This window comes from Ranitomeya variabilis, chromosome 4 (assembly GCF_051348905.1).
Source record: "Ranitomeya variabilis isolate aRanVar5 chromosome 4, aRanVar5.hap1, whole genome shotgun sequence".
Classification (NCBI taxonomy): Eukaryota; Metazoa; Chordata; class Amphibia; order Anura; family Dendrobatidae; genus Ranitomeya; species Ranitomeya variabilis.
The window spans coordinates 650,223,149-650,511,506 of NC_135235.1; the positions used below are offsets into that span (position 1 = coordinate 650,223,149).

General features: G+C 45.0%; 6 protein-coding genes and 1 long non-coding RNA gene across 9 annotated transcripts in view; 3 read left to right on the forward strand and 4 right to left on the reverse strand.

Annotated features, from left to right (window-relative positions):
- Positions 1 to 2,650: 2,650 nt before the first annotated feature.
- Positions 2,651 to 124,789, reverse strand: LOC143766180 (uncharacterized). Of its 2 annotated transcripts, XM_077253651.1 has the most exons (8): positions 124,771 to 124,789; positions 23,184 to 23,296; positions 20,865 to 21,012; positions 20,603 to 20,782; positions 20,396 to 20,519; positions 16,624 to 16,721; positions 16,335 to 16,425; positions 2,651 to 5,670 (listed from the first exon to the last, which is right to left on the reverse strand). In XM_077253651.1, the coding sequence occupies exons 3-8, from the start codon at positions 20,958 to 20,960 to the stop codon at positions 4,418 to 4,420; spliced, it is 1,842 nt and encodes a 613-aa protein (XP_077109766.1). In that variant the 5' UTR covers positions 20,961 to 21,012; positions 23,184 to 23,296; positions 124,771 to 124,789; the 3' UTR covers positions 2,651 to 4,417. The 2 variants fall into 2 exon arrangements, with proteins under 2 accessions (XP_077109766.1, XP_077109767.1); XM_077253652.1 differs by lacking the exons at positions 23,184 to 23,296; positions 124,771 to 124,789 and adding an exon at positions 25,970 to 26,046.
- On the reverse strand, positions 53,880 to 122,426 carry LOC143766178 (uncharacterized). The gene is made up of 12 exons (XM_077253648.1): positions 122,296 to 122,426; positions 101,000 to 101,154; positions 100,694 to 100,870; positions 100,497 to 100,620; positions 100,316 to 100,413; positions 100,022 to 100,112; positions 77,416 to 77,570; positions 77,110 to 77,286; positions 76,903 to 77,026; positions 76,726 to 76,823; positions 64,319 to 64,409; positions 53,880 to 56,343 (listed from the first exon to the last, which is right to left on the reverse strand). The coding sequence occupies exons 2-12, from the start codon at positions 101,075 to 101,077 to the stop codon at positions 54,836 to 54,838; spliced, it is 2,721 nt and encodes a 906-aa protein (XP_077109763.1). The 5' UTR covers positions 101,078 to 101,154; positions 122,296 to 122,426; the 3' UTR covers positions 53,880 to 54,835.
- An 8,094-nt stretch (positions 124,790 to 132,883) lies between the features above and the next one.
- Positions 132,884 to 175,861, forward strand: LOC143766184 (uncharacterized). The gene is made up of 7 exons (XM_077253660.1): positions 132,884 to 132,936; positions 167,865 to 168,014; positions 168,144 to 168,317; positions 168,400 to 168,523; positions 168,607 to 168,704; positions 168,894 to 168,984; positions 174,219 to 175,861. Exons 2-7 carry the CDS (start codon positions 167,937 to 167,939, stop codon positions 175,181 to 175,183), a joined length of 1,530 nt encoding a protein of 509 aa, XP_077109775.1. The 5' UTR covers positions 132,884 to 132,936; positions 167,865 to 167,936; the 3' UTR covers positions 175,184 to 175,861.
- An 11,246-nt stretch (positions 175,862 to 187,107) lies between these two features.
- Positions 187,108 to 187,866, reverse strand: LOC143769280 (uncharacterized). The gene is made up of 3 exons (XR_013214322.1): positions 187,758 to 187,866; positions 187,336 to 187,440; positions 187,108 to 187,234 (listed from the first exon to the last, which is right to left on the reverse strand). It is a non-coding gene; the product is annotated as an uncharacterized LOC143769280 (long non-coding RNA).
- Positions 187,867 to 193,250: 5,384 nt separating this feature from the next.
- On the forward strand, positions 193,251 to 223,723 carry LOC143766164 (uncharacterized). 2 transcript variants are annotated; one of them, XM_077253628.1, is made up of 8 exons: positions 193,251 to 193,297; positions 199,924 to 200,142; positions 212,550 to 212,700; positions 212,830 to 213,009; positions 213,084 to 213,207; positions 213,291 to 213,391; positions 213,581 to 213,671; positions 222,334 to 223,723. In XM_077253628.1, exons 3-8 carry the CDS (start codon positions 212,623 to 212,625, stop codon positions 223,380 to 223,382), a joined length of 1,623 nt encoding a protein of 540 aa, XP_077109743.1. In that variant the 5' UTR covers positions 193,251 to 193,297; positions 199,924 to 200,142; positions 212,550 to 212,622; the 3' UTR covers positions 223,383 to 223,723. The 2 variants fall into 2 exon arrangements, with proteins under 2 accessions (XP_077109743.1, XP_077109744.1); XM_077253629.1 differs by having other exon boundaries at positions 212,566 to 212,700; positions 222,334 to 223,640.
- Positions 223,724 to 242,202: 18,479 nt separating this feature from the next.
- On the reverse strand, positions 242,203 to 279,200 carry LOC143767042 (uncharacterized). Its single transcript, XM_077255064.1, has 4 exons — positions 279,104 to 279,200; positions 278,781 to 278,943; positions 277,390 to 277,982; positions 242,203 to 242,300 (listed from the first exon to the last, which is right to left on the reverse strand). The coding sequence occupies exons 1-4, from the start codon at positions 279,198 to 279,200 to the stop codon at positions 242,203 to 242,205; spliced, it is 951 nt and encodes a 316-aa protein (XP_077111179.1).
- Positions 243,280 to 288,358, forward strand: part of LOC143766162 (uncharacterized) — a 103,107-nt gene continuing 58,028 nt past the window's right edge. The window contains exon 1 of the mRNA XM_077253627.1: positions 243,280 to 243,362. The gene's annotated coding sequence lies outside the window, so the exon portion shown is untranslated. The remainder of the gene's footprint in view (positions 243,363 to 288,358) is intronic.

The window sequence follows — 288,358 nt, forward strand, 5'->3', positions numbered from 1 at the left end:
AAAATATGCCCCATATAATGCTGCACAAATGTTGATTATGGCCCCATAAGATGCTCCAGAGATATTTGCCCCATATGCTGTTGCTGCGATAAAAAAAAAAAATCACATACCTCTTGTCGCTCAGGCCCCCCGGCACTTGCTATAGTCACCTGTCCCACGTTCCACCGTCGGTGCCGCTGTGTCTTCAGCATCCTCTGCACTGACTGTTCAGGCAGAGGCCAGCGCGCACACTAATCGCGTTCTCTGACCTGAGCATCACTGCAGAGGATGTGGAAGATGGAACGGCACCGACCATGGAACGTGGGACAGGTGAATATGCCGTTATACTCACCTGCTCCTGGTGCGGTCCCTGGTTCTCCAGGCGTGAACAGCTTCTTCCTGTTTTGAGCGGTCACATGGTACCGCTCATTACAGTAATGAATATACGGCTCCACCCCTATGGGAGTGGAGTTGGGTCCGTATTCATTACTGTAATGAGCGGTATTGTGACCGCTCAATACAGGAAGAAGCTGTCAGCGCAAGGAGAACCAGGGACCTGCAGGGACCGTGCCAGGAGTAGGTATTATTAGACAGCTGCCGCTCCCCCTTTCCTGCCAACACCTGGGAATGACTCAAGTATAAGCCGAGAGGGGCAATTTCAGCCTAAAAAAATGGGCTGAAATTCTCGGCTTATACTCGAGTATATACAGTACATGTCAATAGCAGGCTTCAGAAATATATTTACTTAGAAAATTGGTGAGGAGCTCAATACTAATTTCACCCGCAGTATAAAAATGTGAAATATTGACTACACATTGCTAATTTGCTTTTTATTACTAGTTGGATTAAAGATATTAGTAACTGTATATATTTTAAATTCTAATATACTGTATTTTTCTGACTAAAACACAACCAACCATAAGATGCATCCAAGGTTTAGACAGCAAAAAATGGTGTAAAGTGGAGGGGAGAGTGACGATTCAGCGTCACAGAAAAATGTGACCACTTGTACAACTGCACAATGAGGGAAATGCCATGACTATCTCCCCCTCAATCATGTGGGACAATGCCCTGAAATGGGAGCTTAGAGTTATAAAAATAGACCTTCTTTTGTCACTGGTGTGATTTCACAGGACTTTAGCCAAGGATTCATGGTTTCATCTGGTGGATTACAGGACTGCTCCACTGCCCAACACTGAGCCTATGAATTCATTTGGATAACCCAGGCTGGGACAATTCGTTCACATGACCACATACCTTGCTCTGTGGGTGCCCCAAAAGCAGGGTGTTGCTGGTTGGGGTAGTTGGCCCCGCATGTCCTGCAGTTGCAGAGGTTCTAATACCCAGCCAGCCAGCGGAAGGGTACACTCTGTCACTTGCACCATCTTCTGTCCTTGCTGAGAATGCTATATACATTCCTGGCAAAAATTAAGAGACCACTGCAAAATTTTGAGTTTGTCTGATTTTTCTCTTTATAGGTTTATCTTTGAGTAAAATGTAAATTGTTCTTTTATTCTATAAACTACTGACAACATGTCTCCGAAGTTCCAAGCAATAAATTTTCTAATTCTTTTTCTGAAAATGAGAAATGGTCAAAATAACAAAAAAATGCATTGCTTGCAGACCTCAAATAATGCAAAAAAAAACAAGTTCATAATCATTTAGAAACAACAATACTAATGTTTTAACTCAGGAAGAGTTCAGATATCAATATTTTGTGGAAGAACCATAAATTTTAATCACAGCTTTCATGCGTCTTGGCATGCTTTCCACCAGTCTTTCATACTGCTTTTGGTTGATTTTACGCCACTTCTGGTAAACAAAAATGTAAGCAGTTCTTTGTTTGATGGCTTGTGACTATCCATCTTCTTCTTGATTACATTCCAGAGGTTTTCAATGGGGTTCAGGCCTGGAGATTGGGCTGGCCATGACAGGGATTCGATGTGGTGGTCCTTCATCTACACCGTGATTGACCTAGCTGTGTGGCATGGCGCATTGTCCTGCTGGAAAAACCAGTCCTCAGAGTTGGGGAACATTGCCTGAGCAGAAGGAATCAACTATTTTTCAAGGATAACCTTGTATGCGGCTTGATTTATACGTCCTTCGCAAAGAACAACCTGTCTAATTCCAGCTTTGCTGAAGCATCCCCAGATCATCACCGATCCTCCACCAAATTTCACAGTGGGTGCAAGACACCATTAGACGATAGGTGTTGATCTGGGGTTGCTTGTTTTTTTTTTGCATTATTTGAGGTCTGCAAGCAATGCATTTTTTTGTTATTTTGAACATTTCGCAAATGTATTGCTTGGAAATTCAGAGACATGTCAGAAGTTTATAGAATAAAAGAATGATTTACATTTTATTCAAAAATATACCTATAAGGAGAAAAATCAGACAAACTGAACATTTTGCAGTGGTCTCTTAATTTTTTCCAGAGCTGTATACTGTTAACTGTTTATGACCCAATTAAGTCTTAGCACCGTGTGGTACCCTCCCACTGTATTGTCTGTGTAGTGTTCTTCCCAGGAAGGAGTACAGGCATCCAATTTGATGAGCCCCGAAAGGCCTGCGCTCGAGAATATTCATTAACCACCATGTCTTCACAGGGTGAATACTACAAATATTAATGTACTAGTGTAGAAAAGTGAAGTGATAAATCTTTTGTTACGGTTTCTCTGCACCATGTGTTTTATTTACATATAGCTTCACAGAACGAACATTAATGAACAGTCTTCATTGCACATATATACACAACACTGCTGCATGGACAGTACACGCACACTCAGCTCTGCTACATATGCACATTTATATACATACAGCTCTGCAACATATGTACATTTCCATACACACGGCTCTGCTGCATACACACATTTACATACACACATCTATGATACATAGGCACATTTACACATACACAGCTCTACTACATATGCACATCTTTTAAAACACACTGCTATGCTATATTTGCACATTTACATATACACACAGCTCTGCTACATACACCCATTAACATGTATACAGTTCTGCTACACATGCACATTTACATACACACACACCTCTGCTACATAAGCACATTTACATATACACAACTCTACTACATATGCATAACGCTACTACATATGCATAACGCTACTAGATATGCACATTTGCCTACACATACACTGCATATACATTACCCCATTTTGTAGTTCCTTCCAGCTCATGTGATTGATTACATGATCTGAATCCCTGAGCAAGTTGGGTGGAAGGTCCTTTAGCTGCTTTCTCAAGACATGCAGTCTCTATGCAGGCCCCAGTACCTTCCTCTCCTGTTCTGCGCCTATCAGTTAGATAAGTGTGAAGCTGGAGGGGAGAGAGCTGTTCTCTCTGTGATCAGGAAGGTCACTTTCTTAGCGTTCTCCTCTGTCACAAGAAGCAGCCTCCAGTTTATAAGACAGAGGCACTTATTAGCAAGATTTTATTCTTGCTAAAAGTGTCTAATAGTCCAAGAAATACATTAAGTTATAAAGTAATTTCCCTTAATCATTTAGTTAGTTATACGACTGTCTGTTATATGTTTTTGTATAAGTTGTCAATAACATTTAGTTTCTCGCCATCTGAGATATTTTTGATGGTCAACAAAATAAGATTTTCCTGTAATTCCTTTTTCACACTCTAGGTATGATAATGGCTTCTCCCTGTATGGTATTTTTGATGATTAAAGGGGTTGCTCGCTACTTGGACAACCCCTTCTCATTCCTCATGTTTGGTACTGTTAAAATTATACAAACCTCCCATCCCAGCGCCATTATAGCAGTCTCAACACTTGCGTTCCCGAAGCTCATGTGAGATTGTTAGGTTATGTGAGCCTTGTAGTTGCTTCACTGTCCCCTGCTTTGGACAAATTGAACAATAAGAGGACGTAAGAGAGCAGCCACAGCAGCAGCCCTGGTTTCTTGTTTATGTTCAATACACCTGAAGGTGGGGACAGTGAAGCTGGTGTTGATTGGGCGCAGGTCTCGTGTGATGTAACAACCTCACGTGAGACCCGGGAACGCGAGTCCCAATACCGCTGAAATGTGGCCGGCGCGGGAGATGAGCATGAGTGTTTTTATTTTAACGAGGCCAATCATGAGGTTGTCCTAGTAGTTTACAACCCTTTTAAGAAAATAAAACATTTCCAACATTCTGAATATGAAAAAGGCTTCTCCCCTGTGTGACTTCTCTGAAGTTTATTAAGAGTTGATTTCCATGGAAAACACTTTACACATTAAGAAGATGAAAAAGGCTTCTCCCCTGTGTGATGGCTCTGATGACCAAGAAGAGATGATTTCTTCACAAAACATTTTTCACATTCTGAACAGGAAAAAACCTTCTCCACTGTGTGGGTTCTCTGGTGCCTATCAAGATGTGATTTCTGGTTAAAACATTTACTACATTAGGAATATGAAAAAGGATTCTACCCTGTATGAGTTCTTTGGTGACTAAGAAGAGATGATTTATTCATAAAACATTTGTCACATTCTGAACATGAAAAAGGCTTTTCCCCTGTATGGATTCTCTGGTGGCTAACAAGATGTGCTTTCCGCTTAAAACATTTCCCACATTCCGAACATGAAAAAGGCTTCTCACCTGTGTGGGTTCTCTGGTGGCTATCAAGATGCGTTTTCTGGTTAAAACATTGCCCACATGTTGAACACGAAAAAGGTTTCTCCCCTGTGTGAATTCGTTGGTGCTTTACAAGAGCCGATTCATAGCTAAAGCGTTTCCCACATTCTAAACATGAAAAAGGCTTCTCCCCTGTGTGAATTCTTTGATGTGTAAAAAGAGTTGATTTATCTCGAAAACATTTCCCACATTCTGAACATGAAAAGGGCTTCTCCCCTGTGTGAGTTTTCTGATGTCTAATAAACATTGATTTATCTGTAAAACATTTTCCACATTCTGAACAGGAAAAGGGCTTCTCCCCTGTGTGGTTTTTCTGGTGGCTATTAAAAAGCGATTTCCAGTTAAAACATTTTCCACATTCTGAACAAGAAAAAGGCTTCTCCCCTGTGTGAATTCTCTGGTGCTTAACCAAATCTGATTTCTCGCTAAAACATTTTCCACATTCTGAACAAGAATAAGGCTTCTCCCCTGAGTGAATTCTCTGGTGCTTAACAAAATTTGATTTCTGTGTAAAATATTTCCCACATTCTGAACAGGAAAAAGGCTTCTCCCCTGTGTGAATTCTCTGATGCCGAACAAAATTTGATTTCCTTGTAAAATATTTTCCACATTCTGAACAAGAAAAAAGCTTCTCCCCTGTGTGAATTCTCTGGTGCTTAACCAAATCTGATTTCTCACTAAAACATTTTCCACATTCTAAACATGAAAAAGACTTTTTCCCTGTGTGGGATCTCTGGTGCTTAACAAAATCTGATTTTTGGTTAAAACATTTCCCATATTCTGAACGTGAAAAGGACTTCTTTGCTTTAGGAGCAATTTGCTTTTTAATGCTTATTTTGGGACTTTGATTTTCTTTAGTAGTCGATAATGACTCAGAAGATAGGACCTGTTTCAAGGGATCAGATGACAAATCTTTGCTGTGAAGGAATGATGGTATATCTGGAGTAATGGCATTCACTTCAATTGTATTCTGTGTGATCTCAAGATCATCTGATTTAAAAATTGAAGATGTCAGCTGTCCCTCTGATCTCCTGGTACAGTCATCTGTCAAAAAGAAAACCAATTATTCTTTTTTTAATAAAAAAAATCCTTGCTTTTTATATTTTTTTAAATTTGTACTTAAACTGTCAAAAATAACAAGTTATGTCAAAATATGTATTTATTCACCAAGACAATGACAATTCACACTCTAATAGAAAACCTCATAGCATAATTCAGTAGAGCGTGGTGTTCAACTGTTTGTTCATTCTGCCTCCCAAATATGGAAAGCCATCAAACAATGTTATGTAGGAGAAAACAATACCAATAAAAACTTGTGCTCATCCCGCAAAAAACAAGTCCCTACTCAGTTCCATCATCAGTCAATGGAGAAACAGAGGTTTCCACACTATTAGTGGCTCAAAGGCTCTTGAAAAGCAACAAAGCTTCCATGAACCAATCCAGCAATATCCGCTCTCTCAAAGTCAAATCTCACCCCCAGTTCTGAACCTAACTGTGTGCCTAAACCATACTTAGTGAGAAGAAACCACTTAATTTACGGTGTGTGTGTGTCTACTGTAGTATAATCTGGGCACTATGTTGTGAGTAAAAAAATGGCAAATGAGCAATTTTCACTCTCCAACATCCACAGTGTGCTAATTTCTGGAAAATGCCTGTGGAGTCAAACAGTCACTATTCTCACAGATTAATTAACTGAAAGTTATAATTTCCAAAATCAAGTCACTTTATAGGGATTTCTACTGCTCTGGTTTTCTGCCATTTTGTCACATTACGGCTTCTGCAAATGGTGTTTCCCATCTCCTCTGAGATCTGATTCTGCGATGTCTGCTGTGTCACCAGGTTTCGTCTTATTCATTCTGTAGGTGGCGTTAGTAATGAAGGAGATGTTGGAGCCAGAAGCTCTGGGCAGCATAGGCTCTGTACAGCCACTAGAATTAGGGTGCCTAGGAACTGTTGTGCCATCCAGTCTGTCAGTATGGGTCTGTGTGCTGTCCAGCTGAAGTAATCTGCTCCCTGCTTCAGCCAACTGGAAAGCACCACACCCCACTAAAGCTTGAAGAATGTAAGAAGCTGCCACGTACAGCATTGTTCTCCTCTGGTTCAGTCATCTGTGCTCACCTTCTGGCTTGTCTAGTTGTTTCCTGTTGTTTCCAGTATCCTGACTATTCTTGCCTGTTCTGATTTTTTATTTTCTTTGTCCTCCTGGTTCTGGGCCTGCTGCCTGACTATTCGTCATGCTATCTCACTCCACAGAACAGTTAGTAACACTGTGGTCTAAGCCTTGGGGTCTCATTGTAAGTCCAGATCCACTTGGAGGGGTTAAAGCGTGATGAGCAAGGAAATTTGTTGGATTTGGAAAACTGAGTAGATAGCTCCAAGCCTGTTCATGGTAGCCAGCCTTTGAGCTGCTAGGTGACCATGAACAGTTCTCCCATAATCCTGTAGACTGTAAACCCGCAAGGGCAGGGTCCTCTTCCCTCTGTATTAGTCTGTCATTGTTAGTTTATTTACTGTAAGTGATATTTATATTTTGATGTAACCCCTTCTCATATACAGCACCATGGAATTAATGGTGCTATATAAATAAATAATAATATTAACAACAATAATAATCTGCAAACTATTCCAGCAAGATCTGCATTAAAATAGCTAAATTGTGCTCCTTCCCATCTTAACCCTGCCATGTGCCCAGACAGAAGTGTACAACCGTATATGGGGTATTCACTGATTCAAGAGAAGTTATAAAATAATTTGTAAGGTCCATTTGTTTACTATTATCCTTTCTGAAGCATTACAAAAGTTATCACCATAAAAAGTGGTACACGTCATATTTGAAAAATGGAGCTTGATTAGGAACACAAAACTGGCTGTGGGTAGTGGTGTAAATCAAGAGTATTTTGAACACTTTTTACTGTAGTCAAAACTGTGACTATAAACAACAATACATCCAAGGGCTGGTTGAGCTGGGTGGCAGGGAGACAAATGCCCCCCGGGCTGCTACCCCAGCAGCTGTGCAGGGCCGGCCACCTGATGGCCATTCACAGCAAACTGTACACGACCTTGTCTGCTGTGCTGTGATGCAGCCGGCAGCAGACATGGCCACGCGCCTCAGTCTGTCTCATAAGCTGCAGACCGCGGCTTGTGAAACCTCAGCATGCTCATGCAGGGTGTGCGATGACGTCATTGTCTCGCGCCGCTCTACAGACCAGAAGAGAAGACGGAGGGTGAAGTGCCTGGAATCAGGATGAGGTGTGTATAAACTTCATTATTTCTTATATGAACGGGCTGTGGTTGCCATCCTAGTATATATATGGGGGCTGAGATCATCATACTGTATATATGGGGCCTGGGGCCATCATACTGTATATATGGAGGAACTGGGGCCATCATACTGTATATATGGGGGCTGGGGTCATCATACTGTATATATGGGGCCTGGGGCCATTATACTTTATATATGGAGGAACTGGGGCCATCATACTGTATATATGGGGGCTGGGGTCATCATACTGTATATATGGGGCCTAGGGCCATTATACTTTATATATGGAGGAACTGGGGCCATCATACTGTATATATGGGGGCTGGGGTCATCATACTGTATATATGGGGCCTGGGGCCATTATACTGTATATATGGGGGCTGGGGCCATGATACTTTATATCTGTTGGAACTGGGGCCATCATACTGTATATATGGGGGCTGGGGTCATCATACTGTATATATGGGCAGCACGGTGGCGCAGTGGATAGCACAGCAGCCTTGCAGCGCTGGAGTCCTGGGTTCAAGCCCCACTAAGGACAACATCTGCAAAGAGTTTGTATGTTCTCTCCGTGTTTGCGTGGGTTTCCTCCGGTACTCCGGTTTCCTCCCACATTCCAAAGACATACTGATAGGGAATTTAGATTGTGAGCCCCAACGGGGACAGCAATGATAATGTGTGCAAACTGTAAAGCGCTGCGGAATATGTTAGCGCTATATAAAAATAAAGATTATTATTAAAGATTATTATATATGGGGGCTGGGGCCGTCATACTGTAATACTGCATATACACTCACTGGCCACTTTATTAGGTACACCTGTCCAACTTCTTGTTAACACTTAATTTCTAATCAGCCAATCACATGGCGGCAACTCAGTGCATTTAGGCATGTAGACATGGTCAAGACAATCTCCTGCAGTTCAAACCGAGCATCAGTATGGGGAAGAAAGGTGATTTGAGTGCCTTTGAACGTGGCATGGTTGTTGGTGCCAGAAGGGCTGGTCTGAGTATTTCAGAAACTGCTGATCTACTGGGATTTTCACGCACAACCATCTCTAGGGTTTACAGAGAATGGTCCGAAAAAGAAAAAAAATCCAGTGAGCGGCAGTTCTGTGGGCGGAAATGCCTTGTTGATGCCAGAGGTCAGAGGAGAATGGGCAGACTGGTTCGAGCTGATAGAAAGGCAACAGTGACTCAAATCGCCACCCGTTATAACCAAGGTAGGCCTAAGAGCATCTCTGAACGCACAGTGCGTCGAACTTTGAGGCAGATGGGCTACAGCAGCAGAAGACCACACCGGGTACCACTCCTTTCAGCTAAGAACAGGAAACTGAGGCTACAATTTGTACAAGCTCATCGAAATTGGACAGTAGAAGATTGGAAAAACGTTGCTTGGTCTGATGAGTCTCGATTTCTGCTGCGACATTCGGATGGTAGGGTCAGAATTTGGCGTAAACAACATGAAAGCATGGATCCATCCTGCCTTGTATGGAGCATCTTTGGGATGTGCAGCCGACAAATCTGCGGCAACTGTGTGATGCCATCATGTCAATATGGACCAAAATCTCTGAGGAATGCTTCCAGCACCTTGTTAAATCTATGCCACGAAGAATTGAGGCAGTTCTGAAGGCAAAAGGGGGTCCAACCCGTTACTAGCATGGTGTACCTAATAAAGTGGCCGGTGAGTGTATATGGGGCTGGGACCATCAAACTGTATATATGGAGGAACTGGGGCCATCATACTATATATTTGGAGGAACTGGGGCCATCATACTCTATAAATGGGGGGTAACTGGGGCCATCATACTGTATATATGGGGGCTGGGGCCATGATACTTTATATATGGAGGAACTGGAGGCATCATGCTTTATATATGGAGGAACTGGGGCCATCATACTGTATATATATAAGGGCTGGGGCCATCATACTGTATATATGGAGGAACTGGGGCCATCATACTTTATATTTAGAGGAATTGGGGCCATCATACTATATAGGTGGAGGAACTGGGGCAATCATACTATATATATGGGGTAACTGGGGCCATCATACTATATACATGGGGGGAACTTGGGCCATCATACTTTATATATGGGACAACTAGGACTGGAGTTCTATATTTCTATGTAGCCGCACACTCCAGTCTCAGTGCCGGCGGCAGTGCCAGGTATTGATGTGAGAGACTCACGCGAGTTCTTCGCATCACACTCGCAAGTGTGACCCCGGCCTAACAGAAAAAGTGACTGAAACAACGAGAGCTATACATATGGGGAGAACTGGGCCCATCCTAATATATATATATATATACATATATACAGTGTGTGTGTGTGTATATATATATATATATATATATATATATATATATATATATATAATGTGTATATATATATATATATATATATATATATATATATATATATATATATATATATATATATACATACACACACAGTGCCTAAAAGTAGTATTCAACCCCCTGCAGATTTAGCAGGTTTAATAAGATGCAAATAAGTTAGGGCCTTCAAACTTCAAACGAGCAGGATTTATTAACAGATGCATAAATCTTACAAACCAAAAAGTTTTGTTGCTCAGTTAAATTTTTATAATTTTTAAACATAAAAGTGTGGGTCAATTATTATTCAACCCCTAGGTTTAATATTTTGTGGAATAACCTTTGTTTGCAATTACAGCTAATAATCGTCTTTTATAAGACCTGATCAGACCGGCACAGGTCTCTGGAGTTATCTTGGCCCACTCCTCCATGCAGATCTTCTCCAAGTTATCTAGGTTCTTTGGGTGTCTCATGTGGACTTTAATCTTGAGCTCCTTCCACAAGTTTTCAATTGGGTTAAGGTCAGGAGACTGACTAGGCCACTGCAACACCTTGATTTTTTGCCTCTTGAACCAGGCCTTGGTTTTCTTGGCTGTGTGCTTTGGGTCGTTGTCTTGTTGGAAGATGAAATGACGACCCATCTTAAGATCCTTGATGGAGGAGCGGAGGTTCTTGGCCAAAATCTCCAGGTAGGCCGTGCTATCCATCTTCCCATGGATGCGGACCAGATGGCCAGGCCCCTTGGCTGAGAAACAGCCCCACAGCATGATGCTGCCACCACCATGCTTGACTGTAGGGATGGTATTCTTGGGGTCGTATGCAGTGCCATCCAGTCTCCAAACGTCACGTGTGTGGTTGGCACCAAAGATCTCGATCTTGGTCTCATCAGACCAGAGAACCTTGAACCAGTCAGTCTCAGAGTCCTCCAAGTGATCATGAGCAAACTGTAGACGAGCCTTGACATGACGCTTTGAAAGTAAAGGTACCTTACGGGCTCGTCTGGAACGGAGACCATTGCGGTGGAGTACTTTACTTATGGTATTGACTGAAACCAATGTCCCCACTGCCATGAGATCTTCCCGGAGCTCCTTCCTTGTTGTCCTTGGGTTAGCCTTGACTCTTTGGACAAGCCTGGCCTCGGCACGGGAGGAAACTTTCAAAGGCTGTCCAGGCCGTGGAAGGCTAACAGTAGTTCCATAAGCCTTCCACTTCCGGATGATGCTCCCAACAGTGGAGACAGGTAGGCCCAACTCCTTGGAAAGGGTTTTGTACCCCTTGCCAGCCTTGTGACCCTCCACGATCTTGTCTCTGATGGCCTTGGAATGCTCCTTTGTCTTTCCCATGTTGACCATGTTTGAGTGCTGTTCACAAGTTTGGAGAGGGTCTTAAATAGTCAGAAAAGGCTGGAAAAAGAGATAATTAATCCAAACATGTGAAGCTCATTGTTTTTTGTGCCTGAACTACTTCTTAATACTTTAGGGGAACCAAACAGAATTCTGGGGGGTTGAGGGGTAGAATAATAAACGACCCTCTGAAAAAACTTTTCACAATTTAAAAAAAAAATAAACAAAGAAATAACATTCTTTTTTGCTGCAGTGCATTTCACACTTCCAGGCTGATCTACAGTCCAAATGTCACAATGCCAAGTTAATTCCAAATGTGTAAACCTGCTAAATCTGCAGGGGGTTGAATACTACTTGTAGGCACTGTATATGTATTATATATATATATATACATAGGAACTGGGGCCATCCTACTATATATATGTGAGAACTGGGGCCATCCTACTATACATATGGGAGAGCTAGGGCCATCATATTATATATGTGGTGAAAACTGGGGCCATATATAGGGGCAGTGGGGACAATGATACTATATACAGGGGCAGTGGGGCCCATCATACTACATATACGGGGCAGTGGGGACATCATATTGTATATAGGGGCTATGTAGCCATTTTACTATATGGGGAGCTATGAGGTCCTCAATGTATAATAAAGGGCTTTGGGGACCACCATATTGTGTACTGGGGGCTGTAAGACCATCATTCTGAATAGGCAGAGCTGTGTGGCAACTCAGGACATTATTTGTTATAAATGGAGACATTTATAGTTTTGATAGGGGCACTTAGGCTCCTTTTGGGGTGGGGACATTGTTAACTTGAAATGGACACTCAAGGGTATTTGTTGCTGGAAGGGGGCACAAACCAGAAAGATCGTCAGCTGTAAGTCACTATATATAACTGTACTGTACTCACGTGTATGTTCTGTGGGACTGGTATATACCAATATACGGTTAAAGTAAGGTGGCAATATTGCATTTTTTAGTCATCTTTTTTTTATTTAGTAACAACTAAATTTGTTTCAGTCATTATGTAGTAGAAGGTGTATGGTGGTGTCATTAGTCTCTGTATAGTGTTTTGTTATGTAAAGGTAATGGTCATATTATATTATGCATTAGCTGTGTAGTGGTGATGGTGGTGGACATTGAGTAGTTTCATTGTTTTGGTCTGTTATAGTAGTAATTTTGATAATACTGGTCTTTGCATTGTATGTTTTTGGTCAGTGGTATACTGTAATTATATACGTATAGATGCTCTTTTAATTGGCTATAGGGGATTAGATGGGGAGACATGCACTTTGGGGCTTGGACATCTGATCTGTGTGTTTACTTGTCAGTGCTTTTAGAGATATATGTATGTTTGTAAGTAAGCTCAGTTATGGTACCATATCTAAGCAGTAAGCTTGGTTCTGGTACTGTATCGATGTAGTAATCTAGATTCTGGTACCATATGCATGCCGTAAGCTTGGTTCTGTTCCGTATCTATGTAGTAGACTTAGTTAGCTTGGTTCTACTCCCTTATCTCTGTAGTAAGCTCGGTTTTGCTCCCATATCTCTGTAGTAAGCTTGGTTCTGCTCCCATATCTCTGTAGTAATCAGTTCTTCTCCCACAGCTCTGTAGTAAGCTCGGTTCTTCTCCCACAGCTCTGTAGTAAGCTCTGTTCTGCTCCCATGTTTCTCTAGTAAGCTCTGTTCTGCTCCCATATCGCTGTAGTAAACTCAATTCTGCTCCATTATCTCTGTAATAAACTCTGTTCTGCTTCCTTATCTCTGTAGTAAGCTCTGTTCTGCTCCCTTATCTCTGTAGTAAGCTCAGTTCTGCTCCTTTGTCTCTGTAGTAAGCTCAGTTCTGCTCCCATATCTCTGTAGTACGCTCAGTTCTGTTCCCTTATCTCTGTAGTAGTAAGCTCAGTTCTGTTCCCTTATCTCTGTAGTAGTAAGCTCAGTTCCTCTCCAATATCACTGTAGGAAGCTCTGTTCTGCTCCCATGTCTCTCTAGTAAGCTTGGTTCTGCTCCCATATCTCTGTAGTAAGCTCAGTTCTACTCCCATACCTCTGTAGTAAGCTCGGTTCTGCTCCTATATCTCTCTAGTGAGGTTGTTTCTGCTCCCTTATCTACATAGTAATCCATCCTTCTAGTGTCTATGTAGTCAGCTTGCTTCTGTTACAGTATCTATGTACGCAGTAAGCTTGGCTCTGCTCCCATATCTATGCAGCAAGCTCCATTCTATTGATATATCTATGTACAAGCCTGTTTTTAAAGCCTGTTATCTCTGTTGCCTTAATGCAGCAGTCAGCAATAAGTAGGGCAAAGGTGGGTGACTGCAACTTGAGGGTCACTGCCTTGTGATTGCCCCCCAGGATGAAAAGTGCCAGCCAGCCCCTGAATACATCTATTGAAATGATCAAACTCAACAGTCTTAATCAGTCACAAAAATTGGTAACTGGTGGTGAAACATCTCTGGGGTAAATAGACTATGTGACTCGGTGGCAAATGGCAATGTAAACTTTCGTAAGGGCCAATATTTTCTGTCAGATGAGTTTCAAGAAGAAATATAATAAACTTTTTATAAGAGGTAAAGGAAATCTTTTTTTAATGACTCCAGGGAGTTGTAGACAGACTCAGATAAATTAGGCAGGCCATTCCCACCACAATCAAACTATCGTACAGAATGAACTTGTAAAAAAAGACATTTTTTATTTTAGGTTACATCCCCAACAACAACGTATGTATGAGGGGAGAGCTCCAACATTAAACTGGAATAGCACTCATTTATAGTGGACCATTGGAGTTACTAGGAGTCCTGATCAGAAGAGGAGAGAAAGTATTAGTGGTCCCCATTTCAGGAGAAATTGTGCAGTAATCTGAATTTCTTAGGCTTGGAAACAATGGACCTTTAGTGAATCCATGAAACCAGGGCTCGAGCCATACCAACACATTTCCTGCAGGTGTGAATAAATGTATTGTGGAGACACAGCATTGTATCTTAATTAACCAGACGTCTATTTTTAGCAAGCCAGGAAGAATAGACTGTTATCTATATGTTGACTTTTGAATGTATGTGTTTCTTTCTGGTTGGTCAAGAAAACAGACACTTGTTTGTGTATGCCTGTCATATTATATTGTAAGTTGACATTTGATGTAACATATCCTGCTCTTATCCTTGATGAATAGTGATGTTTACGGATATGCTAATTACACATTGTCCATGCCAGCCAGTTTGTTGGCATTCAAAGCAGAGGAGAAAAATCTATGCAAATCGATTACATAAACAATGCGAGTTGCTAGTCACCATTCTTTCCCTTATCTGTGATGCTGGATTAAAGGACACTTGTTAAACATTAAAAGAGGTGATATGCCTCTGTATGAGAGAGACAGGGATTCAGCCAGGACATTAAAACATCCAGGGATTCTACAGGACTGCAGCCAAGACATGGCTCCATCACAAGGGATATAGATTTGTAATTTTACAAGATGCCAGCTTAGGGGACCTCGTTCCCGGCTGGAAGACTACAGATCTGCTCCATTGACCATCGCTGAAACATGGATGCGTTTGTGTAAACCAGGTTGGGTTCATCCGGTCACCTGGCACAATGGATGTGTTAGAGAAAACCAGATTGGGACCATCCAGTCATCTGGAACCTATGGATACATTTGGAGAAACCAGGTTGGGACCACCGCATCACCTTGCATCATGAATACGTTTGGAGAAGCCAGGTTGGGACCATCCAGTCACTTGTCCTCGTAACCTCAATGGACTGTCATGTTCCTAAGCTTGTCGTTACCTCCTCTCTGTGTGCGTGTCACAGCTGAGGTAGTCGACCATGGAAGCTCTGAAGTCACAGCTCCACTTATCCCGGCGAGACAGCGGAAGGGTGAGACTCTGTAATGTGCACCACCTTGGGGTATTTTTGCTTGGACTGTTATCTGCCTGTTTTGTGGTTCAATAAAGTATTGCCACATTATTTTACCCTCACCCTGTGTTGTCTGAGTAGCGTTGCATATCTGGTCCATGAGATTTCGGCTAGGGAACCAGGATGCCCACCGACCCACTGTGTTTTCAAATGATGTATATTAGTCATCAACCACGCACAGCTTAGAGAGATATATCATGGCACAGGTGTAATGTTATTTGTATAGTTTATGGCAATCCTACTACAATTTAGTTGGTTTTAAAAGAAAATGAAAAGTCAGGATAAAGGGAATCTGTTGTTATTGTGCATAAATTCACGCTTGGCCCTCACTGCCCATTCAATGTTGTCAATCATAAAAGTGAAGTTTGATCAGAAAGACTGGACCTGGTCTTGTAGGGACCATATGAGCACATTCAGCAGCACAGAAGGGAGAGAAGGTAGATTCGTATAAGAAATAATAAGATATCAGGGTTCTAGGAAGACAATAGCATCATTATCCTCTTCTTTCTCTTAGAGGCCCATCATAATATTTGTCTTCAAATGATTTCCTAACTTGTCAGCACATTCTACGTACGCTGTAATTTGGCTCTGTAGCTTACACATCTGGACAGGTAAGGGTCAGCATCTACTAATTTAAGTTGGCAGGTGGATCTTACTGGTTGTAAGTTCTATAGAAAAGGATTTACAATGCCCAAAGTCAATTGAACAGTTTTGGGTGGAGGAGAATGTTGTGGTCTAGAGGCAAAATGGTTATTACACGATTGTGATACAACCGGACTAGACGACAGATAAAGCAGTCACAGACGGTGACTGAGAAGAATCCGTTACTTCTCAATATTTAGTGGTTACTACTCACCTGGGTAGTCATATGTAGGAATCTCCTCTTTACAATGCTCATCATCTCTCACATATGTCTCTGTAGTATTAATGTGCTTGAGAGCTTTACCCTGAAACAAACATTGTAAAAGTCACAGACAGATGGAGAAGTCACACCTATGATCAGCTCTAATCCTGCCATCTCCACCGTTCTTATTACACAAGTATAAAACATATAATACTGGTGGATAAAACAAGACTGAGCACAAGACCTTCACAGCCGTCTACACATCATAGGGGAGATCTTATGACACCTTCTCTCCATCTACCTGATGATACTGAGGAACATTGGGGTTTTCTTGTTTACAGTCCTGTGGAAGAAGAGGATGGGGACATCTCTCTGGTGTTGTCCTCTTACTTGATAGATCTGGAGGAAACACATACAGGGACTGAATTAATTCCCAAGTCCTGATGGACTCCTTGCTAGAGATGGGTTGCATCTTACGAAAACAGGAAAACACATACAGTGGGGCAAAAAAGTATTTAGTCAGCAATAGTGCAAGTTCCACCACTTAAAAAGATGAGAGGCGTCTGTAATTTACATCATAGGTAGACCTCAACTATGGGAGACAAACTGAGAAAAAAAAATCCAGAAAATCACATTGTCTGTTTTTTTATCATTTTATTTGCATATTATGGTGGAAAATAAGTATTTGGTCAGAAACAAACAATCAAGATTTACATCATAGGTAGACCTCAACTATGGGAGACAAACTGAGAAAAAAAAAATCCAGAAAATCACATTGTCTGTTTTTTTATCATTTTATTTGCATATTATGGTGGAAAATAAGTATTTGGTCAGAAACAAACAATCAAGATTTCTGGCTCTCACAGACCTGTAACTTCTTCTTTAAGGCTAGGTTCACATTGCGTTAATGTGTGCACGCTAACGGACAGCGTTGCACGGCGAAAATGTCGCAATTAACGCCGTGCAATGGGTCCGTTAGCGCACCCATTGACAGCAATGTGAAGTTTCCCTGTAGCGCATCACTAGCGCGTGCCTTTTTCGGCTCGCGCTAGCAATGTGCCGTTCTTTTGTGGCGCGAATCGGACGCTGCTTGCAGCGCCCGCGGCGCGCCCGAGGTCCGTTCCCCGGGGATCTGCGAGAGCGGGGACGATAACACGACCCCTAACGCGGCCCCTAAATAAACATTGCGTTAGCGCAATCCGCTAGCGATAGCGCTAAACGGATTGCCCTAACGCAATGTGAACCTAGCCTTAGAGTCTCCTCTTTCCTCCACTCATTACCTGTAGTAATGGCACCTGTTTAAACTTGTTATCAGTATAAAAAGACACCTGTGCACAACCTCAAACAGTCTGACTCCAAACTCCACTATGGTGAAGACCAAAGAGCTGTCAAAGGACACCAGAAACAAAATTGTAGCCCTGCACCAGGCTGGGAAGACTGAATCTGCAATAGCCAACCAGCTTGGAGTGAAGAAATCAACAGTGGGAGCAATAATTAGAAAATGGAAGACATTCAAGACCACTGATAATCTCCCTCGATCTGGGGCTCCACGCAAAATCCCACCCCGTGGGGTCAGAATGATCACAAGAATGGTGAGCAAAAATCCCAGAACCACGCGGGGGGACCTAGTGAATGAACTGCAGAGAGCTGGGACCAATGTAACAAGGCCTTCCATAAGTAACACACTACGCCACCATGGACTCAGATCCTGCAGTGCCAGACGTGTCCCACTGCTTAAGCCAGTACATGTCCGGGCCCGTCTGAAGTTTGCTAGAGAGCATTTGGATGATCCAGAGGAGTTTTGGGAGAATGTCCTATGGTCTGATGAAACCAAACTGGAACTGTTTGGTAGAAACACAACTTGTCGTGTTTGGAGGAAAAAGAATACTGAGTTGCATCCATCAAACACCATACCTACTGTAAAGCATGGTGGTGGAAACATCATGCTTTGGGGCTGTTTCTCTGCAAAGGGGCCAGGACGACTGATCCGGGTACATGAAAGAATGAATGGGGCCATGTATCGTGAGATTTTGAGTGCAAACCTCCTTCCATCAGCAAGGGCATTGAAGATGAAACGTGGCTGGGTCTTTCAACATGACAATGATCCAAAGCACACCGCCAGGGCAACGAAGGAGTGGCTTCGTAAGAAGCATTTCAAGGTCCTGGAGTGGCCTAGCCAGTCTCCAGATCTCAACCCTATAGAAAACCTTTGGAGGGAGTTGAAAGTCCGTGTTGCCAAGCGAAAAGCTAAAAACATCACTGCTCTAGAGGAGATCTGCATGGAGGAATGGGCCAACATACCAACAACAGTGTGTGGCAACCTTGTGAAGACTTACAGAAAACGTTTGACCTCTGTCATTGCCAACAAAGGATTTATTACAAAGTATTGAGATGAAATTTTGTTTCTGACCAAATACTTATTTTCCACCATAATATGCAAATAAAATGATAAAAAAACAGACAATGTGATTTTCTGGATTTTTTTTTCTCAGTTTGTCTCCCATAGTTGAGGTCTACCTATGATGTAAATTACAGACGCCTCTCATCTTTTTAAGTGGTGGAACTTGCACTATTGCTGACTGACTAAATACTTTTTTGCCCCACTGTATTTGGTAGACGACTTGCTACACTCATCACAAGAGCTTTAAACTAGTGCAATATGGGATGGGAAATATACGGCCAGGAAAAAGCTAGCAAAAGAAACCGACTACAAACTACAATGTGTCTATACAAACACACAGAGCATAGGAAACAGACAAGGAGAATCGGAGCTGCTAACACAGGAAGAGAGTTCTGGTGTCATAGGCATCACTAAAAGTTGGTGGGATGAAACATATGATTGGAATACAAACCTTGAAGGCTACAACTTATTTATTAGTAACAGGATTAACAAAAGGGGAGGAGGTACTGCATTGTATGTTAGGAAAACATATCTCCACAGAGATCTAAGCTTCGGAGACTGGTTGCTATGTAGAAAATGTTTGGGTAAGAATACACGGACAGAAAAACAGAAAGGACACTATTTTAGGTGTTTACTACAGGCCACCTGGACAGACTGAACATATAGATAAACTCTTTTTACATCAGATGTCTCTGTTCTCAAAAAAGTACAACATAGTGATCATGGGAGATTTTAACTATCCAGATATTTGCTGGGAATCTCTCTAATGCAAAAGTAATGGGTCTAGAAAATTCTTATCTTCTCTCGCTGACAAATTTAACTTTGAAAACATAGAAGAGAGAACAAGAGGATCTGTCCTCTTGGTCCTAATTCTTACCAACAGGGAGGGAATGGATGAGGAAGTAAAGATGGTTGGGAATTTAGGAGGCAGCAATCATGCTATCCTTGAATTTTGGATTACCAGAGGACTCAGACCATCGAGGACTCAGACTTTAAAGTTGGACATCCTAAAGACAGATTTTAAGGGACTCAGAAAGAGGGTATGAAAGATCCAATGGCTGGATGTTCTAAAGGACAGAAATGTCCAAGAAGGATTGCTAAATTAAATTCTCACTGCACAATCGGTAACAATCTCGAAAAGAAGGAAGAATTTGAAGCCTTTAAAAAAGACCAGGATGGATGAACACAGTAATTAATCACTTGTTAAAAAAGAAAAAAAAGTATATCAAATGGGGCAAGGGGGGCATATCTAAAGAAGATTATAATGGTGAGTAGACTGCAAAGTATGTCCTATGAGGAACGGTTAAAGGATCTGGGAATGTTTAGCTTGCAAAAAAGAAGGCTAAGAGGAGACTTAACAGCGGTCCACAAATATCTGAAGGGATGTCACAGTGTAGAGGGATCATCATTATATTCATTTGTACACACGTGGTCAAAATTGTTGGTACCCCTCATTTAATGACAGAAAACCCACAATGGTCACAGAAATAACTTGAATCTGACAAAAGTAATAGATAAATGAACGAATTAAAGTCACACATTGCTTTTAAACCATGCTTCCACAGAAGGGGGTTGGACACAAATAACCTTGAGGTCCCTTCCAACTCTAACATTCTATGACACTTTACATACAGATAATTATAGGCTGTGTGCATTTTGTCCTGTTTATTACCGGTTGTTGTGAGGGACTGGCGAACATCCATTATGATGTCTTTGTACACATCTTTGTGTTCTTCTAAAAACGCCCACTGCTCCATGGAGAAATAGACGGAGACATCCTGACACCTTATAGGAACCTGACACAAACAATGATATTGTAATCCCCATGATCTTTTCATAGCGTTACTGTATAATGTCCCAACATTCCCAGCAGTGTCACCTCTCCAGTCAGCAGCTCAATCATCTTGTAGACGAGCTCTAAGATCTTCTGGTTATTGATGTCCTCATGTATCAGGGGGTGAGGTGTAGGCCCTGTGATTGGGCTGTGGGTTCTTCTCCATCCCTCAGCCACAGGGTCCTGACAGCGCTCACTAGAGGCCTTCCTCACTACTGTGTAATCCTGGTTATGGAGAGACACATTAAGAAATCTCACTACAGACATTTCCAGAGTCCTCACCAGTGACGTCATCAGAATCTCTCACCTCTCCAGTAAGGTGGAAGAGGATCTCTAGGATGAGGTGTAATATTTTCTCTGCCACCTGGTCTCTGTCCATATCCATTTTTGAGGGGTAAATCATAAAAATCCTCTTCTGTAGAAGATCTTCAGTGAGAGAATCCAATATTGTAGACCTGAATGAGAAGACGAACCGATGTAACATCATAAAGTTCCTGTGTTTGACAGAATTCAGCTCAATGCCCCTCTTCCCCCAAGTAGCCGATAGTATCGGGTGGCCTAGAAACTATAATACTTAAGCACCTAATAATGGTGTCTGGGCCTGTAATGTACGAAAGTCCAATAAGTTACCTTTTAATGCCCCCATACGCATTAAACCAAAGTTGCATGAAAACACTGATTTCCTAAGATAAGAAATCCTTCCTTAACGTAACCCCCCCCCCTTAATCCCATAGTAGTACAGTGTATCACCTGAGAAATTAAAGGCGTTTATGTTGTATGATCGCACTAATGAGGGTTGTTTAAAAAGATTTAAAATAAAAAAAAATCAGTTTTAGCAACAAAAAAATGTGTGTCACAATTTTCTCTATTATCCTATTCCCATCCTATACACAGTGGCATAGATAGAAATCACAGATCCCACAGCAAGTTATAATAGTTGTATATATATATATTACATATACAGTACAGACCAAAAGTTTGGACACAACTTCTCATTTAAAGATTTTTCTGTATTTTCATGACTATAAAAATTGTACATTCACACTGAAGGCATCAAAACTATGAATTAACACATGTGGAATTATATACTTAACAAAAAAGTGTGAAACAAATGAAATTATGTCTTATATTCTAGGTTCTTCAGTAGCCACCCTTTGCTTTGATGACTGCTTTGCACACTCTTGGCATTCTCTTGATGAGCTTCAAGTGGTAGTCACCGGGAATGGTTTTCACTTCACAGGTGTGCCCTGTCAGGTTTAATAACTGGGATTTCTTGCCTTATAAATGGGGTTGGGACCATCAGTTGTGTTGTGCAGAAGTCTGGTGGATACACAGCTGATAGTCCTACTGAATAGACTGTTAGAATTTGTATTATGGCAAGAAAAAAGCAGCTAAGTAAAGAAAAACGCATGGAGCCGCATATTCATCACTGTAATGAGCGGTACCACGTGACCGCTCATACAGGACAAGCTGCGATGCTGAGAGGAAGCATCGAGGGAGCTGGGTGAGTATTTTATTTCCAACGGGTGGGCGCACAGGGGGTGGGAGGGGGGAGGTTACCGGGAACTTTATTTTAACCACAAAAAAATAAAAAAACAATGATTTTTCATTCCTTCTCTCCAGCGAACGCTGCTGGGAAGAAGGAATGAATTCCGGCTTCAGCACCCAAAGCAGGGGACAGCGCTTACTGTAGCGCTGTCTCCTGCATGGTCCATGTGGTACTGTCGGCACACGGGCGGCACACGGCTGCCGCACGTGTGCCACACTGATGTGCCACGTGAGCACACGGACACGGATAACTCTGGTACCGGAATTATCTGGACGTGTGAGACTGGCCTAAGGAAGTGCCTTCGCTGCAAAATGAGGTCCCATTGAATAAGGTGTATTTGACTTCCCTTATGGCCTGGGGGAATGAATGCCAAAGGTGGGGGGTGAGTTTGGAGCAAGCATTTAGGGAATTCCATCAGAAATCAAAATTATATAATTTTCCCATATCTCAGAGATTTTTTGGATTTTTTTAGATTATCGTATATACTCGTGTATAAGCCAAGATTTTCAGCACATTTTTTGTGCTGAAAGTGCCCCCCTTGGCTTATACACGAGTCATGGTCCATAAAGCCGGCGGGGGAGGAGGAGCCGGTGGCTTCCAGAAGACATCGATACTCACCCTCCGTCGCGGCTGAGCTGTTGTGGGAGCAGCTTGACCGTATGGTACACAAAAACTGCCCTCAAGCCAAATCAACTTGTGGGAGGGGCTAAAGGTGACATCAACCCCCAACTATTACCCCATAAGCTACCGCTACAGGGCAAGAGGGAAGAGAGGCCAAGTGGCAGAATTGACGCATCTTAGAGATAATGCGGTTTTACTGCATCGAATTAAAGTCTATGGGTAATTTACGCAGCAGAGATGGAACGTTTCCACTACATAAATTGACATGCGGCGGTCTGGAAAGATGCGCCGCATGTCCGTCTCCTCAGGTAAGCTGGAGGCGTCTCAGCACGCATAGTGGGCATGGGATTCCTTGAAATCCCATCCACTATGCTATAACAACTAGCCCTTGCGGGTTGGACGCTGTGAATGTACGCAGCGTCCAACCCACAGTGTTTACTGACAGTAGGAACATACCCTAAGAGGAGACTTAATTGCTGTCTAGAAAAATCATGAAGGGATGTCACAGTATAGAGGGATCATCCTTATTCTCATTTGCACATGGAAACACGAGACGTAATGGAATTAAACTGAAAGGCAGAAGATACAGATTAGATATTAGAAAACACTTTTTGACAGTGAGGGTGATCAATGAGTGGAACACGCTGTCACGAGAAGGTGGTGAGTTCTCCTTCAATAGAAGTCTTCAGAGGCTGGACAGACATCTTTTTTGTGATGGTTTAATTAATCCTGCATTGAGCATGGAATTGGACATGATGACCCTGGATGTCCCTTTCAACCCTAACATGACATTACTGTATGGGGCCCATTCTCTATGGAGCATTATATGGGGTCTATTATTCTGTATCGAGCATTATATGAAGCCCATTATTCTGTATGGAGCATTATATGAAGCCCATTATTCTGTATGGAGCATAATATGGGTCTATTATTTTGTATGGAGCATTATATGGGTCTATTATTCTGTATGGAGCATTATATGAGGTCCATTATTCTGTATGGAGCATTATATGAAGCCCATTATTCTGTATGGAGCATAATATGGGTCTATTATTTTGTATGGAGCATTATATGGGTCTATTATTCTGTATGGAGCATTATATGAGGTCCATTATTCTGTATGGAGCATTATATGAAGCCCATTATTCTGTATGGAGCATTATATGAAGTCCATTATTTTGTATGGAGCATTATATGGGTCTATTATTCTGTATGGAGCATTATATGGGTCTATTATTCTGTATGGAGCATTATATGAGGTCCATTATTCTGTATGGAGCATTATATGAAGCCCATTATTCTGTATGGAGCATTATATGGGTCTATTATTCTGTATGGAGCATTATATGGGTCTATTATTCTGTATGGAGCATTATATGAGGTCCATTATTCTGTATGGAGCATTATATGAAGCCCATTATTCTGTATGGAGCATAATATGGGTCTATTATTTTGTATGGAGCATTATATGGGTCTATTATTCTGTATGGAGCATTATATGAGGTCCATTATTCTGTATGGAGCATTATATGAAGCCCATTATTCTGTACGGAGCATTATATGAAGTCCATTATTTTGTATGGAGCATTATATGGGTCTGTTATTCTGTATGGAGCATTATATGGGTCTATTATTCTGTATGGAGCATTATATGAGGTCCATTATTCTGTATGGAGCATTATATGAAGCCCATTATTCTGTACGGAGCATTATATGGGTCTATTATTCTGTATGGAGCATTATATGGGTCTATTATTCTGTATGGAGCATTATATGGGTCTATTATTCTGTATGGAGCATTATATGGGTCTATTATTCTGTATGGAGCATTATATGAGGTCCATTATTCTGTATGGAGCATTATATGAAGCCCATTATTCTGTATGGAGCATAATATGGGTCTATTATTTTGTATGGAGCATTATATGGGTCTATTATTCTGTATGGAGCATTATATGAGGTCCATTATTCTGTATGGAGCATTATATGAAGCCCATTATTCTGTATGGAGCATTATATGAAGTCCATTATTTTGTATGGAGCATTATATGGGTCTATTATTCTGTATGGAGCATTATATGGGTCTATTATTCTGTATGGAGCATTATATGAAGCCCATTATTCTGTATGGAGCATTATATGGGTCTATTATTCTGTATGGAGCATTATATGGGTCTATTATTCTGTATGGAGCATTATATGAGGTCCATTATTCTGTATGGAGCATTATATGAAGCCCATTATTCTGTATGGAGCATTATATGGGTCTATTATTCTGTATGGAGCATTATATGGGTCTATTATTCTGTATGGAGCATTATATGAGGTCCATTATTCTCTATGGAGCATTATATGAAGCCCATTATTCTGTATGGAGCATAATATGGGTCTATTATTTTGTATGGAGCATTATATGAGGTCCATTATTCTGTATGGAGCATTATATGAAGCCCATTATTCTGTATGGAGCATTATATGAAGTCCATTATTCTGTATGGAGCATTATATGGGTCTATTATTCTGTATGGAGCATTATATGGGTCTATTATTCTGTATGGAGCATTATATGGGTCTATTATTCTGTATGGAGCATTATATGAGGTCCATTATTCTGTATGGAGCATTATATGAATCCCATTATTCTGTATGGAGCATTATATGAGGCCCATTATACTGTATGGAGGACTATACCATCTGGTCCACAGTGATACGTCTGCTGTCAGTCTGTGTGACTGCAGACTTTTGGATCCCCCCAGGGCACACCGGTTTCTGAGCTATTGTACAACTTACATTAGAAATCACTCATGTAATGTAAGAAGTGAAATCTTTGGTATTGTACTGTACCTATATTTCTCTGCTGTAACTGTGTGTCATGAATTGTGGTATGTACAGGGGCCCACTGAGACTCTTTCGCCGAGGGCCCATGAAAATCTGGAGCCGGCCCTGAGGTGGGAATGGTGGTACTGTGGGAAGATTATACTGTGTGCGATCACCATACATACTGCATGAGAGGCACAATGGAGGCATTACACTGTGTGAGGCAAAAAAAGGGGCCCTGTAATATGTACAAGTTTCCTCCCTTCCTGTCTTTCATAGTAGGGTTGTATGTATCTATTACAGGAAACAGAACAAAACCATTATGATTCTTACGAAGTGGTAACAAAAACACCCACATAATCTCCATACTGAAGGGGTTACTGCCCCCTGCCCCCGCCCAGTAATGGGGAATCTCCAGCACCTACCTCCACCCGCAGAGCCGCACACCACATATATGGCTGTTCTGTGCGCACAGGACCTGGGATGAGGTCACAGGAGGGGAGGAGTCAGGGGTCACATGATCAGGGGCCTCAGTGTATGCAGGACTCTGCTGTGCTGGTTGTCATGGTGCTGGAGGAGGGGAAGGTTATGTGTGGGGTCAGGAGGGGTTTACAGTGTGTATGTAGCAGAGTCGTGTGTGTACGAGGTGTACGGAGCAGAGCCGTGTGTGTACGAGGTGTACGGAGCGGAGCCGTGTGTGTACAAGGTGTACGGAGCAGAGCCGCGTGTGTACGAGGTGTAGAGAGCGGAGCCGTGTGTGTACGAAGTGTACGGAGCGGAGCCGTGTGTGTATATGAGGTGCATGGAGTGGAGCCGTGCGTATAAGATGTATACTGAGCGGAGTCGTGTGTACAACGTGTAAGGATCCGGGGGGGGCATGTCTACGACTTTTACGGAGCGGACCCGCCTGTGTACGAGGTGTACGGAGCGGAGCCACGTGTGTATGTAAGCAGGTTGTGGGATGCAGTGACGCACGAGAGTCAGAGCAAGGGTTAACAATTTAATTGAACAAAAACAATACTCGCAGGGAGATGTGAAGGTGAATAGCAAAAATAGCAACACTTCATTCAGTAAACTTATTGAGTCTATGGTTTCCTCAGCCGCAAATGTTCCGATGAGGGTAGTAGTCTTTGTAGCTGTCGACGAAATTTCCTCAAGTGGGGTCCAAGGTTAGCGATCCATCTTCTGGCGGTAGCGGTCGGTCTCCGGTTAAACGAGGGTTGTGGTACGCTGTCCGGCAGTACAGTCCACAGGGTACTGCCCTGTTACCGGCCCTGGGCTCTCTGCACGTGCACTGACTTTACTATCACTGGGCGCGGTACCTCCTACACTTGCTGTCTCGCTGGTGGCTCTGGGAGTTGTCTGCTGCAGTTCGTCACAGCTCCGGCACTGACGGCAGCAAAACCACTGCTCCTTCGCGAGCTTTTCTCCCGGCTTCTGGCCGGGTTCCCTGCCTAAACACGCCCCCACTTCCCAGGTCATGAGGCCTGCCCGGTCCCCTTTTCCTTCCCCCAAGAAACATGGGACGCAGCCTCGACAGTTCCAGACCCTGCTTAGTACAGGTACCACATCCTGGTCTTCCTCCTTACATGTACGACGTGTACAGAGCGGAGCCGCGTGTGTAAGAAGTGTACAGAGCAGAGCCGCGTGTGTACGAAGCAGAGCCGCGTGTCTTCGAGGTGTACGGTGCGGAGCCCTGTGTGTACATTGTGTATGGATCGGAGTTGTGTGTATACAACGTGTACAAATCGGGGTCGTGTGTGTACGACGTGTACGGAGCCATGTGTATATGAGGTGCATGGAGCTGAGCCATATGTGTACGAGGTGTACAGGGCAGGGCCGTGGGTACGACGGGTACCGGGTCCGGTGGTCATTAAAGGGGAGGTCACGGTGGCAGCGACCAGGTCCATGGCACTGGGCGTCCAAATTAAAAAGGAAGGTCTTTAAATGGGTTTGTAGGAATGTTCATGACACCACCTATGGTATTCGGTCAGGGGTGACCGACGCTGCGTAAAGGGGTCCTCTGGGGAGTGATGGAACTGCAGCAAGGATGGTGTAGCTTCCCACAGATGAAGCTGGGTACCAAAGGGCTCCAGGTGTAGTAGGAAAAGATGGTGTAGTGCCAGAAAGAAACAGAGGACACAAGGTTCTCTTTACCTGTTTACTGGTGATTTATGGCCACAGTCCAGGGTACCGGTAACAGGTGATGGTAAGGCCCGGTCGGCCTGGAAGCAATTATGGATCCCCCTTTTGAGGTTAGAAAGCCTTCCTTCTCGCACTGTAAGGCGAGTCCCTTGCTGCCTATGGCTCCTCACAAGGTCCTCTCTCTCTCTCTGTCCTAGGACAGTACCCGCATGGCACATGACAGATACAACGCTGTCTGCTTCTCCTCTCTGGCCTGGAGCTGCAGCACCATGTGGCTGCACCAGTAGCGTAGCTACCGGGGGGGGGCAGAGGGAGCCATCGCCCAGGTCCCCGTGCTCTGAGGGGGCCCACCCAGAGCTACACAGTTACATTCTGTGGCAGAGCAGGGAGAATCGATCTCCCTGCTCTGCCGCTCGGCCGCTATGGGGCGCCTGAGCAGGTGGGGGGGCGGTGCCAACAGTGGGCCCCCTGCCCGTCATCGCAAGGTCAGCTGTATTGGCCTTCTCCCATCATCTCCCTGTCAGCGTCTGACGTCACCAACGCCGACACTGACAGCGAGAGCGATGACGTCACTAACCAGCGCCCGCTGTCAGGAGATGAGCGGGCGCTCAGAGCTGCGGAGGAACCAGGAAGAAGAGAGGTGAGTATTTATTTATTTTTTATGGGGGCTGTTTTCTACTACAGGGTCTGCCTATAAGGGTGCTATCTTATACTACAGAGTCTGCCTATAGGGGTGCTGCCTTATACTACAGAGTCTGCCTATGAGGTGCTGTCTTATACTACAGAGTCTGCCTATGGAGGTGCTGTCTTATACTGCAGGGTCTGCCTATAGGGGTGCTGCCTTATTCTACAGTGTCTGCCTATAGGGGTGCTGCCTTATACTACTGGGTCTGCCTGTGGGGTGCTGTCTTATACTACATAGTCTGCCTATGAGGTGCTGCCTTATACTACAGGGACTGCCTATGGGGGTGCTGCCTTATACTACAGGGTCTGCCTATGGGGGTGCTGCCTTATACTACATGGTCTGCCTATGGGGTGCTGCCTTAGATTACAGGGTCTGCCTATGGGATGTTCTCTTATACTACAGGGTCTTCCTGTGAGGTGCTGCCTTATAGTACAGGGTCTGCCTATGGGGGTGCTGTCTTATACTACAGGGTCTGCCTATGCGGTGCTGCCTTATGTTACAGGGTCTGCCTATGGGGGTGCTGTCTTATACTATAGGATCTGCCTGTGGGGTTCTGCCTTATACCACAGGGTCTTCCTATGGGGGTGCTGTCTTATACTACAGGTTCTGCCTGTGGGGTGCTGTCTTATACTACAGTGTCTGCCTATGCTATGGGTTTCAGTCTTATACTGCAGGGTCTGCCTGTGGGGTGCTGCCTTATACTACAGGGTCGGCCTATGAGGGTGCTGCTTTATACTACAGGGTCTGCCTATGGGCATGCTGCCTTATACTACAGGGTCTACCTATGGGGGTGCTGCTTTATATTACAGGGTCTGCCTATGGGATGCTGCCTTATACTACAGAGTCTGCCTATGGGTGCTGCCTTGTGCTATAGAGTCTGCCTATGGGGGATGCATTATACAATATAGAGTAGGCCTATGGGGAGTGCATTATACTAAATTTAGGACTATCTGGTGCATTATACTATATGGAGGCTATCTGGGGGGCATCATACAGTGTGGAGACTACAGTGAAGGGGCCATCATACAGTGTTGGAGCCATCAAACAGTTTGGAGGCTACTAAGAGGTCAGTATACTGTGGATGGTACTATACATTGAGGTGGCATTATACTGTGCTGTGTATAAGAGCTTCATGCTGTGTATAGGGGAGCTGTACAGGGGGCAGACTCGGGACATTGTTAAATGTAAAGTGGGCACTTATTGTTATAGGGGAACTCAGGTTACTGTGACTATCAAAGGGGCACACAGGGCATTATTACTTTCTAGGGGGCAAAATGTGGGCACAGTTTTCTAGGGCACTTGCACCAGGCATTACTATATTATAGAGGGTTACTTTAGAATTTAGAAGGTACATAGTAACACACAGCAGGTGCAGTAATATGGACACATACGGCAGCAGCGGCTCAGTATTGGGGTATCAGTAGGATGAGGAGTTTTTGCAGGTTAGGAATGGATGGTGATGGCTGGAATATGAGAAGTGAAATGTATCTTTGTTGTATTCTCTGCAGACGAGTACTGGCTGGAAGAAGTTGTCATGTCGGTCTGGGCCAGATGGAAAAGACAGGAAAAATGAATGACTCCATCAGAAAGAACGTCAGCAGTAAGTCATTATCTGTAACTGTGCTGTGATCTCTTATATGTTCTGTAGGACTGAGATCTACCACTGACCATATGGCGGTAATATCCATGTTGGTCTTTATATAGAGATTATCTTCAGTAACAGCGCGGTCATCTGCTGAGGTTCTCCTACATCCACTATTAGGGTACATCACCCAGTTGTAATCAAGGTTACCTGGTTAGGGGCCCACTGTTATGATCTGGTGGCCTAAGAGCGGCATGAGACGTACTCTGGAGAATGTGGTAACTGTACTGACCGCAGACCCTGGACTTAACACCGCAACTAGAAGTAGCCGTGGGATGTACCTACCAATCCTAGACACCTCGTCACAGCCGGAGGACTAATTAACCCTATAGATAGAAAAGGGAAAACTATCTTGCCTCAGAGAAAATTCCCAAACGATAGGCAGCCCCCCACAAATATTGACTGTGAGAGGAGAGGAGGGAACATACACAGGCTGAAAACAGAATTTAGCAAAGGAGGCCAATCTAGCTAGATAGAAAAGATAGGACAGAGAACTATGCAGTCAGTATTAAAAATACTAAGAAATGTCCACCACAGATAATACAAAAAAACCTCCAAATCTAACTAAAGACTTGGAGGGTAAATCTGCCTCTCCATAGATTCCAGCTCGGCTGCATAAATCCTTACACAGATTAAGCTGGACAAGAAAAAACATGCAATGCACTGAACAATGAGGCCCACAACATGTGGGCAGAAAAACAAGCAGAACTTATCTTGAAGAAATGAACTGCAAGCAGGGGCGACCAGGAAGGAATGTGAATCCTCCAGAAACAATGAACAACTGGCACTCACCAAAGGGTGAGGCCAGACTAAATAGCCCCGTCCGAAGTGGACGCACCTGATGACTGCTGTGAAGGACAAACAGCAGCACTACCACTTATAACCACCGGAGGGAGCCCAAGAGCAGAACCCACAACAGAATTTACAACAGCCCACTCAGAAGCTTCGCCTCCCCTGAACCAAAACCCTAGCTACGCCTCTGGGCTGCACGGCCCCAGCTCTCCTGTATACCTCCTCTCTCCTCCAACTCCTCTCATCGACTGCCTCCTCAGACTCACCTAACTCCTCCTCCAAGCCAGAATATATATCTAGGGAAGCTCCCCTGAAACTGGGTTCAGAGCTCCCCCTTCTGGCCTGGAATCGGAACATGTTGCATGTATGTGGCACCTGTTAAAGGGATCCTCCTCGCTTCCTGGCATGGCATCACCCTCCCTGAAAGGAAGGCAACACCACTGTAACAACCGGCTTCCTTTGGTGTTACACTCCCCCCCGTTAAATCCAGTACTCCCGGACTTGGAAAAGAAACAAAAACAATACATTTTTAAAGACATATGCAAAAAGTTTAAAATGCATTTTAACTGATACAAATAACTTTTCTTGAGGCTGTTTTCTTGAGCGTTACAATAACTATATATAAAGTGCAAAACATTTGCTTTACCAAAAATATAGAGCTCTCTGTAATACCAAATATTACCTGTGTATATATTACACTACTTACATTATCTACTATTCAATTCCCTTACGGGTTAACTTTTTCTAGCAATATCAAATACTAACATTTTCTTAAACAAAGTGCAACAAGGTCAACATATTTGTGAACTGAGGTAGTGCTTTCTTGAGTGCAAGATCAGGGGGAATCTGCCATAAACCCGCAACGTAGGTCTTGGGCGTGGCTACAAGGCATAATCGGTCTCCTCTTTGGACCACTTCTTCGGCCACGCCAGGCAGTTTTTCTTCTTGGTCACTCTAAGACAAATATACTTTTAGTGCAAACAAATAACGGCATCATCACAGGCCACTTGTAAAACCAGTAGGAAGCACCTTAAAGGGAACCTGTCACCTGAATTTGGCGGGACCGGTTTTCGGTCCGATGGGCGGTGTTTTCGGGTGTTTGATTCACCCTTTCCTTTCCCACTGGCTGCATGCTGGCCGCAATATTGGCTTGAAGTTCATTCTCTGTCCTCCGTACTACACGCCTGTGCAAGGCAATCTTGCCTTGGGCAGGCGCAGTATGCTTTGCCCAACTGCGGGCAAAGCCGAAAAGCATTAGTGCGCATGCAAGCTGTCTAGCAGCCATAAATCATCCAGCTGCGGCAAGGAAAACTAAATCTCCAAGCAGTCATAAATACTTGGAGACCATCCGAGCATGCTCGGGAAAACCCGAGCAACGAATATACTCGCTCATCACTATTCAGCAGTCTTTTTAAACTTTCAGCAACTATCGTAACATTCAGAAGCTGTCTATTTCCTCTTATGCTGCCTGCCAGGCCAGGAATTGTTGCCTCTCCTGCTCCTCCCACTGTCTGCAGTGCTCCTGCCATGTTATGATGGGGACTTCACCTTGGAGCTCTATCATGTCCTCCCTCGCAGATCCCTCTTCAAACACCACGGGTTCAGTATAGCTAACCTGGGGCCCACTAGTTGAAACTAGCGGGGCTGTCATCTGGTCCAGGCTGCCGTCCCCCTGGTCCCAGTGCAGTCGATGCCCTATTCCTCCAGGCCTTGGTATCAGTGGGATCGGTAAGGGAGGGGCCTACCAGGCTGTCGTCTAGTGCAGGGGTTGCAGTGGGACTTGAGGCTGGGGTACCCTCAGTGCACGGTGACATTTCACCGAGGGACTCAAAACCCTGGTCAGGGGTGTACAGCGGTGGAGGTGACTCGGGCCTAGCCGTTGGGCCTTCCGCTGCTGGGGTCAGGGTTCTAACCCTTACCTTTTCTTCGGGAGCGACGGATCTCCTTTCTCACTCAGGGCCGGACAAGGTTGCTAGCGGGCACCATGTAATGTTTCCTAGGAAGGCCTCTTTCCACCCACCCACAGCCTCCAGCTGCCGGGTAAGTTCCTCCACTTCCTTACACAGGAGGTCCAGATCCAACGTCGGTGGCTGGTACAGTTCTTGCGATTCCTGGCCATGTTGTTTTCCGGCTCTTCGTTGGTCTGGTTTCCCGTGGTTTCACTGTACCGCGCTTATCATCGTGGGCCGTTCCTCTTCTTCCCACCATCCCAGACCAGGAGGCGGACTTCTCTCATTGATGGGCATACTTCTCTTACATAGTAGTATTGGTGAGGGGCGGCCATGGCTCACGCGCTGTTCCTCCAGGCTACGCCTATGACAACACGTCCTTCTCCTCCTGCGTGTCACATGCTGCGGTAATGCACAGCCGTCTACCAGGAAATTTTAAAGCACTACATGCTTTCCTCTGCAGACAAGCTTTTTGGAGATGAAAATTTAATTCTCCAGTTGGACTTGGCACCTGTCCAGACTGCCAAAAAGTACCAATTTGTGGTTTAAAAACAACAGTATCATGGTGCTTTATTGGCCAGCAAACTCGTCTGACTTTAACCCCATAGAGAATCTATGTGGTATTGTCAAGAGGAAGATGAGAGACACCGGACCGAACAATGCAGACGAGCTGATTCTGTTATCAATGCAACCTGGGCTTCCATAACACCTCAGCATTGCCACAGACTGATCGCCTCCATGCCATGCCGCATTGATGCAGTAATTGATGCCAAAAGAGCCCGACCAACTATTAAGTGCATTTACTGAATATACATTTCATTTCAGATGTTAAAATCATTTTTTCAAGCTGGTGTGATAAAGTATTCTAATTTACTGAGATAATGACTTTTGGGTTTTTATTGGCTGTAAGCCATAATCATCAACATTAACAGAAATAAAGACATACAAATACATCACTCTGTTTGTAATGACTATCTAATATATGAGTTTCATTTTTTGTATTGAAGAACTGAAATAAATTAAGTTTTTCATGATATTCAAATTTTCTGAGATGCACCTGTATATAATGGTACATATATATAGCATACAAAAATATGTAGGCAGCAGACTATGAAGCACATAGTGCTTGAGCCTTGCCAAAGGTTGTCTCCTTTGAACCTTTTGGCATCATATTGAATGTTTGTTTTGTACCTAGTAGGCATGCCCCTCCCATAGAGTACATGTTGGTGTTGATGGCAGTTTTCGTTTTCTTTTTTTTTTTTTTAAAGTTCACCAAAATTTTGCACAGCGGCCTAGCAATATCACAGCATTACACTTTTAATGAACATCTGACAGGCATAGCAGTAGTCAGTTAATATTCAAAAATATAACTCATGGAATACACCTGTGAGGCCCATTTTTCACCGTTCTGCAGTTAGGAAATCGCCTATTGTACTATTTTGTACCATAATTTTTTGGTTGAAAAATAGAAGGTGAAACAAAGTTATTAACAATAATTTTAATATGAAATAAAAAATATGTATTTGACACAAAAATATGTATTTGGCAAAAAAACAATAAAAAAATTAGCTTTTATTTTAGACCTCTATCGGTGAGTGGATCAAACATGGGTTTTATGGATAGCATAACCAGGTACAATATAGTAATTTGTGGAAATAGTCTAGGGGAACAGAATGCTGATACTCTGTTATTATTGTTAAGTACTTAAGCACGTTATGCGTGATGTTGATGGCTTGGTGAGGGATTTCCTTTAACCCCTTCCTGACATCAGACGTACTATCCCGTCGAGGTGGGGTGGGCCCGTATGACCACCGACGGGATAGTACGTCATACGCGATCTATGCCTATCGCAGCTGAAATCCGGCACTATGTGCCAGGAGCGGTCATGGACCGCCCCCGGCACATTAACCCCCGGCACACCGCGATCAAACATGATCGCAGTGTACCGGCGGTATAGGGAAGCATCGCGCAGGGAGGGGACTCCCTGCGGGCTTCCCTGAGACCCCCGGAGCAACGCGATGTGATCGCGTTGCTGCGAGGGTCTCAGACTCCTACCTCTTTCCTGGCTGCAGGTCCCGGATCCAAGATGGCCGCGGCATCCGGGTCCTGCAGGGAAGGAGGTGGCTTACCGAGTGTCTGCTCAGTGCAGACACTGGTAAGCCTGCAGCCCTGCACAGCAGATCGCAGATCTGGCAGAGTGCTGTGCACACTGCCAGATCAATGATCTGTGATGTCCCCCCCTGGGACAAAGTAAAAAAGTTTAAAAAAATTTTTTCCACATGTGTAAAAAAAAAAAAGAAAAAAATTCCTAAATAAATAATAAAAAAAATATATATATTATTCCCATAAATACATTTCTTTATCTAAATAAAAAAAACAAAACAATAAAAGTACACATATTTAGTATCGCCGCGTCCGTAACGACCCAACCTATAAAACTGCCCCTCTAGTTAACCCCTTCAGTAAACACCGTAAGAAAAAAAAAACAAAAACGAGGCAAAAAACAACGCTTTATTACCATACCGCCGAACAAAAAGTGGAATAACACGCGATCAAAAAGACTGATATAAATATCCATGGTACCGCTGAAAACGTCATCTTGTCCCGCAAAAAACAAGCTGCCATACAGCATCATCAGCAAAAAAATAAAAAAGTTATAGTCCTGAGAATAAAGCGATACCAAAATAATTATTTTTTCTATATTTTAGTTTTTATCGTATAAAAGCGCCAAAACATAAAAAAATGATATAAATTAGATATCGCTGTAATCGTACTGACCCGAAGAATAAAACTGCTTTATCAATTTTACCAAACGCGGAACGGTATAAACGCCTCTCCCAAAAGAAATTCATGAATAGCAGGTTTTTGGTCATTCTGCCTCACAAAAATCGGAATAAAAAGCGATCAAAAATGGTCATATGTCCGAAAATGTTACCAATAAAAACGTCAACTCGTCCCGCAAAAAACAAGACCTCACATGACTCTGTGGAGCAAAATGTGGAAAAATTATAGGTCTCAAAATGTGGAGACGCAAAAACTTTTTTGCTATAAAAAGCGTCGCTGGTTTCACACTTGCGTTTTTGTCTGCAGCGTTTTTTGCACAAAAAAACGCATGCGTTTTTTCCCTATATTTAACATTGAAAACGCATGCGGTTTTTTTGTACGCGTTTGGTCGCGTTTTCAAACGCATGCATTTTTTTTCTGCATGCGTTCATTTTCAGAAATACAACCTGCAGTATTTTCTTGTGTTTTTAAGCACATGCGTTAGTTTGCGTTAAAAACGCATGCATTTTTATCGAAAAAAAAACAGAAAACACACTGAAAAGCCACCCACCACCATCAAGGTGATAAAGGGATCCAAACCCTAACTCTACCCCTAACCTCACCCCTAACCGTTTAATGAACATTTTCTGACAGTCATAGTGCCACGTATTTCAGTGCCACGTATTTCAGTGCCACGTATTTCAGTGCCACGTATTTCAGTGCCACGTATTTCAGGGCCACGTATCACGTATTTCAGTGCCACGTGTTTCAGTGCCACGTGTTTCAGTGCCACGTATTTCAGTGCCACGTATCACGTATTTCAGTGCCACGTATCACGTATTTCAGTGCCACATATTTTAGTACCACGTATTTCAGTTGCACGTATTTCAGTGCCACGTATTTCAGTGCCACGTATCACGTATTTCAGTGCCACGTGTTTCAGTGCCACGTATTTAAGTGCCACGTATCACGTATTTCAGTGCCACGTGTTTCAGTGCCATGTATTTAAGTGCCACGTATGACATATTTCAGTGCCACGTATTTAAGTGCCACGTATTTAAGTGCCACGTATTTCAGTGCCACGTATTTCAGTGCCACGTATTTCAGTGCCACGTATTTAAGTGCCACGTATCACATATTTCAGTGCCACGTATTTAAGTGCCACGTATTTCAGTGCCACGTATTTCAGTCACGTTTAGGGTTAGGGGTAGGGTTAGGGTTAGGGCTAGGGTTGGAGGTAAAGTTAGGGTTGGGGCTAAAGTTAGGGTTGGGGCTAAAGTTAGGGTTTGGATTACATTTACGTTTGGATTAGGGTTGGGATTAGAATTATGGGTGTGTCAGGGCTAGGGGTGTGGTTAGGGTTACCGTTGGGATTAGGGTTAGAGGTGTGTTTGGGTTAGGGTTTCAGGTAGAATTGGGGAGTTTCCACTGTCCAGGCACATCAGGGGCTCTCCAAGCGCGACATGGCGTCCAATCTCAATTCCAGCCAATTCTGCGTTGAAAAAGTAAAACAGTGCTCCTTCCCTTCCGAGCTCTCCCGTGCGCCCAAAAAGGGGTTTACCCCAACATATGTGTTATCAGCGTACTCGGGACAAATTGAACAACAACTTCTGGGGTCCAAGTTCTCTTGTTATCCTTAGGAAAATAAAAATTTGGGGGGCTAAAAATCATTTTTGTGGGAAAAAAAAGATGTTTTATTTTCACGGCTCTGCGTTATAAACTGTAGTGAAACACTTGGGGGTTCAAAGTTCTCACAACACATCTAGATAAGTTCCTTGGGAGGTCTAGTTTCCAATATGGGGTCACTTATGGGGGGTTTGTACTGTTTGGGTCCATCAGGGGCTCTGCAAATGCAACGTGACGCCTGCAGACCAATCCATTTAAGGCTGCATTCCAAATGGCGCTCCTTCCCTTCCGAGCTCTGTCATGCGCCCAAACAGTGGTTCCCCCCCACATATGGGGTATCAGCGTACTCAGGACAAATTGGACAACAACTTTTGGGGTCTAATTTATCCTGTTACCCTTGTGAAAATACAAAACTGGGGGCTAAAAAATCATTTTTGTGAAAAAAAAAAAAGAATTTTTATTTTCACGGCTTTGCGCTATAAACTTTAGTGAAACACTTGGGGGTTCAAAGTTCTCAAAACACATCTAGATAAGTTCCTTGGGAGGTCTAGTTTCCAATATGGGGTCACTTGTGGGGGGTTTGTACTGTTTGGGTACATCAGGGGCTCTGCAAATGCAACGTGACGGCTGCTGACCAATCCATTTAAGTCTGCATTCCAAATGGCGCTCCTTCCCTTCCGAGCTCTGTCATGCGCCCAAACAGTGGTTCCCCCCCACATATGGGGTATCAGCGTACTCAGGACAAATTGGAAAACAAATTTTGGGGTCCAATTTATTCTGTTACCCTTGTAAAAATACAAAGCTGGGGGCTAAAAAATCATTTTTGAGAAAAAAAAAAAATTATTTTCACGGCTCTGCGTTATAATCTGTAGTGAAACACTTGGGGGTTCAAAGCTCTCAAAACACATCTAGATAAGTTCCTTAGGGGGTCTACTTTCCAAAATGGTGTCACTTGTAGGGAGTTTCAATGTTTAGGCACATCAGGGGCTCTCCAAACGCAACATGGCGTCCCATCTCAATTCCAGTCAATTTTGCATTGAAAAGTCAAATGGCGCTCCTTCCCTTCCAAGCTCTGCCATGCGCCCAAACAATGGTTTACCCCCACATATGGGGTATCAGCGTACTCAGGACAAATTGTACAACAACTTTGGGGGTCTATTTTCTCCTGTTACCCTTGGTAAAATAAAACAAATTGGAGCTGAAATAAATTTTGTGTGAAAAAAAGTTAAATGTTCATTTTTATTTAAACATTCCAAAAATTCCTGTGAAACACCTGAAGGGTTAATAAACTTCTTGAATGTGGTTTTGAGCACCTTGAGGGGTGCAGTTTTTAGAATGGTGTCACACTTGAGTATTTTCTATCATATAGACCCCTCAAAATGACTTCAAATGAGATGTGGTCCCTAAAAAAAAATGGTGTTGTAAAAATGAGAAATTGCTGGTCAACTTTTAACCCTTATAACTCCGTCACAAAAAAAAATTTTGGTTCCAAAATTGTACTGATGTAAAGTAGACATGTGGGAAATGTTACTTATTAAGTATTTTGCGTGACATGTGTCTGTGATTTAAGGGCATAAAAATTCAAAGTTGGAAAATTGCGAAATTTTCAAAATTTTCACCAAATTTCCATTTTTTTCACAAATAAACGCAAGTTATATCGAATAAATTTTACCACTATCATGAAGTACAATATGTCACGAGAAAACAATGTCAGAATCGCCAAGATCCGTCAAAGCGTTCCAGAGTTATAGCCTCATAAAGGGACAGTGGTCAGAATTGTAAAAATTGGCCCGGTCATTAACGTGCAAACCACCCTTGGGGCTGAAGGGGTTAAGGGTCAGACAGGGTTAGCCGAGATTGGGCGGGGGCGCCATAGCGCTTCCCCCTAGGGTGCCAACCTCTGCTGCCAGGTATGGAAATGGAGTATCAGCATTCTGTTCCCCTAGAATATTTCCATAAATTACTATATTTTACCTGGTTATGCTATAAATAATACCCATGTTTGATCCACTCACCAATATACATGAATTTCAAAAGCTTTTTTACAGGTATAAAATAAAATCAATTTTTAAGGTCTGTTTTTGTTGGGTATATAAATAATACAATAGAAAGGTTAATATAACCAAATATATTTTACTTTTTAACAAATTTAGTTAAAGGTATGGAACTTAGGAGGTGAGGGGTGAGGAAGGTTACCAGTAGGGGTCATGGATGTGGCAAAATCAAGAGTGACTAGAAAAGTTTTGCAGAAAGTTGGGTTGGGAACTTGATGCAGTGGACAAGGGGGAGCGAAGAAAAGCCAGTAAAGTAGAAGTTTGTAGAAATAAAGAATTTGGAATATAGAAATCACATGTAGCACGAAAAGAGGAAGAATGGGGAACTGGGAAGAGAAAGAATGGGGAGCATGGAAAGAGGAAGAATGGAGAGCAGGGAAAGAGGAAGAATGGGTGGTAGGGAAAGAGGAATGGGGAGCAGGGAAAGAGGAAGAATGGGGAACAGGGAAAGAGGAAGAATGAGGAGCAGGGAAAGAGGAAGAATGGGGAGCAGGGAAAGAGGAAGAATGGGGAGCAGGGAAAGAAAAAGAATGGGAAAGAGGAAGAATGGGTGGTAGGGAAAGAAGAATGGGGAGCATGGAAAGAGGAAGAATGGGGAGCAGGGAAAGAGAAAGAATGGGTGGTAGGGAAAGAAGAATGGGGAGCAGGGAAAGAGGAAGAATGGGGAGCAGGGAAAGAGGAAGAATGAGGAGCAGGGAAAGCGGAAGAATGGGGAGCAGGGAAAGAGGAAGAATGGGGAGCAGGGAAATAGGAAGACTGGGTGGTAGGGAAAGAAGAATGGGGAGCAGGGAAAGAGGAAGTGAGGAGTGACTTGAAATGTTTTGCAGAAAGTTGGGTTGGGATCTTGAGGCAGTGGACAAGGGGGAGCGAAGAAAAGCCAGTAAAGTAGAAGTTTGTAGAAATAAAGAATTTGGAATATAGAAATCACATGTAGCACGAAAAGAGGAAGAATGGGGAACTGGGAAGATAAAGAATGGGGAGCAGGGAAAGAGGAAGAATGGGGAGCAGGGAAAGAGGAAGAATGGGTGGTAGGGAAAGAAGAATGGGGAGCAGGGAAAGAGGAAAATGGGGAACAGGGAAAGAGGAAGAATGAGCAGGGAAAGAGGAAGAAAGGGGAGCAGGGAAAGAGGAAGAATGGGGAGCAGGGAAAGAGAAAGAATGGGAAAGAGGAAGAATGGGTGGTAGGGAAAGAAGAATGGGGAGCATGGAAAGAGGAAGTATGGGGAGCAGGGAAAGAGGAAGAATGGGTGGTAGGGAAAGAAGAATGGGGAGCAGGGAAAGAGGAAGTGAGGAGTGACTTGAAATGTTTTGCAGAAAGTTGGGTTGGGAACTTGAGGCAGTGGACAAGGGGGAGCGAAGAAAAGCCAGTAAAGTAGAAGTTTGTAGAAATAAAGAATTTGGAGTATAGAAATCGCATGTAGCACGAAAAGAGGAAGAATGGGGAACTGGGAAGAGAAAGAATGGGGAGCAGGGAAAGAGGAAGAATGGGGAGCAGGGAAAGAGGAAGAATTGGTGGTAGGGAAAGAAGAATGGGGAGCAGGGAAAGAGGAAGAATGGGGAGCAGGGAAAGAGGAAGAATGAGGAGCAGGGAAAGAGGAAGAATGGGGAGCAGGGAAAGAGGAAGAATGGGTGGTAGGGAAAGAATGGGGAGCTGGGAAAAAGGAAGAATGGGGAGCAGGGAAAGAGGAAGAATGAGGAGCAGGGAAAGAGGAAGAATGGGGAGCAGGGAAAGAGGAAGAATGGGTGGTAGGGAAAGAATGGGGAGCTGGGAAAAAGGAAGAATGGGGAGCAGGGAAAGATAAAGAATGGGAAAGAGGAAGAATGGGTGGTAGGGAAAGAAGAATGGGGAGCATGGAAAGAGGAAGAATGGGGAGCAGGGAAAGAGGAAGAATGGGTGGTAGGGAAAGAAGAATGGGGAGCAGGGAAAGAGGAAGAATGGGGAGCAGGGAAAGAGGAAGAATGGGGAGCAGGGAAAGAGGAAGAATGTGTGGTAGGAAAGAAGAATGGGGAGCAGGGAAAGAGGAAGAATGGGGAGCTGGATAATTTAAAGTGGATGGTTGTTGTAGGCTTGTTGTGATTTGTGAGGTTAGCTGTCTTTCTGCAATTTCTTTAATTTCAGTGATAATTTCACAAGAATTAATTGCATGGTGGTACTTTTGAAAAAGATCCACCACACTACAAAACATTGATGGACATGACCACTGGTTTTCAGGGGGCACTTTACAAAAACCAGATGCAATTGAAGCACAGAAATAGTCCCAATTATCATTATTGTCCATGCGATGTATAAAGCGCATAGTCTCTTTAGTAACCACAGCGGCTTGAGGATTTTGTCTCATATTTTCATTTAGTTGTTGACGCCTGCGAATTGCTTGCCTGCGAGTAACTTGCCTCAAATTACTTGCAGGTCTATCTTGGCTTTGTGAGGGGACATTTTGTGTACAGTCCATTGAGGCTTGGCTGACAGTTGATGCTTGATCTTGCGTGTCTTCGAAAGATTAAATTATTGTATTTGAGTCTTCGGCCATTGACCCCTGATATCTTGGCCCTCTTCTACTTCGCACTCTGGAGTTGGAATGTTTCCCTATGTTCTACACAATAAAAAGGTTGAAACATCAATATGTTCACATAAAACAGACAATATGACAACCATTTTTGTAAGTACTTTCACTAAAAACATGAGCAAAACTATTCTTGAAAAAAAAGGTTAAGATGACAGTACCCCTCCCAAAAAATTAAAAAATTACAAATATCATATGAGGATTTTTGCTCTCTCATGTAATTGACAAGTATGGTTACAGATTATCTACCCCCCAAAAAAATCTTTCAGCATCAATCTGCCTTTATTACTTTTGGTTATTATTTTTGGGGGGGTTACACAAATATCAAATAAAAAGTGATGTAAAAGTGATTAAAAAAAAAAAAATTACATTCGTAGCTCACATGTGTTTAAGAGAAATTGTAGTTCATCGTTATTAGTAGGGGCATTTCTTGGATTTTGGAGAAGACCCACTTCTCTCCTGATCTTGGAACTTTTTTTAAATCGATCCCTCACTGACCGCCATCTAGTTCTCACATTTTTCACTAAAATGTTATAATTAGAAAAATCGTTAATTTTTGGAGATTTACACGTATTACTTTGTGTATGCATCAAAATTTACTTATATATTTCCTTTTTTCTTTCCAGGAGCATTCCAGGACATTCTGGGTACCACTCGTCAACAACTTTGTCTCAGACATCATCCTGTTTAAGTCTGTTGTGATAATGATCACATCTAGAATCCCATAATATGGGTCTGTTATGAACCTAGAGTCATAAAAATTAAACTGTTATTTCATATTTTTTTATTAATTTTTTTTATTTTGTTTCAAAATTAGCATACAAATATTCCAAACTTAACATATATGTTAAGAAGCAGATACAATAATTGAAAAACAAATATATGCCCATGAAATAATTTTAACATTACCAGCAATATCAAGCAGTGAACATTAATTTACATCCTGTCATATGACGCCATTTTTTTTTCAAAAAGATGTTTTGATCTTGTTCCTGTTAAAAAATAAATGAATACATTGCACTTATTGTCATGTTTGTTTGCCAAAAAGACTTTAGTGATATGTGATACAGTGGGTTGCCACAGCACTTACACCCACGTATGTGTCGTATTTTCTTTAAACATTGCTAAGTATATGTTAAAATATGGAAAAAAAATTCCTTTGTGTTGTGTAGTTGGTGAAGTCAGTAAAATGTTGTTAATAATGACATTAAATTGTCCAATTTGTGGTTTGCTTCACCATAATCCACCCCCCCATAAAAAAAAAAATTGCGTAGGAATGTTATTTAGAAGAACTGATGCAAACCATTGAAAAAATTTAAAATCAAAGTTTTGATTGAACATAACAGCAAAAAATGCAAAGTTGTGAATTTTTTGTAAAATTTTCAAAATAGGTTTCTCTCCCAAATGTACCCCTTTTTGTTAAACAGCGCAGACTACTGCGGCTGGTATTTCAGGCTGGTAAGGATCCAATATCCATGAACATTACCAACCTGATAATACCAGGCCTCAGCAGTCTGCTTACCCTGGAAGGTTAGCAAAAATAGGGGGATCCCCCCTCAAAAAAATAGCGTGGGGTCCCCCTTAATTTTGTTAACCAGCCAAAGTAAAACAGACTACTGGGACTGGTATTTCAGGCTGGTAAGGATCCAATATCCATGAACCTTACCAGTCTGATAATACCAGGCCGCAGCAGTCTGCTTACCTTTGAAGGTTAGCAAAAATAGGGGGATCCCCCAAAAAATAGCGTGGGGTCACCCCCTATTTTTGTTAAAGAAAGAGAGAGAAAAAAAAAATGAAACCAGCTCACCTGCTAGGCATGTGCTGTGGGGAAGCTCGGATACCGTGCAGTCATCACGTAAATAGTAGAGCAAAACAAGAAAAAAATCCAGCTTCCAAAAATAATCCAATTTATTGAGAGTAAAATGCAAAGTCCAAAAAACGTGGTGAACAAGAGAGTGAGTAGCAGCAGGCTACGCGTTTCGAACAGTGTGTTCTTTTTCAAAGCTGCTCCATATGCATCACAGCAGGATTAAATACCAGCCGTAACCAATCAGAATGATTGGGACTCACATTTGACACATATATATAAGTCCACAAAAAAAGATAAGAAAAACATAATATACAAAATACAAGATACAAATACACAAGAGACAGATAAAAATATACAAAAATGATGACCTAATAGTAAAACGTAATTTCTTTGCGAGCATTTAAGCCCGCAGGATAGCAGGTATTAAGACAGAAAATTCGATAAACTTCATGCATTATAAATCATTTTTTTGAAGTCTCCTCCTATAGCCAATATCACAAATCTCTCAATGCTGGTAATCCAAAGACAGACCATGTTCCACTAATGACAAATAACAAAATGCTGAGAGCATATAACATAAAACAAAAATTCCCATAAAAATACATGGAAAAAAAAAAAAAAACCCAAGAGGAAAAAAAAAAAAGAAAAGGCTGTCAAGTGGTCGCAAAAAAAGCCACCACTTTATCTGACATTCTTTCTCCAAGCTTCTTTAATCCTGGCAATACTTCTCGTACCTGGTTGTATCATACTGGCTTCTATCATTGTGGAGCTGCCAAATGCCGAACATGTGCGCATTCTGTTATCACACATTCCTTTTATGACAGTAGCAATAGACAAGAATTTAAAATACAGCAGTTTATTAACTGCAATAGTAAAAATGTAGTATATATGATTACATGTATCAAATGCAATCTGAGTTACATAGGATGCACTACTCGTATGCTTAAAACTCGTATTTCAGAACATATCACTGATATTCTTCTTTCTACTAATAGCATTTGCTCCATGTCATACGCCTCTAAGCATTTTGTTACTTGTCATCAGTGGAAAATGGACTTTCTTCGGATCATTGGCATTGAAAGACTTGCGATGTCAGCCAGAGGAGGAGACTTCAAAAGACGTTTAATGACGTGTGAAGCTTATTGGATGTTCTGTCTGAACACTTGCCATCCTGCGGGTTTAAATGCTCGCAAAGAAATTATGTTTCACTATTATCTATTTATTTATTTTTTCTCTTTTTTTTTTTTTTCCCCATGTATTTTTATGGGAATTTTTGTTTTATGTTATATGCTTTCAGCATTTTGTAATTTGTCATTAGTGGAACATGGACTGTCTTTGGATTACCAGCATTGAGAGATCTGTGATATTGGCTATGTAGGAGACTTAAAAAAAATGATTTATAATGCATGAAGTTTATCAAATTTTCTGTCTTAATACCTGCTATCCTGCGGGCTTAAATGCTCGCAAAGAAATTACGTTTTACTATTAGGTCATCACTTTTGTATATTTTTATCTGTCTCTTGTGTATTTGTATCTTGTATTTTGTATATTATGCTTTTCTTATCTTTTTTTGTGGACTTATATATATGTGTCAAATGTGAGTCCCAATCATTCTGATTGGTTACAGCTGGTATTTAATCCTGCTGTGATGCATATGGAGCAGCTTTGAAAAAGAACACACTGTTCGAAACGCGTAGCCTGCTGCTACTGGCCTATTTTTGTTAACCAGCCAAGGAAAAAGCAGACAGCTGCAACCTGGTATTCTCAGGCTGGCGAGGCCCATGGATTTTTTTTTCTTGGCTAGCTAACAAAAATAGGAGGGATCCCACACTATTTCTTTTGGAGTGGGTCCCCCTATTTTTGCTAACCATCCAAGGAAAGCAGACTACTGCAGCCTGGTATTATCAGGCTGGTAAGGTTCATGGATATTGGATCCTTACTAGCCTGAAATACCAGTACCAGTAGTCTGCTTTACTCTGGCTGGTTAACAAATAGAGGGAGAACTCACGCTATTATTTTAAAATTATTTATTAAAAAAGGAGGAGAGAACATTACATTAACCCCTTACTGATGTCGGACGGGATAGTATGTCCGACGTCAGTACCCCCGCTTTGATGCGGGCTCCGGTGGAGAGTTTGCATCAAAGCCGGGTCTTGTCAGCTGTTTTGAACAGCTGACATGTGCCCGCAATATGCACAGGCAGAATCGCGATCTGTCCGCGCCTATTGACTAGTTAAATGCTGCTGTCAAACTCTGACAGCGGCATATAACAAGCGCTTCAGGCCACTGGGCCGGAAATACGTGCACTGCTGACCCCGTCACGTGATCGGGGGACAATGGTGCGTCGGCATCACAACCAGAGGTCTCCTTGAGCCCTCTATTATTGTTGATGCTGGATTGCTGTGAGCGCCACCAATAAAAAAAAAGACAACCTGATCGCTAAACGGTGTAGTGAGAAAAAAAAATCAAAACGCCAGAATTACTTTTTTGGTTGCCGCGACATTGCATTAAAATGCAATAACGGGCAATCAAAAGATTGTATCTGCACAAAAATGGTATAATTAAAAACGTCAGCTTGGCACGCAAAAAATAAGCCCTCAGCCAACCCGAGATCACGAAAAGTGGAGACGCTACGGGTCTCGGAACATGGCGCCATTTATTTTTTTTTTAGCAAACTTTGGAATTTTTTTTCACCACATAGATAAAAAAAGAACAGAGCCCAAGAAACAGTCCTGAAGTCCAAGATAGTATAATCAATTTACAAAATCTTTATTGACAACAATCAGACAAAAGGCAAAGAAGGGGCTAAAATGTACACTCAGAACCAGCATCCATGCAAGGAGCCGGTAGAACCACACTAGAAATGAGTGAATAGTATACCATAGTAAAATTGCATTGAATAATGCCCATAATACAACAAATAGTTAATACGGCAAGAGTCCCATAAGTCGCAATCAGTGTCGCATAATCATATAAATGTTTAAACAGATACCTTGCTAAGTGCGACAGCAGGAACACACATGGGGTGGGCTGGTGGACCATGTGTCTCCTCAAGATAAATTTCACCCTAACAATGTATTGGGACGCGGTGATTCCACACGGTTCAATGAACACATGCGGAATCACCTATGTTCAAAAGCCGGCACTGGCAGTTCTTTGGATGCAGCTGACAAGCGCTGCAGCCAAAGCGCTGCCGATTACTGAACGTGTGGACATACCCTAAATTGACATGCTGCGGTCTGGAAAAATGCGCTGCATGTCCGTGTCCGCAGGTAAGCCGTGGGCATCTCTGGACGCATTGTGGGCATGAGATTTCTTGAAATCCCATCCACTATGCTGTAAAATCTGGACTCTGCGGATGTACGCAACTTCCAATCCGCAGCATTTACTGACCGTGGGAACATACCCTAAACAGCTTTTTATTCACAAATGAATAATACAAGCAAAAATAACAAACTTTGTAGTATATCTTATTGGAAAAATCAGCCTTTTCTCTCTCAATTTGCCCTCAATTCTCACATAAAGGCCACATTCACATATTCAGTATTTGGTCAGTATTTTATATCAGTATTTGTAAGCCAGAACCAGGAGTAGGCGAGATAACGCTGTTTATATACAACTTTTGAGAGAGGAGCAAGATGGAGGAGCTAGACGGAGGCACAGACAGGCTGCTGCAAGGTCACCTGAAAGCGGAGAAAGAGGCTCTGCTATAAGATGTCACCTCTGCTCTCCACTGAAAATGAAGTAGAAGGCACTGCCGGTAGGGGAGAATTCAGGAATTGTCGAAGACTGTGCATTGATGCCTCCCCCACTGGCTTTGTGAGCCTAATGTGTTTTTGAATAAAATATGAATTTCTGCAATACGGGGCATCAGATAGATTGATTTGAAAAGCTTTCTGAGTTCACTATGCACTGGAGTAAGTAGGTGCTATTACCAGATTTTATTGGTGAGGTGGCTGAACCTAAAACAAATGTTCGAGCTATACAGTTTCTGCACATACATAATACACCTACTTGACTTCCCCTTAATTTACACTATATATATGTCTATTTCAGAGATCAGATTTGAAACACCTCAGACTAAAACTAGAAATATTACAATGGGCTAAAGATGATGCAGGACTGGCACTTCCAAACCCGAAGCTCTATTACCTTGCTAAACAAAGCCAACATTTAAGGGGTATTCCAGGAAGATAAGGTATTCTCCAAGACAAACCACCATAAACTAATGAGCTGACGTCCCTAGTGCTGTGTCTAATCCTGTCTGTATCTGCTGCACTCCACTGTGAAGTTGGAGGCACTCCTTTGTGCTTCTTCAAACTTCTGGGACCTTACCTCACAGATCAAGGGACATGGCCTGCTCCGGGCTTCTCGTAACACAAACCATCACAGAAAAAGAAACCGCCTTACCAACACCAGGTCAGATTACCAATACGCCACCAAGATGAATAAGGCACTTTGATAAAGGCGGGGGTGGTGTTGTGAACTCTGTTTTTGGGCTCCCTCTTGTGGTCACAAGTGGTACTGTGTGAGTGCTATCTTTGGGCTCCCTCTGGTGGCTCTTTTTGTCATTCTGCAGGTCAGTGGCTGGGATCAGCTGTCTCGTTATTTGCTAGTTGGTTTCCTATTTAGCTCACCTGGACTTTCAGTTGTTGCCTGCTGTCGATGTATTCAGTGCTATTTTGATCTCTCCTGACTACCTTTGTTATCAGTCACTCCAAGAGAAGCTAAGTTTCTGTTTGTTCATTTTTTGATCATCAGTGTTCAATATGTTTCTTGGTTTATTATCTGTCCTTGTCCAGCTTGCTAATATGTGATCTCCTTGCTTGCTGGTAGCTCTAGAGGGCTGAGTTTCTCCCCTCACACCGTTAGTTGGTGTGGGGGTTCTTGAATTCTCAGCGTGGATATTTTGTATAGGGTTTTCTACTGACCGCACAGTTTCCTATCTGTCTTCTGCTATCTAGTACTAGCGGGCCTCATTTGCTGAATCTGTTTTCACTTCTACGTTTGTATTTTCCCCTTACTTCCCCGTTATTATTTGTTGGGGGCTTTCTATATCTTTGGGGTTATTTCTCTGAGGCAAGTGAGGTCTTACTTTCTATCTCTAGGGGTAGCTAGTTTCTCAGGCTGCGTCGTGACGTCTAGGAATTCAGGCACGTTCACCGGCTACCTTTAGTGTGTTTGGTTAGGATCAGGATTGCGGTCAGTCCAGTTACCACCTCCCTAGAGCTCGTTCTATGTTCAGTTACTTAGCTCGTCAGTTCTGTGATCCTCAGCCACTAAGGATCATAACAGTACAGCAGGCCAAAGAGTGTTTAATGCATTGCAAAAGTGGGATAAGAGAAGTCCTGAGTGCAATTTTTTTTTTCTCCCTTTGCTGCAGTCTGTCCAGCTTCTCTCATCCCCTTAATCTCTGGGTGGCTTTGAGTTCAGCTGCAGACATGGATATTCAGAGTCTGACTTCTAGTGTGGATCATCTTGCTGCAAGGGTGCAAAGCATTCAGGATTTTGTTGTTCACAGTCCTATGTCAGAGCCAAAAATATCTATTCCTGAGTTGTTTTCTGGAGATAGATCTAGGTTTCTGAATTTTAAGAATAATTGTAAATTATTTCTTTCCTTGAGACCTCGTTCCTCTGGTGATTCTGCTCAGCAAGTTAAAATTGTTATCTCCTTGTTACGTGGCGACCCTCAAGATTGGGCTTTCTCCCAGGCGCCAGGAGATCCTGCATTGCTGAATGTGGATGCGTTTTTTCTGGCGCTTGGACTGCTTTATGAGGAACCTAATCTTGAGAACCAGGCAGAAAAGACTTTGCTGGCCCTATCTCAGGGACAGGATGAAGCAGAGGTGTATTGTCAAAAATTTAGGAAATAGTCAGTGCTTACTCAATGGAATGAGTGTGCCCTGGCTGCAAATTTCAGAGAAGGTCTTTCTGAAGCCATTAAGAATGTTATGGTGGGGTTCCCCACGCCTGCAAGTCTGAATGGCTTTGGCCATTCAGATTGATCGGCGTTTGCGGGAGCGCAAATCTGCGCACCATCTGGCGGTGTTTTCTGAACAGAGACCTGAGTCTATGCAATGTGACAGAATTCTGACCAGAATTGAGCGGCAAAGTCATAGACGTCAAAATGGGTTGTGCTTTTACTGTGGTGATTCTACTCATGTTATCTCAGCATTCTCTAAACGCTTAAAAAAAATCGCTAAATCTGTCACCGTTGGTACTATACAGCCTAAATTCATTTTGTCTGTTACTTTAAATTGTTCTTTGTCATCCTACTCGGTTATGGCTTTTGTGGATTCAGGTGCTGCCCTGAATCTGATGGATTTGTCGTTTGCCAGGCGCTGTGGTTTGGTCCTGGAGCCTTTAAAATTCCCTATTCCACTGAGGGGAATTGATGCTACACCATTGGCTGAGAATAAGCCTCAGTATTGGACTCAAATGACCATGTGCATGACTCCTGTACATCAGGAGGTGATTCGCTTTCTTGTGCTGCATAATTTGCATGATGTTGTCGTTTTGGGTCTGCCATGGTTGCAGGCCCATAATCCAGTTCTGGATTGGAAAGCTATGTCTATGTCAAGTTGGGGTTGCCAGGGGATTCATGGCGATGCTCCTTTGGTGTCAATTGCTTCTTCCACTCCTTCTGAGGTCCCTGAGTTTTTGTCGGACTACCAGGATGTATTTGATGAGCCCAGATCCGGTGCCCTGCCTCCTCATAGGGATTGTGATTGTGCTATAAATTTGATTCCTGGTAGTAAGTTCCCTAAGGGACGACGTTTTAATTTGTCTGTACCAGAACATGCCGCTATGCGGAGTCATATAAAGGAGTCTTTGGAGAAGGGACATATTCGGCCGTCCTCATCCCCTCTTGGTGCAGGATTCTTTTTTGTGGCCAAGAAGGATGGTTCTCTGAGACCTTGTATAGATTATCGTCTTCTAAATAAAATCACGGTCAAATTTCAGTATCCTTTGCCATTATTGTCTGATCTGTTAGCTCGGATTAAGGGGTCCAGTTGGTTCACCAAGATAGATCTTCGTGGTGCGTATAACCTTGTGCGTATTAAGCAGGGGGATGAATGGAAAACAGCATTTAATACGCCCGAAGGCCATTTTGAGTACTTGGTGATGCCTTTTGGACTCTAATGCTCCTTCTGTGTTTCAGTCCTTCATGCATGACATCTTCCGAGAATATCTGGATAAATTTATGATTGTGTATCTGGATGACATTTTGGTCTTTTCTGAGGATTGGGAGTCCCATGTGAAGCGGGTCAGGATGGTATTTCAGGTCCTGCGTGCTAATGCCTTATTTGTGAAGGGCTCAAAATGTCTCTTCGGAGTACAGAAGGTTTCCTTTTTGGGTTTTATTTTTTCTCCTTCTGCTATTGAGATGGACCCAGTCAAGGTCCAGGCTATTCATGACTGGACTCGGCCTACATCTGTTAAGAGTCTTCAGAAGTTCTTGGGTTTTGCTAATTTTTACCGTCGCTTCATTGCTAATTTTTCTGGCGTGGTTAAACCCTTGACGGATTTGACCAAGAAGGGTTCTGGTGTGACTAATTGGTCTTCTGCGGCCGTGGAAGCCTTTCAGGAGCTGAAGCGCCGGTTTTCTTCGGCTCCAGTTTTATTTCAGCCTGATATCTCTCTTCCTTTTCAGGTCGAGGTTGATGCTTCTGAGATTGGAGCAGGGGCTGTTTTGTCGCAGAGAGGCTCTGATTGCTCTGTGATGAAGCCCTGTGCTTTCTTTTCAAGAAAGTTTTCGCCTGCCGAGCGGAATTATGATGTTGGTAATCAGGAGTTGTTGGCTATGAAGTGGGCATTTGAGGAGTGGCGACATTGGCTCGAGGGAGCTAAGCATCGTGTGGTGGTCTTGACTGATCACAAAAATCTGATTTATCTCGAGTCTGCCAAGCGGCTGAATCCTAGACAGGCTCGTTGGTCGTTGTTTTTCTCCCGTTTTGATTTCGTGGTCTCGTACCTGCCTGGTTCGAAGAACGTGAAGGCTGATGCTCTTTCTAGGAGTTTTGTGCCTGACTCTCCGGGAGTTTCAGAGCCGGCTGGTATCCTCAGAGAGGGAGTGATTTTGTCTGCCATTTCCCCAGATTTGCGACGAGTGCTGCAGGAATTTCAGGCGGATAGACCTGACCGTTGTCCACCAGAGAGACTGTTTGTCCCAGATAGATGGACCAGCAGAGTTATTTCCGAGGTTCATTCTTCGGTGTTGGCAGGTCATCCTGGGATTTTTGGTACCAGAGATTTGGTGGCTAGATCCTTCTGGTGGCCTTCCTTGTCGCGGGATGTGCGTTCCTTTGTGCAGTCCTGTGGGATTTGTGCTCGGGCTAAGCCTTGCTGTTCTCGTGCCAGCGGTTTGCTTTTGCCTGTCCCAAAGAGGCCTTGGACGCACATTTCCATGGATTTTATTTCGGATCTTCCAGTCTCTCAGAGAATGTCTGTCATCTGGGTGGTGTGTGATCATTTTTCTAAGATGGTCCATTTGGTGCCCTTGCCTAAGTTGCCTTCCTCCTCCGATTTGGTTCCTCTATTTTTTCAGAATGTGGTTCGCTTGCACGGCATCCCTGAAAATATTGTGTCTGACAGAGGATCCCAGTTTGTGTCCAGATTTTGGCGGATCTTTTGTGCTAAGATGGGCATTGATTTGTCTTTTTTGTCTGCCTTCCATCCTCAGACGAATGGCCAAACCGAGCGAACTAATCAGACCTTGGAAACTTATTTAAGATGTTTTGTTTCCGCTGATCAGGATGATTGGGTTACTTTTTTGCCATTGGCCGAGTTTGCCCTTAAAAATCGGGCTAGTTCTGCTACTTTGGTTTCGCCTTTTTTTTGTAAGTCTGGCTTTCATCCTCGTTTTTCCTCGGGTCAGGTGGAGCCGTCTGACTGTCCTGGGGTGGATTCTGTGGTGGATAGGTTGCAGCAGATTTGGAACCATGTGGTGGACAATTTGAAGTTGTCACAGGAGAAGGCTCAGCGCTTTGCCAACCGCCATCGCGGTGTGGGTCCCCGACTTCGTGTTGGGGATTTGGTATGGCTGTCTTCTCGGTATGTTCCTATGAAGGTCTCCTCTCCAAAGTTCAAGCCTCGCTTCATCGGTCCTTATAAGATTTTGGAAATCCTTAACCTTGTGTCATTTCGTTTGGACCTTCCAGCGTCGTTTGCCATTCATAATGTGTTCCATAGGTCTTTGTTGCGGAGGTATGTGGTGCCTGTGGTTCCTTCTGTCGAGCCCCCTGCTCCGGTGCTGGTTGAGGGAGAATTGGAGTACGTAGTGGAGAAGATCTTGGATTCTCGTATTTCTAGACGGAGGCTTCAGTATTTGGTTAAGTGGAAGGGCTATGGTCAGGAGGATAATTCCTGGGTTGTCGCCTCTGATGTTCATGCGGCCGATTTGGTTCATGCCTTCCATGTTGCTCATCCTGATCACCCTGGGGGTTTTGATGAGGGTTCGGTGACCCCTCAAGGGGGGGGGGTACTGTTGTGAACTCTGTTTTTGGGCTCCCTCTTGTGGTCACAAGTGGTACTGTGTGAGTGCTATCTTTGGGCTCCCTCTGGTGGCTCTTTTTGTCATTCTGCAGGTCAGTGGCTGGGATCAGCTGTCTCGTTATTTGCTAGTTGGTTTCCTATTTAGCTCACCTGGACTTTCAGTTGTTGCCTGCTGTCGATGTATTCAGTGCTATTTTGATCTCTCCTGACCACCTTCGTTATCAGTCTCTCCAAGAGAAGCTAAGTTTCTGTTTGTTCATTTTTTGATCATCAGTGTTCAATATGTTTCTTGGTTTATTATCTGTCCTTGTCCAGCTTGCTAATATGTGATTTCCTTGCTTGCTGGTAGCTCTAGAGCGCTGAGTTTCTCCCCTCACACCGTTAGTTGGTGTGGGGGTTCTTGAATTCTCAGCGTGGATATTTTGTATAGGGTTTTCTACTGACCGCACAGTTTCCTATCTGTCTTCTGCTATCTAGTACTAGCTGGCCTGATTTGCTGAATCTGTTTTCACTTTTACGTTTGTATTTTCCCCTTACCTCACAGTTATTATTTGTTGGGGGCTTTCTATATCTTTGGGGTTATTTCTCTGAGGCAAGTGAGGTCTTACTTTCTATCTCTAGGGGTAGCTAGTTTCTCAGGCTGCGTCGTGACTTCTAGGAATTCAGGCACGTTCACCGGCTACCTTTAGTGTGTTTGGTTAGGATCAGGATTGCGGTCAGTCCAGTTACCACCTCCCTAGAGCTCGATCTATGTTCAGTTACTTAGCTCGTCAGTTCTGTGATCCTCAGCCACTAAGGATCATAACAGGGTGGTACAGGTGCTGATGGAGCAACCACTCACAATCCTACCAATTAATGGAGGTGGTGGTTTTCTCGATAAAAAAATGCTCTCAGATGAGGTTTTATAGGGCACCAGTCACACAAATGTGTAAGGCACAGTGACTGGTTTACAGCCTATTGATGAAGCACCTACTATTTGTAACAGGCAGCCACTTGATAAAATGTCCTTCCATTTAGTCCATGTTTAGCATGTGTCGCCAGCCTCTGACTAGATACAGTCATTCGTCTATGCTTTGGTTGCCCTCCCCTTTAATCTTCCTCATAGATGTTTTTATCAATATCTCCAGGTCCATCACACATTTGATGCACAAAACAGGATTTCATGGAGTAGAGTTATTACAATTATAAAAATATAATTAGCAAATTTAGTTGGAAAATCCATGGTTATTTTATTAGGGAATGTATTAGAACTGACACTGGTCACACAGAAGACATTTTATTTTAATTGGAATGGATAACACCATATGTCCCAACAAAGAAGGAATGGATCATACATGTGAATAGTAATTTACAATATGAACAAGTTTATTATTGTAGTACAGAAAACTTTAAGACTTTGTTCACACATAGAGATTGTGGATTGAAAGAGACTGATGAATGGCAGATCGCTGGAGTTAGGAAGAGGGAGAAGAAATTATTGGGTATTTTTGAGAGTTTTAAGGGAAGCTGCTGTAATACTTTTATCCATATAGTGAATATATAAATATGTAACTGTGAAATATTCAAAGAAATATAGCATTCAATTTAATTTTTAGAGAATAAAAGTATATTAATAACTTCATGTTTTAATTCAAATAACTAACTTTATCTTTTGTTTGCCGTTACTTTGACTCTCTGTTATGTGTTTTCCAGTACAGTTTGTCAGAAATATATGACTTCTACTTTGTGGTTAACCAAATATAAATTTTAAGTAAAAAAATTCAAACCTTTTAGGTATGAGAATGGCTTCTCCTTTTGTGAGATAGTTGATGTTTAATAAGACTCCATTTGTTGGTAAAAGATTTCTCACAATTTGAACATGAAAATGGCTTCTCTCCTGTGTGAGTTCTCTTATGTCTAATGAGATGTGATTTCTGGATAAAATGTTTCCCACATTCTGGACATGGAAATGGCTTCTCACCTGTGTGAGTTCTCTGATGTTTAATAAGATATGGTTTTTTATTAAAATGTTTCCCGCATTCTAAACATGGAAATGGCTTCTCCCCTGTGTGAGTTCTCTTATGTATAACAAAATGTGATTTATTTGTAAAAGTTTTCCCACATTCCAAACATGAAAATGGCTTAACTCCTGTGTGAGTTCTCTGATGGGTAACAAGATATGATTTTGTTAAAAAACATTTACCACATTCCAAACATAAAAATGGCTTATCTCCTGTGTGAGTTCTCTGATGGGTAATAAGGTATGATCTTTTTATAAAACATTTACCACATTCTAAACATGAAAATGGCTTCTCTCCTGTGTGAATTCTCTGATGGGTAACAAGGTATGATCTTTTTATAAAACATTTCCCACATTCTGAACATGAAAATGGCTTTTCTCCTGTGTGAGATCTTTGATGTAAAACAAATTGTGATTTCTTTGAAAAATATTTTCCACATTCTGAACACAAATATGGCTTATTTTTTGCTTGAACTCTTTTTTGTCTAACAAGCTCTAATTTCGGGTTAAAATATTTATCACGTTCTAAACATGAAAATGGCTTCTCCCCTGTATGAGTTCTCTGATGTCTAGTAAGTGATGATTTATCTTCAAAACATTTCCCACATTCTGAACATGAAAATGGCTTCTCTCCTGTGTGAGTTCTGTGATGTGTAACAATTTGTGATTTCTTTGCAAAACATTTCCCACATTCTGGACATGAAAATGGCTTCTCACCTGTGTGAGTTATCTGATGTCTAGTAAGAATTGATTTATCAGCAAAACATTTCCCACATTCTGAACATGAAAATGGCTTCTGTCCTGTGTGAATTCTGTGATGTGTAACAAATTGTGATTTCTTTGCAAAACATTTCCCACATTCTGAACACAAATATGGCTTCTCTCTTGCTTGAACTCTTTTTTGTCTAACAAGCTGTAATTTTGGGTTAACATATTTCCCACACTCAGAGGAGAAAATAATTTCTTCTTGAATGTGACTTTTTGGATGTGTAACGAATGACGTTTTGAGGGTAAAACTTTTTTCACATACAACACTTGAAAATGGCTCATTTGCTATAAGAGCGGTTAGATTTTCAACTCCTCTTTTGTGACTTTTATTTTTTGTAATAGTCTTTGATGAATCAGAAGCTAGGACTGTTTTAAAAGGATCAGGTGATAGATCTTTGCTGTGAAAGGAGGTCTGTATTTCTGCAAAAGTTGAATATAAGTCAGTTATATCTTGAGTGCTATCAAGGTCATCTGATTTAAAAGTTGAAGAGGTCACTTGTCCCCAGTCACCTGCCAAAAATAAAGATTTTTTTTTAAATAAATTATGCTGACTTATACATTTACAACACTTCTAAAATACCCAAAGAAATTGCTAGTTATGTAGGAAAATGTAATTATTTACCAAGACAAAAACAGTTAATAATTTAACACTAGACCATTATAAGCAACATGGCTTCCATGAACCAATACAGCAAAATCTGTGCACAGCCAAATAATTGCCTCACTGCTGAGTTCAGCTGTGTGCCCAAATACTGTTACTGTCCTCATTTTTAGCATTGTTTTAGCAGGAAGAAGCAACTTAATTTATGGTGGTCGTGTCTTCAGAAGTACAAGCTGGGCACCACTGCAATTGCCACTCTCCGGCATCCACTGCATGTTTCCAGAGATTACCTGTGGAGTCAAAATTTTCAATACTCCTAAAGATGAATTCCATGGGGCTAATACAGTCTGTTTACTACTGCTCTGTTTTTATGCCGTTATGGTACGTTAAGTTATCTGCAAATAGTGTCGGGAAACAATTCCAGCAAAATTTGAATTCCCATAGCTAAATTGCGCTCCTTCCCTTCTGATCTATGCCATGTGCCCAAACAGTATGATATTGTCTAATTCAGGAGAAGTTGCAAAATATATTGTGTGTCCCCTTTTTTCTTATTTCCCCTTGTAAAATTGAAAGAAATTGGGCTAGAAAAACAATTTAGTGATTTTTTTTTTAATTGTTGAATTCCAATTTTTCTTATTTATTGTGAAACACCTAAAAGGTTACATTTCCTCAATGTCCCATAGTTTTAAGGTTGAAGGTAGACTTAAGTCCATCAAGTTCAGCCTACACCTTAACACCGGTTTCACATGTCAGTTTATTTCCGGTACCGGAGATATCCGTGTTCATGTGTGTAAAACTTGCGGAACAAGCGTGTTTTCATACTGATTTTTTTGGGGAGAACTGTTATGGTTCTCAATGGCAAGAGAACATAGCCCAGCAAACATAAGAACTAGCTCTTGGAAGGATGGAAACTAAACTGACCATGAACTAAACCTGCCGCACAACTAACAGTAGCCGGGTAGCGTTGCCTACGTTTTTTATCCCTAGACGCCCAGCGCCAGCCGGAGGACTAACTAATCCTGGCAGAGGAAAATATAGTCCTGGCTCACCTCTAGAGAAATTTCCCCGAAAGGCAGACAGAGTCCCCCACATATATTGGCGGTGATTTTAGATGAAAATGACACACGTAGTATGAAAATAGGTTTAGCAAAATTGAGGTCCGCTTACTAGATAGCAGGAAGACAGAAAGGGCACTTTCATGGTCAGCTGAAAACCCTATCAAAACACCATCCTGAAATTACTTTAAGACTCTAGTATTAACTCATAACATCAGAGTGGCAATTTCAGATCACAAGAGCTTTCCAGACACAGAAACGAAACTACAGCTGTGAACTGGAACAAAATGCAAAAACAAACGAGGACAAAGTCCACTTAGCTGGGAGTTGTCTAGCAGCAGGAACATGCACAGAAAGGCTACTGATTACAATGTTGACCGGCATGGAAGTGACAGAGGAGCAAGGTTAAATAGAAAACTCCCACATCCTGATGAAAACAGGTGAACAGAGGAGATGAAGCACACAAGTTCAGTACCACCAGTGACCACCGGGGGAGCCCAGAGACCAAATTCACAACAGTACCCCCCCCTCAAGGAGGGGGCACCGAACCCTCACCCGAACCACCAGGGCGATCAGGATGAGCCCTATGAAAGGCACGGACCAAATCGGAGGCATGAACATCAGAGGCTGTCACCCAAGAATTATCCTCCTGACCGTAGCCCTTCCACTTGACCAGATACTGAAGTCTCCGTCTGGAAACACGGGAGTCCAAGATCTTCTCGACAACGTACTCCAACTCACCCTCAACCAACACCGGAGCAGGAGGCTCAACGGAAGGCACAACCGGTACCTCATACCTGCGCAACAATGACCGATGGAAGACATTATGAATAGAAAAAGATGCAGGGAGGTCCAAACGAAAGGACACAGGGTTAAGAATCTCCAATATCTTGTACGGGCCGATGAACCGAGGCTTAAACTTAGGAGAAGAAACCCTCATAGGGACAAAACGAGAAGACAACCACACCAAGTCCCCAACACAAAGCCGAGGACCAACACGACGCCGGCGGTTGGCAAAAAGCTGAGTCTTCTCCTGGGACAACTTCAAATTGTCCACTACCTGCCCCCAAATCTGATGCAACCTCTCCACCACAGCATCCACTCCAGGACAATCCGAAGATTCCACCTGACCAGAAGAAAATCGAGGATGAAACCCCGAATTACAGAAAAAAGGAGACACCAAGGTGGCAGAGCTGGCCCGATTATTGAGGGCAAACTCCGCTAAAGGCAAAAAGCAACCCAATCATCCTGATCTGCAGACACAAAACACCTCAAATATGTCTCCAAGGTCTGATTCGTCCGCTCGGTCTGGCCATTAGTCTGAGGATGGAAAGCAGACGAGAAAGACAAATCTATGCCCATCCTAGCACAGAATGCTCGCCAAAATCTAGACACGAATTGGGTTCCTCTGTCAGAAACGATATTCTCCGGAATACCATGCAAACGGACCACATTTTGAAAAAACAGAGGAACCAACTCGGAAGAAGAAGGCAACTTAGGCAGGGGAACCAAATGGACCATCTTAGAGAAACGGTCACACACCACCCAGATGACAGACATCTTCTGAGAAACAGGAAGATCCGAAATAAAATCCATCGAGATGTGCATCCAGGGCCTCTTCAGGATAGGCAAGGGCAACAACAATCCACTAGCCCGAGAACAACAAGGCTTGGCCCGAGCACAAACGTCACAAGACTGCACAAAGCCTCGCACATCTCGAGACAGGGAAGGCCACGAGAAGGACCTTGCCACCAAATCCCTGGTACCAAAGATTCCAGGATGACCTGCCAACGCAGAAGAATGAACCTCAGAAATGACTCTACTGGTCCAATCATCAGGAACAAACAGTCTACCAGGTGGGCAACGATCAGGTCTATCCGCCTGAAACTCCTGCAAGGCCCGCCGCAGGTCTGGAGAAACGGCAGACAATATCACTCCATCCTTAAGGATACCTGTAGGTTCAGAATTACCAGGGGAGTCAGGCTCAAAACTCCTAGAAAGGGCATCCGCCTTAACATTCTTAGAACCCGGCAGGTAGGACACCACAAAATTAAACCGAGAGAAAAACAACGACCAGCGCGCCTGTCTAGGATTCAGGCGTCTGGCGGACTCAAGATAAATTAGATTTTTGTGGTCAGTCAATACCACCACCTGATGTCTAGCCCCCTCAAGCCAATGACGCCACTCCTCAAAAGCCCACTTCATGGCCAAAAGCTCCCGATTCCCAACATCATAATTCCGCTCGGCGGGCGAAAATTTACGCGAGAAAAAAGCACAAGGTCTCATCACGGAGCAATCGGAACTTCTCTGCGACAAAACCGCCCCAGCTCCGATTTCAGAAGCGTCGACCTCAACCTGAAAAGGAAGAGCAACATCAGGCTGACGCAACACAGGGGCGGAAGAAAAGCGGCGCTTAAGCTCCCGAAAGGCCTCCACAGCAGCAGGGGACCAATCAGCAACATCAGCACCCTTCTTAGTCAAATCAGTCAATGGTTTAACAACATCAGAAAAACCAGCAATAAATCGACGATAAAAGTTAGCAAAGCCCAAAAATTTCTGAAGACTCTTAAGAGAAGAGGGTTGCGTCCAATCACAAATAGCCTGAACCTTGACAGGATCCATCTCGATGGAAGAGGGGGAAAAAATATATCCCAAAAAGGAAATCTTTTGAACCCCAAAAACGCACTTAGAACCCTTCACACACAAGGAATTAGACCGCAAAACCTGAAAAACCCTCCTGACCTGCTGGACATGAGAGTCCCAGTCATCCGAAAAAATCAAAATATCATCCAGATACACAATCATAAATTTATCCAAATAATCACGGAAAATGTCATGCATAAAGGACTGAAAGACTGAAGGGGCATTTGAAAGACCAAAAGGCATCACCAAATACTCAAAGTGGCCCTCGGGCGTATTAAATGCGGTTTTCCACTCATCCCCCTGCTTAATTCGCACCAAATTATACGCCCCACGGAGATCTATCTTAGAGAACCACTTGGCCCCCTTTATGCGAGCAAACAAATCAGTCAGCAGCGGCAACGGATATTGATATTTAACCGTGATTTTATTCAAAAGCCGATAATCAATACACGGCCTCAAAGAGGCATCTTTCTTAGCCACAAAGAAAAAAACGGCTCCTAAGGGAGATGACGAAGGACGAATATGTCCCTTTTCCAAGGACTCCTTTATATATTCTCGCATAGCAGCATGTTCAGGCACAGACAGATTAAATAAACGACCCTTAGGGTATTTACTACCCGGAATCAAATCTATGGCACAATCGCACTCCCGATGCGGAGGAAATGAACCAAGCTTAGGTTCTTCAAAAACGTCACGATATTCAGTCAAGAATTCAGGAATCTCAGAGGGAATAGATGATGAAATGGAAACCACAGGTACGTCCCCATGCGTCCCCTTACATCCCCAGCTTAACACCGACATAGCTTTCCAGTCAAGGACTGGGTTATGAGATTGCAGCCATGGCAATCCAAGCACCAACACATCATGTAGGTTATACAGCACAAGAAAGCGAATAATCTCCTGGTGATCCGGATTAATCCGCATAGTTACTTGTGTCCAGTACTGTGGTTTATTACTAGCCAATGGGGTGGAGTCAATCCCCTTCAGGGGTATAGGAGTTTCAAGAGGCTCCAAATCATACCCACAGCGTTTGGCAAAGGACCAATCCATAAGACTCAAAGCGGCGCCAGAGTCGACATAGGCATCCGCGGTAATAGATGATAAAGAACAAATCAGGGTCACAGATAGAATAAACTTAGACTGTAAAGTGCCAATTGAAACAGACTTATCAAGCTTCTTAGTACGCTTAGAGCATGCTGATATAACATGAGTTGAATCACCGCAATAGAAGCACAACCCATTTTTTCGTCTAAAATTCTGCCGTTCACTTCTGGACAGAATTCTATCACATTGCATATTCTCTGGCGTCTTCTCAGTAGACACCGCCAAATGGTGCACAGGTTTGCGCTCCCGCAGACGCCTATCGATCTGGATAGCCATTGTCATGGACTCATTCAGACCCGCAGGCACAGGGAACCCCACCATAACATCCTTAATGGCATCAGAGAGACCCTCTCTGAAATTTGCCGCCAGGGCGCACTCATTCCACTGAGTAAGCACAGACCATTTACGGAATTTCTGGCAGTATATTTCAGCTTCGTCTTGCCCCTGAGATAGGGACATCAAGGCCTTTTCCGCCTGAAGCTCTAACTGAGGTTCCTCATAAAGCAACCCCAAGGCCAGAAAAAACGCATCCACATTGAGCAACGCAGGATCCCCTGGAGCCAATGCAAAAGCCCAATCCTGAGGGTCGCCCCGGAGCAAGGAAATCACAATCCTGACCTGCTGAGCAGGATCTCCAGCAGAGCGAGATTTCCGGGACAAAAACAACTTGCAATTATTTTTGAAATTTTGAAAGCAAGATCTATTCCCCGAGAAAAATTCAGGCAAAGGAATTCTAGGTTCAGATATAGGAACATGAACAACAAAATCTTGTAAATTTTGAACTTTCGTGGTGAGATTATTCAAACCTGCAGCTAAACTCTGAATATCCATTTTAAACAGGTGAACACAGAGCCATTCCAGGATTAGAAGGAGAGAGAGAGAGAAAGGCTGCAATATAGGCAGACTTGCAAGAGATTCAATTACAAGCACACTCAGAACTAAAGGGAAAAAAAAAAAATCTTCAGCAGACTTCTCTTTTCTCTCCTTTCTCTGTCAATTAATTTAACCCTTTGGGGCCGGTCAAACTGTTATGGTTCTCAATGGCAAGAGAACATAGCCCAGCAAACATAAGAACTAGCTCTTGGAAGGATGGAAACTAAACTGACCATGAACTAAACCTGCCGCACAACTAACAGTAGCCGGGTAGCGTTGCCTACGTTTTTTATCCCTAGACGCCCAGCGCCAGCCGGAGGACTAACTAATCCTGGCAGAGGAAAATATAGTCCTGGCTCACCTCTAGAGAAATTTCCCCGAAAGGCAGACAGAGTCCCCCACATATATTGGCGGTGATTTTAGATGAAAATGACACACGTAGTATGAAAATAGGTTTAGCAAAATTGAGGTCCGCTTACTAGATAGCAGGAAGACAGAAAGGGCACTTTCATGGTCAGCTGAAAACCCTATCAAAACACCATCCTGAAATTACTTTAAGACTCTAGTATTAACTCATAACATCAGAGTGGCAATTTCAGATCACAAGAGCTTTCCAGACACAGAAACGAAACTACAGCTGTGAACTGGAACAAAATGCAAAAACAAACGAGGACAAAGTCCACTTAGCTGGGAGTTGTCTAGCAGCAGGAACATGCACAGAAAGGCTACTGATTACAATGTTGACCGGCATGGAAGTGACAGAGGAGCAAGGTTAAATAGCGACTCCCACATCCTGATGGGAACAGGTGAACAGAGGGGATGATGCACACAAGTTCAATTCCACCAGTGGCCACCGGGGGAGCCCAAAATCCAATTTCACAACAGAGAACAAACTCTCCTAATACTCCTCAAATATGCAACAGTAGGTTATAATCATGTATTAATGTAATGATGATGGCTCTAATGATGTAATCATGAAAGTTCACCATTAAAAATTTTTTGTGGCTCTTGGAGCAAAAAATGTTGCGCCCCCTTGAATTAGAGTATGTGCCATGGTATTACTTGGCCATCCAAACTATCGTAGAGGACAGTATTTTCTGTTTGAGCTTTTTTTTTATGAAATATAAGACATTTAGAAAGAACTTTTCAACATAGTGCACTAAACCGAACTTGCAATTGCAACTTAAGATGAACCATTGGAGTTACTAGAAAGGCAGAAAAAGTATTAGTGCTCCCCATTTTAGGAGAAAATTAGGATAGAAAACATCATGAAATTCATGACATGGAGTCATTGGAGCCACATACAGCTTATAGATCTATCATGGCATAGGTATAATAGCTTTATTGGTATTGTGGCGGAATAGTGACAGCCAGTGACTGTGGAGAATCTGTGACTTCTCTCCATTTCGTGTGTAATGGCAGCGCTGGCATCTCTGCACGATCCCTTTTCTTCCTCCTCCTCCCAGCAGACATACCAATGTGTTCACAAACTCTGCTCTGGTACCCGCCCCCTTTATTTCGACCCAGGTCCTGCACACAGCGCGCAGGTTTCCTGGGAGTGTGCTTAGGGGACGCACACGCACTTTTGAAATGTCCCCGACCAATAACTGGGAGACATCAGATATTTAAGGCTCTCTCCCCTATAGGGTGGTGCCTGAACATCATTAGTGATCAGTGTGTACACTTGCTACTTTGTTATAAGGTCACTGGATCTGTGCTCCCTGAATCTGATCCTGCCCGTCCTGCTGAACCTGTTCCTGAGCCTGTCCTGCCTTCACCTAGTCCTGAACCTGACCCACCTTGTCATCACTTGCACTGCTACCCACTCCTGTCGATTCTGATCCAGCCCCTGTGATCCTTCACCCAGATCTACCCTGTTATTCTGAACCTATCCTGTCCGTGCCTGATCTAGTATCCATTCTGTCTACTAGCCATACTGTCTTATTTTTAACCTGCTCTGATAAACAGCTGCACAAAATTCATTCCTCTGTTAACCAGTTTCTGGCCAGTCCGATTCGCCTAGTTCGTCCCTGCTTCCCTGCTCCTTCCCATGCCGCTACGCGGTCTGTTCACCTGCAGCCCAGTTTAACCAAACTTCAAGGCCTCTAGCGAAAAACCAGGTGGTCGCTTAGTTACGCCTCTCCAGGCTCTAGCCAGTCCGTGGAACACTGGTTCCATAAGCACCAGGGTGACAGTGGTTTGTACTCACCAGCGCGGATATCTGTAGGAAATTCCTCTTTACACCGCTCATCACCTTTCACATATGACTCTGTAGTATTAATATGTGTCAGATCTTTACCCTGAAACAAATATTGTAAAAGTTACAGACAGATGGAGAAGTCACATCAATGATCAGCTCTAATCCTGCCATCTCCACCGTAATCACTACAAAAGTACAGGTGCTTCTCACAAAATTAGAATATCATCAAAAAGTTAATTTATTTCAGTTCTTCAATAAAAAAAAGTGAAACTCATATATTATATCGAGTCATTACAAACAGAGTGATCTATTTCACGTGTTTATTTCTGTTAATGTTGATTATTAAGGCTTACAGTCAATAATAACCCGAAAGTCATTATCTCAAAAAATTTGAATAATTTTCAAAAAACACCTACCAAGGCTTCATAAGCATTTAAAAAGGTCCCTTAGTCTGTTTCAGTAGGCTCCACAATCATGGGGAAGACTGCTAACTTGACAGATGTACAGAAGGCAGTCATTGACACACTCTACAAGGAGGGTAAGCCTTAAGAAGCTGGCGGTTCACAGAGTGCTGTATCCAAGCATATTAATGGAAAATTGAGTGGAAGGAAAAAGTGTGGTAGAAAAAGTTGCACAAGCAACCGGGATAACCTAGGCATTGAAAGGATTGTTAAGGCCATAAAAAAATTGAGAGAAAATTCACAAGGAGTGGACTGCTGCTGGAGTCATTGCTACAAGAGCCATCACACACAGACGTATCCAGGACATGGGATATAAGTGTCATATTCCTTGTGTCAAGCCAAGCATGAGTAATAGAAAACGCCAGAACCGCCTTACCTGGGCCAAGGAGAAAAAGAACTGGACTGTTGCTCAGTGGTCCAAGGTGTTGTTTTCAGATGAAAGTAAACTTTGCATTTAATTTGGAAATCAAGGTGCCAGAGTCTGGGTGAAGAGTGGAAAGGCACAGAATCAAAGCTGCTTGAGGTCTAGTGTGAAGTTTCCACAATCTGTGATGGTTTTGGGAGCCATGTCATCTGCTGGTGTAGGTCCACTGTGTTTAATCAAGACCAAAGTCAGCACACTCGTCTTCCAGGAAATTTTAGAGCACTTCATGCTTCCCTCTGCTAACAAGCTTTTTGGAGATAGAAATTGCATTCTCCAGCAGGACTAAGCACCTGTCCACGCTGCCAAAAGTACCAATACCCGTTTAAAAACAACAGCATCACTGTGCTTGATTGGCAACTCGAATGACAATAACCCCATAAAGAATCTATGGGGTATGGTCAAGAGGAAAATGAGACACATCAGACCCAACAATGCAGACGAGTGACGAGCAACCTGGGCTTCAATAACACTTCAGCAGTGCCACAGGCTGATCATCTCCATGCCACGCCGCAATGATGCAATAATTGATGCAAAAGGAGCCCTGACCAAGTATTGAGTGCATTTACTGAACATACATTTCAGTAGGCCAACATTTCAGACTTTAAAATCATTTTTCAAGCTGGTGTTATGAAGTATTCTAATTTACTGAGATAATTACTTTTGCGTTTTCATTGGCTGTAAGTAGTGATGAGCAAGTATACTGGGTACTTGAGATTTCCCGAGCACGCTCAGGTGTCCTCCGAGTATTTGCAAGTTCTCGGAGATTTAGTTTTCTTCGCCGCAGCTGAATGATTTACATCTGTTAGCCAGCTTGATTACACGTGGGGATTCGCTAGCAACCAGGCAACCCCCACATGTAATTATGCTGGCTAACAGATGTAAATCATTCAGCTGCGGCGATGAAAACTAAATCTCCGAGTACTTACAAATACTCGGAGGACACCCGACCGTGCTCGGGAAATCTCGAGTACCGAGTATACTCGCTCATCACTAGCTGTAAAGCATAATCATCAATATTAACCCCTTCATCTCGAAGCCTGTTTTCACCTTCCTGACCAGGCCATTGTTTTCAATTCAGTCCACTGTTACTTTATGAGGCCATACCTCTTGAATGCTTCAACAGATCCCAGTGATTCTGAGATAGTTTTCTCGTGACATATTGTACTTTATGATAGTGGTAAAATTTCTTTGATATGAGTTGCATTTACCGTATATACTCAAGTATAAGCCGACCCGAGTATAAGCCAAGGCACCTAATTTTGCCACAAAAAAACTGTGAAAACTTAATGACTCGAGTATAAGCCTAGGGTGGGAAATGCAGCAGCTACTGGTAAATTTCAAAAATAAAAATAGATACCATTAAAAGTAAAATTAATTGAGATGTCAGTAGGTTAAGTGTTTTTGAATATCCATATTGAATCAGGAGCCCCATATGATGCTCTATACAGTTCATGATGGGGCCTATAAGATGCTCCATACAAAATACGCCCCATATAATGCTCCATAAAGTTCATGATGGGCCCCATAAGATGCTCCATGCAAAAAATATGCCCCATATAATGCTGCATAAAAGGTTAATGATGGCTCCATAAGATGCTCCATAGAATAATATGCCCCATATAATGCTGCACAAAGGTTAATAATGGACCCATAAGATGCCGCATATGCTGCTCCATAAAGGTTGATGGCCCCATAAGATGCTCCATAGAATAATATGCTGCTCCATAAAGGTTGATGGCCCCATAAGATGCTCCATAGAATAATATGCTGCTCCATAAAGGTTGATGGCCCCATAAGATGCTCAATAGAATAATATGCTGCATATGCTGCTCCATAAAGGTTGATGGCCCCATAAGATGCTCCATAGAATAATATGCCGCATATGCTGCTCCATAGAATAATGTGCCCCATATGCTGCTGCGATTTAAAAAAATAAAAAATAAAAATAATGACATGCTCAACTCTCGTCGCTGGGCGCCAGGTGCAAGAGTTGCCGCTGCCTCAGGCCCCCGGCACTTGTGATATTCACCTGTCCCCGGTCCACCGCCGCATGCTGTTGTGTCTTCTGGGTCTCTGCAGTGACTGTTCAGGCAGAGAGCGCGCACTATCCACATCATCGTGCCCTCTGCCTGAACGTCACAGCCAGATGACGCGGAAGACAGAGCCCAGCGGTGGAACGGGGACAAGTGAATATCGCATGGCTCACCCTCCCCCATTATACTCACTCCCTCCTGGTCCCTGCCTCTCCGATGGTCTCCGGCAGCTTGTTCCTGTGTTCAGCGGTCACATGGTACCACTCATTAAAGTAATGAATATGCGCTCCAAGCCTATGGGAGTGGAGACTGTCATGGTTCTCAATGGCAAGAGAACGTAGTAAAGCATACAAAAGGACTAGCTCTTGGAAGATGGGAACTCGAGCTGACCGTGAGCTAAACCTACCGCACAACTAACAGTGGCCGGGTAGCGTGCCTACGTTTTATCCCTAGACGCCCAGCGCCAGCCGGAGGACTGACTGACCCTAGCAGAGGAAAATACAGACCTGGCTTACCTCTAGAGAAATTTTCCCCAAAAGGCAGACAGTAGCCCCCACATATATTGTCGGTGATTTCAGAGGAAATTGACATACGAAGTATGAAAATAGGTTTAGCAAATTGAGGTCCGCTTACTAGATAGTAGGAAGACAGAAAAGGGAACTTCACAGTCAGCTGAAAACCCTTTCAAAACACCATCCTGAAATTACTTTAAGACTCTAATATCAACTCATGACACCAGAGTGGCAATTTCAGTTCACAAGAGCTTCCAGCCTCAGAAATATTCAATCACAGAGAACTGGAACAAAAATGCAAAACAAACTTAGGACTAAAAGTCCAACTTAGCTGATAGTAGTCTAGGAGCAGGAACATGCAACAGAAAGGCTTCTGGTAACATTGTTGGCCGGCATAGAAATGACTGAGGAGCAAGGTTAAATAGAAAACTCCCACATCCTGATGAAAACAGGTGAACAGAGGAGATGAAGCACACAAGTTCAGTACCACCAGTGACCACCGGGGGAGCCCAGAGACCAAATTCACAACAGTACCCCCCCCTCAAGGAGGGGGCACCGAACCCTCACCCGAACCACCAGGGCGATCAGGATGAGCCCTATGAAAGGCACGGACCAAATCGGAGGCATGAACATCAGAGGCTGTCACCCAAGAATTATCCTCCTGACCGTAGCCCTTCCACTTGACCAGATACTGAAGTCTCCGTCTGGAAACACGGGAGTCCAAGATCTTCTCGACAACGTACTCCAACTCACCCTCAACCAACACCGGAGCAGGAGGCTCAACGGAAGGCACAACCGGTACCTCATACCTGCGCAACAATGACCGATGGAAGACATTATGAATAGAAAAAGATGCAGGGAGGTCCAAACGAAAGGACACAGGGTTAAGAATCTCCAATATCTTGTACGGGCCGATGAACCGAGGCTTAAACTTAGGAGAAGAAACCTTCATAGGGACAAAACGAGAAGACAACCACACCAAGTCCCCAACACAAAGACGAGGACCAACATGACGACGGCGGTTGGCAAACTGCTGAGTCTTCTCCTGGGACAACTTCAAATTGTCCACCACATGCCCCCAAATCTGATGCAACCTCTCCACCACAGCATCCACTCCAGGACAATCCGAAGACTCCACCTGACCGGAAGAGAAACGAGGATGAAACCCCGAATTACAGAAGAAAGGAGAAACCAAGGTGGCAGAACTAGCCCGATTATTGAGGGCAAACTCCGCCAAGGGCAAAAAGGCAACCCAATCATCCTGATCCGCAGACACAAAACACCTCAAATAAGTCTCCAAGGTCTGATTAGTTCGCTCGGTCTGGCCATTAGTCTGAGGATGGAAAGCAGACGAAAAAGACAAATCAATGCCCATCCTAGCACAGAATGCTTGCCAAAATCTAGACACGAATTGAGTTCCCCTGTCAGAAACGATATTCTCCGGAATACCATGCAAGCGAACCACATTTTGAAAAAACAGAGGAACCAGCTCGGATGAGGAAGGCAATTTAGGCAAGGGGACCAAATGGACCATCTTAGAGAAACGGTCACACACCACCCAGATGACAGACATCTTCTGAGAAACAGGGAGATCAGAAATAAAATCCATGGAGATGTGAGTCCAAGGCCTCTTCGGAATAGGCAAAGATAACAACAATCCACTAGCCCGAGAACAACAAGGCTTGGCCCGAGCACAAACATCACAAGACTGCACAAAACCTCGCACATCTCGCGACAGGGAAGGCCACCAGAAGGACCTAGCCACCAAATCCCTGGTACCAAAGATTCCAGGATGACCAGCTAACGCAGAAGAATGGACCTCCGAGATGACTCTACTGGTCCAATCATCCGGAACAAACAGTCTACCAGGTGGGCAACGATCAGGTCTATCCGCCTGAAACTCCTGCAAGACCCGTCGCAAGTCTGGGGAAACAGCAGATAATATCACTCCATCCTTAAGGATACCTGTAGGTTCAGAATTACCAGGGGAATCAGGCTCAAAACTCCTAGAAAGGGCATCCGCCTTCACATTTTTAGAACCCGGTAGGTAAGAAACCACAAAATGAAACCGAGAGAAAAATAACGACCAGCGCGCCTGTCTAGGATTCAGGCGCCTGGCAGACTCAAGATAAATCAAATTCTTGTGGTCGGTCAATACCACCACCTGATGTCTAGCCCCCTCAAGCCAATGACGCCACTCCTCAAAAGCCCACTTCATAGCCAAGAGCTCCCGATTACCAATATCATAATTTCGCTCAGCGGGCGAAAATTTACGAGAAAAGAACGCGCAAGGTCTCATCACGGAGCAGTCGGAACTCTTCTGCGACAAAACCGCCCCAGCTCCGATTTCTGAAGCGTCGACCTCAACCTGAAAAGGAAGAGTAACATCAGGCTGACGCAATACAGGGGCGGAAGAAAAGCGGCGCTTAAGCTCCCGAAAGGCCTCCACAGCAGCAGGGGACCAATCAGCAACATCAGCACCCTTCTTAGTCAAATCAGTCAACGGCTTAGCAACATCAGAAAAACCAGTTATAAATCGACGATAAAAATTAGCAAAGCCCAAAAACTTCTGAAGGCTCTTAAGAGAAGAGGGTTGCGTCCAATCACAAATAGCCTGAACCTTGACAGGGTCCATCTCAATGGAAGAGGGGGAAAAAATGTACCCCAAAAACGAAATCTTTTGAACCCCAAAAACACACTTAGAACCCTTTACACACAAGGAATTAGAGCGCAAAACCTGAAAAACCCTCCTGACCTGTTGGACATGAGAGTCCCAGTCATCCGAAAAAATCAAAATATCATCCAGATACACAATCATAAATTTATCCAAATATTCACGGAAAATGTCATGCATAAAAGACTGAAAGACTGAAGGGGCATTTGAAAGACCAAAACGCATTACTAAATACTCAAAATGGCCCTCAGGCGTATTAAATGCGGTTTTCCACTCATCCCCCTGCTTAATTCGCACTAAATTATACGCCCCACGAAGATCAATCTTAGAGAACCACTTGGCCCCCTTTATTCGAGCAAACAAATCAGTAAGCAGTGGCAAAGGATACTGATATTTAACCGTGATTTTATTCAAAAGCCGATAATCAATACACGGCCTCAAAGAGCCATCTTTTTTAGATACAAAGAAAAAACCGGCTCCTAAGGGAGATGACGAAGGACGAATATGTCCCTTTTCCAAGGACTCCTTAATATATTCCCGCATAGCAGCATGTTCAGGCACAGATAGATTAAATAAACGACCCTTTGGAAACTTACTGCCCGGAATCAGATCTATAGTACAATCGCAATCTCTGTGCGGAGGTAGTGAACCAAGTTTAGGCTCCTCAAAAACGTCACGATAATCAGATAAAAATTCCGGAATCTCAGAGGGAATAGATGACGAAATGGCAACCAAAGGTACGTCCCCATGAGTCCCCTGACATCCCCAGCTTAACACAGACATTGCTTTCCAGTCGAGGACTGGGTTATGAGATTGCAGCCATGGCAATCCAAGCACCAACACATCATGTAGATTATACAACACAAGGAAGCGAATAATCTCCTGGTGATCCGGATTAATACGCATAGTTACTTGTGTCCAATATTGTGGTTTATTACTAGCCAATGGCGTGGAGTCAATACCCTTCAGAGGTATAGGAACTTCCAGAGGCTCTAAATTAAACCCACAGCGTTTGGCAAAGGACCAATCCATAAGACTCAAAGCGGCGCCAGAGTCGACATAGGCGTCCGCGGTAATAGACGATAAAGAGCAAATCAGGGTCACAGATAGAATAAACTTAGACTGTAAAGTGCCAATTGAAACAGACTTATCAACCTTCTTAGTACGTTTAGAGCATGCTGATATAACATGAGTTGAATCACCACAATAGAAGCATAACCCATTTTTTCGCCTAAAATTCTGTCGTTCGCTTCTGGACAGAATTCTATCACATTGCATAATCTCTGGCGCCTTCTCAGTAGACACCGCCAAATGGTGCACAGGTTTGCACTCCCGCAAACGCCGATCAATCTGAATGGCCATTGTCATGGACTCATTCAGACCTGTAGGCACAGGGAACCCCACCATAACATCTTTAATGGCATCAGAGAGACCCTCTCTGAAATTCGCCGCCAGGGCGCACTCATTCCACTGAGTAAGCACAGACCACTTACGAAATTTTTGGCAGTATATTTCAGCCTCATCTTGCCCCTGAGACAGGGCCATCAAGGCTTTTTCAGCCTGAATCTCTAAATGAGGTTCCTCATAAAGCAACCCCAAAGCCAGGAAAAACGCATCCACATTGAGCAACGCAGGATCCCCTGGTGCCAAAGCAAATGCCCAATCCTGAGGGTCGCCCCGGAGCAAGGAAATTACAATCCTGACCTGCTGTGCAGGATCTCCAGCGGAGCGAGATCTCAGAGACAAAAATAATTTACAATTATGTTTGAAATTCTGGAAGCGAGATCTATCCCCGGAGAAAAATTCAGGTAAAGGAATTCTAGGTTCAGATATAGGAGCATGAATTACAAAATCCTGTAAACTTTGAACCTTCATAGCGAGATTATTCAAACCTGTAGCGAAACTCTGATGATCCATTTTTATCAGGCGAAATCAGAACCATTCAAGGATTAGAAGGAGAGAGAGACGAAGGCTGCAGTAAGCAGAGATGCAAGTGAATCAACTAATGAGCAAACTCAGAAAAAAAAAAAAAAAAAAAAAAATTCTCTGCAGACTTCTTTTCTCTCCTTTCTTCTGCCAATTATTTTAACCCTTGGCCGGCCAAACTGTCATGGTTCTCAATGGCAAGAGAACGTAGTAAAGCATACAAAAGGACTAGCTCTTGGAAGATGGGAACTCGAGCTGACCGTGAGCTAAACCTACCGCACAACTAACAGTGGCCGGGTAGCGTGCCTACGTTTTATCCCTAGACGCCCAGCGCCAGCCGGAGGACTGACTGACCCTAGCAGAGGAAAATACAGACCTGGCTTACCTCTAGAGAAATTTTCCCCAAAAGGCAGACAGTAGCCCCCACATATATTGTCGGTGATTTCAGAGGAAATTGACATACGAAGTATGAAAATAGGTTTAGCAAATTGAGGTCCGCTTACTAGATAGTAGGAAGACAGAAAAGGGAACTTCACAGTCAGCTGAAAACCCTTTCAAAACACCATCCTGAAATTACTTTAAGACTCTAATATCAACTCATGACACCAGAGTGGCAATTTCAGTTCACAAGAGCTTCCAGCCTCAGAAATATTCAATCACAGAGAACTGGAACAAAAATGCAAAACAAACTTAGGACTAAAAGTCCAACTTAGCTGATAGTAGTCTAGGAGCAGGAACATGCAACAGAAAGGCTTCTGGTAACATTGTTGGCCGGCATAGAAATGACTGAGGAGCAAGGTTAAATAGAAAACTCCCACATCCTGATGGAAACAGGTGAACAGAGGAGATGAAGCACACAAGTTCAGTACCACCAGTGACCACCGGGGGAGCCCAGAGACCAAATTCACAACAGGAGACGCGTCCATTTTCATTACTTTAATGAGCGGTACCACGTGACCGCTGAATACAGGAAGAGCTGCGGGTGCCGGAGACCATCTGAGAAGCAGGGACTTGCAGAGACCGCGCCGGGAGGTGAGTATGATGTGACAGCCACCACTCCTGCCGCTCCCCGTCCCCCACGACCCCCTGGGACAATGACTCGAGTATAAGCCGAGGGGGCACTTTCAGCCTAAAAAAATGGGCTGAAAATCTCGGCTTATACTTGAGTATATACGGTAAATATCACCTTAGATTTACATATTGGCGGTGCACCCCCTGCCTGCACGCGCGTTATCAGCTTTGCCTCCGTGACGCCTCCCGGCTTTCGGCCTTTCTGTACCCTCACCTGGAGCTGCGCACTCTGCACTTTATTTTCAGGTAATATTCCATTGATTTTGATATGAGCCTTGCGGTGGCTGGATTTTGAGTTCCCCACAGGCTCCATGATTGTTATGTGGAGCTTTTGCCCATTGCAGTTCTATCTTTATTGCGCAAGATATAGCAAGGGATGGATTGATTATTTATATATTTAATTCTGATTGAATTGTATCCTGAGTATCTATATTGTTCTGGGTCGGGGTTTCATGTGGGGTGGGTGTGCCCCCTTTTTTTGTGATAATAAAGCATTGATGATTTTTTAATTTGGGACTTGTAAATTATTGCCTCCTTTGGTAGCGGGTTTAATGTCTATTTTTGATGTGTCCACATAAGTCAAATTTTTCACATAAAGTTTATAAATTCATATATGTATTATATCTTTTGAATTGGTACCATGTGGTATTGTTGGCTGAGTATTCTGCACTATAAAGAGGCAGCAGATTCACTCTGGACTCCATCTGGCTTCTTTTCAGCGAGGTCCTGTTCAGAAGTGCACAAAACTTTGGCCGATGGCACTTTTGTGCAATCCTAAAGACGGACACCACCGGATCACAGGTCCTATGGTATCCACAGTGCCTCCATCTGCCTCATTATAGGGAATCTTCCGCCGGGGGTTCCGTCTGAATCACGTATTTCAGAGATTTACACAGAAACCCTGATGTAAGCACTCAGCGCAGAGAGAAGGGTAAATGTGCGCCAAGCCTTACTGCGATCTTTGGGAGGCAGAATGAAAAAATCAACAGCAGGTGAAGGTTTTATTTATTTTTTACGCCATTTCTCGTGCGGTATAACTGATTAGGCAACTTTATGATTCGGATCGGTGTGATTACATTGATACCAGATCTATATCGCGTTTTTATGTTTTTTATGCTGCTGATACACAAATAGATGCTTTTTTTAGCGAAAACTAGTTTTGCATCACAGTATTTTGAGAGCTATAATTCATTCATATTTCGGCCGAAAGAGTTATGTTATGGCTTGTTTTTTGTTGCAAAGGCTGATGTTTTTAATGGTACCATTTTTGGGCACATGACATTTTTTTATCACTTCCTGTTCCGATTTTTGGGAGACAGAACGAACAATAACCAGCAATTCAGGAATTGCTTTTTGTTTTGTTTTTTTATACCGTTCCGCGTGTGGTAAAACTGATAAGACCACTTTATTTTTCGGGTCACTACAGTTACAGTGACACCACATTTATATCGTTTTTTTATATTTTGACGCTTTTACACAATAAAAACTATTTTATAGAAAAAATAATTTTTGGATCGCTTTATTCCGAGAGCTGTAACTTTTTTATTTTTCTGCTGATGGAGCTGTATGGCGGCTTGTTTTTTGAAGGACAAGATGACGTTTTCAGCGGTAGCATTTTTATTTACATCTGTCTTCGCATTTTATTGCATTTTTTTTTTTCAGCGGTATGATAAAGCATTGTTTTTTTTGCCTTTTTTTTTTACAGTGTTCACTGAAGGGGTTAACTAGTGGGATCATTTTATAGAGTGGGTCATTACGGATGCGAGGATACCAAATATGTGTACTTTTATTGTTTTTTTAATTATTATTTACATAAATAGATGTATTTATTGGAAATATATTTATTTTATTGTTTTTTCTTTATTTAGGAATTTAAAAAAATATATTTTTACATATTCTAATATATATATATATATATATATATATATATATATATATATATATATATATATATATATATATATATATATATATATATATATTTTACCCTTCTGCATTGTCCCAGTATGGGACATCACAATATACAGTATACCGTGTTCCAAATGATTATGCAAATTGGATTTGAGTGTCATAAAGATTTAATTGTTTTGTTTTTCAAATAAACTCGTGGATGGTATTGTGTCTCAGGGCTCAATGGATCACTGAAATCAATCTTAAACACATGTGATAATTAGTTTTCCAGGTGATTTTAATTAAAGTAAAACTACCGTACTTAAAAATGATGTTCCACATTATTAAGCAGGCCACAGGTTTCAAGCAATATTGGAAATAAAAAGGCTCTCTCTGCTGCTGAAAAGCATTAGTGCAATGCCTTGGACAAGGTATGAAAACATTAGATATTTCACGAAAACCTAAGAGTGATCATCATGCTGTGAAGAGATTTGTGACTGAAAGAGCAGAGTTCATGCAGATAAAGGCATCATGAGGAAGGTTTCTGCCAGACAAATTAATTGGATTAAAAGAGCAGCTGCCAAAATACCATGTCAAAGCAGCAAACAGTTATTTGAAGCTAATACCAAAAATGAGGATGCCGCGCTACAAGAGAGGCTGGAACTTGTATGGCAAATGAACTGCAATGTCCTACCTCACAGATGGAAGCTGGTGCGTCCCCTGGATGAAGAGGTTGGCTGCAGCACTGCTGCCCTCTGTGGTATGAAAGGGCTGCGGTGTCAGCGGTGCATGCACCAAAAGGGAGCGTCCTCCCGTAGTAGAAAAGTCCCCTATGCGCTCGCTTCTGGTGGTTTCGGCAGGCCGCCTCGGCCGATGGCGCTGCCGGACAGTAGCGCGGCGAGTGAGGGGCGTGGCTAAGTGGTGACATCACCTGTCCGAGAAACGGACACTAGCAGGGGCCAATCCCGACGCGTTTTGAGGGAACCGACCCTCTTTCTCAATAGCTTTTTTGTTCAGTGAATGTGACCTCCTAATGCTGCAAATTCCACAAATGAGCATTTTCAGTTCTTTAAAACATATCAAATGTTGACACCCGCACCCGATCGTCGCACCGTACTAGTACTAGTGTTTGTGGGAACGCTCCTCCTCCAGAGCAGTACTAGTATGGTGCCTGTCGGGAAGGGGTTAACAGAAATAAACAGTTGAATAGATCTCTGCTTGTAATGACTCTATATAATATATGAGTTTCACTTTTTGTGTTGAAGAAGTGAAATAAATTAACTTTTTGAAGATATTCTAATTTTGTGAGAAGCACCTGTATATAACATATACACTAATAATGATGGATATACAATTCTGAACATAAGACTTTCACAGCCGTCTGCACATCATAGAGGAGATCTCATGACACATTTTCTCATCTACCTGATGATCCTGAGGAACATTGGGATTTTCTTGTTTACAGTCCTGAAGAAGAAGAGGACGGGGACATCTCTCTGGTGTTGTCCTCTTACTGGATAGAACTGGGGGAAACACATACAGGGACTGGATTCTTTACATACAGATCATTAGATGTTGTGTGTATTTAGCCCTGTCTATTACCTGGCGATGTGAGGGGCTGGGGAACCTCCATCATGACATCCTTGTACAGATCTTTGTGCCCTTCTAAATACTCCCACTCCTCCATGGAGAAATAGACGGTGACATCCTGACACCTTATAGGAACCTGACACATACAATGATACCGTCATCACCCCAATCCCTTCATAGCGTTACTGTATAATGTCCCAGCATTCCCAGCAGTGTCACCTCTCCAGTCAGCAGCTCAATCATCTTGTGGGTGAGTTCAAGGATCTTCTGGTCATTGATGTTCTCATGTATCAAGGGGTGAGGTGGAGAAGCAGTAATTGGGCTCCAATGTGTTCCCCTTCCCTCAAGCACTGGGGGCTCACAGCGCTCACTAGAGGTCTTCACTAATATGTGGTCCTGGTTATGGAGAGACACATTAATAAATCTCACTACAAACATTTCCAGAGTCCTCACCTCTCCAGTTCTGTCCATCTGTTATTCCCATAGATAAGAATGATGTAATGTGACGTCATCCAAATCTCTCACCTCTCCAGTAAGCTGGAAGAGGATCTCTAGGGTGAGGTGTAATAACCTCTCCGCCATCTTCTCCTTCTCCATATCCATCCTTGATGGGTTAGCCACGAAAATTCTCTTATATAGAATCTTATATATCCACTGAGTGGAACTGATATTATAGGGACCTGAATGAGATGATAAGACGATGTAACATTATAAAAATCCCATGTAACAATATAATTACAGGAGATAAGGGGAACAAATGAGGGGATAGAACTTGTAGATGTTGTGTTCTCAGATCGTATAAACTGGAATGTCATAAACATCACCCACTTGAGCACTCGTGACTTGGATGGGACTGTAAAGGGGGACTTTGCTTCTCACAATCAGTTGTCCATTCAGCCACCACAATAGGCTGAAAATGAGGTAGGCGCCCCCCACAGTCATCTCACACATCCACACCACACTTCTCGCAGCCACCAGTCACCATTATGATAGGCCACCAAGACACCTTCCCTGGGTGGCACACTAGTTCACATGCACAGATAACTTTTCAAAGCCCTCGATAGCTACTTCTTGAACTTTAGCATACATCGGGTAAACAAAACAAGCTACACTTCTCCTCTTTGATGTTGGTTCATTTAGTATAACAAGGAGCAAACTTATTACAATTTAGATTTACTATATAAAAAAATGAAGAACTGAATTGAAAAAAAATGACATACATGAATCTGACAATGAATTGTTCTGGTGGAGATGTCGTAAAGGGTCTCAGGTGAGAGGAGGATGGGTAATTGTATGCACAGAGATATGGTAGAAACACTTGATTTTATATTTCTGTGGTTTCCAGAGGCTAAAAATTCTGGATACTTTAACTCACAGAAACAATTATGTCTCCCAATTACAGATGTATCCGTGGATGCTGACGATATCAGATTTCCGATAATTTGCCATCAAAATATTGCATTTCCATTGTGTCATGTGATGTTGGAGACGTCCAGTCTGCCTCAGGGACAATTATCTTCACCTATGATGTATCATCTATTTGCTTATGAGAAAGTACAGAGTTAGGCTATGTGCACACGTCAAGATTTCTGGCAGAAATTTTCCTGACAAAAACCGGACATTTCTGCCAGAAATCCGCATGCTTTTTTACTGTGATTTTACCGTATTTTTAGTGCGTTTTTCCAAATGCATAGAATAGCAGGAAAAACGCAAAAAAACCCGCAAAATTAATGAACATGCTGCTTTTTTTTTACCGCGATGCGTTTTTTTTGCGGAAAAAAACGCACCATGTGCACAAAACATGCAGAATGCATTCTAAATGATAGGATGCATAATGTATGCGTTTTTAATGAGTTTTTATTGCAAAAAAAACGCGAAAAAAAACATGAAAAAACCTGAACGTGTGCACATACCCTAAAAGTTTGCTCTTCCAGAAACGTTCAGCTACTCGCTAATTTAATTATTTACACACAGAGGAGAAGGCTTCAGTGATGTAGAATTTTAATTTATCTGATCTTGGACACAATTCATAACATGAAACATAATTCGACCTGCTGAATAAGAAGTCCCCCCCAGAGCCATAACTTTAATATTTTTTCGTCAATATGGCCTTGTGAGGGCTTGTTTTCTGCGGGACGAGTTGTACTTTGGAAACAACACCACTGGTTTTAACATATCCTGTACTAGAAAATTGGAAAAAAATATCCAAGTGTGGTGAAATTGCAAAAAAAAGTGCAATCCCACTCTTGTTTTTTGTTTTGCTTTTTTTACTAGGTTCACTAAATGCTAAAACTGACCTGCCATTATGATTCTCCAGGTCATTACGAGTTTATAGACATCAAAAATGTCTAGGTGCTTTTTTATCTAAGTGGTGAAAAAATTTTTCAAACATTGCTAAAAAAAAATTGCCCCATTTTCAGATACCCATAGCGTCTCCATTTTTCATGATCTTGGGTTGGGTGAGGACTTATTTTTTGCGCATTGAGCTGACGCTTTTAGGGATACGTGGTGCGGATACGATCTTTTGATCGCCCATTATTGCATTTTAACCCCTTAATCCCATATGACGTACTATCCCGTCAAGGTGACCTGGGACTTAATTTCCAGTGACGGGATAGTACGTCATATGCGATCGGCCGCGCTCACGGGGTGAGCGCGGCTGGGTGTCAGCTGACTATCGCAGCTGACATCCGGCACTATGTGCCAGGAGCGGTCACGGACCGGCCCTGGCACATTAACCCCCGGCACACTGCGATCAAATATGATCGCAGTGTTCTGGCGGTACAGGGAAGCATCGCGCAGGGAGGGGGCTCCCTGCGGGCTTCCCTGAGACGATCGGTACAAGGCGATGGGCTCACCTTGTACCGAGCGTCTCCTCCCTGCAGGCCCTGGATCCAAAATGGTCGCGGGGCTACTTCCGGGTCCTGCAGGGAGGTGGCTTACCAAGTGCCTGCTCAGAGCAGGCGCTGGTAAGCCAGGAGCAGGGCACGTCAGAATGCTGATCTGACACAGTGCTCTGCAAAGTGTCAGATCAGCGATCTGTCACTATACAGTGATGTCCCCCCTGGGACAAAGTAAAAAAAAAAAATGTTTAAATGTGTAAAAAAAATAAATTCCTAAATAAAGAGAAAAAAAATATATTGTTCCCATAAATACATTTCTTTATCTAAATAAAAAAAAAACAGTTAAAGTACACATATTTAGTATTGCCGCGTCCGTAACAACCCGACCTATAAAACTGGCCCACTAGTTAACCCCTTCAGTGATCACTGTTGGCCAATTGCTAATTTATCCCAAATAAGGACCCACAATCCCTCTCACCTGATCCTTTACTCAGTCCTATAAATTTAGTAGCATCTTAAGAGGTGCACGCGTGTGGGGTCAGGCAGGCACATTTCTGCAGCAAAGCATTGCGCAGCTAAGCATATAGATGCCGCAGTTATTTCAACGGCAGTTAGTCACAGCAGGAGTCAGGACCCCACTCTATGATCTGTCTCTTTCGGGTATGTCTGCTGAGGAAGCACTTCTTATTACTTGGATCTAGCTTTTCTATTAACCCATCTTACTCCTTCACCATATTTACCTATGCCTTTACAGTGTTTGCTCCACTAATTCTCTCCTTCCTTCCCTATCACAAACCCCAGCACTCTCTAACCTAATAATCATCTCCCCTTCCCTCTTACCTCCCCACCTGTCCTCCTCCTCAACCTCAAATCTGTCCTAAGAGAACATTAAACAAGTCGGCCACTCTTTCTCCCACCTGCTCTCCCTTTCTCTGCTTTTCCTCACTGCTGGAGACATATCTACCAACCCGGGACCCCCACAGCTCATACCTCCCACTCTTACCCCCTCCTATCTCTCCCTATCTAATATGAACTACCACAATCTTTCCAACATAAAAACCGGGCCCCTGACGCCCACCCCCCTGCTCCCTCTCTCTGGAGCACTCTGGAATGCCTGCTCAATCTGCAATAAGCTTCACGTGATTCACGACCTTTTTCTCTCTCGCAATCTTGCCTTCCTTGGCCTCACAGAAACATGGCTAACACCCTCTGACACCGCCTCCCCTGCTGTGCTGTGTTACGGAGGCCTCCACTTCACCCACACCCCTCGACCCGGCAACAAACATGGTGGAGGAGTGGGTCTTCTCCTTTCTTCTAATCGCACCTTTAACCCAATCCCACCTCTACCCTCCCTTATCCTCCCCTCTTTTGAAGTCCACTCTGTCCGCATCTACTCTCCCTCCAACCTCCAAGTGGCCATCATATACTGACCTCCAGGCCCAGCCACTGCCTTTATTGACCAATTCTCCACCTGGCTTCTTCACTTTCTCTCTGCTGACATTCCCACCATCATCATGGGTGACTTCAACATTCCCATTGATACTCTTCAGTCAACAGCCTCCAAACTTCTGTCCCTTACCTCATCCTTTGGTCTTACTCAGTGGTCCTCCACAGCCACCCACACAGACGGACATACATTAGACCTGGTATTCACCCATCTCTGCTCTCTATCTAACTTCACCACCTCCCCTCTCCCTCTATCCGACCACCACCTGCTCACCTTCTCATCCCCGACCTCCTCACCGGTCATCCATGTCCAGCAAAATGCGCACCCCCGCAGAAACCTTGCACACCTAGACACCCACACACTCTCTGACTCTATCCTACCACTGGCATCCATATCCTAACCCCACGACACAGACACTGCCACTGCTTTCTACAATGCCACTCTTGCATCAGCTATTGACACAGTTGCCCCTCTCGTCCATGGCAGAGTGCGACGTATCAATAGACAACCATGGCACAATAACACCACTAAAAAGCTCCGGCAAGTGTCCAAGTGCGGAGCGGCGTTGGAAAAAACACACCTGCAAGACGACTTCACTGCATTCAAACAGGCAACACTCGCTTTTAAATCTGCTCACACCTCTGCTAAACAGGCCTACTTCACAACCCTCGTATCTCCCCTATCCTACAACCCCAAACAGTTATTCAAAACCTTCAACTCCCTCCTCCGCCCCCCACTGCCCCCTCCAACCTCCCTCATCTCTGCTGAGGACTTTGCCACACACTTTAAAAATAAGATCGACCAAACAAGGCAAGTCTTCATTGTTCAACCACCATAACTCCTTTGTATACCAGACCAATACCCAAACCCCATAACCTCCCTATCCAACATCACCGAAGGGGGGCTTAATTGTCTCCTCTCCAAATCGCACCTCACCACCTGTGCGCTCGACCCCATCCCATCCCACCTGCTCCCCAACCTCACCACCACACTTATCCCATCCCTAACCCACCTCTTCAACCTATCACTATCTTCTGGCACCTTCCCTTCTGCTTTTAAACATGCCACAATCACGCCTATCCTTAAAAAGCCAACCCTCGATCCAACTGCTGTGTCCAGCTATCACCCAATATCTACTATCACTGCTCCCATTCGCTTCCAAACTCCTGGAGCAGCACGTCCACTCTGAACTTTCCTCCCACCTCTCATCTAACTTGCTCTTTGACAATCTACAATCTGGTTTCCGCCCCCATCACTCAACTGAGACAGCCCTGACCAAAATCACTAACGACCTACTTACCACCAAAGCTAATGGACAATACTCTGTACTCCTCCTTCTAGACCTGTCCTCTGCTTTCGACACAGTTGACCACTGCCTCCTACTACAGATCCTCTCCTCCTTTGGCATCAAAGATCTCGCCCTATCCTTGATCTCCTCGTATCTTTCCAACTGCACATTCAGCGTCTCCCACTCCCATACTACCTCCTCATCCCATCCTCTCTCTGTTGGAGTCCCCCATGGCTCTGTTCTAGGACCCCTACTCTTCTCAATCTATACGCTTGGCTTGGGACAACTCATACAGTCCCATGGCTTCCAATACCACCTCTATTCTGATGACACTCAGATCTACCTCTCTGGCCCAGACGTCGCCGCTCTGCTGTCCAGAATCCCAGAGTGCCTATCAGCCATATCCTCCTTCTTCTCCTCTCGCTTCCTCAAATTCAATGTGGACAAATCTCAACTCATCATCTTTTCTCCATCCCACAGATCTTCCTTACCTGACCTATCTATCGCAATCAATGACATCATGCTTTCCCCCGTACCGGAAGTCCGCTGCCTCGGAGTAACCTTCAACTCTGCCCTGTCCTTCAAACCGCACATCCAAGCTCTTTCCACCTCCTGTCGCCTCCAGCTCAAAAACATCTCCAGAATCCGTCCTTTCCTCAACCGTCAATCTACTAAAATGCTTGTGCATGCCCTCATCATCTCCCGCCTTGACTACTGCAACATCTTTTTCTGCGGCCTCCCTAACACCCTTGCACCTCTCCAGTCCATCCTTAACTCTGCTGCCCGACTAATTCATCTCTCTCCTCGCTACTCCTCTGCTTCCCTCCTCTGCAAATCTCTTCACTGGCTCTCATTCCCTCAGCGTATCCAGTTCAAATTATTAACACTGACCTACAAAGCCATCCATAACCTGTCTCCTCCATATATCTCTGAACTAATCTCCCGATATCTTCCCTCACGTAATCTCCGGTCCTCCCAAGACCTCCTTCTCTCCTCCACACTTATTCGCTCCTCATCCAATCGCCTCCAAGACTTCTCCCGAATATCCCCCATCCTCTGGAACTCTCTGCCCCAACACATCCGACTATCAACCACATTCGGATCCTTCAGAAAGAAACCTGAAAACCCATCTCTTCAGGAAAGCCTACAGCCTGCACTGACCCCGCTGCCTCCCCATCACCGCCTCACCAACGCCGGAGCTGCAGCAACCCTCAACCTATTGTCTCCTTCCCCATAATCCTGTAGAATGTAAGCCCGCAAGGGCAGGGTCCTCGCCCCTCTGTATCAGTCTGTCATTGTTAGTTTGTTTACTGTAAGTGATATCTGTAACTTGTATGTAACCCCTTCTCATGTACAGCACCATGGAATCAATGGTGCTATATGAATAAATAATAATAATAATCATTATCATATCATATCGCAAAACAAAAAGTGGAATAACACGCAATCAAAAAGACGGATATAAATATCCATGGTACTGCTGAAAACGTCATCTTGTCCCGCAAAAAACGAGCTGCCATACAGCAGCATCAGCAAAAAAATAAAAAAGTTATAGTCCTCAGAATAAAGCGATGCAAAAATACTTATTTTTCTATAAAATAATTTTTATCGTATAAAAGCGCCAAAACATAAAAAAATTATGTAAATGAGGTATCGCTGTAATCGTACTGACCCGAAGAATAAAACTGCTTTATTCATTTTACCAAACGTGGAACGGTATAACCCCCCCCCCCCAAAAGAAATTCATGAATAGCTGTTTTTGGTCACTCTGCCTCACAAAAATCGGAATAAGAAGCGATCAAAAAATGTCATGTGCCCGAAAATGTTACCAATAAAAACGTCAACTTGTCCCGCAAAAAACAAGACCTCACATGACTCTGTGGACCAAAAATATGGAAAAATTATAGGTCTCAAAATGTGGTAATGCAAAAAATATTTTTTGCAATGAAAAGCGTCTTTTAGTGTGTGACAGCTTGCCAATCATAAAAATCCACTAAAAAACCCACTATAAGGGTACGTTCACACAGGACTTTTTTGCTGCTTTTTTTTGCTGCTTTTTTTTATGCTAATTTAGGTGCGTTTTTTTGGTGCGTTTTTGGTGCGTTTTTTGGGTACGTTCACACAGGACTTTTTTGCTGCAGATTTTTGCTGCAGATTTTTGCTGCTTTTTTTATGCCAATTTTCAGCTGCTAGGACACCTCACAATGGCTCTTCACACCTTACTACCAGGAACTCCCTCACAATAGATCACAATCAGGACACCTCACAATGGCTCTTCACACCTCACAATGGCTCACAATGGCTCTTCACACCTCACTACCAGGAACTCCCTCACAGTAGATCACAATCAGGACACCTCACAATGGCTCTTCACACCTCACAATGGCTCACAATGGCTCTTCACACCTCACTACCAGGAACTCCCTCACAATAGATCACAAACAGGACACCTCACAATGGCTCTTCACACCTCACAATGGCTCACAATGGCTCTTCACACCTCACTAACCACACCCCTAAGCTCTTGGCTGTGAGATCCCTTCCTGCTGGCCATGATTTTCTGCACAAAAAACGCAGCAAATAATGCTACATGCGTTTTTTCAGCGTTTTTGCAGCGTTTTTTTCATCACCCATTCAAGTCAATGGGTGAAAAAACGCTGCAAAAACGCAGCAAAAACGCTGAAAGAAGTGACATGCCCTATGTCCAAAAAAAGCAGCAAAGCAGAAAAAACTGATCAAACAAAAAACCAACGTGTGTGCATGAGATTTCTGAAATCTCATAGGCTTTGCTGGTACTGTAAAAAGCAGCTGAAAATTAGCATAAAAAAAAGCAGCAAAAAAAAGCAGCAAAAAAGTCCTGTGTGAACGTACCCTAAAAGTAAATCAAACCCCCCTTCATCACCCCCTTCGTTACGGAAACATAAAAAAAAAAAAATGTATTTATTTACATTTTCCCATTAGGGCTAGGGTTAGGGTTGGGGCTAGGGTTGGGGCTAGAGTTGGGGCTAGGGTTGGGGCTAGGGTTGGGGCTAGGGTTGGGGCTAGGGTTGAGGCTAGGGATGGGGCTAGGGATGGGGCTAGGGATGGGGTTAGGGATGGGGTTAGGGCTAGGGTTGGGGCTAGGGTTAGCACTACAGTTAGGATTAGGGCTACAGTTAGGGTTGGGGCTACAGTTAGGACTGGGGCTAAAGTTAGGGTTAGGGTTGGGGCTAAAGTTAGGGTTAGGGTTAGGGGTGTGTCAGGGTTAGGGGTGTGGTTAGGGTTATGGTTGGGATTAGGGTTAGGGGTGTGTTTGGGATAGGGTTTCAGTTAGAATTGGGGGTTTCCACTGATTAGGCACATCAGGGCTCTCCAAACGAGACATGGCGTCCGATCTCAATTCCATCCAATTCTGCGTTGAAAAAGTAAAACAGTTCTCCTTCCCTTTCGAGCTCTCCCGTGTGCCAAAACAGGGGTTTATCCCAACATATGGGGTATCAGCACACTGAGGACAAATTGTACAACAACCATTGGGTTCCAATTTCTCCTGTTATCCTTGGGAAAATAAAAATTTGGGGGGCTAAAAAAACATTTTTGTGGGAAAAAAAATTATTTTTATTTTCACAACTCTGCGTTATAAACTGTAGTGAAACACTTGGGGGTTCAAAGTTCTCACAACACATCTAGATAAGTTCCTTGGGGGGTCTAGTTTCCAATATGGGGTAACTTGTGGGGGATTTCTACTGTTTAGGTGCATCAGGGGTTCTGCAAATGCAACGTGACGCCTGCAGACCAATCCATTCAATCAAGTCTGCATTCCAAATGGCGCTCCTTCCCTTCCGAGCTCTGCCATACGCCCAAACGGTGGTTCCCCCCCACATATGGGGTATCAGCGTACTCAGGACAAATTGGACAACAACTTTTGGGGTCCAATATCTCCAATTACCCTTGGAAAAATACAAAACTGGGGGCTAGAAAATAATTTTTGTGAAAAAAAAAATGAATTTTTATTTTCACGGCTCTGCGTTATAAACTGTAGTGAAACACTTGGGCTTTCAAAGCTGTCAAAACACATCTAGATAAGTTCCTTAGGGGGTCTACTTTCCAAAATGGTGTCACTTGTGGGGGGTTTCAATGTTTAGGCACATCAGGGGCTCTCCAAACGTGACATGGTGTCCCATCTCAATTCCAGTCAATTTTGAAAAGTCAAACGGCGCTCCTTCCCTTCCGAGCTCTGCCATGCACCCAAACAGTGGTTTACCCCAACATATGGGGTATCAGCGTACTCAGGACAAATTGGACAACAACTTTTGGTGTCCATTTTCTCCTGTTACCCTTGGTAAAATAAAACCAAATGGAGCTGAATAATTTTTTTGTGAAAAAGAGTTAAATGTTCATTTCAACGGTTAATAAACTTCTTGAATGTGATTTTGAGCACCTTGAGGGGTGCAGTTTTTAGAATGGTGTCAAACTTGGTTATTTTCTATCATATAGACCCCTCAAAATGACTTCAAATGTGATGTGGTCCCTAAAAAATATTGGTGTTGTAAAAATTAGAAATTGCTGGTCAACTTTTAACCCTATTGGAGGAAATCCGGCGCGATTGCCGAAAGTGCATGTTAAATTCCACTGTCAGCGCTTGACAGCGGCATTTAACAGGTTAATAGCCGAGGGTGGATCGCGATTCCACCCGCGGCTGTTCCGAGCACATGTCAGCTGTTCAAAACAGCTGGCAGGTGCCAGGAATGATGTGGGCTCCGGCGGTGAGGGTGAGGGTGTCAGAAATTGGCATACTATTACGCCCAATGTCGGAAAGGGGTTAGAGAATCATTTTTTACCTAGTTTTTTTTTATTTTTTTTATGGTGTTCACTAAATGGGTTAACTAGTGGGACAGTTTTTTCGATAATACTTATTTATGGATACAATACTTTTTTTATTATTATTTTGTGATTTATTTATTTTTAAATATTTAGCAACTTTTTTTTTACTGAGTCCCAATATGGGACTTTCACTTCCTGCCGTCTGATTGCAGTTATAAGGTATAACAATGCAGGAGCATTGATATACCTTACTATAAATTACTTAGATCATGCACTGTGCATTATCTAACTAAGTTGCTAGTGTCTGGTAACATGGATGTTGTCATGATGACATCGGGTAACATGGCAACAATCGGGACCATGCAATGATGTCGTGGGGTCTCCGATCCAAGGGCAGAGGGGCTTTATTCCATCTGCCTGCTCTTTAAATGCTGCGATCTCACCAATCACAGCATTTAAGGGGTTAAAGTGCTGGGAGCAGTGAGGACACAACCCCTAATTCCGAGAGCCGGATGTCAACTGTCAGATTCAACTGACATCTGGCAACCATCGCCCCCTCTGCGCGGGCGATCATCATGACATACATGCACTGCTTTGATCGGGAAGGGGTTAATATGACTATTACTATTTTTATTATTTTACAGTAGTCAGTTTTTCTTTACATCTACTAATAAAACCTACATATTTTAGGCCACAGACAGCAAGCAGTTTCTTTCTAGGACTCTTCACTGAATATATTTCTCATAGACTCATCTTCCGTAATGGTAATTCATGTCCCATTTACCGACACTTTTATGCTGAGCCACACTCATGTGACACAAATATCAGGTTTGCAGACTACTATTGTCAGAAAAATCAAAAGGATAGTCACACAGGTAGTTGACTCAGAGAGGGTGGAGGACTGCCGGTCTCAGAGACCAACTGGTACAGGCAACACACATGATGGAGACCCAACCACGAGTATACACATTTCCAAAAATTAGTGACAGATACCAACAAAGTGGCACCAATTTCACCACAGTAGGAATACAATAACGGAGAGCGACATCTTTTCCATGACAGCTAACCCAGCAGATGGACACCCAACCAGGAGTGCTCACATTTGAAACAATTAGTGGCAGACACCACCAAAGTGGCATCAATTTCAATGCAGTATAACTAGAAAAATGGGAACCGACCCAACTTCCACTACAGCCAACCCAGCCCATGGAGAGACCCAATCAGGAGAGTTTACATTTCAAACAATTAGTGGCAGACACCACCAAAGTGGCATCTATTTCAATACAGTCTAACTAGAAAAATGGGCACCGACACCTTTTCCACTACAGCCAACCCAGCAAATGGAGAGACCAAATCAGGAGTGTTCACATTTCCCAAAAATATTAGCAGACACCAAAGTGGCATCAATTTCATCATAGTAGAAATAGTATAATAAGAACCAACACCTCTTCCACTACAGCCAACCCAGCAGATGGACACCCAACCAGGAGTGTACACATTTCCAAAAATTAGTGGCAGACACCAACAAAGTGGCATCAATTTCACCACAGTAGAAATACCGTAGTATAAGTGACCAACACCTCTTCCACTACAGCACACCCAGCAGATGGAGAGACACAATCAGGAGTGTTCACATTTCAATTAGTGACAGACAATATCAAAGTGGAATCAATTTAAACACAGTATAACTAGAAAAATGGGGACCAACACATCTTCCACTACAGACAACCCAACAGATGTACACCCAACCAAGAGTGTTCACATTTACAAAAAAATATTGGCAGACACCAAAGTGGCATCAATTTCACAATAGTAGAAATAGTATAATAGGGACTGACACCTCCTCCACTACAGCCAACCCATTTCCAAAAATTAGTGGCAGACACCAACAAAGTGGCATCAATTTCTATACAGTCTAACTAAAAAAATGAGCACCGACACCTCTTCCACTACAGCCAACCCAGGACACCAAACCAGGAGTGTTCACATTTCCAAAAAATATTGGCAGACACCAAAGTGACATCAATTTCACCATAGTAGAAATAGTATAAGAGGGATCTACACCTCTTCCACTACAGCCAACCAAGCAAATGGACACCAAACCAAGAGTGTTCACATTTCAAACAATTAATGGCAGACACAACCAAAGTTGCACCAATTTCACCTTAGTAGAAATAGTATAATGGGGTGCAACATCTTTTCCACGACAGCCAAGCCAGCAGATGGACACCCAACCAGAAGTGTTCACATTTCCAAAAATTATTAGCAGACACCACCACACCAAAGTGCCATGAATTTCACGAGAGTAGAGATAGTAGAATAGGGACCGACACGTTTTCCTCTACAGCCAACCCAGTAGATGGAGACCAACCATGACTGTTCACATTTCCACAAATTTGTGTTAACACCTGCAGCAGCCGCAATATCAGGCACAGAAGCGACACTAAAGATATCACAGAGTGAAATTACGTGAGATCAATGCAGTACGCTAAAAACTTCAACATCGCCTAGTCGTTATAGTCTGCGATTGGTGAGTAAAAGTCCCTGAAGATCCATGACTTGTTCATCTTGATGAAAGTTAGGCAGTCTACACTTTCTGGGGACAGTCGACTGCGCTTATCCATCAGGACACCACCAGCGCAGCTGAAAAAGCGTTATGACTTAGGATCCTAAGTCATGTGACAAGGCTCGTTAAAGGGTCGACATTGACCGTTAGGATTGCTACTTCCAATAGGTGGCACTAGAGTTCCAGTTCTCTTCCTCTCTGAAGAGACAATTTGCATATTCCCATATTGAAATCCACTAACTGCAGAAGAATTCCTCACTACTGCCGCTAAAGGTTCTATTGCAATGGCAAACAATAATGGGGACAGAGGACACCCTGTCTTGTGCCTCCATACAATCTGAAGCTTTGAGATAGCTCACAGTTTGCTTTGATTTTAGCTGTAGGGGAGGAGTATAGCAACTGCACCCATGATATAAATGAGGGTCCGAACCCCATTTTCTTCAACACCTCTCAGAGAAAGCTCCACTCTATGCTATCGAAACCTTTGCTGCATCCAACGACAGCACCACTCTATGCCCAATGTTAGCCGCTGGGACCTGCATATTCAAAAAGAGGCAGTGCAAATTAATTGCTGTGGCCATAAAGTCACAGCAATTTGTGGGCCATAAAGCCAGTTTGGTCTGGATGTATCACATTAGACATAATTCCTGACAACCTATTAGCGAATATTTTGATATCTACCGTCAAAAGAGAAATAGATCTATATGATTCTGGAAGTTGAGGATCTTTGCCTTTTTTAGGGATAATAGTAATAATTGCCTCTCACATGGATGGTGGTAATGAACTCACAGCAAGTGAGTGGTTGTATAGCTGTAACAAATTTGGGAGTAATACCTTGTTAAAAGGCTTATACACCACCACAGGGAGGCCATCTACGCTTGGAGCTTTACCACCTGGAATAAAAGATAGAGCATTTTCCAGTTCCTCCAGTGACGGGGACCATCCAGAGCCCTCCTCTCATCTTCAGACAATGTGGGCAACCCGGCCATTTCTAAGAAATTCAAAATTTCTCCTTCTGGAGGCCTAACCTTTGAAGAGTATAGCATCTCATAAAATGAAAGCAGCACCTCTAGAATCTCTCTCATAGACTCTGTCCAATCACCATTTTGAGAACGAAGCTTACAAATATGGGATGAATCCCTCTTTCACCTTCTTCAAAAAAGGTGATTCCCTGAAAGGCTCTTTTCCTCTGAGCTTTTTGCAATAACATCTGTGTAGCAAGGGACTGAGCTATTTTAAGCCCACTTAAAAGTGAGACAAATATAATTATATGTATATATATATATATATATATATATATATATATATATATATATATATATATTATATATTTCATACAGAGCTATATAGCATAAAAGCCGGTAATTCAATTGCCGGCTTTTGCCAATTTATACCAAACCCGACAGGATATGAGACATGGTTTACATACAGTAAACCATTTCATTTCCGTTATATTTTTACATATCCCTCACTAATAAGATGTTTTTAGCCAGGGGGGGCCAATAACCATAGTCCCTCTCTAGGCTATTAATATCTGCTCCTAGTCACTGGCTTTCCCACTCTGGTGGAGAAAATTGCGCGGGAGCCTACGCCAGTTTTTTCCGTGATTTAACCCTTTATTTTAACACCTAGAGCTCCCAAATTTTGCACACACACACACACACACACACTACTAACATTATTAGTGAGGGATATGTAAAAATATAACCGATATGAAATGGTTTACTGTATATAAACCATGTCTCATATCCTGTCGGGTTTGGTAGTACTTAGTAAAAGCCGGCAATTGAATTACCGGCTTCTATGCTATCTAGCTCTGTATTAAATATAAACATATATATATATATATATATATATATATATATATATATATATATATATATATATATATATATATATATATATATATATTGTAGGGGTTTCACTCACTCAGGTGCGACGGCTGACACTCAGGAGGCATGTTCCATTAAAAGTTCACAGGGTTTATTGCTCCATAAACCACATAGTAAATAACAGAAAACAAATAGCCTTTAGCTCAGGAAAAGAAAGTACAAGTGTCCAGTCCTTCAGGCTCAGTCCTGGAGCCTTAACACACTCTGGAGGCCTTCACCTCCACACACACATCTCTTGTGTTAAGCATTAGCCTTTCTTTTATAGGTCTAACCACACCCAGGAACCCATCACATGATTAGACATGTGGTTATGACATCACCACAGGTCCTGAAACACATATAGATAGGCATGGTTATATCACAGCGACAAGCCACCTATGTGACACATATCTCCCGTCGACTATACAACCTTTAGCCACGCTACATACCTCCCCCCTCTGCCTAAAGCCGTGGGGCTTGGCACTTTCCCCCACTAGACAAGGGATTCTTGATAGGGCATCAGCATTATCGTGCAGCTTCCCGGTCCTATGTTCCACATGGAAACTGAAGTCCTGCAGGGCTAAGAACCAACGGGTGACCCTAGCATTCATTTCCCTCATCCATCTAAGTGGGGCATGGTCGGATATCAGTCTAAATTTACGTCCCAGCAGATAGTACCGTTATGTGTCCACCGCCCACTTTATGGCCAAACAGTCCTTCTCTACAACTGAGTAATTCTTTTCAGATGAGGACAGTTTCCTACTCAGAGAACAGGATGCTCCTCTCCATGTAGCTCTTGGGAAAGGACTGCTCCTACCCCAACATCTGAGGCATCTGTTTGAAGAATAAACTCTTTCTTAAAGTTTGGGGCCATCAGAACGGGTTGCTTACACAGAGCCTCTTTAATTTCTTGGAAGGCTGACTCTGTCTCTTCGGACCATTTAACCATTACTGATTTTGTCCCCTTTAGCAGATCAGTCAGAGGCGCAGCCACCGTGGCGAAGGTTGGGATGAACCTTCTGTAATATCCCACGATCCCCAGAAAGGCTTTAACTTGCTTTTTGGAGAGTGGTTTTGGCCATGTTTGAATTGCCTCCACTTTACTGATTTGGGGTTTCATTTCTCCATGGCCCACTACATATCCTAGGTACTTAGCTTCTTCCTTACCCAAGGCACACTTCTTCGGGTTTATTGTAAACCCCGCCTCCCTTAGAGCATCAAACACCGCTTGGACTTTTTCCAGATGACTCTCCCAGTCCGGGCTAAAGATGACGATATCATCCAGGTACGCAGCAGCGTATGGCTTATGGGGTGCAAGGATTCTATCCATAGCCCTCTGGAAGGTCGCCGGAGCTCCCTGTAGGCCAAACGGCATCCAGACATACTGGAAGCATCCATCTGCTGTTGAAAACGCCGTCTTCTCCTTGGCTTCCTGTGCCATGGGGATCTGCCAATACCCCTTCATCAAATCCAAGGTGGTTATATACCTGGCGGGCCCAAGTCTTTCGATGAGCTCATCAACGCGGGGCATGTGATATGCGTCGAACTTGGAGACCTCATTCAACTTCCGATAGTCGTTGCAAAATCTCCACTCCCCATCAGGTTTTGGGACCAGGACAATTGGGCTCGACCAACCGCTCTTGGATTCCTCAATGACTCCAAGCTTCAACATACGCTCCACCTCCTTGGAGATTACTTCTTGACGGGCCTCAGGAATTCGATAGGGCTTCACGTTCAACCGCACATGTGGCTCTGTCAGGACCTCGTGCTCTATGGCCTTCGTGTATCCTGGCAACTCTGAAAACAGGTCCCTGTTCTTCTGGAGTAACTCCCGGCACTGCTGTTTCTGGGCCTTCGATAGCGTCTCCGCTATAGTAACCCCTCCAAACTCACCTTCTGGATTGCTTAGCAAAGATGGAGTTACTGCCGGCTCTCTATCTTGCCATGGCTTGATGAGGTTGACATGGTAGACTTGGATTGGTTTCTGTCTTCCTGGTTGGTAAATTTTATAGTTTACCTCACCAAGCTTCTCGACGACCTCATATGACCCTTGCCATTTGGCCAAGAACTTGCTCTCCACCGTCGGAACTAACACAAGAACTCGGTCTCCCGGATTAAACTGCCTAACTCTTGCAGACCCTGGCCTGAGCTTCTTTGCCTGGAGGAGGTGTTCTTTCATGATAGGTATCACCTTTGCAATCCTCTGCTGCATCAGGGCCACGTGCTCAATGACGCTTCTGTGGGGCGTGACTTCGGATTCCCAAGTTTCCTGGGAATGGCAGAGCTTGGAAGGGAAGGAGCGCCGTTTGGAATGCAGACTTAGTGTAATAATTATAGGGGATAACTCAGGAGACTCTTTGCGTGGAACAAGACAACTACAGGACACAGTTTTATCAGTGGTAAAGTCTATATTATCACACGGTGATTCAAACAGGTGCAGAGAGAAACTCAAGTCCACAACACTTGGTGCAATTAATAAACGCATCTTAGCAGTCTATAGGAAACTTCAGAGGAAAATGCAATCAAAGTAGAAATAGAAAGTCTATGAAGCACAGTTATTCTTGAGGATACTTGACACGAATAAATCCTTGTCTTAGTCCAGGCACAGATAGATATGCTTATTAGGCAGTTCAAATCATATCTTAGCTCAGTCAGGGAGGCCTGGTTAATAGTCTCAGGTTATTGAAAAGCAAAAACAGCTTACATGTCCAGCAAATGCAGATGGAAGTAAACACGAACAGCAGATGAAGGAGGATTACTGGAAACTTGTGTATGCAGCAGGAACTCAGAGCTGAGTAGCAGGATCACCACACAGGTTCACAGGAGCAGGTGTATAGCCAGGGAGTAATCAGAGGTCAGGAGCTGGATGAAAGGCAGAATACTCTAGCACAGACTGAAGGCTGGGGTGGAGTTTTATAGCAGGAAGACACAGTGCACATGAGACCAAAGACGCCATCTTGGAAAAGGGCAATAATGCGCAAAAGGTAAAAAATGTTCAGAGTCCTGACACTTAGATGGAATGGTCTGCAGGCGTCACGTTGCGTTTGTAGAACCCCTGATGTACCTATACAGTAGAAACCCCCATAAGTGACCCCATATTGGAAACTAGACCCCCCAAGGAACTTATCTAGATGTGTTGTGAGGACTTTGAACCCCCAAGCGTTTTACTACAGTTTATAATTCAAATCCATGAAAATAAAAAATCATTTTTCCCCCACAAAAATAATTTTTTTGCCCCCAGTTTTGTATTTTCTCAAGGGTAACAGGAGAAATTGGACCCCAACAGTTGTTGTCCAATTTGTCCTGAGTACGCTGATACCCCATATGTGGGGGTAAACCACTGTTTGGGCACACGGCAGAGCTCGGAAGGGAAGGAGCACTGTTTTACTTTTTCAAAGCAGAATTGTCTGGAATTGAGATTGGACGCCATGTCGCGTTTGGAGAGCCCCTGATGTGCCTAAACAGTGGAAACCCACCAATTCTAACTCCAACCCTAACCCCAACACACCCGTTACCCTAATCCCAACCCTAACCATAACCACACCCCTAACTCGAACACACCCCTAACCCTAATTCCAACCCTTACCACACCCCTAACCCCAACACACCCCTAACCCTAATCCCAACCCTAACCATAACCCTAACCACACCCCTAACCCTGACACACCCCTAACCCTAATCCCTACAGTAAACATAATCGTAACCCTAATTTTAGCCCCAACCCTAACGGGAAAACAGAAATAAATACATTTTTTTATTTTATTATTTTTCCCCTGAGGGGGTGATGAAGGGGGGTTTGATTTACTATTTATAGCGGGTTTTTATAGTAGGTTTTTGTTTGGCAGCTGTCACACACTAAAAGACACTTTTTATTGCAAAACATAGTTTTTGCATCACCACATTTTGGCCCACAGAGTCATGTGAGGTCTTGTTTTTTGCGGGCCGAGTTTACATTATTAGTACCGTTTTCGAGCACGCCATTTTTTTATTACGATTTTTGGGAGGCAGAATGAACAAAAACCAGCAATTCATGAATTTCTTTTGCGTGGGGCGTTTATACCATTCCGCGTATGGTAAAATTAATAAGGCAGTTTTATTATTCGGGTCAGTATGATTACAGCGATACCTCATTTATAAATAAATAATATATATTATTAATAATAATAATAAAAACTATTTTATATATAAAAAAAAATTGTTTGCATCACTTTATTCTGAGGGCTATAACGTGTTTATTTTTTTGCTGATAACGCTGTATGGCGGCTCGTTTTTTGCGGGACAAGATGACGTATTCAGCGGTACCGTGTTTATTTATATCTGTCTTTTTGATCGCGTGTTATTCCACTTTTGGTTCGGCGGTATGATGATAAAGCATTGTTTTTTGCTTTTTTTTGGTTTTTTTACGGTGTTCACTGAAGGGGTTAACTAGTGGGACAGTTTTATAGGTCGGGTCGTTAGGGACGCGGTGATACTAAATATGTGTACTTTGATGTTTTTTTTAACACAAAGAAATGTATTTATTGGAACAATATTTATTTTTTTCTTTATTCAGGAATTTTTAAATATTTACACGTTAACTTTACTTTTTTTACTTTTTTCCTTTGTCCCAGGGTGGGACATCACTATATATTGTCAGATCACTAATCTGACACTTTGCACAGCACTGTGTCAGATCAGCGATGTGACAGCCAGTGCAGGAGGCTTGCCGGCCCCTGCTCTCAGCAGGCGCTTACAAGCCACCTCTGTGCAGGACCCCGAAGGACCCCGCGGCCATCTTGGATCTGGGGCCTGCAGGGAGGAGAACAGAGGAGACCCTCGGAACAACGCGATCACATCTCGTTGTTCTGAGAGTCTCAGGGAAGAACGCAGGGAGCCCCCTTCCCGTGCGATGCTTCCCTATGCCGACAGAAAACTGCGATCTTGTTTGATCGCAGTGTTCCGGGGGTTAATGTGCTTGGAGTGGTCCGTGACCGCTGCTGGCACATAGTGCCGGGTGTCAGCTGTGATAATCAGCTGACACCCAGCCGTGAGCGCGGCTGATCCCGTATGACATACTATCCCGTCCATGGGAATTAAGTCCCAGGTCACATGGCAGGATAGTAAGACCGATGGCAGAAAGGGGATAAGGACTGTGAAGGGGGGGGGGGGGTTAGTGGCAGCTTACAATCCTCCTGAAAACTTGTGTGGCTGTAACATAACACCTGGCTCAGCAGGTGGCCCAGCCTTCTTAGCTTCAAAGGAGAAATTTACCCCAACTTGGCTAGTATTTAAACTCCTACAGGTATAAAGCTAGGATTTCATAAGGAGTATATGAACTTATTGTATGTCCTAGCCACACACTGGTTACATTTTCGAGATCTCTGGAACTGGCCTAACACTTTCCAGGGTCTCGATCCGTTCTAGCACCCCAGAGTGGGGAGGTGCATAGAATGGCTAGTAGGAGCCAGGTAGCAAAGCTATGTTTGGTCTCAACAGTAGGAGGGGCCGAACCTGATCCGATGGTGCCAAAACTGCCTCCTTAGGACAGTCAATTAAGGAGATATGACCCATATTAGGTTTTGGAAGTTTTAGCTGCTAGATACAAGGGGAGGGAATGTAGGTCCAGCCCAGGGGGTTAAATTCTAGTGTAAACCATGGCTTGTTGCTTTTTCTCTGGGGAAGTTGCAACAAGTCAAGGAACAGCAGCCCCTCTCCCACAAGCCATACCTTTCATCTGACTGTTAACTGACTCTTATATTCTGCATACTTTGTCCTACCATTATTGCATTTGCTTACCTGACCATTGTATTAGCGTAACCATTGCATATATTTTTTCCGTATATCCCCAATCCTCAGGAATTCCACGCCTCAACAGGTCCGATTATCCACCACCCTCGGATCCTTCAGACGGAACCTGAAAACCCATCTCTTCAGAAAAGTCTACAGCCTGCAATAACCATTCTGCTGCCTCACCACCACCCGAGCTGCCGCCTCACCACCACCGGAGCTGCCACCTCACCACCACCTGAGCTGCCGCCTCACCACCACCAGAGCTACGGCGTCACCACCATCAGAGCTGCCGCACCCCCGACCTGTCTCTTCCCCATTATCCCGTAGAATGTGAGGCTGCAAGTACAGGGTCCTCTCCCCTCTGTACCAGTCTGTCATTGTAAATTTGTATACTGGAAACAAAATCTATAACTCTGTACGTAACCCCTTTTTCATGTACAGCACCATGAAATTAATGGTGCTATATAAATAAATAATAATAATATATAGTATTTTGTCTAGCGCTCCCTTAAGACAAAAAAATACATAATTAACCTTAGGGCTGCGTTTCTCTCGATCCACGAATACTCACATCTGTGTTTTCGACTGAACTTTCCATGTTACCGGGGCTGATTTCTGTCTGACCCGATATAATTCTGTTAACAGACTGGGCTTATATCCAACGAGTAACTGGTGGCAGTCCTACCGGGCTGACTAAGAGCTGTTCTACTGGTGCTAGTTAAAGGGACCTCTCAGTCTGTCTGGGATTTGAGCAATTGTTTTGCCAAGTCGGCAAATGTGTGGGCCACATACTCTAACTCCCCATGCCTCCCTGGGCCTGTGTTGACAAGGGGTATTTGTGTAAAACCTTGCCAAGCTGCCTTTGCATGTCCCAGGGGGTGCAGAACATTAAGTTAGTGCAAGTGAGGAGAGGGTACTATGTGATCCCTCAGACGTAAAAGTGATGTTAGGCATGGTGTCGAGATGAGGGTTCTTCACATGTGGTGGCAGTGGTGGGATTCCTCGTGATCTCTCTGGGGCCACCCTTCACAGGGGCACACTGGAAATGGTGTGTTCAAGCAATACCTGTCATTACAATTGATCACTGTACTAAGCTTGGTTATGCAAACATATAATGACGGTGGTACTGATGCTGCATTCATGTACTTACGGTTGTTCTGGCCCTGCAGTCATGCACTGTCAGTGGTTCTGGCCCTGTATTCATGTATGGATGGTGGTTCAAGCCCTGCAGTCATGCATTGTCGGTGGTTCTGGCCCTGCATTCATGTACTGATGACGTTTTTGGTGTTGCATACATGTGATGATGGTGGTTTTTGTACACATGTAAAAATCCATAATGTATTTCATGGGTATGTTAAAACTTAAATTTAGCAGTACAACAATCCAGAGGTTCTATTCTGAGTCTATCTGACTCTAAATATAAACTAAATCCAGCAAAGTCAGTCCTTAAATCATTAGTTAAAACTTAACATTTAATATGCATACCTAAAAAACATGAATAATAAATAAAGTGCTCGTGATTCACAGTATATTAGATAAAAAATGGCACAATCTCACCCAAATTGCTGTTTGCTGGCACTCAGGATTTTACTCCAACATCATGGTATCCGAGACCAGGAGATGGGGAGAAAGGACATCAAGACCAAAAAGCGACAGTGGGGGGAGGGGGGGGGAACACGGGGGCCTGTTTACCCTGTCGTGCCCTCTGCAACCAACTCCCGCCCTTACAAGGGCAGTACCCAAGTGTGAGCCTGTTTTGTGATGCCCATGGTCAGATATAGCCTCCCTGAAAAAAATGTCTTCCCTACGCGTTTCCCCTCCCGTTTGGGGGGTTCATCAGGAGAAGTTATCCAGGCTTGAAAAACCGAAGTCTCCTGCAGTGGCAGGGTATGACCTCTCTGTATGTCAGAATCCTCTATGTGAGGAAAAAATGGTCTCTCACCTTTTCAATGTTAACTGCCATTATATAGGGGAGGGAGAGATAAATTGGAGGGTGGTGGGCCAGGAGAGGCAACCTTTGATGCAGGTCTACTAACGACCTTTAACATTAAACCTTGGCTGCATCAGCAGCATATATAGGTGTATATAATCTTTACTTTCGTATCTTGTATTCTGTTGTTAAATGTTGTTAAAACTTAATCTCAAATCTCTAAGTTTTGAGGATTTTTATGGGAAGGATTTGGCAAGTTTCTGCTGCGAAACTGTGGTTTTAATTTAGCGTGTGTTCTTACTGTGTTTGCCTGATACAGTATCCATTCTGGCTACCAGCCATGCTGTCTTATTCTGAAACTGCTCTGGTAACCAGCCACACAGCATTCATTCCTCTGTTAACCAGTTCCTGGCCAGTCTGACTCCTAGTCCGTCAATGCCTCCCTGCCCCTTTAGGGACAGCTCATGCCGCTAACTGGTCTGTTCACCTGCAGCCAAGTCTAACCAAATTTCAAAGGCTCTAGTGAAAAACCAAGTGGTCGCTTAGTTATGCCCCTCTAGGCTCTAGCCAGTCAGTGGTTCCATAATCACCAGCGTGACATAGTGCTTAGTACTCACCTGGGCGGTTATCTGTAGAAATGTCCTCTTTACATCGGTCATCATCTTTCACATATGACTCTGCAGTATTAATATGGGACAGATCTTTACCCTGAAACAAATATTGTAAAAGTTACAGACAGATGAGGAAGTCACATCAACGATCAGCTCTAATCCTGCCTTCTCCACCATTCTCATTACAGAAGTATAAAACATATACTGTAATAATGATAGATAATACAATTCTGAACACAAGACCTTCACAGCCGTCTGCACATCATAGAGGAGATCTTATGACACGTTCTCTCCATCTACCTGATGATCCTGAGGAACATTGGGAATTTCTTGTTTATAGTCCTGTGGAAGAAGAGGACGGGGACATCTCTCTGGTGTTGTCCTATTACTGGATAGAACTAGAGAAAACACATACAGAGACTGGATTCATTCTTTACATACAGATAAATATACTCCTTGTGTATTTAGTCATGTCTATTACCTGGTGATGTGAGGGGCTTTGGATCCTCCATCATGACGTCCTTGTACAGATCTTTGTGTCCTTCTAAATACTCCCACTCCTCTATGGAGAAATAGACTGTGACATCCTGACACCTTATAGGAACCTGACACATATAATGATACAGTCATCCCCTGATATCTTTAAAGCGTTACTGTACAATGTACCAGCAGTTTCACCTCTCCAGTCAGAAGATCAACCATCTTGTGGGTGCGTTTTAGGATCTTCTGGTCATTGATGTTCTCATGTATCAGGGGGTGAGGTGGAGGCCCCATAATTTTGCTCAGGAGTCTTCCACATCCCTCAGACACAGGGGCATGACTGCGCTCACTAGAGATCTTCACTATTATGAAATCCTGGTTATGGATAGACATAATAAATCTCACTACATACATTTCCAGAGTCCTCACCTCTCCAGTTCTGTCCATCTGTAATTCCCATAGATAAAAAAAGTTATGTAATGTGATGTCATCAAAATCTCTCACCTCTCCAGTAAGGAGGAAGAGGATCTCTAGAGTGAGATTTAATATCCTCTCTGTCATCTTGTCCTTCTCCATATCCATCCTTGGCTGGTCAGTCGGGAAAATTCTCTTATATAGAATCTTATATATCCACAGAGAGTATCCGATATTATAGGGACCTGAATGAGATGATAAGCCAATGTAACATTATAAAGATCCCATGTAACAATATAATTACAGGAGATAATAAGGGGAACAAAGGAGGGGATACAACGTGTAGATGTATTCTCAGATCGCATAAACTGGAATGCCATAAACATAAGCCACTTGCTGCACTGTAAAGGGGGACTCCATGTCTCACAATCAGTTGTCCATTCAGCTACCACAATAGGCTGAAAATGTGCCAAGCCCCCTCCACAGTCATCTCACACATCCATGCCACACTTCTCGCAGCCACCAATCGCCATTTTGATGGGCACCAAGACGCCCGCCCTGGGTGGTACACTAGCTCACATGCACAGACAACGTTTCAATGCCCTCGATAGGTACTTCTTACACTTTGGCATACAATGGGTAAAAAAATCAAGCTATACTTTTCCTCATTGATGTGGGTACATTTAGAACAGCAAGGAACAAACTTATTACACTTTAGGCTGCCGTCACACTAGCAGTATTTGGTCAGTATTTTACATCAGTATTTGTAAGCCAAAACCAGGAGTGGGTGATAAATGCAGAAGTGGTGCATATGTTTCTATTATACTTTTCCTCTAATTGTTCCACTCCTGGTTTTGGCTACAAATACTGATGTAAAATACTGACCAAATACTGCTAGTGTGATGGCAGCCTTAGGCTTCTTTTACACTTGCCGTGGTTTTTTGTCCCGTTTTTGCGAGCCCAATAGATTTTTATGGGGCCGCAAAAAAGGGCCGCAATAACACCACGATGCGCCATACACCGTATGGAAATGAGGGCCGTATTTACAGAAGTTAAAAAATATCGAGCCTGCTCGATATTTTTCACGGCTTACGGACACGGCCCCCATTGGAAATCATTGGAAATTGGCTGTTTGTACTGCTCCACTATCTCCGGCTACCTGACCTTTTGCTATGATCTGACCACTCTCAGTGTCTCACTCTATAGTACTTTATCGACCTCCTGACTTGACTTTTGCACATTCAGACTACTCTCCGGTTTTGCCGGTCACTGCCGCTACTCGGCATCTGGCTCCGCCTCCAGCTCCTCCCCTGGTGGTCACATGTTTCAGGTCCTGCGCTCCGGCAGGTAAGCTCACCACAGCACTCCCCTCTCTCCCCCCTGTCCTTCTGTATCTCATGCACAGACTCCTGCTATAAGTCTGCAGCAGGGTTCTTGATATTATCACTGACCTGAACATTTAAACAGGGTTCTGTACTTTTTTTCCTTTGGTCATGGATCCGCTTCATGCTCTCTCTGAGCAAGTGAATTGCCTCACTCAAATTATGCAAAAACTATCTGTGGAGCAGCTAACCCTGGCTCTGTCACACCAACAGGTTAAGGGAGGTTGCTGACATCGTGCGGGGTTCTTTTCTTCTGGGGCTCGAGATGAGGGTGCCACAGGGCTTAGGCTTTTTCTCTCTATCCCTCCGCTCCGGAACATATGTCTGTGGATCTGTTTATAATAATTATAGGGGATAACTCAGGAGACTTTGCGTGGAACAAGACAACTACAGGATACAGTTTTATAAGCGGTAAAGTCTATATTATCACACGGTGATTCAAACAGGTGCAGAGAGAAACAAGTCCACAACACTTGGTGTAAATATTAAACGCAGCTTAGCAGTCTACAGGAAACTTCAGAGGAAAATGCAATCAAGCAGAAAGTCTATGAAGCACAGTTATTCTTGAGGATACTTGACACGAATAAATCCTTGTCTTAGTCCAAACACAGATAGATAAGCTTATAAGGCAGTTCAAATCATATCTTAGCTCAACCAAGGAGGCCTGGTTAATAGTCTCAGGTTTTTGCAGAGCAGAAACAGCTTACATGTCCAGCAAATGCAGATGGAAGTAAACACGAGCAGCAGATGAAGGAGGATTACTGGAAACTGGTGTATGCAGCAGGAACTCAGAGCAGAGTAGCAGGATCACCACACAGGTTCACAGGAGCAGGTGTATAGCCAGGGAGTAATCAGAGGTCAGGAGCTGGATGAAAGGCAGAATACTCTAGCACAGACTGAAGGCTGGGGTGGAGTTTTATAGCAGGAAGACACAGTGCACATGAGACCAAAGACGCCATCTTGGAAAAGGGCAGTAATGCACAAAAGGTAAAAAATGTTCAGAGTCCTGACACTGTTTTTTGAGGCTCTTGGGCATATTTATGATGAGCCTTATAGAGTGCGTCTGACTGAGGACATGGTGATGAGTGTGACACAGGGGAAGCACTCAGTGGAATGGTTTTGTTCCGAGTTCAGACGCTGGGCAGCTGAGATATCCTGGAATGATGCCGCCTTAAGAAGGTTGTTCTGCAGAGGCCTGTCCAACCGTTTACAGGACGCACTGGCGTTGCATCCTCCCCCGGATACCCTGGAGGACGCCATGACCCAGGCTGTCCGTATGGACCATAGGCTCCGTGCCAAAGGGGTAATGCAGCAGGAAACCCCTTTACACTCCAGCTCAGGGGACACCTCTGCAGAACCTATGGAAGTGGAAGCCATTTCGGTCAAAGAGAGAGAGAGGAGACACTGCAAAGATAACCAGCTGTGCTTCTACTGTGGAGCCCCGGGACACTGGAAAAAACACTGTCCTTTTCCCTTCTCATATAAGATGTCGGGAAATGACTGAGTCTGGGTAATGATCAAGGAGGTTGCCCAGACTCCCAGGTACAATTTTCCTCATTTGCTAAAATCCTTCTCCAGGTGGAGTTGGTGGTTGGTGGTGGTCCCGTTTGACTACCGCTTTTGTTGACTGTGGATCTACCATCAATTTAATTGACTCTCGTATTGTGACTCTTTATAATATAGTAATAAATCACTTGGCACTCAAATGGTTTCTTTCAGATGAAAAAAGTGAACATCCCATTTATTTGTGCATCCAGTTCAAAGATTATTTAAACGTTTTCGGTCAAATCACAAGACCTTCATCAGAAATATCCTTAACAAAACTGGAAGCATAGGACAATGAGGTATATGAGCCTAGGCAACCCGGGATGGAAAGCGCACCTGGAGCGTCTCAGATCCTTGAAGAGAGAAGGAGGGCGTATATCCGCCGCTGCATATGGCACTTATAGACGTCCGGTCCGTCACGCTGTGTGGAGTGATCCCGGGGGCTGCACCTATAATATAGGTTAGTTAGGCCTGAGTCCCCAGTCAAAGTGGTGGCCATTGACTCCTCTCACCCGAGAGGGAATCTGTTTTGTGTCCGAGGTCTTCTCATTAAAGAGTGGGCCCTGCTCATGTGGAAAACATAAGCTGTTTTGTCTTGAATAATTTGCCTGCGGGTCTGGTATTAGGTATGCCTTGGCTTCAATGCCATAACCCTGTTATTGATTGGGTAACTGGGGAATTTGTTCAGTGTGGGTCCAATTGTACCAGTGTATTTTACAATTCTGTACCAATGTCCACCCTGTTAAAATCTGTATCTGTGTTGTCTGTTGGTCTGAAGGGTATTCCGGAGTTCCTAAAGGACTTTTAAGACGCGTTCTCCGAAAGCGAGGCTGAGGCGCTTCTACCACATAGACCTTTCGATTGTGCCATTTACTTAGTTCCTGGGGCTAAACTTCCCAAGGCTCGTTTGTTTAATCTGTCTGGGCCCGAGCACCAAGCCATGAAGGAATATATTGCAGAGAGCCTCCGCAAAGGGCATATTCGTCCTTCTGTCTCACCTGTAGCTGCTGGGTTCCTTTTCGTTAAAAAAAATAAATAAAATTATGGTAGTTTGCGGCCGTGCCTCGACTTTCGGGAACTTAACAAGATTACCGTGAAAAACATGTATCCACTAGCCCTCATTCCTAATCTGTGTATCTAACTTTCGGGGTCCAAATGGTTTTCCAAACTTGATTTACGGGGGGGCCTATAACCGGATAAGGGTTTCTGAAGGGGATGAGTGGAAAACGGCGTTTCGCACATCTGAAGGACTGTTTGAGAACCTGGTCATGCTTTTTGGTCTGACTAATGCTGCTGTTGTCTTTCAAAATTTTATTAATGTCGTTTTTTCTGATCTGACTTGGCACGTTGTGGTTATCCATCTCGATGACATTTTAGTGTACTCCCCTGATAGTCATACCCACTTGCATCATCTGCGAACGGTTCTTCTGAGACTTAGAGAAAACCATTTGTATGCTAAGTTGGAGAAGTGCTCGTTCTTTGTACCGGAATTGTCTTTTTTTGGGTTTGATTGTCTCTTGTGAGGGATTTCACATGGATCTGAAAAAAGTCCAGGCTATTACGGATTGGGTACAACCTCATGATTTAAAGGGTTTGCAACGCTTTCTGGGCTTCGCAAATTACTATTGTATGTTCATTAAGGGTTTTTCGCATGTGGTTAAGCCCTTGACTGACTTCACACTCAAGGCGGCTGATGTTAAGAATTGGCCTACGTCGGCAAAAAATTATTTTCTGACTTTAAAAAAAGTGTTTTACTTCCGCCCCAGTGTTGGTCCTGCCAGACCCGTCTAGACCTTTTATCATGGAGGTCGACGCTTCTGAAGTGGGGGAAGTGTTGTCTCAGGGTCCCGCTATGCTGACCAACCTCAAACCTTGTGCCTTCTTTTCCAGAAAGTTCTCTTCCGCCGAGAGTAATTACGGTGTGCGGAATAGAGAGCTTCTGGCAATCAACTTGGCCTTTGAAGAATTTTTTGGAGGAGACTGTTTATCCTTTCACCTTGATCACCGATCACAAAAACTTAGCCTACATCGAGTCTGCCAAGAGATTGACCCCCAGGAAGGCCCGGTGGTTGCTTTTTTTTCCAGTTTCAATTTTCTATAACCTTCTGTCCAGGGTCTAAGAATGTTAAGGCAGATGCATCCCGAAGCTTTGATCCGGTGTCTCCTCCTGAACCCCCATCCTCCATTCTTCAACCTGGGGTGGTGGTGGCTGAAATCTCGTCTGATTTGGAGTGAGAGATTTTTGAGGCCCAGGCTCTGGCTCCCAGTAATAATCCTGTGGGTAAATTGTTTGTATCGGAACACTTCCGTCTTAGACTCCTGCGGGAGTTTCATGAGTCTGCATTGAGTGCTCATCCTGGGATTTCGGCCACCCGGGAGGCAGTTGCTAGGATTTTCTGGTGGCCCTCTTTTGTTGCAGATGTTTAAAGGTTTGTGTCTGCATGTGGGGTTTGTGCCCATTCTAAAAATTCTCATTTCCGGCCGACCAAGGAATTGGTGCCTTTGCCAATTCCGGATACACCATGGACACATTTGTCCATGGATTTTATCAATAATCCCCCTCCATCCAGGGGTAACTGCGTTGTATGGGTGGTGGTGGATAGATTTTCCAAACAGGCTCATTTTGCACCTCTGCATGCTTTACCGTCTGCTGAAACCGTGGCCAGGTTGTTTGTGCAGCATGTGGTCCGTCTGCATGGTGTGCCTATGAATGTGGTGTCTGACAGAGGAGTGCAGCTTGTTGCCAAGTTTTGGAGGGCTTTTTGTATGAAGTTGGGAATCACTCTTTTTCCTCTGCCTATCATCCGGAATCTAATGGGCAAACTGAATGCACTAATCAGTCCCAGAGCAAATTCTGAGATGCTTGGCATCTTCCAGACAGGAGGATTGGTGTGATGCGTTACCTGTGGCAGAGTTTGCTTTCAATGGTCGTGTGAGTCAGTCTATGGGAATGTCTCCCTTCCTGGTCAATTATGGGTTTAACCCGCATTTTGGGGAGTTTTCTCGCATAGACTCAGGCGGTCCAGGGGTGGAGGGTACGGTACAACGCTTAAAGACCCTGTGGGGGGAGGTTCAGCGAAACATCACCAAGGCCCAGGGAAGGTTTACATTTTTTGCAGACAAAAGAAGGATTTTGTCCTGCTTTCCTTGTGGGTGAGAAGGTGCAGTTATCCACCCGCAATATTAAGCTCAAGGTCCCCTCGGCCAAACTGGGTCCTAAGTTCCTTGGCCCATAAAAATTATAGAAGTCGTCAACCCGGTGGCCTACAGGTTACAACTTCCCCCTCCTTCAAAATATCTAATGTTTTTCACAGGACCCTTCTGAAACCATTGGGAGCGTTCGAGGAGGACTCCTCATCCATCAGTCCTCCTGTATTGCTGGAGGACCATCTAGAATATGTGGTGGGACGCATCGCTGATTCTCGGTGGGTGCGCCGGAATCTGCAGTATTTGGTGCACTGGAAGGGGAATGGTCCGAAGGATCGGTCTTGGGTCTCAGTCGGTTCAGGGCATGCCGACTGGTTGGTTCGAGCTTTTCATGCCAGGCATCCTGAGAAGCCTGGGGGTCTGGTCGCCCCCCGTTAAGGGGGGGTACTGTCATATTATGGACAGGGTTCCTTCTCTGTCCTCTCAGGGTTCATTTTGTATGACCTCCTATTGGTTTGGGGAGGGCTATATTTACTCACCTTCGTCTGGGGATCCTTGTCAGTGATACATCTGTTCTGGCTGTGATATCAGATTTCTGATAATACGGCATCAAAATATTGCATTTCCATTGTGCCATGTGATGCAGGACATGTCCAGTCTGCCCCAGGGACAATTATCTTCACCTTTGATGTAGTATCTATTTGCTAAAGAGGAAGCACAGAGTAAAAGTTTGCTCTTCCAGAAACTGTCAGCTACTCGCTAATTTATTTATCTACGAACAGAGGAGGAGCCTTTAGTGATGTACAATTTTGAATTACCTGACCTTGAACAAAATTCATAACATGAAACATAAGTTGACCTGCTGAATAAGATGTCTCCTCCATGCTCCCAACGCAGACTTTGATGGCATGGTTTACAGGTGTCATGTCTCGTTTTGAGAGCCCCTGATGTGCCTAAATAGTGGAAAATCCCCACAAATGACATCATTTTGAAAGCTAGACCCCTCATAGAATGTATGTAGATATGTGGTGAGCATCTTGAACCCCCAGATCCTTCACAGAAGTTTATAACGTAGAGCAGCGAAAATAAAAAAAAAAAAAAAAATCAAATTTTTCACACAAAAATGTTATTTTATCCCCATTTTGTTTTATTTTCAAAGGAATAGCAGGAGAAAATGGACCTCATAATTTGTTGTGCAATTTCTCCTGAGTACGCCGATATGCCATGTGTGGTTAAAACTACTTTTGAGGCACAGTGCAAAGCTCAGAAGGGAAGAAGCGCATATTGGAGTTCACATTTTGCTGGACTGGTTTAAGGGTGCCACGTCACATAAGCAGGACCCCTGAGGTGTCAGAACAGCAGAACCCCCCCATGAGACCCCGTTATACAAACTACAACTCTCAATCAATTCATCTAGGGGTGCAGTGATTATATTGACACCACAGGTGGGTCACAGAATTTTATACCATTGGGCAATGAAGAAAAAAATACTTCCATTTTTACCACCAAAATTTAGTTTCAGTCCCAGATTTTATTTATATTTTTTTATGGCGCTTTTACACAATAAAAACTATTTTATAAAAAAAAAATAAAATCATTTTTCATCGCTTTATTCTCAGAGCTATAACTTTTTTATATTTTGGCTGATGGTGCTGTATGGCAGCTTCATTTTTGTAGAACAAGATGACTGTGTCAACGATACCAATTTTATTTACCGTATTTTTCAGATTATAAGACGCACTTTTTTACCTCAAATTTGGGGGAGCGTCTTATAATTTGAATATACCTTACCGGGTTCCAGGGTCGCTGCTGGAGGAAGCAAGAGTGGCGCATTGCTGGAGGAAGCAAGAGTGGCGCATTGCTGCAGGCTGGGATGAGGGGGTGTTTGGAGGTGCGACACCGCGGGTGTTCGGTGGAGCGTGGGCCCCGCCGACATTTTGTGAAAGCCCGGGACCCCCGCACTTCCATGGTTTACATTGCAGTGGACTCCGAGAAAATGGCTGCCGGGGGCAGCACATGCATCTGCGCATATGCCGCCCTGGCAGCTATTTTCACGGAATCAACCTCAAAGTAAACCATTGAAGTACGGGGGCTCCGGGCATTCACAAAATGTCGGCGGAGCCCGCGCACCACCGAACACCGGCAGCGTCACACATCCGAACACCCCTTTATTCCAGTCTGGGGTCCGCAGCATCGCCCCACTCCTGCCTCCACCAGCAGCAACACTGGGACCCCACTTCACTGCAGCCACCACCCCCGGTAAGCAATGAGATACATGGATTGTAAGAAACACTACCATTTTATTTTTTAAAAAAAGGGTTTTTTTCCTATTTTTCTCCTCAAAATTTGGGGTGCATCTTATAAACCACAAAGTACATTTGTCTTTTTCCACTTTTTGCTCAATGACATGATGATAAAGCATCACTTTTTGCCTCATTTTTTATTTTTTATGGTGTTCACTAAATGGGTTTAGTAGTGGGAGAGTTTTATAGGTCAGACGCGCCGATACCAAATGTGTGCACTTCTATTGTTTTTTTTCATTTATTTATGGGTACAATATATATTTTTTATTATTATTTTCTGTTTGTTTTTTTTTTATATTTTTGCAACTTTTTTTTTTTTTACTTATTCCCCATATGGGACTTTCACTTTCCGCAGTTTGATCGCTGTTATAAGGTATAACAATGCAGGAGAATTGCTATACCTTATTGCCTGTGATGTCAGATCTGCAGACACAAGTTAGTTAGATCATGCACTGTGCATGAACTAACTAGGCTGCTAGTACCTGGTGACACAGATGTCATCATGACGACATCGGGTCATCATGACAATGATCGGGACCCTACCATTATGTTGTGGGGTCTCCGATCCAAGGGAAGAGGGGCTTTATTCCATCTGCTAGCTCTCTAAATGCTGCAATCTCAACAATCTCAGCATTTAGGGGGTTAAAGTGCTGGGAGCAATGTGGACACCGCCCCTGGCACTGAGAGCTGGATGTCAGCTGACAGAATCAGAATGTGTGCGTTTAGCGCATAAATTGGCCAATTCATGTGTACCTGGTAGCCACATTAAGGCATCTCTCGTATACCAAGACCTAGACTTTCCTCTCCTCGCTGAGAATAAATGTCTTCATCTGAATGGGAACCTACTGTGAATCCTCTTCTTAGACTAAAATCTGTAAAGAACTGGTGGTTTAGGAGCGACATGGGAAGTGCTCTGGAGGAGGTGGTATCTGTACTGACCGCAGTTCCTGAGCTTAACACAACACTAGAAGTAGCCGTGGGATGATCCTGTCACTCCCTAGACACCTCGTCACAGCCGGAGGACTAACTACCCCTAAAGATAGAAACAGGAAAGCTATCTTGCCTCAGAGAAAATCCCCAAAGGATAGAACAGCCCCCCACAAATATTGACTGTGAGTGGAGAGGGAAATGACATACGCAGAATGAAACCAAGATGTAGCAAAGGAGGCCAGTCTAGCTAGATAGATAGAACAGAATACTGTGCGGTCAGTATTAAAAACTAGAAAAATCCACCACAGAGTTTACAAAAATCTCCACACCTGACTAAAGGTGTGGAGGGTAAATCTGCTTCCCAGAGCTTCCAGCTTAACTGAATAAATCCATACTGACAAGCTGGACTAGAAAAAACATAGAAAGTGCAGAACGATTAAGTCCACAACAAGTGGACTGCAAAAGAACAAAGCAAGGACTTATCTTTGCTGAACGGGTCAAAATATCAGGGAAATCCAAGCAGAGATGTGAATCCAAGCAGGAACCATTGACAACTGGCACTGGCTGAAGGATAAAACCAGGCTAAATAGCCGAGCCAGAAAGACAGTCAGTGGAAGCAGCTGCTGACTACTAGATCCAAGGAGCAGTCGTACCACTTAAAACCACCGGAGGGAGCCCAAGAGCAGAACTCACAAAAGTGCCACTTACAACCACCGGAGGGAGCCCAAGAGCGGAATTCACAACAAAAATCTCTCTCTCTGTGGAGGGGTAATGGTCCTGCTGCAATTAAAACACCTGTGACTAAAAGGTGGAGTGCTCAGTCAGAAGGCTAATGAATACAAATTTCAAAAAACTGACCGTCACATCCAAACAAAGAATAAGTGTGAACAGGTGCTGAACCTAGAGTCACCAACTCGTATGCAGTCAAATAAATAAGGCAGCACACTGCGGCGCTAAAACATGCAAACCTGAAACGTGAAAATTGAACTGCATTACTTCATTAGAAATATGAAAAAATGAGAGCGTTTAGAGCATAAATTGGCCAATTCATGTGTACCTGGTAGCCACATTAAGGCATCTCTCGTATACCAGGACCTAAACTTTCCTTTCCTCACTGAGAATAATCGTCTTCATCTGTTCAGGTACACATGAATAGGCCAATTTATGCGCTAAACGCTCTCATTTTTTCATATTTCTAATGCAGTTCAATTTTCATGTTTCAGGTTTGCATGTTTTAGCGCCGCAGTGTGCTGCCTTATTTATTTGACTGTATACGAGTTGGTGACTCTAGGTTCAGCACCTGTTCACACTTATTGGACGTTTGGATGTGACGATCAATTTTTGAAATTTAGAATCAGAATGTGTGATATAATATTACCTGTTATGGTTCTCAATGGCAAGAGAACATAGCCCAGCAAACATAAGAACTAGCTCTTGGAAGGATGGAAACTAAAAACTGACCATGAACTAAACCTGCCGCACAACTAATAGTAGCCGGGTAGCGTGCCTACGTTTTATCCCCAGACGCCCAGCGCCAGCCGGAGGACCAACTAATCCCAGCAGAGGAAAATACAGTCCTGGCTCACCTCTAGAGAAATTTCCCCGAAAGGCAGACAGAGGCCCCCACACACATTGGCGGCGATTTTAGATGAAAACGACAAACGCAGTATGAAAACAGGTTTAGCAAAATCGAGGTCCGCTTACTTGATAGCAGGAAGACAGAAAGGGCACTTTCATGGTCAGCTGAAAACCCTATCAAAACACCATCCTGAAATTACTTTAAGACTCTAGTATTAACTCATAACATCAGAGTGGCAATTTCAGATCACAAGAGCTTTCCAGAAACAGAAACGAAACAACAGCTGTGAACTGGAACAAAATGCAAAAAACAAACAAGGACAAAGGTCCAACTTAGCTGGGAGTTGTCTAGAAGCAGGAACATGCACAGAAAGGCTTCTGATTACAATGTTGACCGGCATGGAAGTGACAGAGGAGCAAGGCTAAATAGCGACTCCCACATCCTGATGGGAACAGGTGAACAGAGGAGATGATGCACACAAGTTGAATTCCACCAGTGGCCACCGGGGGAGCCCAAAATCCAATTTCACAACAGTACCCCCCCCTCAAGGAGGGGGCACCGAACCCTCACCAGAACCACCAGGGCGATCAGGATGAGCCCTATGAAAGGCACGGACCAGATCGGAGGCATGAACATCAGAGGCAGTCACCCAAGAATTATCCTCCTGACCGTATCCCTTCCATTTGACCAGATACTGGAGTTTCCGTCTGGAAACACGGGAGTCCAAGATTTTTTCCACAACGTACTCCAACTCGCCCTCAACCAACACCGGAGCAGGAGGCTCAACGGAAGGCACAACCGGTACCTCATACCTGCGCAATAATGACCGATGAAAAACATTATGAATAGAAAAAGATGCAGGGAGGTCCAAACGGAAGGACACAGGGTTAAGAATCTCCAATATCTTGTACGGGCCGATGAACCGAGGCTTAAACTTAGGAGAAGAAACCCTCATAGGGACAAAACGAGAAGACAACCACACCAAGTCCCCAACACAAAGCCGAGGACCAACCCGACGCCGGCGGTTGGCAAAAAGCTGAGTCTTCTCCTGGGACAACTTCAAATTGTCCACCACCTGCCCCCAAATCTGATGCAACCTCTCCACCACAGCATCCACTCCAGGACAATCCGAAGATTCCACCTGACCGGAGGAAAATCGAGGATGAAACCCCGAATTACAGAAAAAAGGAGACACCAAGGTGGCAGAGCTGGCCCGATTATTGAGGGCAAACTCCGCTAAAGGCAAAAAAGCAACCCAATCATCCTGATCTGCAGACACAAAACACCTCAAATATGTCTTCAAGGTCTGATTCGTCCGCTCGGTCTGGCCATTCGTCTGAGGATGGAAAGCAGACGAGAAAGACAAATCTATGCCCATCCTAGCACAGAATGCCCGCCAAAATCTAGACACGAATTGGGTTCCTCTGTCAGAAACGATATTCTCCGGAATACCATGCAAACGGACCACATTTTGAAAAAACAGAGGAACCAACTCGGAAGAAGAAGGCAACTTAGGCAGGGGAACCAAATGGACCATCTTAGAGAAACGGTCACACACCACCCAGATGACAGACATCTTCTGAGAAACAGGAAGATCCGAAATAAAATCCATCGAGATGTGCGTCCAAGGCCTCTTCGGGATAGGCAAGGGCAACAACAATCCACTAGCCCGAGAACAACAAGGCTTGGCCCGAGCACAAACGTCACAAGACTGCACAAAGCCTCGCACATCTCGTGACAGGGAAGGCCACCAGAAGGACCTTGCCACCAAATCCCTGGTACCAAAGATTCCAGGATGACCTGCCAACGCAGAAGAATGAACCTCAGAAATGACTTTACTGGTCCAATCATCAGGAACAAACAGTCTACCAGGTGGGCAACGATCAGGTCTATCCGCCTGAAACTCCTGCAAGGCCCGCCGCAGGTCTGGAGAAACGGCAGACAATATCACTCCATCCTTAAGGATACCTGTAGGCTCAGAATTACCAGGGGAGTCAGGCTCAAAACTCCTAGAAAGGGCATCCGCCTTAACATTCTTAGAACCCGGTAGGTATGACACCACAAAATTAAACCGAGAGAAAAACAACAACCAGCGCGCCTGTCTAGGATTCAGGCGTCTGGCGGACTCAAGATAAATTAAATTTTTGTGGTCGGTCAATACCACCACCTGATGTCTAGCCCCCTCAAGCCAATGACGCCACTCCTCAAAAGCCCACTTCATGGCCAAAAGCTCCCGATTCCCAACATCATAATTCCGCTCGGCGGGCGAAAATTTACGAGAAAAAAAAGCACAAGGTCTCATCACGGAGCAGTCGGAACTTCTCTGCGACAAAACCGCCCCAGCTCCGATTTCAGAAGCGTCGACCTCAACCTGAAAAGGAAGAGCAACATCAGGCTGACGCAACACAGGGGCGGAAGAAAAGCGGCGCTTAAGCTCCCGAAAGGCCTCCACAGCAGCAGGGGACCAATCAGCAACATCAGCACCCTTCTTAGTCAAATCAGTCAATGGTTTAACAACATCAGAAAAACCAGCAATAAATCGACGATAAAAGTTAGCAAAGCCCAAAAATTTCTGAAGACTCTTAAGAGAAGAGGGTTGCGTCCAATCACAAATAGCCTGAACCTTGACAGGATCCATCTCGATGGAAGAGGGGGAAAAAAATGTATCCCAAGAAGGAAATCTTTTGAACCCCAAAAACGCACTTAGAACCCTTCACACACAAGGAATTAGACCGCAAAACCTGAAAAACCCTCCTGACCTGCTGGACATGAGAGTCCCAGTCATCCGAAAAAATCAGAATATCATCCAGATACACAATCATAAATTTATCCAAATAATCACGGAAAATGTCATGCATAAAGGACTGAAAGACTGAAGGGGCATTTGAAAGACCAAAAGGCATCACCAAATACTCAAAGTGGCCCTCGGGCGTATTAAATGCGGTTTTCCACTCATCCCCCTGCTTAATTCGCACCAAATTATACGCCCCACGGAGATCTATCTTAGAGAACCACTTGGCCCCCTTTATGCGAGCAAACAAATCAGTCAGCAGTGGCAACGGATATTGATATTTAACCGTGATTTTATTCAAAAGCCGATAATCAATACACGGCCTCAAAGAGCCATCTTTCTTAGACACAAAGAAAAAACCGGCTCCTAAGGGAGATGACGAAGGACGAATATGTCCCTTTTCCAAGGACTCCTTTATATATTCTCGCATAGCAGCATGTTCAGGCACAGACAGATTAAATAAACGACCCTTAGGGTATTTACTACCCGGAATCAAATCTATGGCACAATCGCACTCCCGGTGCGGAGGTAGTGAACCAAGCTTAGGTTCTTCAAAAACGTCACGATAGTCAGACAAGAATTCAGGAATCTCAGAGGGAATAGATGATGAAATGGAAACCAAAGGTACGTCCCCATGCGTCCCCTTACATCCCCAGCTTAACACAGACATAGCTTTCCAGTCGAGGACTGGGTTATGAGATTGCAGCCATGGCAATCCAAGCACCAACACATCATGTAGATTATACAGCACAAGAAAGCGAATAATCTCCTGGTGATCCGGATTAATCCGCATAGTTACTTGTGTCCAGTATTGTGGTTTATTACTAGCCAATGGGGTGGAGTCAATCCCCTTCAGAGGTATAGGAGTTTCAAGAGGCTCTAAATCATACCCACAGCGTTTGGCAAAGGACCAATCCTGTTGTGAATTTGGATTCTGGGCTCCCCCGGTGGCTACTGGTGGAATTGAACTGGTGTCTTCATCTTCTCTGTTCACCTGTTCCCATCAAGATGTGGGAGTCGCTATATAACCTTGCTGCTCTGTTAGTTGCTTGCCGGTCAACAATGTTATCAGAAGCCTCTCTGTGCTTGTTCCTGCTCCTAGACAACTACTAGATAAGTTGGACTCTTGTCCATGTTTGTTTTTGCATTTTTGTTCCAGTTCACAGCTGTAGTTTCGTTACTGTGTCTGGAAAGCTCTTGTGAACAGGAATTGCCACTCTGGTGTTATGAGTTAATGCCAGAGTTTTAAAGTAATTCCTGGATGGTGTTTTGATAGGGTTTTCAGCTGACTATGAAAGTGTCCTTTCTGTCTTCTGCTATGTAGTAAGTGGACCTCAAATTTGCTAAACCTATTTTCATACTACGTTTGTTATTTCATCTTAATTCACCGCCAATACATGTGGGGGGCCTCTGTCTCCTTTCGGGGTATTTCTCTAGAGGTGAGCTAGGACTAATATTTTCCTCTGCTAGCATTATTTAGTCCTCCGGCTGGTGCTGGGCATCTAGAATCAACGTAGGCATGCTACCCGGCCACTGCTAGTTGTGCGTTAGGTTTAGTTCATGGTCAGCTCAGTTCCCATCTTCCAAGAGCTAGTTCCTATATATGCTGATGCTTTGTTCTCTTGCCATTGAGATCATGACACAATCCATAAGACTCAAAGCGGCGCCAGAGTCGACATAGGCGTCCGCGGTAATAGATGATAAAGAACAAATCAGGGTCACAGATAGAATAAACTTAGACTGTAAAGTGCCAATTGAAACAGACTTATCAAGCTTCTTAGTACGCTTAGAGCATGCTGATATAACATGAGTTGAATCACCACAATAAAAGCACAACCCATTTTTTCGTCTAAAATTCTGCCGTTCGCTTCTGGACAGAATTCTATCACATTGCATATTCTCTGGCGTCTTCTCAGTAGACACCGCCAAATGGTGCACAGGTTTGCGCTCCCGCAGACGCCTATCGATCTGGATAGCCATTGTCATGGACTCATTCAGACCCGCAGGCACAGGGAACCCCACCATAACATCCTTAATGGCATCAGAGAGACCCTCTCTGAAATTCGCCGCCAGGGCGCACTCATTCCACTGAGTAAGCACAGCCCATTTACGGAATTTTTGGCAGTATATTTCAGCTTCATCTTGCCCCTGAGATAGGGACATCAAGGCTTTTTCCGCCTGAAGCTCTAAATGAGGTTCCTCATAAAGCAACCCCAAGGCCAGAAAAAACGCATCCACATTGAGCAACGCAGGATCCCCTGGAGCCAATGCAAAAGCCCAATCTTGAGGGTCGCCCCGGAGCAAGGAAATCACAATCCTGACCTGCTGTGCAGGATCTCCAGCAGAGCGAGATTTCAGGGACAAAAACAACTTGCAATTATTTTTGAAATTTTGAAAGCAAGATCTATTCCCCGAGAAAAATTCAGGCAAAGGAATTCTAGGTTCAGATATAGGAACATGAACAACAAAATCTTGTAAATTTTGAACTTTCGTGGTGAGATTATTCAAACCTGCAGCTAAACTCTGAATATCCATTTTAAACAGGTGAACACAGAGCCATTCCAGGATTAGAAGGAGAGAGAGAGAGGAAGGCTGCAATATAGGCAGACTTGCAAGTGATTCAATTGTAAGCACACTCAGAACTGAAGGAAAAAAAAAAATAAAATTTTCAGCAGACTTTTTTTCTCTCCTTTCTCTGCCAATTAATTTAACCCTTTGTGGGCCGGTCAAACTGTTATGGTTCTCAATGGCAAGAGAACATAGCCCAGCAAACATAAGAACTAGCTCTTGGAAGGATGGAAACTAAAAACTGACCATGAACTAAACCTGCCGCACAACTAATAGTAGCCGGGTAGCGTGCCTACGTTTTATCCCCAGACGCCCAGCGCCAGCCGGAGGACCAACTAATCCCAGCAGAGGAAAATACAGTCCTGGCTCACCTCTAGAGAAATTTCCCCGAAAGGCAGACAGAGGCCCCCACACACATTGGCGGCGATTTTAGATGAAAACGACAAACGCAGTATGAAAACAGGTTTAGCAAAATCGAGGTCCGCTTACTTGATAGCAGGAAGACAGAAAGGGCACTTTCATGGTCAGCTGAAAACCCTATCAAAACACCATCCTGAAATTACTTTAAGACTCTAGTATTAACTCATAACATCAGAGTGGCAATTTCAGATCACAAGAGCTTTCCAGAAACAGAAACGAAACAACAGCTGTGAACTGGAACAAAATGCAAAAAACAAACAAGGACAAAGGTCCAACTTAGCTGGGAGTTGTCTAGAAGCAGGAACATGCACAGAAAGGCTTCTGATTACAATGTTGACCGGCATGGAAGTGACAGAGGAGCAAGGCTAAATAGCGACTCCCACATCCTGATGGGAACAGGTGAACAGAGGAGATGATGCACACAAGTTGAATTCCACCAGTGGCCACCGGGGGAGCCCAAAATCCAATTTTACAACAATTACCTTATTGTCTTATGGTTAATATATCCATGTACTGTGTGGGACACTTAGGTCTGGGACTTCTTGTGTGTTTTTAGATGTTTTTATTATTTTTTCTTGATTGTGGTTGTGTATTTAATTTAATAAACATTGTTATTCTACCATATGGAGTGTGCACAATTTTACAGGTAGTACTTTCTCTTCTCCTTTTTCGTCTCCCATTGGTATACTATCTGACGTCGCACCTCATGCAGATGCATTTTGTGGTTCATATCTTTCCTTATTGTTGTGCAATCTTACTTACTTTATCTTACAGCTGTTAGAATCAGCTGACATCCGTCAACAATCGCCCCTGTGCACGGACGATCGCCATGACATAGGCACAGTTCACATTTGCGTTCAGGAGGGCTGCCAATGGCTCCATGCTTCCTCCCTTCTTCCACCCTGAAGCTATGCGTCCTGCGTACCTATCTTTAACATTGGGCACACAGGGACATAATTGTATGCGGATGCATCTGCATGCGGCGATTTGATGTGTGCGGCGACTGCACAGAAACGCAAAATTGTAGAAATACTAATATATATTTACAATAGTAGAAGTAGTATAATAGGGACTGACACCTCTACACCACTACAGCCAACCCAGCAGATGGAGATCACCTATGACTGTTCAAATTTCCACAAATTTGTGTTAAAATCTGCAGCAGCAGCAGTAACAACGGGCACAGAAGCCACACTAAAGATATCACAGATTGCAATTACACAAGATCAATCCAGCACACTAAAAAAGTCAACATTGCCTAGTCGTTACAGTCTGCGATTGGGGTGTAAAAGTCCTTGGAGATCCATGACTTGTTCATCTTGATAAAAGTTAAGCAGTCTACACTTTCAGGGGACAGCCGGTTGCGCTTATCCATCAGGACACCACCAGCAGCACTGAAGATACGTTCTGAGAGAACGCTGGCTGCCGGGCATGATAAAACCTTCAAGGTATGAGAGGCGAGCTCAGGCCACTCATCCATTTTTAAAGACCAAAATGTGAAAGGGTCCAAATCCTACCTGATGGTATCAATATTCAGTTCTAGACTCTGCTGTGCTAGTGCACGAGCTGGTCTAAAAAATGTGTCAAAAGACTCACAGAAATTGCTTCTGCCACTTGCACTACTACTGCTGCTGCTAACGTTTTGGCTTTGCTGAATTGACGAGCCGGAGATTGGAAGTCTAGATCTGCGATTCACACTGTGTGCCTCACTGCTGTCTTGTGGAAAACATCTCTTAAGGTTGTGTAAAAGCGTGCTTCGATACTCCAGCATTTGCGGGTCCCTTTCCAGGGCGGGAAGCATCTGGCAAAATTTTGTCTTATAACGTGGATCTAACAGAGTGGCAACCCAGTAGTCAGCACTACTTCGAATCATAACTCTATCATGTTGAAGATAGTGCAGCAAGAAGGCTTTCATATGTCGCGACCATGAGGACCAAGCCCATGACGTGTTGGTGGCTGGGTAACACTGATGATTGTTTCCTCCTTCTCCTCCTGCCAACCACGACCAACAGAGAGGGGATGATTATCCTTTTCATCGTCTGCCAGTTGCTCGCTCATCATCTCTTCCTCCTCTATTTGTTCCTCGGATCTTGCACCTTCACTAACAGTTTGTCTGTTATCACCAGCCCCCCTCGATCGCACTAATCCACCCTTCCTTGGCACCCGCCTGTGAAATGACAGTCTGGGACTTTCAAACAATATTATCCCTTCCGCATCCTCCTCTTCCTCTGGGACCACCACCTCCGCACGCAGGCTATTCAAAGTCTGCTCCAGCATATAGATGACCAGAATAGTGATGCAGATTATAGTATTGTCAGCGCTAACCATCTTAGTAGCCATTTCGAAACACAAGGGTGCAGAGGTCTTTAACCCCTTCACCCCCGGAGCTTTTTCCGTTTTTTCGTTTTTGTTTTTTGCTCCCCTCCTTTCCGTCAATATGGCCATGTGAGGGCTTATTTTTTGCGGGACGAGATGTACTTTTGAACGATATCATTGGTTTTACCATGCCGTGTAACGGAAAACGGGAAAAAAATTCCAAGTGTGATGAAATTGCAAAAAAAGTGCAATCTCAGACTTGTTTTTTGTTTGGCTTTTTTGCTAGGTTCACTAAATGCTAAAACTAACCTGCCATTATGATTCTCCAGGTCATTACGAGTTCATAGACACCTAACATGTCTAGGTTATTTTTTATCTAAGTGGTGAAAAAAAAATCCAAAGTTTGCTAAAAAAAAAAAAAAAAAAAAAATTGCGCGATTTTCCAATACCCGTAGCATCTCCAATTTTCGTGATCTGGGGTCAGGTGAGGGCTTATTTTTTTGTGTGCCAAGCTGGCGTTTTTAATGATACCACTCTGGTGCAGACACGTTCTTTTGATCGCCCGTTATTGCATTTTAATGCAATGTCGCGGCGACCAAAAAAACGCAATTTGGCCGTTTTAATTTTTTTTCTCGCTACGCCATTTAGCGGTCAGGTTAATCCTTTGTTTTTATTGATATATTGGGCGATTCTGAACGCGGCGATACCAAATATGTGTATGTTTGATTTTTTTTTAATTGTTTTATTTTGATTGGGGCGAAAGGGGGGTGATTTGAACTTTTATATATTTTTTTATATTTTTAAACACTTTTTTTTTTAATTTTGGCATGCTTCAATAGCCTCTATTGGAGGCTAGAAGCATGCACAACTCGATCGGCTCTGCTACATAGAGGTGAAGTACAGATCAACTCTATGTAGCAGAAATCCAGGTGTACTTTGAGCGCCGACCACAGGGTGGCGCTCAAGGCAATCGGCCATCAACAACCATAGAGGTGAGACCTCTGATTGTTATGGCAATGCACCGCTGACCCCCGATCATGTGACGGGGGTCAGCGGTGCGAACACTTCCGGCCGCGCGGCCGGGAGCGCTAGTTAAATGCCGCTGTCAGCGCTTGACGGCGGCATTTAACTAGTTAATGGGAGCGGACGGATCCCGATTCCTCTCGCGCTCATTGCGCGCACATGTCAGCTGTACAAAACAGCTGACATGTCGCAGCTTTGAGGTGGGTTCACCGCCGGAGCCCACCTCAAAGCAGGGGATCTGCCAGCTGACGTACTATTCCATCAGCTGGCAGAAAGGGGTTAATTTGTGCTCACTCCATAAACATGATATGCGCCACGTTCGTACTGCGTTGGCCCTGGTTACACGACATGACATACAGAGTCAGGGCTCGCTGCTGTTGACACAGTCGCTGCAACATGTGCAGAGTGGAATTTTACCGTGTTGGCACATCTCATATCAACTTGTTATCTGGCACGGACAAAGACCTCTGTATCGATGCATTTCCGTGGCCAACAGATTGGAGATGGTGGAGTTCAACCTCTTAGCTTTGTTATGTGTAGGAGGACACAATCTTTTATGTGACCACAACTGACTGAGGATGCATTGCTCATTGTGGCTGCCTTACTACGTGTCTGTGAGGTACGGCACAACGTAACTTTCTTGTGTTCCTCCTCCACCATCTCAAATGACCTACTCAGCTGTGTGCCTCTGTATTCATGACAACTGGGATCTACCACCTCATCATCATCCTCTGTGTTATCACATTCCTCACCCTGACAGCAAGGTACAGTCTGCATGAGCCTCAGATATCTGAATCTCATCAGTCTCACCTCCCCCCAGGGGTTAACATCTGGTGACGAGGGTCAGGATGCTGCTTGGACTCTACTTCGACCTGGCCCGGATCCAAGCTAAAAAAAAAGTGCCCTTCACTCGAGCACGTGTGATGGTGTGATATGTTATGTGGGTATCATTTTGTATATATTTATATTTTACTGATTATCATGGTGTTCTCTTGTAGGATGAGTTATTTGCCAATTGATGAATTGCTGTTATTTGCCATCAGCCCACACAGTCCTGCACTGTTATCTCTCCACAGGGTCAGTGAATAATGTTGTTTGCTAATATGCTAATGACATATTGAACTAGCTTGTTGAAACAATGATCCCCTGAAACCCACCCCCCTAACCTGTGAATGAGGAGAGGAACTTGTAAATATCAGGGAGGTGACACACAGATCAGTCCTGTGTGGAATGATGATGGGTTCACAGCATATCAGAGAGAAAGAAGAGTATATGGACTATGCTATCCTCTGTCTGCTGGATTGTTGGACTTTTACCCTGTTACTGAACTGCATTCGTGTTCTGGACTACTTTATCCTTTGTGTGGTGGATTGTATATGGACCTTTCGTATTTTTGCCTAAATAAAGGTCTTGGGATTGTTCACTCTTCGCTGGCTCTGTTGATTGTGTGGTACCGGAGAAGGACCCCGTGACAACATGCTCTTTCTGGGCCTCATCAACAAGGCGTACTGCTGTGCGTCTGCCAAAGAAAGATAGTGGAGTAGCCCGTCCAGTAACAGAAGTTGTCAGTTATCTTTGCAAAGGACGTGACGATGTTGGTTCACTAGTGCTTTCACAAACATTACCACTAGTGATGACAGAGTATGCTCGTCACTCGAGATTTCCCGAGTATGCTCGGGTGATCTCTGAGTATTTGGATGTCTCTGTAGCTGCATGATTTGCGGCTGCTAGACAGCCTCAGTACATGTGGAGGTTGCCTGTTTGTTAGGAAATCCCCACATGTATTCAGGCTGTCTAGCAGCCGCAAATCATGCAGCTACGGAGACAGAAACTAAATCTCCGAGCACATCCAAATACTCAGATCACCCGAGTACACTTGGGAAATCTCGAGTAACGAGTATACTCGCTCATCACTAATTACCATCTATGCCACATAGACCTTGAACAGCAAAACCTACAAGAAGCAAAATGAACATAAACCTTGCGGTAATGAAATAAATAAACAGCAAACGTTCTTTTAAATAACACAAGGTTCTTAGTAATACTCTTTTTGATAAAAATAGCATAAAAGCTTTTATGCTATTTTTGAGCAAAAACAGTATTACTAAGAACCCTGTGTTATTTAAATGCACTTTTGCTTTTTACTTAGTAACAAAAAGGTTTATGTTTAGTTTGCTTCTTGTAGGTTTTGTATGGTTTATGGCCAGTGAATATGCCTTTATATACTACATGTATACTAACTTAAACCAAGCTCAATTTTTGTGTTTTTACCTTGAACACCAAGCCTAATCGCCCTGCCACCACAACCTCACTTTTTCCCATTCATGTTGCTCAGATAGTGTGGTAGGAACACAGAATTAGCATCAAAAATTAGATTTTGGCCTCTGCACCAGCTCTGCACACAACTGTATGATGTTAGTAAAGGAAGAAATGCTTTTGTGGCCATGGACGAGGCCTGTATAAACAATTTCAAAGTGAGATCTACACTACTGTAGAACATTAGCAACAGAAGAATTTTTGTTTGTTCGTGTGAAGGAGGCATGTATAACATAGACTAGATGCTCCAAACGGAGATCTCCCCTACTGTATCATGTTATTCCCAAACAATTTCAAAGTGAGATCTACTCTACTATATGGCGTTAGTAACAGACAAAATATTTTTTGCGTGTAGACGAGGCCTGTATAACATTCACTAGATGCTCGAAACTATTTCAAAGTGAGATCTACCCTAGTGTAGAATGTTAGTAGAAATTTTTCTTGCCTGTGGATGAGGCCTTTATAACATAGACTATATGTTCCAAACAGAGATCTCCCCTACTGTATCATGTTAGTACCTGAACACATTTGTTTTTAGTGTAGATGAGACCTGTATAACCTAGAAGATATACTCCAAACAATTTCAAACTCAGATCTAACCTGCTGTATACCGTTTGCAGAAAAAAAAAAAGTACCGTATATAAGTACTTGAGTATAAGCCAAGATTTTCAGACCATTTGTTTAGGCTGAAAGTGCCCCTCTCGCGGCTTATACTCGAGTCATTGTCGCTGGGGGGTCGGAGGGGGAGCAGTGGCTGTGACATACTCACCTGCTCCTGGCGAGGTCCCTGCATCTCCGATGGTCTCCAGGCGCCGGCAGCTCTTCCATCTTTGAGCGGACACATGGTACCGCTCATTACAGTAATGAATATGGACGCGACGCCACTCCCATAGGGGTGGAGCCACGTATTCATTACTGTAATGAGCGGTACCAGTGACGGCTCAAAGCTGGAAGATCTGCCGCGCTTGGAGAGTCCATCAGAGAAGCTGCCAGGTGAGTATAATGGGGAGGGGGAGCACGGAGATATTCACCTGTCCTCGTTCCACCGCCGGCCGCTGTCTTCCGCATCATCTGCCTGTGACGCTCAGGTCAGAGGGCGCGATGACGTGGTTAGTGCGCGCCCTCTACCTGAGTGTCACTGCGGTGGATAGAGAAGACACAGCGGCGCCCCGGCGGTGGAACGGGGAAAGCTGACTATAGCAAGTGCCGGGGGCCTGAGCGATGAGAGGTGAGTATGCCCCAGCATATGGGGCATAATAGTCTATGGAGCATCTTATGGGGCCACAATCAGCATTTGTGGAGCATTATACGGGACAAATGTGTCTATGGAGCATCTTATGGGGCCATAATGTACTGTATGTGTGAGAGGATGGCGGCACTGTGGGGACATTATACTGTGTGTGTCAGACAGGGGCGCTGTACTATGGGAGCAACATGTGTTTCCTGACTTCCGTTTCTTCATCGTTGGGTCGTATGTCTCTACCAGAGGAGAGGGAAGAAAGCGTTATAGTTTTTAGTAATGGGGAATCTCCAGCACCTACCTCCACCTGCAGAGCCGCACACCACATATATGGCTGTTCTGTGCGCACAGGACCTGTGATGAGGTCACAGGAGGGGAGGAGTCAGGGGTCACATGATCAGGGCCCTCAGTGTATGCAGGACTGTGCTGTGCTGGTTGTCATGGTGCTGGATGAGGGGAAGTTTCTGTGTGGGGTCAGGAGGGGTTTACAGGGTGAATGTAGCAGAGCCGTGTGTGTACGAGGTGTACGGAGCGGAGCTGCGTGTGTACGAGGTGTACGGAGCAGAGCCGTGTGTGTACGAGGTGTACGGAGCGGAGCTGCGTGTGTACGAGGTGTACGGAGCGGAGCCGTGTGTGTACGAGGTGTACGGAGCGGAGCTGCGTGTGTACGAGGTGTATGGAGCGGAGCCGTGTGTGTACGAGGTGTACGGAGCGGAGCTGCGTGTGTACGAGGTGTACGGAGCGGAGCCGTGTGTGTACGAGGTGTACGGAGCGGAGCTGCGTGTGTACGAGGTGTATGGAGCAGAGCCGTGTGTGTACGATTCTATGAAGAAAAACTGCAAACACAACCAAAAACTCAGGAGTTCCAGATAGATAAATTTACAGATGAGCACACTGCACATGAATATTCTATAAATCCCGTCCACTTTGCTGGAATTGTAAGACGAAGCGTTTATACAGACCCGGAGGTAAAGTTTTAAAGTGGATGTCGACTACAGGACTCCACTAAAACCAGTGTGTACTCGCCTCTCACAGCAGCGCCATTCCAGCTATATCAGCGCCACTGTTCCCAGGAGTGATGTGACATTGTTGTGTAATGTGCCTGCTGCAACCTCTGAGCAGCCGCTATTTGCCTGCAGCTCATCACTATTCCATAAGGGCAGACGTCCGGTTGGGTTAGGCGAGAGATGAATTTGTGCTGAGCATTAGTTTGGGATCACACTTTGGGGCATGAATAATAATAAAAAGGATGAAAAACCACTTTATCTACATGGATGCAGCAGTCAGTAGAAACCAAGGCATCTAAAAAGTTTTTCATTCACAGATGAATTATACAAGCAAAAATAACAAACTTTTTAGTATAGCTTATCAGAGAATTTGGCTTTTTTCCTCCTCTAGGACTGATAGTTTGCTCTCAATTCTCACATAAGGCCACGTTCACATGTCAGTATTTGGTCAGTATTTGACATCAGTATTTGTAAGCCAGAACCAGGAGTAGGTGAGATAACGCTGCTTATGTACGACTTTGGAGAGAGGCACAGACAGGCTGCTGCAAGGTCACCTGCAAGCAGAGAAAGAGGCTCTGCTATAAGATAAGAGAGGTAAGGAGCTGCAGACACTATCGAAGTGAATCCACATGAGATTGAGTCCAATTCCATAATCCGGGTTGGTGCTCGCTTGGCTGGTGAGCACAGCATACACAAAAAAAAAACAACTTTATTCCGGCATGTCTATGAGTAAGGCCGGCGTCACACTAGCGAGTTTTACGGACGTATGAGAGGTGCAGAAAATACGGATTGCATACGGTACAGTTATTCTCTATGGCCCAGCTCCTATCTGCCGTATTTTACTGCTCCGTATTATACGGTCTTGTACGGCTGTAGAAAATCGCTGCATGCTGCGTTTGTCACCGTATTGCGCAAAAAAATCGCCAATGAAAGTCTATGGGGGCGAGAAAAATCCAGATTACACACGGACCATGCGTGTGACTTGCGAGAAATACGCACCGGTGTTATAGAGAAAAGCCGGCAATTCAGTGTGGTGTACAGTAAAATCACACTGACAGAATAGAATAGAATAGGTAGAATAAATGTCTACACATAGAATAGGTATATATATATATATATATGTATATGTCAGTGAGACACACATATATATATATATATATTTATATTTCATACAGATATAAGATATCATAAAAGCCGGTAATTCAATTGCCGGCTTTTGCTATCTCCTTCCCAAACCCGACATGATATGAGACATGGTTTACATACAGTAAACCATCTCATATCCCCTTTTTTTTGCATATTCCACACTACTAATGTTAGTAGTGTGTATGTGCAAAATTTGGGCCCTCTAGCTATTAAATTAAAGGGTTAAATTGCGGAAAAATTGGCGTGGGCTCCCGCGCAATTTTCTCCGCCAGAGTGGTAAAGCCAGTGACTGAGGGCAGATATTAATAGCCTATATATATATATATATATATATATATATATATATATATATATATACTGTATATATGTTTTACCGAACATTTGAGGCCATAAATCCATTAGATGTCGGTTTTGCAAGCCTGCGAGAAAATCTCGCAGTACGGATGCCATACGGATTACATACGGAGGATGCCATGCGCAAAATACGCTGACACACCCTGCCTACGGAGGACATACGGATCACTATTTTGGGAACATTTCTGCGTATTACGGCCGTAAAAAACGGACCGTAATTTCATATGCTGAGTCTGACGCCGGGCCAAGGGCGCCTGCTATGTGCCATAAACATGTCAGGTGTTTCTCATGTTTTTAATGCGGTTTGACATGTCCGAATAATGTTTTTTCTATATTATATTTTGGGTTGGTGTGCCGGGTCCATTTCCTTGGTTGTTTTTTTTTAATAGAAGTCACTGCCGGTGAGGAGGAATTGCCGTGGACTGTGCATTGATGCCTCCACCAGAGGATTTGTGAGCCTAAAGTGTGTATGAGTAAAATATGAATTTCTGCGATACAGGGCATCAGATAGATTGGTTTGGAAAGCTTTCTGAGCTAACTATGCACTGGAGTAAGTAGGTGCTATTACCAGTTTTGATTGGTGAGGTGGCTAAACCTAATAAAATGTTCCTAGTTATAGAGTTCCTGCACATACATAATACACCTATTTGACTTCCCCTTAATTTACACTATACATGTCTATTTCAGAGATCGGATTTGGAACAGAGGTCACCCAGACTAAACTAGAAATATTACAATGGGCTAAAGATGATGCATGACTGTCACTTCCAAACCCGAAGCTCTATTAACCTGCAGAACAAAGCCAACATTTAAGGGGTATTCCAGGGAGATAACGTATTCTCCTGGACAAACCACCATAAACAGACGGTGGAGGTGCTATGTGCTTCTTCACACTTCTGGGACGTTACGTCACAGATTGCATCGCCTGCTCCGGGGTTCTCATAACACAAACCATCACAGAAAAAGAAACAGCCTTACCAACACCAGGTCAGATTACCAATACACTACCAGGATGAAACAGGCCCTTTGATAAAGGTGGGGGTGGTACAGGTGCAAAATACTGATGCGGCAACCACTCACAAACCTACCAATTAATGGAGCTGGTGGTTGCCTGGTAAAAAAAAATGCTCAGATGAGGCTTGTATAGGGCACTAGTCAGACAAATATGTGTGATGCAGTGTGTCTGGTTTACAGCCTATTGGTGACGCCCATACTATTAGTAACAGGCGGCCGCTTGATAACATTTCCTTCCATTTAGTCCATGTTCAGTATATGTCTCCAGCCTCTGAAGAGATACAGTCATTTGCCTATACTCTGGTTGCCCTCCCCTTTCCCTTCGGGAGGAATTTAACCTTTCTCATAGATGTTTTTATCAATATCTTCAGGTCTATCACACCTTTGATGCACAAAACAGGATTTCATGGAGTAGAGTTATTACAATTATAAAAACATAATTAGCAGATTTAGTTGGAAAATCCATGGTTATTTTATTAGGGAATGTAGAACTGACACTGGACACACATGGTAGAACTGCAGTAGGACATTTATTGTTTCTTGCGCATAAATTGATAACATTTAGATTGTTTAAGGCCAGTTTCACACGTCAGTGGCTCCGGTACGTGAAGTGACAGTTTCCTCACGTACCGGAGCCACTGACACACGTAGACCCATAAAAATCAATGCATCTGTGCAGATGTCATTGATTTTTTGCGGACCGTGTCTCCGTGTGCCAAACACGGAGACATGTCAGTGTTCGTGGGAGCGCACGTATTACACGGACCCATTAAAGTCAATGGGTCTGTGTAAAACACGGACCACACACGGACCTTCTCCATGTGCAGTCCGTGTGGCGTGCAGGAGACAGCGCTACAGTAAGCGCTGTCCCCCCCACATGGTGCTGAAGCCGCGATTCATATCTTCCCTGCAGCAGCGTTTGCTGCATAGAAGATATGAATAATAGTGTTTAAAAGAAAGATCTATCTGTCCGCCGCCCTCCCACCCCCTGTGCGCCCCCCCCCGCTGTTCTGAAAATACTCACCTCAAATACTCAGCTGTTTTTTACAGATGACATGTGCGCGCAATAGCGGCGGGTGAAATCACGATCACCCGCCGCTATTAACTAGTTAAATGCCGCTGTCAAACGCAGACAGCGGCATTTAACTACCGCATCCGGCCGGGCGGCCGGAAATGAGCGCATCGCCGACCCCCGTCACATGATCGGGGGTCGGCGATGAGTCAGGAAGGTAACCATAGAGGTCATTTCTTCTCTCCAGCGAACTCTGCTGGAGAGAAGAAATGAATGGCGGCTTCAGCACAACGCTGGGGGGACAGCGCTTACTGTAGCGCTGTCTCCAGCATGGCACACGGACTGCACACGGACAGCATCGTGTACGGTACGTGCTGTACACGGACCCATTGACTTTAATGGGTCCGTGTGATCCGTGCGCTCCCACGAACGATGTCTCCGTGTTTTGCACGCGGACACACGGTCCGCGAAAACATGCTGACGTGCAGAGACACATTGATTTTAATGTGTCTACGTGTGTCAGTGTCTCCGGTACGTGAGAAAACTGACACCTCACGTACCGGAGCCACTGACGTGTGAAACCGGCCTCAGACAGATAGAAATATGTTAGATACATGAGACATCAGGTGTGAGGCAAAATTCCTGCTCCATAAGTTAAAGGGAATCTGTCACCCCCAAAATGGAAGATGAGCTAATCCCACCGGCATCAGGGGCTTATCTACAGCATTCTGTAATGCTGTAGATAAGCCCCCAATGTATCCTGAAAGATGAGAAATAAAGGTTAGATTGTACTCACCTGGGCGGGCGGTCCGATCCGATGGGCGTTGCGGTCCAGTACCTCTCATCTTCTTACGATGACATCTTCTTCTTGTCTTCAAGCTGCGGCTCCGGCGCAGGCGTTCTTTGTCTGCCCTGTTGAGGGTAGAAAAAAGTACTGCAGTGCGCAGGCGCTGGGCCTCTCTGACCTTTCCCGGCGCCTGCACACTGCAGTACTTTGCTCTGTCCTCAACAGGGCAGACAAAGTACGCCTGCACCGGAGCCGCAGCCTGAAGACAAGAAGAGGATGTCATCGTAAGAAGATGGGAGGCCCCGGACCGGATCGGACCTCGACGCCCATCGGACCGGACCGCAGCGGGACCGCCCCTGGGTGAGTATAATCTAACCTCTTTTTCTCATCTTTCAGGTTACATCGGGGGTTCCCTTTAAGTACAGTTAAAAAAAAGGGCTAGTGCATAGGTTTATAGCAGCAGTCACAATGCCGGATATCCAGATATCCACATACCTGGAGACATAAGTATTAAAGGCAAAACTTTGGAGAGGACAAGTATGGATATAGTTACCCAGATGAACCTTTTAGCATGCTGCGATTGTCTCGGACCGAGGAAAATGGCCGACAAAAAGTCGGCTGGTGGGAGCTGCCCCATAGCTTAACATTAGTCCGAGTGCAATGCGATTTTTTATCGCATTGCACTCGGCCGTTTAAAACGCCAGTGTGACGCCGGCCTTAGGGTACCGTCACACAGTGGCATTTTTATCGCTACGACGGCACGATTCGTGACGTTGTAGCGATATCGTTACCATCTCGCAGTGTCTGACACGCTACTGCGATCAGGCACCATGCTGAGAATCGTACGTCGTAGCACATCGTTTCAAACTTTCTTTCGTCGCTTGATCACCCGCTGACATCGCTGGATCGTTGTGTGTGACAGCGATCCAGCGATGTGTTCGCTGGTAACCAGGGTAAACATCGGGTAACTAAGCGCAGGGCCGCGCTTAGTAACCCGATGTTTACCGTGGTTACCAGCGTAAAAGTAAAAAAAACCAAACCGTACATACTCACCATCTGATGCCCGTCAGGTCCCTTGCCGTCTGCTTCCTGCTCTGACTGAATCCGGCCGTACAGTGAGAGCAGATCACAGCGGCGACGTCACCGCTGTGATCTGCTCTCACATTCCGGCCGGCAGACAGTCAGAGAGGAAAGCAGACGGCAAGGGACCGGACGGACATCAGATAGTGAGTATGTACGGTTTGTTTTTTTTTACTTTTACGCTGGTAACCACGGTAAACATCGGGTTACTAAGCGCGGCCCTGCGCTTAGTTACCCGATGTTTACCCTGGTTACCTGGGGACTTCGGCATCGCTCCAGCGCCGTGATTGCACAGTGTGACCGCAGTCTACGACGCTGGAGCGATAATCATACGATCGCTGCGACATCACGGATCGTGCCGTCGTAGCGATGTAAATGGTACTGTGTGACGGTACCCTTAGACCAGAAATCAGATAAGTGAAAGTGGGACAAATTATCAAAAAACAAAACAAAAAAGAGATAGTTCAAAATGTCCTGAAAAATATTTAGCTGAACACACATTTTTTTATGTAGAAAGAAACAAAAAAAAAAGTACACGTACTGGGAATCGCCTTTTCCAGAATGAACTAATCTATATTGTCTCCCATTACTTATCCTATATGATGTCTAAGGGGAAAGGTTTCTCCCTATGGAGAGTGACATACCAGCTCTGGCTTGTCAAGGTAGGCTACTTTCACACTAGCGTCGTACTCGGCCCGTCGCAGTGCGTCGGGCCGACGTACCGACACTAGCGCTGTATATGCCGCACAACGGGGGCAGCGGATGCATTTTTCCAGCGCATCCGCCGCCCCATTGTGAGGTGCGTGGAGGTGGGGGCGGAGTTCCGGCCGCAAATTCGCGGTCGGAAATGGCGGTCCGTCGGCAGCAAAAAAGTTACATGTAACGTTTTTTGCAGCCGACGGTCCGCCACAACACGGCGCAACCGTCGCACGACGGTTGCGACGTGTGGCAATGCGTCGCAAATGCGTCGCTAATGTTAGTCAATGGTGAAAAAACACATCCTGCAAGCACTTTTGCAGGATGCGTTTTTTCGCCAAAACGACGCATTGCAAAAAACGCTAGTGTGAAAGTACCCGTAAGGAGGCTTATTCACCATGCAATGCTCCTCTGGGAAATTTAATATGCAAATTGCCTCTTCAGAGAAAAATTAAGCTTTTATATCATCCTGACACACAAAATACTCTGCACACATCCTACATACAGCTCTGGTCTGCACTCATTGTACACACAACTCCGCTCTGCACGCACGTCTCTGCTACATACACATTGTACACAAACAGCTCCGCTCAGTACACCTCGTACACAGACGGCTCTGCTCCGTACATCTTGTACACATGCGGCTCCGCTCCGTACACCCCGTACACACACGGCTCCGCTCCGTACACCTCGTACACACACGGCTCTGCTCCGTACACCTTGTACACATGCGGCTCTGCTCCGTACATCTTGTACACACACGGCTCCGCTCCGTACACCCCGTACACACACGGCTCCGCTCCGTACACCCCGTACACACATGGCTCCGCTCCGTACACACGCGGCTCCGCTCCGTACACCTTGTACACACATGGCTCTGCTCCGCACACCTCGTACACATGCGGCTCCGCTCGTACCCACGTGGCTCTGCTTCGCACACCTCGTACACACACGGCTCCGCTCCGTACACCTCGTACACACACGGCTCTGCTCCGTACACCTCGTACACACACGGCTCTGCTCCGTACACCTCGTACACACACGGCTCCGCTCCATACACCTCGTACACACACGGCTCTGCTCCGTACACCTCGTACACACACGGCTCCGCTCCGTACACCTCGTACACACACGGCTCCGCTCCGCACACCTTGTACACACACGGCTCTGCTACATCCACCCTGTAAACCCCTCCTGACCCCACACAGAAACTTCCCCCCATCCAGCACCATGACAACCAGCACAGCACAGTCCTGCATACACTGAGGCCCCTGATCATGTGACCCCTGACTCCTCCCCTCCTGTGACCTCATCACAGGTCCTGTGCGCACAGAACAGCCATATATGTGGTGTGCGGCTCTGCAGGTGGAGGTAGGTGCTGGAGAGTCCCCATTACTAAGAACTATGAGGCTATGTGCACACGTCAGGATTTTGTCAGGATTTTTCATCAGGATTTGTAGCCAAAACCAGGAGTGGAACAATTAGGCTGGAGTCACACATGGCGTAAGACAATACGCCACGTATTATACGTCCGTACTACGGCCGTAATACGGAGAAATGTTCCCAAAATAGTGATCCGTAGTCAGGGTGTGTCAGCGTATTTTGCGCATGGCATCCTCCGTATGTAATCCGTATGGCATCCGTACTGCGAGATTTTCGCGCACGCTTGCAAAACCGACATCTAATGGATTTATGTGCTCAAATGTTAGGGAAAACATATATACAGTATATATATATATATATATATGTCATTGAGACACATATATATATATTCTGTATTTAGATTTCATTCAGCGCGATATCTGTGAACAGCCGGTAATTCAATTGCCGGCTTTTCATTTCTCCTGCACAAACCCGACAGGATATGAGACATGGTTTTCATACAGTAAACCATCTCATACCCCCCTTTTTTTTGCATATTCCACACTACTAATGTTAGTAGTGTGTATGTGCAAAATTTCAGCGCTGTAGCTGCTCAAATAAAGGGTTAAATGGCGGAAAAAATTGGCGTGGGCTCCCGCGCAATTTTCTCCGCCAAAATGGTAAAGCCAGTGACTGAGGGCAGATATTAATAGCCAGGAGAGGGTCCATGATTATTGGCCCCCCCGTGGCTAAAAACATCTGCCCCCAGCCACCCCAGAAAAGGCACATCTGGAAGATGCGCCTATTCTGGCACTTGGCCACTCTCTTCCCACTCCCTGTAGCGGTGGGATATGGGGTAATGAAGGGTTAATGCCACCTTGCTATTGTAAGGTGACATTAAGCCACATTAATAATGGAGAGGCGTCAATTATGACACCTATCCATTATTAATCCAATTGTTGGAAAGGGTTAAAAAACACACACACACACACACATGATTAAAAAGTATTTTAATGAAATAAACACAGCGGTTGTTTTAATAATTTATTGTTCTCTCAGTCCATCAGGAACACCCTCGCTTGGAAAAATAATAAACGCACAAGATACATACCTTCTGGTGAACCGTCTCGTCCCACGAAGTAATCCATCTGAAGGGGTTAACTAATATTACAGGCAGGAGCCCTGCTAAATGCAGCTGTGCTCCGTGCCTGTAATCCCCGGCGAATGAATGAAATGTAGGTCATTGACCTACATTTCCTTCAGTCGCGGTGATGCGCCCCCTGGTGGATGTCCTCATATGACCTGGAGCGTGGGAAAAAGTTCCCAGGCTGCAGTTCATGAGAACATCCACCAGAGGGCGCCTCACCGCGACTGAAGGAAATGTAGGTCAATGACCTACATTTCATTCATTCGCCGGGGATTACAGGCACGGAGCACAGCTGCATTTAGCAGGGCTCCTGCCTGTAATATTAGTTAACCCCTTCAGATGGATTACTTCGTGGGACGAGACGGTTCACCAGAAGGTATGTATCTTGTGCGTTTATTATTTTTCCAAGCGAGGGTGTTCCTGATGGACTGAGAGAACAATAAATTATTAAAACAACCGCTGTGTTTATTTCATTAAAATACTTTTTAATCATGTGTGTGTGTGTGTTTTTTAACCCTTTCCAACAATTGGATTAATAATGGATAGGTGTCATAATTGACGCCTCTCCATTATTAATCTGGCTTAATGTCACCTTCCAATAGCAAGGTGGCATTAACCCTTCATTACCCCATATCCCACCGCTACAGGGAGTGTGAAGAGAGTGGCCAAGTGCCAGAATAGGCGCATCTTCCAGATGTGCCTTTTCTGGGGTGGCTGGGGGCAGATGTTTTTAGCCACGGGGGGGCCAATAACCATGGACCCTCTCCTGGCTATTAATATCTGCCCTCAGTCACTGGCTTTACCGCTCTGGCGGAGAAAATTGCGCGGGAGCCCACGCCAATTTTTTCCGCCATTTAACCCTTTATTTGAGCAGCTACAGCGCTGAAATTTTGCACATACACACTACTAACATTAGTAGTGTGGAATATGCAAAAAAAAGGGGATATGAGATGGTTTACTGTATGTAAACCATGTCTCATATCCTGTCGGGTTTGTGAAGGAGAAATGAAAAGCCGGCAATTGAATTACCGACTTTTCACTAACAGCGCTGCGTATTTCTCGCAAGTCACACTGCTGGTCCGTGTGGAATCCGTATTTTTCTCGCCCCCATAGACTTTCATTGGCATATTATTTGCGCAATACGCTGACAAACGCAGCATGCTGCGATTTTGTACGGCCGTAGAACGCCGTATAATACTGAACCGTAATATACGGCTAATAGGAGCAGCCCCATTGAGAAGCATTGTGCCGTATGTAATGCGAGTTTTACGTACGTAGTTTTTGCGCTCTTACGTACGTAAAACACGCATGTGTGACCCCAGCCTTAGAGGAAAAGTATAATAGAAACCATACCTCCCAACTTCCGGGGAAGGGAAAGAGGGACAAAGTCAGCGGCGCGCCGCGGCAAATTTTAGGCCACACCCATTTCACAACTAGCCACGCCCCAACCACACCCATTTAGCACTTCTGATCACAATGTTTCGTTAACAATAATTATGAAAGAAAAAATATGGCCACACACGACGCTCCATAGTGTACAGTGGCCACACACGACGCTCCATAGTGTACAATGGCCACACACGACGCTCCATAGTGTACAGTGGCCACACACAACGCTCCATAGTGTACAGTGGCCACACACAACGCTCCATAGTGTACAGTGGCCACACACGACGCTCCATACTGTACAGTGGCCACACACGACGCTCCATACTGTACAGTGGCCACACACGATGCTCCATAGTGTACAATGGCCACACACAACGCTCCATACTGTACAGTGGCCACACACGATGCTCCATAGTGTACAATGGCCACACACAACGCTCCATACTGTACAGTGGCCACACACAACGCTCCATAGTGTACAGTGGCCACACACGACGCTCCATAGTGTACAATGGCCACACACGACGCTCCATACTGTACAGTGGCCACACACGACGCTCCATACTGTACAGTGGCCACACACGATGCTCCATAGTGTACAATGGCCACACACAACGCTCCATACTGTACAGTGGCCACACACGATGCTCCATAGTGTACAATGGCCACACACAACGCTCCATAGTGTACAATGGCCACACACGACGCTCCATACTGTACAGTGGCCACACACGATGCTCCATAGTGTACAATGGCCACACACAACGCTCCATAGTGTACAATGGCCACACACGACGCTCCATAGTGTACAGTGGCCACACACGACGCTCCATAGTGTACAATGGCCACACACAACGCTCCATACTGTACAGTGGCCACACACGACGCTCCATACTGTACAGTGGCCACACACGACGCTCCATACTGTACAGTGGCCACACACGACGCTCCATAGTGTACAATGGCCACACACGACGCTCCATACTGTACAATGGCCACACACGACGCTCCATACTGTACAGTGGCCACACACGATGCTCCATAGTGTACAATGGCCACACACAACGCTCCATACTGTACAGTGGCCATACACGACGCTCCATAGTGTACAGTGGCCACACATGACGCTCCATACTGTACAGTGGCCATACACGACGCTCCATAGTGTACAGTGGCCACACACGACGCTCCATACTGTACAGTGGCCATACACGACGCTCCATAGTGTACAATGGCCACACACAACGCTCCATACTGTACAGTGGCCACACACGACGCTCCATACTGTACAGTGGCCACACACGACGCTCCATACTGTACAGTGGCCACACACGACGCTCCATAGTGTACAGTGGCCACACACGACGCTCCATAGTGTACAATGGCCACACACGACGCTCTATACTGTACAATGGCCACACACGACGCTCCATACTGTACAGTGGCCACACACGACGCTCCATAGTGTACAATGGCCATTGGCCACATTATGCTCCATACTGTATAATGGCCCCACATGATGCTGCGTACAGTATACTTGCCCCACGTGATGGTCCATACAGTATAATGGCGCCACATGATGATTTGTACAGTATAGTGGCCCCACACGATGCTGGGTATAGTATAATGGCCACACATAATGCTGGGTGCAGTATAATGGCCACACATGGTTACCCCACCCCCATCATTGCCTTCTCCATCACTACACACAAAGACCTTTCAACGCGCACCCTCGCAGCAGCCGGCAGCTTCCACTCCCACGGCGCTGAATGGTGTCATCCAGCTGCGCCGCTAACTGCTCACGTCGCTGCAGCTGTGATACGCCACTGATAAAGACCTCCGTGTCTCCTGTGCCAGTCAGTGTCAGAGCGAGGAGCAATATCTGCTCCGATCCGACACAGCCAGCGTCCGCTCCGTACACCTCGTACACATGCGACTCCGCTCCATACACCTTGTACATACACGACTCTGCTCCATACACCTTGCACATGCGGCTCCACTCCGTACACACACGGCTCCGCTCTGTACACCTCATACACACACGGCTCCTCCCCATACACCTTGTACACACACGGCTCCACTCCATACACTTTGTACACACACAGCTCCGCTCCATACACCTCGTACACACACGTCTCCGCTTCGTACACCTCATACACACACGGCTCCTCTCCATGCATCTCGTACACACACGGCTCCACTCCGTACACCTCGTACACACATGGCTGTGCTCCATACACGTCGTACACACATGGCTCTGCTCCATACACGTCTTACACACATGACTGCGCTCCATACACCTTGCACATGCAGCTCCGCTCCATACACCTCGTACACACACAGCTCCGCTCCGTACACCTCATACACACACGACTGCGCTCCATACACCTTGCACATGCGGCTCCGCTCCGTACACTTCGTACACACACAGCTCCGCTCCGTACACCTCGTACACACACGACTGCGCTCCATACACCCTGCATTTGCGGCTCCGCTCCATACACCTCGTACACACACGACTGCGCTCCATACACCTAGCACACGTGGCTCCGCTCCGTACACCTCATAGACACGCGGCTCTGCTCCGTACACCTCATACACACACGGCTCCACTCCGTACACCTCATACACACACGGCTCCGCTCCGTACTCCTCGTACACACACGGCTCCGCTCCGTACACCTCGTACACACACGGCTCCGCTCCGTACACCTCGCACACACACACGGCTCCGCTCCGTACACCTCGTACACACACGGCTCCACTCCGTACACCTCGTACACACATGGCTCCGCTCTGTACACATTGCACACGCTGCTTTGCTCCGTATACCTTGCACACAGATGGCTCCGCTCCGTACACCTCATACACATACGGCTCCTCTCCGTACACCTCGTACACACACGGCTCCGCTCCATACACCTCGTACACACACGGCTCCGCTCCGTACACCTCGTACACACACGGCTCCGCTTCGTACACCTCATACACACACGGCTCCGCTCCGTACCCCTCGTACACACAAGGCTCTGCTCCATACACCTTGCACATGCGGCTCCGCTACGTACACCTTATACACACACGGCTCCGCTCCGTACACCTCGTACACACACGGCTCCGCTTCGTACACCTCATACACACACGGCTCCTCTCCATACATCTCGTACACACACGGCTCCACTCCGTACACCTCGTACACACATGGCTGTGCTCCATACACGTCGTACACACATGGCTCTGCTCCATACACGTCTTACACACATGACTGCGCTCCATACACCTTGCACATGCGGCTCCGCTCCATACACCTCGTACACACACAGCTCCGCTCCGTACACCTCATACACACACGACTGCGCTCCATACACCTTGCACATGCGGCTCCGCTCCGTACACTTCGTACACACACAGCTCCGCTCCGTACACCTCGTACACACACGACTGCGCTCCATACACCTAGCACACGTGGCTCCGCTCCGTACACCTCATACACACACGGCTCCACTCCGTACACCTCATACACACACGGCTCCGCTCCGTACTCCTCGTACACACACGGCTCCGCTCCGTACACCTCGTACACACACGGCTCCGCTCCGTACACCTCGCACACACACGGCTCCGCTCCGTACACCTCGTACACACACGGCTCCACTCCGTACACCTCGTACACACATGGCTCCGCTCCGTACACATTGCACACGCTGCTTTGCTCCGTATACCTTGCACACAGATGGCTCCGCTCCGTATACCTCGTACACACACGGCTCCGCTCCATACACCTCGTACACACACGGCTCCGCTCCGTACACCTCGTACACACACGGCTCCGCTTCGTACACCTCATACACACACGGCTCCGCTATATACACCTCGCACACACACGGCTCCGCTCCGTACACCACGTACACACACGGCTCTGCTCCGTACCCCTCGTACACACACGGCTCTGCTCCATACACCTTGCACATGCGGCTCCGCTACGTACACCTTATACACACACGGCTCCGCTCCGTACACCTCGTACACACACGGCTCCGCTCCGTACACCTCGTACACATACGGCTACACTCCGTACAGTCCGTACACACATGGCTTCGCTCCATACACCTTATACACACACAGCTCTGCTCCGTACACCTCGTACACACACACGGCTCCGCTCCATACACATTGCACATGCTGCTCCGATCCATACACCTTGTACACACACGACTCTGCTACATCCACACTGTAAACACCTCCTGACCTCACACATGCTTACCTTCCAGCGTCATGACAACCAGCAGAGTCCTGTACACGGAGGTCCTCCCGATCATGTGACCCCCTGACTCCTCCCATCCTGTGACTTCATCACAGATCCTGAGCCTGTGCGCACAGAGCAGCCAATATGCTGCAGTTCTCTGCGGGCGGGTGCAGGGGCTCAGGGACCGGGTGATATGTACACCTCCCAACCAGTGCGGGACAACTAATGTCCCTCCCGGGATCCCGGGGCTGACTTTCAAAATCAGGACAGTCCTGCGGGATCCGGGACGGTTGGGAGCTATGTAGAAACATATGCTCCAATTCTGCATTTATCACCCACTCCTGGTTTTGGCTACAAAACCTGATGAAAAAGCCTGACAAAATCCTGACAAAATCCTGACGTGTGCACATACCCTAAGGGTGTGTGCACACGTTGTGGTTTTTACTGCGGATCCGCAGCATTTTTGACGCTGTGGATCCGCAGCAATTTTTCATGTGGTGTACAGTACCATGTTAACCTATGGAAAATAAAAACCGCTGTGCACATGCTGCGGAAAAAACCACGCGGAAACGCTGCGGTTTATTTTCCGCAGCATGTCAATTCTTTGTGTGGATTCCGCAGCGGTTTTACACCTGGTCCATATTAAAAAAATGCAGGTGTAAAACCACAGTAGAATCCGCACAAAAAAACGTAGTAAATCCGCGCTAAATCAGCAGGAAAAACGCAGTGTTTTTGCCCTGCGGATTTATCAAAATCAGTGCGGAAAAATCCGCACACTAGTACGCAACGTGTTCACATAGCCTAACGCTTTCTTCCTTCTCCTCTGATAGATACAAACAACCCAGTTATGAATAATCGGAAGTCAGGAAACACATATTGCTCCCATAGTACAGCGCTCCTGTCTGACACACACAGTATAATGTCCCTACAGTGCCGCCATTCCCCCCCACATACATAGTATAATGTCCCCACAGTGCCGCCATTCCCCCCCACATACATAGTATAATGTCCCCACAGTGCCGCCATTCCCCCCCACATACATAGTATAATGTCCCCACAGTGCCGCCATCCCGAGACAAGGTCCGCTCCGCTCTGAGGAAATTGAGTCCGGAAGACGACGTGGAAGCATTCCTCACCGTCTATGAGTGCACGGCAGAGTGCGCGGTCGGAAAAAGCGGACCGTCGGCGGCAAAAAACGTTACATGTAGCGTTTTTTTGTGCCGACAGTCCGCCACAACACGGCGCAACCGTCGCACGACGGTTGCGACGTGTGTCAATCCGTTGCAATACGTCGCTTAATGTTAGTCTATGGGGAAAAAACGCATCCTGCAAGCACTTTTGCAGGATGCGTTTTTTCGGCCAAACGACGCATTGCGACGGATTGCAAAAACGCTAGTGTGAAAGTAGCCTAAGAAGGAATATAAACCCGCTCACCCGTGATGCATAAACCAATCTTCGGGAGCACGGACCCCCTGTGTCCAAGCGTATAAAGTCCAAAAAAGAAGAGAATGTCCAGCTTCACCGAATCCGTAAAAAAGAGTTTTCTTTATTCACAAACCTTAAACATAGAGGATACAGACTTCAGCACAAACCATATGTGTAGGAATCTCAATGCGTTTCTGGAGACTGAGCTCCCTTAATCATGACGAGTCATGATGTCATAAAGAAAACTCTTTTTTACGGATTCGGTGAAGCTGGACAGTCTCTTCTTTTTTGTGACTTACTGCAGCATGTGAAAAGGTGGCTCCAACCTGAGACTTTGACTCTGGCCCAAATGGTGGAGAGAGTGGTGGTTGACCGGCTGGTGAGAACTCTGCCAGCAGCCATACAGCGTTGGGTGGGGCAAGGGGACCCGGGCACTCTGGACCAGGTGGTGGGACTGATTGAGCGGTACACTGCCACTCAGAACCTTATACTGGACACGGCTTCACTAATTCTGTCATGTTGGGCCCCACCAACCCAGGAGCCTGGGAAAGTCCACGACCCTCTACTGGGGCCAATCAGGACCAACACGAAGGGAGAGTGACAGCAGATCCGTGTCTTCTAAGTCAACCCCAAGGTCCAGTCGTGCCGCAGCTATCAAGTGCTGGCGGTGCCAGGACCCCGGACAAGTGGCTGCCAACTGCCCTTTGACAGCTGAATCCATGGACTGCGGGTATACTCGCCATGTGTCTATGTAGGCCTAGCCAGTCTGCACCACCACTGCAGGCACTACCGATTGAACCCCAACTGTGTAAGATACTCGTTAACAGGTACCAGATGGACGATCTCTTTGACTTTGGGAGCTTAGTGACTCTGGTCCATGGGTCCCTTGTTGACGGGGACAACCCCAACGGACGGAAAGTGGGGGTGGTTTGCATACATGGGGAACTCTGAGAGTACCCGACCGTGGAAGTTAGGTATTCCACCGTGTGTGTAGAAATAAGACGTGGTGGGAGTGTTAAAAACTCTTTCTCCTGCGCCTCATTGGGGGACACAAGACCATGGATGTTATGCTGCTTGCCACTAGGAGGACACTAAGTAAACACAAAGAGTTAACTCCTTCTCTGCAGTATACACCCCTTGACTGGCCAGAAACGACTCAGTTCTTGCTTAGTGTCTGTAGGAGGTACTTGGGTCTGATTGGTGGCAACAGCGATCGTTTGGCGCTACACCGCGCCCGCCGGTGCGCGCCCCGCCGGCAGCCTGCACAACTTTAGTCCCCGGCTTTTCAGCCGGACTAGGCCGCGTTTATAATTCCCGCCCACCGCTGGAGCCCCGCCCACCGCTCAGGCGCTTCTCATTCTGAACGAGAACAGCCCTGCAAATCTCGGGCGCCATCTTGGGACTCCTCTCCTGCGTGGAATTCAGCAACAAACGCTTCCTCCTGCCTCCCTGGGGACACCGACACAGGACCTTGGGTAAGCTGCTCCTCCCTATAGGAAAACGCTTAACCCCTTCTCTGCATCCACATCCCTGCTATTGCAGTATTTTGGAGGCACAGACATACACTATGTCTCAATCTAAGGAGGCAAAAAGGGACAACAAAAAGCACACTGTGTTTTTAACCGCATGTGCCACTTGCAATTCTTCTTTGCCACGTGCTCACACTACTCCTTTGTGCCAGAACTGTGACCCGGCCGGTGCGCAGCCGCCTTCTGCCTCCCCCTCCAATGTCTCCACCGACCCCGTCGGGCCTAACCCTCCTGAGTGGGCCGCTTCCTTGTCGCGTTCCATGGATTCATTGGTCAAGGCACTGGAATCCTTCTGGGGATCCTCTATAAACAAGAACTCCCCTCCGTCGACCACGACGGAATCCGCCGCTGGTGCAGGGCCATCCGACCACAGGGGCCGTACTTTACTTCGAGAATCTCGGGGTTCTAGGAAAAGGGCCCATGTCTCGTCCTCCGTACACGCTCGAGCTTCAGCATTGGGGAGCTCCACCTCTCGCTCCCCTTCTCCCGAGGGTCGCAGCGTACATGACTCCGAATATGAGTCAGAGGAGTCTTTAACTCAGGACTCCTCGATCGGTCAGGATACACTTGACTCCCTAATTGAGGCAGTCAATAAATCTCTGATGGTGGACGAGGAATCTGTTTCCACTCAGGAACAGGTAGTGTCTTTTAAAAAGACTAAACGCGTCCAGAAAATATTTGCTAATCACCCTGAGTTTCAGGACATCGTCCAAAAACACAGGGAACATCTGGATAAGCGTTTTACGGCCCAAAAGTCCACAAGTCAAATATCCCTTCTCCAAGGACCTGATGAAGGAGTGGCTTCTCTCCCCTTCTGTAGATCCTGCCGTATCACGCCTCGCATCCAAAACAATCCTATCCTTGTCCGACGGTTCATCGGTCAAAAACCCTTCTGACCGTCAAATTGACTACCTGGCTCGCTCAGTCTTTGAAGCCTCAGGAGCAACACTCCTTCCATCCTTTGCGGCTTCCTGGGTGGCTAAGGCAATGGTTGCCTGGGCAGAGGTGTTAACCTCTACCGTCCACGGCAGTAATCTTTCCCCAGAAGCGGCCAGACTCGCTAACCAGATAGCTCAGGCTGGAGACTTTGTTGTCAATGCTTCTACAGATGCGGCTAATTGCGCAGCTCAAGCGGCCGCAAACGCAATCTAAATCAGGAGGGCCTTGTGGCTTTGGGATTGGCGTGCAGATTCTGCCTCTAAAAAGTCGCTGACTTCTTTACCTTACCACGCTGGCCGTTTATTTGGAGCAAAGCTAGACCAAATCATTTCTGACGCTACCGGAAGGAAAAGTAAATTCCTTCCTCAGCAGAAACCTACTTGGCCCTTTCGGAATCAACAGCAGTTTCGATTCCGATCCTTTTGTAACAACTCCGGTTGGTCCTCCTCTTCGGGATCGGGACAGCGGGGAGACAGAAATCCCCAGGTCTCATACAGACCTAACCGTTCCTGGAAGCCCAGATCGAGACCCTCTTGCTCCAAGGCATCTGCACCCACTAAACCTTCTACTCAAAGACTCTTCGTCATGTCCGGTGGACACCGACAGAGTAGGCGGACGTCTTCTCTTGTTTTGCCAAAATTGGCTCTCGGTCGTCCACGACGAGTGGGTCAGAGAGCTTGTGTCCTCCGGATACAAAATCGAGTTTTCTTCCATTGCCCCCTCGCTTTTTCCAGTCCTCTCCCCCCAAATCAAAAGCGTCACTTCTTCAGGCCATACAGGCGCTTCGAAGGGACGGTGTCATCGTTCCGGTTCCTCGAGACCAGAGGTTCAGGGGATTCTACTCGAACCTATTTGTGGTCCCAAAAAAGGACGGGACTCTACGGCCCATACTGGATCTCAAGCTGCTAAACATGTTCGTACGGGTTCGACACTTCAGAATGGACTCGCTCCATTTAGTTGTCGCGTTTCTGGAAAGAGGAGAGTTCCTTGCATCCATAGACATCAAGGACGCCTATCTCCACATCCCGATCTGTTCCTCTCATCAGCAGTTCCTGCGCTTCGCAGTCCAGGACAAGCACTTTCAGTTTGTGGCTTTGCCTTTCAGACTCGCCACTGCCCCCAGAGTGTTCACAAATGTCATGGCAGCTGTCTTGGCCATTCTTCACGCTCGGGGACTGGTAGTTCTCCTGTACCTGGAAGACCTATTGATCAAAGAGCCTTCCCACTCTGCATGCGCGGAGTCTGTCAGGTTAACCATGGATTCGCTTTCTCGCCTGGGTTGGAAAATCAACTTCGAGAAATCATCTCCGGTGCCGGCCCAGCAAATCTGCTTCCTGGGCATGTTTTTGGATTCTTCCCGTGGGTTAGTCATTCTCCCTCCAGAGAAGGTCTCATCCGTACAACAGGGGGCGCGCAAGCTCTCCCGCCCAGTCCCGCACTCCATCCGCTTCGCGATGCGCATCCTCGGGAAGATGGTGGCCGCAATGGAGGCAGTTCCGTTTGCACAGTTTCATCTCTGTCCCTTGCAGCAGGCTCTGCGGTTAGCCTGGGACAGGAGTCCGTTTTCCCTTGACCGTCGCTTTCGCCTATCACCACATGTTAGGAAATCCCTCAGGTGGTGGACGCTACAGTCCTCTCTGAACCAAGGGAGGTCTTTTCTACCGGTACGCTGGTCAGTGGTGACCACCGATGCCAGCCTCTTGGGCTGGGGCGCAGTTTTCAATCACCACACAGCACAGGGTTGTTGGTCCATGCGAGAGTCGCGTCTCCCAATCAACGTCTTGGAGATTCGAGCGATCAGGCTTGCCCTATGCAATTTATCACCTTCTTGCAGGGCATCCCATCAGGATCCAATCCGACAATGCCATGGCCGTAGCGTACATCAGCCGGCAAGGGGGAACCTGCAGCAGGGCAGCCATGTGCGAAGTCGCCCATATTCTTCGCTGGGCCGAGACCAATCATTCCCTCATCTCGGCGATCCTCATACCGGGTGTGGAGAATTGGAGAGCGGAGTGGTCCCTCCATCCGGAACTCTTCCAGCAGATTTGTCTTTGCTGGGGGACACCGGATGTGAATCTCATGGCCTCGTGGCTCAACAACCAGGTTCCCCAGTTCATTGCTCGATCCCGCTATCCTCGCGCCATCGGAGCAGATGCACTGGTTCTGTCGTGGCAGCGGTTCCAGCTGGTGTACATCTTTCCCCCTCTTCCTCTGCTCCCGAGGGTCATCAAGAAGATCAGAGCAGAGGGGAGACCGGTGATCCCTGTCGCACCGAACTGGCCGCGCCGAGCGTGGAATGCGGAACTCGTCGAAATGGTCGCCGACGTCCCCTGGTGGCTCCCGGATCGCAGGGATCTCCTTTCACAGGGCCCGATTTACCACCAGAACTCCAGGGCCCTGTCTTTGATGGCGTGGCCGTTGAATCCTGGATTTTAGCCCAAGCTGGATTCTCTCCAGGGGTTTCATCTACCATGATTCGTGCTAGGAAACCTGTATCCGTGCACACTTATCTTCGTACCTGGCGCACCTTCTTCTCATGGTGCAAGGCGCATGGACGTTCTCCCCTGGTATTCTCCATTCCGTCCATTCTGGAGTTCCTCCAATCAGGTCTAGAGTCAGGACTTGCCCTAAGCTCGCTCAAGGGTCAAGTGTCCGCATTGTCAGTTCTGTTCCAACGGAAGATCGCTTCCAGACTGCCGGTCAAAACCTTCATCCAAGGAGTCTCCCGGGTGGTCCCTCCCTATAGAATGCCATTAGCTTCATGGGATCTTAACTTGGTTCTCGGAGTTCTTCAGGAGACCCCCTTTGAACCATTGCAGGACATTCCCCTCACCCTCCTTTCTTGGAAGGTGGTCTTTCTCGTGGCGATTACGTCAATGAGGAGAGTTTTGGAGTTGGCGGCTCTCTCTTGCCGTCCCCCTTTCCTGGTTTTTCACCCAGACAAGGTAGTTTTGAGAACATCTCCCTCCTTCCTACCTAAAGTCGTCTCCTCCTTCCATCTAAACAAGGACATCGTCTTGCCATCATTCTGTCCGGCACCAACCCATCGTGTCGAGAAGGCTCTCCATACCCTGGATGTGGTTAGAGCTCTTCGGCGGTACATATCTCGCACGACTCCCTTCCGTAAGTCGGATGTCCTGTTCGTGCTCCCGGAGGGACACAGGAAAGGCTTACCTGCCTCAAAGGCCACTCTAGCCAAGTGGATTCGCTCCATTATTCAGGAATCCTATCGCGTCAGGAACGCCCCTGTCCCAGCAGGGATTAACGCACACTCGACTCGGTCGGTCGGTGCTTCTTGGGCCATTCGGCACCAGGCTTCCGCACAACAGCTTTGTAAAGCTGCGACTTGGTCCAGTCTGCATACCTTCACGAAGCACTATCACGTGAATACCCAGGCTTCGGCAGATGCTGCCCTTGGCAGACGCATTCTGCAGACAGCGGTACCTCAGTAAGCCAGTGATACATGGGGTTTAGCAGTGCAATTGCTCCCCACCCAGGGACTGCTTTAGGACGTCCCATGGTCCTGTGTCCCCCAATGAGGCGTAGGAGAAAAGGAGATTTTTGTGTACTCACCGTAAAATCTTTTTCTGCGAGCCAATCATTGGGGGACACAGCACCCACCCTGTTAGCCTATGGCTGTTTGTTGTTGTGGTTTGTTCCTCAGTTTTTTACATAGTTTACTTGTCTTGTTTTTTTCTTATACTCCTACTGCTTTACTACCGAACTGAGTCGTTTCTGGCCAGTCAAGGGGTGTATACTGCAGAGGAGGAGTTAACTCTTTGTGTTTAGTGTCCTCCTAGTGGCAAGCAGCATAACACCCATGGTCCTGTGTCCCCCAATGATTGGCTCGGAGAAAAAGATTTTACGGTGAGTACACAAAAATCTCCTTTCCGTATGGGACTGTGTTGGTAAGAGACTTGCTTCTGTTCTCGTCCCTGTGGGAGACCAGGGTTAACCCTCCCAAAGTAAATGATATTCTGGACTCAGAACCCGAAGATCACTAGTCAGGGGTACCTGCCGTAGGGGTTGCCAACATAGGGACAGGGTGTAACCCCCCGATAGGCTCCCCTAGAGGTATTGGCAGGAGAGATCGAGGAGACCCCACTTATCCCCGAGCTGGAAGTATCCCCTAGTAAGTTCGAGGCAGCTCAACTCCAGGATTCCATCCTGGCCCAGGCATGAGAAGGGGTGATTGAAATTAACAAAGTAGCTCAGCAGCCAGGTGCAGAGACAGGTTTTTCCCCGCATGGCTATCCACCAGGAGTTGTTATACCGGGTGGATAAAGTCCGGGATGAGGTGGTGGAACAGCTGGTGGTGCCACAATCCTACCATCGGGCGGTGCTCGACATGGCTCACACCCATATGCTAGGAGGGCATTTGTGGCCAAAAAGACTCAGGAGTGCATTCTGCAGCGTTTTTTTTTGGCCTGAGGTCTACGCGGAGGTCCAGAGGTACTGGGACACGTATCTGGAGTGCCAATCATCCTCACCTATCGTGAACTACCGGATTCCATTGGTACCACTGCCCATCATAGGCTGGTTTCACATTTGCGGTTGTGTCCGCAGCGTTTCTACCGCATATATCCGCATGCGTTGTGTATTCCTATATTTAACATTAGGGACGCATGCGATTTTGATTGTTCGCGTTTTGCCGCGTTTGACGACGCATGCGTCGTTTAGTCGTTTGCGGCTTGGCGCGGAAATGCAACATGTAGTAATTTTTAGAGGCATCAATTTGCCGCCTGGAAACGCATGCGGTCGATTGCGCAAGGATTGCGGCAAAAAAAACGCATTTCTCTCTATATGAACGCATGCGTCCACAAGCACATGCGTTTGCTTGCGTTCGTGAACGCATGCGTTTCAAAAGAGAAAAACATGTCTAGACCCTGATAAGCCACCCCCCACATACATGGTGATAAAGGGAGGGAGTGGACATTTGCAGGTCACTACTCAGCAGACACTGAAGCAGACGAGACACAGGCTACGTCGTGGAGGAAAACAAGACACTGAACAATGTGAGTATATCCTAGCCAATGCCTTTATTTTCTATTTTCTGTCTCTACATGTCCTAATTTCTTGCATTTCTTTCTTTCTACATGCATCAGAATGTCGTCTTCTTCTTCTTCTCATGAGGAGTTTCTTCCTGGGCCGTCTGAAGTCGAGCATGTCAGTGAGGTGAGTACTTGCCTCGTCAGATTGGTAAGTATTCACTGTCACATCTACACATGTGACAATTTGAATTTTTCATTTTTTTAGAGCTCTTCTTCAACTGCGGCACAGACTGGGCAGGAGCAGCGGACTCAAGGTCGGGTGGAAAGACGGCAGCGGGTACATATACAAGGCTGACTGTTTACTGTATCCTCAGTGTAATTTTCTTGAATCTTCTTTTCTTTCCATTCCTATTTCTTAACTTTTTTCTTCTGGAATCCTTTTGTATGTTGACTTTCCTATTCATGCCATTTCTCAGCATCTTTTTTCTTTTTTTTCCTTATGTTAACTCACTAAACTTTAATGACTTTATTTAATTTTTAGGTTCCACAATGGGAGGATAACCTAATTGAAAATGACCTCCTCATCTCCCTGGTCCAGGAGCGAGTCCCGTTGTGGGACACCCGGGATCCATTGCACTCAAACAACGTCACGATCCGGCGCCTATGGATTGAGGTGGCCAAAGAGATGTGGGATGGCTGGGACAATGCCCCGACTCGGGTCCGAAATGCATTTGGTAAGTATTGCACTGCAGTGTGAAGCAGCAGAGACTGTGTGTGATGAAAGAAACTCTCAGGAGTCTCTGTCATCACACACAGTTGTGTGAGCACAGCCAAAAGTCCTTTTTCTGACCATAAATTTTTATTTTTTTTTAACAGTGGCCAAATTCAAAACACGTTGGCGTTTGATGAAGGACCCCTTCAACAAGGACCTGCGTCAAGAGAGCCGTGTTCCCAGTGGTTCAGGAGCAAGGATCAGAAGATACAAATACTATCGAGTTCTGGCATTTTTAAGACCGGTCCTTGCCCAGAGAACGTAAGTATTTATCACGTGCATTAGGTTGTATTGTATTGCCATAATCTGTATTTTTCTATTCCACAGGATTTTGCGTCTGGTTAATTTTTGGTATTAATTTTCTTTTTTCTTTTTTCACAGCACATGGAGCACAACTGTTGGCCCAGGTTCTGGAGCGGTCCTTCATCCGACAGCCACGGACCCGTCCCAGCCATCCAGCAGCGCTGTAGCAAGTGGGCATTCCACACTAACTGGAGACCAGGGAGCTGGTCCATCAGGTCTTCCCCTTTCGCAGTCCTCTTCCATTGCCCCTTTTTTTTGGGGCTCCTCCCGGCAGCGGCAGAGGGCATCGGACAGGTCACTCATGCCCGAGTTTTTGCACTTGAGCTCGGTTTTACACAAGAAATCAAGGCTTTGGGTGACCGAATGAATATTTCACATAACCTCTTGAATGCACGTATCCAGGAGGTCACCAAAAGCCTTGACCAAGTGAAAGCCGACCTCCAGAGGCCAGCACATCATTTTTTTAACCAAATTGAGCAGGGCATGTCGGAACACCTTACTCCTGATCTCCAGCTAAGTGTCATGCAGGCCTGCAATGCTGCTTACGTGGAGGCTATGCAGCAGAGTCGGTATTTCCAGCAGAAAGTGTCGTCATATCCACCTGTGCCTTCACTGTCACGATTAACCTCAATGCCGACCTCTGCTGCATACCACTGCACGGCCACCTCAATTCCTAGCACTGCCGGACACCACTACAGCACCACCACCATGCCGAGTGCAGTTGGACATCCCACCGCCACCACCATGACAACCGCTGCTCCTGCTTGGACCTCCTCCACTGAAACCACGATGCAGCCGGACCCTGGCATGGCCTTCCGTACCGCCACCACCACGATGCAGCAGGACCCTGGCATGGCCTTGCGTACCGCCACCACCACGATGCAGCAGGACCCTGGCATGGCCTTATGCTCTACAAGCGCTATGAACTCTGGCATGGCTGCAAGTTCCACGAGCACTATGGACTCTGGCATGGCTGCACGCTCTACGAGCACTATGGACTCTGGCATGGCTGTACGCTCTACGAGCACTATGGACTCTGGCATGGCTGCACGCTCTACGAGCACTATGGACTCTGGCATGGCTGCACGCTCTACGAGCACTATGGACTCTGGCATGGTGCAGCCGGACCCTGACAGGTCACCCACCACTACACCACGCCATATGAGCCCACCAAGGCTTCCCAGAACCCGGCAAACCCCCCCAAAAAAACAGAGGACTCTTAGTATTCCTCAACCCTTCACCTCCCAATGTGTATGTAATGTCAGGTTTGTCTCACCCTTCCAGTGCGTCTCAAACCTCTCATGTGTCAAGCCCCATCCCCAAACTTCCAGACCCTACTAGTTTCATTGCCCCTTCTCCTGCCACCTCTGCGTCGTCCACGGTTAGCCAGGCCTCAGTGCTTCACCCCCTCCCCCTCCCCCCCGCTTACATCACTCTACCCCAAGCCGGCGCATTAAATAAATTTTTTGGTTGTTAAAAAATAAAAAAAAATTGATTTGCCCCAATTATGTTTGGTTTATTGTGTCTTCCGCCGCCGGCAACACACACCGTGCGCCAAATAAGAAACTTCGCCACACACTTTATTTTTTGGCCACATCATATCTCCAGTAGTTATAAAAAAAAAAAAATGCAGTTTTGTGTGTCTTTAGTATTGAGATATGAGGTGGGCCAAAAAATTTATACTTATATTATCTCCATAATCTCTTCTTTCTGCTTTGTCTGTGACTAGTGTTGCAGTCAGAAGAGAAAATGGCGGAAATACAATGCAGAACTATACTCAACAGGTCAGGTGTCAAAAAACTCATTAGTTATGACACCTGACCTGGTGAGTAGAGAACTGCCTTGTATAACCACCATTTTCTCTTCTGTGTACATAATCTATTACACACAAATTGAAGGGACAATGGTGATCACACACGGCATATCTATGCTCACCTGTACATGTGTCAGAAATAGTGAATTCATGAAGCTGTTATATGTGCATCATGAATTCATTATTTCTGACACCTGACTTGATGAGTATAGATCTCTTTAGTGTGACAGTGATTGTCTCTTCAGTCTGTGTCCAATGGATACAGCAGAACAGAATCAGGACGCAATGACCTCAACAAGCTTACCAATAAAGCAACATGGTTGCCATAACACTAGCAGTATGTGGGCAGTGTTTTATATCAGTATTTGTAAGCCAAAACAAGGAGTGGAACAATTAGAGGTAAATTATGATATTAACATAATAACTAGCACCTCTGCCTTTATCACCCACTCCTGGTTTTGGATTACAAATACTGATATTAAATACAGACCAAATACTGCTAGTTTTAGGACAGCCTTGGTTTGTAGAGGAAATACATAGAAGACACGGTCCGGTCAACACAACCAAAACTAAAGTTCATTAATGAGAAATATTATTATCATTGCAGAAAATTACTGGTACAGATCGAATTACAACAGGACATTTACACAACATTGTCCTGCCATGACACACGTCCAATATCTGAATCAAAAAAGGCAGCAAATTGGTCCCGCATGTGACCAACTGCTGCAGTTGACCGCAGCTGGCGATGCTGGAAATCGGGCAGTGGGTGTGCAACTGGTTCATCCAGTTCAATGTTGGGTTGCTCCTTAGCCATTATATAATTGTGCAGAACCCACACAGGCTTTGACCACCTCGTCGACTGTTTCCACTTTTAGATTTATGGCTGATGCAAGAATGCGCCATTTAGAGGCCAGAATGCCAAAGGTACACTCTACTGTTCTTCGGGCCCTGGTCAGTCTGTAGTTAAAGATCCTTCTAGTGTGGTTCAAGTCCCGACTGGAATAGGGCTTCAGTAGGTTTTCACACATCTGAAAGGCCTCTTCCCCAACCATAACAAATGGCATCAGTGGACCTTGAGTGTTGGGGAGAGGTTGTGGCGGGGGAAATTGAAATTTTTGCCATACACACGGCGGCCAATATCCAAGTTCTTAAAAGTCCGGGAATCGTTGCCAAGGCCAAAAGCTCCAGTGTCCACGGCGATGAAGCGACAGTTCGCATCGGCTATTGCCATGAGCACAACAGAAAAATATTTTTTATAGTTGAAATACTCCGATCCTGTTCTGGCAGGTTTGATAATGCGGATGTGCTTTCCATCCACCGCTCCTAAACAGTTGGGGAAATCACACACACTCCAGAATTTTTCCGCAATTTCAAGCCACATGTCGACGGTGGGTAGGGGTATAAACTCGTCCCGGAGTACATTCCACAAAGCCCGACAGGTGTCCGCAACTATTCCTGACAGGGTGGATATTCCAAGCCGGTATTGGAAGTGGAGGGATGATAAACTCTCTCCGGTTGCCAGAAAGCTGTAAGAAAAAGAAACCCCCCCCCCAAAATTACAAACTATTCTATTTATGGTGTGGTTACGCTAAAGAAAGAAAGGAAAATACCCAAAACATACATGTCAGAAAACACAAAATTTGGACTGTCATTGGTTTAGATTTGGAACGTACCTTAATGTAACCAGCAGACGTTCCTCTGGTGGAATCGCTCTACGGAGCAGGGTGTCCTGTCTCCGTATGGCTCCTAGGACACGAGCAAGCAAATCCCGGACCGAGTCTTGCGACATCCTTGTATATTCATGAAATTTCTCCGGGTTGGTATTAAGCTCGCCATACAGCGTGTGATAGGCTCCACGGCTCTCACGTAGTTCGATAATGGGGTGTCTCCAAAAACGCCTACGTTGTCTCCTTCTCCATCTTTCGCGATTTCTGTCTTGCTCCCAAGCAAAAGCACAGGCAAGAAACAGCTTGATGCTTAAATCCAGGTTGAAATAAAAGCTCTCCATGCGAAGATCCATCATGACACAGGATACAGGAGCAAAATCTGAAGACTACAGCTGTTCAGGGGTCTATATAAAGAAATCCCATAATACACGCCATCTGTAGTCCCATTGGCAGTGCCTGGTTATCTTGATTTTTCTCTTGTGAAATTTCTCATCATGCGCACCAAAAATGCAAACCCAGGAAAAAACTCATATAAACGCGTACAAACGAGGCGTTTTTTTAATCGCATGCGTTACCGCATGCGTCTACAAAACACCGCGTTTGTACGCGTTTATATGCGTTTTTTCCACCACTTGCGGATGCGGATTAAACGCAAATGTGAAACTAGCCATAGAGGTACCATTTGAGAAGATAGCAATGGATCTGGTAGACCCCATAGTGAAATCCACCCGTGGTCATCAGCATATTTTGGTTATAGTGGACTACGCCACACCTCGGCCACGTTAATAGCTTGCGAGCTATTTGCCATGTTTTGTCGACTTGGACTACCAAAGGAGATCCTTACAGATCAGGTTACTCCTTTTATGTCCAAGGTGACCCGGGAGCTATTTAAGCTGTTCTGAATTAAACAGCTACGTACGTCAGTGTGGAGAGATTTAAGAAGACCCTTAAATCCATGCTAAAAAAGGTGGTCGCCAAGGACGGGAGGGATGGGACATGTTACTGTCCTATTTTAATGTTCGCTATCCGTGAGGTACCGCAGGGGTCCACAGGGTTCTAGCCATTTGAGTTATTGTATGGCAGGCACCCGAGGGGACTTCTAGACTTAGCTAACAAGACGTGGGAGCAGGAGCCCACTCCGCATAAGAGCATCATCGAGCATGTGGAAAGCATGCAGGACTGGATTGTGGCAGTATGGGCCATAGTAAAGGAGCATCTGATGGATGCCCAGGCCGCGCAGAGCCACGTGTATAATAAAAGAGCCAGGTTAAGGACCTGTAAAGAAGGAGACAGGGTGTTGGTACTAGTGCCCACCCCAGAGAGTAAGCTCATGGCCAAGTGGCAAGGGCCATATGAGTTACCGGGGAAGGTGGGAGAAGTAAATTATAGTTTACCAGCCCGGGTAAACAAAACCCGAACATCACGTCAACCCGTTGAAATCGTGGAAGGACTAGAAATGTCTGGTCCCGGAGTTGACCCGGTTGTACCAACAGGGAACCCTCTGTCACCGGCCAAAGCCGAGAGAGAGGTAAAAATAGGAGACACTCTCTCAAAACATCAGCGTCGAGAGGTTCGGAAATTAGTCCAAGAGAACGCAGAGGTATTCTCAAAATTACCTGGTCATACCTCCGTCAGCCAGCATGACTTTGTCACCGAGCCTCATGTAAGGGTATGAAGGAAACCATACAGGGTGCCCCAGGCCCAGAGACAAGTAATTGCGAGTGAGGTAAGACAAATGCTCCAGCTGGGAGAAATTGAGGAATCCCGGAGTGACTGGTCTAGCCCCATTGTGCTAATCCCGAAGCCGGACGGATCATTATGGTTCTGTAATGACTTGAGTAAATTGAATGAGGTGTCGAAGTTCGACCTTTACCCAATGCCTCGGGTGGATGAGCTGATCGAACACCTGGGTCAGGCCCAGTACTTCACCACGCTTGCTCTGACCAAGGGTTATTAGCAGGTGCCTTTTACAGATTCGGCCAAATAAAAGACCGCCTTTTTAACACTGGAGGGTCTTTACCACTATGTAGTCTTGTTTTTTGGACTACATGGGGCCCCTGCCACTTTCTAGAGGTTGGTGGATATAGTGTTGAAACCCCATCTGAAGTATGCGTTAAATGACATCATCATCTTTAGTGTTGACTAGCATATCCACTTGTCCCAAGTACAAGCAGTAGTATATTCGCTCAGAGCTGCGGGCTTGACGGCGAATCCCAAGAAATGTGCGATTGGGCTAGAGGAAGCCCGGTACTTGGGGTACGGGAGCGGCCATGGGGTTATTAAACCCCAAATAAATAAAATCGAGGCCATTCAGAACTGGCCCTGACCTGTTACCACCAAACAGGTGAGAGCCTTTCTTGGAATCATTGGGTATTACCGGAGGGTTATACCTAATTTTTACATGGAGAACAACCACCCTTACAGATCTCCTCAAGGGAAAGAAGTCTGTCATGGTTCGGTGGAACACCCAGGAGGAGGAAGTGTACCAATCCATGAAGGTGGCGCTGTGTAAGCAGCCCGTCCACAGTAGCCCCTACTTTCAGAAACCCTTCATTGTGCAGACAGATGCCTCTAGCATGGGCCTAGGAGCAGTCCTGTCTCAGGAGGTGAACGGAGAGGAGCATCCGGTCACCTACCTGAGTAGGAAACTCACCCCGGCCTTGAAAACTTATAGCACAGTGGAGAAGGAGTGCCTGGCCATTAAGTGGGCCTTGGAAGTTCCTAGGCTATTATTTGCTCGGTTGACCGTTTCGCTTGGTGACAGATCATTCGCCCTTGAGGAATGCCAAGGAGAGGAATGTTTGGGTCACCCGATGGTTCCTGTCTTTGCAAAATATCAATTTTACCGTGGAAGATCGGGCTGGAAAGTCACATGGAAATGCGGATGCCCTGTCACGGGCCCCCTGTATGGTGACAAATGTTCAACTCCACATGTTTGAACAGAGGGGGGATGCATGTGAAGCTGTGACCGGGGTCATATGCGAGGGTTGCTATGTGTCCCCCAGGATGCGCAAAGAAGCATATTGAGGCCGCGGGAGTGCATTGCAGTCACAGGCGTAGCATAGGCGGAGTTTTAGTCTTGGACAAGCTATTCGTCCGAGGCAGATAAGAAAAAAACTTCCCTGGGCTTTTATTTTTGAAACGGACTATGGTAAGGTAGCGGGGCGGTCCGTTTCGTCCCCCGGCCCGGGTTTTCTATGTGGCCTACGGCTACAGGTTCTTTGTAAAAACCACTGCAGCAGAGGGTTGGGTGTGTCAGTGTGCAGTTTGCAAGGTGCAGAGCAGACAGCTGTGCAAAAGCTCAGCCTGTATGAAGGAACACGGCACCAAGCAGAGCGAACTACTGGCAACCTGCTGCATTATACAGTGGTGCAGTCGCCCTCGGCAACCTACCGCATTTACGGACTGTCTTGTTTCCCGGCTGCGATCTGGAGGATATTGTTGTTTTGTTTGCAAGTTTTGGAACATTAAACCTGTGTTTACTTTGAACTCTCCTGGGTCACTGCCTCTTCACTGCACAATGAGGACACCGCTGCACTACAGGGGATTATGAGGCCCTGGAATACATTTATATTACAGGAGTTACTGCTGTGAGGGGATAATGAGGCTCAGGAATACATTATAGAACAGGAGCTACTACTGTTAGGAGGATATTGGTGCTCAGGAATACATTATATTATAGGAGTTTCTGCAGTGAGGGGATAATGAGGCCCAGGAATACTTTAGATTACAGGAGGGTTTTTTTTTCTTAAATAGGAATAAGTCATTATATATACGTTTTTAACATAAACCTGAAAAGTTGTAAATTGGATTTTGCTTAATTTTTTTTTTTACATTTCTCTATGGGTAACACATTTTGCAAAATTCATATTTTTTCTGATCAATAAAACTTGTATTTTCTAATAATTTATTCCAAGAAGTATCATTTCTCCTTGCGGAGAGTGACATGTTAACATGTCGAAATGAGGAGACGTAAAGCCGCAATGCTCCTTTGGGAAATATGCAAATTGTCTCTATTGGCACTTCCAATAGGTGGCACTAGAGTTCTAGTCCTCTTCCTCTTTGAAGAGACACTTTGCTAATAATTTTTTGTAATATAAAACATTACACAGAGCGCGGATTCATCAGCTTTGCCAGAATGGGACTTTCCCGTATGTTCACCAGTTCTGGCCACACCAACATTTTGAAGAGTGGGCGGAGCTTCATGGGGATAGGCATAACGGCGACAGTCATAATTTACACCACAGATGTGACGTAAATCATGACGAAAATGTGGGGACTATTATGTTGTAATTTTCGCCACGTTTGTGATGTAATTTATGATGATTTTGTCGTTTGCGCTCCAACACAGTCACGCCCCTCACTGCAAAACCTCGCCTATTTTAAAAGTTGTGGTGCTGGCAGGAACTTGTGTACATATGGGAAAAGTGGAATTCTATCAAAACTGAAGATGTCAATTTTATTTATTGCAAAAAAAAAAATTGCTTGAAGTCCCACAGTTTTTTTCCAGCTAATCCTTCCTTAAGATTAGGGTGTAAAATGCCAGTGTTCATGAATCGGGGCTGTAATCTTGTTTAAGTGTCTTCACAGAAATAATTAAACTTACTGCAGCGCCATTTTAGTTGTCTCACTACAGAGATGAGTAGATGGGAGTTGCTGCACTGAGGTTCATGATTTCTGTGCACACAGTACAGTCTATTCTAGTGGTTACACTAAGGCTTACATGCACATAAGGCTAAAGTCGGCAGGCTCAGCTACAATCTGATGTATATGGGACCTCTCGACTTCCTTTGTTAGTTTATTAACTCTTGGTTCAGCCAAACATTTATGTGCATCTTTGCACCTGCTTGGTTTCCATTTATACAATTATCAAAAGACTGACCAACACATTCAAACAGAAAACAAGTGTGAACAGGTGCTTACTAAGAGTAGCCATCTCCAGATATAATCAACAAATAAAGTAACACTCTGTAGTGCTATAGCATGCAAACATGAAATATAAGAAATTTGAATTGCTTTACTGCTCTAAAAAAATTAGAAAAATTTAGAATACTTAGCTCATAAATTGTCCAAATCGTGTACCCAACGGCCACGATAAGGCGATTCTCATTGCTGGGAACCTGCCTGTGTGAATTCTTTCTTGGGCTAAAGCCTACATTTAAGTAACGCAGTACGGGCACTCAGAAAGGTGGTGGCATTCAATCACACAGTAAAAAAACTGGTAACAGGTTTAACCCCTTAAGCCCCGAGAGTGGTTTGCACGTTAATAAACGGGCCAATTTTTACAATTCTGACCACTGTCCCTTTATGAGGTTATAACTCTGGAACGCTTCAACAGATCTTAGCGATTCTGACATTGTTTTCTCGTGATATATTGTACTTCATGATAGTGGTAAAATTTCTTCGATATAACTTGCGTTTATTTGTGAAAAAAATGGAAATTTGGCGAAAATGTTGAAAAATTTCTCAATTTTCCAACTTTGAATTTTTATGCCCTTAAATCACAGAGATATGTCATGCAAAATACTTAATAAGTAACATTTCCCACATGTCAACTTTACATCAGCACAATTTTGGAACCAAAATTTTTTTTTGTTAGGGAGTTATAAGGGTTAAAAGTTGACCAGAAATTTCTCATTTTTACAACACCATTTTTTTTTAGGGACCACATCTCATTTGAAGTCATTTTGAGGGGTCTATATGATAGAAAATACCCAAGTGTGACACCATTCTAAAAACTGCACCCATCAAGGTGCTCAAAACCACATTCAAGAAGTTTATTAACCCTTCAGGTGTTTCACAGGAATTTTTGGAATGTTTAAATAAAAATGAACATTTAACTTTTTTTCACACAAAATTTATTTCAGCTCCAATTTGTTTTATTTTACCAAGGGTAACAGGAGAAAATGGACCCCAAAAGTTGTTGCACAATTTGTACTGAGTACACTGATACCCCATATGTGAGGGTAAACCACTGTTTGGGCGCATGGCAGAGCTCGGAAGGGAAGTAGCGCCGTTTGACTTTTCAATGTAAAATTGACTGGAATTGAGATGGGACACCATGTCGCATTTGGAGAGCCCCTGATGTGCCTAAACATTAAAACCCCCCACAAGTGACACCATTTTGGAAAGCAGACCCCTAAGGAACTTATCTAGATGTGTTTTGAGAGCTTTGAACCCCCACGTGTTTCACTACAGTTTATAACGCAGAGCCGTGAAAATAATTTTTTTTTTTCACAAAAATGATTTTTTAGCCCCCAGTTTTGTATTTTCACAAGGGTAACAGGAGAAATTGGACCCCAAAAGTTGTTGTCCAATTTGTCCTGAGTACGCTGATACCCCGTATGTGGGGGAACCACTGTTTGGGCGCATGGCAGAGCTCGGAAGGGAAGGAGCGCCATTTGGAATGCAGACTTAGATGGATTGGTCTGCAGGTATCATGTTGCATTTGCAGAGCCCCTGATGTACCCAAACAGTACAAACCCCCACAAGTGACCCCATATTGGAAACTAGACCTCCCAAGGAACTTATCTAGATGTGTTGTGAGAAATTTGAACCCCCAAGTGTTTCACTACAGTTTACAACGCAGAGCCGTGAAAATAAAAAATCCTTTTTTTCCCACAAAAATGATTTTTAGCCCCCCAAATTTTTATTTTCCCAAGGATAACAAGAGAACTTGGACCTCAAAAGTTGTTGTCCAATTTGTCCCGAGTACGCTGATACCCCATATGTTGGGGTAAACCCCTGTTTGGGCGCACGGGAGAGCTCAGAAGGGAAGGAGCACTGTTTTACTTTTTCAACGCAGAATTGGCTGGAATTGAGATCGGATGCCATGTCGCGTTTGGAGAGCCCCTGATGTGCCTGAACAGTGGAAAGTCCCCAATTCTACCTGAAATCCTAATCCAAACACACTCCTAACCCTAATCCCAACGGTAACCCTAACCACACCCCTAACCCTGACAGACCCCTAACTCTAATCCCAACCCTAATCCCAACCATAAATGTAATCCAAACCCTAACTTTAGCCCCAAACCTAACCCTAGCCCCAACCCTAACTTTAGCCCCAACCCTAACCCTAACTTTAGCCCCAACCCTAACCCTAACTTTAGCTCCAACCCTAGCCCCAACCCTAACCCTAGCCCTAACCCTAACCCTAATGGGAAAATGGAAATAAATACATTTTTTTAATTTTATTATTTTTCCCTAACTAAGGGGGTGATGAAGGGGGGGTTTGATTTACTTTTATAGCATTTTTTATAGCGGATTTTTATGATTGGCAGCTGTCACACACTAAAAGACGCTTTTTATAGCAAAAAAGTTTTTGCGTCTACACATTTTGAGACCTATAATTTTTCCATATTTTGGTCCACAGAGTCATGTGAGGTCTTGTTTTTTGCGGGACGAGTTGACGTTTTTATTGGTAACATTTTCGGACACGTGACAGTTTTTGATCGCTTTTTATTCCGATTTTTGTGAGGCAGAATGACCAAAAACCAGCTATTCATGAATTTCTTTTGGGGGAGGCGTTTATACCGTTCCACGTTTGGTAAAATTGATAAAGCAGTTTTATTCTTCGGGTCAGTACGATTACAGCAATATCTCATTTATATCATATTTTTATGTTTTGGCGCTTTTATACGATAAAAGCTATTTTATAGAAAAAATAATTATTTTGCCATCGCTTTATTCTGAGGACTATAACTTTTTTTATTTTTTTGCTTATGATGCTGTATGGCAGCTCGTAATTTGCGGGACAAGATGACGTTTTCAGCGGTACCATGGTTATTTATATCCGTCTTTTTGATCGCGTGTTATTCCACTTTTCGTTCGGCGGTATGATAATAAAGCGTTGTTTTTTGCCTCGTTTTTTTTTTTTCTTATGGTGTTCACTGAAGGGGTTAACTAGTGGGACATTTTTTCTAGGTTGGGTCGTTACGGACGCGGCGATACTAAATATGTGTACTTTTATTGTTTTTTTTTAAATTTAGATAAAGAAATGTATTTATGGGAGTAATATATTTTTTTTTTCTTTATTTAGTAAATTTTTTTTTTTTTTTACTTTTTTACTTTGTCCCAGGGGGGGACATCACAGATCGCTGATCTGACAGTTTGCACAGCACTCTGTCAGATCAGCGATCTGACTTACAGCGCTGCAGGCTTACCAGCGCCTGCTCTGGACCCGGAAGTAGTCCCTGCAGGACCCAGATGCAGCCCCGCGGCCATTTTGGATCCGGGGCCTGCAGGGATAGGAGGCAAGAGACGCTTGGAGCAACGCGATCACATGGCGTTGCTCCGGGGGTCTCAGGAAAGCCCGCAGGGAGCCCCCTCCCTGCGCGATGCTTCCCTATACCGCCGGAACACTGCGATCATGTTTGATCGCAGTGTGCCGGGGGTTAATGTGCCGGGGGCGGTCCGTGACCGCTCGTGGCACATAGTGCCGGATGTCAGCTGCGATAGCTGACACCCGGCCGCGATCGGCCGCGCTCCCCCCATGAGCGCGGCCAATCGCATATGACGTACTATCCCGTCGGTGGGAATGAAGGCCCACCCCACCTTGACGTGATAGTACGTCATATGGGATTAAGGGGTTAATAAAAATCCGTAAAAAAAGTCTCATCCCATATGACTTCTATAACAGATCAGGCTGTATAGGCCACAGACAATGGTAAGGGGGTCACAGAAGGCCAGGTACACACAGACACTGCTGGGACCTAATAAACTGGTTGCAAAAGCCAGGATCAGGGTTTTATTTACTGTATTTTTCGGACTATAAGGTGCACCGGACCATAAGACGCACCCCAAATTTGGGGTGAAAATTGCAGAAAAAAAGATTTTTGTATAAGATGAAGGTCCGTCTTATTGTCCGAATTTAAGGTATCTTACCTGAGGGCTGGCGGTGGCAGAGCAGGGTCACAGGAGGCATGGTGTCGGCAGAAGTGCGGTGATGCTGAGGCGCGGTGGGTGGTACGGCGTACACCTGAGCAGGGTCCCTTCCTGCTTAGGTGGGTGTCGCCACGGCCTGATGTCCATGGGGGGGTTGCGGCAGTGCTGTGGTGGCGGCAGATGTGCGGTCACCTCCTCAGGTGAGGTGACGCCGCGGCCCGGTATCCAAGGCGAGCAGCAGAGCTGTGTTTATAACCAGTTTCTCGACGGCAGCCATCTTCCTGAGGCCACGCGTGTCTGCTTCCTGGGGCTTCAGGAAAATTGCCACGGGAGGCCGCGTGTGCGCAGATGGCGGCCATTTTCCTAAATCTGAGTTCGCAGATCGAGAACTCAATCTGCGCACACGCGGCCTCAGGAAGATGGCCCCCGCCACCAAGAAAGCCGTGATTCACTTGGCTCTGCTGCTCGCCTTGGATACCGAGCCGCAGCGTCACCTGACCTGTGAAAGGGACCCTGCTCACGGCATACCACTCACCGCTCCTCATCATCCTCGCACCTCTGCCGCCGCCACACCACTGCCGGTAAGCCTGCATTCGAACTATAAGACGCACCCCCTATGTTCCTCACAATTTTTTTGGGGGAAAAGTGCATCTTATAGTCCGAAAAATACGGTACTTTTTTTTTTTATTAGTTAAATGCTGCTGAGAACAGGAAAGAAATTGTCAGTGAGATCTTGACGATTTAGTGTGGTTCTACTGGTGTGGACTTTGCTACAGATTGTTTCCGCAACAAATTGCAATACTGTGAGCTTTATAAATTTTGAAATGAAAATTCAACCCATAGTTCTCAAACTGTTTTATTAAATCACATATAGAAATATGTCCACCAAAAAGGAGAAATATATAAAAAAAAATTATACATACAAGTCTATAACAATGAACTTTACAAATCAATAAGTAGAATTAAGCCATGTAATAGATGCGTCTTTTCTGGGGTGGCTGCTGGCTGCTATTTTTAGGCTGTGGGGGCCAATATCCATGGCCCCTTACCAGTCTGAGAATACCAGCCTCCAACTATCGGCTTTAGCTTGGCTGGTTGTCAAAAATGAGGGGGACCCCTCACTGTTTTTTTTTTTTTTATTATATATTTTTTTTCTTCTTAAACGGCAAGGGACTCTTCTATTCTTGATAACCAACCATGATTTAACTGATAGCAGAGTTGCAGATCGCAGCTCTCAGTTTTCGCCTGCGTCGGTTATCAAAAATAAAAGAATCCTCACGTCATTTAAAAAATAATTATTTATAGCATAGGCACCGGCTGATGAATATTCCCATTAGCGGTCCCTACTCTCGCTGTTATCAGTGACAGCAGGTGTAGGCTGATGGGAGTAGTACACTATCATCAGCAGATGCCTGTGACCGGAGATAACCTTTTTACTGCTGGCTCCCGCTGTCATCTGACAGCGTGGGAATTGCAGCTTTCTGACCAGCGGTGACTATCTTGCCACCAATCAGATCCACTGGTGTCTCTCACGCTGTCATCCAACACCCAATGTTCAGGTTGTTGAACTCCAAAACAGTAACATGGACTTCCTGGAGAAGTCCATGTTCAGGGTCCGTGCCTGAACACTAGGTGAACATTAGAACCCTGAACTTTACTGTTTGCAATCACCCATCTCTTATGGACACATGGCCCACCAGGTATGTAACCGATATGAAGGATGGAAGGAGAGAGTATGAGACCCCACGCATCATGCCACCAAATGTGGTTTGTCAGGGAGAAAGTCAGTGCTAAATGAAATATCTGTATATATAGACAATATCACAGGCGTGCAGGTCTGATTTTATTTAATCGTATGAACATATATTTAAACATCATATAAGAATATATAAATGAAAAACAGTGATTGAAAAGAACAAAGGAACAGAAATCAGAGTCGGATATCGAGATTTTCTATGTATGCAATAACATTGTCATTTCCAGTATAGAAATCATTCTTGTCACTAGTATAAGATCTGAGGGGACATTCCTCGACAATGTGCTGAATTGTTTGATGGTCAGCTCCACAGTCACAGGCAGGAGAGTCAGATTTTCCCCACTTATGCATAAGATCTGCACAGACACCAAAGTTTGTTCTGATACGATTCAAAGTGACCCAGGTTGTCCCTGGCAGATTGAAGCCTCGTGGTGGATTTTGAAAGTGAGGAAACGTTTGAGGCTCACCGTCTACTGCACTGACCCAAAGTTCACGCCATTTCTCTTCTAAATTGAAATCATGTTCATACAGGGTAATTGCGGTTCGGATGGGTGGATGTCTTGATTTCAGTCGCTTTATTTGAACATCTTGGATATTTTGATGTATTGGGAGATTTTCATTATTCACTACTTTGGTGTATTCTTTAAGTAGGAGCTTTTGTCTTCTCAGATTTGCAGGTGCGATAACCAATGGACGGGCGTAGGTCTGATAGCACCAGAAATTATGCGCATAAAGTTGTTCAACTGATTGTCGATTGCATTCACATGACAACTATTCAGCCATACTGGAGCACAATATTCTGCGGTAGAGTACACCAAGGCAAGGGTAGACGTTTGCAAGACAGTCGTGGAGGAACCCCAGGAGGATCCGCAGAGTTTCTGAATAATATTATTGCGTGCTTTCAGTTTCTGTGCTGTTATTTCCAAGTGAGATTTGTAGGTTAGGTTTCTATCAAGGATTATGCCTAAATACTTGGGATTGAAGTTGTGTTTGACAAGTTGACCTTCAAAACGTACTTTGAGTTCAGTCTTAGCACTTGCGTTGTGTAAATGAAAGCAACATACTTCCGTTTTTGATGGATTGGGCTTTAGCCTCCATTGTCAAAAATACTTTCCTATTACACTAAGATTTTCTGTTAGAACCTCCTCTGCTTCCTCCATTGTGTTGCTCACTGTAGCAAGTGCCCAGTCATCAGCATATCCAAATTTCCGTGATATTGTGTCAGGAATGTCGGCTAGGTATAAAGCAAACAGGAGAGGTGCCAGCACTGATCCCTGGGCCAAACCATTGTTTAAGGTTTTCTTACAACTGGTTGAATCACCCAAGATAAGTTGAAAGGTTCGATTTGCAATCATATTATTCAAGAGGTACATAATTTTCTTACATGGAATTACCTTCAGAAACTTGTATAGAAGTCCTTCCCTCCACACAATGTCATATGCGGCCGAAAGATCGATGAACGCCACTGAAACCTTCTTGTTCTTTTGAAATTCAGCTTCAATTAAAGTTGTCAAGGCTAAAACTTGGTCACTGCAGTTTCGAGCAGGTCTAAAGCCGGCTTGCTCTATAGGTATTGAGTAAAAAATCTTTAAATTGATCTTGTTATAGATTAAGCGTTCTAAAAGCTTGTAAAGGCAGCTCAATAAAGCAATGGGTCTATAGCTTGACGGATTATCTTCAGGCTTCCCAGGTTTTAACAATGCAATGATCTTGGCGTGTTTTAATTTACTGGGGACTTGAGCATTCTCCATGATATCTGAGAAGAACTTTGCCAGCCATTTTTTCGCAAAAGGTCCACAATTTTTGAGAAATTCAGGATGAATCCCATCAAATCCAGGAGCTTTGTTACTTTTAGTATCAACAAGGGCAATTTCAATGTCACAGGTTGTAAAAGGACGGGAATATTCTTCAGTTGATGTCACAGATGATTTTAGTAGCTTAAACTTATTTTTAACTTCTATGGTATGAGCTCGGTCTTTAGGGGTTCTTGAGGTGTTCACAATGTGTGCTGCAATTTGATTTGGAGTTACAGCATTCGTTTTCTGTTTTGCTTTACGGTTTCCTTCTAGTTTTCTTAAGAGACCACGCTTTTCTACTGGACCTTTTAAAGTCCAAGTTCTCAACTGTTTCCATCCATTTGACACAACGTGCTGCATTCAGTTTGTTCAGCAACTCATCACGGATTTCACCATCTTCACTCTCAAGAAATTGTCTGTATAGTTGTTCACATTCATCAGTCCAGCCTGGAATGTATTATTTGCGGAAGCCACGTGGTATTGATTTCTTTGCAGCTTTAATAACAGCTTTACAGAACCGCTCATAGTTTTTACTGATTGGAGGTATCCAACCAATACACTTGTCAAGATGATCTGCAAACTTTTTCCAGTTGGCTTTAACAAAATTCAATCGAGGATGTGGGTACGAAGATATAAGAGGAATGGATACTCCAACAGTGATGATGACAGGGCGATGCTGACTATGAGGGAAATGTTTGACAGCACTCCGAGATGTAGATAAAGGTTGATTGTTTCTATTGCGTGATATGAAACTTAAATCAGGGTTGTATCCTCTCTGCCAGGCTGCTGATTGGAAGGTTGGAAAATCTTTGCATCAAAAACCAAGAATGTGTTGTGCACGTCAGACCAGTTTATCAGGTGCTCACCATTGTCGTCATTACTAGCATATTGCCAGAGCTCATGGTGACTGTTGAAATTTGCTATGTACACGGTAGGATGTGGATGGACATGGATAACTTCAGTAGGCCATTGTACTGCAGGAGGCTTGTAAATATTAACAATTGTGATACCACCAACTTTAATCACAGCTTCATGGATGTAATTTTCAACAGATGTAGATACAAGCTTTACATTTTCAATGTTGCCTTTCACACAGGTAGCTACACCGTAGTGTGGGTCATATGTAGCACCAATTAAATCAAAACCAGCAATGGAGCCACAAGCTAGAAGTTGGTCTTCATTTTCAACATGAGTTTCCTGAAGAACAAGAACGTCTATTTTGTTAGCAGTGAGAAACTTGTGAAGGAAATCACATTTTGAGCGGCTGATACCTTCAATATTAATTTGGCAGATTTTCACAGTGGGTCCAAGGTCTTTCGTTTGAGGAGTGTCATTTGTGACGGTACCATTATTTGTAGACATTATCAAATTTGATCCTTTGTTGTCCTTTGTTGATTATCAAATATGATGTAAAATATATTGACCAGGAGATCTAGATGTAGTTTGATTGTTTGGTCGTCAAGATTGTTAGTCCTTTAGCGTTACCCAGGGTGCACCACGTGGAGGCGGACTAACTCTAAAAGGAGTTACCTATAATCAACTGGCATAGGAAAAAGGTGGGAGCCATGCTATGTCATGGTGTTTAATCATCATTGGTGGCGTGCAAGTCATGTATTGGTGCATGTACAGTAAATGGTCAGCACAGCCCAATAGTAGAGGTGCCTATTAGTAGGTGCCCAGACCATAAAATATGATATAAGATATACTTAGGCACACTCTGGGGAGTCTGATGCAACAAAGTGTTTAATACATACAGTATTCACAATGTTCACAAATGTTTTGGTCTGCAAACTGAAACGTTTGTGAACATTGTGAATACTGTATGTATTAAACACTTTGTTGCATCAGACTCCCCAGAGTGTGCCTAAGTATATCTTATATCATAATGTATTAGTGCATGGCACAGAACTTCTAATCATTGCTGCAGTGCTGGTTCATTCTCTAATTGTAGATCTGTGCCAATTTTCGCGTCGATATCCTCCACCAGAAGACTTTTCTGTATATAATCCGTTTGGTTTTGTACTGTTTTTTTCCTTCTATGTAAATCTTTATTTCTTTTTTTTGCTTGGACAAGTAATTGGGAGAAGCGGAGTCCCCTTTACAATCACAAGTCACGAGTGCAGCAAATGGGTGATGTTTATGGCATTCCCATTTATACAATCTGAGAATACAACATCTACACTTTCTATCTCCTCATATGTTCCCCTTATTATCACCTGTATTTGTGTTGTTACATGGGATCTTGATGATGATGTTACATCGTCATCTTCTCATTTAGGTGCCTAAAATTTCAGATCCTCTCGGTGGAGAACGTCTATATAAGAGAATTTTCCTGATTGACCTGTGAAGGATGGATAGGGACAAGGAGCAGATGGCAAAGAGGATATTACACCTCACCCTAGAGATCCTCTTCCGGCTTACTGGAGAGGTGAGAAATTCTGATGACGTCACATTACATCATTCTTATCTGTGGGAATAACAGATGGACAGAACTGGAGAGGTGAGGACTATGGAAATGTCTGTAGTGAGATTTATTAATGTGTCTCTCCATAACCAGGATTACACAGTAGTGAAGAAGACATCAAGTGAGGGTTTTCAGGACTCTGTGTCTGAGGCATGGGGAAAACCACTGAGCCCAATCACAGGACCTCACTCCCTGATACATAAGGACATCAATCACCAGAAAATCCTAGACCTCGCCTACAAGATGATTGAGTTGTTGACTGGAGAGGTGAAAATGCTGGGAATGCTGGGACATTATACAGTAATGCTCTGAAGGGATCGGGGGATGACGGTATCATTGTATGTGTCAGGTTCCTATAAGGTGTCAGGATGTCACTGTCTATTTCTCCATGACCGAGTGGGAGTATTTAGAAGGGCACAAAGATCTGTACAAGGATGTCATAATGGAGGTTCCCCAGCCCCTCACATCACCAGGTAATAGACAGGACTAAATTCACATGGCTTATAATTATCTATTTGTAAAGAATGAATTCAGTCCCTGTATGTATTTCCTTCAGTTATATCCAGTGAGAGGACAACACCAGAGAGATGTCCACATCCTCTCCTTCCACAGGACTGTAAGCAAGAAAATCCCAAGGTTCCTCAGGATCATCAGGTAGATGGAGAAATGGTGTAATATCATCTCCTCTATGATGTGTAGACGGCTGTGAAGATTTTTTGCATAGTCTTGTTTTATCCACCAGTATTATACTTGTGTAATGAGAACGGTAGAGATGGCAGGATTACAGCTGATCATAGATGTGACTTCTCCATCTCTCTGTAACTTTTACAATATTTGTTTCAGGGTGAAGATCTGGCTGATATTAATACTACAGAGACATATGTGAGGGGTGATGAGCAGTGTAAAGAGGAGATTCCTACAGATGACTACCCAGGTGAGTAGTAACCACTAAATGCAGAGAAGTCACAGATTCTCCTCCGTCACTGGCTGTCACTGCTTTATCGATGGTGTTGTCCGACCAGATCCCAATTAAAAGTCACCATTCTGCCACTATACACTGCATGCTCCTCCACCCAAAACTGTCCCTATAAGTTTGAGCATTTATATAAGAAATTGTACTGTAGCCATGTATAGTTGAATCTGCAAGGCCAGAAAATAAAAGTTCACTATCTTTAGCATAGTAAGTAAAAAACAAAATATTAGGGTATATAAATAGAAAATCTTGCTATCCCAAAATATTGTTACCCCTTCATAATCACTTATGGGGCCACACATAGAATATGGGTTCCAGTTTTGGGCTTCACATGTCTAAATGTCTAATATTTCTTTAAAAATCTCATCAAACAGAAAATATTGTCCCCTACGATAGTTTGGATTGCCAAGTACTACCATGTCACGTGCTCTAATTTAGTAGTGCACAACATTTTTTGCTCCAAGGGCCAAATAGCAACATTGAACTAATACCAAGGGCCAAAAAAAAATTGTAAAGGGTACTTATATGAATACGTCACTAGAACCACCATTAGTACATTAATATATCACCAGAACCACTTTTTGAATATTTGAGGAGGATTTAAAGAGTTTCTGCTCCAAAAAAAAATCAGTATTAACCCATGCTAACTTAGGCCTCTTTACATATCCTGGGGATTCCTGTACAGGAAAAAAACAATAATGGTGAGATCTGTGGTCTCTGTGCCATCCGTATGCACATATGTAACATATATGTGTCCGTTTGCTGTCCTGTGTGTCTGTGTTTCACATCCATGTGACACATACCGGCGCCTGGGAAAAGCAGTAGAGTTCACACTAATCTGAGATGGCGGCTGCTGAAGGCAGTGCTTATCATTGTCGCTTGGTTTCTCTGAGATCAGCGCTACCAGGCGACAATGATGGGAGTTGTATTCAGCAACTGTGTCCCTGCTGTGTAAAATATGGAATTAATAACTAAAAATAGCATGGGCTTCCCTGCAATTTTCATAACCAGCAGAGGGAAAGCCCACGGCTAGGGTGTGATGTTAATAATCTGGGAAAGGGGCAATATGCCATAAGGCTCCCAGGATATTAACAACAGCTTACAGGTGTTTGCTTAGCCTTTACTGATGAATTTACAGGGGGAACCCAGAAAAAAAATCACGTAGGGTCCCCCTATGAATTCAAACCAGCAAAGGCTAAACAGGCAGCTGTAGGCTGATATTAATAGCCTGGGTAGGGGCCAGAGATATTCCCCCTCCCAGACTACCAACATCAGCCCTCAGCTGTCCAGAAATGTCACATCCCTAAGATGCGCCAAACCTGGCGCTTAGCCTCGCTATTCCCACTTGCCCTGTGATGGTGGCAATTGGGGTAATAGCGTTGGGGTTGAGATCACCTGTGTATTATCAGGTGACATTAATCCTAGGGGTTAGTAATGGAGAGGCGTCTATAAAAAGCCTCAATTACTAACCCCATAGTAAGTATTGAAATAAACACCCAGTAAGAATAAAATCCTTTATTTGAAATAAAACAAAACACCCTGTTTTTACTCATTTATTTAAAAATAAAAAAACAAAGTTATACTCACCATTACGCCTAATCAATTGAAGCCCATGTCCTCTGTAAAAAATAAAAAATAATAAACAACCAAATCCCTCACCTGCCAAACTGTGCATGCCCCACCTGTGGTGGCCATTTTCCCCGAACTCAACCGCAGTGAAAACGACTGAAGTGCGGGGAATATTTTCTAGGGCTGGTGCGTCTTGAGTCGGTCCATTTTATACCAACTCCGATTTGGGAGCTGAGATCTCAAACTGCGCTCTGACGGCCATTTTCCTGAAATCCACTGCAGTGAAAACAATGAGAAGTGGGGGGACGCCGCTGATATGTTCTGCAAATCCGAAGCCACACACATCCAAACATCAACTCCTCCCAAGGGGAAATAGGAAAAAATATATATTTTGCAACTTCTTCTGAATCGGACAATATCATACTGTTTGGGCAAATGACAGGGCTCAGAAGGGAAGGAGCGCAATTTGGTTATAGGTATTCAGATGCTGCTAAAATGGTTTGCGGGCACCATTTGCAGATCACCTAACGTGTCAGAGTGATGGAAAAGCAGAACACTGGAAAATCGCATAAAGTGACTGTATTACCCACATGGAATTCATCTTTGTAAGAGTTGTGACTATTTTGACTCCACAGGTAACCTCTTGAAACTAGCATGCAGTAGATGCTGGAGAGTGAAAATTACATATACAGTGGATATGTGATAAGTATTCAGACCCCTTTACATTTTTCACTCTGTTTCCCTGCAGCAATTTGGTAAATTCAAAAAAGTTCATTTTTGTTCTCATTAATGTACACTCTGCACCCCATCTTGACTGAACAAAAAACAAAAATGTAGAATTTTTTGCAAATTTATTAAAAAAGAAAAACTGAAATATCACATGGTCATAAATATTCAGACCCTTTGCTCAGTATTGAGTAGAAGCACCTTTTTGAGCTAGTACAGCCATGAATCTTCTTGGGAATGATTCAACAAGTTTTTCAAAGCTGGATTTGGGGATCCTCTGCCATTCTTCCTTGCAGATCCTCTCCAGTTCCGTCAGGTTGGATGGTGAACCTTGGTGGACAGCCATTTTCAGGTCTCTCTAGAGATGCTCAATTGGGTTTAGGTCATGGCTCTGGCTGGGCCAGTCAAGTATGGTCACAAAGTTGTTCTGAAGCCTCTCCTTTGTTACTTTAGCTGGGTGCTTAGGGTCATTTTCTTCTTGGAAGTTGAACCTTCAGCCAAGTCTGAGGTCCAGAGCACTCTAGAAGAGGTTTTCATCCAAGATATCTCTGTACTAGGCCGCATTCATGTTTACTTCAATGACAACCAGTCAGGGGCGGACCTACCGCCGGTTCAACCGGTGCAGCCGCACCGGGGCCCGGAGGTGGAGGGGGGCCCTTGCAGGCAGGGACATACAGGGGCCCGGCTTTGTGCTGCTGCAGTAGATCGGTGCACGGGTGCAGGCCCCGCACTGTATTAGCAGTGTACAAGTGCCGGCCGGCATCCTCCTATTGCAGACACAGCACGCAAGCTTTGTCCCTCTTTCCCATCTTCAAAAGTTGGGAGGTATGATGCTGGGCAGGGAGGGGGGCCCAGACACATTTCTTGCACAGGGGCCCAAAGCTGTCAGTGTCCGCCACTGCAACCAGTAGTCCTGTCCCTGCAGCTGAAAAATACCCCCATAGCATGATGCTGCCACCACCATGTTTCACTGTTGGGATTATTATTGGGCAGGTGATGAGCAGTGCCTGGTTTTCTCTACACATACCGCTTAGAATTATCACCAAAAAGGGTCTATCTTTGTCTCATCAGACCAGAGAATCTTATTTCTCATAGTCGGGAGTCCTTCAAGTGTTTTTTAAGCAAACTCTATGCTGGCTTTCATATGTCTTGCACTGAGGAGAGGCTTCCATAGAGCCACTCTACCATAAAGGCCTGACTGGTGGAGAGCTGCAGTGATAGTTGACTTTGTGGAACTTTCTCCCATCTCCCTACTGCATCTCTGGAGCTCAGCCACAGTGATCTTGGGGTTCTTCTTTACCTCTCTCACCAAGGCTCTTCTTCCACGATTGCTCAGTTTGGTCTAGGAAGACTTCTGGTGGTCCCAAACTTCTTCCATTTAAGGATTATGGAGGCCGCTGTGCTCTTGGGAACCTTGAGTACTGCAGAAATACTTTTATATCCTTGGCCAGATCTGTGCCTTGCCTCAATTCTGTCTCTGAGCTCTTTGGCCAGTTCTTTTGACTTCATGATTCTCATTTGGTCTGACATGCACTGTGAGCTGTGAGGTCTTATATAGACAGGTGTGTGCCTTTCCAAATCAAGTCCTATCCGTTTAATTAAACATAGCTGGACTCTAATGAAGAAGTAGAACAATCTCAAGGAGGATCACAAGGAAATGGACAGCATGTGACTTAAATATGATTGTCTGAGCAAAGGGTCTGAATACTTATGACCATGTGATATTTCTATTTTTCTTTTTTAATAAGTTTGCAAAAAAATCTACATTTCTGTTTTTTTTTCAGTCAAGATGGGGTGCAGAGTAGTGTTGAGCATTCCGATACCGCAAGTATCGGGTATCGGACGATATTTGCGGTATCGGAATTCCGATACCGAGTTCCGATATTTTTGCGATATCGGGATCGGGATGCATATTCATGTGTAAAATAAAGAATAAAAATAAAATATAGGGATATACTCACCCTCGGACGCGCCCTGGGCAACCAGCAGCCTCCGTTCCTAAGAATGAGCGAGTGAAGGACCTGCGATGACGTCGCGGTCTTGTGTTTGGTCGCGTAACCGCTCACGTGACCGCTCACGTGACCGCGACGTCATCGAAGGTCCTTTACTCGCTCATTCTTAGGAACGGAGGCTGCCGGTTGCAGCGGTTACAACCAGGGTGCATCCGAGGGTGAGTATATCCCTATTTTTTATTTTTATTCTTTATTTTACACATGAATATGGATCCCAGGGCCTGAAGGAGTGTTTCCTCTCCTTCAGACCCTGGGAACCATCCAGGATCACTTCCTATATTTGTGTCCCATTGACTTGTATTGGTATCGGGTATCGGTATCGGCGATATCCGATATTTTTCGGATATCGGCCGATACAATCCGATACCGATACTTTCAAATATCGGAAGGTATCGCTCAACACTAGTGCAGAGTGTACATTAATGAGAAAAAAAAATGAACTTTTTTGAATTTACCAAATGGCTGCAATGAAACAAAGAGTGAAAAATTTAAAGGAGTCTGAATACTTTTTGTATCCACTGTATGTCATTTGAGTGCCCAATAAGTGGTGCCCAGCTTGTGCTTCTGGAGACACAACGACTATACATTTTTAAGTGGGTTCTTCCTGCTACAGCAATATTAAAATGTGGACGGTAACAGAATTTGGGCACTCAGCAGAATTCAGAAGCAAGGGGAATATTTGGCTTTGGAAGCACAGATTTTGCTGCATTGGTTCATGGAAGCCATGTTGCTTTTCAATATCTACTTGCTTCGCAAAATAACTTTTTTTTTGTCTTGGTAAATGATATAATTATGCTGCATAACTTGCAATTTCTTTGGGTATTTTAGAAATGTTGTAAAAATATAATTCAGCTTAATTTATTAAAAAATAATCATTATTATTGGCAGGTGACTACACCAAGAGATCAGACGGTCAACTGACGACTTCAATTTTTAAATTGGATGACCTTGATATCACTCAAGATATAACTAACGCCTATGCCACTATTCCAGAAATACAGTCATCTTTTCACCGCAAAGATCTATCATCTGACCCTTCTAAACAGGCCCCATCTTCTGGTTCATCACAGTTTATTAAGAAAAATAAAAGTCACAAAAGAGATATTAAATATCTAACTCCTACTACAACAAAAAAGCCATTTTCAAGTGCAGAATGTGAAAAAATGTTTTCCCTCAAATCGTCTTTTGTTACACATCCAAAAATGCACATAGAGGTTGTTGGTCAAAAAAGAGTTCACACAAGGAAGAAGCCAAATTCATGTTCAGAATGTGGGAAGTGTTTTGCAACTAAGTCAAAACTAGGTAAACATCAGAGAATTCACACAGGGGAGAAGCCATTTTCATGTTCAGAATGTGGTAAATATTTTGCAGATAAATCATATCTTGTTACACATCAGAGAATTCACACAGGGGAAAAGCCATTTTCATGTTCAGAATGTGGTAAATGTTTTGCACATAAATCATATCTTATTACACATCAGAAAATTCACACAGGAGAAAAGCCATTTTCATGTTCAGAGTGTGGGAAATGTTTTATATATAGATCACATCTTTTTACACATCAGAGAACTCACACAGGTGAGAAGCCATTTCCATGTTTAGAATGTGAGAAATATTTTGCATATAAATCAACTCTTACTGTACATCAGAGAACTCACACAGGGGAGAAGCCATTTTCATGTTTAGTCTGTGGGAAATGTTTTGTAGATAGCTCATATCTCGTTATACATCAGAGAACTCACACAGGTGAGAAGCCATTTTCATGTTTAGAATGTGAGAAATGTTTTACCAACAAATGGAGTCTTGCTAAACATCAAATATCTCACAAAGGGAGAAGCAAGTATCTTTCCTAGAAGGAGGAAATGTTTTACTTGAAAATAATATTTTGTTGACCAAAAAGGAAAACTCACAGGTATAAACCATATATTTTTGACAAACTGTAAAAGAAAACATATAACAGAGAGTCAAAGTAACGACAGAGAGTCAAAGTAACGACAAATAAGTAAATGAGAAATGAAGTTAGAACTTGCATTTGAATTAAAACATATGAAGTTATTAATATACTGTACATCTGTTATCTAAAAGTCAAATTAAATGCAATCTTCCTTTGAAAGTTTTCATTGTTAAATGTTTATTCACTATATGGACAAGAGTATTGAAACACTTGCCCTTAAATGTCACAAAATACTCAATATTTGCTGCTGCTGATCTGCCATTTATAAGTCTTTTTCAATCCACAATCTCCGTGTGTGATCAGAGCCTTTAATTTTTCCATACTACAATAATAAAAATGTTCATATTGTAAATTACTATTCAATGTACGATCCATTCCTTCTTTGTTGGAACATCTTCTGTTATCCATTACAATTAATATAAAATGTCACCCTCTCCTCACCTCTCTTACCTAGATTTGTAGTGCTGGGGTAAGATTATCTATTCAGAGACCTCATATATGGAAATATTAGGGCTACAGCAACATCACATTTTATACAGAAGAATAGCAGTATATCCATAGTTCTTTATACAATGATATACAGTGGGTACGGAAAGTATTCAGACCCTTTAAATTTTTCACTCTTTCATTGCAGCCATTTGGTAAATTTAAAAAAGTTCATTTTTTCTCATTAATGTACACTCTGCACCCCATCTTGACTGAAAAAAAAACAAATGTAGAAATTTTTGCAAATTTATTAAAGAAAAACTGAAATATCACAGTCATAAGTATTCAGACCCTTTGCTCAGACAATCATATTTAAGTCACATGCTGTCCATTTGCTTGTGATCCTTCTTGAGATGGTTCTACTCGTTCATTGGAGTCCAGCTGTGTTTAATTAAACTGATAGGACTTGATTTGGAAAGGCACACACCTGTCTATATAAGACCTCACAGCTCTCAGTGCATGTCAGACCAAATGAGGATCAGGAGGTCAAAATAACTGACCAAGGAGCTCAGAGACAGAATTGTGGCACACACCTGTCTATATTATTATTATTATTATTTATTTATATAGCACCATTGATTCCATGGTGCTGTACACGAGAAGGGGTTACATACAAGTTACAGATATCACTTACAGTAAGCAAACTAAAAAAATATTTAGAATTGAGAGTCCTCAGTGGTTGATACCTTTTAATGGCTAACTGAAAAGATGGTAACAAATTGCAAGCTTTCGAGACTACATACGTCTCTTCATCAGGCAAAGTAAGCAAACTAACAATGACAGACTGATACAGAGGGGCGAGGACCCTGCCCTTGCGGGCTTACATTCTGCGGGATTATGGGGAAGGAGACAGTAGGTTGGGGGTTGCAGGAGCTCCGGTGTTGGTGAGGCGGTAGCTTCGGTAGTGATGAGGAGGCAGCGGGGTCAGTGCAGGCTGTAGGCTTTCCTGAAGAGATGAGTTTTCAGGTTCCGTCTGAAGGATTCGAATGTGGTTGATAGTCGGACGTGTTGGGGCAGAGAGTTCCAGAGGATGGGGGATATTCGGGAGAAGTCTTGGAGGTGATTGGATGAGGAGCGAATAAGTGTGGAGGAGAGAAGGAGGTCTTGGGAGGACCGGAGATTACGTGAGGGAAGATATCGGGAGATTAGTTCAGAGATATATGGAGGAGACAGGTTGTGGATGGCTTTGTAGGTCAGTATTAGTAATTTGAGCTGGATACGCTGAGGGAATGGGAGCCAGTGAAGAGATTTGCAGAGGGGGGAAGCGGAGGAGTAGCGAGGAGAGAGATGGATTAGTCGGGCAGCAGAGTTAAGGATGGACTGGAGAGGTGCAAGGGTGTTAGCAGGGAGGCCGCAGAAAAGGATGTTGCAGTAGTCAAGGCGGGAGATGATGAGGGTATCCACAAGCATTTTAGTAGATTGAAGGTTGAGGAAAGGACAGATTCTGGAGATATTTTTGAGCTGGAGGCGACAGGAGCTGGAAAGAGCTTGGATGTGCGGTTTGAAGGACAGGGCAGAGTCGAAGGTTACTCCGAGGCAGCGGACTTCCGGTACGGGGGAAAGCATGATGTCATTGATTGCGATAGATAGGTCAGGTAAGGAAGACCTGTGGGATGGAGGAAAGATGATGAGTTCAGATTTGTCCACATTGAGTTTGAGGAAGCGAGAGGAGAAGAAGGAGGATATGGCTGATAGGCACTCTTGGATTCTGGACAGCAGAGCGGTGACGTCTGGGCCAGAGAGGTAGATCTGAGTGTCATCAGCATAGAGGTGGTACTGGAATCCATGGGACTGTATGAGTTGTCCCAAGCCAAGTGTATAGATTGAGAAGAGTAGGGGTCCTAGAACAGAGCCTTGGGGGACTCCAACAGAGAGAGGGTGGGATGAGGAGGTAGTGTGGGAGTGGGAGACGCTGAATGTGCGGTTGGAAAGGTACGAGGCGATCCAGGATAGGGTGAGGTCTTTGATGCCATAAGACCTCACAGTGCATGTCAGATCAAATGAGAATAATGGGGTCAGAAGAACTGTCCAAGGAGCTCAGAGACAGAATTGTGGCAAGGCATAGACCTGGCCAAGGCTACAAAAGAATTTCTGCAGTACTCAAGGTTCCTAAGAGCACAGTGGCCTCCATAATCCTTAAATGGAAAAAAGTTTGGGACCACCAGAAGTCTTCCTAGACCTGGCCATCCAGCCAAACTGAGCAATAGTGGGAGAACAGCGTTGGTGAGAGAGGTAAAGAAGAACCCCAAGATCACTGTGGCAGAGCTGCCTTTATGGCAGAGTGGCCTGACGGAAGCCTCCTCAGTGCAAGACATGAAAACCTGCATAGAGTTTGCTAAAAAACACATGAAGGACTCTCAGACTTTGAGAAATATGATTCTCTGGCCTGATGAAACAAAGATAGACCCTTTTTGGTGATCATTCTAAGCGGTATGTGTAGAGAAAACCAGGCACTGCTCATCACCTGCCCAACACAATCCAACAGTGAAACGTTGTTGTAGCATTATGCTATGGGGGTGTTTTTCAGCTGCAGAGATAAGACGACTGGTTGCCATTGAAGGAAACATGAATACGGCCATGTACAGAGATATCCTGGATGAAAACCTCTTCCAAAGTGCTATGGATCTCAGACTTGGCTGAAGGTTCACCTTCCAACAAAACAATGACTCTAAGCACACAGCTAAAATAACAAACGAGTGGCTTCAGAACAACTCTGACCAAGCTTGACTGGCCCAGCCAGAGCCCTGATCTAAACTCAATTGAGCATCTCTGGAGAGACCTGAAAATGGCTTTCCACCAACGTTCACCATCCAACCTGACAGAACTGGAGTGGATGTGCAAGTTAGAATGGCAGAGGATCCACAAATCCATGTGTGAAAAACTTCCATCTAAATGTTATCAATTTATGTGCAAGAAACAATAAATGTCCTGCTGCAGTTCTAACGTGTGTGTCCAGAGTCAGTTCTTCTACATTTCCTAATTAAATGACGATAGAGTCTCCAACAATAGAGTCTGCAATAAACTCCACTTGATTCACGACCTCTTTACCTCTCGTAGTCTTTTCTTTCTGGGCATCACTGAAACATGGCTGACACCCTCTGACACAGCCTCCCCTGCTGCACTATGTTACGGTGGCCTCCCCTTCACCCACACTCCTCGCCCTGGCAACAAACATGGTGGAGGAGTGGGCCTTCTCCTTTCTTCCAACTGTACCTTTAACCCAATCCCACCTATACCCTCCCTTATCTTCCCCTCTTTTGAAGTCCACATCTACTCCCCCCTACAACCTCCAAATGGGCGTCATATACCGACCTTCGGGCCCGTCCACTGCCTTTATTGACCAATTCTCCACCTGGCTCCTTCACTTTCTGTCTGCTGACATTCCCACCATAATCATGGGTGACTTCAACATCCCCATTGACATCCACCAGTCAGCAGCCTCCAAACTCCTGTCCCCTAGTTCATCTTTGGACTTAGGCAGAGTTCACATTGCGTTTATGGCAATGCGCTGACGGCATCCGTTACATAGCGGCACTAACGCTATGTAACGGATGCGTTAGCGCACCCATTGACTTCCATTATGTAGCGCATTGCTAATGCATGTCATAATCGGCATGCGCTAGCGATGTGCCATCATTCTGTGATGGACCCTCGTACATGTTCTGCTGCGTTCGGGGGGCTGTCACTGCTAGCACAGATGGAGCATCTGCGCGTGATCGCATACCGTAATCTTTAAAAGGCACTTGCATTGCGCAGTCCTTTTAACGCATGCACTAACGCAATGTGAACCTAGCCTTGCTCAGTGGTCCTCCTCAGCCACCCACACAGACGAACATACATTAGACCTGGTCTTCACCCGTCTCTGCTCCCTGTCTAACTTGACAACCTCCCCTCTCCCTCTATCTGACCACCATCTACTCACTTTCTCTTCCCTGTCCTCCTCACCTGTCACCCATGTCCAGCAACATGCGCACCCACGCAGGAACCTCGCACACCTAGACACCCACACACGCTCTGACTCTATCCTACCACTAGCATCCATATCCTCACGACACTGCCACTGCTTTCTACAATGCCACTAATGCATCAGCTATTGACAAGGTCGCCCCTGTCATGCATAGCAGAGTGTGACAAATCAATAGACAACTCTGGCACAATAACATCACTAAAAAGCTTCGGCAAGTATCCAGAATTGCAGAATGGCGTTGGAAGAAAACGCATTCGCAAGATGATTTCACTGCACTCAAACAAGCAACACTCGCATTCAAATCAGCTCTCACCTCTGCTAAACAGGTCTATTTTACATCCCTCGTATCTTTATCCCACAACCCCAAACAGTTGTTCAACACTTAACTCCCTCCTCTGCCCACCACTGCCCCCTCTGAGTTCCCTTATCGTTGCTGAGGACTCTGCCACGCACTTCAAAAATAAGATAGACCAAACAAGGCAAGTCTTTGTTGTCAAATCACCACAACCCCTTTGTATATCAGACCAATGCCCTAACCCCATAACTTCCCTCTCCAAAATCACTGAAGGGGAGCTTGCACATCTCTCCAAATCACACCTCACCACTTGTGCGCTTGACCCCATCCCACCTCCTCCCTAACCTCACCACCTCACTAATCCCATCCCTAACCCATCTCTTCAACCTATCACTAACTTCTGGTACCTTACCTTCTGCTTTCAAACATGCCACAATCACACCTATCCTCAAAAAGCCATCCCTTGACCCAAGCGCTATGACCAGCTATCGCCCCATATCTTTGCTCCCATTTGCTTACAAACTCCTTGAGCAGCACGTCCATGCTGAACTTTCCTCTCACTTTGCATCTAACTCTATCTTCAACAACCTACAATCTGGCTTGCGTCCCCACCATTCCACTGGGACTGCCCTGACCAAAATTACTAACAACTTACTTACAGCCAAAGCTAACAGACAATTCTCTATACTCCTCCTTCTAGACCTGTCCTCTGCCTTCGACACAGTTGACCACTGCCTCCTACTACAGATCCTCTCCTCCTTTGGGGTCAAAGACCTCGCCCTATCTTGGATCTCCACATACCTTACCAACCACACATTTAGCGTTTCCGACTCCCATACTACCTCTTCATCTCGCCCCCTCTCTGTTGGTGTCCCTCAAGGCTCTGTCCTCGTGCCCTTACTCTTCTCAATCTATACACTCTGCCAGGGACAACTCATAAGGTCCTATGGCTTCCTGTACCATCTATATGCTGATGACACTCAGATCTACCTCTCTGGCCCAGATGTCACTTCTCTGCTCTCCAGAATCCCAGAGTGTCTATCAGCCATATACTCCTTCTTTTCCTCTCGCTTCATCAAGCTCAGTGTGGACAAATCTGAACTAATTATCTTTCCTCCATCTCGCATATCTTCCCTACCTGATCTATCAAAATAAATGAAATCACACTTTCCCCTGTCCCCAAAATCCGCTGCCTCGGAGTAACTCTTGACTCTGCCCTGTCCTTCAAACCACACATCCAGCTCTTGTCACCTCCTGTTGCCTCCAGCTCAAAAATATTTCCAGAATCCGTCCTTTCCTCAACCCTCACTTTACCAAAATGCTTGTGCGTGCCCTAATCATCTCCTGCCTCAACTTCTACAACATCCTTCTCTGTGGCCTACCTTCTAACACTCTCGCACCCCTCCAGTCCGTCCTTAACTCTGCTGCCCGACTAATTAAGCTTTCTCCTGGCTACACTCCTGCTTCCCCTCTTTGCCAGTTTCTTCACTGGCTCCCAATTTCCCAGCGTATCCAGTTTAAACTACTAACACTGACCTACAAAGCCATCCATAACCTTTCTCCTCCGCTTATTTCCAGAATAATCTCTCATTATCTTCCCTCACATAATCTCCGGTCCTCCCAAGACCTCCTTCTCTCCTCCACGCTTATTCGCTCCTCACCCAATTGCCTCCAAGACTTCTCCAGAATATCCCCCTATCCTCTGGAATTCTGTGCCCCAACACGTCCGGTTATCCACCACATTTGGATCCTTCAAAAGAAACCTGAAAACCCACCTCTTCAAGAAAGCTTACAACCTGTAATGACCACACGGCCACCTCAACACCATCAGAGCTACTGCAACCGCAGACCTACTGTCTCCTTCCCCATAATCCTGTAGAATGCAAGCCCACAAGGGCAGGGTCCTCTTCCCTCTGTACCAGTCTGTCATTGTTAGTTTGTTTACTGTAAGTGATATTTGTATTTTGCTGTAACTCCTTCTCATGTACAGCACCATGGCATTAATGGCGCTATATAAATAATAATAATAACCAAGTTTGTTGATTATGATTTTATAATTGTAATAACTTTACTCCATGAAATCCTGTTTTGTGCATCAAAGGTGTGATGGACCTGAAGATATTGATAAAAACTAGTGATGAGCGAGTATACTCGTTGCTTGGGTTTTCCTGAGCACGCTCGGCTGGTCTCCGAGTATTTATGACTGCTCAGAGATATAGTTTTCCTTGCCGCAGCTGGATGATTCACGGCTGCTAGACAGTCTGAGTACATGTGGGGGTTGCCTGGTTTCTGGGGAATCCCTACATGTAATCAAGCTGTCTAGTAGCAACAAATCATCCTGCTGCAGCAAGGAAAACTAAATCTCCGAGCAGTCATAAATACTCGTAGACCACCCGAGCGTGCTCTGGAAAACCCAAGCAACGAGTATACTCACTCATCACTAATAAAAACACATCTATGAGGAAGGTTTAATTCCTCCCACAGGGAAAGGGGAGGGCAACCAGAGCATAGAGGAATGACTGTATCTGGTCAGAGGCTAGCAACATATGCTGAACATGGACTAAATGGATGGAGATGTTATCAAGCATCTGCTTGTTACTAAAGGCCCCGTCTCACATAGCGAGATCGCTAGCGAGATCGCTGCTGAGTCACAAGTTTTGTGACGCAACAGCGACCTCCATAGCGATCTCGCTATGTGTGACACGTACCAGCGATCAGGCCCCTGCTGTGAGATCGCTGGTCGTGTCGGAATGGCCTGGACCTTTTTTTGGTCGTTGAGGCCCCGCTGACATCGCTGAATCGGTGTGTGTGACACCGATCCAGCGATGTCTTCACTGGTAACCAGGGTAAACATCGGGTTACTAAGCGCAGGGCCGCGCTTAGTAACCCGATGTTTACCCTGGTTACCAGCGTAAATGTAAAAAAAACCAAACAATACATACTCACCATCTGATGTCCGTCAGGTCCCTTGGCGTCTGCTTCCTGCTCTGACTGACTGCCGGCCGGAAAGTGAGAAGTGAGAGCACAGCAGTGACGTCACCGCTGCGCTGTGCTCTCACTGTACGGCCGGATCTCAGTCAGAGCAGGAAGCAGACGGCAAGGGACCTGGACACCGAAAGGCGAGTATGTACTGTTTGTTTTTTTTGGTAACCAGGGTAAACATCGGGTTACTAAGCGCGGCCCTGCGCTTAGTAACCCGATGTTTACCCTGGTTACCCGGGTGCTGCAGGGGGACTTCGGCATCGTTGAAGACAGTTTCAAGGATGCCGAAGTCGTTCCCCTGATCGTTGGTCGCTGGAGAGAACTGTCTGTGTGACAGCTCCCCAGCGACCACACAGCGACTTACCAACGATCACGGCCAGGTCGTATCGCTGGTCGTGATCGTTGGTAAATCGCTTAGTGAGACGGGGCCTTAATAGTATGGGTGTCACCAATAAGCCAGACACACTGCATCACACATTTGTGTGACTGGTGCCCTATACAAGCCTCATCTGAGAGCATTTTTTAACTAGGCAACCACCACTTCCATGAATTGGTGGGTTTGTGATTCGTTGGGCCATCATTATTTTGCACCTGTGCCACCTCCCGCCTTTATCATGGGATCTGATGCAGTCTAGTATCCTTCTACTGTATTGGTAATCTGTCCCGGTGTTGGTAAGGCTGTTTCTTTATCTGCAATGTTTCTGTTACTAGAAGCCTAGGGCAGGCCATGTCCTTTGATCTGTGACCTAATGTCCCAGAAGTGTGAAGAAGCACAAAGGAGCTCCTCCAACTTCACAGTGGAAAGGATATAGACACAGCACTCTGGATGTCAGCTCAATAGTTTATGGTGGTTAATCCAGAAGAATATGCCATCGCCCTGGAATACTGGAATAATGGCTTTGTTCTGTAAGGTAATGTGAGAACTTGAAGGCAACTGATCAGTCATTGAGGTGAAAAAAAGCTGATTTCTCTGATAAGATTATACTACAAAGTTATTTTTGCTTGTATTATTCATTAATAAATAGAAAACTGCCTAGATGCCTTGGTTTCTACTGACTGCAGCATCTAAGTAGTTAAAGTAGTTTTTCAAATATATATATTTTTATTCAGAGTGTGATCCCAAACTAATGCTCAGCACATACTGTATTCATCTCTCGCCTAACCCAACTGGATGTCTGCCCTTATGGAATAGTGATGAGCTGCCGGCAAATAGCGGCTGCTCAGAGGTTGCAGCAGGCACATTACACAACAATGTCACATCACTCCTGGGAACAGTGGCGCTGATATAGCTGGAATGGCGCTGCTGTGAGAGGCGAGTGCACACTGGTTTTATTGGAGTCCTGTAGCCGACAACCATTGTAAAACTTTACCTCCGTGTCTGTAAAAACGCATCGTCTTACAATTCCAGCAACGTGGACGGGATTTATAGAATATTCATGTGCAGTGTGCTTTTCTGTACACTGTGTAATAACCTGAGCTGCGGTTTTTAAAACTGGCAACATGTAAATTTCTCTTGCTGGAACTCTTAAGCTACGTGCCCACCTTATGGTCAAAGCAGCGTTTTGGACCACAGAAATATAATATCAACCTAAATTATGGATATATTTTAGTCCTGCTTGGTGTGTGTAAGATGGTGAAAGGATTCTTGGAAATATGGCAGTCATATTATTCCACTAGGAAGTGCCTGTTGGAAACTAAGGCCTAAATTCAAATTATGTCCTGCACTCATTTTTACTTGCAAACAATTAGCTGTCCTTCTCTCAACTGAGCAGTTGAAGAGGTGAAAAGTGTGGATGGAAACTATTAAAATCACACTTAGGTCACATAAATCCAATCTAAAAGACATTTCAGTAACACCTATTGCCGGCGTGCCGCATGGTTCCCCTCATCTCTCCATTCTGGGCATTTTCACCGCCCAAGCTACGGCAGTGCTCTTGTGCTTCTCTATGCACTCCTGTGTACAAAGCACAGGTTTCAGAAGCACGCCTACCATGAGAACTCCCTTCCTCTTAAAGGGGCAGTGTGCGCACCTGCAAAAACTCCCCCAGCCAATAGCTGGGAGGCATCTTGTATAAAAGGCACCCTCCCCAATAGGAAGGTGTCTGAGCAACCCCTATAGTTTGTTAGTGGTAGCGTGTGTGCAACTGTATGTTGCCACGTCCAGTTCCTTATCCTGTACTGTGCCTCTAGTCCTATGTAGTTTATACATGACCCTGAAACCGCTCCGGCAGTATCTGAACTTTGTTGCCAAGTCAGCGGTACCTGACCAGAACTGTGTGTCTGAACGAGAACCTATCCCAGTTGTCCGTACTTTGTCATTCTACAAATATTTCCTGTCCTTGACTTCACTCCCTTGTCCCCGTCCAGCGAACCCAAGCCCTGGGATCGGCAGCTGCAGTATCGGGACTGCCTAGGAGTGGTGCCTGCAGCTCAAGCCTGACTCCACCTTCAGGAGCTCCAGTGAACACCAGTTAGCAGCTTAGCTACCCCCATCCTAGGCAAGTATGCATACCCTTGATTTAGATTGGGACAGTTAGTAGAGATGTGTGAGCACTAAAATGCTTATTACACGAATCAATCAATTTCTAATGCTTGGATGCTCATTTCGAGTAACGAGTATCATGGGAGTCAAGAGGATATCGAAGAATTTTTCTGGCAGACAATACAAAGAGATCTGGGCGGCAGTGAAAGTATTGAAATGGATGAAAAAAGTGCTGAGTGAAAGAAGAACAGCATAAGGATGACCCCTAGAATTATCTTTGATTCCCAGAACGCTATTGAGAATAATGGTATCACACTTTTACTCCACTTTAAGGACTGACCATATAACATTCAAAGTACGGTAAAAGATAACTTGTTTACAGGAAAAAAAAGTTAAAAATTTTTCCTTTTTTACGACTTGTATATGAGGCAAAATTTTAAAAGGATTAGACAAAAAAATTACTTAAATCAAAATTGAATTGTTGATACTCTCCATCTCCTCCTCTTCCTACTCAATCCTATCTTCAGCCCATCTATGTAGGAGAGACCGGACGAAGCTTGTATGTGTACTAGCCTCTGTTGTGCCACCTCGTCTTCCTCCTCCTCTTCCTCCACCTCCTCATTGTTACTCAATCCACGTGGAGCAGATGAGATGAGGCTGGGTTAGGTAGTATCTCCCTTTCTCATGTCTTCTTCTGTCTCCACCTGGCTCGCATGCAAAACTTCATGTTTGTCAGTAGCGACTGTTTAAGTAGGCACAGAAGTGGGATTATCGTGCTGATGTGGCATCAACGATCACCATCTTTGTGGAGTCCTCAAATTCTTGAAGAACCGCACAAATGTCAGACATCCATGCCTGCTAAGGTGAAATGGCATGCACTCTGAAAAAAGAGACAGGTGCAGGCTGAACCTGGAGAAGGTCCAGTTAAATCATAGGGTTGTAAAAAACAGCTGCACTCAAGGTATACATTTTCAAATGCAAAACATGATTGAATTTTATTGCGTTCACCACAGTAGTGTAAAGGTGTTGAGGTCACTCATGTTTTGCATTTGAAAATTTATACCTTGAGTGCGGCTGTTTTTTACAACCCTATCCATGCCTGCTTTTCAGTTATTATGTGCAGAGTCTGAACAGAATACCGACGAGCGTGTTGAAGCTGTAATACCACAACTGGCCTCTACTGCTCACAGAGCCTTGCCAGAATGTGCGGTGTGGAGGTACAGGGCGTGATCATGTTGCACATCAGTCGGTAAGCTTGCATTTGCATGTGCTGCTGCAGTACTGCTATAGCGGCCTGGGAACCTTGAGATGGACATCGGGGCCTTTGGGTCCACTAAGCCTACGGAGCTTCAGGGAAAGATGGACTCAAACTCTCAGAGGCGGAAGGTACTTGGAATCGTGGTGCACAGCTTGTGGTGGAGAAGAATTCCTAGTGCTAGAGGAGTTAGCAAGAGGGATGCTCTACCCATACTAAGAACTAGGGCTGAAGTTAACATACAAAGCCTACAGAAATACTCCCATAAACAGGTAATCAATGAAAACAAATCTTTATTAGAATAAATAACAAAACTAAATTCCACATGTGTTAATTCATAGTTTTGATGCCTTCAGTGTGAATGTACAATTTTCATGGTTATGAAAATCCAAAAAAATGAGAAGGTGTGTCCAAACTTATGGTCTGTACTGTATAACGTCACTGGTTGTCATGACGTACCACGCATGCGCAAGTGTAAAAATCCTGATGAAAAATTGGAGATGAATTTACTTTTTATATTTCTTTGCGTTTTTTTTTCACGTTTTTTAACCTGTTCATTTTTATTCTAGTTTGTGCTTACTTACTTGATGCCTTGGAAGGCGTATCTTGGTGGGGGGTCGATCTTTTTTGAGGGATCCTTGGCTAGAGCTGTAATTGTTTGGAAGAAGATCTGACTTAGTCCTTATACCCTGAAAGTAAAGGAAGAAAGAAAAAAGGAAAGAAAGAAATGTAGTTTATGTAGAAAGAAGTGTTGCCCTTTTTGTGTGGGCTTTCTGATTTATTGAGGACTTTTTGTCTTAGACAGATATAAATATGTTAGATACATGAGACATCAGGTGTGAGGCAAAATTCCTGCTCCATAAGTTAAAGGGAATCTGTCACCCCCAAAATGGAAGATGAGCTAATCCCACCGGCATCAGGGGCTTATCTACAGCATTCTGTAATGCTGTAGATAAGCCCCCAATGTATCCTGAAAGATGAGAAATAAAGGTTAGATTATGCTCACCTGGGTGGGCGGTCCGATCCGATGGGCGTTGCCGTCCGGTCTGGCACCTCCCATCTTCTTACGATGACGTCTTCTAGTCTTCACGCTGCGGCTCCGGTGCAGGCATACTTTGCCCTGTTGAGGGTAGAAAAAAGTACTGCAGTGTGCAGGCGCTGGGCCTCTCTGACCTTTCCCAGCGCCTGTGTAGCGCCCCCACCGCGGCAGGGCCGAGGGGTACCCGGCACCGGGCCTCTTTGAGTCTCTGCTCTGGGGTTGTCACGGTGGCTAGGCCCCGGTCCGTGACCCTGCCGAGGGGCGCACAGTGAATGATAGATATGGATGGTGGTGATGCTGTAGTGGTGCGGTGCAGTAAATAACGAGGACACAAAGTAGCAGTCTCTTTACCTCTTTACTGAAGATCTCTAGGTCCTCAGTCTGGAATCCGGATAACCAGGCTGTGCAAGTCCGGCCGGTCCAATGGCACCTCCGGAGTTCTCTTAACAGGTGGAAATCTGTGCCTTCCTTCTAGCGCTAGGTGTTGCGGTCCTTCCCTGCTGTGCTTACGGAAAGTCCCCACAACTGTTGTGTCCGTTTCTTAAGTTCCCTCACAACTCGATTAGATGATGTTCTGCTAATCCTCCGTCCCTCCCTGATGTTACGGTTGGGACGGCACCCGTATGACAGGTAGACTCGGAGCTCTTCCGGGACCCTAGAGTCGCCCCTCTCCACAGGTTGCCCCCCAAGACTGCATAGGTGATTTAGATGAGACAGCCCGCCTTTGACTGACTGTCCTGCCATTGGTTTAGCGTATTGCTTGAAGCTGAATATTGCAATACTCCCTCGGCGTTCCGGCCGCCGGTTATGCGCCTCAGTAGGATGTTGCCTCGGTCTTACAGCACGACTCCTACTGGTATTCTCCTTGTTGCTTTGATCTCGTTTCTCACTCAGCACAATCTATCTCGCTCCCAATCCCTCCTTGGGCACCGCCGCTATCCTGAGCAGGCACGGTCCCGTTACGTTCGCTCAAGTTGCCAAGCCTCTGTCAGGATCCCACCCCTGACAGGGACCCTACTGAATCTTCCCCTGCAACACCCTCTGCCACAAGGTGTTGCCTGGTTCCCATCCAGTCGGCTTTCTGTCTAACTTCCTGCCCGACCCCCAGTTTACCCACAATGGTGGGGAGTGGCCTAGTGAATAGAACCCTTAGCTCCCCCCGGTGGCCCGGCTGTGAAATGTATTGGTGTCTGTGATACCTGGTCAGATGAACTCCTTCAGTGCCATCAGACGTACCATAGCTCCCCTTAGTGGCGGAGCCACAGTACTGCAACGACCAGGACTCTGGGGTGCTGCACCTGCACACTGCAGTACTTTGCTTTGCCCTCAACAGGGCAGACAAAGTACGCCTGCACCGGAGCCGTAGCCTGAATACAAGAAGAGGACGTCATCGTAAGAAGATGGGAGGCCCTGGACCGGATCGGACCGCGACGCCCATCGGACCGGACTGCAGCGGGACCGCCCCTGGGTGAGTATAATCTAACCTCTTTTTCACATCTTTCAGGTTACATCGGGGGTTCCCTTTAAGTACAGTTAAAAAAAAGTGCTAGTGCATAGGTTTTTGGCAGCAGTCACAATGCCGGACATCCAGATATCCACATAACTGGAGACATAAGTATTAAAGGCAAAACTTTGGAGAGGACAAGTATGGATATAGTTACCCAGATGAACCTTTTAGCATGCTGCGATTGTCTCGGACCGAGGAAAACGGCTGACAAAAAGTCGGCTGGTGGGAGCTGCCCCATAGCTTAACATGAGTCCGAGTGCAATGCGATTTTTTATCGCATTACACTCGGCCGTTTAAAACGCCAGTGTGACGCCGGCCTTAGACCAGAAATCAGATAAGTGAAAGTGGGACAAATTATCAAAAAACAAAACAAAAAAGGGATAGTTCAAAATGTCCTGAAAAATATTTAGTAGCTGAACACACATTTTTTTTATGTAGAAAGAAACAAAAAAAAAGTACACGTACTGGGAATCGCCTCTTCCAGAATGAACTAATCTATATTGTCTCCCATTACTTATCCTTTATGATGTCTAAGGGGAAAGGTTTCTCCCTATGGAGAGTGACATACCAGCTCTGGCTTGTCAAGGTAAGGAGGCTTATTCGCCGTGCAATGCTCCTCTGGGAAATTAAATATGCAAATTGCCTCTTCAGAGAAAAATTAAGCTTTTATATCATCCTGACACACAAAATACTCTGCACACATCCTACATACAGCTCTGGTCTGCACTCATTGTACACACAACTCCGCTCTGCACACACATCTCTGCTACATACACATTGTACACAAACAGCTCCGCTCCGTACACCTCGTACACACACGGCTCTGCTCCGTACACCTCGTACACACACGGCTCTGCTCCGTACACCTCGTACACACACGGCTCTGCTCCGTACACCTCGTACACACACGGCTCTGCTCCGTACACCTCGTACACACACGGCTCTGCTCCGTACACCTCGTACACACACGGCTCTGCTCCGTACACCTCGTACACACACGGCTCTGCTCCGTACACCTCGTACACACACGGCTCTGCTCCGTACACCTCGTACACACACGGCTCAGCTCCGTACACCTCGTACACACACGGCTCTGCTCCGTACACCTCGTACACACGGCTCTGCTCCGTACACACACGGCTCTGCTCCGTACACCTCGTACACACACGGCTCTGCTCCGTACACCTCGTACACACACGGCTCTGCTCCGTACACACACGGCTCTGCTCCGTACACCTCGTACACACACGGCTCTGCTCCGTACACCTCGTACACACACGGCTCCGCTCCGTACACCTCGTACACACGGCTCTGCTACACCCATACCTCCCAACCGTCCCGATTTCAGCGGGACAGTCCCGCTTTGGCACCGGGGTCCCGCTGTCCCGCTTCGGGCATTTAAAATCCCGAATTTGCGGCCGCCGGTGAAGCCCCGCCCACTTCCGGGACGTAGAGAGAGCCAGCCTGTTTTTTTTTTTTTTTTTTATAAAAGCTGCCTCCTGACCGCCCGCGCAACACCCCCCCCCCCCTCCCGCCCCCTGTGCGGCGCTGCCACGCTGAAGGAGAGAGCCTGCAGCAATCAAGAAGAAAGGTCAGCGATTCACTACCTCTGGCTGTGTGTGCACGGAGCTCCGGCTTCTGCTCTTAGCTGCTATCCCGGCAGAGAAGGAGAGACGGGGGAGGTGCCGGGATAGTGCAGAGCTGTGAGCAGGAGACTGAAGACTTCAGCAGAGAGCTGCACATGGACATCAGCCGCCCCTGCATCACAGAGGAGATTGTGTGTGTGTGATGTGTGTGATGGCTGCGTGTGTGTGTGTGATGGCTGCGTGTGTGTGTGTGATGGCTGCGTGTGTGTGTGTGATGGCTGCGTGTGTGTGTGTGATGGCTGCGTGTGTGTGTGATGGCTGCGTGTGTGTGTGATGGCTGCGTGTGTGTGTGTGTGATGGCTGCGTGTATGTGATGGCTGCGTGTGTGTGATGGCTGCGTGTGTGTGATGGCTGTGTGTGTGTGTGTGATGGCTGTGTGTGTGTGTGTGATGGCTGCGTGTGTGTGATGGCTGTGTGTGTGTGATGGCTGTGTGTGTGTGATGGCTGTGTGTGTGTGATGGCTGCGTGTGTGTGTGTGTGTGTGAATGATGGCTGCGTGTGTGTGTGTGTGTGTGTGTGTGATGTCTGCGTGTGTGTGATGGCTGCGTGTGTGTGTGTGTGTGTGATGGCTGCGTGTGTGTGTGTGTGTGTGTGATGGCTGCGTGTGTGTGTGTGATGGCTGCGTGTGTGTGTGTGATGGCTGCGTGTGTGTGTGTGATGGCTGCGTGTGTGTGTGATGGCTGCGTGTGTGTGTGATGGCTGCGTGTGTGATGCATTTGTGTCAAAGCTGCATGTGTTTGTGAGCTGCGTGCGTGTGAGCTGCGTGCCTGTGTGTGAGCTGCGTGCCTGTATGTCATTATACAGTCTGGAGCATCATGTGCGGTCATTATACAGTCTGGAGCATCATGTGCGGTCATTATACAGTCTGGAGCATCATGTGCGGTCATTATACAGTCTGGAGCATCATGTGCGGTCATTATACAGTCTGGAGCATCATGTGCGGTCATTATACAGTATGGAGCATCATTTGCGGTCATACAGTATGGAGCATCATGTGCGGTCATTATACAGTATGGAGCATCATGTGCGGTCATTATACAGTATGGAGCATCATGTGGGGTCATTATACAGTATCATACTGTATAATGACCCCACATGATGCTCCATACTGTATAATGACCGCACATGATGCTCCATACTGTATAATGACCGCACATGATGCTCCATACTGTATGACCGCAAATGATGCTCCATACTGTATAATGACCGCACATGATGCTCCAGACTGTATAATGACCGCACATGATGCTCCAGACTGTATAATGACCGCACATGATGCTCCAGACTGTATAATGACCGCACATGATGCTCCATACTGTATGGAGCATCATGTGCGGTCATTATACAGTCTGGAGCATCATGTGCGGTCATTATACAGTCTGGAGCATCATGTGCGGTCATTATACAGTCTGGAGCATCATGTGCGGTCATTATACAGTCTGGAGCATCATGTGCGGTCATTATACAGTATGGAGCATCATTTGCGGTCATACAGTATGGAGCATCATTTGCGGTCATACAGTATGGAGCATCATGTGCGGTAATTATACAGTATGGAGCATCATGTGCGGTCATTATACAGTATGGAGCATCATGTGGGGTCATTATACAGTATGGAGCATCATGTGCGGTCATTATACAGTCTGGAGCATCATGTGCGGTCATTATACAGTATGGAGCATCATTTGCGGTCATACAGTATGGAGCATCATGTGCGGTCATTATACAGTATGGAGCATCATGTGCGGCCATTATACAGTATGGAGCATCATGTAGGGTCATTATACAGTATGGAGCATCATGTGCGGTCATTATACAGTATGGAGCATCATGTGTGTTCATTATACAGTATGGAGCATCATGTGGGGTCATTATACAGTATGGAGCATCATGTGCGGTCATTATACAGTATGGAGCATCATGTGTGGCCATTATACAGTATGGGGCACTGTGTGGCCATATTTTTTTGTTTATAATTATTGTATATGAAACAGTGTGATCGGCAGTGCTAAATGGGTGTGGTTGGGATGTGGATATGGGTGTGACTAATTATGAATGGGTGTGGTCAGAGGCGTGGCCTAAAATTTGCCGCGGCGCGCAAAGCGCGCCGCAAACTTTGTCCCTCTTTCCCATCTTCAAAAGTTGGGAGGTATGTACACCCACCCTGTAAACCCCTCCTGACCCCACACAGAAACTTCCCCTCATCCAGCACCATGACAACCAGCACAGCAGAGTCCTGCATACACTGAGCCCCCTGATCATGTGACCCCTGACTCCTCCCCTCCTGTGACCTCATCACAGGTCCTATGCGCACAGAACAGCCATATATGTGGTGTGCGGCTCTGCAGGTGGAGGTAGGTGCTGGAGATTCCCCATTACTAAGAACTATAAGGCTCTGTGCACACGTTGTGGATTTTGCTGCGGATCCGCAAGCGGATCTGCAGCAGCTTTCCATGCATTTACAGTACAATGTAAACCTATGGAAAACGCAATCCGCAGTGCCCATGCTGCGGAAAAAAACGTGCGGAAACGCTGCGTTTATTCTGCAGCATGTCAATTCTTTGTGTGGATTCCACAGCGGTTTATGCCTGCTCTATAATAGGAATCCGCAGGTGTAAAACCGTAGGTGGAATCCGCACAAATTCCGCATAAAAACTGCCGTAAATCCGCAGGTAAAACACAGTGCCTTTTACCTGCAGATTTCTCAAATCCGCTGCGGAAAAATCCGCAGAGCTCAAAACTACGTGTGCACATACCCTTACGCTTTCTTCCCTCTCCTCTGATAGATACATACGACCCAACTATAAATAACTGGAAGTCAGAAAACACATATTGCTGCCATAATACAGCGCCCCTGTCTGACACACAGTATAATGTCCCCACAGTGCCTCCATCCCCCCACACACAGTATAATGCCCCCACAGTGCCGCCATCCCCCCCACACACAGTATAATGTCCCCATAGTGCCGCCATCCTCCCCACACACAGTATAATGTCCCCATAGTGCTGCCATCCCCCCACACACAGTATAATGTCCCCACAGTGCCTCCATCCCCCCACACACAGTATAATGCCCCCACAGTGCCGCCATCCCCCCACACACAGTATAATGTCCCCATAGTGCCGCCATCCTCCCCACACACAGTATAATGTCCCCATAGTGCTGCCATCCCCCCCACACACAGTATAATGTCCCCACAGTGCTGCCATCCCCCCACACACAGTATAATGCCCCCACAGTGCCGCCATCCCCCCACACACAGTATAATGTCCCCATAGTGCCGCCATCCTCCCCACACACAGTATAATGTCCCCATAGTGCTGCCATCCCTGTTATGGTTACCCCAATGACCAGGGGAATAAAAATACAAAACGGACTAGCTCTCGGGTGATGGATACTAAGGTCGACCGTGACCTGAACCTGACCCAACACTTACAGTAGCCGGGGGATGTACCTACGATGCCCTAGACACCACGCGCCAGCCGGAGATCTAACTACCCCTATAAGAGGAATATACAGGCCTGCCTTACCTCCAGTGAGGAACCCCAAAAGATGATAGTAGGCCCCCACAGATATTGACGGTGAGTTCAGAGGAAATGACATACGTAGGATGAACAGCAGATTTAGCACAGTGAGGTCCGCTTACTAGATAGCAGAAGGACAGGAAAGTGTTACTTCACGGTCGACCTAAAAATCACTATTCAAAAACACCATCCAGAAATTACTTTAAACTCCAGTGACAACTCATGCCACTGGAGTAGTAATTTTCTGTCCACAAGAGCTTCCAGCACTGAAGAGTCACATTGCAGATAGCTGGACAAAAATAGCAAAAACAAGAAACAAAATTCAACTTAGCTGAACTGGAACTTGAGGCAGGTGAATGCAACAGAATGCTACTAGCACATTGATGGCCGGCATGTGACTAACAGCCAAGCAGCCTTAAATAGGAAACTCCCCTAGAGGGTGGCGACAGGTAATCAGAGATGGAGGAAGGCACATAAGAGACACTACCATAACAGACCACCGGGGGAGCCCACAAACCGAATTCACAACAGTACCCCCCCCTTAAGGAGGGGGCACCGAACCCTCACCAGAACCACCAGGGCGACCTGGATGAGCACTATGAAATGCACGAACCAAATCGGGAGCATGAACATCGGATGCTGTCACCCAAGAATTATCCTCCTGGCCATAACCTTTCCACTTAACCAGATACTGAAGTTTCCGTCTGGAAACACGGGAGTCCAAGATCTTTTCCACCACATACTCCAATTCACCCTCAACCAACACAGGAGCAGGTGGATCAGCAGAAGGAACAACCGGTACCTCATACCTCCGCAATAATGACCGATGGAAAACATTATGGATATTAAAAGATGCTGGGAGGTCCAAACGAAAGGACACAGGATTAAGAACCTCCAGAATCCTATAAGGGCCGATAAACCGAGGCTTAAACTTAGGAGACGAGACCTTCATAGGAACAAATCGAGAAGACAGCCACACCAGGTCCCCAACACAAAGACGAGGACCAATACGCCGATGACGATTAGTGAACTGTTGAGTCTTCTCCTGGGACAACTTCAGATTGTCCACAACCTGTCCCCAAATCTGATGCATCCTATCAACCACAGCATCCACTCCAGGGCAATCCGAAGACTCCAATTGACCGGACGAAAACCGAGGGTGAAACCCTGAATTACAAAAAAATGGAGAAACCAAAGTGGCAGAACTAGCCCGATTGTTAAGGGCAAACTCTGCCAATGGCAAAAAGTCAAGCCAATCATCCTGATCAGCGGACACAAAACACCTCAACCTGGAACGGAAGTAACACATCAGGTTGGCGCAACACAGGAGCGGAAGAAAAGCGGCGCTTAAGCTCTTGAAAGGCCTCCACAGCCGCAGAGGACCAATTAGCAACATCAGCACCCTTTTTGGTCAAATCAGTCAAAGGTTTAGCAATGGCAGAAAAACCCGCTATAAATCGGCGATAGAAATTAGCAAAACCCAAGAACTTTTGCAGACTCTTCAAAGAAGTAGGTTGCATCCAATCACAAATAGCCTGGACCTTGACAGGGTCCATCTCCATAGATGAAGGGGAAAAAATATATCCCAAAAAGGAAATTCTCTGAACTCCAAAACTACACTTTGAGCCCTTTACAAAAAGAGAATTAGCTCGCAAAACCTGAAAAACTCTCCTGACCTGTTGAACGTGAGATTCCCAGTCCTCCGAAAAAACAAGAATATCATCCAAATACACAATCATAAACTTATCCAGATATTCACGGAAAATATCGTGCATAAAGGACTGAAAAACGGAAGGGGCATTTGCGAGACCGAAAGGCATTACCAAATACTCAAAATGGCCTTCAGGCGTATTAAATGCGGTCTTCCACTCATCCCCCTGCTTAATCCGCACCAAATTATACGCACCACGTAGATCGATCTTAGTGAACCACTTAGCCCCCTTTATACGAGCAAACAGATCAGTCAGTAAAGGTAACGGGTACTGGTATTTAACTGTAATCTTATTCAGAAGTCGATAGTCGATACAAGGTCTCAATGAACCATCCTTTTTACCCACAAAGAAAAACCCTGCCCCCAGTGGAGACAAAGAGGGGCGAATATGACCCTTTTCCAAGGATTCTCTGATATACTCCCGCATAGCAGTATGTTCAGGTACAGACAAATTAAACAAGCGACCCTTAGGAAACTTACTACCGGGGATCAATTCAATAGCGCAGTCACACTCTCTGTGGGGAGGGAGAGAATCAACTTTAGGCTCTTGAAAGACATCATAAAAATCTGACAGAAATGCTGGGATCTCAGAGGGAGTAGATGAAGAAATAGGAACCAAAGGTGCATCCCCATGAATACCCCGACATCCCCAGCTCAACACAGACATAGATTTCCAGTCCAAGACGGGATTATGAATCTGTAACCATGGTAATCCAAGCACTAAGACATCATGTAGGTTATATAATACAAGGAAACGAATAATCTCCTGATGGTCTGGGGTAAGACGCATAGTCACTTGTGTCCAATATTGTGGTTTATTGCTAGCCAAAGGTGTAGAATCAATACCCTTCAGGGGAATAGAAACTTCCAACGGCTCCAAATCAAACCCACAACGCTTGGCAAAGGACCAATCCATGAGACTCAGAGCGGCGCCAGAATCCACATAAGCATTCACAGTCACAGATGATAAGGTACAAATCAATGTCACGGACAAAAGAAATTTTGACTGCAAGGTACCTGTAGAAAAAGATTTATCAACCTTTTTATCAACCTTATTTATATGTTTAGAGCATGCTGATATAACATGAGCTGGATCTCCACAGTAGAAGCACAATCCATTTTTGCGCCTGTAATTTTGACGTTCGCCTCTAGACAAAACACGATCGCATTGCATATGCTCTAATGCCTTTTCAGAGGTCACCGCCAAATGGTGCACAGGTCTTTGCTCAGAAGACACCGCCATATGGTGCACAGGTTTTTGCTCAGAAGATACCGCCATATGGTGCACAGATTTTTCCTCAGAAGACCCCGCCATATGGTGCACAGATTTGCGCTCCCGCAAACGCCGATCAATCTGGATAGCCAATTTCATGGCATCATTCAGACCTGTAGGCACAGGGAACCCCACCATGACATCCTTCACGGCATCAGAGAGACCTTCTCTGAAATTAGCTGCTAAAGCGCACTCATTCCATTTAGTAAGCACCGACCATTTACGGAATTTCTGGCAGTATATCTCAGCTTCATCTTGCCCTTGGGAAAGAGCTATCAAGGCTTTCTCAGCCAAAATCTCCAAATTAGGTTCCTCATAAAGCAACCCCAAAGCCTGAAAAAACGCATCTACATTCAACAACGCAGGATCCCCTGGCGATAATGCAAATGCCCAACTTTGTGGGTCGCCGCGCAGTAGAGAGATAACAATTTTAACTTGTTGAGTCTGATCACCAGCAGAGTGAGATCTCAGAGACAAAAACAATTTGCAATTTTCTCTGAAACTCAAAAACCGGGATCTGTCTCCGGTAAAGTATTCAGGCAGAGGAATCTTAGGTTCAGACATTGGAGCACGTATAACAAAATCTTGTAGGTTCTGTACTTTTGTCGCAAGGTTATTCAAACCTGCAACTAAACTCTGTGGATCCATGTTTCAAATGGGTGTAACCCAAGCATTCAGAGGTTAAGAGGAGAGGAGAAAAAAAAAAGGCTGAAGACTGCAGTTTAAGCAAGGAATACAAATGATCAAACTAAGGTGCACTTTCAAACACAGAAAAAAAAAAAACCTTTTCTCCTCCTTCCTGCTTTAGTGCATATTTTAACACATAGATTTTTTACAGGCCGGCCAAACTGTTATGGTTACCCCAATGACCAGGGGAATAAAAATACAAAACGGACTAGCTCTCGGGTGATGGATACTAAGGTCGACCGTGACCTGAACCTGACCCAACACTTACAGTAGCCGGGGGATGTACCTACGATGCCCTAGACACCACGCGCCAGCCGGAGATCTAACTACCCCTATAAGAGGAATATACAGGCCTGCCTTACCTCCAGTGAGGAACCCCAAAAGATGATAGTAGGCCCCCACAGATATTGACGGTGAGTTCAGAGGAAATGACATACGTAGGATGAACAGCAGATTTAGCACAGTGAGGTCCGCTTACTAGATAGCAGAAGGACAGGAAAGTGTTACTTCACGGTCGACCTAAAAATCACTATTCAAAAACACCATCCAGAAATTACTTTAAACTCCAGTGACAACTCATGCCACTGGAGTAGTAATTTTCTGTCCACAAGAGCTTCCAGCACTGAAGAGTCACATTGCAGATAGCTGGACAAAAATAGCAAAAACAAGAAACAAAATTCAACTTAGCTGAACTGGAACTTGAGGCAGGTGAATGCAACAGAATGCTACTAGCACATTGATGGCCGGCATGTGACTAACAGCCAAGCAGCCTTAAATAGGAAACTCCCCTAGAGGGTGGCGACAGGTAATCAGAGATGGAGGAAGGCACATAAGAGACACTACCATAACAGACCACCGGGGGAGCCCACAAACCGAATTCACAACACATCCCCCCACACACAGTATAATGTCCCCACAGTGCTGCCATCTCCCCACACACAGTATAATGCCCCCACAGTGCCGCCATCCCCCCACACACAGTATAATGTCCCCACAATGCCGCCATCCTCCCCACACACAGTATAATGCCCCCACAGTGCTGCCATCCCCCAACACACAGTATAATGTTCCCACAGTGCTGCCATCCCCCAACACACAGTATAATGTTCCCACAGTGCTGCCATCCCCCACACACACAGTATAATGTTCCCACAGTACTGCCATCCCCCCACACAGTATAATGCCCCACAGTGCCACCATCCCCCACACACAGTATAATGTTCCCACAGTGCCGCCATCCCCCCACACACAGTATAATGTCCCCACAGTGGCGCCATCCCCCCACACAGTATAATGCCCCACAGTGCCACCATCCCCCCACACACAGTATAATGTCCCCACAGACAGTACAATGTCCCCACAGTGTCACCATCCCCCACACAAAGTATAATGTTCCCACAGTACTGCCATCCCCCACACACAGTATGTCTCCACAGTGCCACCATTCTCCATACACAGTATAATGTTCCCACAGTACTGTTATCCCCACACACAGTATAATATTCCCACAGTGCCACCATCCCCCATACACAGTATAATGTTCCCACAGTACTGTTATCCCCACACACAGTATAATGTTCCCACAGTGCCACCATCCCCCATACACAGTATAATGTTCCCACAGTGCCGCCATCCCCCCACACACAGTATAATGTCCCCACAGTGCCACCATCCCCCCACACACAGTATAATGTCCCCACAGTGACGCCATCCCCCCACGTACATAGGATAATGTCTCCACAGTACCGCCATCCCCCCACATACACAGTATAATGTCCCCACAGTGCCGCCATCCCGAGACAAGGTCTGCTCCGTTCTGAGGAAACTGAGTCCGGAAGACGACGTGGAAGCGTTCCTCACCGTCTATGAGCGCACGGCAGAGAGGGAGAACCTGCCAACTTCCCAGTGGGCAGAAGTGGTGGCTCCGTTCCTGAGGGGTGACACAATAAAGGCCTACTTTGACCTCAGTTGGGAAGATGCCCAGGACTACGCCAAGCTAAAAGGTGAGATCCTTGCTTGACTAGGAGTTAATACCTACGTGAGAGCCCAATGAGTGTTTTCATGGACTTTTGTGGAGGCCCAGCCCGCCCAGTCTCAGGTTTATGACTTACTGCAGCATGTGAAAAGGTGGCTCCAACCTGAGACTTTGACTCCTGCCCAGATGGTGGAGAGGGTGGTGGTTGACCGACTGGTGAGCGCTCTGCCAGCAGCCATACAGCATTGGGTGGGGCAAGGGGACCTCGGCACTCTGGACCAGGTGGCGGGACTGATTGAGCGGTACACGGCCACTCAGAACTTTATACGGGACACGGCTCCATTATGGCTGTCATGTCGGGCTTCACCAACCCAGGAGCCTGGGAAAAGTCCATGACCCCCTACTGGGGCCAATCAGGACCGAGCACGAAGGGAGAGTGACAGCAGACCCGTATCTCCTTATTCGACCCCAAGGTCCAGTCGTGCCGCAGCTATCAAGTGCCCCCTGACAGCTGAATCTGTGGACTGTGGGTATACTCGCCATGTGTCTCTGTATGCCTAGCCAGTCTGCACCACCACTACAGGCACTGCTGATTGAGCTCCAACTGTGTAAGGTACTCGTTAACAGGTACCAGTCGGACGATCTCTTGGACTTTGGGAGCTTAGTTACTCTGGTCCATGGGTCCCTTGTTGCCGGGGACAACCCCAATGGATGGAAAGTGGGGGTGGTATGCATACATGGGAAGCTCCGAGAGTAACCGACCGTGGAGGTTACTTTTTCCACCCCGTGTGAAGAAATAAGACATGTGGTGGGAGTGTTAAAAACTCTTCCATATGGGACTGTGTTGGTAAGAGACTTGCCTCTGTTCTCGTCCCTCCCAAAGTAAATGATATTCCAGACGCAGAACTTGAAGATCCCGAGTCAGGGATACCTGCCGTAGGGGTTGCCAACATAGGGAAATGTCCCCTGGTAAGTTGGAGACAGCTCAACTCCAGGATCCCACCCTGTCCCGGGTACAAGAAAGGGTGATTGAAATTAACAAAGTAGCTCAGCAATCAGGTGGCTCAGGTAGTGCAGCTCATCCAGGATGGCACATCAATGCGAGCTGTGGCAAGAAGGTTTGCTGTGTCTGTCAGCGTAGTGTCCAGAGGCTGGAGGCGCTACAACGAGACCGGCCAGTACAACAGGAGACATGGAGGGGGCCGTAGGAGGGCAACATCCCAGCAGCAGGACTGCTACCTCCGCCTTTGTGCAAGGAGGAACAGGAGGAGCACTGCCAGAGCCATGCAAAATGACCTCCAGCAGGCCACAAATGTGCCGGTCTGCACAAACTGTTAGAAACCGACTCCATGAGGATGGTCTGAGTGCCCAACGTCCACAGATGGGGGTTGTGCTCACAGCCCAACACTGTGCAGGACGATTGGCAAATTTGCCACTGGCACCCTGTGCTCTTCACAGATGAAAGCAGGTTCACACTGAGCACATGTGACAGTCTGGAGATGTCGTGGAGAGCGATCTGCTGCCTGCAACATCCTTCAGCATGTCCGGTTTGGCAGTGGGTCAGTAATGGTGTGGGGTGGCATTTCTTTGGAGGGCTTCACAGCTCTCCATGTGTTCGCCAGAGGTAGCCTGACTGCCATTAGGTACGGAGATGACATCCTCAGACCCCTTGTGAGACCATATGCTGGTGCAGTTGGCCCTGGGTTCCTCCTAATGCAGGACAATGCCAGACCTCATGTGGCTGGAGTGGGTCAGCAGTTCCTGCAAGATGAAGGCATTGAAGCTATGGACTGACCCGCTTGATCCCTAGACCTGAATCCGTTTGAGCACGTCTGGGACATCATGTCTCGCTCCATCCACCAATGTAACGTTGCTCCACACACGTTCCAGGAGTTGGCGGATGCTTTAGTCCAGGTCAGGGAAGAGATCCCTCAGGAGACCATCTTCCGCCTCATCAGGAACATGCCCAGGCGTTGTACAGTAGGGAGGTCATACAGGCATGTGAAGGCCACACACAATACTGAGCATCTTTTCCTTGTCATGAGGCATTTCCACTGAAGTTGGATCAGCCTGTAATTTGATTTTCCACTTTGATTTTGAGTATCATTCCAAATTCAGGCCTCCATGGGATATTCATTTTGATTTACATTGATAATTGTTATGTTTTATTGTTCTGAACACATTCCACTATGCAATGAATAAAAATTTGCAACTGGAATATTTCATTCAGAAATATCTAGGATGTGGTACCGTATATACTCGAGTATAAGCCGAGATTTTCAGCCCAAATTTTTGGGCTGAAAGTGCCCCTCTCGGCTTATACTCGAGTCATGATCGGTGGTGGGGTCGGCGGGTGAGGACTGCCATATACTCACCTAGTTCCGGCGTTCCTGGCGCTCCCCCTGCCCGTCCCACGGTCTCCGGGTGCCGCAGCCTCTTCCCCTGAGCGGTCACGTGGGACCGCTCATTAGAGAAATGAATAGGCTGCTCCACCTCCCATAGGGGCGGAGCCGCCTATTCATTTCTCTAATGAAGCGGTAACGGTGACCGCTGATAGAGGAAGAGGCTGCGGCACCGAAGACCAGCTGTCCGGGGGAAGGAGCGGGACGCCAGGAGCAGGTAAGTATGACATATTCACCTGTCCTCGTTCCACACGCCGGGCGTCGCGCCATCTTCCCGGCGTCTCTCCGCACTGACTGTGCAGGTCAGAGGGCGCGATGACGCATATAGTGTGCGCGCCGCCCTCTGCCTGATCAGTCAGTGCAGAGAGACGCCGGGACCGGACGCTGAGGAGCTGCAAGCAAGAGAGGTGAGTATGTGTTTTTATTTTTTATTGCAGCAGCAGCAGCAATGGCACAGCTTTATGTGGAGTATCTATGGGGCAACGGTGCAGAGCACTATATGGCACAGCTATGGGGCAACGGTGCAGAGCACTATATGGCACAGCTATGGGCCAACGGTGCAGAGCACTATATGGCACAGCTATGTGGCAACGGTGCAGAGCACTATATGGCACAGCTATGGGGCAACGGTGCAGAGCATTATATATATGGCACAGCTATCTATGGGGCAACGGTGCAGAGCATTATATATGGCAGAGCTTTATGTGGAGCATCTATGGGGCCATAATGAACGGTATGGAGTATCTATTTTTAATTTTGAAATTCACCGGTACCTGCTGCATTTTCCACCCTAGGCTTATACTCGAGTCAATAAGTTTTCCCAGTTTTTTGTGGCAAAATTAGGGGGGTCGGCTTATACTCGGGTCAGCTTATACTCGAGTATATACGGTACTTTAGTGTTCCCTTTATTTTTTTGAGCAGTGTATTTTGGTCATAGTAGACTACGCCACACGGTTACCCAGAGGCGATACTTCTCCTCCACACCTTGGACAAATTAATAGCTTGCGAGCTGTTTGCCACGTTTTGTCACCTTGGGCTACCAAAGGAGATCCTTACAGATCAGGGGATTCCTTTTATGTCCAAGGTGACCTGGGAGCTATTTAAGCTGTTCTGGATTAAACAGCTACGTACGTTGGTGTGGAGAAAGTTAACAAGACCCTTAGATCCATGCTAAAAAAGGTGGTCGCCAAGGACGGGAGGGATGGGACATGTTACTGCCCTTTCTCATGTTCGTATCCGTGAGGTACCGCAGTGGTTGACGCATTTCTCTCCATTTCCGTTATTGTATGGCAGGCACCCATAGACGTAGCCAATTAGACGTGGGTTCAGGAGCCCACTCTGCATAAGAGTGTCATCGAGCATGTGGAAAGCATGCAGGAATGGATTGCTGCAGTATGGGCCATAGTAAAGGAGTATCTGATGGATGCCCAGGCCATGAAGAGCCGCGTGTATAACAAAAGAGCCACAATCAGGACCTTTTAAGAAGGGGGCAGGGTGTTGGTATTAGTGCCCACCCCAGAGAGTAAGCTCATGGCCAAGTGGCAAGGGCCATATGAGTTACGGGGGAAGATGGGAGAAGTAAATTATAGAGTTTACCAGCCCGGGAAAAGAAAACCCGAACAACTGTATCACGTCAACCTGTTGAAAGCGATGAAGGACTCGAAATGTCTGGTCGCGGAGGCGACCCTGGTTGTACCAACAGGGAACCCTTTGTGACTGGCCGAGAGAGAGGTAAAAATAGGAGACGCTCTCAAAACAGCATTACCCAGTCATACCTTTGTCATCCAGCATGACATTGTCACCGAGCCTCATGTAAGGGTACGAAGGAAACCATACCAGGTGCCCAATGCCTGCAGACAAGTCATCGCGAGTGAGCTAAGACAAATGCTCCAGCTGGGAGTAATGGAGGATCCTGGAGTGACTGGGCTAACCCCATTGTGCTAATCCCAAAGCCATACGGATCATTACGGTTCTGTGATGACTTCCGTAAATTGAATGAGGTGTCGAAGTTCGACCTTTACCCAATGCCCCGGGTGGATGAGCTGATTAAGCGCCTGGGTCAGGCCCAGTACTTCACCACGCTTGCTCTGACCAAGGGTTATTAGCAGGTTCCTTTTACAGAGTTGGCCAAATAAAAGACCGCCTTCATAACACCAGAGGGTCTTTACCACTGTGTAGTCTTGCCTTTTGGTCTACATGGGGCCCCTGCTACGTTACAGAGGTTGATGGACATAGTGTTGGAACCCCATCTGAAGTATGCGTTAAATGAAATCATCATCTTTAGTGCTGAGTAGCATATCGACTTGTCCTAAGTACAAGCAGTAGTAGATTCGCTCAGAGCCGCGGGCTTGACGATGAATCCCAAGAAGTGCTGAGTAGCATATCGACTTGTCCCAAGTACAAGCAGTAGTAGATTCGCTCAGAGCCGCGGGCTTGACGCTGAATCCCAAGAAATGTGCGATAGGGCTCGAGGAAGCCTGGTACTTGGGGTACGGGATGGGCCATGGGGTTATTAAACCCCAAATAAATAAAATCGAGGCCAGTCAGAACTGGCCCTGACCTGTTAACACCAAACAGATGAGAGCCTTTTTTGGAATCATTAGATATTACCGGAGGGTTATACCTAATTTTTACATGAACAACCACCATTACAGATCTCCTCAAGGGAAAGAAGTCGGTCATGGTTCGGTGGAACCCCTAGGAGGAGGAAGTGTACCAATCCATGAACGTGGTGCTGTGTGAGCAGCCTGTCCACATTAGCCCCAACTTTCAGAAACGCTTCATTGTGCAGAGAGATGCCTCCAACGTGGGCCTAGGAGCGATCCTGTCGCAGGAGGTGAACGGAGAGGAGCATCTGGTCACCTACCTGAGTAGGAAACTCACCCCGGCCTAGAAAAATTATAGCGTAGTGGAGGAGTGCCTGGCCATTAAGTGGGCCTTGAAGTTCCTACCTATTATTTGCTCGGTCGACCTTTTCGCTTGGTGACAGATCATTCGCCCTTGGTCTGGATGAGGAATGCCAAGGAGAGGAATGTTCGGGTCACCCGATGGTTCCTGTATTTGCAAAATTTCTATTTTACCGTGGGACATTGGGCTGGGACATCACAGGGAAATGCGGATGCCATGTCATGGGCCCCCTGTATGGTGACAGATGTTCAACTCCACAAGTTTGAACAGAGGGGGGGATGTATGTGAGGCTGTAACCGGGGTCATATGCGAGGGTTGCTATGTGTCCCCCAGGATGCACAAAGAAGCATATTGAGGCTGCAGGAGTGCATTGCAGTCACAGGCTTAGCTGTGATTGCAATGCAGAATAAAAGTGAGTGTTAGGCTTGGACAAGCTATTTGTCCAAGGCAGATTAGAAAAAACTGCCTTGGGCTTTTATTTTTGAAACGGAAGGTAGCGGGCGGTCTGTTTCCTCCCCTGGCCCGGGTTTTCTATGTGGCCTACGGCCACTGGTTCTTTGTAAAAAACCACGGCAGCAGAGGGTTGAGTGTGTCAGTGTGCAGTTTGCAAGGTGCAGAGCAGACGGCTATGCAAAAGCTCAGCCTGTATGAGGGAACACGGCACCAAGCAAAGCAAACTCCTGGCAACCCGCTGCATTGCACAGTGGTGCAGTCGCCCTCGGCAACCGGCCGCATTTACGGTCTGTCTTGTTTCCCGGCTGCGATCTGGAGGATATCGTTGTTTTGTTTGCAAGTTTTGGGACATTAAACCTGTGTTTACTTTGACCTCTCCTGGGTCACTGCCTCTTCACTGCACAATGAGGACACCGCTGCACTACAGGGGATTATGAGGCTCTGGAATACAATATATTACAGGAGTTGCTGCAGTGAAGAAATAATGAGGCTCAGGAATACATTATAGTACAGGAGTTACTACTGTTAGGAGGATAAAGGTGCTCAGGAATACATTATATTACAGGAGTTACTGCAGCAAGGGGATAATGAGGACCTGGAATACATTAGATTACAGGAATTACTGCTGTGAGAGGATAATGAGGCCCAGGAATACATTATAGTACAGGAGTTACTACTGTTAGGAGGATAAAGGTGCTCAGGAATACATTATATTACAGGAGTTGCTGCAGTGAAGAAATAATGAGGCTCAGGAATACAGTACAGTACAGGAGTTACTACAGTTAGGAGGATAAAGGTGCTCAGGAATACATTATATTACAGGAGTTTCTGCAGTGAGGGGATAATGAGGCCGAGGAATACATTATATTACAGGAGTTTCTGCAGTGAGGGGATAATGAGGCCGAGGAATACGTTATATTACAGGAGTTTCTGCAGTGAGGGGATAATGAGGCCGAGGAATACATTATATTACAGGAGTTTCTGCGGTGAGGGGATAATGAGGCCCAGGAATACATTATATTACAGGAGTTACTGCGGTGAGGGGATAATGAGGCCCAGTAAAGCATTAGATTGCAGGAGTTACTGCAGAGAGGGGATAATGAGGCCGAGGAATACATTAGATTGCAGGAGTTACTGCAGAGAGGGGATAATGAGGCCGAGGAATATATTATATTACAGGAGTTACTGCAGTGAGGGGGTAATGAGGTCCAGGAATACATTATATTACAGGAGTTTCTGCAGTGAGGGGGTAATAAGGTCCAGGAATACATTATATTACAGGAGTTTCTGCAGTGAGGGGGTAATGAGGTCCAGGAATACATTAAATTACAGGAGTTTCTGCAGTGAGGGGGTAATGAGGTCCAGGAATACATTATATTACAGAAGTTTCTGCAGTGAGGGGGTAATGAGGTCCAGGAATACATTATACTACAGGAGTTTCTGCAGTGAGGGGGTAATGAGGTCCAGGAATACATTATATTACAGGAGTTACTGCAGTGAGGGGATAATGAGGTCCAGGAATACGTTATATTACAGGAGTTTCTGCAGTGAGGGGATAATGAGGCCCAGGAATGCATTAGATTGCAGGAGTTACTGCAGTGAGGGGATAATGAGGTCTAGGAATACATTAGATTACAGGAGTTACTGCAGTGAGGGGATAATGAGGCCGAGGAATATATTATATTACAGGAGTTACTGCAGTGAGGGGGTAATGAGGTCCAGGAATACTTTATATTACAGGAGTTACTGCAGTGAGGGGGTAATGAGGTCCAGGAATACATTATATTACAGGAGTTTCTGCAGTGAAGGGGTAATGAGGTCCAGGAATACATTATATTACAGGAGTTTCTGCAGTGAGGGGGTAATGAGGTCCAGGAATACATTATATTACAGGAGTTTCTGCAGTGAGGGGGTAATGAGGTCCAGGAATACATTATATTACAGGAGTTTCTGCAGTGAGGGGGGTAATGAGGTCCAGGAATACATTATATTACAGGAGTTTCTGCAGTGAGGGGGTAATGAGGTCCAGGAATACATTATATTACAGGAGTTACTGCAGTGAGGGGTAATGAGGTCCAGGAATACATTATATTACAGGAGTTTCTGCAGTGAAGGGGTAATGAGGTCCAGGAATACATTATATTACAGGAGTTTCTGCAGTGAGGGGGTAATGAGGTCCAGGAATACATTATATTACAGGAGTTTCTGCAGTGAGGGGGTAATAAGGTCCAGGAATACATTATATTACAGGAGTTACTGCAGTGAGGGGATAATGAGGCCGAGGAATATATTATATTACAGGAGTTACTGCAGTGAGGGGGTAATGAGGTCCAGGAATACTTTATATTACAGGAGTTACTGCAGTGAGGGGTAATGAGGTCCAGGAATACATTATATTACAGGAGTTTCTGCAGTGAAGGGGTAATGAGGTCCAGGAATACATTATATTACAGGAGTTTCTGCAGTGAGGGGGTAATGAGGTCCAGGAATACATTATATTACAGGAGTTTCTGCAGTGAGGGGATAATGAGGTCCAGGAATACATTATATTACAGGAGTTTCTGCAGTGAGGGGGTAATGAGGTCCAGGAATACATTATATTACAGGAGTTTCTGCAGTGAGGGGGTAATAAGGTCCAGGAATACGTTATATTACAGGAGTTTCTGCAGTGAGGGGATAATGAGGTCCAGGAATACATTATATTACAGGAGTTTCTGCAGTGAGGGGATAATGAGGTCCAGGAATACATTATATTACAGGAGTTTCTGCAGTGAGGGGGTAATGAGGTCCAGGAATACATTATATTACAGGAGTTTCTGCAGTGAGGGGGTAATAAGGTCCAGGAATACGTTATATTACAGGAGTTTCTGCAGTGAGGGGATAATGAGGCCCAGGAATGCATTAGATTGCAGGAGTTACTGCAGTGAGGGGATAATGAGGTCTAGGAATACATTAGATTACAGGAGTTACAGCAGTGAGGGGATAATGAGGCCGAGGAATATATTATATTACAGGAGTTACTGCAGTGAGGGGGTAATGAGGTCCAGGAATACTTTATATTACAGGAGTTACTGCAGTGAGGGGGTAATAAGGTCCAGGAATACATTATATTACAGGAGTTACTGCAGTGAGGGGGTAATGAGGTCCAGGAATACATTATATTACAGGAGTTTCTGCAGTGAGGGGGTAATGAGGTCCAGGAATACTTTATATTACAGGAGTTACTGCAGTGAGGGGGTAATAAGGTCCAGGAATACATTATATTACAGGAGTTTCTGCAGTGAGGGGGTAATAAGGTCCAGGAATATATTATATTACAGGAGTTTCTGCAGTGAGGGGGTAATGAGGTCCAGGAATACATTATATTACAGGAGTTTCTGCAGTGAGGGGGTAATGAGGTCCAGGAATACATTATATTACAGGAGTTTCTGCAGTGAGGGGATAATGAGGCCGAGGAATACATTATATTACAGGAGTTTCTGCAGTGAGGGGGTAATGAGGTCCAGGAATACATTATATTACAGGAGTTTCTGCAGTGAGGGGTTGTACTGAGGCACAGGAATATATTATATTACAGGAGTTACTGCAGTGAAGGGATAATGAGCCCCAATAATACTTTATACTTCAGAAGGTTTTCTTTTTTGTTGAATAGGAATAAGCCATTATATATACGTTTTTAACATAAACCTGAAAAGTTGTAAATTAGATTTTGCGTAAATTGTTTTTTTGCATATTTCTATATGGGTAACACATTTTGTAAAATTCATATTTTTTCTAATCAATAAAACATTACACAGAGCGCGGATTCATCAGCTTTGCCAGAATGGGACTTTCCCGTATGTTCACCAGTTCTGGCCACACCGCCAACATTTTGAAGAGTGGGCGGAGCTTCATGGGTATAGATGTAACGGCGACAGTCATAATTTACACCACAGATGTGACGTAAATCATGACAGAAATGTGGGGGACTATTATGTTGTAATTTTCGCCACGTTTGTGATATAATTTATGATGATTTTGTCGTTTGCGCTCCAACAGTCTCTCCCCTCACTGCAAAACCTCACCTACTTTTAAGAATTGTGGTGCTGGCAGGGAGTTGTGTACATATGGGAAAAGTGGAATTCTATCAAAACTGAAGATGTAAATTTTATTAATTGCAAAAAAAAATTGCTTAAAGTCCCACAGTTTTTTCCAGCTAATCCTTCCTTAAGACTGGGGTGTAAAATGCCCGTGTTCATGAATCGGGGCTGTAATCTTGTTTAAGTGTCTGCACAAAAATAATGAAACTCACTGCAGGAGCGCCATTTTAGTTGTCTCACTATAGAGATGAGTAGATGGGAGTTGCTGCACTGAGGTTCATGATTTCTGGGCACACAGTACGGTCTATTCTAGTGGTTACACTAAGGCTTACATGCACATAAGGCTAAAGTCGGCAGGCTCAGCTACAATCTGATGTGTATGGGACCTCTCGACTTCCTTTGTTAGTTTATTAACTCTTGGTTCAGCCAAACATTTATGTGCATCTTCGCACCTGCTTGGTTTCCATTTATACAATTATCAAAAGACTGACCAACACATTCAAACAGAAAACAAGTGTGAACAGGTGCTTACTAAGAGTAGCCATCTCCAGATATAATCAACAAATAAAGTAACACTCTGTAGCGCTATAGCATGCAAACGTGAAATATAAGAAATTTGAATTGCATTACTGCTCTAAAAAATGAAAAACTGAGAATACTCGGGGCATAAATTGTCCAAATCATGTGTACCCAGCGGCCACGATAAGGCGTTTCTCATTGCTGGGAATCTGCCTGTGTGAATTCTCTAAGTAACGCAGTACAGGCACTCAGAAAGGTGGTGGCATTGAATCACACAGTAAAACACTAACAGGTTTGGTAACAGGTTTAATAAAAATCCATAAAAAATGTTTCATCCCATATGACTTCTACAACAGATCAGACTGTATAGGCCACAGACAATGGTAAGGGGGTCACAGAAGGCCAGGTACACACAGTCACTGCTGGGACCTAATAAACTGGTTGCAATAGCCATGATCAGGGTTTTATTTACTTTTTTTTTATTAGTTAAGGACAGGAAAGAAATTGTCAGTGAGATCTTGACTATTTAGTGTGGTTCTACTGGTGAGGACTTTGCTACAGATGGTTTCCGCAACAAATTACAATGTGTGATCATACTGTGAGCTTTATAAATCTAGAAATGAAAATTCAACCCATAGTTCTAAAACTTTTATTAAATCACATATAGAAGTATGTCCACCAAAAAGGAGAAATATCTAAAAGCCAGAGCTGGTATGTCACTCTCCATAAAGATAAATGTTGCCCCTTAGACTCCAGTCCAGAGCCTCTCATCTAGCCAAATCAGTTCTCATGCCAACAGCCCCAAAACACCGTGTCTGCGAATTGAGATACTGATTTGGCTTTTATCCGAAGTCATATTGCACAACTCATTAAAGGGCTGATTGTGACTTGTAGGATCGCTGCTTCCAACAGGTGGCGCTATTTAGTTTAAATCCTCTTTTTATCTGAAGAGGCAATTTGCATAAAAATATTTATACATACAAGTCTATAACAATGAACTTTACAAATCAATAAGTAGAATTAAGCCATGTAATAGATGTGTCTTTTATGGGGTGGCTGCGGGCTGCTATTTTTAGGCTGTGGGGGCCAATGTCCATGGCCCCTTACCAGTCTGAGAATACCAGCCCCCAAATATCGGCTTTAGCTTGGCTGGTTGTCAAAAATGAGGGGACCCCTCGCTATTTAAAAAAAAAAAATGTATTTAAATAATTTTTCAAAACGGAGTGGGACCCTTCTGTTCTTGATAACCAACCATGATATAACTGATAGCAGAGAGTTGCAGACCGCAGCTGTCAGTTTTCGCCTGCGCCGGTTAGTAAAATAAAAGAATCCTCATGTCATTTAAAAAAAAAATTACTTATAGCACAGGCGCCGGCTGATGAATATTCCCATTAGCGGTTCCTACTCTCGCTGTTATCAGTGACAGCAGACGTAGGCTGATGGGAGTAGTACACTATCATCAGAGAGAGTATGAGATCCCACGCATCATGCCACCAAATGTGGTTTGTCAGGGAGAAAATGTCAGTGCTAAATGAAGTATCTGTATATATAGACAATATCACAGGCGTGCAGGTCTGAAACGAGTTACCTATAAACATGTGGCGTTGGAATAAGGTGGGAGCCATTCTATGTCATGGTGTTTAATCATCATTGGCGGTGTGCAAGTCATGTATTGGTGCATGGCACAGAACTTCTAATCATTGCTGCAGTGCTGGTTCATTGTCCAATTGTAGATCTGTGCCAATTTTTGCATCGATATCCTCCACCAGAAGGTTCAATCCATAAGACTTTGTATTTAACCCATTTGTTTTTGTACTGTTTTTTTCCTTCTATGTAAATCTTATTTCTTTTTTTTTTGCTTGGACAAGCGATTGGAAGAAGCAGTGTCCCCTTTACAATCACAAGTCACGAGTGCAGCAAATGGGTGATGTTTATGACATACCCGTTTATACAATCTGAGATTACAACATCTACGCTTTCTATCTCATATGTTCCCCTTATTATCACCTGTATTTGTTTTGTTACATAGGACCTTAATGATGATGATGTTACGTTGTCATCATCTTCTCATTTAGGTGCCTACAATTTCAGATCCTCTCAGTGGAAAAACTTCTATGTAAGAGAATTTTCCTGATTGACCTGTGAAGGATGGATCGGGACAAAGAGCAGATAGCGGAGAGAATATTACACCTCACCCTAGAGATCCTCTTCCGGCTTACTGGAGAGGTGAGAGATTCTGATGATGTCACATTACATCATTCTTATCTATGGGAATAACAGATGGACAGAACTGGAGAGGTGAGGACTCTGGAAATGTCTGTAGTGAGATTTATTAATGTGTCTCTCCATAACCAGGATTACACAGTAGTGAAGAAGACCTCTAGTGAGCACTGTCAGGAACGTGTGTCTGAGGGATGGGGAAGACCCCTGAGCCCAATCACATGGCCTCCACCTCACACCCTCATACATAAGGACATCAATAACCAGAAGATCCTAGAACTCGCCTACACGATGATTGAGCTGCTGACTGGAGAGGTGACACTGCTGGGACATTATACAATAACGCTATGGAGGGATCGGGGGGATGACGGTATCATTGTATGTGTCAGGTTCCTATAAGGTGTCAGGATGTCGCCATCTATTTCTCCATGGAGGAGTGGGAGTATTTAGAAGGGCACAAAGATCTGTACAAGGATGCCATGATGGAGGTTCCCCAGCCCCTCACATCACCAGGTAATCGACAGGACTAAATACACACGGCCTATAATTATCTGTATGTAAAGAATGAATTCAGTCCCAATATGTATTTCCTTCAGTTATATCCAGTGAGAGGACAACACCAGAGAGATGTCCCCGTCCTCCTCTTCTTCCACAGGACTGTAAGCAAGAAAATCCCAAGGTTCCTCAGGATCATCAGGTAGATGGAGAAATTGTGTGATATGATCTCCCCTATGATGTGTAGACGGCTGTGAAGATTTTTTTGCATAGTCTTGTTTTATCCACCAGTTTTATACTTGTGTAATGAGAACGGTAGAGATGGCAGATTAGAGCTGATCATAGATGTGACTTCTCCATCTGTCTGTGACTTTTACAATATTTGTTTCAGGGTGAAGATCTGGCTAATATTAATACTACAGAGACATATGTGAGGGGTGATGAGCAGTGTAAGGAGGAGATTCCTACAGATGACTACCCAGGTGAGTAATAACCACTACATGCAGAGAAGTTACAGATTCTCCTCCGTCACTTTCGCTGCTTTATCGATGGTGTTGTCCGACCAGATCCCAATTAAAAGTCACCATTCTGCCACTGTACACTGCATGCTCCTCCACCCAAAACTGTCCCTATAAGTTTGAGAATTTATATAAGAAATTGTACTGTAGCCATGTATAGTTGAATCTGCAAGGCCAGAAAATAAAAGTTCCCCATCTTTAGCAGAGTAAGTTGTAAACAAAATATTAGGTTATATAAAAAGAAAATCTTGCTATCCCAACATATTGTTACCCCTTCATAAATCACTTATGAGGCCACATGTAAAATATAGGTTCCAGTTTTGGGCTTCACATGTCTAAATGTCTAATATTTCTTTAAAAATCTCAAACAGAAAATATTGTCCCCTACAATAGTTTGGATTGCCAAGTACTACCATGTGATGTACTCTAATTTAGTAGTGCACAACATTTTGTGCTCCAAGGGCCACAAAAAATTGTAAAGGTTACTTATATGAATACGTCACTAGAACCATCATCAGTACATTAACCCCTTTATGACATCAGACATGCTATCCCGTCGAGGCGACCTGGGCCCGTATGACCATCGACGGGATAGTACGTCATACGCGATCAGCTGCGCTCACGGGGGTAGTGCAGCCGGGTGTCAGCTGATTATTACAGCTGACACCCAGCACTATGTGCTCACAGACCGCTCCCGGCACGTTAACCCCCGGAACACTGCAATCAAACAAGATCGCACCATTCCGGTGGCATAGGGAAGCATCACACAGGGAAGGGGCTCCCTCCCTGCCTGCTTCCCTGAGACCCTCAAAACAACCCACTGTTCCTCCGGTCTCCTCCCTGAGAGCAGGCACCAGCAAGCCTCCTGCACTGCCTGTCAGATCGCTTATCTGACACAGTGCTGTGCAAAGTGTCAGATCAGCGATCTGACTTTATACAGTGATGACCCACCCTGGGACAGTGTAAAAAAGTTTTAAAAAAAATTAACATGTTTAAAAATATTTTTTTTAAAAATCCCAATTTCTAAAGAAAAAAATAATATTGTTCCAATAAATATATTTCTTTATGTAAATAAAAAAAACAATAAAAGTACACATATTTGGTATCGCCGCGTCCGTAACGACCCGCTTTATAAAACTGTCCCACTAGTTAACCCCTTCAGTGAACACCGTAAAAAAATAAATAAACGAAGCAAAAAACAATGCTTTATCATCATACCGCCGAACAAAAAGTGGAATAACACATGATCAAAAAGACAGATATAAATAAACTTGGTACCGCTGAAAACGTCATCTTGTCCCGCAAAAAATGAGCCTTGATACAGCGCCATCAGCAAAAAAATAGAAAAGTTATAGCTCTCAGAATTAAGCGATGCAAAAACAATTATTTTTTATATAGAATAGTTTTTATTGTACAAAAACGCCAAAACATAAATATATATATTTATAGATATAAATCAGGTATCGCTGTAATCGTACTGACCCGAAGAATTAAACTGCCTCATCAATTTTACCACCCACGGAATGGTATAAACCCCCCACCCAAAAGAAATTCATGAATTGCTGGTTTTTGCTCATTCTGCCTCCCAAAAATCGTAATAAAAAGCGATCAAAAAATGTCATGTGCCCAAAAATGGTACCAATAAAAATGTCAACTCGTCCTGCAAAAAACAAGACCTCACATGACTCTGTGTGCCAAAATATGGAAAAATTATAACTCTCAAAATGTGGTGATGCAAAAACTATTTTTTGCAATAAAAAGCGTCTTTTAGCGTGTGACAGCTGATATAAAACCCCGCTATAAATAGTAAATCAAACTCCCCTTTATCACCCCTTAGTTAGGGAAAAATAATAACAAAAAAATGTATTTATTTCCATTTTCCCGCTAGGGTTAGGGTTGGGGCTAAAGTTAGGGTTAGGGCTACAGTTAGGGTTGGGGCTAAAGTTAGGTTTAGGGTTGGAGCTAAAGTTAGGGTTAGGGCTACAGTTAGGGTTGGGGCTGAGGTTAGGGTTGGGGCTAAAGCTAGAGTTGGGGTTAGGGTTTGGATTTTGTTTACGGCTGCGATTATGGTTGGGATTAGGGGTGAGGTTAGGGTTATGGTTAGGGGTGTGTTGGGGTTAGGTGTGTGTTGGGGTTAGGGTTGGGATTAGGGTTAGGGGTGTGTTTGGTTTAGGGGTGTGTTGGGGTTAGGGTTGGAATTAGGATTAGGGGTGTGTTCGGGTTAGGGGTGTGGTTATGGTTAGGGTTGGGATTAGGGTTAGGGGTGTATTAGGGTTGGAGTTAGAATTGGGGGTTTCCACTGTTTAGGCACATCAGAGGCTCTCCAAATGCGACATGGTGTCCGATCTCAATTCCAGCCAATTCTGCGTTGAAAAAGTAAAACGGCGCTCCTTTCCTTCTGAGCTCTGCCGTGCGCCCAAACAGTGGTTTACCACCACATATGGGGTATCAGCGTACTGAGGACAAATTGCACAACAACTTTTGAGGTCCAATTTCTCCTGTTACCCTTGGAAAATTAAAAAATTGGTGGCTAAGGGATCATTTTTGTGAAACAAAATATGATTTTATATTTTTACGGCTCTACATTATAAACGTCTGTAAAGCACTTGGGGGTTCAAAGTGCTCATCACACATCTAGATAAGTTCCTTAGGGCAGAGGTCCCCAACCGCCGGTCCGCGGACCAGGACCGGGCCGTTGGGGTTTTTCAGCCGGTCCGCGGCGCCCCTGTTCAGCGGTCACGTGGGACCGCTCATTAGAGAAATGAATAGGCTGCTCCACCTCCCATAGGGGCGGAGCCGCATAATTCATTTCTCTAATCAGCGGTGCCGGTGACCGCTGATAGAGGAAGAGGCTGCGGCACCGAAGACCCGCTGTCCGGGGGAAGGAGAGGGACGCCGGGAGCAGGTAAGTATGACATATTCACCTATCCTCGTTCCACACGCCGGGCGCTGTCTCCATCTTCCCGGCGTCTCTCCGCACTGACTGCAGGCAGAGGGCGCGATGACGCATATAGTGTGCGCGCCGCCCTCTGCCTGATCAGTCAGTGCAGGGAGACGCCGGGAAGATGGCGCCGAGGAGCTCCAAGCAAGAGAGGTGAGTATGTGTTTTATTATTTTTATTGCAGCAGCAGCACAGCTATGGGGCAATAATGGACGGTGCAGAGCACTATATGGCACAGCTATGGGGCAATGGTGCAGAGCACTATATGGCACAGCTATGGGGCAACGGTGCAGAGCACTATATGGCACAGCTATGGGGCAGTAATGGTGCAGAGCACTGTATGGCACAGCTATGGGGCAATAATGGTGCAGAGCACTATATGGCACAGCTATGGGGCAATAATGGTGCAGAGCACTGTATGGCACAGCTATGGGGCAATAATGGTGCAGAGCACTATATGGCACAGCTATGGGGCAATAATGGTGCAGAGCACTGTATGGCACAGCTATGGGGCAATTATGAACGGTGCAGAGCACTATATGGCACAGCTATGGGGCAATTATGAACGGTGCAGAGCACTGTATGGCACAGCTATGGGGCAATAATAAACGGTGCAGAGCACTGTATGGCACAGCTATGGGGCAATAATAAACAGTGCAGAGCACTGTATGGCACAGCTATGGGGCAATAATGGTGCAGAGCACTATATGGCACAGCTATGGGGCAATAATGGTGCAAAGCACCAGGGAAACAAGCATGGTGCTCCCACTCATTCTGAACCTATGGTAAGTTGAATCACATTCTCATTATAAATGTCATAATTATATGATAAGTATGCACTAAGCTCCATCCCTCCATAACCCCACCCCCATATGACCAAAGCCCCGCCCCTGCCCCACCCCCACCGGGCCATGGAAAACTGGTCTTGCTTCAAGCCGGTCCCTGGTGCAAAAAAGGTTGGGGACCTCTGCCTTAGGGGATCTATGTTCCAAAATGGTGTCACTTGTGGGGAGTTTCCACTGTTTAGGCACATCAGGGGCTCTCCAAATGCGACATGGCGTCTGATCTGAATTGCAACCAATTTTGCATTGATAAGTCAAACGGCATTCCTTCCCTTCCGAGCTCTGCCATGCGCCCAAACAGTGGTTTACCCCCACATATAGGGTATCCGTGTACTCAGGACAAATTGCACAGCAACTTTTGGGGTTTTCTCCTGTTACCCTTGGAAAAATAAAACAAGTTGAATCTGAAGTAATTTTTTTGTAAAAAAAAGTTAAATGTTAATTTTTTTTTATTTTTTTTTAATTCCTGTGAAGCACCTGAAGGGTTAATAAACTTCTTGAATGTGGTTTTGAGCACCTTGATTGGTGCAGTTTTTAGAATGTTGTCACTTTTGGGCATTTTCTATCATATAGACCCCTCAAAGTGACTTCAAATGTAATGTAGTCCCTAAAAAAAAAATATTTATAACTTCCTAACAAAAGAAAATTTTGGTTCCAAAATTGTGCTGATGTAAAGTAGACATGTGGGAAATGTTACTAATTATGTATGTTGTGTGACATATCTGTGATTTAAAGGCATGAAAATTCAAAGTTGGAAATTTGGTGAACATTTTGAAAATTTCACGTTTTTTTCACAAATAAAAGCAAGTCATATCAAATAAATTTTACCATTATCATGAAGTACAATATGTCACAAGAAAACAGTGCCAAAATCACCAGAATCCGATGAAGCGTTCCAGAGTTATAACCTCATAACGGGACAGTGGTCAGAATTGTAAAAATTGGCCCGGTCATTAACGTGCAAACCATCCTCGGGGGTAAAGGGGTTAATATATCACCAGAACCACTTTTTGAATATTTGTGGAAGATTTAAAGAGTTTCCGCTCCCAAAAAAATCAGTGTGAACCCACGCTAACTTAGGCACATGTCCTGGGGATTCCTGTACAAGAAAAAACAATAATGGTGAGATCTGTGAACTCTGTGCCATCCGTATGTACATATGTAACATACATGTGTCCGTTTGCTGTCCTGTATGTCTGTGTTTCACATCCATGTGACACATACCGGTGCCTGGGAAAAGCAGTAGACTTCACGCTGATCCAAATAACTAAAGCAATTGTTACCATCCACCTCTCGTGTCTCCCCTTTTCCTCATAGGATGTAAGCTTGCGAGCAGGGCCCTCATTCCTCCTGGTATCTGTTTTGAACTGTGATTTCTGTTATGCTGTAATGTCTATTGTCTGTACAAGTCCCCTCTATAAGTTGTAAAGCGCTGCGGAATATGTTGGCGCTATATAAATAAAAATTATTATTATTATTATTATAAGACTGCGGCTGCTGAAGGCAGTGCTCATCATTGTCGCTTAGTTTCCCTGAGATTAGCGCGACCAGGCGACAATTATGGGAGTTGTATTCAGCAACCGTGTCCCTCCTGTGTAAAATATGGAATTAATAACAAAAAATGGTGTTGGCTCCCCCGCAATTTTCATAACCAGCAGAGGGAAAGCCCACGGCTAGGGACTGATGTTAATAATCTGGGAAAGGGGCAATATCCCTTAAGTCTCCCAGGCTATTAATAACAGCTTACAGCTGTTTGCTTAGCCTTCACTGGTGAATTTACTGGGGGAACCCAGCAAAAAAAATGACGTAGGATCCCCCTATAAATTTAAACCAGCAAAGGCTAAACAGACGGCTGTAGGCTGATATTAATAGCCTGGGTAGGGGCTAGAGATATTCCCCTTCCCAGGCTACCAACATCAGCCCTCAGCCATCCCAGAAATGTGACATCCATAAGATGCGCCAAACCTGGTGCTTAGCCTCGCTATTCCCACTTGCCCTGTGATGGTGGCAAGTGGGGTAATAGCGTTGGGGTTGAAGTCACCTGTGTATTGTCAGGTGACATTAATCCTAGGGATTAGTAATGGAGAGGCATCTATAAAAAGCCTCAATTACTAACCCCATAGTAAGTATTGAAATAAACATCCAGGAAGAATAAAATCCTTTGATTTGAAATAAAACAAAACGCCCTGTTTTACTCATTTATTTAAAAATAAAAAAAAGTTATACTCACCATTACGCCTAATCAATTGAAGCTCATGTCCTCTGTAAAAAATAAAAAACCTGCCAAACTGTGCATGCCCCACCTGTGGTGGCCATTTTCCCCGAACTCAACCGCAGTGAAAACGAAGGGAAGTGCGGGGCATATTTTCTAGGGCTGGTGCATCTGAGTCGGTTCATTTTATACCAACTCCGGTTTGGGAGCTGAGATCTCAAACTGCGCTCTGAAGGCCATTTTCCTGAAATCCACTGCAGTGAAAACAATGAGAAGTGGGGGGACGCCGCTGATATTTTCTACAAATCCGAAGCCACACACCTCCAAACACCAACTCCTCCCAAGGGGAAACACGAAAAAATATATTTTGCAACTTCTCTTGAATCGGACAATATCATACTGTTTGGGCACATGACAGGGCTCAGTAGGGAAGGAGCGCAATTTGGTTATGGGTATTCAGATACTGCTAGAATGGTTTGCGGGCACCATTTGCAGATCACCTAATGTGCCAGAGCGGTGGAAAAACAGAACACTAGAAAATCGCATAAAGTGACTATTACCCACATGGACTTCATCTAAAAGAGTTGTGACTCCACAGGTAATCTCTTGAAACTAGCATGTAGTGGATGCTGGAGAGTGAAAATTACATATACAGTGGGTACGGAAAGTATTGAGACCCCTTTACATTTTTGCACTCTGTTTCATTGCAGCCATTTGTTAAATTCAAAAAAGTTCATTTTTGTTCTCATTAATGTACACTCTGCACCCCATCTTGACTGAAAAAAAAATAAAAAATGTAGAATTGTTTTCAAATTTATTAAAAAAGAAAAACTGAAATATCACATGGTCATAAATATTCAGACTCTTTGCTTAGTATTAAGTAGAAGCACCTTTTTGAGCTAGTACAGCCATGAGTATTCTTGGGAATGATTCAACAAGTTTTTCACACCTGGATTTGGGGATCCTCTGCCATTCTTCCTTGCAGATCCTCTCCAGTTCCGTCAGGTTGGATGGTGAACGTTGGTGGACAGCCATTTTCAGGTCTCTCTAGAGATGCTCAATTGGGTTTAGGTCAGGGCTCTGGCTGGGCCAGTCAAGAATGGTCACAGAGTTGTTCTGAAGCCTCTCCTTTGTTATTTTAGCTGGGTGCTTAGGATCATTGACTTGTTGGAAGGTGAACTTTCAGAGTACTCTGGAAGAGGTTTTCATCCAGGATATCTCTGAACTTGGCCGCATTCATGTTTACTTCAATGACAACCAGTCGTCCTGTCCCTGCAGCTGAAAAACACCCCCATAGCATGATGCTGCCACCACATTTCACTGTTGGGATTATTATTGGGCAGGTGATGAGCAGTGCCTGGTTTGTTCCACACATACCGCTTAGAATTATCACCATAAAGGTCTATCTTTGTCTCATGAGATCAGAGAATCTTATTTCTCATAGTCGGGAGTCCTTCATGTGTTCATGTGTTTTTTAAGCAAACTCTATGCGGGCTTTCATATGTCCTGCACTGAAAAGAGGCTTCCATTGAGCCACTCTGCCATAAAAGCCTGACTGGTAGAGGGCTGCAGTGATAGTTGACTTTGGGTAACTTTCTCCCATCTCCCTACTGCATCTCTGGAGCTCAGCCACAGTGATCTTGGGGTTCTTCTTTACCTCTCTCACCAAGGCTCTTCTTCCACGATTGCTCAGTTTGGTCTAGGAAGACTTCTGGTGGTCCCAAACTTCTTCCATTTAAGGATTATGGAGGCCACTGTGCTCTTGGGAACCTTGAGTACTGCAGAAATTATTTTGAATCCTTGGCCAGATCTGTGCCTTGCCGCAATTCTGTCTCTGAGCTCCTTGGCCAGTTCTTTTGACTTCATGATTCTCATTTGGTCTGACATGCACTGTGAGCTGTGAGGTCTTATATAGACAGGTGTGTGCCTTTCCAAATCAAGTCCTATCCGTTTAATTAAATGCAGCTGGACTCTAATGAAGAAGTAGAACAATTTCAAGGAGGATCACAAGGAAATAGACAGCATGTGACTTAAATATGATTGTCTGAGCAAAGGGTCTGAATACTTATGACCATGTGATATTTCTATTTTTCTTTTTTAATAAGTTTGCAAAAAAATCTACATTTCTGTTTTTTTTCAGTCAAGATGGGGTGCAGAGTGTACATTAATGAGAAAAAAAATGAACTTTTTTGAATTTACCAAATAGCTGCAATGAAACAAAGAGTGAAAAATTTAAAGGAGTCTGAATACTTTTTGTATCCACTGTATGTCATTTGAGTGCCCAATAAGTGGTGCCCAGCTTGTGCTTCTGGAGACACAACGACTATAAATTTTTAAGTGGTTTCTTCCTGCTACAGCAATATAAAAAATGTGGATGGTAACAGTATTTGGGACCTCAGCAAAATTCAGAAGCAAGGGGAATATTTGGCTTTGGAAGCACAGATTTTGCTGGATTGGTTCAAGGAAGCCATGTTGCTTTTCAATATCTACTTGCTTTGCAAAATAACATTTTTTGTCTTGGTAAATGATATAATTATGCTGCATAACCTGCAATTTCGTTGGGTATTTTAGAAATGTTGTAAAAATATAATTCAGCTTAATTTATTAAAAAATAATCATTATTCTTGGCAGGTGACTACACCAAGAGATCAGATGGTCCACTGACTACTTCAATTTTTAAATCTGATGACCTTGATATCACTCAAGATATCACTGATGCCTATGCCACTATTCCAGAAATACAGTCATCCTTTCACCGCAAAGATCTATCATCTGATCCTTTTAAACAGGTCCCATCTTCTGATTCATCACAGTTTATTAAGAAAAATAAAAGTCACAAAAGAGATGTTAAATATCTAACTACTCTTACAGCAAAAAAGCCATTTTCAAGTGCAGAATGTGAAAAAAGTTTTTCCCTCAAAACGTCTTTTGTTACACATCCAAAAATTCACATAGAGGTTGTTAGTCAAAAAAGAGTTCACGCAAGGAAGAAGCCAAATTCATGTTCAGAATGTGGGAAATGTTTTGCAAGTAAGTCAAAACTAGTTATACATCAGAGAAGTCACACAGGAGAGAAGCTATGTTCATGTTCAGTATGTGGGAAACATTTTAACCAAAAATCACATCTTATTAGACATCAGAGAATCCATACAGGGGAGAAGCCATATTCATGTACAGAATGTGGTAAATGTTTTGCAGATAAATCATATCTTGTTACACATCAGAGAATTCACACAGGGGAGAAGCCATTTTCATGTTCAGAATGTCATAAATGTTTTACACATAAATCATATCTTGTTACACATCAGAAAATTCACACAGGTGAAAAGCCATTTTCATGTTCAGAGTGTGGGAAATGTTTTATATATAGATCACATCTTTTTACACATCAGAGAACTCACACAGGGGAGAAGCCATTTCCATGTTTAGAATGTAAGAAATATTTTTCATATAAATCAACTCTTGCAATACATCAGAGAACTCACACAGGGGAGAAGCCATTTTCATGTTTAGTATGTGGGAAATGTTTTGCAGATGGCTCATATCTTACTACACATCAGAGATCTCACACAGGGGAGAAGCCATTTTCATGTTTAGAATGTAAGAAATGTTTTTCCAAAAAATGGAGTCTTACTAAACATCAAATATCTCATAAAGGGAGAAGCCATTATCATACCTAGAGGTGGGAAATGTTTTACGTGAAAATCATATTTTGTTGACCATTGTTGAATATTGCACAGTTACATATTTTTTATATTCACTATATGGACAATAGTATTGCAACAACTCCCCATAAACCTCTCAAAAATACCCAATATTTCCAACTACCAATCTGTGATCTGCCAGTCATCAGTTTCTTTTAATATACTATCTCCATGTGTGAACAAAGTCTATAACTTTTCTATACTGCAATAATAAACTTTTTCATATTGTAAATTACGATTTACATGTACGATTCATTCCTGCTTTGTTAGAACATCTGGTGTTATTCATTCCAATAAAAATAAAATGTCTCCTTCTCCCCACCTCCCTTATCTAAATTTGTAATGCTGGGGTAAGATTATCTATTCAGAGACCTCAGGTACGGAAATATTAGGGCTACAGCAACATCACATATTTTATACAGAAGATTAGCGCTATCTCCATAGTTCTTTATACAATGATGTATAGATCAGACAAGGTCCTCAAATTTAGGCAGTTTCTGCTTTACTCAAACGCTCCGTATATCAACCAGATCAGTGAGTCTCATTATACCGAGTAGAGAAGCTCCAGGGACAAATACCTCGTCTCGTACTAACATGCTGGAGGCCAGGCCCGAAGTATCCAGCCCTGGTGCTCGGATTCTTTATTTTTGGTTCTATCGTTTCTTTTAGAATTGCTTTCTCATACAGTCCTGTAGTAATGACTATTAATCACTTTTTTATAGGATGGTTCATTTAAATCCATCTAAATGTTATCAATTTACGTGTAACAAACAATCTGTCCTACCACAGTTCTGCCATGTGTGTCCAGTGTCAGTTCTTCTATATTCCCTAAGAAAATAACCATGGCGTCTCCAACCAAACCTGCTAATTATGATTTTAGTAAAGATTGCTCAACAACAGCATTGGTAGCATGGTCAGTAAATAATAATAAGATAGATTACACTGCGTAACAAATTTCAAGGAAGTTCTTGTCCCCTGAGAAAATTTTATTGTATCTTATAGATTATATTATGCTGAACACGAATATGTGCTCCAAAAGTCTGTATCACGTAAGGTTTTGAACCCCTTCATGACCGCATCTTTTTTTCAATTTTTCATTTTTGTTTTTCGCTCCACTTCTTTCCAGAGCTATAACATTTTTTTCCATCTATGGCCTTGTGAGGGCTTATTTTTTGCGGGATGAGCTGACGTTTTAATGATACCACTTTTGTGCAGGTATGTGAGGGCTTATTTTTTGCGGGATGAGCTGACGTTTCAATGATACCACTTTTGTGCAGGTATGTTCTTTTGAATGCCCATTATTGCATTTTAATGCATAACGCGATCGCCTCTGTTACATAGAGGTGATGGTCAGATCACCTTTATGCAGCAGAATTACAGGCTTGCTATGAGCACTGACCACAGGGTAGTAATCACTGCATTGCCATCACAACCAGAGGTCTCCTCAAGACCTCTATGGTTGTTGATGGCAGATTGCTATGAGTGCCACCCTGTGGCTCATACCATGGCCTGTAATTCTGCTGCATAGAGGTGATCTGAGCATCACCTCTCGTAGCAGAGGCAATCGCGCTATGGCAGCTTCTAGCCTCCTAGGGAGGCTATTGAAGCATGCCAAAAGTTTAAAAAAAAAAGTTTTAAAAATATAAAAAACATAAGTTCAAATCACACCCCCTTCCGCCCCAGTCAAAATAAAACAATAAAAAAAATCAAACCTACACATATTTGGTATTGCCGCATTCAGAATCGCCCAATCAATTAAAAAAAAAAAAAGAATTAACATGATCGCTAAATGGCATAGCGATAAAAAAATCTAAATGCCAGAATTACGTATTTTGGTCTCCACGACATTGCATTAAAATGCAGTAACAGGCAATCAAAAGAACATATCTGCACAAAAGTAGTATCATTAAAAATGTCAGCTCGTCCTGCAAAAAAAAAAAGCCCTCACACGGCCATATTGACCAAAAAATACAAAAGTTATGGCTCGGGAAAGAAGTGGAGCGAAAAACAAAAACGTTCAGTGATATATAACAGAATATAATGTTTCGTATCATTTCTCAAAAACTTTACGTGATAGTAAAAATCTGAAGTCATTTCTGAAATCAGCATGAAAACATCTATCAGGGACACTCAAAATTGTCCGAGGGACAAAACCTTTGTAACACAGTGTTATCATACCTAGAGGTAGGAACTATTTTACTTTAAAATCATATTTTTTTGACCATAAAGGAAAACTTACACAGATATAAACCCTGTACACTACCGTTCCAAAGTTTAGGGTCACTTAGAATTTTCCTTATTTTTGAAAGAAAAGCACAGTATTTTCCAATGAAGCTAACATTAAATGATTCAGAAATACAATCTATACATTGTTAATGTGGTAAATGAATATTCTAGCTGCAAACGTCTGGTTTGTAATGCAATATCTTCATAGGTGTATAGAGGCCCATTTCCAACAACCATCACTCCAGTGTTCTTATGGTACTTTGTGTTTTCTAACTGTAGAAGAAGGCTAATGGATGGTCAGAATACCCATGAAAACCCTTGTGCAAGTATGTTAGCACAGCTGAAAACAGTTTGGCTGTTTAGAGAACCTATAAACCTGACATTCCTTTGAGCTAGTTGAGAATCTGGAGCATTACATTTGTTGGTTCCATTAAACTCTCAAAATGGCCAGAAAAAAAGAACTTTCATGTGAAACTCGACAGTCTATTCTAGTTCTTAGAAATTAAGGCTATTCCATGTGAGAAATTGCCAAGAAACTGAAGATTTCCTACAACGGTGTGTACTACTCCAGAGGAGAGCACAGACAGGCTCTAACCAGAGTAGAAAGAGAAGTGGGAGGCCCCACTGCACAACTCAGCAACAAGACAAGTACATTAGAGTTTGTAGTTTGAGAAATCAATGCCTCACAGTTCCTCAACTGGCAGCTTTGTTAAATAGTACACTCAAAATGCCAGTGTCAACGTCTACAGTGAAGAGGGATGCTGGCCTTCAGGGCAGAGTGGCAAAGAAAAAGCCATATCTGAGACTGGCTAATAAAAGGAAAAGATTAATATGGGCAAAAGAACACAGACATTGGACAGAAGAAGATTGGAAAAAAGTGTTACAGACAGACAAATCCAAGTTTGAGGTGTTTGGATCACACAGAAGAACATTTGTGAGATGCAGAACAACTGAAAAAATGCTAGAAGAGTGCCTGATGCCATCTGTCAAGCATGGTGGAAGTAATGTGATGGTCTGGGGTTGCTTTCATGCTGGTAAAGTGGGAGATTTGTACAAGGTAAAAGGGATTTTGAATAAGGAAGGCTATCACTCCATTTTGAAACGCCATACCATACCATGTGGACAGTGCTTGATTGGAGCCAATTTCATCCTACAACAGGACAATGACCCAAAGCACACCTCCAAATTATGCAAGAAGTATTTAGGGAAGAAGCAGGCAGCTGGTATTCTATCTGTAATGGAGTGGCCAGCGCAGTCAGCAGATCTCAACCCCATTGAGCTGTTGTGGGAGCAGCTTGACCGTATGGTGCGCCAAAAGTGCCCATCAAGCCAAACTTGTGGGAGGGGCTTATGGAAGCCTGGGGTGAAATTTCTCCAGATTACCTCAGCAAATTAACTGCTAGAATGCCAAAGGTCTGCAATGCTGTAATTGCTGCAAAGGGAGCATTCTTTGACGAAAGCAAAGTTTGAAGGAGAAAATGATTTCAAATAAAAATCTTTTTTTATTATCTTGTCAATGTCTGATTTTCAATTCATTTGGCAACTCGTTTGATTAATAAAAGTATTAATGGAAAACACAAAATTGTCTGAGTAACCCTAAACTTTGGAACCATAGTGTATATTTGACAAACTGTACAACAAAACACATAAGATAGTCAAAGTAATGACAAAGAAGTAAATGAGAAAGTAAGTTAGAACTTACATTTGAATTAAAAAAAATATGCAGTTATTAATATACGAGTTACATGTCATCTAAAAATCTAATGAAATGCAATATTCCTTTAAATATTTCACAGTTGCTTATATATACAGTTGTGTGAAAAAGTGTTTGCCCTCTTCCTGATTTCCTGTTCTTTTACATGTTTGTCACACTTACAGTTGTGGCCAAAAGTATTCTGTCAAGCAATTCTGTCAGATAATACTCAGTTTTTTCCTGAAAATGATTGCAAACACAAATTATTTGGTATTCTTATCTCCATTTAATTTGTCTTAAATGAAAAAACACAAAAAGAATTGTTCTAAAGCCAAATTGGATATAATTCTACACCAAACATAAAAAAGGGGGTGGACAAAAGTATTGGCACTGTTGGAAAAATCATGTGATGCTTCTCTAATTTGTGTAATTAACAGCACCTGTAACTTACCTGTGGCACCTAACAGGTGTTGGCAATAACTAAATCACACTTGCAGCCAGTTGACATGGATTAAAGTTGACTCAACCTCTGTTCTGTGTCCTTGTGTGTACCACATTGAGCATGGAGAAAAGAAAGAAGACCAAAGAACTGTCTGAGGACTTGAGAAAACAAATCGTGAGGAAGCATGAGCAATCTCAAGGCTACAAGTCTATCTCCAAAGACCTGAATGTTCCTGTGTCTACCGTGCACAGTGTCATCGAGAAGTGTAAAGCCCATGGCACTGTGGCTAATAGTAAATAACGTGTGCACTACTGTTCGGATGGTGCTAAGTAGGCTCCCACACCTTAATCTAAATAAAGAGACATTACTGTCTCCTATGCCCGAGCTTCAGTTTAGTACGGTACGTGTCACACTCCCACCTCCTTATACCTCACCCAGTGGACAGATAATGCCTTTATATATCGTATGGTCCTCTTCAGCATGTATTTCGCCCATTCATTGGACCTGTTATCCTATAGATGCTGTACTATTTCTGATTTTCATGACATGTATATACTTCTGTTTATTTTGTTATATTATTTTGTATATTTTTTTTCACCTGTAGTAACTGATGAAGGTCCGTATGATGGACCGAAACGTTTGTTGGGTACTACAATAAAATTTCACATACGCATCAGTTGAGTGCTAGGTTTTTCTTTATTTAGATCATGGCACTGTGGCTAACCTCCCTAGATGTGGACGGAAAAGAAAAATTGACAACGCAAGATTATGCGGATGTTGGATAAAGAACCTCGACTAACATCCAAACAAGTTCAGGCTGCCCTGCAGTCCGAGGGTACAACAGTCTCAACCCGTACTGTTGTGAATTCTGTTCTCGAACTCCCTCCTGTGGTCATGAATGGTACTTCGGCGAGTTCTGTCCATGGACTCCCTCTGGTGGCTGTGAGTGGAGCTGCTGGTTCTGAGGTTCCTTCCTCAGCTGACCTCGTTTAGTCCTGGCTGGCTGCTCTATTTAACTCCACTCAGATCGTTACTTGAGGCCAGCTGTCAATGTCCTGGTACTGGTTCTGATCTCTCTTGGATCTTTCAGATGACCTGTCTACTCCATCAGAAGTTAAGTCCCTGCTAGTTTATTTGTTTATCACTGTTTTCTTGTCCAGCTTGCTATCATGATTTTGCTTTGCTAGTTGGAAGCTCTGGGATGCAGAGTGGCACCTCCGCATCGTGAGTCGGTGCGGGGGTCTCTTTTGCACACTCTGCGTGGTTTTTGTAGATTTTTGTGCTGACCGCAAAGATACCTTTTCTATCCTCAGTCTGTTTAGTTAAGTCTGGCCTCCTTTGCTGAAACCTGTTTCATTCCTGTGTTTGTGACTTCCATCTTAACTCACAGTCAATATGTGTCGGGGGCTGCCTATTTCTTTTGGGGAATTTCTCTGAGGCAAGTTAGGCTTTGTTTTCTATCTTCAGGGGTAGTTAGCTCTTAGGCTGTGAAGAGGCGTCTAGGCAGAGTCAGGTACGCTCCACGGCTATTTCTAGTGTGTTGTGATAGGATTAGTGTTGCGGTCAGCAGAGCTCTCACTTCCCAGAGCTTGTCCTGTATTACTAGTTTGCTCATCAGGTCATTCCGGGTGTTTCTAACCACCAGGTCATCATAACACCGTACTATCCGTCGGCGTCTGAATGAAAAGGGACTGTATGGTAGGAGACCCAGGAAGACCCCACTTCTTACACTAGACATAAAAAAGCCAGGCTGGAGTTTGCCAAAACTTACCTGAAAAAGCCTAAAACGTTTTGGAAGAATGTTCTCTGGTCAGATGAGAAAAAAGTAGAGCTTTTTGGGCAAAGGCATCAACAGAGTTTACAGGAGAAAAAAAGAGGCATTCAAAGAAAAGAACACGGTCCCTACAGTCAAACATGGCAGAGGTTCCCTGATGTTTTGGAGTTGCTTTGCTGCCTCTGGCACTGGACTGCTTGACCATGTGCATGGCATTATGAAGTCTGAAGACTACCAACAAATTTTGCAGCATAATATAGGGCCCAGTGTGAGAAAGCTGGGTCTCCCTCAGAGGTCATGGGTCTTCCAGCAGGGCAATGACCCAAAACACACTTCAAAAAGCACTTGAAAATGGTTTGAGAGAAAGCACTGGAGACTTCTAAGGTGGCCAGCAATGAGTCCAGACCTGAATCCCATAGAACACCTGTGGAGAGATCTAAAAATGGCAATTTGGAGAAGGTACCCTTCAAATATCAGGGACCTGGAGCAGTTTGCCAAAGAAGAATGGTCTAAAATTCCAGCAGAGCATTGTAAGAAACTCATTGATGGTTACCGGAAGCGGTTAGTCGCAGTTATTTTGGCTAAAGGTTGTGCAACCAAGTATTAGGCTGAGGGTGCCAATACTTGTGTCTGGCCCATTTTTGGAGTTTTGTGTAAAATGATCAATGTTTTGCTTTTTGCTTCATTCTCTTTTGCGTTTTTTCATTTAAGACAAATTAAATGAATATAATACCAAAGAATTTGTGTTTGCAATCATTTTCAGGAAGAAACTGAGTATTATCTGACAGAATTTCAGGGGTGTCAATACTTTTGGCCACAACTGTATGGGGTGTCGGCGTACTCAGGATAAAATGCATAGCAATTTGTATGGTGGAATTTCTACTGTTACCCTTGTGAAAATAAAAAAAAAATGGGACTAAAATAACTTTTTTTGTATGAAAAATCCGATTTTTTTTATTTTCACCACTGATCGTTATAATCTTCTGGGAAGCACCTAGGGATCACAGTGCTCACCACACATCCAGAAACATTCTATGAGAGGTCTAGTTTTCAAAATGAGGTCTCTTGCGGGGGCTTTCTACTGTTTAGGCACATCAGGGTACGCTCCAAACAAGACATGACGTCCACTAATGATTCCAGCAAATTTTGAATTCAAAAGTCAAATGGCGCTCCTTCCCTTCCGAGCCTTGCGATGCCCCTAAACAGTAGTTTTCACCCACATATTGTGTATCGATGTACTAAGGAGAAATTGCTCAACAAATTCTATCATGCAATTTCTTCTGATACCTTTGTGAAAATAACACAAATGGGGCTAAATTAACATTTCTGTGGGAAAAATTTCAAGTACCTTTGGGGTTCAAGATGCTCATCACACATATAATAATTATAATTTTATTTATATAGCGCCAACATATTCCACAGCGATTTATAAATTATAGATGGGATTTGTACAGACAATAGACATTACAGCATAAAAAAATCACAGTTCAAAATAGATGCCAAGAGGAGTGAGGACCCTACATCCAGAGTAATTCCTTAATGTTTCAAGTTTCCAAAATGGTGCCACTTGTGGGGGGTTTCCACTATCTAGGCACATCAGGGGCTCTCCAAAAGGGACATGGGGTCCTCAATTCCAGCCAATTTTGCGTTCAAATAGTCAAATGGTGCTCCTTCCCTTCTGAGTTATGTGAGCAAACCAGGAAGTGTTTTTTGTGTGTATAAGACAGAGATATTGGATCTGCGCAGTCTGTTTTTAGCAGAATCCATGGTATAGGTAGTTATTTTTGCACAGTATGTGGTGCGCCCTCCTTACAGGGAGAAGGCATCATTGCTCCTCTCTATTATTCTTGTTGTTCTCCTCTATCCTCCTTTTTCTCTGTCACTCTTTCTCTCCTCATTCTTCTCTCCCGCTCTCCTCTTTCTCCACACTTCTCTCTCTCCACTCCCCTATTCTCCTCTCTCTCTTCTCCACACCTCTTCTCCTCCCTCTTCTCCTCACCCTCTCTCTTTCTCCTCCTTCTCCACTCCCCCACCACACCTATTCTCCTCCCTCTTCTCCTCTCTCTCTCTCTCCTCCTTCTCCACTCCCCCACCACACCTATCTCCTCCTTCTTTTCCTTCTCCACCCCCATCCCTCCTCCTCTCTCCACCTCCTTCTGCACACCCTGATTCTCCCCGTTTCTCTTCACCACACCTTTCTGTCTCCCTCTATCTCCTCCTTCTCTTTCTCCACACCTCTTTCCTCCTTCAATCAACCCCTCCTCCTTCTTCTTCCTCCTCTTTCTTCCTCTTCGTTGCCGGCTGGGCCAACGCCCAATTCAAACAATATGGTGCTTACAGCACAAGGTTCCCCTTTCTATGTCCCTGGCACAATCCAGCCATTGGCAGTTGTCATATTGGGGAAAGAAAGTGAAAATCCCCCTAAACAAAAGGCAGCAGACAGCTCAGCCCTGGGTGCAGAGGGGGAGGAATGATATCACCATGTATTGATAATGTACAACTTCAGCACCGGTCAGAGCTGCCTACATTCACACCAACATAGAACTATAAGCCTAATCCATCATAGCTTCAGCAAGGGGGGAGACATCCTCACATAAAAAAGCAACTTCTAAGTCCAAAATCAGCCAGTGTATGACCCCAGTACAAGCTATCACAACTATTCCTGTGATGAAGATGAAGAGGGAACATCATACATGCTGTCCAGTACTAGAAAAAGAAACCCACAGGCACCAAGAATGCAGGGGCAGATACAGGCACCACCATTACACTAGGTGCACTGCACTTCAAGTCAGGTGACAATCTTTCAGACCCAGGGATGCATCCCATGCCATTTTACAGAAGAATGTAGCAGAACCAGCGAAAATATGCAGCCACCTGGAATGATTTCTGGGCCATGAATGGAAATAGAAGCAGGTGATGCACTCTGGCCAATCATGAAGGAACAATTCAAACTTCCAGCAGAATTAGATGTACACGCTTGGGAGTCAGGGCCACAGCTAATTGAACAGCTCAGAGAGTGGGCCAAAGGCAGATTGGCAGGACAAGCCAAAACCAAGAGCTAAGATAAGACAGAGTCTGTAAAGAAGTTTCATGGCAGCGTAATGCAAGTATTCCAAGACTTGGGTTTCACCATTCATGACCAGATACACAGGCAAATGTTGGCACAGGCCTTTGTGCATGGACTGAGACAGCCAATTAGGAAACCACTGATAGTGGCTAGGCCTGAGAACAGTTCAATGGCAATGGATTGACCCAGCAAAATGTTTTATGTGCGCCTCGGAGACTGTTTATTGCCAATTGTCACCAAAACTGCCGCCATTATAGCACCACAAAGAGCGCGAAGAAGGAAACGGGTGCCGTGCTGCTAAGACGCCGGAAGGGGAGCCAGAGGTGAAGATGCTGCAAAGTGCCGAGCGACACACCGGAAGAACCCTGCAGACTCCAGAGAGGAGACACCGACCTCAAAAAGGTTAGCAAAAGGGAGAAGCTATGTCAGAACAGGGGGAAGAAGTGACGGCAGATGCAGCCGCAGCCCCTGTAATGCCCCAAGACCTTGGGTTGGATGCAGCCGCCGGTCTCACGGCACCCCCAGGCCTCGCCACTGACGCACCTGCAGGCCCCATCTTACCACTGCAGCTCCAATCAGCAGGCCGGACCCCGCTGCCACTACAGTACCCATCATGCCGTTGTCCACAGTAGCCAAAGGGATTGAGTCCCAACCAGGGGTGCAGAAGACAGCCCCTCTCATGGTGACCACTGACCTGGAAGCGCAACCACCCTACAAAGACAGAAGAAGTGTCAAGTGTTACATCTGTGGCAAGTTTGGCCATTACCAGAACCAGTGCAAAGCACCCACACCCCCGAAGAGACTGGACCTATGAACCCAAGAGTTGGTCCAGAGAAACAGGTCAAGGAAGAAGTGCAGAAAGCAATGAAGTACCCCGTCCATAGGAATGAGGCAAGCAAGCCAGGTCCACAAGACACTACGCTCCTGACATGTAAAACTTCATCTGCAAGACCAATACCTCAAATTACCCTTAAAGTGGATGGCGTTGTCAGATCCAACGTGGTGCAGCCAGAAGTGTGATGACACCTGTGGAACTCGCTGATCCCACCTGCTTATCAGAATCCTCTGTGCCTCGCATGGGCATTGATGGTCAAGTCAGACATTCTCAGCTTACAAAGTCACTAAGCGGGTGCACTCAAACAGGACACTCTATCCTGCCCCAGTTTGTTGTGTCCAGGACCTTCCACTCAACCTGCTGGGAGTGAACCTACTGCAGATGCTGAAGGCAACCACAGTGTTCCAGGAAGATGGGACAGTGACACTTTCTTCATCCCTGACCCAAGAAGAATCATGCTGGCAGCCCTACAAGAACCTTAAGCAACCGATGAGGCCTACTCACGGAGGTACTGGACGTAGTACCAGAAAGTCTATGGTCTAAGGGACCCCAGGATGTGAGAAAACCTCAAGTTGCCCCAGTACGGGTGTCACTCAAGACAGATACCCTGTACCCTTGTAAGGCCCAGGCCAGGCCTAGAGTCAAGCTGACTCTGACCAACTGAAGGTCTACCTGGAAATAGGAATTATTGTTCCTTTCACATCGCCTTGTAATACCCCGCTTTTCCCAGTCAAGAAAAAGACTGTAAAAGGAGAGTCAGCCAAGTTCAAAATGGTACATGACCTGAGAGCTGTGAATGACGCCACGGTGTTTGAAAAAGAAATTATGCCGAATCCGCACACTCTGCTCTCGAATGTGCCTGTCACAGCAAATGTGTTCACAGTGACCGACCTGGCTAATGCTTTCTCCAGTGTTCCCCTTCATCCGGAAGACCAGTTCCTGTTTGCCTTAACGCACCAGGGGGGACACCACACATGGACAGTGATGCCACAGTGGGCCCAGAACAGCCCTTCACAGTTCACCAAAGCAATGTCCACAGTCCTCACCAACTGGGTCACAGAACAAGCAGAAGTAACGCTGCTACAATCATGGACAATCTACTCCTTTGTGCAGTTGACTTTGACACGTGTAAAGCCCATTCCTTGTATCTCCTACTCTACCTGGCGGAGCAGCACTGCAAGATCTCAAAGAACAAAAGTCCAGTGGTGTCTGAAGCGAGTTACGTTCCAGAGACACTGTATTGCTCACCAGGCGAAACACCTGACAGATGACCGGAAGACCCCAGTGGAGAAGATGGTTCCTCCAGCCACTCAAAAGGTGCTACAGGCCTTCCTTGGTCTAGTTTCGTATTGCAGAGCCTGGATCCCTGATGCCTCAGTCCTAATGCAGCCTCTGTGTGAATACGTCAGCGTGACCCGGTTCCTCCAGACAGATGTGGCCTTCAGTTCGTTCAAGAAGTTAAAAGGCTCTGTAGTCTCAGCGCCAGCACTAGGCCTATCTGACTACGAGAAGCCGTTCAGTCTCTACTTGATGAGAAAAGAAGGCCTTGCTACTGGAGTCCTGACGCAGCTTCAGGGGGAAAGCAGAGACTTTTGGACTACTTTTCAGCTTGCCTGGATCCAGTTGCAAGGGGAGCCTCTTCCTCCCACTTGAGAGCAGCAGTTGCAGCACACGCCCTCCTGGACAGGACTACTGACATCAGTGGAAAAACCATTGGAAATCCTGGCTCTGCATGACATCTCAGCAATCCTCAACCAAACCCAGCCAAAACATCTCTCCACCGCCAGGCATCTTCGCCTCCAGTGCTCTCTACTCCTGCCCGACAATGTCACCATCTCCAGATGCACAGTCCTCAACCCGTCCACTCTACTCCCACTCCCAAGGGGGGATACAGATATGGACCCTCAGATAAAGAGTCTGATCAAAATCTGCATGATATCTTCTGCAGGGATCTGAATTTGCTCCGGACGGATGACCATGATTGCTTCAGAATCATGCAACAGGAAACAGAAGGACTACCCAAGGTGGCAGAAGAGCCACTGACCAACCCAGAGTTGATCCTCTATGTGGATGGCTCCAGATTTGCAGATGATGAAGGAAGATTCCACACGGGATGTGCAGTGACCAGCAATCAAGAGATCCTGTGGTCCAGAAGTCTGCCGCCCAGTCTGTCAGCCCAGGAAGCAGAACTGATAGCGCTGATGAAGGCCTACCAGATGGCAGAAGACAAGACTGAGAAAATGTATACCGATTCATGGCATAGCACACGACTTCGGACCCATCTGGGCTGCAAGGGACTACATGCACAGCAAGCGGAACAACCGTGAAGCATCATGGAGCAATTAAGGACCTGCTGAACGCACTTCAACTTCCAAAAGTGGTGGCAGTACTAAAAGTCAAAGCGCATGGAAAACTAAACACAGTAGAGGCACGAGGCAACAACATGGCGGATATGGCAGCCAAATAAGCAGTCAAAGGAAGACAATATGGAGAAGTGGGAGAGGTCGTAGAGCCGGACGGCTACTACATGACGACTGAAGACAAGAAACCTGACCAAATGACGTCCTGTGATCTGCTCAAAAAGCTGCAAGAGCAAGCCCCAAAGGACAAGAAGGAATGCTGGAGGCAAAAGAGAGCAACACATGAAGAAGGAAGGGTATACTCAATGTACAACAAACCCTGTTTACCCCCGAAGCATGTACCCTATCGTGGTCCAGTGGGCACATGGGCCCACACACAGATTAAAGACACAGATGAATGATCTGATTGGTGCTTACTGGTTCGCTCCAGGGATCCCCAACCTAACAGCCAAGTTCACTAGCAGCTGTCTGACCTGCGGCAAATGCAACCCTGGAAGAATGGAAAGAGTTCCCACACATCGTCTTGCCAGACCACTGTACCATTCCAGAGGATCCAGATAGACCACATCCAGATGCCGCCAAGTGGAGGTTTCGAATATGCCCTTGTGGTCGTGGACATGTTCTCAGGATGGCCAGAAGCTTTCCCAGTGAGGAACCAGTCAGCAAAGACTACTGCAAAGAAGCTACTCTCAGAGACGAGATGTGCAGCTATGGGGGCCCAGAAGTGATAGAGAGTGACCAGGGACCCGCATTCACAGCAAATCTCACACGGAGAGATCTGGTCAGCAGTAGGGTCAGACTTAGGCCTACACACTCCCAATCACACTACTCAGTGTTAGGCACACTCCCAGAGGCCCAGAAAAGCTGTTACCATATGAAATTTTATTTGGGTCTAGTCCCAGGTTAGGGGTATCCTTTCCCTCAGCAGCTGATTATGTAATATGATACTTTGTCTGTTTATGTAATTGAACTCACCAAGAAACTTGCTAACATCCATTCTCGAGTTTTTTTCTTCATTGCCAGATCCAGATTCAGTGTACGGTATGCATTCCTAGAAGCCAGGAGACTGGGTGTTGGTGAAAAAGTTTGTAAGGAGAACACCACTCGATCCCAGACTTGATGGTCCTGTTCAAGTGCTGCTGATGACACCAAACTCTGTGAAACTGGAGGGAAGACCCACTCGGATCCACTCATCGCATTGCAAGAAAGCTCCCCTACCAGAAGATGACACCCAAGCCAGAATGATGTTGTGGATGCCCTGCCTGACCGAATAGATGACCTACCTGATAAAGACTACACATCGCTCACTACACATGCTGTTGACTAAGAGACTGATTGCAGTGAACCCCCGTTAGGGACAGATCTCCTGACCGCCAATTTGCAAAAAGTCTGTACGGAGTGGGGCGCAGGTGTTAGGCTTGTGTCAGTTTGCCAACAGCACAAAAGAGTTGCAGCGCTTTGGGACAGGAGGCTAGGATTAGGGCAAGTGATATCTAAGGGGGGCTTGTGATAGAAATATATATATCATGTAGATCTCACTTGCATGTATACTGCTCTATAATCATATATACTCATATGCTCACAGCTAATATATACATTATAATCAATGGCTTAAAATGGCTGACAATGAACTGATATAAGCCAGACAGATTGTATGGGGTTTTCCATCTCAAAAGCGGAACTTGGGTCAGATGTTTCAACTCTGTCCTACATGCAGAGAGCTACATTTTAGTTGCTTGGTCAGCAGTCATATGAGCATTAATCACAATATTCCATATATGTTTAGATAACTAATGACAGAGGAGCTAGACAATATGGTAATTAACTAACCACCCCTAACAACCCCTAACCACTCCTTTCTATTTGCTATCATAAAAACTATGTATGTACAATAAAGTATCAGTATTGATGGAATGTTATTGACACAACATGGTGCGCAGTCTCATTCCTTGAGCGCTCAAAATACTCAGTCTTATTGGGAGCAGCCACAGCACACACAGGGATAAATGTATCCAACCCAAAAATTTCCATATCACTGCTGTGCGCCCAAATAGTATAGAAAGCAAGGGCAGTAATGAAACCCAAAACAATCAAATTGGTATTAGCAGCTTGGGACAAGTTAAAATATAAATCTTTATTGAGTTACTATTTAAACTCCCAAAATACAAGACATTTAAAGTGCAAATGTGCCAAAACAAAAATAGTGCAAATATAAGACCTTATAGCAGTATACCACCATATAACTTTGTATCCGGTATTTAGTACACTGTCGCCCCTTATACACAATTCTTAACTTTTCTCTGAACAAATATAGCACAGAAAGAGGATTCAGAGATCCTCCAAAAAAAAAACAAAAAAAACACTATAACAAGGCAGAGATGCTTACCTGCCCAGGCCTCCAAACAAATGCACTACAGGATGCAGTGGACCCATGTGGTTAAGATGGCGGCAACACAGGTGCAAAAATACCGATGAGACAACCTCTCACAGCCTGCCAATCCCAGCAGGGGGTGGCTGCTTGATATGTAGTTGCACAAAGACTTATATGTGCAAATATGGGATGCATATGGTGTCTGTTCACATGGGATGCATCTGGATAGCGCTGAGCAGCCCGCCTGATCTAATAGGCTGTTAACCTGGAAGCTGTGCTTTTCCATTGTGTGAACAGCGCCACATACAAGTCTTCTTTGTGCAATTACATATCAAGCAACCACCCCCCATTGGGATTGGCAGGCTGTGAGTGGATGTCTAATCGGTATTTTTGCCCCTGTGTTGCCGCCATCTTAACTACATGAGTCCACCGCATCCTCTCTGCCAGGAATAGTCTTATGTCCGTGTATGGGGTGGTACCGGATCTTGTGTATCCCATAGATCTCCACAGTTGCCTATAGCATGCGGTCTGTGGATTCGTACACATCAAAATTCACATTCAAATATACACAGGGTCCCAGTGATATCCATGTGTACTCTGTATTTAATAGATTCCCATGTATGAAAAAAGAACACATATATCATATACATGATTTCTCTCTCTCCATGTCCACAGGATTCTTTTTGCATAACTGAAATATTGAGTACAGCATAAGCCATCAACTGTACCATGTAGTGCAGTTGATAAGTTATGCTACTCCTTGAGGGGGTGACAGAAAAAAACCTTAAATATCCTCTTAAAAGCTCTCTACTAACCTATATCAAGCCTGCTACAAGTGGAACATATGGCGGTATTTCCGCTGCTAGAATTGCATAGCGACAAGAGAACTGATCTTTACATCACGTCTTATTCAAATAGTTTCTGCAACAGATATTACCCCACTTGGGAAAATAGAATTCATCTACAGTGGGTAGTATTCAGACCCCTTTATATTTTTCACTCTTTGTTTCATTGCAGCCATTTTGGTAAATTCAAAAAAGTTTATTTTTTCTCATTAATGTACTGCACCCCATCTTGACTGAATAATCACAGAAATGTAGGAATTTTTGCAAATGTATTAAAAAAGAAAAAACTGAAATATCACATGGTCATACGTATTCAGACCCTTTGCTCAGTATTGAGTAGAAGCACCCTTTTGAGCTAGTACAGCCATGAGTCTTCTTAGGAATAATGCAATAAGTTTTTCACACCTGGATTTGGGGATCCTCTGCCATTCTTCCTTGCAGATCCTCTCCAGTTCCGTCAGGTTGGATGGTGAACCTTGGTGGACAGCCATTTTCAGGTCTCTCCAGAGTTGTTCAATTGGGTTTAGGTCAGGGCTCTGGCTGGGCCAGTCAAGAATGGTCACAGAGTTGTTATGAAGCCACTCCTTTGTTATTTTAGCTGTGTGCTTAGGGTCATTGTCTTGTTGGAAGGTGAATCTTCAGCCAAGTCTGAGGTCCAGAGTACTCTGGAAGAGGTTTTCATCCAGGATATCTCTGTACTTGGCCGCATTCATGTTTCCTTCAATTGCAACCAGCCATCCTGTTCCTGCAGCTGAAAACACCCCCATAGCATGATGCTGCCACCACAGTGTTTCTCTGTTGGGATTGTATTGGGCAGGTGATGAGCAGTGCCTGGTTTTCTTCACACATACTGCTTAGAATTATAACCAAAAAGTTCTCTCTTCGATTCATCAGACCAGAGAATCTTATTTCTCATAGTCTAGGAGTCCTTCATGTGTTTTTTTTTTATCAAACTCTATGTGGGCTTTCATATGTCTGACACTGAGGTTAGGCTTCCGTCGAGCCATTCTGCCATAAAGGCCCAACTGGTGGAGGGCTGCAGTGATAGTTGACTTAGTGGAATTTTTTCCCATCTCCCTGTGGAACTTTCTCTGCATCTGTGGAACTCAGCCGCAGTGAACTTGGGGTTCTTCTTTACCTCTCTCACCAAGGCTACTCTCCCACGACTGCTCAGTTTGGCTGGACGACCAGGTCTATGAAGACTTCTGATGGTCCCAAACATCTTCCATTTAAGGATTAAGGAGGCCACTGTGCTCTTAGGAACCTTGGGTACTGCAGAAATTCTGTTGTAACCTTGGCCAGATCTGTGCCTTGCCATAATTCTGTCTCTGAGCTCCTTGGCCAGTTCCTTTGACCTCATGACTCTCATTTGGTCTGACATGCACTGTGAGCTGTAAGGTCTTATATAGACAGGTGTGTGCCTTTCCAAGTCAAGTCCTATCAGTTTAATTAAATGCAGCTGGACTCCAATGAAGGAGTAGAACCATCTCAAGGAAGATCACAAGGAAATGGACAGCATGTGTTTTAAATATGAGTGTCTGAGCAAAGGGTCTGAATACTTATGACCATGTGATATTTCAGTTTTTCTTTTTTACTAAATTTGCAAAAATTACTACATTTCTGCATTTTTCAGTCAAGATGGGGTGCAGAGTGTACATGAATATGAATAAAATGAACATTTTTTAATTTACCAAAATGGCTGCAATGAAACAAAGATTGAAAAATTTAGAGGGGTCTGACTACTTTCAATACCCACTATATATATATATATATATATATATATATATATACATATATATATATACACACCACATGACACACAGAGGGGGACTCTCTTCTTTCACTCGACTCGGAGGGTCTACGTGCAACTGTTGATGCTTCCTGTTCATATAGCAACTTGGGCCTACGCAGACAGAGGAGCTGACATGTACTCCTGTGGACTACTGTAACTTGGATGGACACTCATGGACAAGCAACTGATAAAATTTCTATTCAGGATCCAGAAAAAGATGGATGAACTTTAATCTAATGAGCTAATTATGTACGAATGGACAATCTCTTTGTAATTACATCACATATTTTATATTTTGCTGCAATGATTCTTTTTGGTGGACAATCTAATAAACCACCACATTTTTTATAAGAATTATTGTGTCATTTTCTTTAGGATGGGTGCCCACGAGCCGGAACTAGCAGCGCTTGGGCCGCAGTACATGTTGGATGCATCCAAATCCCTGCCGTCTGTGGAAACTAGCATCTCCGCAAGAGAAATTGACATCCTGCGGTCTGGAAATATGTGCCGCATGTCCATCTCCGCAGGTAAGCCGTGGGCGTCTGTGTACACATAGTGGACATGGGATTTCTTGAAATCCCATCCACTATGCTGTAACATCTGGCCACTGCGGGTATGACACTGCATAAGTACGCAGCGTCATACCCGCAGCAACTACGGCCCTGGGCACATACCCTTAAAGTATCGCATCTAGTAAGAAGTCCTGAATAAAAAAAAATATACAAAATATACATATTTATCAATAGTGACTGCAGAGGGTTATATGAGGGATGGCACTACCTCTTTCTCCTCATAGACCACCCACAATTGTGCACTGTCAGTGACTGCTATGGAAACCTCAGGCCAAGTAACAACCTCAATGTGAATTATATTAATATTATGCTTATTTAGCAGAATAGCGATAACTTAGTCCCCAATGTTATTTATATGTAGCATTACTATTACCTTACTGCAGGGTATATGATTATTTAGGTTTTTTCTTGGGTTTTGTCTGTGAAATGGCCACAGTGTGAACTTGCTCTTACACTCTGCACATATAACCGCTTATAGTCCGGCTCCTTTGGTTGGTTTTGCTGTAATTTATTGTGCTCTGTACAAACGGGTGTAGCCCCCCTTTTCTGAGCTTAGTATTTCATCTGTATAGCTTCCCATGGATGTCTCCGTCAGGCCTGTATCCTGCTCTGCCCTTATTCACATTGAGTTCATATGATACAGGGTAAGGTTTTAATACTTGACATAGGTTAGGAGCGTCCCTATGGGTACATCTTGTCGTGGTGGGATGACTTTTATGCATTTTTGATGAAAAAAGCGTTATCTAAGTATCCTATGTTATTTACATGTACGATTACAATTTACTTTGTCTGGGAAATGGCCACAGTGTGAACGTGCTCTTACACTTTGCTCATATACCAACTTATAGTCCGACTCATTTCTTTGGTTTTGAGTCTAATAAACCGGCAATCAGATAAGTCAAGGTTGAAGTCCCGAACTGGGACAAATTATTAAAAAAAACAAAGTTTGTAAAAATAGATATAAAAAACCCTCCACAAAATAAAATAAAACAGAAAAATGTTGAGTCATTATATAGTTGTTTGCTATGCAAACATAAAAATAGACAAGAGAGGAACACAGACTTCTTCTATTTTACATCTTTTTCACACATATTACGTGCAAAATGTCCTGAAAAATATTTAGTCACTAAAAACACTGTTGTTATGTAAAAACAAAAAAGAAAAGAAAAAAAAAGGACACGTACTGAGAATCGCCACTTCCAGAACAAACCGATCTATAAAAGGCTCCCATTACTTATCCTATATGATGAACACTGTAAAAATATAAAACACGTAATAAATAAAGATTTTATATCATCCTGATACACAAAATACTCTGCACACATCTCAGACATGGCTCCGCTCAGCATTCATTGTACACACACAGCTCCGCTCCACACACATCCTACATACGGTTCCACTCCACACTCACACACGGCTCCGCTCCGTACACCTCGTACACACACGGCTCCGCTCCGTACACCTCGTACACACACGGCTCCGCTCCGTACACCTCGTACACACACGGCTCCGCTCCGTACACCTCGTACACACACGGCTCCGCTCCGTACACCTCGTACACACACAGCTCCGCTCCGTACACCTCGTACACACGGCTCCGCTCCGTACACCTCGTACACACACAGCTCCGCTCCGTACACCTCGTACACACGGCTCCGCTCCGTACACCTCGTACACACACTGCTCTGCTCCGTACACCTCGTACACACACGGCTCCGCTCCGTACACCTCGTACACACACGGCTCCGCTCCGTACACCTCGTACACACACGGCTCTGCTACATCCACCCTGTAAACCCCTCCTGACCCCACACAGAAACTTCCCCTCATCCAGCACCATGACAACCAGCACAGCAGAGTCCTGCACACACTGAGGCCCCTGATCATGTGACCCCTGACTCCTCCCCTCCTGTGACCTCATCACAGGTCCTGTGCGCACAGAACAGCCATATATGTGGTGTGCGGCTCTGCAGGTGGAGGTAGGTGCTGGAGATTCCCCATTACTAAGAACTATAACGCTTTCTTCCCTCTCCTCTGATAGATACATACGACCCAACTATGAATAACCAGAAGTCAGGAAACACATATTGCTCCCATAGTACAGCGCCCCTGTCTGACACACAGTATAATGCCCCCACAGTGCCTCCATCCCCCCACACACAGTATAATGTCCCCACAGTGCTGCCATCCCCCCACACACAGTATAATGTCCCCACAGTGACACATAGTGCCGGATGTCATCTGCGATAGTCAGCTGACACCCGGCCCCGATCGGCCGCGCTCCCCCCCGTGAATACGGCGGATCGGTGATGACGTACTATCCCGTTGGTGGTCACACGGACCCATACCACCTCGACCAGATAGTACATCATATGTCAGAAAGGGGATAAAAGGAAGATGAGAGACACCGGACCGAACAATGCAGACGAGCTGAAGGCTGCTATCAAAGCAACCTGGGCTTCCATAACACCTCAGCAGGGTCACAGGCTGATCGCCTCCATGCCACGCCGCATTGATGCAGTAATTGATGCAAAAGGAGCCCTGACCAAGTATTGAGTGCAGTTACTGAACATACATTTCTGTAGGCCAACATTTCGGATTTTAAAATCATTTTTCAAGCTGGTGTTATAAAGTATTCTAATTTACTGAGATAAAGGATACTGTCTTTTGGGTAACTCAGATTTACAGTTATCAACCAAAAGTTTTCTTGTTTTTTTTTTTTTTAAAGTGTGATTTCTTCAGTCTGGTTGTTTGGATGCCATTTTCCTGGTGATTTTAGTAAACCGGAAGCAAATAGTTGTCAGCTATAAGGATGGAAATTGTGTTTGACATTGTTTTATCCCTGTATGTGTTAGTTTTCAACATTTGCTGGGACAAATGTTTTGCATATTTTGTCATGGGTAGTCGAATTTTGCCTAAAATTATTATTTTTTTGTTTGTGTTTTTTGGTTAAAACATGGCAAAGCCCAAGCCAAATTTATCACAAGATGTCAGGAAGCTTATTCTGAGAGTGAAGTCGGGCAAAAGCCAAAAAGAGGTAGCTATGGATTTCAAGTGCCCTCACAGTCAAGTGTCACATATAATAAAGAAATAAAAAGGAGAAAAAGAAGGTTATGGAACAGCTGACAAACCTAGAAGTGGACGACCACTGAAAACTGCCTCCAAATTTGATCACATTATTAAGAAAAAGTCAGTGTCTGATGTCCATAAATGTGCTGTACAGATTTTTCACAAAATGAACAAAGAATATGGGGTCAAAGTGAGTTGCTAAACTGTGGTATGATGGCTAAGAGCAGTAGGTTTCAATGCTCGAGTTCCAGTCAAGAAGCCTTTTATCTCAGCAATGAACCGGAAGATCCAACATGAGTTTGCCAAAGAACACATCCAATGGAAAGAGTCAGATTGGTCTAAAGTGTTGTGGTCGAATGAATCCAAGTTCAATCTGTTTGGTAGTGATGGCAAGCACTATATATACCGCCCAATTGGAAAACGTTATTATGTAAGGTACCAAACACCTACAGTGAAACATGGTGGTGCCAATGTCATGGTTTGGGGCTGCTTTTCTACATCTGCGATTGGCCCATAGAATTTATGGAAATATGAATGCTGCCATGTACAGGGTGTGATGCAGTGACCCCTGTTACAGGTAGGGGGTGCTGCATGGATTCAGAATTCGCACGGAGGCATTGCAGTTGCAGGCATAGCTATGATGGTGAGACAACATCCGGCATTATTGTAAATGGCTGGTATGTGTCGCAGAGGAGATCCTCTGTGCTGTAAGCCGATAATGTTGCTCTGGGACCTGTAGTCCCACAAGTATTGGTTTTCTTTAAAGGGAGGCTTATAGGGTTAGTCGGAGAGCTGGGCGGGTCTGACTAACCACACACCTCCCACCTTTGGGAGTGGATACAAGTAGATAATGTGACCATGGTATGGTCACATGGTCTCTCTCTGCTTGGAAGGTCCTGTGTGTGGATCGGATTCCTGGGAAGCACATGGTGGAGACATGTGCCTGCAGAGACCGTGACAGCTATCTGGGTCAGGGTAAGCTACTGTCCTTCGATGGGTCTGGAACTGATTGATGTGTACCTGCCAGGCAAGTCGGGACCCATGTGATGCCAGCCGGTGAAAACCTGCAACGCTGTCAAGCAGGTAATCCAGACTGTGTGTGTTTAGCTCTAGAGCATGCCTGAATATTGGATTCTACCGAGTATGATTACAGTTCTGATGGAGCAGAGCCATTTACTTGTTACTTGTTACTTTGTGTTTGTGTCGCTGGGGTTTAAGGAGCATTAAACCCAGTTGAACTTTTAAAGGAAATACAGTCTTACTGTGTGTGTTATATCGCTGCCAAGCGAGTATTCTCCAACCCATTAGTGATCGCTGCATCACAAGGGATACATAATTACATAATTACATTGTTATATTGGTTGAAAAAAGATCTAGGTCCATCAAGTTCAACCCTTCTCCACCAATTGTACATTTGTCACTAATTTACCTATAACCCACAATGTTATGTGTATCGAGGAAATCATCCAGCCCTTTTTAAAAAGCTGCTATAGTGTATGCCATTACTACCTCTTGTGCTAGGGCACTCCACAGTCTGACGGCTCTAACTGTAGAGAAACCCTTTCCTTTTTAGCTGCTGGAATTGCCTTTCTTTCATTTGTAATGCGTGCCCCCTGGACTTATTCCATCCAAAGACCATACTAAGGACATGTGTCAGGATGAGGATATGCACACAAATTACTAAGCAACAGTCTTTAGAACAACACTCCAAATGCCTCCTCAAACTACCAAACCTCCAACTCCAGACCCAGGCTGTTCAGAACTAACACTGGCAATCTCCGCTTGCCAGAGACGAGTGTATGTAGCGTGTGGGAGTGTCCAACACTGAACAGCTGAGACCATCAAAGCAGGAAAGCTACCTGGAGCTCTCAACTGAACAAGTTAACCTCTGCACTGCTAACAGAAACCTGAACTGTATAATATAAAGGTAAAGTGCTTCTAATCAGTGCAAACCCTAAACTGACACCGCAACTAGAAGTAGCCGTGGGGTGTACCTAACATGTCCTAGACACCTCGACACAGCCGGAGGACTAAATACCCCTATAGGTGGAAATGGGAATTCTATCTTGCCTCAAAGCAGAACCCCAAAGGATAGGCAGCCCCCCACAAATATTGACTGTGAGTATAAGAGGAAAGACACACGCAGGCAGAAAATCAGAATTTAGCAAAAGAGGCACTTCTAGCTAAATAGAAAAGGATAGGACAGAATTCTAAGCGGTCAGTATTAAAATCCTAAAAATATCCACAGCAGAAAATACAAATATACTACATCTAACTAAAGACATAGCAAGTATATCTGCAACTCCTGAGAATCCAGCATGACTGAAAAATCCAAACAAAGTCTAAGCTGGACAAAAACACAATGAATTGCACTGAATTGCAAAGCACACTGCATGTGTGCACAGAGACAAAAAAACAGACACTTATCTTAGCTGAATTGGCAGCAGAGCATGAGGAACCAGAGAGAGATGCAATCCCTCCAAGAACAATGGACAACTGGCCAGGAGTAATGGATCCTGCACACCTAAATACCTAGTAGAGCTGCAATCAGCAGAAACACCTGCCCTGGATTACAACCCCAAGACAACTGCACTGCCACTAACAACCACCGGAGGGAGCCCAAGAGCAGAATTCACAACAGTACCCCCCTCTTGAAGAGGGGTCACCGAACCCTCACCAGAGCCCCCAGGCCGATCAGGACGAGCCAGATGAAAGGCACGGACCAAATCAGCAGCATGGACATCAGAGGCAAAAACCCAAGAATTATCCTCCTGGCCATAACCCTTCCATTTGACAAGGTACTGAAGCCTCCGCCTCGAAAGGCGAGAATCCAAAATCTTCTCAACCACATACTCCAACTCCCCATCAACCAACACAGGAGCAGGAGGATCAACAGAGGGAACAACGGGCACCACATATTTCCGCAATAAAGATCTATGGAAAACAATATGGATGGCAAGAGGCCGGAAGGGCCAAACGAAAAGACACCGGATTGATAATCTCAGAAATCCTATAAGGACCAATAAACCGAGGCTTAAACTTAGGGGAAGAAACCTTCATAGGAACATGACGGGAAGACAACCAGACCAAATCCCCAACCCGAAGCCGGGAACCAACACACCGACGACGGTTAGCAAAATGCTGAGCCTCCTCCTGAGACAACACCAAATTGTCCACCACATGAGCCCAAATCTGCTGCAACCTGTCAACCACAGAATCCACACCAGGACAATCAGAAGGCTCAACCTGCCCCGAAGAAAAACGAGGATGAAAACCAAAATTACAAAAGAAGGGCGAAACCAAGGTAGCCGAACTAGCCCGATTATTAAGGGCGAACTCGGCCAATGGCAAGAAAGCCACCCAATCATCCTGATCAGCAGACACAAAGCATCTCAAATAAGTTTCCAAAGTCTGATTAGTTCGCTCGGTCTGGCCATTTGTCTGCGGATGAAATGCAGAAGAAAAAGACAAATCAATGCCCAGCCTAGCCAAAACCTAGAAACAAACTGGGAACCTCTGTCGGACACAATATTCTCCGGAATACCATGCAAACGAACCACATGTTGAAAAAACAACGGAACCAAATCAGAAGAGGAAGGCAATTTAGGCAAAGGCACCAAATGAACCATCTTAGAGAACCGGTCACAAACCACCCAGATAACCGACATCCTCTGGGAAACCGGAAGATCTGAAATAAAATCAATAGAAATATGCGTCCAAGGCCTCTCAGGGACCGGCAAAGGCAAAAGCAACCCGCAAGCACGGGAACAACAAGGCTTGGCCCGCGCACAAGTCCCACAGGACTGCACAAAAGAACGCATATCACGCGACAAAGAAGGCCACCAAAAGGACCTACCAACCAAATCTCTGGTACCAAAAATACCAGGATGGCCTGCCAACACAGAACAATGAACCTCAGAAATCACTCTACTAGTCCATCTGTCAGGAACAAACAGTTTGCCCACTGGACAGCGGTCAGGTTTGTCAGCCTGAAATTCCTGCAGAACCCGTCGCAAATCAGGGGAAATGGCCGAAAGGACCACCCCTTCCTTCAGAATGCCGACCGGTTCCAGTACCTCAGGAGAATCAGGCAAAAAACTCCTAGAGAGGGCATCAGCCTTAACAGCCGGAAGATACGAGACCACAAAATCAAAATGGGAGAAAAACAAGGACCATCGAGCCTGTCTAGGATTCAGCCATTTGGCAGACTCGAGGTAAATCAGATTTTTATGATCGGTCAAGACCACAATGCGGTGCTTGGCTCCCTCAAGCCAATGTCGCCATTCCTCAAACGCCCACTTCATAGCCAACAACTCCCGATTGCCGACATCATAATTGCGTTCAGCAGGCGAAAACTTACGGGAAAAGAAGGCACACGGTTTCATCAAGGAACCAACAGAATTCCTCTGAGACAAAACGGCCCCTGCCCCAATCTCAGAAGCGTCAACCTCAACCTGAAATGGAAGAGAAACATCCGGCTGACGCAACACCGGGGCAGAAGTAAATCGGCGTTTAAGCTCCTGAAAGGCAGAGACAGCCACAGAGGACCAATTCGTTACATCAGCGCCTTTCTTCGTCAAATCGGTCAGGGGTTTAACCACACTGGAGAAGTTAGCAATGAAATGGCGATAAAAATTAGCAAAGCCCAAAAATTTCTGAAGGCTCTTCACGGATGTGGGCTGAATCCAATCATGAATGGCCTGAACCTTAACCGGATCCATCTCTATAGATGAGGGAGAAAAAATGAAGCCCAAAAAAGAAACCTTCTGCACTCCAAAGAGACACTTAGACCCCTTCACAAACAAAGCATTATCACGAAGGATCTGAAATACCATCCTGACCTGTTTCACATGAGACTCCCAATCATCGGAAAAAATCAAGATATCATCCAAATATACAATCATGAATTTATCAAGATAATTCCGGAAGATATCATGCATGAAGGACTGAAAAACAGATGGAGCATTAGTGAGCCCGAATGGCATCACAAGGTATTCAAAATGGCCTTCGGGCGTATTAAACGCAGTTTTCCATTCATCACCCTGCTTAATACGAACAAGATTATATGCCGACCGAAGGGCAATCTTAATAAACCAACTAGCCCCCTTAATCCTGGCAAACAAATCGGAAAGCAAAGGTAAAGGGTATTGAAACTTGACCGTGATCTTATTCAAGAGGCGATAATCAATACAGGGTCTCAAGGAGCCATCCTTCTTAGCAACAGAAAAAAATCCCGCTCCCAACGGTGAAGAAGATGGCCGAATATGTCCCTTCTCCAAAGACTCCTTAACATAACTCCGCATGGCGGTATGTTCAGGCACAGACAGGTTGAAAAGTCGGCCCTTGGGAAACTTACAGCCTGGAATCAAGTCAATAGCACAATCACAGTCCCTATGCGGTGGAAGGGAACTGGACTTGGGCTCATCAAATACATCCTGAAAATCAGACAAAAACTCTGGAACCTCAGAAGAGGTGGAAGAGGAGATTGACATCAAAGGAGCATCATTATGAACCCCCTGACAACCCCAACTAGTCACAGACATAGACTTCCAATCCAACACAGGATTATGTATCTGCAACCATGGAAAACCCAGCACAATAGCATCCTGCAAATTATGCAACACCAGAAAACAACAATCTTCCTGATGGGCTGGTGCAATGCACATGGTCACCTGTGTCCAAAACTGAGGTTTATTTTTAGCCAAAGGTGTAGCATCAATGCCCCTTAAAGGAATAGGGTTCTGCAAAGACTGCAAGGGGAAATCACAACGCCTGGCAAATTCAAAGTCCATTAAGTTCAAAGCGGCGCCTGAATCCACAAACGCCATGACAGAAAATGACGACAATGAGCAGATCAAGGTCACAGATAAGAGAAATTTAGGTTGTACAGTAACTGAACTAGCGATTCTCTTTGTACGCTTAGGGCAGACTGAAATGACATGAGAAGCATCGCCACAATAAAAACACAACCTATTCTGACGTCTGAATCCTTGTTGTTCCGTTCTAGACAGAATCCTATCACACTGCATAGGCTCAGGCATCTGCTCTGAGGACAACGCCACAGCGTGCACAGTTCTGTGCTCCCGCAAGCGCCGATCAATCTGAATGGCCAGAGACATAGAATCCCTCAGACCAACAGGCGTGGGAAACCCCACCATAACATCTTTAACAGATTCAGAAAGACCCCTGTCATGGTTCCCAATGGCAGGGACTCAGGCAAAAACGGACTAGCTCTAGGAATGATGGAATCTCAGATGACCGCGACGCTGAACCTAACACGCAACTAATAGTAGCCAGGGGGTGTGCCTACGATTATCCCTAGACACCTCGCACCAGCCGGAGATCTAGTTACTCCTAGTAGAGGAATACACAGACCTGGCTTGCCTCCAGGGATACCCCAAAAGTGATAGTAGCCCCCCACATATAATAACGGTTAGGTAAGAGGAAAACACGTACGCAGTATGAATATAGATTCAGCAAAGAGAGGCCCTCTGACTAGATAGCAGAAAATACAAAAGAGGACTTCGCGGTCACCTCAAAACCCTAAACAGCCATCCTGAAATTACTTTAACTCCGTTATCAACTCATGACAACGGAGTAGTAATTTCAGATCACTAGAGCTTCCAGCAGCAAGAGAAATATAAATGCATGCTGGACAAACAAACACAAAAAATGCCAAAGATCCAACTTAGCTGAATTGCAGACTTGGAGCAGGTAGCAAGCAACAGAGGTGCTCTGGTAACATTGATTGCCGGCACTAGAATGACTGAGAAGCCAGACTAAATAGGAAACTCCCAGATTCCTGATGGGAACAGGTGCAAGACAAAAGTCAGCCAGTACCACCAGTAACCACCAGAGGGAGCCCAAACACAGAATTCACAACAGTACCCCCCCCTTAAGGAGGGGGCACTGAACCCTCATGAGAACCACCAGGGCGATCCGGATGCGCCCTATGAAAGGCGCGAACCAAATCAGAGGCATGAACATCGGAGGCAGTCACCCAAGAATTATCCTCCTGACCGTATCCCTTCCATTTAACCAAATATTGAAGTCTCCGTCTGGAAACGCGAGAGTCCAAAATCTTCTCCACAACATACTCCAATTCACCCTCCACCAGCACAGGAGCAGGAGGCTCAACAGAAGGAACAACCGGTACCTCGTACCTCCGCAACAACGACCGATGGAAGACATTATGAATGGTGAAAGATGCTGGTAGGTCCAAACGAAAAGATACAGGATTAAGAATCTCCAAAATCTTATAAGGACCTATGAACCGAGGTTTAAACTTAGGAGAAGAGACCTTCATAGGGACAAAACGAGAAGATAACCACACCAAGTCCCCAACGCGGAGATGATGACCCACACGACGATGACGATTAGCAAACTGCTGAGTCTTCTCCTGAGACAACTTCAAATTGTCCACCACATGACTCCAAATCCGGTGCAGTCTATCCACCACCGTGTCCACTCCAGGGCAATCCGAAGATTCCACCTGGCCAGATGAAAAACGAGGGTGAAACCCTGAATTGCAAAAGAAAGGAGAAACCAGAGTGGCAGAACTGGCCCGATTATTGAGGGCAAACTCTGCCAACGGCAAAAAGGCGACCCAATCATCCTGATCAGCAGACACAAAACACCTCAAATAAGTCTCCAAGGTCTGATTAGTTCGCTCCGTCTGGCCATTAGTCTGAAGATGGAATGCAGACGAAAAAGACAAATCAATGCCCATCCTGGCACAGAACGCTCGCCAGAACCTAGACACAAATTGAGACCCCCTGTCAGAAACGATGTTTTCCGGGATACCATGTAAACGAACCACATTCTGAAAAAATAAAGGAACCAACTCAGATGAAGAAGGCAATTTGGGCAAGGGTACCAAATGAACCATCTTAGAAAAACGGTCACACACCACCCAAATGACGGACATTTTCTGAGAAACCGGGAGGTCCGAGATAAAGTCCATAGAGATGTGCGTCCACGGCCTCTTCGGAATAGGCAAGGACAACAACAATCCACTAGCCCGAGAACAGCAAGGCTTGGCCCGAGCACAAACATCACAAGACTGTACAAAGGCACGCACATCCCGAGACAGGGAAGGCCACCAGAAGGACCTGGCCACCAAATCTCTGGTACCAAAAATTCCAGGGTGACCTGCCAACACAGAAGAATGAACCTCCGAGATGACTCTACTGGTCCATTCATCTGGAACAAACAGTTTCCCAGGCGGACAACGATCAGGCCTATCAGTCTGAAACTCCTGCAAAGCACGTCGCAAGTCTGGGGAGACAGCAGACAAAATCACCCCATCCTTAAGGATACCCGTAGGCTCAGAATCACCAGAGGAGTCAGGCTCAAAACTCCTAGAAAGGGCATCTGCCTTCACATTTTTTGAACCCGGCAAGTATGAAACCACAAAATTAAACCGGGAGAAAAACAACGACCAGCGCGCCTGTCTAGGATTCAGACGCCTGGCAGACTCAAGGTAAATCAGATTCTTGTGATCAGTCAAGACCACCACCTGATGTCTAGCACCCTCAAGCCAATGACGCCACTCCTCAAATGCCCACTTCATAGCCAAGAGCTCCCGATTACCGACATCATAATTTCGCTCGGCGGGCGAAAACTTTCGAGAGAAGAATGCACATGGTCTCATCACTGAGCAATCGTGACTTCTCTGCGACAAAACCGCCCCCGCTCCAATCTCGGAAGCATCAACCTCGACCTGAAAAGGGAGCGAAACATCAGGCTGGCGCAACACAGGGGCGGAAGAAAAGCGGCGCTTAAGCTCCCGAAAGGCCTCCACAGCCGCAGAGGACCAATTGGCAACATCAGCACCCTTCTTAGTCAAATCAGTCAGAGGTTTAGCAACACTTGAAAACCCAGTTATAAATCGACGATAGAAATTAGCAAAGCCCAAGAACTTCTGAAGACTCTTCAGGGAAGTAGGCTGCGTCCAATCACAAATAGCCCGAACCTTGACAGGATCCATCTCAACAGAAGAAGGGGAAAAAATATACCCCAAAAAGGAGATCTTCTGAACCTCAAAAATACACTTTGAACCCTTTACAAACAAAGAATTGGCCCGCAAAACCTGAAAAACCTTCCTAACCTGTTGAACATGTGACTCCCAGTCATCCGAAAAAATCAAAATATCATCCAAATACACAATCATAAATTTATCCAGGTATTTACGGAAAATATCGTGCATAAAGGACTGAAAGACTGAAGGAGCATTAGAAAGACCAAAAGGCATTACCAAATACTCAAAATGGCCCTCGGGCGTATTAAATGCAGTTTTCCACTCATCTCCCTGCTTAATCCGCACCAAATTATACGCACCCCGAAGATCAATCTTAGAGAACCACTTTGCCCCTTTAATACGAGCAAATAAATCAGTCAATAGTGGCAAAGGATACTGGTATTTGACTGTAATCTTATTTAACAGGCGATAATCAATACAGGGCCTCAGGGAGCCATCTTTTTTACCCACGAAAAAAAAACCTGCTCCTAAAGGGGATGAGGATGGACGGATATGTCCCTTTTCCAAGGACTCCTTAATATACTCTCGCATAGCAGCATGTTCAGGCACAGACAGATTAAACAAACGACCCTTGGGAAACTTGCTGCCCGGAATCAAGTCTATAGCACAATCACAATCCCTGTGAGGGGGGAGAGAACTAAGTTTGGGCTCCTCAAAAACATCACAATAGTCAGACAAAAATGCCGGAATTTCAGAGGGAGTAGATGAAGCAATGGAAACCAAAGGTACTTCCCCATGAGCCCCCTGACATCCCCAGCTTAACACAGACATTGTTTTCCAGTCAAGGACTGGATTATGAGTTTGCAACCATGGCAATCCAAGCACTAAGACATCATGCAAGTTATGCAACACAAGGAAGCGAATCACCTCCCGATGGTCAGGAGTCATACACATAGTCACTTGTGTCCAGTATTGTGGTTTATTCCTAGCCAATGGTGTGGAGTCGATACCCTTCAGAGGGATAGGAACTTCCAAAGGCTTTAGGCTAAACCCACAGCGTCTGGCAAAGGACAAATCCATAAGACTCAAGGAAGCGCCAGAATCCACATAGGCATCCACAGTAATAGATGATAATGAACAGATCAAAGTTACAGACAAAATAAACTAAGACTGTAAAGTGCCAATTGCAAAAGACTTATCAACCTTTTTTGTGCGTTTAGAGCATGCTGATATAACATGAGCAGAATCACCACAGTAGAAGCACAACCCATTTTTACGCCTATAATTCTGCCGTTCACTTCTGGACAGAATTCTATCACATTGCATAATCTCCGGTGTCTGCTCAGAAGACACCGCCAAATGGTGCACAGGTTTGCGCTCCCGTAAACGCCGATCAATCTGAATAGCCATAGTCATGGATTCATTCAGACCTGTGGGCGTAGGAAACCCCACCATGACATCTTTAACGGCGTCAGAGAGACCTTCTCTGAAATTCGCCGCCAGGGCGCACTCATTCCACTGAGTAAGCACAGACCATTTTCGAAATTTTTGACAATATATTTCAGCTTCATCATGCCCTTGAGAGAGGGCTATCAAGGCCTTTTCAGCCTGAATCTCCAAATTAGGTTCCTCATAGAGCAACCCCAGTGCCAGAAAAAACGCATCCACATTGAGCAGCGCAGGATCCCCTGGTGCCAATGCAAATGCCCAATTCTGGGGGTCACCCCGCAACAAGGAAATCACAATTTTAACCTGCTGAGCGGAGTCTCCAGTGGAGCGAGATCTCAGAGAAAGACACAATTTACAATTGTGCTTAAAATTCAAAAAACGAGATCTATCTCCAGAAAAGAACTCAGGTATAGGAATCTTGGGTTCTGACATAGGAGCATGTATAACATAGTCTTGGATATTTTGAACCTTAGAAGCAAGAGCACTCAGGCCTGTAGCTAAACTCTGGATATCCATTTCTCAACAGCTGAGATCTGAGCCATTCAGGGGTTAAGAGGAGAGAAAAAAGCATCAGATTGCAATTATGGCTAGACAGAACTTCTGAGTAAAAAAAAAAAAAAAAAAAGTGTCAGAAACTTCTTCTTTTCTCTCTTTCTTCAGCCAATACCTTTACTACATTTGCGGCCGGCAATACTGTCATGGTTCCCAATGGCAGGGACTCAGGCAAAAACGGACTAGCTCTAGGAATGATGGAATCTCAGATGACCGCGACGCTGAACCTAACACGCAACTAATAGTAGCCAGGGGGTGTGCCTACGATTATCCCTAGACACCTCGCACCAGCCGGAGATCTAGTTACTCCTAGTAGAGGAATACACAGACCTGGCTTGCCTCCAGGGAAACCCCAAAAGTGATAGTAGCCCCCCACATATAATAAAGGTTAGGTAAGAGGAAAACATGTACGCAGTATGAATATAGATTCAGCAAAGAGAGGCCCTCTGACTAGATAGCAGAAAATACAAAAGAGGACTTCGCGGTCACCTCAAAACCCTAAACAGCCATCCTGAAATTACTTTAACTCCGTTATCAACTCATGACAACGGAGTAGTAATTTCAGATCACTAGAGCTTCCAGCAGCAAGAGAAATATAAATGCATGCTGGACAAACAAACACAAAAAATGCCAAAGATCCAACTTAGCTGAATTGCAGACTTGGAGCAGGTAGCAAGCAACAGAGGTGCTCTGGTAACATTGATTGCCGGCACTAGAATGACTGAGAAGCCAGACTAAATAGGAAACTCCCAGATTCCTGATGGGAACAGGTGCAAGACAAAAGTCAGCCAGTACCACCAGTAACCACCAGAGGGAGCCCAAAAACAGAATTCACAACAGACCCCTTATGAAAATTGCAGCCAAAGCATCATCATTCCATTTAGTCAGCACAGACCATTTTCTAAATTTCTGACAATTCTGCCGCTTCTTGACCCTGAGACAGGGCCAACAAGGTCTTCTCCACTTGATCCACAGAATTTGGTTCATCATATAATAATCCTAGAGCCTGAAAAGAGGCGTCTACATTAAGCAAGGCCGGATTCCCAGATTCCAGTGAAAATGCCCAATCCTGAGGGTCGCCACCAACAGGGAGATGACAATATTTAACCTGTTGAATGGAATCACCAGAGTAACGAGGTTTCAGAGCAAAAAACAGTTTACAGTTGTTTTTAAAACTCAAAAATTTGGACCTGTCCCCAAAAAACAAATCAGGAGTAGGAATCCTAGGCTCTAAAAGCGGAGTCTGAGCAATATAATCAGAAATGCCCTGTACCCTAGCAGCAAGCTGGTCTACACGAGAAACTAATCCCTGAACATCCATGCTAGCACAAGTCTCCTCAGTCACCTAGAGGAAAAGAGGGAAGGAAAGAAAAAACAGGCTACAGAAAAAAAAATGGCTCAACACCTTTCTTCCCTTCTTCTGAGATGCATTTAACTCATTGTTGGCCAGTTGTACTGTTATCATCCGGTGACCTTGGAGCCGCATGAGAGACTTTCTCAGGAGTAGGTGGTACCTGTACTGACCGCAAACCCTAAACTGACACCACAACTAGAAGTAGCCGTGGGGTGTACCTAACATGTCCTAGACACCTCAACACAGCCGGAGGACTAAATAGCCCTGTAGGTGGAAATGGGAATTCTATCTTGCCTCAGAGCAGAACCCCAAAGGATAGGCAGCCGCCCACAAATATTGACTGTGAGTATAAGAGGTAAGACACACGCAGGCAGAAAAACAGAATTTAGCAAAAGAGGCACTTCTAGCTAAATAGAAAAGGATAGGACAGAATTCTAAGCAGTCAGTATTAAAATCCTAAAAATATCCACAGCAGAAAATACAAATATACTACATCTAACTAAAGACATAGCAAGTATATCTGCAACTCCTGAGAATCCAGCATGACTGAAAAATCCAAACAAGGTCTAAGCTGGACAAAAACACAATGAATTGCACTGAATTGCAAAGCACACTGCATGTGTGCACAGAGACAAAAAACCAGACACTTATCTTAGCTGCATTGGCAGCAGAGCATGAGGAACCAGAGAGAGATGTGTTGTGATTTTGCTTTTTGCTCCCTCTAGTGGTCATTAGTGATTTGACTCTGGAGCGTCTGTGTTTTCCTATATCCTCACCTGGGCCGTTAGTTCAGGGGCGTTGCTATATAAGCTCCCTGGACCTTCAGTTCAATGCCTGGCATCGTTGAAATCAGAGCTAATCTGTTGTGCTCTTGTCCTCTGATCCTGGTTCCTGTTTTTCAAGCTAAGTCTGCTTCTTTGCTTTTTGCTTTTGTTTTGTTTGGTATTTTTGTCCAGCTTGTTCCTATCTGTATCCTGACCTTTGCTGGAAGCTCTAGGGGGCTGGTGTTCTCCCCCCGGACCGTTAGACGGTTCGGGGGTTCTTGAATCTCCAGCGTGGATTTTTATAGGGTTTTTGTTGACCAGATAAGTTATCTTGCTATATTCTGCTATTAGTAAGCTGGCCTCTCTTTGCTGAACCTGGTTCATTTCTGTGTTTGTCATTTCCTCTTACCTCACCGTTATTATTTGTGGGGGGCTTGTATCTTGCTTTGGGGTCCCTTTCTCTGGAGGCAAGAGAGGTCTTTGTTTTCTTCTCCTAGGGGTAGTTAGATTCTCCGGCTGGCGCGAGTCATCTAGCGATCACCGTAGGCATGATCCCCGGCTACTTCTAGTGTTGGCGTTAGGAGTAGCTATTTGGTCAACCCAGTTACCACAGCCCTATGAGCTGGATTTTTGTATCTCGCAGACTTACACGTTCCTCTGAGACCCTGTCCACTGGGGTCATAACAGTATGCCAGGCCAGTATTAAATGTTTAATGCATTGCAGAAGTGGGATTATAAGAAAGAAAATTTTGAGTTTTTTTTTTTCCCTCTCTCATTTTTTTTTTTTTTCTCTTTTCCCCTTTACCTCAGAGTGGCTTAAGCTTGCTGCAGACATGAATGTCCAGACCTTGATTACAAGTGTGGACCAGCTTGCCGCTCGTGTGCAGGGTATACAAGATTATGTTACCAGAAATCCTAGGTCTGAACCCAAGATTCCGATTCCTGAACTGTTTTCAGGAGACCGATTTAAGTTTAGGAATTTCAGGAATAATTGTAAATTATTTTTGTCCCTGAAACCTTGTTCGTCTGGAGACTCTGCTCAACAAGTAAAAATTGTTATTTCATTCTTACGGGGTGACCCTCAGGATTGGGCTTTTTCGTTGGCGCCAGGAGATCCGGCATTGGCTGATATTGATGCGTTTTTTCTGGCGCTCGGTTTACTTTATGAGGAACCCAATCTTGAGATTCAGGCAGAGAAAGCCTTGCTGGCTATGTCTCAGGGCCAGGACGAGGCTGAGGTGTATTGCCAAAAATTTCGGAAATGGTCCGTGCTGACACATTGGAACGAGTGTGCACTGGCCGCTAATTTTAGAAATGGCCTTTCTGAGGCCATTAAGAATGTTATGGTGGGTTTTCCCATTCCCACAGGTCTGAATGATACCATGGCCCTGGCTATTCAAATTGACCGGCGGTTGCGGGAGCGCAAAACCCCAAATTCCCTCATGTTGTTGTCTGAACAGACACCTGATGTGATGCAATGTGATAGAAAAACCGCAAATTGCCTCATGGTGTTGTCTGAACGGACACCTGATTTGATGCAATGTGATAGAATCCTGACTAGAAATGAGAGGAAAATTCATAGACGCCGGAATGGCTTGTGCTACTACTGTGGTGATTCTACACATGTTATCTCAGCATGCTCTAAACGTATATCTAAGGTTGTTAGTCCTGTCACCATTGGTAATTTGCATCCTAAGTTTATTCTGTCTGTAACTTTGATTTGCTCACTGTCATCTTATCCTGTCATGGCGTTTGTAGATTCGGGTGCTGCCCTGAGTCTTATGGATCTCTCATTTGCTAAGCGCTGTGGTTTTATTCTTGAACCATTAGAAAATCCTATCCCTCTTAGGGGTATTGATGCTACGCCATTGGCAGAAAATAAGCCGCAGTATTGGACACAGGTTACCATGTGCATGACTCCTGAACACCGCGAGGTGATACGTTTTCTCGTTCTACATAAAATGCATGATTTGGTTGTTTTGGGGCTGCCATGGTTACAGACCCATAATCCAGTCCTTGACTGGAAGGCTATGTCAGTGTCTAGTTGGGGCTGTCGTGGTATTCATGAGGATTCCCTGCCTGTGTCTATTGCTTCTTCTACGCCTTCGGAAGTTCCGGAGTACTTGTCTGATTATCAGGATGTCTTTAGCGAGTCCAGGTCCAGTGCATTGCCTCCTCATAGGGAATGTGACTGTGCAATAGATTTGATTCCAGGCAGTAAATTTCCTAAGGGAAGACTGTTTAATCTGTCGATACCTGAACATACCGCTATGCGTTCATATATCAAGGAGTCTCTGGAGAAAGGACACATCCGTCCGTCTTCTTCCCCTCTTGGTGCGGGATTCTTTTTTGTGGCTAAAAAGGACGGATCTTTGAGGCCTTGTATTGACTATCGGCTTTTAAATAAGATCACTGTCAAATTTCAGTATCCTTTGCCGCTGTTGTCTGACTTGTTTGCCCGGATTAAAGGTGCCAAGTGGTTTACCAAGATAGACCTTCGTGGTGCGTACAACCTTGTGCGCATTAAGCAAGGGGATGAATGGAAAACCGCATTCAATACGCCCGAAGGTCATTTTGAGTACTTGGTGATGCCTTTTGGGCTCTCTAAGGCTACGTTCACATTTGCGGCCAGCGCCGCAGCGTCGGGCGCCGCAGCGGCGCCGCATGCGTCATGCGCCCCTATATTTAACATGGGGGCGCATGGACATGCGGCGCACTTGCGTTTTGCGCCGCATGCGTCGCTGCGGCGCCCGCGTCCAGGCGCAGGGGACGCAGCAAGTTGCATTTTTGCTGCGTCCAAATTCAATGAAAAAAACGACGCATGCGGCGCAAAACGCAGCGTTGTGCATGCGTTTTGCTGCGTTTTTGTTTGCGTTGTGCGCTGCGGCGCCGACGCTGCGGCGCACAACGCAAATGTGAACGTAGCCTAATGCCCCTTCAGTTTTTCAGTCCTTTATGCATGACATTTTCCGGAACTATCTGGATAAATTTCTGATCGTTTATCTGGATGATATTCTGGTTTTTTCTGATAATTGGGACTCGCATGTGGAGCAGGTCAGGATGGTCTTTAAAATTTTGCGTGAAAATTCTTTGTTTGTCAAGGGCTCAAAGTGTCTTTTTGGTGTACAGAAGGTTCCCTTTTTGGGGTTCATTTTTTTCCCCTTCTGCTGTGGAGATGGACCCAGTCAAGGTCCGAGCTATTCTTGATTGGACTCAGCCCTCGTCAGTTAAGAGTCTTCAGAAGTTCTTGGGTTTCGCTAACTTCTACCGTCGTTTTATCGCTAACTTTTCTAGCATTGTGAAACCTTTGACGGATATGACCAAGAAGGGCTCCGATGTGGTTAATTGGGCTCCTGCTGCCGTGGAGGCTTTCCAGGAGTTGAAACGTCGGTTTACTTCGGCGCCTGTTTTGTGCCAGCCTGATGTCTCGCTTCCCTTTCAAGTTGAGGTGGATGCTTCAGAGATTGGAGCAGGGGCCGTTTTGTCGCAGAGAGGCCCTGGTTGCTCTGTTATGAGACCTTGCGCCTTTTTCTCTAGGAAGTTTTCGCCTGCGGAGCAAAATTATGATGTGGGCAATCGGGAGTTGTTGGCCATGAAATGGGCATTTGAGGAGTGGCGTCATTGGCTCGAGGGTGCTAAGCATCGTGTGGTGGTCTTGACTGATCACAAAAATCTGATGTATCTCGAGTCTGCTAAACGCCTGAATCCTAGACAGGCCCGCTGGTCATTGTTTTTCTCCCGATTTGACTTTGTTGTCTCGTATTTACCAGGTTCAAAGAATGTGAAGGCCGATGCTCTTTCCAGGAGCTTTGTGCCTGATGCTCCTGGAGTCGCTGAACCTGTTGGTATTCTTAAGGATGGTATTATCTTGTCAGCTATTTCTCCTGATCTGCGACGTGTGTTGCAGAGATTTCAGGCTGATAGGCCTGATTCTTGTCCACCTGACAGACTGTTTGTGCCTGATAAGTGGACCAGCAGAGTCATTTCCGAGGTTCATTCCTCGGTGTTGGCAGGTCACCCAGGAATTTTTGGCACCAGAGATCTGGTGGCCAGATCCTTTTGGTGGCCTTCCTTGTCTAGGGATGTGCGGTCATTTGTACAGTCCTGTGGGACTTGTGCTCGAGCTAAGCCTTGCTGTTCTCGTGCCAGCGGGTTGCTCTTGCCCTTGCCTGTCCCTAAGAGACCTTGGACACATATCTCCATGGATTTCATTTCTGATCTTCCGGTGTCTCAGGGCATGTCTGTTATCTGGGTGATATGTGATCGCTTCTCCAAGATGGTCCATTTGGTTCCTTTGCCTAAACTGCCTTCCTCTTCCGATCTGGTTCCTGTGTTTTTCCAGAACGTGGTTCGTTTGCACGGCATCCCTGAGAATATTGTGTCAGACAGAGGATCCCAGTTCGTTTCCAGATTCTGGCGATCCTTTTGTAGTAGGATGGGCATTGACTTGTCGTTTTCGTCTGCTTTCCATCCTCAGACTAATGGACAGACGGAGCGAACTAATCAGACTTTGGAGGCTTATTTGAGGTGTTTTGTCTCTGCTGATCAGGACGATTGGGTGACCTTCTTGCCGTTAGCTGAGTTTGCCCTTAATAATCGGGCTAGTTCCGCCACCTTGGTTTCGCCGTTTTTCTGCAACTCTGGTTTCCACCCTCGTTTTTCTTCGGGTCATGTGGAGCCTTCTGACTGCCCTGGGGTGGATTCTGTGGTGGATAGGTTGCAGCGGATCTGGAGTCTTGTGGTGGACAACTTGAAGTTGTCACAGGAGAGGGCTCAGCGCTTTGCCAACCGCCGCCGCGGTGTGGGTCCCCGACTACGTGTTGGGGATTTGGTGTGGCTTTCTTCCCGCTTTGTTCCTATGAAGGTTTCCTCTCCCAAATTTAAACCTCGTTTTATTGGTCCTTACAAGATATTGGAAATTCTTAATCCTGTATCCTTTCGCCTGGATCTACCTGTGTCGTTTGCTATCCACAACGTGTTTCATAGGTCCTTGTTGCGGCGGTACGTTGTGCCTGTGGTTCCTTCTGCTGAGCCTCCTGCTCCGGTGTTGGTTGAGGGCGAGTTGGAGTACGTGGTGGAGAAGATCTTGGATTCTCGTCTCTCCAGGCGGAGGCTTCAGTACCTGGTCAAGTGGAAGGGCTATGGTCAGGAAGATAATTCCTGGGTGGTCGCCTCTGATGTTCATGCGGCCGATTTAGTTCGTGCCTTTCACGCCGCTCATCCTGATCGCCCTGGTGGTCGTGGTGAGGGTTCGGTGACCCCTCACTAAGGGGGGGGTACTGTTGTGATTTTGCTTTTTGCTCCCTCTAGTGGTCATTAGTGATTTGACTCTGGAGCGTCTGTGTTTTCCTATATCCTCACCTGGGCCGTTAGTTCAGGGGCGTTGCTATATAAGCTCCCTGGACCTTCAGTTCAATGCCTGGCATCGTTGAAATCAGAGCTAATCTGTTGTGCTCTTGTCCTCTGATCCTGGTTCCTGTTTTTCAAGCTAAGTCTGCTTCTTTGCTTTTTGCTTTTGTTTTGTTTGGTATTTTTGTCCAGCTTGTTCCTATCTGTATCCTGACCTTTGCTGGAAGCTCTAGGGGGCTGGTGTTCTCCCCCCGGACCGTTAGACGGTTCGGGGGTTCTTGAATCTCCAGCGTGGATTTTTATAGGGTTTTTGTTGACCAGATAAGTTATCTTGCTATATTCTGCTATTAGTAAGCTGGCCTCTCTTTGCTGAACCTGGTTCATTTCTGTGTTTGTCATTTCCTCTTACCTCACCGTTATTATTTGTGGGGGGCTTGTATCTTGCTTTGGGGTCCCTTTCTCTGGAGGCAAGAGAGGTCTTTGTTTTCTTCTCCTAGGGGTAGTTAGATTCTCCGGCTGGCGCGAGTCATCTAGCGATCACCGTAGGCATGATCACCGGCTACTTCTAGTGTTGGCGTTAGGAGTAGCTATTTGGTCAACCGAGTTACCACAGCCCTATGAGCTGGATTTTTGTATCTTGCAGACTTACACGTTCCTCTGAGACCCTGTCCACTGGGGTCATAACAGAGATGCAATCCCTCCAAGAACAATGGACAACTGGCCAGGAGTAATGGATCCTGCACACCTAAATACCTAGTAGAGCTGCAATCAGCAGAAACACCTGCCCTGGATTACAACCCCAAGACAACTACACTACCACTAACAACCACCAGAGGGAGCCCAAGAGCAGAATTCACAACACCAAAGACAGTGTAACATTTTTGCTGGCCCGACATTTTGTATCGTGATATGTATCCCATTGCACTCCTTGCCAAACAATTGCAGAGTCTGTTGCTTGAACATTCAGACCTGCAATCTAGCGTCTCACGGCAGAAGACTGTTGGTCTGGCTGGCAGTCAAGATGAACCCGAACCTAAGGTGGCCCTGCTGGATAGTTTTTTTTTTGGGGGGAATGGGATAAATTTATTGTATTCCATAAAGCCTACAAGCTTTATTTTAAGTTTCATCCTAGTTAATCTGGAAGTGAGGAGCAATCGGTTGGGATTGTTATTTCTCTCCTTCAAGAAGATCCTCAATCCTGGGCCTTTTGACTTCCTTCAGACTCGTCTCTCCGGTCTGTTGATGTTTTTTTTGAGACTCTAGGCCTCGTGTATCATGATTCGGACTGTGTCTCCCTTGCTGAATCTAAGCTACGTAAGCTCCAGACGGGAGAGCAGCCTGCACAGGAATTTTGCTCAGTGTTATGTAGATGGGTTACTGACACCCAGTGGAATGATCCTGCTCTTAGGAGTCAGTTTTGTCAGTGCCTCTTTGAAAGATTAGCTCTATACAAAACTGAGTCATTGGAGGCATCCATGGCTCTGGCCATACGCATAGACGCCTCAGTGATAGACCTATTGTGGCTCCACCCCCATGGTACTCCCTAAAACCGAGGTTCCTCCCTGTGTGCTATGAAGAACCATTGCAGTTTCGAGGCACTTCCCCTTGGTATGAGTCTCTGACAGTTCGCCGCAAAACGGGGTTGTGTGGGACCTTGGTATTCCCTGTAGTACTCTGGGGAAGCTCATCTGCATATTTGCAATTATATCTGCAGCTCTCGGTCAGGGAAATTTTATGCAAGTTATGCATTATGTGAACCTGAGCATAGGGGCTCTCCACAGGGAACTCCTTTCTTGTTATAACTTGGAAGGTCTCCCCTATTGTGTTGGATCTTCCCTTTTTGACTAAACATAGTCCGGTTTGTTATGAGCTGGTGGTTTAGGAGCAACATGGGACGTGCTCTGGAGGAGGTGGTACCTGTACTGACCGCAGTTCCTGAGCTTAACACAACACTAGAAGTAGCCGTGGGATGTTCCTGTCACTCCCTAGACACCTCGTCACAGCCGGAGGACTAACTACCCCTAAAGATAGAAACAGGAAAGCTATCTTGCCTCAGAGAAAATCCCCAAAGGATAGGACAGCCCCCCACAAATATTAAAAACTAGAAAAATCCACCACAGAGTTTACGAAAATCTCCACACCTGACTAAAGGTGTGGAGGGTAAATCTGCTTCCCAGAGCTTCCAGCTTAACTGAATAAATCCATACTGACAAGCTGGACTAGAAAAAACATAGAAAGTGCAGAAAGATTAAGTCCACAACAAGTGGACTGCAAAAGAACAAAGCAAGGACTTATCTTTGCTGAACTGGTCAGAATATCAGGGAAATCCAAGCAGAGATGTGAATCCAACCAGGAACCATTGACAACTGGCACAGGCTGAAGGATAGAACCAGGCTTAATAGTCGAGCCAGAAAGACAATCAGTGGAAGCAGCTGCTGACTACTAAATCCAAGGAGCAGCAGTACCACTTAAAACCACTGGAGGGAGCCCAAGAGCAGAACTCGCAAAAATGCCTCTTACAACCACCGGAGGGAGCCCAAGAGCGGAATTCACAACAGTACCCCCCCGTTGAGGAGGGGTCACCGAACCCTCACCAGAGCCCCCAGGCCGATCAGGACAAGCCAAGTGAAAAGCACGAACCAAATCGGCGGCATGGACATCGGAGGCAACAACCCAAGAATTATCCTCCTGGCCATAACCCTTCCACTTGACAAGATACTGAAGCCTCCGCCTCGAAAAACGAGAATCCAAAATTTTCTCCACCACATATTCCAACTCCCCATCAACCAACACCGGGGCAGGAGGATCAACAGAGGGAACAACAGGCACCACATATCTCCCCAACAAAGATCTATGGAAAACATTATGGATGGCAAAAGAGGCTGGAAGGGCCAAACGAAAAGATACCGGATTGATAATCTCAGAAATCTTATAAGGACCAATAAACCGAGGCTTCAACTTAGGGGAAGAAACCTTCATAGGAACATGACGAGAAGATAACCAGACTAAATCCCCCACCCGAAACCGGGGACCAACACACCGACGGCGGTTAGCAAAACGTTGAGCCTTTTCCTGAGACAACGTCAAATTGTCTACCACATGAGTCCAAATCTGCTGTAACCTGTCCATTACAGAATCCACACCAGGACAATCAGACGGCTCAACGTGCCCCGAAGAAAAACGAGGATGAAAACCAAAATTACAAAAGAAAGGCGAAACCAAATTAGCCGAACTAGCCCCATTATTAAGGGCAAACTGGGCCAACGGCAAGAAAGCCACCCAATCATCCTGGTCAGCAGACACAAAGCATCTCAAATAGGTTTCCAAGGTCTGATTAGTTCACTCAGTTTGGCCATTTGTCTGAGGATGAAATGCCGAAGAAAAAGACAAATCAATGCCCATCCTAGCACAAAAGGCCCGCCAAAACCTAGAAACAAACTGGGAACCTCTGTCAGACACAATATTCTCCAGAATGCCATGCAAACGAACCACATGCTGAAAAAACAATGGAACCAAGTCAGAGGAGGAAGGCAATTTAGGCAAAGGTACCAAATGGACCATTTTAGAGAACCGGTCACAAACCACCCAGATAACAGACATCTTCTGGGAAACAGGAAGATCCGAAATAAAATCCATGGAAATATTCCCCCAGGGCCTCTCAGGGACCGGCAAAGGCAAAAGCAACCCACTAGCGCAGGAACAGCAAGGCTTGGCCCGGGCACAAGTCCCACAGGACTGGACAAAAGAACGCACATCCCGCGACAAGGAAGGCCACCAAAAGGACGTAGCAACCAAATCTCTGGTACCAAAAATCCCAGGATGACCAGCCAACACCGAACAATGAACCTCAGAAATTACCTTACTTGTCCATCTATCAGGAACAAACAGCTTCCCCACAGGACAGCGGTCAGGTTTATCAGCCTGAAATTCCTGAAGCACCCGCCGTAAATCAGGGGAGATTGCAGAAAGAATCACCCCTTCCTTAAGAATGCCAACCGGCTCAAGGACTCCAGGAGAATCAGTCAAAAAACTCCTAGAGAGGGCATCAGCCTTAACATTCTTAGATCCCGGAAGATACGAGACCACAAAATCAAAACGGGAGAAAAACAGGGACCATCGAGCCTGTCTAGAGTTCAGCCGCTTGGCCGACTCGAGGTAAATCAGATTCTTATGATCGGTCAAGACCACAATGCGGTGCTTGGCTCCCTCAAGCCAATGTCGCCATTCCTCAAACGCCCACTTCATGGCCAACAACTCCCGATTGCCGACATAATTGCGCTCCGCAGGCGAAAACTTTCTGGAAAAAAAGGCACACGGTTTCATCAAAGAACCATCAGAACTCCTCTGAGACAAAACGGCCCCTGCCCCAATCTCAGAAGCGTCAACCTCAACCTGAAAAGGAAGAGAAACATCCGGCTGACGCAACACAGGGGCAGAAGTAAATCGGCGTTTAAGATCCTGAATGGCCTCAACAGCCGCAGAGGACCAATTCGTCACATCAGCGCCTTTCTTCGTCAAATCGGTCAGGGGCTTAACCACACTGGAAAAGTTGGCAATGAAACGGCTATAAAAATTAGCAAAGCCCAAAAATTTCTGAAGGCTCTTCACAGATGTGGGTTGAATCCAGTCATGAATGGCTTGGACCTTAACAGGATCCATTTCTATAGACGAGGGAGAAAAAATAAAACCCAAAAAAGAGACCTTCTGAACTCCAAATAGGCACTTAGACCCCTTCACAAATAAAGCATTATCACGAAGGATCTGGAATACCATCCTGACCTGCTTCACATGCGACTCCCAATCATCGGAAAAAATCAAAATATCATCAAAATACACAATCATTAATTTATCAAGATAATTGCGGAAAATATCATGCATGAAGGACTGAAATACAGAAGGAGCATTAGAGAGCCCGAAAGGCATCACAAGGTATTCAAAATGGCCTTCGGGCGTATTAAATGCAGTTTTCCATTCATCACCCTGTTTAATATGAACAAGATTATATGCCCCTCAAAGGTCAATCTTAGTAAACCAAGTAGCCCCCTTGATCCGAGCAAACAAATCAGAAAGCAAAGCAAAGGTAAAGGGTATTGGAATTTGACCGTGATCTTATTAAGAAGGCGATAATCAATACAGGGTCTCAAGGAGCCATCCTTCTTGGCAACAAAAAAGAATCCCGCTCCCAGTGGTGACGAAGACGGCCGAAGATGCCCCTTCTCCAAAGACTCCTTGACATAGCTCCGCATGGCGGCATGCTCTGGCACAGATAGATTGAAAAGTCGGCCCTTAGGGAACTTACAGCCAGGAATCAAGTTAATAGCACAATCACAGTCCCTATGTGGAGGAAGGGAACTGGACTTGGGCTCATCAAATACATCCTGGAAATCCGACAAAAACTCAGGAACTTCAGAAGAGGGGGAAGAGGAAATTGACATCAAAGGAACGTCACTATGTAGCCCTTGACAACCCCAACTAGTTACAGACATAGATTTCCAATCCAGCACAGGATTATGTCCCTGTAACCATGGAAAACCCAGTACAACAACATCATGCAAATTATGCAACACCAGAAAATGGCAATCTTCCTGATGTGCTGGAGCCATGCACATGGTCAGCTGAGTCCAATACTGAGGTTTATCCTTGGCCAACGGCGTAGCATCAATGCTCCTCAAAGGAATAGGGCTCTGCAAAGGCTGCAAGGAAAAACCACAGTGCCTGGCGAATTCCAAGTCCATCAAGTTCAGGGCAGCGCCTGAATCCACAAATGCCATGACAGAAAAGGACGATAATGAGCAAATCAAGGTCACAGATAAGAGAAATTTAGGCTGTACAGTACTGATGGTAACAGACCTAGCGACCCTCTTAGTACGCTTAGGGCAATCAGAAATAACATGAGCAGAATCACCACAGTAAAAACACAGCCTATTCTGGCGTCTGAATCCCTGCCGTTCTGCTATAGTCAAAATCCTATCACATTGCATAAGCTCAGGACTCTGCTCAGAGGACACTGCCATATGGTGCACAACTTTGCGCTTGCGCAGGTGCCGATCAATCTGAATGGCTAGAGACATAGATTCGCTCAAACCAGCAGGCGTGGGGAACCCCACCATAACATCTTTAAGGGCTTCAGAAAGACCCTTTCTGAAAATTGCTGCCAGAGCCTCCTCATTCCATTTAGTGAGCACAGACCATTTTCTAAATTTCTGGCAGTATACTTCTGCCGCTTCCTGACCCTGACACAGGGCCAACAAGGTCTTTTCTGCATGATCCACAGAATTAGGTTCGTCATACAATAATCCGAGCGCTTGAAAAAATGCGTCTACATTAAGCAATGCCGGATCCCCTGATTCAAGGGAGAATGCCCAGTCCTGAGGGTCACCACGCAGCAGAGAGATGACAATTTTAACCTGCTGAATGGAATCACCAGAGGAACGGGGTTTCAAGGCAAAAAACAATTTGCAGTTATTTTTAAAGTTCAAAAACTTGGATCTGTACCCAAAAAACAAATCAGGGGTTGGAATTCTAGGCTCTAAAGCCGGAGTCTGGACAACATAATCTTGGATACTCTGTACTCGTGCAGCAAGTTGATCCACATGAGAAAACAAACCCTGAACATCCATGCCAGCGCCAAAATCCTGAACCACCCAGAGATTAAGAGGAAAAAAAAGACAAAACAGACTGCAGAAAAAAAATGGCTCAGAACTTCCTTTTCCTTCTTTTGAGTTGCATTTAATTCATTTTTGGCCAGTTGTACTGTTATGAGCTGGTGGTTTAGGAGCAACATGGGACGTGCTCTGGAGGAGGTGGTACCTGTACTGACCGCAGTTCCTGAGCTTAACACAACACTAGAAGTAGCCGTGGGATGTTCCTGTCACTCCCTAGACACCTCGTCACAGCCGGAGGACTAACTACCCCTAAAGATAGAAACAGGAAAGCTATCTTGCCTCAGAGAAAATCCCCAAAGGATAGGACAGCCCCCCACAAATATTGACTGTGAGTGGAGAGGGAAATGACATGCGCAGAATGGAACCAGGATGTAGCAAAGGAGGCCAGTCTAACTAGATAAGTAGAACAGGAAAGAATACTGTGCGGTCAGTATTAAAAACTAGAAAAATCCACCACAGAGTTTACAAAAATCTCCACACCTGACTAAAGGTGTGGAGGGTAAATCTGCTTCCCAGAGCTTCCAGCTTAACTGAATAAATCCATACTGACAAGCTGGACTAGAAAAAACATAGAAAGTGCAGAAAGATTAAGTCCACAACAAGTGGACTGCAAAAGAACAAAGCAAGGACTTATCTTCGCTGAACTGGTCAGAATATCAGGGAAATCCAAGCAGAGATGTGAATCCAACCAGGAACCATTGACAACTGGCACAGGCTGAAGGATAGAACCAGGCTAAATAGTCGAGCCAGAAAGACAATCAGTGGAAGCAGCTGCTGACTACTAAATCCAAGGAGCAGCAGTACCACTTAAAACCACCGGAGGGAGCCCAAGAGCAGAACTCGCAAAAATGCCACTTACAACCACCGGAGGGAGCCCAAGAGCGGAATTCACAACACCGGTCATAGACTGGCAGGCCAGAGAGATAAGTGACTGTGATTTTTACAAAAATAATTGCCTAGGTACTGTTTTCTCTAGTGTCTGGACTAAAAACATTCTATCTTTTCAGTATGATTTTGAGGTGTTCTCCTTCTGTGTGTAATTGTCCTGTGAACTTGCTTCCAGGTGCAAGGTTGCCCAAGACCATATTATACAATCTGTCATGTCCTGAGAGACAGGCCATGAAAGTCTATTTCTCTGAAAATCTTGCCAATGGACACATTAGACCCTCATCTTCGGCTGTAGAGTCGGAGTTGTCCTTCGTTGCGAAGAAAGATGGAGGCCTGCGTCCATGTTTGGACTTGTGAGTTAAATCAGATTACTATCAGGTATTGATATCCCTTCCCACTTGTACCTAATTTGTGCAATCACAAAGTTGGATCTCAGGGGAGCAGGGCCGGACTGGCCATCGGACTCTTCTGGCAAATGCCAGAAGGGCCGGTGCCAGTAGTGGGCCGCTTGATCCGCCTCCTCCCCCCCGCCATCGCATTCAACTATACCGGCGTATAGACGCCGGTACAGTTGAATGCAATGATGGAGCAGAGAGCGTCTACAGACGCTCCCTCTCCATCATTCCCCGCTCTGCCTCTGACACTGCGGGTGCGCGATGACATCATATCATCGCGCACCTGCTGTGTCCCGGGCAGACTGTAGCTGCTGAGACAGGAGCAGGAAGCAACGCGGGGCACGAGGAGAGGTGAGGAGAATGTTTTTTTTTTTTTTTTACTGGACTGTGTGGGGCCATTCTCAGGGGAGGGGGTGGAGGAAGAGAAGAGATGAGATGCGGCTGTGCTCTGTGCTATATACATACTACTGTGTGCTCTGTGCTATATATAGTTCTCTGTGGGCTGTGCTGACTGTATCTATTACTCTCTGGGCTGTGTTGTATATAGTACTCTGTGGGCTGTGCTGTATCTATTACTCTGTGGGCTGTGCTGTATATAGTACTCTGTGGGCTGTGCTGTATATAGTACTCTGTGGGCTGTGCTGTATATAGTGCTCTGTGGGCTGTGCTGTATATATTGCTCTGTGGGCTGTGCTGTATATAGTGCTCTGTGGGCTGTGCTGTATATATTGCTCTGTGGGCTGTGCTGTATATAGTGCTCTGTGGGCTGTGCTGTATATAGTGCTCTGTGGGCTATGCTGTATAGAGTGCTCTGTGGGCTGTGTTGTATATAGTACTCTGTGGGCTGTGCTGTATCTATTACTCCATGGGCTGTGCTGTATATAGTACTCTGTGGGCTGTGCTGTATATAGTGCTCTGTGGGCTGTGCTGTATATAGTGCTCTGTGGGCTGTGCTGTATGTATTGCTCTGTGGGCTGTGCTGTATATATTGCTCTGTGGGCTGTGCTGTATATAGTGCTCTGTGGGCTGTGCTGTATATAGTACTCTGGGCTGTGCTGTATATAGTGCTCTGTGGGCTGTGCTGTATATAGTGGGCTGTGCTGTATATAGTGCTCTGTGGGCTGTGCTGTATATAGTGCTCTGTGGGCTGTGCTGTATATAGTGCTCTGTGGGCTGTGCTGTATATAGTGCTCTGTGGGCTGTGCTGTATATATTGCTCTGTGGGCTGTGCTGTATATAGTACTCTGTGGGCTGTGCTGTATATAGTGCTCTGTGGGCTGTGCTGTATATAGTGCTCTGTGGGCTGTGCTGTATATAGTGGGCTGTGCTGTATATAGTGCTCTGTGGGCTGTGCTGTATATAGTGCTCTGTGGGCTGTGCTGTATATAGTGCTCTGTGGGCTGTGCTGTATATATTGCTCTGTGGGCTGTGCTGTATATAGTGCTCTGTGGGCTGTGCTGTATATAGTGCTCTGTGGGCTGTGCTGTATATAGTGCTCTGTGGGCTGTGCTGTATATAGTGCTCTGTGGGCTGTGCTGTATATATTACTCTGGGCTGTGCTTTATCTATTACTCTGTGGGCTGTGCTGTATATAGTACTCTGTGGGCTGTGCTGTATATATTACTCTGTGGGCTGTGTTGTATATAGTACTCTGGGCTGTGCTGTATATAGTGCTCTGTGGGCTGTGCTGTATATAGTGCTCTGTGGGCTGTGCTGTATACTACTGTGTGGTCTGTGCTGTATACCACTGTGTGGTCTGTGCTGTATACTGCTGTGTGGGCTGTGTTATCTACTACGCGGGCTGTGCTATATTATGCAGGCTGTGCTGTATACTATGCGGTTTGTGCTATATAATATGCGGTCTTTGCTATATACTATGGGGAGTATATTATATTCTATGGGGAAGGCCATGTTATGTACTATGTGGCTGTGTTATATACTATTGTGGGAGTATATTATATTCTATGGGGGAGGCTGTGTTATATACTATGGGGGGCTGCATTATATTCTATAGGGGGCTACATTATATATTATGGGGAGGTGGGCTGTATTATATTCTATGGGGGTTACATTATACTCTGGGGTGGCTGTATTATACTCTGTGGGGTGGCTGCATTATACTCTGGGGTGGCTGCATTATACCCTGGGGTGGCTGCATTAAACTATATGTGGGCTGCATTATACTGTATCGAGGACTTTGGGGAATACGTTATACTATATGAAGAACTATGGGGTGCAGTATACTATGGGAAGTGAATTGTACTACATGGATGACTGTGGCGGTGCATTATACTATATGGAGCACTATGAGGAGTGTATTATGCTATATGGAGGACTATGAGGAATGTATTATACTATGTGGAGGACTGAGCAGTGTATTTTAATATATGGAGGCCTATAGGGAGTGTATTATACTATATGGAGGACTATGGAGCACATTATACTATATGGAGGACTATGGGGTGTATTTTACTAAACAAGTAAAATGCTGCATATTCAGATTGTTTTTGCTGGAACAAAAATCATTGTTCTCAGCAGCACATTGCCAGTGTAAACTGTAGATGTGCTGCTGAAAACATGATACTGTATGGTGATCTGTTAGTGATCTATTAGTCTACTTTCACATTTGCGGTGTGCGCCGCAGCTTCGACGCACTAAAAACGCAATAGAAACGCATGGTTTTTCGACGCATGCGTTCAACGCATGCGTCGAAAATCGCAGCGTTTTTTGGAAACGCAGTTGCGTTTTGACCAAAAAAAAGCTGCGTTTCCAGACGCATGCGTTTTCCTACAGTGAGTCATTCTTCATCCCCAAAAAAAAAAAAAAATGGTGTCTACACACTAGATAAGGACCACCAATGGCTAGAAGAGGGTTGGTGTAATGTAATTGTGTATATATACCCTGGCAGAGATGAATTCCTCCCATTTTGCTGGTATTCATGATGGAGCGTCCCATGGACAGTATCTACATGGATATGGAGATGGAATTTGCCTTGGCTAATGCCTATGCTCTCGCCTGTTTTCATCAAAGGGAAAGGGAAAAACGGAGATGGAGTCGTCGCCGCTTTTGGATACACCCTATCGTGGTTTTATAAGTTGTAAAGCGCTGCGGAATATGTTGGCGCTATATAAATAAAATTATTATTATTATTATTATTAAGTCCGGGAGAGCCATGGAGCCTACCATTGCTTGTTTGGCGAACTCAATGACAACCTGGAAAAATATTTTGAGTATACCAGGATGTCTCAGGACAGCTTCCGCTATCTTCTGCGTCGGGTGGAAGGAGCCATTAGCAGGCAGGACACGCAGCTCCGGAGATCAATTTCCGCAGAGGAACGGCTGCTGGTGACTCTACGGTACGTAGCTGTTTGAATGACTGTGATATGTTCTTCCCTTTGTTTATCTTTTTTTTTAATTTTTTTGTGGGTTTGGTATGGTCAATGTACTTTTATAAATTACAATGTACTTTAATGTAATTTTTTTATCTTCTTGGCAGTTTCCTGGCTACCGGAGAGACCTTGAGATCCCTTCATTTTCAATTCAGGATTGGAGTCTCCACTCTTTCTGGAATTATTGCTGACACATGCCGCGCTTTGTGGGATAATCTCCGGGAGGAATTTTTACCCGTCCCTACAAGTGAAATCTGGGAGGCCAACGCCCAGAAATTTGAGCAAGTGTGTTCTTTTCCGAACTGTATTGGCGCAGTGGATGGAAAGCACATTCGGATTACCAAGCCTGCAAAAAGTGGATCCCTTTTTTTTAATTATAAAAAATACTTTTCAACTGTGCTCATGGCAATTGCAGGTGCGGACTGCAGGTTTCTCGCAGTGGACATTGGTGCGTTTGGCCGTGCAAATGACTCACGGACATTTAAGGAGTCGGATATGGGCCAAAAATTATATGGGAACAATTTTAATTTCCCCCAGCCACAACCTCTTCCCCACACCGAAGGCCCTGCAATGCCATTTGTTGTGGTTGGGGATGAGGCATTTCAAATGTCTGCCAACCTATTGAAACCCTACTCCAGTCGGGGCTTGGACCATACAAAAAGGATTTTCAATTACAGACTGTCCAGGGCCAGAAGGACTGTGGAGTGCGCCTTTGGCATCCTCGTCTCCAAATGGCGTATATTAGGATCCGCCATTAATCTTAAAATTGAAACAGTGGATGAGGTGGTGAAGGCTTGTGAGGTTCTCCACAATTATATTATGGCCAAAGAGAGAGTGAACGTGGAACTCGATGAACCCATAGCCAACCCATTGCCCGATTACCAAGATCATCCTCTGAGGACAAGTGTTGAAATTGCGCAGATGAGGGATCGTTTTGCGACCTATTTTGTTTCAGATGTTGGCCGTGTGTCATGGCAAGATCAAATGGTGTAGTGTTAATGTTACTGTTGGACTGTATTCTGGTTTTAACTACACCAATAAATACCTCTACTGTGACTGTGCTAAAAATATAATATAATAATAAATTAATTCTCCAGTATTATGTGCAATAAATGTCATCCGTTTAGGTTGGTTTTGTTAGGTCAAATTTTGCATCTACCTATACTTCACAAATGTAATGTGCCTTATCTAAAAACTTGGAACCCTTTTTTTTTTAAATGTTGTTGTTTAATAAAAAATGTTTCTAAGTTTTCTACACTGCTTCAAAGAAAATATTTATACCAACTGCGCTAAAACGGTGTACCGCCCAAAATGTACTCTGGTGATCACCAGCTCCCAAATGGTCTGCAAAACCCCCACACTTTTGTTCACGTGGTCGTGTGTTCGCTAGTTGAGCAAACATGATTCTCTCCTTCCTAGGCAAACTGTCAAGATTCCAGACTAGTTTCATGTGGAACACGGCTTCAATGAGCGCACTTGCTGATAATACATTTTCACCCCATGCAGCTGCATGTGACGCGGCAGTGTGACTGGCACCACACCATGGCAAGGCCAATAGGCTTCGGTTGTGCATGGGTTGTGCCACTCACACAGCCTTGGAACATGCGGATGCAGTGCCGGAAAAAAGCAGATCGGCAACTGCACACCAGGAAGCCGTGTCAATATGCTATTGGAAACTGTTCAGTTTGCCAACGAGGGAGCCCATCTTGTTCGCTCCATTAAGTATTGAAGTCAGGATGCAGAAATACATCCTGATTCAAATAGTGTCAACACTTTGCCATGTGACCATTGCAACCCCCGGAGCACTGACCTTATTATATGTATACAATAACAGTTAAGGTACCTTCACACTAAACGATAACGCTAGCGATCCGTGACGTTGCTGCGTCCTGGCTAGCGATATCGTTGAGTTTGGCAGGCAGCAGCGATCAGGATCCTGCTGTGATATCGCTGGTCGTTGGTTACAGTAAACTTTATTTGGTTGTCAGATCGCCATGTATCGTTGTGTTTGACAGCAAAAGCAACGATACCAGCGATGTTTTACAATGGTAATCAGGGTAAATATCGGGTTACTAAGTGCAGGGCGGCGCTTAGTAACCTGATATTTACCCTGGTTACCAGTGTTAAATGTAAAAACACCAACAGTACATATACTCACCTTCGCGTCCCCCGGCGTCCGCTTCCTGCACTGACTGAGTGCCGGCCGTAAAGTGAATGCACAGCACAGCGGTGACGTGACCAGCGGGCCGGCACTCAGTCAGTGCAGGGAAGCGGACGCCGGGGGACGCGATTGTGAGTATATGTATTTTTTCTTTTTACAATTTTACACTGGTAACCAGGGTAAACATCGGAAGCGCGGCCCTGCGCTTAGCAACCCGATGTTTACCCTGGTTACCCGGGGACCTCGGCATCGTTGGTCGCTGGAGAGCTGTCACACAGACAGCTCTCCAGCGACCAAATAGCGACGCTGCAGCGATCTGCATCATTGTCTGATTCGCTGCAGCGTTGCTTAAGTGTGAAGGTACCTTTAGTGTTTGTAAACACCTCATACAGCAATGAGAGACACCCAAAAAAAGGCAAAATAAAAATTGTAAAAATACTGTCTGACATTGCATATATGAGGTGTTTGAAGCCCAAAATATGTATAGACGGCGCACGGCGTGAATTGCCGAGAAGTATACTGCAAAATAAGAACAAATATTGTTGTTTTAAAAATAACAATTTTTATTGGGGAAACAGGAAAAAAAAGGGGAAATAAACTTAGGGGGTATCAACCTCAGCTACCATGGGTGAGTGGTAAGTCTCTGGTTGGGAATGGGGAGAGGAAGAGGAGGATGAGGATGAGCCAGAGTCCAGTAGGCTCGACGGCAATTCCAAGCCCTCCTCAGGGTACACTGGCGACGAAACCGCAACCTCTGTAGGGGAGGGAGGAGGCAAAACCAGTCTTGCACTGTTTCTTGAATGGCCCTGGCTGCTCCTGCTGCGGCTAGACCCCTGCCGCAAAGTTGGTGTCTGTATGATTGGAGCAGCCAGAGCCGCAGTGTGTGTCCTCCTTCGCTTCCTCCTCTGTTCTCCCGCGGCAGCTCCCACAGCATGACGGCTACGGGAGGATGAGGGCCTGGCAGGAGCAGGATTCGGCGGCACAATGTTACGGTGCCTGCGGTGGCGTTGCTCCGCACGCGGACCTGGGTGGGGTGGCTGGAGTGGCTCTGCAGCAGGAGTCGGAGTCATGCTAGCCAGCGACGGCACTACGGGCATTGTAGTCGCTGACTGCATGACCCGAGCCTGCTGCAGAGCCCTCACGTAGGCAGTGTTGCAGGCCTGCATCACCGAAATCTGGAGTTCCGGCGTAAGGTGTTCCACCATGCCCTTAGCAATGGCACTAAAAAAATGTTTGGCCGGCCTCGAGAGCTCGGATTCCATATTTTCAAGGCGCCGGTCGATATTGGACAGAGCAGTGTCCATTCTATCGCCCAGCGCCTTGAAACAGTTCTGGAAGACCGTGCTCAAATGCAAAAATTCGGGCATGGTTGGCCTGTCCGAAGCCCGCTGGCGCTGTCGGGAATTCCCGAACGAAGGAGCGCCAGAGGCCTCGGCCAGGGGAACACCTGATGGACCGGCTGCCGGTTCTCCAGATGGTGGTGCAAGCCTGCTGTCGCTGTGGGATGGCTGTGACGGGTCAGATGGCGATTCATGAAGTTCCGCTCCAGATGGGCGAGCACGCTCGAGGGTGCTGCTGTGTGTTCTGTGAAAAGATAAGGGAAAGATTAGTCTTCAATTAATAACCTATCACATACGCCAACTCCTGTAATAAAATTAACATTACATGACACAACAATACATTACAATCCTCTGTCTCTCAGTCTGTGTGGCCTATAATAAATTGCTGATTGTTATCGCCAGCTGACCGTTATGGCTGACGATAACAATCATGGACATACCAACGGCAGAAAATGAATGCTCATTCACGCTGCCAAAGCCTTTTGACCGCACACCACTGTCATCGGCAAAAAATGTTTTTGTTGTAAAAAACTCTTGCTTGACGCTGCCTATGCCGCAAAAATAGTATAAAATTTAAAGTCAAGAGAAAACATTTAAAAAAAAATATATATATATATATATATATATATACACAGTTACTTTGCTGATGTCTGCCATGTTAACGCTGATCGCAGGAACTGCCATGACGTTGGGATCATGTGATCGAGACGTCATCATTATTCCTGCGATCAGAACTACCCTGACTCAGAACGTAACCTGTCATGGACTACAAGGACTCCCGCATAACCAAAAAAATTACTAATGGGCAATATACCATCCCACTAGGGAAAAAGTTACGTGGATGGCCAATATGCTACGCTGACTACATGGATGGCCAATACACTATGTGCCTGGGAAATATACTATGTGGATACGTGGCTAGAATGTGTACTATGTGGCTGCGATATAGTGGCCTGGCAATATACTATGTGGATGCGCAATGTACGTGGCTGGGCAATGTACAATGTGGCTGTGCAATATGGTATGTGGACAAAATACTTACTGTCGGCGGCCAAGGACCGGTCTTAGGAACTGTAATGCCCTGTGGTATTTATAGGGCACAGACTTGGCCGCAGCAGCACCACTCCGAGCTTGCTCCTCCTCATTACGGAGCCCCTTATTGAAACGGTCCTTCATGGATCGCCATCTGGTCCTCAACTTTTTAACTGTGAATGCAAAGAAAAAAAAAGGTTACATATTTAGCATTTAAAAAACAACCGTGTGCGATGCAAAGTTGAAGGCGTTGATCGCATCACACACGGTTGTGTTTATCCTGGCATGATGGGTCATAGCAGCGTATCAGCACGGCGTATCAGAAATACTCACCAAAGTTGCTTTTGTCCGTGCCTGAAGCGCTGTCAAAGCCATCCCACTGCGACTTTGCCACCTCAACCCACAAACGCCTCAATACCACCTGGTCCATGTGCCGGGGGTCACGGCTGTCCCACAACGGGCCACGCTCCTGGATGCTGGTTATCAGGAGGTCCACATCAATACTGTCACCGTGGTCCCGTTGTGAAACCTAGAATAATTAGAAAACATTAAGGTGAAACATTTGAAAATATGAACAACCACCAGCACCTGTCATGATATGTACCTTTGCCCTGTCCTGTCTTTGAATAATATGCCATTTGATGTATGTATATCTCTGGTTTCTACACCTGTATTTATGTATGTTCTTGTGCAGGGAGTTCAACTTTGTTACCTTCCCCCAATACTTGCAGCCCTTAACCCCTTAAGCCCCGAGGGTGGTTTGCACGTTAATGACCGGGCCAATTTTTACAATTCTGACCACTGTCCCTTTATGAGGTAATAACTCTGGAACGCTTCAACGGATCTTGGCGATTCTGACATTGTTTTCTCGTGACATATTGTACTTCATGATAGTGGTAAAATTTCTTTGATATTACCTGCGTTTATTTGCAAAAAAAATGGAAATTTGGCGAAAATTTTGAAAATTTTGCAATTTTCCAACTTTGAATTTTTATGCCCTTAAATCACAGAGATATGTCACACAAAATACTTAATAAGTAACATTTCCCACATGTCTACTTTACATCAGCACAATTTTGGAAACAAATTTTTTTTTTGTTAGGGAGTTATAAGGGTTAAAAGTTGACCAGCAATTTCTCATTTTTACAACAAAATTTACAAAACCATTTTTTTTAGGGACCACCTCACATTTGAAGTCACATTTAGGGGTCTATATAGCAAAAAATACCCAAAAGTGACACCATTCTAAAAACTGCACCCCTCAAGCTGATCAAAACCACATCCAAGAAGTTTATTAACCCTTCTGGTGCTTCATGAGAGCTAAAGCAATGTTGAAGGAAAAAATGAAAATTTAACTTTTTAGTCATGAAAACGATCTTTTAGCAACATTTTTTTTATTTTCCCAAAGGTAACAGGAGAAATTGGACTGCAAAAGTTGTTGTCCAATTTGTCCTGAGTACGCTGATACCCCATATGTGGGGGGGTACCACTGTTTGGGCTCATGGCAGGGCTCAGAAGGGAAGGAGCGCCATTTGACTTCTTCAAGCTAAAATTAGCTGGAATTGAGATCGGACGCCATGTCGCGTTTGGTGAGCCCCTGATGTGCCTAAACAGTGGAAACCCCCCACAAGTGACCCCATTTTGGAAACTAGACCCCCTAAGGAACTTATCTAGATGTGTGGTGAGCACTTTTATCCCCCAAGTGCTTCACAGAAGTTTATACCGCCCGTACGTGAAAATAAAAAAACGTATTTTTTCCACAAACATGATGGTTTAGTCCCCAATTTTTAATTTTCACAAGGGTAACTGAAGAAATTGGACCACAAAAGTTGTAGTCCAATTTGTCCTGAGTACGCCAATACCCCATATGTGGGGCGGAACCACTGTTTGGGCGCATGGCAGGGCTCAGAAGGGAAGGAGCGCCATAAGACTTTTTCAAGCTAAAATTAGCTGGAATTGAGATTGGACGCCATGTCGCGTTTGGTGAGCCCCTGATGTGCCTAAACAGTGGAAACCCCCCCACAAGTGACCCCATTTTGGAAACTAGACCCCCTAAGGAACTTATCTAGATGTGTGGTGAGCACTTTTATCCCCCAAGTGCTTCACAGAAGTTTATACCGCCCGTACGTGAAAATAAAAAAACGTATTTTTTCCACAAACATGATGGTTTAGTCCCCAATTTTTAATTTTCACAAGGGTAACTGAAGAAATTGGACCACAAAAGTTGTAGTCCAATTTGTCCTGAGTACGCCAATACCCCATATGTGGGGCGGAACCACTGTTTGGGCGCATGGCAGGGCTCAGAAGGGAAGGAGCGCCATAAGACTTTTTCAAGCTAAAATTAGCTGGAATTGAGATTGGACGCCATGTCGCGTTTGGTGAGCCCCTGATGTGCCTAAACAGTGGAAACCCCCCACAAGTGACCCCATTTTGGAAACTAGACCCCCTAAGGAACTTATCTAGATGTGTGGTGAGCACTTTTATCCCCCAAGTGCTTCACAGACGTTTATACCGCCCGTACGTGAAAATAAAAAAACGTATTTTTTCCACAAACATGATGGTTTAGTCCCCAATTTTTAATTTTCACAAGGGTAACTGAAGAAATTGGACCACAAAAGTTGTAGTCCAATTTGTCCTGAGTACGCCAATACCCCATATGTGGGGCGGAACCACTGTTTGGGCGCATGGCAGGGCTCAGAAGGGAAGGAGCGCCATAAGACTTTTTCAAGCTAAAATTAGCTGGAATTGAGATTGGACGCCATGTCGCGTTTGGTGAGCCCCTGATGTGCCTAAACAGTGGAAACCCCCCACAAGTGACCCCATTTTGGAAACTAGACCCCCTAAGGAACTTATCTAGATGTGTGGTGAGCACTTTTATCCCCCAAGTGCTTCACAGAAGTTTATACCGCCCGTGCGGGAAAATAAAAAATCCTATTTTTTGCCCACAAAAATGATCTTTTAGTCCCCAATTTTTTAATTTCCCAAGGGTAACAGGAGAAATTGGACCACAAAAGTTGTTGTCCAATTTGCCCTGAGTACGCTGGTACCCCACATGTGGGAGAAAACTACTGTTTGGGCACACGTCAGGGCTCGGAAGGGAAGTAGTGACGTTTTGGAACGCAGGCTTTGATGGAATCTTCTGCAGCCGTCACGTTCCATTTGACGAGCCCCTGATGTGCCTAAAAAGTGGAAATCCCCCACAAGTGACCCCAATTTGGAAACTAGACCTCCTAAGGAACTTGTCTAGATGTGTGGTGAGAACTTTGAACCCCCAAGTGTTTCACTAAAGTTTATACCGCCCGTGCGGGAAAATAAAAAATCCTATTTTTTGCCCACAAAAATGATCTTTTAGTCCCCAATTTTTTAATTTCCCAAGGGTAACAGGAGAAATTGGACCACAAAAGTTGTTCTCCAATTTGCCCTGAGTACGCTGGTACCCCACATGTGGGAAAAAACTGTTTGGGCACACGTTGGGGCTCGAAAGGGAAGTACTGACGTTTTTGAATGCAGACTTTGATGGAATCGTCTGCGGGCGTCATGTTCCGTTTGCAGAGCCCCTGATGTGCCTAAACAGGAAAAAAACCCACAAGTGACAACATTTTGGAAAGTAGACCCCCAGAGAACTTACCTAGATGTGCCAACTTTGGAATTATTCTATTTCCTGTAAAGTAAATTAGTGTAGTGCATGGAGGTGTGGTACAATTTAAAGCAATCCTTCATACACAGGCCAGGTTTGTCGGGGCAGGTGTCGCATTGATAGATGGTGTCACTTCGAATTCCTCTTTTGTAGCACACTCGGCACCTTTTTTGCGGCTTACCTTTTTTTTCAGTTGGCGGGACCACCCCAGGAAAATGCTGGCCTGGTACGACACGTGCACCTTCAGTTCCAGAAGTACTGGAGCCCGCTCCTTCCCTCGTGCCAAACATCAGGGCCTTAACCACTACCTCCTGTAAATGAAGGTACGACGTATCGGTGTTGCGTGCACATCGTGACAGCAGGAAAGCGTTGAGCATTGCCATTTGTACGATGTGCACGGACAGCTTTTTGTACCACACCCTGGCCTTTCTCAAAGCACTGTATGGTTGGAGGAGTTGATCGGAGAGATCAACGCCCCCCATGTTTTTGTTGTACCCCAGTACACAGTCCGGTTTGCAGACCTGTGCAGAGGTACCCCGTACAGTGCTGAGGGCGCTGCCATCACCGTGTATGGTGGTCAACAGAAGGACATCCCTTTTGTCCTTGTACTTGACAACCAGCAGGTGGTCGCTACATTGGGCTTTGCTCTCGCCTTTTCTGAGAATCTGCCCAAGTAGCGTCTTCGGGAGGCCTCTCTGATTTTTGCGGACAGTACCGCAAGCTGCGGTACCTCGCGCAAAGAGAGATTTGTAGAGTGGGATGCTGGAATAAAAGTTATCGGTATAGAGGTGATAACCTTTATCCAGCAGTGGGTGCACCAAATCCCACACAATTTTCCCACTCATTCCAAGGATAGAAGGACACTCAGGCGGTTCAATCCTGCTGTCCTTCCCTTCGTAGACTCTAAAGCTGTGGGTGTACCCTGAGGTACTCTCACACAGCTTGTAGAGTTTGATTCCGTACCTGGCCCTCTTGCTGGGCAGGTATTGACGGAATCTAAGCCGCCCCTTAAAATGAATTAAGGACTCATCCACGCAGATGTCCCTTTGAGGCACGTACACTTCTGCAAACTTTTTGTTGAAGTGTTCGATGACCGGCCGAACTTTGAACAGACGGTCAAAGTTGGGGTCATCACGTGCGGGACACCGTGCATTATCGTTGTAATGCAGGAACTTATGGATGGCCTCAAAGCGCGTCCGGGTCATGACCATTCAGAATACTGGAGTGTTATATAAAATATCCACACTCCAATATTGCCGAAGTTCAGGCTTCTTCAGGATCCCCATGTGGAGGACCAGGCCCCAAAACTGCATCATTTCAACTGCGTCTACAGGAGACCAGTTAGAATATGATGAACCCGAGTTTTGGTCCAAAAATTGCCGAGCATACAGATTAGTTTGCTCCACCATGAGGTTGACGAAAGCCTCAGAGAAAAAGACTTTGAAAAAGTCTAGTTCTGTGAGGCCGGTGGTGTCAAACTTGATTCCTGATTCTGCCACAAAATCAGGAATCAGTGGCTCGTAATTTTCAGGTGGCGAGGTCCATATGGGGTCCGCAGTGGGGTGCGCTGGTTCGTCTTCAGCAATGGTGGGCGCTTCATCTTCATCTTCATCAACGATGGGCCTAGCCTCATCTTCTGTCCTGCGGCGTCTGCGTGGCGGTTCCGCAGGGCCGGAGGAGGAAGATGAGGAGTGGGAAGAGGATGAGGAAGAATCAGAAAAATAAAGAAAAGTGGGATCCTCTCCCTCGCTATCAGTGTCGGAGGCAAGGAAAGAATATGCCTCCTCCGCTGAATAGCGCTGTTGGGACGAACGAGATGAGCGGGACATTTTTTTTGTAAGTGTGGTGCTTGGGTGCACTTTATTGGTAACTGTGTAAGTGTGGGGGGATAGTGTTTGGTGCAAACTACTCTGAAAAGAAAAAGCTAAAGGAAAAAAAAAATACCTGTGAAAGAAAAGTATAAAACAGCAGGCCCTAGCTCTGATAAGTGAACCGCGTCACTTATCAAAGTTTGGCGGCTGCTGGGTGTGTGAACGGGGATGTGAAAAAAAAAAAACGCAGGCACGAGAGCTCTGATAAATGAACCGCGTCACTTATCAAAGTTCAGTGGCTGCTGGGTGTGTGAACGGGGATGTGAAAAAAAAAAACGCAGGCACGAGAGCTCTGATAAATGAACCACGTCACTTATCAAAGTTCAGCGGCTGCTGGGTGCGTGCACAGGGATGTGAGAAAAAAAGAAAAAAAAAGCACGGGTTAGACGCGGCGGGGTGAGCGCACGGAGATGTGGGGGAAAAAAAAAAGGAAAGCACGGGTTAGATGCGGCGGGGTGAGCGCACGGAGATGTGGGGAAAAAAAAAAAAAAAAGAAAAAGGAAAGCACGGGTTAGACGCGGCGGGGTGAGCGCACGGAGATGTGGGGAAAAAAAAAAGGAAAGCACGGGTTAGATGCGGCGGGGTGAGCGCACGGAGATGTGGGGAAAAAAAAAAAAAAAAAAAGGAAAGCACGGGTTAGACGCAGCGGGGTGAGCGCCCGGAGATGTGATGAAAAAAAAAGAAAAGGAAGGCAAGGGTCAGATGCGGAGGCTGGGTGAGCGCACGGGGATGTGTAAAAAAAAAAGAAAAAGAAAACGGCAGGCACGAGAGCTTTTGATAAGTGAACCGCGTCACTTATCAAAGTTCGGCGGCTGCTGGGTGTGCGCACAGGTGTGGTGAAAAAAAAAAAGGAAAACGGCAGGCACAAGCTCTGATAAGTGAACTGCGTCACTTATCAAAGTTTGGCGGCTGCGGGATGGGTGTACGGAATTGGGCAAAGGGGGCTGCTGAAAAAAAAGCGAGCACGAGTGTTGATCAGTGAACTGCGTCACCAATCAACGCTCGGCGGCTGCTAAAAGTGCGCACGGCGGCGACGCAAAGAGGGACGGAGGGGGTAAAAAAGAGGGGGGAAGGGGGGGAAGGGGGGGATGGGGGGGTGGATGGAGGGGGGGATGGATGGAGGGGGGGATGGGGGGGTGAAGTGAGACCGGGTAGGGGCTGTTAGCACTTACCTTTTGTAGTCTCTCTTCTTTCTTTGGTTTTCTTTCTTCTTTCTTTCGCTTTTTTTGTATTGCAGGGGATTGTGGTGTTACAGGCTTCTGTAGCACCACAAGGCCCAGCAAGACAGGATCTGGCTGTGTGACCGCTCAGCAGGAGTCCCTCAGCTAGAGTGAGGACCCCTGCAGAGCGGTCACACAGGTCACCTGCAGGTGACAGACAGGTCACAGAGCGGTCACACCGCTGCTGTGAGCTGTCATTGGTGGGATCGAATGATAACATCGATCCCACCAATCCCTGCAGAGCTTGGTGACCATGGCAACTGCCTTGGATCTCTCCTATCCTAGGCAGGTCACTGCCAGGTCACCAGCAGGGCACACAGCGGTCACAACGTGACCGCCGCTGTGCCCTGTGATTGGCGCGATCGTCGATCGCATCGATCGCGCCAATCAGCACCTGCAGGCCCTGCTGGGCCTGCACTAATCACTGGCCTGTGATCGGTGCCATTGCAGCACCGATCCAGGCCGCTACACCGGGGGACAGCAGGGAGCAGGGCGTACGGTACAGAAGGGCACAGCGGCGGTATTACCGCCGCTGTGCCCTGTGATTGGCGCGATCGTCGATCGCATTGATCGCGCCAATCAGCTCCTGCAGGCCCTGCTGGGCCTGCACTAGGCTCTGGCCTACGATCGGTGCTATTGCAGCACCGAGCCAGGCCAGTACAGCAGGGCACAGCGGCGGTAATACCGCCGCTGTGCCTTGCGATTGGCGCGATCGATACGATCGGCGATCGCGCCAATCCGGGGGGGTTGTGCCGGTGCCTGGCGTTGCCAGGCACCGGCCCTAGGATCGAGTACATCGGTACTCGATCCTAGCCTGCGACCTCATTGTTTCAGCCGCTCCGATTGGCTGAAACAATGAGGAACGCTGTGATTGGCTGTTCAGAATTGAATAGCCAATCACAGCGATCCAGAGGCCTGGGGGGCGGAGCCAGGCCCGGGGATGTCGGCGCCATCTTCATCCAGGTAAGATGGCACCGGCAATTTAATGCGATCACCGCGACTTAAGTCGCGATGTCGCATTAAACAGTATGACGTACTATACCGTCGGTGGGAATTAAGGCCCACCGCACCTCGACGGTATAGTACGTCAGATGGGATTAAGGGGTTAAAAGCTATAATGTAATTAAGATTTGTCAACATCCCTAGTGAAAGCAGGATGCTAGTCAAATGTACTGTTCCTCACAGCAGGATGCTAGTCAAGAAAAGAAATTAAAAAAAAAATAAAAAATACTCACTCGCCGGCTTGACGCAACACCTTGGCCCCCAGCTCTCTGCTCCCGCTGATTGCCTTCCCCCTCACTTGAAGAAGCCTGTAAAAATTGTAGACAAAAATTATTGCCAAGGCTACAAATGACAGCGAATAGTAAGCAACTGGACATAATTACTCACCGCACTCCCCTGCGCCGATTGGCTAGATGCTAATGTTGGCATTCTTGCAAGTTTGTTCTGCAATGAGAAAATGATCAAAAAATCAAATCCAAAGCTAACACTGCCACATACACTAAAATAGCCCCCCCCCCAAAAAAAAAAAAAACAACCACAATGGACTGTTGACTGATAGGACAATGCAAACTCAACAAGCGACACCACAACGCCATACATTGCAAGAGAATACAATAGCAGATACAACACAATGCAGAGTATGAAAAAGTTTCATCCAGAATAGACCCAAACAAAATTAAGCAAAAATAGACACCTATGTCCAAATTTTAAAAAATAAAACTTACAAAAAAAACACCTTTATTTATACAGAAAAAAAAAAGGCCCAATGAAATAGTAAACTAATGAACGCCATACTTTACAATTACAACAAGACATGATCCAAAACAACACCATCTGGTGACATATAACCACAGAAATACATCAGAAAAAGGTGATAAATACCATTCTAGATAATAAGCAAAAAACATTACGGGACAACAGCTGTTACAATATACAGCAACCCAAAAGATAAACCATAGTCAAATAGAAAAAAAAACCCATGAAAATTAAAAAAAAAGGGCCCCACCAAAAAAAAACCAAAACATCCATACTACACACTTGGCAATGCAAACAGTCAAGGAAGGAGATATATGCCATACGGAAAACGACGTAAAACCATCAGATAAAAAAAAAAAAATACAATTGAAAATAGAATGGCATATAGCCGCACGGAACAATACAATACAAATGAAACATCATAAATGTAGCCCCCCCACCAGCAAGAAAAGACACTCAAGGAAAGAAAAAAAAATGCCAACAGCATACTTTACAATAAAACACAGCAAGACATGATCCAAGAAAACGCCATACGGTTACCCCCAACAATAGAAACCAGAAAAAGACATGCACCAGAAATTTAACAAGAAAAAAACAGCAAAAAAAAAGACATTGAACAACCGCATGACACCAGAACAACCCAAAATCCATTAAAACCAATCCAAAACCAAGCAAGGCCGAAGACAAGAAACGCCATCATATAACGCCAGAAGTACATCAGAACCAGATTAAAAAACACAATTTTTCAATAACAACCCACAGTGCCATAACCGTACAATAGCACAGACCAAACATTGCACAAATTTAAATCAAAATCAAGAAATAAAACACAGAATAAAAATGCAAAGAGAAATTATATACTTACAGGTTTTGAAAGCAGATTCTCCTCTCAGTCTTTTCTCTCTGGAATAGCCTTGTGAAAGACAATGCCAAACCCCTTTTTTTTATATATATAGTGTTTTTTTAGTGTCTAGACAAAGTCTAGACAATGTTTTGCATTTTTTAATTGAAAACGCATGCGTCGTACAACGCACCACGACGCAAGTACTTGCGTCGTCTGCGTTGTCAATACAATTCAATGGGGAATAAGGCGCATCGACGA

Bases quoted from the DNA above. Each gene is read 5' to 3' on its own strand.
- LOC143766180 (XM_077253651.1), bottom strand. From the start codon at position 20,960: ATGATTTACCCCTCAAAAATGGATATGGACAGAGACCAGGTGGCAGAG. The intron at 20,783-20,864 runs GTGAGAGATTCT...CTCCATAACCAG, and splicing joins TCTTCCACCTTACTGGAGAG to GATTACACAGTAGTGAGGAA. The intron at 16,722-20,395 runs GTAATAAACAGG...TGTTTCCTCCAG, and splicing joins CCAGTCCCTCACAACAACCG to ATCTATCAAGTAAGAGGACA.
- LOC143766178 (XM_077253648.1), bottom strand. From the start codon at position 101,077: ATGGATATGGAGAAGGACAAGATGACAGAGAGGATATTAAATCTCACT. The intron at 100,414-100,496 runs GTAATAGACATG...TGTTTTCTCTAG, and splicing joins AAAGCCCCTCACATCACCAG to TTCTATCCAGTAATAGGACA. The intron at 100,113-100,315 runs GTAGATGGAGAG...TATTTGTTTCAG, and splicing joins ATGTTCCTCAGGATCATCAG to GGTAAAGATCTGTCCCATAT.
- LOC143766184 (XM_077253660.1), top strand. From the start codon at position 167,937: ATGGATAGGGACAAGGAGCAGATGGCAAAGAGGATATTACACCTCACC. The intron at 168,524-168,606 runs GTAATAGACAGG...TATTTCCTTCAG, and splicing joins CCAGCCCCTCACATCACCAG to TTATATCCAGTGAGAGGACA. The intron at 168,985-174,218 runs GTGAGTAGTAAC...TATTATTGGCAG, and splicing joins TCCTACAGATGACTACCCAG to GTGACTACACCAAGAGATCA.
- LOC143766164 (XM_077253628.1), top strand. From the start codon at position 212,623: ATGGATCGGGACAAAGAGCAGATAGCGGAGAGAATATTACACCTCACC. The intron at 212,701-212,829 runs GTGAGAGATTCT...CTCCATAACCAG, and splicing joins TCTTCCGGCTTACTGGAGAG to GATTACACAGTAGTGAAGAA. The intron at 213,392-213,580 runs GTAGATGGAGAA...TATTTGTTTCAG, and splicing joins AGGTTCCTCAGGATCATCAG to GGTGAAGATCTGGCTAATAT.
- LOC143767042 (XM_077255064.1), bottom strand. From the start codon at position 279,200: ATGGACCAGGTGGTATTGAGGCGTTTGTGGGTTGAGGTGGCAAAGTCG. The intron at 278,944-279,103 runs GTGAGTATTTCT...TTGCATTCACAG, and splicing joins CACGGACAAAAGCAACTTTG to TTAAAAAGTTGAGGACCAGA. The intron at 277,983-278,780 runs GTAAGTATTTTG...ATCTTTTCACAG, and splicing joins CCGGTCCTTGGCCGCCGACA to AACACACAGCAGCACCCTCG.